General features: G+C 40.7%; 1 protein-coding gene across 4 annotated transcripts; it reads left to right on the top strand.

Annotated features, from left to right (window-relative positions):
* Positions 1-22,077: 22,077 nt before the first annotated feature.
* Positions 22,078-166,022, top strand: KIF16B (kinesin family member 16B). Of its 4 annotated transcripts, XM_042789553.1 has the most exons (27): positions 22,081-22,260; positions 39,039-39,108; positions 40,074-40,187; positions 44,294-44,410; positions 49,845-49,942; positions 50,438-50,547; positions 51,177-51,319; positions 52,682-52,850; positions 53,032-53,163; positions 56,018-56,193; positions 58,090-58,155; positions 62,210-62,269; positions 87,944-88,063; positions 88,626-88,677; positions 89,900-90,037; positions 92,698-92,780; positions 92,980-93,068; positions 100,407-100,439; positions 100,790-100,843; positions 102,375-103,730; positions 107,062-107,220; positions 108,052-108,157; positions 108,701-108,751; positions 115,963-116,085; positions 124,200-124,289; positions 148,999-149,082; positions 164,740-166,022. In XM_042789553.1, the coding sequence occupies exons 1-27, from the start codon at positions 22,214-22,216 to the stop codon at positions 164,896-164,898; spliced, it is 3,999 nt and encodes a 1,332-aa protein (XP_042645487.1). In that variant the 5' UTR covers positions 22,081-22,213; the 3' UTR covers positions 164,899-166,022. The 4 variants fall into 4 exon arrangements, with proteins under 4 accessions (XP_042645489.1, XP_042645487.1, XP_042645488.1 ...); XM_042789554.1 differs by lacking the exon at positions 100,407-100,439; XM_042789555.1 differs by lacking the exons at positions 124,200-124,289; positions 148,999-149,082; positions 164,740-166,022 and having other exon boundaries at positions 22,078-22,260; positions 115,916-116,007.
* Positions 166,023-234,823: the final 68,801 nt, after the last annotated feature.

The raw sequence follows: 234,823 nt of genomic DNA on the forward strand, positions 1-234,823 counted from the left end.
CCCCCCAAAAAAAACCCCAAAAACCCCAGACCCACAGGAAGGAAGGGACTGTGCCCCAGAGAATGTGCTGGAACCTCTGCAGCCCCCCGGCTCCGTTTGCTCCGCGGTCGCGCTCTGTAGACTGGCCTTCCCTGCTCGCGGGAGCGCGCTCCCCCTCGGGCCCGTGGCCGCTGCTGACACTTGCGGGGCCCTGCAGCTCTCACCTTACCCCGCTCCTCCAGCTCCCCGGGGGGCAAAACATCACCTGAAATTGCAGCTAGGCTGAACTCTGCCCTTCACAGAGAACTCCTCGTATTTGCTATATTGATTATCATGGTGATTCCCAGTTAGCTTGGGGGTGCTAATATACTGAAAATGATGAAATATGGGTAGTCAATTTAATTCCAGATTAGTTCGGGGTGCTGGGGTCGTCCTTTTGTGAGTATTGCTTGGTGGCAATGCCATCTGTCCACGCTGTAACTCTTCACGGAGAAGAATAACAGCACACTGGTTATTACTGATTTATTATTCCACAAAATACCTTCATTCCTTCCCTTTTGCTTTCAGTCCGGGTTTTTTTTTTTTTTTCCAGTGTTACTGGAATCAGCATATAAATGTAGTATAAGTGATGTGACTTACATTGGGCATTTGAAATGGAATACTTCTCATTCCTACTACATGTGATACATGGCAGTATAATGAAATCAGGACTTACCTGCTTACTGGTATAAGATTGCCTGGTTGTTTCCATCACTTTTTAAATCTCAGTGTGTCAGTTCCCCATTGTAAGTATCTTCACCCACATCAACACAAACCTGTTTTAGCTGCATCTCCTGCTGCATTTCCCGGGTGCAGGAGTTCTCAGCACACCAGGGATGTCCTGGCTATGAATAAAAGTGGACCAGTGCGTGCTTGCAGGGGACATGGGCTGCGAGAGGGATGGGCTCCCACAGGGCATGAATCCCTGTCCGGGGCACAGCTAGGAAACTAGGAACTTGGCTGCAGAGCATGACCTCCTAGAGGAACCAGCCTGGGTGATCTGTGAAGCCAACAGCGTTTGGTAAAACAGCTGGAGAAGGCATCACTGACTGTTAACAGGGAAATGGAGACAGGGGGGCAGCCAGACACCTGGGGGGAGTGGGCTAGGAACCCTCATGCAAGCTACGGACACCTGAAGGACTGCTGAAGGTGGAAATGGGTGCTGGGAATGTTACCTGTATCTCTGAGCTTGAAGCAGCTGGGAAATAGGAGCTTAGAGATGATGTTTGTAACAATCCAGGTAAACTGTGGCAGAGGTGAGTAGGAAGCTCAGCCTGCTTGAAGCAGCATTATTGGGCTGGAAGCCAGGGCAGTGGTGGTCTCAAATCGCTGGTGGCACCAGTGTGGAGCTGAGGATCCGCCTCCCCAGCTGGGGAGGGAATAGAGGATGTCCTGGATGGAAAGGCAAACCTTCCCGCGAAAATACAGGTGGACAGGGAAACAGAGACAGGTTTATGCAGAAAGAGGACCTCAAGAGCAGAGGGTTGGTTACACCAACCCTATCTGAGGAGGAAGGTCAGCCCAGCTGAGGGTTTCCACAGCACGTACTGGCAGCTTGCCATCAGCATCAAGTGTGGGGCTCCATGAACAATAAGATCCTATACAGAAGCTCTTAGATTTCCGAATGCTTCTTCCTCAAGCCAGCTCACCCTTGAAATTGCTAAAACCTATGCCAGCATCAATCTATGAAGCCATAAATAAGCTTGTTTATCACTAGTCTTATGGTTAATAATTACTGCAGTTGGGGCAAACAGCAGTAGTAAGCTGCTTTAACAAGTTCTGCCTGGGCTTATGTTGAAGCTCTGACAGTTCCCTGTATGGATACTAATACAGCTTGTGAGTGATTTTGATTGTCTCATTTCTTCAAACATTTATTGATTTAAATCATTTAGTTCTCAGTCACAGCAGACACTGGGGAGCTGATGGTAAATTATACCATCTCTGGTACTTGAGTTGGCTGTAAATTTACCATATCTGGTAGACTTGAGCTGGCTATAAATTCTTTTAGTGCTCCTAAAGCTTGGCTGGCTGTGGAAAAGACCGTGTGTTGTACTGCCTTATGTTTGTAGCTGTGCTGGGAGTCAGAGAGCCTTTCAGTGCTTATTTCTCATTTAGCCTCCATGTGATAGAGCCCATTCCAAGTGTTAGGGTTCTCCTGTGCTGTCCTCTTAAAAAAACCCTACACCAACAAATAGTGTAGGTCAAGAGCAACATCAAACATGGCTTCAATCTCCTCTCCATCAGAATTCCATGCGGAGCAGCTCTGCCTGCGTTGGCTTTCTAAAAGACTCTGTTTTGACTGTGATTTACACCATCTTGCCTTCAGTAATGTAAAAATAAATCTCAGCTCTGTGAGATGAGATCTTACCTGCGAATGAATAAATTTCCCACCTCCAAAGAGTGAAATGAGAACAGGTGCTTGGATATATGAACGTATGAATCTGATGGCTTAAAATTAAGTGTGCAGGTGGATTAAGACAATCCTTTCCACTGCACTTCTGGTTACAAAGTAAGGTTATACAATATCATGCTGTCAACATCCTAAATCAAATAAAAATTTCCTGTTTTCAGCCTGAGAGGCAATTATTTCGCATACAGCTGGTCATAATTTTCAAGAAGAAACTAGTAGTGACAAACCCCCTTTCATTTAAGGGTATTTTCATATATTAGATTTTTAGAAAAGGTTTTTGTTTGTCATAAAATGGATAAAACATTTGAACCTTTTCAAGCTCTGGAAAGTTTTATTAAAAATGGTGTTTTGTTCTTGCAAGACAGAGCACCTATGAAGTCTCCCTATACTCCTCCTTCTGCCTCTTTCATTCTGCGTGAAGTGATAGTTTATCCTGGAGAATCCCATTCAACTGATAGAACTTCATTACTTTGAGGTTAGTCATTTTTCAGATAAATGTGAAAATGTGATCTTGTGGCTGCTATCCGAAGGTAAGTCTGCATCGCTACTGAAGGTGCGATTTCTGGCACAGGGAGACATTTCTGCTCTAACAGTAATTTAGCTCGCTCGAGAAGCAATAACAGCAAGGTGACAGAAGCCCAGAAGGATGGCTTCTGCAAAACCACTGGTGATCTCAGGCACTTGGATGGCAGCATTTCACTGCTCTTCCCTCCCCTGCTTAATTCAGGTGGGTATTGAAACCGTCTAAAAACGCATGGAGAAATGCAGCTATAAAGCAGATGAGACAAGCAATCTCCCCACACCTCCGCCACCTGAGAGCACGGGGCAGGGCTGGTAGGGCAGAGCCAGCTCATACGAATTTGTCGGTGAACATACACCTATTGGATAGTGTTGCCTTAGAATACAGTGCCGTGTTCTAGACTTCCCTCTCCCAAGCCCGCAATAAAGTGTTAGAAATACAATACTAACTTTTCCACATTATATAAAATCTCAGCCTAACAATGTAGAGAAGGTGTAGTTTCTTTCTGTTTGCTGATTGCAAAATATTTTTTGGGGGTGTTTTTTTTTTTTTTGTCTATGTTTTAGCTAGTCCATCAGTTACTGTGCATATTTAGTCCTTCCTAACACTACATTAGGAATAAAAGAGTGTTACCCATTCATAAGTAACTAGAAATTGAAATTTAGTGGTTGAAAGTGCATTTTTGGTGAAAGAGAAGAAATTTCTATAGCCTGTCCTGTGCGATATTATAATATCAAATAAAGGCACAACTCTGCTTCTGATCCCATTTCCCATACTGGATTTGGGTGTTCCCAGTAAAGACTCCCTCTGCCTCAGTCTTCATCCAAGAACCAGCTGCTGCTCTGCAGAGAGCCCTGCAAGGGATAGCCCATAACTTCTCAGCTCTGACAGCTCCTGAAAATGAGGACTGGGGGTGGGAACTGGCATCCAAAACATTTCTGAGGGCGTTAGCTAATTAGTTGCATTTGGATTTTATTATGCTGTATCCTTGCCTGCTCTTTATAGCTAAGCAGCAAACAAGGCTTGGGACTGTCACTGCCCCTTTGGACTTCAGCAAACTCTGAACTCTCAGGTGATTCTCAAAGGAAGAAATCCATACCCTGGGCAGTAGCTTGTCCTTTAGCCTAAGTGGGTCTGTCAGTGAGGAGAGGATGAATATTGGTGCTTGGTGCTCACGTCTCTGCACCCTGTGTGACTTTCCCCAGTCCATCTTGGCCGTAATGGTGTCACCTCTTGCCCCTGTATACTGAGACCACATGTGTGTATAAATTATCACACCTGTGGATTGTGTCACAACTTGTATGTCAGGGGTTATACTTCTCTTCTTCACTGAATCCTGCGTTAATTTTTTTTTTTTTTTTTTTTTTTTTTTGTGGGACATCTGCTTATACACAGGGAACGTCCCCATGCTGATTTTGTTCAACAGCCACAGCTTTTGAGTGAGTCAGCTGGGGATGCTGTCACCCTAAGAAATACTGCTCAGCAGCCAGATTATATGCCATGAACCGTTTCTTCAGGGAATCCATCTTAAACTCATTTTAGGCTAACACAGTCAGAGCTGTATATTACAGAAGGGGGCAGCTAACCCTTTAGATCTGCTAAGTGTGATTGAAACACATTACTCACTTTCTTACTACCTGGACAGTTTTATCCAAGAAAACAATTGTTGAGGGGGAAAAACTCGCTATGCAGGCGGTCATAGAGCAATGTTAATGATCCAAAAGGTTTCTTTGCCCTGACTTCAAACCAGAGCCAGCTGCCAGAGGGAAAAGCACAGAAAATTAACTGTTCCAGGGTATGCTCAGATCTTACTGTAGCACATTAAAGTATTAACGATATTGGCAGCATCAGTACAAACCTGAGTATTGATTTTTTGCCAATACAGTGTTTTTTTCTTGATGAGAAGACCATGCAATATACCTTCTCTGTATCCCCATGCTGTGAAACTGGCAGCATTTTGGCATGAGCAAGCCCTTGAGGAGGGCAGACACAGTGCATAAGGGTCCATTCATTTGTTAAACGCTGCAACATTAACTAAAGCCTCACCAGGGCTGAGGAGGGAGGTTGTAGGGAGTGAGAGTCAAATGAGATGTTCATCAGAGAACTGCAGATACCTTGTATAATCTAATATAACCAACATAATGGAAATGAAAGAAGCCACCTGGTATCAGAATGCTGGTGGAGGTTCTCCATAACCAAGAACTTGATATTCCCATATACTTAAAACCTGTCCGAATTATTATTCAGCAGAAGTATTTTTGGTTATTTGTTGGGGTTTTTTAACCAGTCCAGGTTTCCTCTAGACTGAAAAAGATGCTTGCTACCAGGTACCATTTCAGATGACAAGTGCAGCTGAGAAAAGCTTCTGGTAGGCAGAAAAGTCCCCAGCACAGCAGAGAGGCAGGAGCATGGCATGCAGCCCCCCAGGGTAGCATCACAGTGGTGTGGGAGGATCCTGCCCCTTTCCCTTTCCCTTTCCCTTTCCCTTTCCCTTTCCCTTTCCCTTTCCCTTTCCCTTTCCCTTTCCCTTTCCCTTTCCCTTTCCCTTTCCCTTCTTTCCCTTTCCCTTTCCCTTCTTTCCCTTTCCCTTTCCCTTTCCCTTTCCCTTTCCCTTTCCCTTTCCCTTTCCCTTTCCCTTTCCCATTCCCTTTCCCTTTCCCTTTCCCTTTCCTTTTCCTTTTCCCTTTCCCTTCTTTCCCTTTCCCTCTCCCTTTCCCTCTCCCTCTCCCTCTCCCTTCCCTTCCTCCTCCCCCTCCCCCTTATTGTTTTTTTAAAGCAACAGCAATTTTTTACTGTGATCACTTTTAATTAGGCTGAAATTTCCAAGGTGGGGAAAAGCCCCATGAAACGGGGAAAAGCATGCAAGGGACTTCTTGCAAATCAGGGGGCTGATTCTCATGAAAGTCCGAGCCTGCTTTTAGTCCTTCTGCTCCTTAATCTTTGAGAAAAACAACCTTTGTGTGTATGGCTTTTCTAAAATGACTCTATATGCATTTTATAAACGCCCAGTGGAAAGTATAGCTCAGCTGAAACAACATTTGCATAGATGTCAGCAGCAGCTGCACATCTCCTTGCCGTTAAACTGTGCCCATCACCCTGGAAAGCTTGCTCGTCTTCCGACAGTCGGACTGCCATTGATGTGACTTTAGCTGCAGTCGTCCTGAAAGCAGCAAACCTATATCTTGTTCTTAATTACTCAAACAGCACTTCTTGAGAAATGTTTGGATTTATAATAATATCCAAAACTTCCCAGGAGGGAAAGTGATGTAGAACTCCTGCGCACTGCTCTGGGGTTGTGTGAGGAGAGGCTGTTTTGTGCCATTGCTCTGGAAATTAGACACTATGATATGACCTTTTCTTTTAGCAATCTTGGGAAGCTCTTCCAGTGCTGATAGCAATCATCTCCAGAGAAAAAAAAAAAGTGCACGAACCTCTGGTAAATATATCTTGAGAGAAGCAAAAACAATCTTGTGAAAGGTATTACCTGGCTTCTGAAGGAAAGAGCCTTGGTAAATGCACTCGTCGTTTTGACCTTTCCAGCCGATGGGATGTGAAAATGGGGAGATTAAAGAGGCAGAGCTCATTCATCAGAGGGCACCTTCTGAGAGAGGACAAAGCAGAACAAAAGAGAGCCCCAAAGCACTGTGTTTGCCTTTGTATTAGAGGCCTCCTCTAAACAGATTCAGGGAGAAAGTGAGAAGTTGGATGGTTCCCTGGAAGATCTACAGCCCTGTGAAACAGATGTAATAGATACAGCTGCTTTTCTCTAATGGCAAGTGCCTACTGCCCTGCCTTTAGGAAGATGCCTTTCCTAAATGCTTTTCCATCTTTCCAGCAAGATGAATGCCAACCTTGCACTGGCTTGATGCTGGGTAGACACCTGGAAGATGCCCGTGATGGAGCGACCAAGCAAGCTTCCCTTAGACAGAGGGACATCTTTTGGGACTCTGTTAGCTGACAGATGATTTAGGGCTACGTTACAAACATAATGGCTGAAAACAGTGATCCGTAATTAGCCTGAAAGAACATTCACTGTCCAGGGCTGCTTCTCCTTCACCATCAGTGTGCAGGAACATCCTGATTACCGCTGCTTTCCCACATCAGATTAGCAACGTGTCGTCTGACTAAACACAGTTATGAGGTGTTCCATTTCAGTTTTTGAATGGTAAATACACCTTAAAATTGCACTGACTTAAATTTCAGGACTTTATCGATTTACTAGACTCCATTTCATATGCGAGCAGTTTGGGTTTTGTTTAGAGGCAGGGCCCATTTCTCTGTGACATGCCAGACTGGGCAAGTATAAGACATAAAATGCATGCACAGCATTATATTGTTAGTCTTTTGCTTATTCTTAAGCAGTGGAAGGATTATAGCAGGGGGTGCAGGAGGCTGTTCCTTGGTTTTCTAACACGAGGTACGCTGAGTTCTGGCTGTGCCCTTTCCATCAAGTCTGTGTGACCCGGGTGTTGGGCTGTGAGCATATGGTTCATAAAATCTCTGTTCATAAAATGTCTGTTCTTAGGAGCTCATTGAGCTCTTGTGTGACCCCGTGCATCTCCTTTCCCTTCTTTCTTCCCATGCTCTTTTACCTATCTTCTCTTTCAGGCTGCAAATGCCTGGCACAGAAGTAGCTATGCTGCAGCATATCTGCTGGCTTGCCTGAGTGGATACTCCAGCCATTTTATACAGCAATATAAATTGTTATTGCCAATAATAATATTACCATATTTATTCCAAGGCAAGGAGGGGAAACATAAATTCTTTTGGAAATTCTTATCATCTGAAAGTATGTGTACAACAATATCCCATGTAAATTTTTGAAATATGCCATCATCATTATAGCAGCAATGATACTGCTCACAGCCAACATAAATGCTATCTGTTTTTTTATGCAGTCAAGTATCGGTGAAATACTGCATTAGTGTTTTGTGTTTATACACACAACTTTTTGCCAATAAGAAAGTGTTATTACTTTAAATAATTGTAATACTGGTTATACCTCATATCAAGTATAGGAAACTGTATCAATTGAAATACTTAGCAAAGATGCTTTTGTATCTTAGTGTTTATTCTATTATGAACTCTGGCGAAGAGCAGCGACTTTTTAATGTAATCATTATATGGCAGATTAGAAATGGGTTTTGTGCTTTTTTGCTGGATCAGTAATTCAGCAGCTGAAAGGCAGCTGGCCCCTCTCCAACAAAATAATTTCAACTGTGGGTTTAACCAGATGATTCTCCCTGTTGCTCGTGCAGGAGGATGCACAAGATCTCGGTGTGCTGCCTTTGACCGACAACGTTAGGTCTGTTAGCAAGACATCGCTAAGCAGAAAAGTAGACACTTGAAATGAAAAGCAGTTCCAGGTCTTCTTCACTCTTTGTTTTTCAGCATGGTATGAGTTATCTCCATGCCACGATTTTATTTTTTTTTTTTTTTAAGGAGAAGCAGTGGCCACTAGAGGGAGAATAGGTTATAGGTTTGTTCGGAACACGCATACTTCGTGTTAACGACATCTTCTGTATGCAGTTACTGACACATAAAACCTGTTTTTCTTGATCTGGTTTGTGTGATTCTAATCTAATTTTATTTCACTGAAGAAACACAATGAAGAAAGAATGACAAGCTGTAGTTTTATTAAAATACTTTGCTTGGCCTGATTTGAATGTAAAATGCAGTGAGCATTGCCTAATGCCCTTTGCAGGTATTATTTAAAAAGAAGCAGTGTTGCAAGTTGAAAGATTACTTAATCATAAACGAGTAATTTCTTATTAGTACAGGTTTTTTTCTGAAAGGAACTAGGACCAGGTAACACCGGTGACTTGTAAGAAAAAAAAAATATTTCTGGTGGTGTTTAGTTTCTTGTTATACTCTCCCCCAAATGTCTTTTAAAATATACACCACTCCACAAATCTGGGTTTTTTTTTTGGTGGGCTGTTCAATGACATTGTCTGAATATCCCTTCTCTGCTCACGGACAGTATATTTTGCATCACTGAATGGAGTCATCTAAAGCTGTCTGCTAATGGTCACATTTGGGAATGTGTTTCACGGGCTTGGTACCCTGGCACACCATGAAGGGATGCCCTCTTTGCGGAGGCTGCTCTGCAGCTGGAGCAACACTGAGGGCTGTTTTGGAGAGCACACCAGCTCTACCCATCCAGCTGCCTTTCAAAAGAGGCCAAGTCCTGTAGTTCTTACTCTTTATTCAGGCAAAACTGGCCTTTGAAGCCAATGATGAAGCTTATTTTATCTTTTTGGACTACAAAAGTGAAGTCAGTTCAATAGATCTCCAGGGTATGGGCAGGAGCTGCAGGGGTGGATGTAAGGAGTGGGCTTCTCGTGATGGTCCCCCAAAGGGCTGAATCCTCCCTTGTCCACCCCGTGCAAAAACACAGCTTGTATTCATCAGTCAGTTATTCTCTTTGCACCAATGCTTCCCATGGGCTCCTTCCTTCAGCAAGCACCTGCCTGCCCTCCCCAGCCCCAGGCAGCAATCTCTCATCTCACCCTTGCTTCTGTTTGCTGTTTCTTTTCTTGCTGTCTCTTTTGCCCCTTGAAATTCTCAGCAGGACTCATACAATGACACGCTGGGTGGTAGACTTGGCTTACTAGAAAGAAGGTTATGTTTATTTTCATGAGCAAGAATCAAGAAAATGGCTTTCCAGATAGCCTAAACATTTCATTCCAGTTGAGAGGCATCTGTAGATCCTTTGAAGATGTGTGTGCTGCCTTTCAAGTACCTCCTAAAATAGTTTTCTTATCGATATTACCATATTCAGCAGTTCAGACCCACACCATTTTTTTCCCTGGGGATTACAGATAAAGCCTTATCTTATAAAGAAGGGTGACCCATACTCTAGTCTATTTCTCTGCTGATCCTAATCTTAACGTTAAATACAAGATTTCACGTAAAAGCAATGTATTAGAACCTAGATGTGCTCCATGGTAACTCGGAGTAATCTCTTTATTTCTCTCCAAATTTGGCTTATCCAAATCCTCTAAGTGTTTTCTTAGGGAACATTATTCCAAGCATGTATTTGTCTGCTTTTCCCTGTAGATATTGATCAAATTGCACTGAAGTCAGTACAAGATTTCTGGATGATTTTCAGTGTTTTACCTTCGGCTTTGCATCAATTTATATCTTCCGAGGTTGTTCTTATGTTATGCTGAGCTTGGCTATAACACTAACCTCCATTTCCATTGGAAATCAAGTAACTGCTAAAGATCAGGGAACAAACTGAGTGTAAAATACATGCAGCAATACTTTTTGTGCCCACAACCTTCCAGAGTCCAGCCTCAAGTGTTCATTCATTATCAGGTACCCTAAACCCACAGTATAAATCGCTCACTAATTCCCACTCTGAACGTCTGTAGGCAAAGGAAGAGGGACTTTCTGCCACGAGAAGGAACAGAAATAACATGGGAAATACAGAAAGAAAGGTTAATTATTATTCCTTTCCCATATGCCATCAACCAAACCTTCTCTAGCCTCCAGGAAAGCCGCTCATACATTTTAATTTCTTTTGCACAATCCATGGCCTAACTCTGCAGCCTGATGTCTTCCAAGGTGGATACCTGAAGGACACTTTCCTGCCTTAAACCCAGATACCCTGAAAGCAACCACAGCTGAGCTCCTGGGTTTAACATGCCAGACAGATGTGCTTGACAGCCTTTATCTCTTGCTTGGTGAGGATGTTGGCATCAGCATCATCTGTTTTGCTTCTCTCTTTCTCTGGATGCAGAGTGAAGAAGCAGTTCTTGCTGCTAAACTCTTTAGTCCCTCCAGCACTGTGGCTTGCTGAGGTGTGCCGTGTCTGGGGATGCATGACGGCAACAAGTAGCTGCTCAATCTGGAAAGTCTGGAAGGTACCTCTCTGGAAGAGACCTCGGCACCCCAAACCTCCTCCATCTGTCGTGCCAATAAAGGCAATAAAAGGGGTCCCAGAGTGAAGGCTAAGGGGGAACATACTGTCTGTGTTTTAGAAAGCCAGGAGTAAATGGCAGTCCTGGACACAAGGAATTTCCTTGGCCTCGTGGAAAAAATTACGCTGACATACCCAAGAACTTGGCCCTGACATAGCCTCGAAATACACGGCTATTGTTTGTTGGAGAATGGCTCAGAGACAAGGGTCCTGAGCCCACCGAGCAATTGTATGATCAGAGCCTGCTCTAGCTGCTGATGCTGAGCCTCACTAGGGTTTGCCTGCAGCTGCTCGCAGCTGCTGATACAGGAGGAATATCAGGGACACTTCGGCCTTGGGTACCGTGGTGTGTCGAAAACAGGCTAAGGGGAATTAGAAATAGTGGCATGAGAAACTCAGTGTTATGAGAAGCTTGTGCTGTAAGCTAACTGCAAGTTGGTGGACCGTGCGAATACGACCTTTAGAGCTTAAGCCAATCAGCTAGTGACTAGTAGGCATAATAATTATCGTTGTCTGTATAAATATATGTACCCTGGACCAATAAAGAGACACGATATATGATGCTCTATCACCCACATTGAACCCGTCTCAGCGTGTCGTTCCTCTGTCGCCCGCAATTGTTGATCCCAAGTAGTGACATGTTGATGTCTTGCATAAATTCCAGGGTGCTGCCAAGAGGACATATCCAAACACAGCACTACAATCATTCATTAAACATGATTAGATCTTTCTATGGCTTGCTTGCTTATCAAGCACTGTCATATTACCTTTTGGACATAACAGATTGCCTCTGTGTTAATTGAATGATACACCAGAAAACAGAGCAAACGAGAGCTCAGAGGCTGCCACCATCCATGAATTGTAAATAATAAGAATGTGATAAGGAAAAATTATCAGAACATCTCCCTATTATATTTAATAAAGAAACAACAAGTTGCTATGTTCTTGGATGGTTGGGAAAAATAATGAACAATAGACAATCTCATTTCTCTTTCCAACTGTGCAGAAATTAAATGTCAACTACAACCACTTATTCTTCATTTCCATTTCTCTGTATCATACTTTTTCTTGTCAGGCTTCTTCACTGAAAGTGAAACAAGAGAGGGGACAAAAACAAACCTCATCTCTAAGAAGCCAACACCACATTTAAAATGCCTGAGCATACTCTGTGAAACTCATGAGTGCTCTTTGTAATGAGAAAACTTTCTGTGTAGTGCAAACTTCTATTCTGCAAAGCCATCTCCCATTAATATTTTAAGATAGAAATTAAGTGGCTGTGTTTTCATGGTTAGAGTTCAAAGTGACAATTGTGTGTCAAAGGAGAAAGTTATCTCTTAAAGAATAAATACATGAATATAGGTAATAGATTTGTTTCTCTGTTGTTATATACCTTATTTGCTTAATCCAGCATGAAGTATGTTTAAAATGCTTTGAAACTAATTGGAGGTTGAAAGCACGGCAAAAGGAAAATCAGCTCACAAAAGAATTAATTAAGCAATAAGCAGTAGATCAAAGCAGCAGAGAATCTGGCCGGTGACTTTTGTTTTAACTAAGCTTTGACTGAAGCTTTTCCGGTTCAGTTCTGGATCAAGTGTAACACAACCACTTGGAAATGATGATGTGTACCCAGTGATTTGAATCTTTGCTTGATTATTTCCCTCAGATGATCAAACTTGAGTGTTGTGGTTTGAGCTCAGAGGGCAACTGAGCACCACACAGCTGCTCACTCCACCCTTCCTGCCCAGCACCAAGAAGGAGAAAATAAGCCAAGGCTTGGGTTTTGAGACAGGATAGGGAGGGGTGAATCACGCATTACGGTCATGGGCAAAAGACAGACTCATTATGGGAAGAAAAAAAGAACATACATTTATTACAGACACTAACAACATATAACAGAGTAGGACAGTGAGAAGCATTGCCACATCTTGAGAACACCTTCCCCCCACCCCTCCCTTCTTCCCGGGCTCAGCTCTGCTCCCGATATCTCTACCTCCTCCCCCAGTGGCGCAGGGGCAGGGAATGGGGGGTGCTGGCAGTGCTGCTGCTTCTTCCATCTGCGGTGGGGGGAGCTTCTGGAACTTCTTCCTCCTGCTCCAGCGTGGTCCCCCTCTCACAGCAGACAGTCCTCCACAAACTTTTCTCCAACTGGATTCCCTCCCACGGGCTGCAGCGTTCCCCACACTGCTCCGGCGTGGGACACCCCCGCACTCTGCAATCCTCCCAGCACTGAACTACAACAGCAGGTGCTACTTCTTCCCACAGGGTCCCAGCTGTCTTTGGGTGCAGTCACCTGAGATGATGTGCAGGTGTCTGCTCCACCGTAGACCTCTGTGGGTGGCAGGGGGGGCCGCCCTGCCGTCTCCCCACAGGATACAGGGGGGTCTCTGCTCCTGCACACCTCCCCCCTCCTTTCTTCCTCCATTCCTCCACTGACCTTGGTGTTCATGTAGATATTGCAACTCCTCCTCCCAACTCCAACTCCTCCTCCCAGGTCCCTTCTTAAATACATTATCGCAGAGGCGCAGCTGATTGTCTCGGCCTTGGTGCAGAGGTGGGGCCAACTGGGAGCCAAGGGAGTTTCAAAAAGCTTCTCACAAGGGGCCACTGCTGTAGCCCCCTCCCCTGCTACCAAAACCCCCACCACTCACTCAAATCCAGGACATCGGGCTATTTACAAACCCTTTCTTCTTTTGTGTGGTCCAGCAGACCACCAGAAACTTTTAGTGTGGACTCTGGTGTTTCCCCATCCTGCCACAGCTGCACCGTAGCGACTTCTTGGATCCCTCTGCAGTGAGACACGGAGCTGTGTCTGCTTTTCCCTCCCCATGCGAGAGACAGGATGGCTGTAAACCCTTTGCACTCTCCCTCATGGCTCAAAGGAAGATCTGCCAGTGAGGACACCCTTCGATCCAGCTAGCCATCTCCCTATATCCTCTGGCTGGCAATTTGGAGGATTCCTGCACATGTACTGTCTGCACTGGAAACAGGCCACTGTCTCCTGTACCAACTTCTCATGATGCAGCTGCCAAACATTTGTGATGGGCACAGGGCTCTCCAGGAAGGGATGCACCTGGAAAGATGGGCAGCATTCACCAACCATGACATCCAGGTGCAGGATGAGCAGCTGATGGTCCTTCTGCCAAGCGTGGGAGGAATGGTCACGTTCTGGTTTATATTATCACCATTCTAACTGTGAAGGTCAATGAGGAGGCTGGATGCAGATGACAAAGATGCAAGGGAAACGGACTTCACTGCCATTTAGTTTAAGCTAATTTCCAAAATTGTGGCAAGCAGAGCGCTGGCACACAGGCTGGCACAGCAGTGGTTGCTGCTGATGCTGCCAAGGTTCTGCCCTGATTTCTGCAACTGTGCTGCTGCTCCCCCCAAGCCGCTGCCGAGAATGGCGATGGCAGTGCCAACTCCAGGTGACCCTCTTGGGCTGTCCAAAATTCATTACTCCCACCCTCAGCTGCCGGCAGCACCCTGGCAGGTGGACTGGCTTGATGTCCCTGGCATTTCATTAAAAAGAAAAAGGTAACTGCAAGAAAGAGCAAAGGGGAAAATACCAAAACCCGGCACTGGTGGTAGCTCATTAAAACCACACAGCTCTCAAGGAGAATTTCTAGCTTACAGCTTGATGCTTATTTACTTGAAACTGCATGCTGAGACCTGCTGGAAATTGAATAACTCTCCTTGTTTAGTGTGGATTCGTGAAGCACTTGGTTTAATTCTTAATAGAGTGCAATCCTTTATTTTTTCAGCCATCAGGTGGGTCTGGTTTTGGACCATCCGTCGGGAAGCTGTAGTGAAGCCCTGGCACTCACCAGGGCTGGCGGAGGGGCAGTCGTCCCCTTGAGAAGTTACCCACAAGCACACTCGTCTGAATACAAGTGTGAGTTCAAAGTGGAGATGAACAGCCACATTTCATGCAAAGTGGGTAGGAACATGAACCTGGAACTTGGCTTGGGAATGAGCTCAGGAAAGCAAAGGGTGTATATGGATTTAAAGGACTGTGTTTGTGTGCCGCAGAGGGCTGGGAAGGGGCAATGCTGTTTATTCCTTGTGATTTTGACAGACTGGAAAATCGGAGCAGCCCAAGGAGGAGGAGGATTCCCCTGGCAGAGGTAAAGGAGTTCACAACACGTCTCGGTGGTGACAGCAGCAATGACATCTGACTCTGAGTGGCATATCAGCAAGCATGTTCTCCAAAGGATTACCAGGAGTGGAGAGAAGGATACCGTTCCTGATGGATCGATCCATGACAAGACAATACTTTGTCCCAAATATTACCCACAGAGGACCCTCTTAATCTCTTTAGCAGCAAGCATTGAGCTTTCCGTATCAAATTAGCAAATGCTGATTTGCTAATCAGCAAACTGAACCAGGGCTGATGGTGAGCTCTGGCCCAATGGCAAGTCCCGCTGTGGTGATACAATTCTCACCCCCTGGGCCACTCGATCCCTCCCCCGAGCTGTATGTCAACCTGGAGAGATAAGGACTGCTAATGGCAGTGAATCAGAACGTTAAGGTGCGCCTGGCTCCTGCCCCTCCCTATCACTCAGAAATGGATCTAACAGTCCATCATCTCCGTTTTTGGAGGACAACGGCCACGTCGCACAAGAGCAGGACTTTGGCTACATCGCAAAGGGGACGCGAAACGAGGAAGAAGAGCTGAGAGTGCTGTACAGCTGGTGAATGATGAGAACTTCTTGACCTTCGTCAGCCAGAAGCCTTGGGACTAGCAAGCGGGAATGCAGAAAACCAAGATAAGGATGCTGAGATCTGCCTGAAGAAAACATGCCAGGCTACGGTTGATGGGAAACATCTGGTCATTTCTTAAACAGTGGAAAGTTTTCTACCTTGAGCTAAAAGCGTATAGAACATTGTGTTTGTGCTTGTCAGATTTAATGAACCAACAGGCTTTAGGATAGCAGTAACTAACTTGTAGCCAGTGAACTGTCTGGTGTATTATGGACAGAGGGCAGTGACCAATCCAATGTTAGTCCCAGGCGTGTGAACAGTGTGTAAAGAATGCACGTAACCAACCCAGCCTTCTGCTTATGTCTGACCAGTTGCTAGGAAGATTTATAAGCGCGTTTGTATCAGCAATAAACGGATTTCGATTTCTGACTCTTATAGAGTCGCCGGAGTCCGTGATTCTCCTCATCCCCGGAGCTGGGACGCTTCTCAGGTATCAAAATCCTTAAGGTGTCGGCTGCTGCCAGAGCTGACAGAAGGCCAGGGCCAAGTCAACCCACTCGAGTCTCAGCTATCGCCTGCTGAGGAATGCCAAAGCACTGACAGTATGCACTCTAAACGCCAGGAGGGGACTTTTACTTTGAGCTAGCTTCTCTTACTCGTTCTCTGCTTATTGGTGCGTGTGGGTACACACTTCATTCGACTGGATCCAAATACTTTCATCGCGCGCGTGTGTGTGTGTGTTTGCACGTTTTGTGTTTGTGGATGCATGTATTGATTTAAGATACCATATAGTAAGTTAGAGTGAATCTTGGAATCTTAGAATCTGTAGATAAGTTGCTATTTCAATTATAACATTTTCCTGAATTATTTTGTACATATTTAAACCGGTTAATGATCAAGTGCTGTTAGTTCTTAATAAATTTCAAATTTTTTTTATTAAATCATTATCGTGCTAATACTTTCATCTGTGACACCTGTGGGATGGGGACATGCCCATCTGTCTGTCCCCTCTATTGTCTGCCAACTGGAAGGGTCTCTCCGCATGCTCAGGTAGAGATCCTGGTCGATGTCTCCTTCCCAGAAATGTATTTCAGACTGTGATGAGAAAAGAGGATTATAGCAGGTAAGTTGTAACCATTGGCTGAGTTTTTAATTCCTGCCTTTCCAGGCTATTTGCATATGAATGCAAGGAAAAGCAGCTGGTCCTCATCATGGGGAAGTGTGCATCAAAAGGGCCTGAATGAAAGACTTTGCACCACTCGTTATTAGTAAGGTCCAGCCTGTCATCTCCTGGGCTCGAGACCTGTTTTGCAAGCCCAGGAAATGATGGTATGTGCCTGAAGGCATTTCTGAACAAACAGGTCCATTGCAAGAGGTCAGTCAGGAGCAAGAAGGAAGTGCAGAAGATGGTGGTCAGGAGTCAGTCGGGTGCGGCGCTGCTTGTCTCCTTGCCAGCAGGCTGGAGACTCACAGAAGCTCCAGAGATCCCACCTCTGAGGCTAAGGATCATTTCTACCGCAGATGGAATTGGCTTTCCCATCTCAGTTGAAGGGAAGCAGAGAGGCTCTTTGTGATAATGCAAGAAAAAACCTTGGAAATTCTTCGCTAACCATATCTGAACTGTGTGTTTACTAAAGACATTTATACCACAGGCATACAGGAGTATTTGGGAATGAGTGTGGTTTGGGTTTGGTTTGGATTTAGGTTTACAAACTTTTCCAGGTGTTTCTGAGTGTAAAATGTTTAGTCTTTGTAAAATTACAGCTGTATTTTCCACCAGATTTTTAAGGAAAGGAGGTTAAGGCACTTGGTGTGGTTATGTATATGTACACACCTTTATAGTTGCTTTTTTTTGGGTTGATGTCTACAAACTGTGAGCTATGTATAGAGGTCTCAAAAATATCCCTTTCTGGCAAGTTTTGTAGAAGCCAGGCTGAAAACTGAGAGACTTTCCTACAGCCTCCTTCAAACATCTGCTGAGCACCTTAACTATAGGACGCAGCCCTAAGAAAGCAGCCTTCCTTCTGGGTCCTCCTCTTGTAAAACTCGTTTCTTACTGAAATTGCAGCAGATATTGCATGCGGTGTGTAATAATTTAACGTGGCAGACTGAACTGGTGAGAGTTTCAAGCAAAGTATTAACTTATTACTGAACCAAGGGGCAGAAGAGAAAGGTACACCAAGGTACACAAGGAAACTTGTGCTGCCTATGAATGTACATTAAAGCCGGGCGAATAGTCCTGATGCTGAATGTGTCTGACTTGAGCAATATTGAACTAAGTTCTGCTTAGTCTTACTGAGCAGACTAATTTATCCCACTTTCCTGGCTATCATTTGAGTTGTATTGAATTACAACCTGAGCAGAGCCTGCTGCTGGGTCAGGCCGCAACCACCCAAGCACTCGATGCTGGTTACAGCCCTTGGACAAGGGTTCATCAACGCTGCTGGACAAAACTGGGTCTGGCTTTACTCTCCATAGACTGCCTGCAGCATTCGTGTCCCGGCCCGTTGAAGGAAATGAATTTCTGAAATAGCAAGGCACTGAGAATTGCAGGAGGACAGGAGAGCCTGGGGATATTTTGCTGCTTCATGCCAGGCGTGCTGCGGGTGCTTTAGTTGGTCGCAGCTCCCATGTGCAATGGGCACTCACTACAGAAGTGGAAAAGTGTTTTCCACTTCATGGGAGGATCTGTGCGGGTGGAGAAACTCATTGTATCCCCTAATGGCAGGATGTCTCAAAACTCAGCATGTGGAGACATACTTACTGAACCAGATGCATGTCTTCAATAGCTTTGCTGATCAGGGAGGGGAAGCACGACAGTCTGAGAGGAGTTAGTAGATGCTCTACAAATTAGGCTATATATTGGTTGGCTTTTCTAGGATCTCTAAATGGTGCTGAAAATTGTTACATTTTATTGTATTTTTTACTACTGCTTTTTATTCTTTTATCTTATTATGCACGTGTGTACATGTCTATTTTTTTCTTATACAATTTTAAGCTTATTCTTATCTTTCGAATGTGTTTGTGCTATTACCTGTCAACTTATCACACATCTCCCAGATCATCTTTAGAGCTTTCAATACACTTTAATCAATTTGCCCAATGCCTTGGCGGGTGTCCCCCTGCCTGCATGTTTGGCTGCTGCAGTGTGTCAGGTCCCATGCTCACCACGGTGTCCTGGTCCTTGGCTGATCTTTAAGCAAATATTGCTCCTTCTGTGATTTCCCAACACCCCAGTTCTTTCTCTCCCGCTGTAACACCTCTCTGGCATAGCACAGTTGATCCCTTCCCTTCATTTTTCAGTGCTCCTGTGACCTACAGTCCATGATACTCTGACACTGGTGCCTAAACTCCCGATTCTTTTCTCTTTCCCTTGAAGATTGCCTCAGCACCACAAACTGGCTCCCTCCTTGCATGTTTCCCCTGTGCTTGTCCTCTCACATCACTGAAAACCTTAGGAAAAATCCACATTATGAATCTACTACTCTCTTTTCTATCTCCAAATCTTCAAAACTGTTTTTAATCTCTGACTCTCAGGCCAGAGGTCCCATGTGGCTGTTAAAAGGCTCCTGGGTCTTCAACAATGTGCTCTTCTCTCTCTCTCTGTATATTGTTCCTTCCTCCTTCTTTCCTATTACCAGCCCTATATTTCCTCCTTCCATCTTCTCTTTTAAGCTGCTGCACCAGTGACTTTCTAACCCCTTCCCCCGGACCTCTCTTGTTCTCATCCCTCCTCATCTTTTTCTCGACCAAATTGAACGCATAATAGTTTCTGTTTTGCTATAAAATCACCCCTCGGACCTGACCTCTCTCTTCAAACATCACCTCATCTCTCATTGGATTTGATGCACTGCTGGGGACATAATTTTTCTGGCTTTTTTCTTTATCTTCTTCTTTCTCCATACCATGGCATCTCTTTTTGTCCTGGTTTTCACCTGTGTTTCCATGTCTGGTGGGCTTCCACCCCATCCACTTTGACCACCTCCAGCAGCCAGTCATCCTCCAAATCTCTTCTGTCCTGGCTGTGTTCTTCTGACTCTCCTAGTGATTTCCCTACACTTCTGGGGTGTACACATGGGGGCCTTCTGTCTCTCACTTTCCCTTCTCTGCTCTCCTCCTTTTCCCAGGTCATCTCATTCACTTTTGTGATCCCGGTTGCCACCGATGCTAATTGCTTGTCAGCTGATGTTTTTACTGTCATCTCCCCTTCCTCATTCCTACCCCTTTTTTGGAAACGATAAATTGTCAGTAGAAGTCACTGCTAAAGATGAGGTATTTGGGTCAGAGACCCTCTTCTGTGTCTTGGCAACTGCTTTTTTTTTGGCTTATCAAGCCAGTAACACCTTAATGACTTGAATACAACTATGTTCGTACACCATTTAAAATGGTGTCTCCATTCTGGGTGAAGTTTCCAGGCACTGACAACTCCAAACAAACAAGAATATTATTTATGATGATATTACTTATCTTGATTTTTTTACATTGTCTTGTTTACAGTCAGTCTTTAAGAGCCAGATGTCCTGCTGTAGCTAGCCACTCCCCAGGGGAGGACATGCCTGGCTGGTGCTGGGGCAGCACTTATCCACTCCCATGGCATCACCACCGCAGCCGTTTCTGGGACCTCTTTAGGGTTTTTCACTACTTAAGTGTGGCGTGAGTGGTCCTGCCTTGGGCTGGTCCAGGCTGTGGCTGCTCCTCTGAAGGCAGTGATGGCAGCGGTGGTGCCCGCGGGAGCCCGGCCACCAGCTTTGACGTAGGTTTGACGCGAGGTCTCCAGTTCCCCACGCAGGATGCATCCCTTGGGACGGGGGCTCACCCCTGTGGCCCACACAGCCCAGCCTCCCAACATTCCAGGCATCCCACCTGGGCACCCAGGCTGGCTTTCTGCGAACGCAGATGAGGGCATGGCTCTCCATCATACACCATACCTTAATGTATATTTGAGTTTACCCTTTTTTAATTCCGCTTTTCTCCAAGCTGACCACAATCAGCTTTTTCTTGTTATATGCAGGAGACAGAGTCAGTGCTGATACCTATTGGGAGAGCTGCTATTATAAGCAGTAAACAAACTAATAATTCAGATTTATCACATTATATACATAAATGTTATTATTTGGCTGTGATGCCCACTGCTTAACCATTTCTGTCTCCTAGAAATGTTTTCCTTCGCTGAGACAGTGCCATCTGCATCTATGCTTTGCTGAGCTGGTCCCTCCAGGCAGTGTGACGTGGTGGGGTGCTGATGGGGTGCCCGGGCCCTGTCCCCGGCCCCATGGTGCCAGCCCGCTGGCAGCCTAGCCTGCGCCACGTCTCACCAGCAGCAGCCTGGCTGGGCGCAACGGGGACTGCCTTTACCATCTTCTCTTAAACACGTGTGTATATATCTATGTACATGCTTGACGTGCGGAAAACAGACTCCACAATCTGATAGACTGTAAAGTAGGTATGTTTATTCAGCGCTGGGCACACAGGGGATCGCTCCTCCTAATGTGTGTGCTGCCATGTGCCACCGTTACCTTAGATTTATAGAGCAAATGATTACATATTCATAATATTTCACAATACGCCTATACATATGCATTACCTATCCCCGCTTCGTATTATAATTAGCATTTCCATAATCTCCTCCCAATTGAGTCTGCGCAGTGTCTTCTGGTGGTGGTCGTGGGGGTCTTTGGGGATGAAGTCAAGCTCCTCTTCCTCCTGTCCGCTCTGTGACCCCAGGTTTCGCGCAGACTCATTCTCTTACTGGCTGTTGTCCAAACCGTAGGTCTAGTTCCAACCGGCTTTGTACTGATAAAGCCTAAAGACTCCATGCCTCAGCTCATCATGTTTTACAAACTATCTACTCATTAAGCAGAACTGTTATCTCAACTATTTCCCTTGTCATCCCCTTCTTGCTATTCCCATATTAACCCTTACATCCCCTGTTCCTATCTAGGCCCTGTATCATGCTTATATATATTTTCAAGAAGGAAAAAATATATTAATAGAAATATTGATATATATATTAATATCTGTGTAGCTACACATATATAGGGACACACATAGTTACCTCTATATATCTATATCGACATCTCTCTCCTCCCATATATAGGTATGTATAGGTGTATATGTATAGATGTGTGCTTGTATGGGGCGGTGTGTGTGTATATATAGGGAGAGATATATATTTGGGGTGTATGTAGCGATATCTGTGTATATGTGTAGGCATATACACCCCCCTCCCCGAAATTTACACACCCCCCCACCCCCACCCCCCCACCCAAGGGACGGCCCTGTAGAGGAGTTCCCATTCACCCGCCGCCGGTAGTTGCCTCTGCCCCCGTACCCTTCCTCCCCGACGTCCCCCACGCCCCGGCCTTCTCCCTCCTCCTCCTCTTCCTCTTCCTCCCCGGCCCCGTCCCGCCCCGCCGCGACCGGGAGGAGTAGCGCCTTGCGACGTAGTTTGTCCCTGCGCCGCCCCCGTAGCCGCCGGCTGGGGACGGACGCTGCGGGGGGGCGGGCGGGGGTTGCCATAGCGACATGGCCTAGGCCGGGGGCCGGCCGGCGCTAGGCCGCGGCGGGCGGTGAGGGCCGGGCGGGGCGAGGCCGGCGGCTGGAGTGGCTGTAGGCCCGAGCGGCCCGGCGGGGATGAGCTATGGCTTCGGTGAAGGTGGCCGTGCGAGTGCGGCCCATGAACCGCAGGTGAGTGCGGCCCGGCGGCGGGGCCGCCCCGGCCTTTCCCGCGCCTGAGGGGCTACGGCCTCCGAGCCGCCGCCGCTCGCAGGGGGTGCGTGGGACGCCGTGTCCCACTTGCGCAGGCGGTGACAGCCGTTGCGGCGGTGGAGGCTGAGGGGCTGCTCCGCCTGGGGCTTCAGGAGTTTCTCGGCTGAGCGGCCCTGCGCGGCGGGAGCGAGCGCTCGCAGCGCCTCGCCTCCCCGGCGGGCTGGCAAGCGGTTCCCCCGTTGTGCTGGAACGTGTGGGGCCTTTCCTGGAAAGCTCAGTCTGCCAGGGTCTTCAGCACTGGTTTGTCTGATACTTTTATAATGAGGAAAAGGTTGATTTGGTGAAGATAGGAAACTATTGAGAGGCAAGGGCCTGCCAAGGGTGTACAACCAGGCTTCTAAAATGTGAAAGAAAGCTACTTCATCTAGAAACTGCAACCTCTTCTCTCTCCTTCAAGTAGGTAGACTGTTGTCTAGTTCATTTATACCACCAGCTTTTGAGGAGGAGTTATTATGGTAAAAGTTATTAGTTGGCTACTTAAGACTGAAGTATTAAAGAGGCAGTCAGCCCCATTTACTATATTGGCAAGAGTTTATCACCCAGTCCCTGAGATGTATCAAGAAAATAAACACTGTTTTCTTTGCCAAAATAAGTGAATAATATGCATGATAGAGCTAATTTTTAATGATGTAATTTAAGAACTATATGCAGAAAATGATCAGATTCTACTGGTTCTTACTCCTCTTATATCTAACCTTCTTTTGGAATAATGTAGCCAGTTAAAAAGTTTCAAAAGCATAGGCAATTAATCAGGCTTCCACCCTTCCTTTCATTTGATCTGATTCGGGTATTTAAAAAAACCCAATTTGTCAAGTTCTGAAAGTCAGTCGATATCTTGTCATTTTCAGTGGGGGAAAAACAAACCTTATGAAAATAAAGGTGATGCAGGTTGGAAGGGGAAAATACTCCAGATTGGTTTGAAGTAGCTTAGGCAGTTTGATGGAGTGGAGTGGTTAGAGGTCAGGGTTGGTGAATAATATTGTCGCACCTCCCTGCTTCCCCTTTCCCTCCCCCAGGTTTAACATATGGTTCTTATATATCTTTAAAATTATTCTGTGTATACATTTCACTTTTCCTTTGGGAACTTCTAACAACAGGTAGCAATAGGTCTCTAAAGTACTGATAAGGCTTGTTATTTGAAGTGTATTAGTAGCACAGAGGTTTTGTTTGTGGATGAGAACCATAATCTGCTAAGAGACAGAAGAGAGGGAAAGGGAAAGCATATGGCAGAAGGTAAAAGGGCTCGTAATTGTGATAAGCAGTGGAAACACCAACTGATAAAGTGAGTAGAAGTTTGCAAGTGTGGCAAAAGAAAATTACAGGCAATGATTCTGGACCCGGTGTCTAGATTGCACACAGGGGTGTAATTTGGGTGGGGCTGGATCAGAGCATACCTAGAAAATGCTCAAAATAGTGATGTGATAGAAAAGAAGGTGCTTAAGAGCAGGGCAGGCAGAGACCTGGTGTGATCAGCATCGTTTTTGACACTGTGTATTGAGTGACGATGAGTAGGCTGTGAGCAGACTTACTCTGAAAACTAGTGTCTGACTGTGGAAATAAGCAAACTGTGAAGAGCTTTTCTGTTTAAGCTGTTAGAACCTTGCTATTTATGGGATGGTGCTTGATGTTTATAAAACATTGTCAGGAGGCTGGATTCAGTGTCTTGGGATGTTTCTAAGTCTTGATTTTTCAGAGGTAGGTTTGCTGTTCCCTGTGGCACCCCCAGTACTGCGGCCTGGGAGCAGTGCTGGGCTCAGTGGTGCTCTTCTGCCTCAGTCAGTGCTCAACTCGTGTGCTGTATATTGTAAAACTGGGATCCTAAGCCTTAGAGGATCCAATAGCTTTTCCTATTGCAACAGTGAAGATATTGTCACCCATAAGCCAGGAGCAGTAATCGTGTTTTACTTATACAGGTTTACCCTGTATGTGTCTTCTCTCAGCTATGCTGCTTTCCTCTTTTGGGTTGCTGCGGTGTTTTATGGAGGAGGGGCCCTCCTGCCCGTTCAAAGGAAGTTTCCAATCGGGTGTTCATTCTGCAGCACTTATTTTCAAAATCTTTAACATGATACTGTATGGAGTTAAATTTCATTTCGTGTGTGTCTCTAAATTTGCTTTGGTTTATTTGAAGCTTAATCATATAATGCATCTTATTTCATGAGTCATTTTTTAATTAGAGAAGACAGAGTTAATGAATGGTTATTGGTAAGACTCCTGTGTTATGGAGCAGTTGCGCTGTGTGGTGTCATAGTGCTGATAATTGTGTAATAAGTCATGAACATGAACCTTGGAATGAATCATATAATAGGGAGGGGGTTGTGGTTTAAGGATTACTTGCTGTTCCATTGCTTAAATGACAAACTTTAGTTGTGGTGGGGGGTTTTGTTTGTTGGTTTTTTTTTTTTTTTTTCCCCTCTACTGTGATTTATTTTTAGTCTTCTCATTCTCTGACTTGACCTGCAAGGAATTTGTTCGCTTCAGTTCTGTTGTCAAAGCCCTTGACCATTCTTCTTAAAGTACTTAACATCCTAAATTGTGTTACACAGAGGTTACACTAGACGTTTTTGACTATATCTCTAGATAATGTAGTAAAAATGATGTCTCATGGCTTTTTACAGTTACTGCTTTGAAACTAGTTATGAGTGTGATCTTAGAAAGTTCAGTTACTTGGTAAGTGTCCATGTATCCTTTGTTTTCCCTCATTCAGTAGTGAATTGCAATGGCAGTCTTTCAATCTGTGCTTATATTTTAATGTTTCTGTAAAGTGGCTAAAAACCTGCCAGCTGGCAGAAGACTGTGCTATCTTCATCGAGTAGAAATCCGCAGGGAAGTGGGGTTGGGTGGTTGATGTATTTTGCTCTGGCAAGTTAATGGTTTTGGTCACCGTTATTATTTAAGGTTCACTTTCCAAAGCAGACACTAGAAGCATTCATTTATTGTCTTATAATTTGGAGGACTCTATTGGAGAATCCTATATTAGGTCCCACAAAATGCAGTTTCTCATCAAGATCCTGTTGTTTCTCAGGATGGCCATTTCCTGGGCAAAATTACGGGATTATAGAGGAGTGTAATTGATTGCAAGGCTCTTTTCTGTTCACTTACTGAACAGATGACTTTGGGTTACTGGTTACTAGTCACTGTCTTCTGCATAGTGTGAGATATTTCGGATCCTGTTAAACCTAACCCAATTCTGGCACTCTGTTTTTTATTATGCACTGCATCTGCACAGTTCAAATAAATATATTGCTTTATGTTCATCTGTTCAGAGTCTTTTAAGAAGAATGATGGGGTAATCTTTTCCTACTATCATTTTATGCCACGTTTTCTCTGCATGAAAGCTAGAATTAAGTTAGTGTTCAGGAAAACCACTTTTATACTTTGTCGGTTAAATAAAGCCATCTGAAGTATCCTAGGTAAGAAAAAATTTTTGATATTTAATAAAGTCAATAACAACTGGATTCTTTTGGATACTATTACTAATTCTTGTGCCCCTCAATTTCTTACACCTGACAGCTCCATTCTATTTGGCTTTTAATTCATGAAGTAATAAAGGAAAACAAGCTTTTTCTGATTTTTACCTTCTTTCACTTGTTCCTTGTATTTGCATAAATCAATTATGTAACTGGTTGAACAAACTAAATAAGGGTCATATGCTGTCCTTACCTGGAGAAGTTGCAGCTGACTTCAGAATGTGGCTTTGTACTGCAGTAAGTTCTTCCCAGTGCTTATCCAGTGCTCTCTGTGTTTTTAAATGTTTATATAAATGAGCTGTGTAGACTGACCCACAGCTTTGTTCTCAATAGAAATTCCAGTTTGATATAATTTTTAAATGATCACTTTTTAACCTTGCATGCATACACTCCTTAGATTTGCTCGCCGAACAGAAGTGACCGATGGGGATTGTGGAAATGTGTGTCAGTGACTATAGTGCTCTACGTGGTTAGACAGTCATTCACAATTACCGCATGAAGATTTAACAGCTTTTACGTTTGATAGCGGGGAGAGAGAGAAAATACATTTTATTGCTAAGAGAAGGTTTTTGCGTGACTCTGGGATTTGTTTTGATTGAAAGCAATGCCAATGTCAATACTTCAATCCACAAATACATCCTGCACAATTATTCATTACATTATTACACCTGTCAGCTATGCTTGTAAGTCTAAGTAACTCCTATGTGTGCAGAGCTGGAGTCAGAGTACCTTGGGAAATTTAGGACCAACATTATACTATCTTTAAAAATAACTGCTCGTGCAATCCAAGCCTTAGTATCAATAGCAGAGTTTTCAACAGCTCAAATTAGTATAGTGATGCAAAGGACAGAGATACAAAATAAGATGTTTCATTTTACAAAATGCATGTGACTGGAGTGTTTTTGTAGCAGCAAAAAGAGATAAACAAGTAAACAGTGAAGAGCCAGCTGAAATCTTAATTTCCATTCTGAATGTTTACTTAGGTAGGAGTTTACTGGGAGCATGAAAGTTATAGTTAACTATCCATGCTTTTTAGAATTGAGAAGAGAAAGTCATACATGGACAATATTTTATAGAATTTCCAATGCAAGGAAGAAGGGAATGAATTGGTGTCTCATGATGAATTGCTGTGCCTAAAATACACTGCGTATATTTCTCATTTTCATGGATTAATAAAGATAGAGTGTTTTGGCAAAGTGTGCATAACATCAGTGTAACACAGGTAGAGTGAGAAAAGTTGGAGTGATTACAATCAAGGACACCCATAGTTAAATATTCTATTTGTCTCTGAACTGCTTGGTGAAATTTTTGCTGCATTTGTTTCTGAGTACTGCTTGTTGGTTGTTGCTCTTAAGAGGCATCCAGAGTGATAGCACAAACATAACTCAGAGTTTAAATATGGCCAAGTGTTGCAATACTTTGTGAACTACAGTACCGATGAGGATAAGCCATTTATCAGCAAGCTGAGTTTGCTATTTTTTACGTTAACTCTTGGAACTTCTGTTTTAATAATGGTGCTTGTGATTTGTTTTATAATCACGTACAATTTATCTCTTATAAAAAGTTGAAAGATCTTTAAGGATAGGTGAGGCTCTGGTGGGCCTGGGGTGAGTGTACCTCTTTCTCTTGCCTCTGCCTTTATTTGTTGAGAGCAGCGGGCTGCTTCATTTGGCCTTGGCAGCTCAGCACAGTGAGGCTGCTAGACATGAGAGAGCACAAAAATCTAGTACTTGATTGGTTGTGAGAAGGAAGTATAGAATTTGATCGGTGTTTCCCTACAGGTGAAACGAAATGATCGTTGTATGGCCACACGTTTAAGGTGTGGGACTTGGAGAGAGAGGAAAGGAGGAGTGGGTAGGAGACACAGGTGTGCCTGTTCTGAAAGGGCTGTTGCTCCCTGGTTTTGGTGGTACCTGACCAGTGCTAGGGATGGCTTGTCACAGATGAAAGTATTAGCACGATAATGATTTAATAAAAAAAATTTGAAATTTATTAAGAACTAACAGCACTTGATCATTAACCGGTTTAAATATGTACAAAATAATTCAGGAAAATGTTATAATTGAAATAGCAACTTATCTACAGATTCTAAGATTCCAAGATTCACTCTAACTTACTATATGGTATCTTAAATCAATACATGCATCCACAAACACAAAACGTGCAAACACACACACACACGCGCGCGATGAAAGTATTTGGATCCAGTCGAATGAAGTGTGTACCCACACGCACCAATAAGCAGAGAACGAGTAAGAGAAGCTAGCTCAAAGTAAAAGTCCCCTCCTGGCGTTTAGAGTGCATACTGTCAGTGCTTTGGCATTCCTCAGCAGGCGATAGCTGAGACTCGAGTGGGTTGACTTGGCCCTGGCCTTCTGTCAGCTCTGGCAGCAGCCGACACCTTAAGGATTTTGATACCTGAGAAGCGTCCCAGCTCCGGGGATGAGGAGAATCACGGACTCCGGCGACTCTATAAGAGTCAGAAATCGAAATCCGTTTATTGCTGATACAAACGCGCTTATAAATCTTCCTAGCAACTGGTCAGACATAAGCAGAAGGCTGGGTTGGTTACGTGCATTCTTTACACACTGTTCACATGCCTGGGACTAACATTGGATTGGTCACTGCCCTCTGTCCATAATACACCAGACAGTTCACTGGCTACAAGTTAGTTACTGCTATCCTAAAGCCTGTTGGTTCATTAAATCTGACAAGCACAAACACAATGTTCTATACGCTTTTAGCTCAAGGTAGAAAACTTTCCACTGTTTAAGAAATGACCAGATGTTTCCCATCAACCGTAGCCTGGCATGTTTTCTTCAGGCAGATCTCAGCATCCTTATCTTGGTTTTCTGCATTCCCGCTTGCTAGTCCCAAGGCTTCTGGCTGACGAAGGTCAAGAAGTTCTCATCATTCACCAGCTGTACAGCACTCTCAGCTCTTCTTCCTCGTTTCGCGTCCCCTTTGCGATGTAGCCAAAGTCCTGCTCTTGTGCGACGTGGCCGTTGTCCTCCAAAAACGATCCCACACGGGGCGATGCTGGTCACAGGCCCGCTGCGATCCAGGAGAGCTCACAGGGTCTCCCTTGGAGACCCAGTTTATAGGGTCCAAGATAATTGACTTCCGTCATGTATTTTCGCTCAGGCCCAGCTCGAACAATGAAACATTCTGGGACCTTGGAGCAGTTGCACAAGGGTTTGATGAAAGTGCAACTCTGTTATTGTTCTCATTTGCTCACATCCCAGGTACAGATGTGCCAGGCTGTGAGGAGATGATGGACTGTTAGAACCATTTCTGAGTGATAGGGAGGGGCAGGAGCCGGGCGCACCTTAACGTTCTGATTCACTGCCATTAGCAGTCCTTATCTCTCCAGGTTGACATACAGCTCGGGGGAGGGATCGAGTGGCCCAGGGGGTGAGAATTGTATCACCACATGGCTCTGTTTGTTAAATGTGGTGAGAATGGGTGCTCTTGGAGCTTGGATTCCAAGAATAAACTATGACATAAACATCTGTAATTAAGTAAAAATGCCCTCAAAGATTATAGAAGCCTCAGTGACGGTAGTTTATGGCTGTCATTGCTGTCTGTAGTTCGGGAGTGAAAATGCAATTGAACTAGCAGTGTTTGCTAGGAAACGTAGGTGCTGTGTATTGTGAGACTCCTCTGAATGGTATCTATGTAGATCACATATTTGAGAAAGGGCTGTGGTAAGGTGTTTTATAAAGGCTGCAGGCAGAACACTTAATAATAGGGGAAAGGCTGGAGAACTTGTTGTTGAAGCAAATGAAATAGAAGCGACAGCTTGCTCACGGTAGAATGTTGACTCAAACTTGTAGGAGCTAGAAAAGTAAAAGATAGAGAAGAGCCTAGTGGGCTTACAGAAAAGTCTTGGTTGTCTGTGGCAAGAATAAGTAAGAGGTGGTGGACATCTTATAATCAATATAGTAGCACAAGAGATGGTTGCTTTTTGAAGTTTTCATTTTTTTTTGGAATAAGGTAGTAGTAGTCCTGGTTATATAGGAAGGGAAGAAGCAGCATCTGTGAGATGGGGGGAAAAATGCCAAAGTTATTTTACTCGGTAGTTTAAGGAGAACATTGCAAATGTAAAGCAGAACAGTTGTACTCCTGAATAATTTAAGTTGCAAATGTTCTAGCTATGTGTTTCCTAAGGGGTGGTAAAATGCAGTATTGGACAGCTGTGATATAAGGAGCAGGGTCTGAGGAGAGTATGGCCTTTGCTAAAATGAGAAGTTAAAGCCAAATAGATAAACCGACACGAAGGATGATATTTGGATGCCACAGATCAGGATATTCTAGAAAAACTTGTTGGACTCTCCTTAGGCTTTTCCACAGTAGCAGATGTCAGCAGGCTGAAGCAAACTGAAATTTAGGGGTACAAGCAATAGAGAATGCCAGCACTCTCTGGTGGTTTGTTTCTTACCTGTGCTAAAGTACATGGTCTTTGAACATCAGTGGCTTGTTTTCCTCTTCTTTCTATGCCCTTTTCCTCTGTGGTTAACCTTTGGAGTTTTTCTGCTTAGAAGCGATGAATTTGAATTTAGCAGTGTGCTACAATCACAGTGCAGTTCTTGTTTGCAAATATATTGCAGAGCCAAACACCAATGCTGTGGTTGGTGCTTCCCCCAGCAAGCCCCTGGGTCAATATCTTGTAAAGTCCTGTTTCTGGAACCTCGTTATCTGAATTATGTCAGAAAAGATTAACAGAAATGATGGGAATCATCAATTAAAAAAATACCAAGCTACATGTGTAGTCTATGTGTTATGACTACTGGAATAGATTAGGAGATGTAAATCTAGAAATATTTGCAGGTCTTAAGTGTTGAAAAGAGGAATTAAATATTTAGTTATGGCTCCTTAGTAATATCTTGTCAATAATGGAATGAAGCTAATAATGGATCAGCTTAGCATTAATTCCTTGGGTACTGTTTAATGAGATGGTGCAGGTTGTGGAAGAGTCTCCTGAGGGGAATTGAAAGCCCAGGCAGTTGGGAAGAGCTAATTCCTTTGAAGAAAGTCATTTCAGGAAAAAATCTTGCTTAAAATGGGAAGGTGCAACTAGATCTGGGTGACTTTTAAGTAGCTCTTGTGCTTGCCGTTCTACCTCTGACCTCCTCTGCAGTGTTTTTTGGACAGCTTTATACACAGGAGAGAGAATAAATGCAGTCTTTAAAATGGGATCTTGTCTTTTTCGTGTGTCCAGCAAGATACATCAGGGACGGAGAGTCCCAAGTGCACAGCTTTATCCTTGTGTTGGCGAGTGGCAAAACTGGATCAGACTTCACTGCTGCGGAAGGAGCCCTAAGGAGTTACAGCCAAATCCTGGGTTCCTCCTAACTGAAGAGTTAATGGCTGGGAGCGACAGTCAATAAACCATCACAGATTGGGAAGCCCACATATAGCCTCTGTTTACATGTGCTTATTTTTCTGTCCTTTTTAGTGCTTTACTGCAAATGCTTCAAAAGTTTTTCAAGCCTGTGGGGTTTGTCACAATCACTACCTTGTTTCATCTGTCCCCCTCCCTAGCATTGAAGAACAAAGACCTTCCAGTGCCAGTGGGGTCAGAGCACAGTGGCAGCGCGGGCATATGTGGGGCAATGTAGTTAAATTGGCTTCATTTACAATTTCTAATCCCCCAAGCTTTATGATTTTAAGCATTCTGAATTTAAAAACCTAGTTTTTAGAATAGTGTTTCCTACTTCATTTATTTCAGTATTATCAAACACATTGCCATTTTACCTACACGTTATATCACTAGCACGATGAACAATAAAATACTTTCAAACTCTGCTTTTTTTTGAGAGAGAGAGCTCCCTCAGACCAGCACAGAAAAAGGTAATGTGTGTCTCTCTATTATAGCTTTCCTGATGAAATGAAGAAAGAGAAAGGTGAGTCTGTTGTTTTTTCAGGCTTTGTTTATTTGAAATTAAGGCCAGTTTTGAAATATATGGGATTAGCACTCAGCTGTTTTAAGCAAATTGAGCTCTTGGATTTAATGACTCTTAGTAGTCTGAGTATCTGAAAGGCAGGTATTGTTGGGAAGAACAGCTGACTGAAGTGAAGAGCGAAGTCCTCTGTTTTGCAGTAGCTATGAATACAAAGCCTGGGTTATTTCTTGAGAGAGGGTTTTTCAGTTATCTAACAGGAGGAGGGTGTATATGGCACTCGACATCATAATTGCTGATGGGCTGAAGTTCCTATTGATGAAGACTCAGACACTTCAAAAATTGGTTTTATGAAGACTGTCCTCCATAGAGTTTGTATTGTAAATACAAAGCAATAATGAGGTACAGGAACCTGGAGTACACCTACCGTTTTTTCTGTATGCTTATGCAGTTGAAAGATATTTGTACTTACATAACTGAAGTAATTTGTTGTTCAGTCCAGATTGCTATTATGTGTCTTAGTAGAAGAAAAGAACAACAGAACCTTATGGTTTATTGGAAGGATCTGTGAGGTCAGGGAATTTTTTTTATTTTTTTTTTAATTCCTGAATTTCAAGTTTGAGTACCTCCTGCCCCAAAAGACAAGGGCACTGCAGGGAAAAAAAAGTTATTTTTTTGACTTGCTCTTTGTTGTACACAAGATTTTAACTCAGTACTGTCTTTGTGACTTGGGATAGCAAGAGTAAAAGAACAATTCAGAAGAAACAAGATATTAAAAGCAAAATATTATGTGGACTAAAATCCAGGAGTCCTAGAGAAATTTCATAGTGTCATAATAGTTACAGGAAAATTCCAGGATATCATTCAAATTACTTCTTTGTGTCTAAGGTTATATTATATGTTGTTTCTGCCAAAGATGGGCGTTTGTTACATTTTATTAAAGAATGACATCAGAAATGTGTAAAAGGTGGTTCACATGTGGATATCTTAAAACTTAACTATGCAGGACTAGTTACTACTGGTAAGACCATTACTGCGCCTGGCCGGACGTGTCAACTGTGCAGGCAAAGAAGAAAAGTCACTGTTGGGGCAGTCTGCTAATTGAAGATTAAATGTTTTTCAGGTTATTATGTAGTCGTTGACCATGGCATGTGTGGTGGATACAGTAACTTTTTTACTTTTTAAGTTAGCAGTTGCTGTTAATTCCAAAATTTGCTTATGTGACTACACACCGGACTTCAACTGAGTTGTTGGCTGGTGAAGTCTACCTACAATATTATTGAAAATACAAATTTAAAAAGCAGATCAGGTACATGATTTAATGTAGTGACCAGTTGGTATGTGTTACCACAAGAGTGCAGAGTCTTCTAAAAAAGCTAGGTATCATTTGACAGAAGACAGCACAAGGACACCTGTATGTTCGTTTTCCAGTAGGGCTTTAATGATTAAAATTTCAGTACTATTTACAGTAGATTAAACTACTGCCTTTCAGTATTGTTGGTAAAATTTGGTTTTATGGCTAAAGGCATTTAATCTAGGTTGTCCTTCAGACAAGAACTGGTGTGTGGATACTAGTATGTGAATTTAGGAGATATTTCTGTTTCATGAGATGAACAAGATTTCGACTGTTTCTGCATTCTGTGTCACTGGGTTTATTATTCTGGCTTCAGCTGCACTGTGGAGAAAATTCTGGGAGTAGCAGAACTCTCCCATTTAACTATTGTCAAAGTTTGCCAATGCTTTTTCTAAGACCAATATCATGAAAGGGAATGTGGTTATCATTATATATCTGCACTAGCAAATTATTAAGATTATGTTGATCACAGATAACCTTATGCCACCACAAAATGTGCTTTATAACAAAACTTTTAAAGTACCAAGTATATGCACAATTTCTTTCTCTTACTGAAACACAGTCACAATCATATCCATAGAAAGCTGTTTCTTTTAATTTCAGTCCCCAGGAATTTTTTTCTGCTGTTTTCTTGTCTGACTTCTAGAGGTGAAACTTGAGAGATGGAGCAGCCTGTCTGTCAGCCAGTCTGGTCTCATATAGCAGCTTCTGAATCTGTTGGTTGATGTCAGCCAGATTTGACAGCTTGGTAGAGGTCTCAAATATAATGAAGATGTGTTGTTTGGAGGAAACGTGTGGCTGTAAAAGTCTGCAGAGCCCTCCCAAGTGAGGGGGGGGTTGCAGCCCTCAGCAGCTCTCAGAGGACCCACCTACAAACCTCCCCCCAAACCAAGTTTGAAGAATATCTGTTTGCAGTTGTGCTGCTTGATGTGTAGTTGTTAACTTTTAGGCTATATTAGTGTAAATATGGCTTCAGTCATTTATTTATGGGCTTGTAGCTGTATCAGTCAACAGCAGGGGGTTACTTTGAGCTCAGGATATCCTGGGCTGTTGCCCTGCTGTGGAGACAACGGTGATTTGTATACCGTGTAATCATCTAGTACCAGTAACTCAAGCTGCAGTGGATTTCCTGAGTCTTGTGATTAAATCAGATTGCTTGACTCGTTCTGATTTTAGGTCTCAGTCAACATTATATTGAAACTACTTTTTGTTGACATTTATGGAAAAAATTACTTTAACCCAAAGGGTAATGAAGATGTTTTATATACAAACTACCAGATTTGTGTTTTTAACTGCACCTAGGTATTAAATCACAATTTTAAACAAGGTACTTTCTACAAAATGATTCAATAAGCACTGAAGAAGTTAAAAAAACAAAACCAAGAAACCAAAACCAAGAAACCAAACAAAAACCTCTGGATAGGAAAGAGAAATTGTGTGACATTTCAGATTGCACCAACTTTACTTTTGCTGTAGTTACAGAAAGTAACAAAAAATTTCTTGTGTAGGAGTTTTTGTTTGGCTTTTTAAAGCATATGGTTGAATTGAATATTCCCCTTCTAAGAGTTACTCAGACAAAGGAAAGTGCCCTTGGTCTGTGTAATTCAGTGGGACATCAGGGCACATGTACAGTTAGAATGTAACCAAACTGCCAGAAAAAGCCAAGTTCTTTCTGTGACACATTCTGTGTTTGTTTTTCAGTCAAGTCTACCTTAAATTCTCCTGCTCATTAAACAACTCTCATGCTTTCACTTTGTGACCCCAGAAATACATCTGGGTAGTGAACAAGCAGAGTGATAAAACAGGACATCCATAACATTGTGCCTAAAATGTGAATGTAAGTAGCAGGCACTTACTTTGCTGAAAAGAGAAGCCGTTGAGCATGGTTGAGTTGCTCTTGCAAGTGCTTAGTCTATGTTTCTGAGTAGTTGAAAAACGAAATTGCACATCTGCTCTTCAGTATAATCCTTTTCTATTAGATGTCTATAGATTAAGTGAATTTTCAAGAGTATATTTTACAGACCCTTTTTCTATTTTGACACAGAGGTGCTCCGCACTCAGTTGAGGTAGTGCCTGTGTCCTTGTCTGTGCAGCCTTGGAGGTTTGCTGAAGTCATCTTTTGAAAAACTATTTGGGAAAACTGATTGCACTTTCTGCCCTGCCCTTTTTGTGTTTTCTCTCCCACCCCCCCCCCCCCCCCCCACCGATGAAATGTGTCTCGTTCTTTCTGTTCTCTTCTTGGAGTTATGTCTGACAGGTATTATGGTAATCCCGACTGATTGCCATAGTATCAGTTTAATGGAGAACATCATATCATGATTTTATAATGGGATAATCTATAATAAATGTTCTAGTGTCTGAATGATACAGAATGGATTAATAAAAAGCCACTTTGTAAATAACTTGAACCGTCTATTGAAAGACTTAAAGGAAGGAACTTGAACTTGGAAAAAAGCCAAACACATTTTACATGTCTGTAATAGGGATTTTTCTAAAGCTTCCCATGTTGATTTATATTTGATGTAACTGTGCTTTTCCATGCTCTTCTCCCTTCTCTCTGTGGGAGGATCTTTGGAAAGTCTTGTGGAGGACTGGATAAGTGACATAATGAACAGGACTGGAAATCTGGAGATACTGCTGACATTTGGGTGCCTGTACTGTGATCTTGACTGGATGCCCATGGAGGTGCAAAACATGCTCTGGTCTTTGCCCTGAAAATAAGCAGGAAATATAAGGGAAGGGGAGAAAGAAACTTGATACAGAGATACCTATGTTGGAGCTTCTTCCATGAAGCTACTATGTTTTGATATAGCTGCTGAATCATCTTCAGTTTGGGGCTGTTCTTCCTAACCCACATGCTGCTTGTGATGAAGAGAAATTATTAAAACTTTGCCTAAGTAAGCCATTTATCACGTTATCCCGTTACAAGACAAGTGTACTAGTTCTTTTAAATGTGCCTTGATACTAATATTGATATTGTTTATATTAAAGTGCCAGTACTATTCAAAGTAGTTATTCTGATCCCCCCCCCTTTTTTTTGTATGTGTGTTTTTTCCTTTCCCCTCTCCTTGCAACCAATTGCTAGGTGACTGGCTGAATGTAGCAGTAGTAAAGGGTTAATAACGGCACTGGGCTGATGTCTGTGCCATTATTCTGGTGTCTGTGCCAAGAAACTTGCCTGCTTGATCACTTTGTAATTTGGTTAGGGATCACGGGTTAGAAGTTTTCCTCCCTTGTGATCCTGGAACTCCACGTGGTGTATGAAGCAGCAGTGGGAAGAGCCTGGAGGCTGACCCTGCTGTGTGAGCAGATTGAGCTTGGGGGGGGGGAAACAATCTTTCTTCAATCATCAAGGCGTTAATTGTGAACTAGTTTTGGCAGGGCGGCCCCTTTACATTGCTTTGGGACGAGGGCATTGGAATTTGCGGGGGCAGCGTCTTTGGTTAGCGGTTGGGGCTTGTCCCTGGGCTGAGGTAGGGCTGGTGGGTCATACGGCTGCTGGAGGAGTCGCTGCCTGTAGCAGGCTTCTCTGCAGGGCACCCAGCACTGCAGTACAGCTCTTTACAGCCTGAACCTTTAATTAAGGTGGAACTTCAACCAAAACTTTTTAAAAGGGACTCAGCCTCTAGTGAACTGCATTAAATGAGTACCTGAAAATGACTGGTATCATGGAAGCGATTGTTTTTTAGGGGGTGCTCTCAAACTCTCTGTGTACAATAAATTATACTCAGCTGTCTCATTAAAATGAAGCTCTAGAGTTGGATTCCTAGTAATTCTTTTCACTTCTCTCAGGTTGGCATATTGATTCTGATCTCCTAGTATTCTTGTTTCAGGTTGTCCGTTCCCCATCCCTTCCCCTACAAAAATACAAAATTCTGTTTGTGAAATTTTTAATTGGCTAGTGCTTTACAAGGCCTTTTTTTTTTTTTTAAACTTTTAAATCCTCATTCTTTAGTAATGTTTAGTAATATTATTATGAGCATTATCACAAAAATTAAGGATTTTAGGCTTCTCAGAATTTTATGTAGTTCATATATAGTTGTTAGACTTTAAACATTTTGTATCAGTTTTCCATTATTGAGTAGCTTTAGGTTTTGTAATATGGAGAGCTGGCTGGGTCTGGGAAGGAATTCACCAGCATATTTTATCATTTTCCCTCATATACTTTAAGCATGAAGAAATCCAGACAGAAAAGGAGTAATTCTGGCCCAAACTTTTTCCTGTCTAGAGTCCTTCCAAACTTCCTAGAGGAAGCAGGTTACAAATTATATTTGACACAACTGTTCATAGTAAGATGGACCATTTAATTGGGTCACATTACTTATGATACCTTTGCTGAGCAAATAATTGCGGATAGGTAGAGACTGTTGAGGAAGCAGGATGAATGGTAGCCATCCACAGTCTGCCTTGCTGTGATGCCAAAATCTATTTCCTACTTAAAGACACCACTGGAAATGGCTTCTCTGTTTCCCTGTTTATTACCCGTAGCTGTATTTCAGTCTCTTAAGTTTAGATTTAGCAAAAAATACTAAGGATGACATGGAAGTGACTAAGAGGGATCTCTTAAGGCAGGTCTCTAATGTTTTTTCTATGGTAGATCTAAATTCAGTTGTATAATTAATGCTGTAATTATTACAACTATATATTTTATTACCTTAGAAAATAAAGTATTGCTAGTTAAATAAGCAATTCTGTTTGTCTAATCTTTATTCATTAATGTAGATTTTAAAATGGGTTTTACTTTTATTTAGAATTTCTACTGGAGAATTGAATGTGAATAGAAGGTAGTTGTACAGTCATCTGAGGAACATAGAGCTGGGTGATCCAGTGCACCACGTGGAAGCAAACGTCACACTAAAATCCTGAACTCAGGTCTCCTGTTACTAGGAAAAAGTTTGTCATTTTTGGCTGGTGCAGGTGGATATCCAGTAATGGCTGAGATACCATGCAGTATGGTAAAGCAGCACTTTATTGCGTTAAAGCCCTCTGCTTTCCCTTGCACCAGTTGGGCCCAGCAGTTTGTCAGGTGACTTAGCAGATGGGTTTGGAACAGGCATGCCTTAGCATTTGGGGAGTGAGGTTCTGTATGGTGTGTAGATAGCAGTCTTCCTCTTCTGGCTCTTTTTTTCATGTGCATGTTTTTAATAACACAGGAGATGTTATGCTCAAGGTTGTCATTCAAGAGCAGCTGGTATTACTCTTATGACTAACTATAATGAAATCCCATCTCTAGCAAGCAGGTTGATGCATGCTGGTTTTAGACACGAAGCTAACAATTTTTTATGATAGTTTTTGAACCAGTCAGAAACAGCTGATGTGAAGTAGATGCGGGTGCATGAAAACGCTGCTGTAGAACTGGAGTTTTCTTCCTGGAATTGTATTTTGGGAAGCATCAAACCTGTGTAACAGTCCCTTGGTAGCAGAGCCTCTCCCCTGCGCTGCTATGGTGCATCACAGCTCAAAAAATATATTTGGTACCTCAGTTCTAAGGGAGTTTTAAAACACTGGGGATTTTGGTTTAAATATTTAGTCTCTGTTATCTAGGCTATATGATAAATGGGAACTGCTGCTACTAGGATGGGTGGTAAGCGACTGAGGCTTATCTTGTAACCTTCTGTTCTGCACTTCCTTAGAGCCACATAATTAACTTCACTGGGCTTTGGATCAGAGTACTTCAAATTAAGAACAAACCACTTAATTGACTTGCAGAGTCAAACTTCTGAAGCAGGTTTCCTCAAGCTGCCTCTGTTTCTAGATGAAGGGATTTGGAGGCAAGCCCAAGTACTTCAAATATATGTCATAGCAGTAAATAAACTTTGGTCACAACAATTAAAAAATGAAATAAAAATTATTTCACTTGCCACTTGACCCTGGCAAGCAACCTGTTGAGTGGAAATATGACTGTGGATGATTGTGATATGGTTTATTTAACATACTCCAGTCTCATTTTATTTATTTATTTTATTTTTTCAGGGAGAAAGACCTTAATGCAAAGTTCATTATTTCAATGGAAAAAAATAAAACAACAATCACAAACTTAAAGGTGAGTAAACACAATTTAGAAAAGGAAGTCCTAACTAAATAGCTGCCAGAATATGACTGGACAAAACAGTGGTGCTCGTTGTACTGTGAACAACCCTTAGTTTTTAAAATACAGTGTTGAATTAATCCTTTGGGGAAACAGGTTAAACTGTTAACGTGCTGCACCGTGGTTTTCTGGAAACCACTCTGTAGTCTGTATCTTGTAGGTTTTTGTAAAGTTTGTCACTGGTCATTACTTAGCTGGAAGATGAAAGACAACAGAAGCCAGGTATGTGCCTGGTAGCAATTAAACTTCTGCTTCATCTGTAGAAATCTTATGGAATCCCCATGAAAAGGAGCTAAACCCAAAGTACCCATCACTTACTATAATATTTTGATGGTATATTTTAACACTTTTCAGCAAGAGAAATCATGCACAATAAGTAGGTTTTTGCAAGATAGTTTCCAATGATAAATATATGAAAAGGAATTTCAGTGTGTAATTTGTTTAGTATGACTCAGGTAGCAGTGGCTATCGCTGAAGGATAGTGGTAGCTGTCATGTCATGACCATGATGATAGCCTTAAGCAGCAGGTATGCAACGCCATTTTAATTATGACTCCACATTGAAATGCTGTTCACAGTGCAAAGGTCTCTCTGGCTTCTATTACATGTGTAGGATAGTCCTTTATTATAATCTAAATTTCATATACAGGACTGATTGAACATAACTGTTGTGATAAAAATGCACTGTGGTGTTAGGAGCAGTAAGCTAAAATCCAGATAAGCCCACTGTGCTGGCTTGTAATGTGACTACCCTTCTTGCTAATTTTTTTACTTTCGTTTGATTAATAGGCTAACCTGTCCCTATAAATTGTTAAATAAGTGTAACTGTATGTTAAATTGCAATTTGGTTATTTACTGTAAAATGTTTTTAATTACTTTGTCAGGATGTATTGTCTCAGCTCTCTTTATTTTTTTAAATAGGTACCAGAGGGTGGTACTGGAGACACAGGACGAGAAAGAACTAAGACGTTTACCTATGATTTTTCCTATTTCTCAGCAGACAGTAAAAGTCCCAGCTTTGTTTGTCAAGAAATGGTAGGATTTCTGAATGTTAATAATATATTTTTTTTTTTTTTTTACCTTTCCCTCTTCTTTGGCTTGAAAGCCTTCTTTGAAACTTATTTCCATTGAAAGTGCTTCTTGTGTAATTTAGAAATTCCCTAGGTACCTGAGAAATTGATTTTTTTTTTTTTTTTTTAAGTGCTGTGTTTTTGAATACAGCAGCCTAGATGCCTTCTTTCTAGCTCTCATCTGATTTGTCTTGTAAGGTCAAGTTAGAAAACTTGTCTGAGCACTAAATTTGTTTTTGAAAAAGATCACTTTTGAGAAACAAGTGTATATGTTTAATTCACTTAGACAGAAACATTCTCCTTATCTGATTGAAGTGGATTTTTTTGTCCAAAAGTCTTGGTACACAGTGAAGAAGATTAGCCTTTCTCTTCCCTTGAGTATTCATCTTAGGAAAGGACAAAATTGCCTTTCCTCTTGCACACTCAGAACAGAAAATCAAACTTGGAGCTATAGGCATTATTTAGACGAACAGATAGACCCTCCCTGACCTCACATTTCATGTGAACATTGAACCTTTTTGCTATTTCACATGCCCAAATAAATTTATTGAGTAAAATTCAAGTGTTTCGTGATTGATATCTTCTTTTTTGGTTTTGTGGAAATTGGAATACTGTAAGCTTCAATTGAGAGTATTTCTTTGTCCTTAACATAATGCAAAGGTTTGCTGAACATACTGTAAGCCAGTTGGATACGTACCTTTTTGCTATGTACCTCATCTATTCTGTAACCTCCAAAATCAGGGTTACTGATACGGCTAATCCTAAAAAGCCTTAGAATTAAAACTGATAATTTTCTGTATTGTTATTTCTTGATGATGATCTTTTAAGTAACACAGTTTTTGCTATGTTCTCTGAAATATCAAGAAATATGCATTTATTTGGATGTTGATGTAGTGATGCCCTAATTACTTTAGCACTGTGGCAAATTCAAGAAGTAGTGTATTTGGACGCAGTGATTGGAACCCTGGTTTCTAGTGGATGTTTTTAAGCAGGCTGTTCAGGCCATATGGCTTTACTAGAACTCCAGCAAATGCGTTTAGTTGAGCATGCAGAGAGTTACTGATTTATTTTAATTAAAACAGCTTTGATCATGTATTTTTCTGCTCCAATTCTAAGAGATTTTGGTTGTGGTTCTGCAGACACAACAAATGATTGCCTTAAGTTTGATCATACAAATCAGCTAGGGTCTCAGTTTAATACTGCTTAGTCTCATGAAAATGCATATAATTCTCAGTGATAATTGGTTACCATGTTCCCAGTTTTTCCTGATATAGATGAGTACATTTCCATAAAACAGTATTAGTGATGTATCAGTGCATATTTGGAAAAGTCTGCAAAATGTACTGTAAATGTAGTTGTAGAAATTCCTAGAAATACAGAAAAACCAGTTGTGGCTTAGCTTTATGGATATTTAATTCTTAGATCCTTTGGGTAACTGTTTCTTTACTTGACTTCAGATACTTCTGGAAATCTATGTTAGACAAGATCTCATTAGAAGCAATGTCTGTTGTGGTGTTAGGTTGTTACGTATTAGGCTGTTGCTGTTGAAATACAGTTTTTTTCCAGAATCTGAATATGCTGTGAAATAATGAAGTTAATTCTTGTTAAAAGAGCCATTTGCAAAGGAAACTTGAATTAGTATAAATGGATATTGAAGTTGTATCCTGTGTTGATGTCCAATTTCCATATACAAGTGATAAATTAAGTTTTCCTTATTTTAACCTTTTCCTTATTGGTGGCATTTTGCCTGTTTCAGAGCAGATCAGATTGAGGCAAGATCATTATAATTTGCCCATGTCAAAAGGTTAAAGGACAAAAAAAAAAAAAAAAAAAAAGGTAAAATGCCCAGATAGGGATTGCTGCAGCAGTCTTGAGCAGTGATTTTTCTTAAAGCTGTGAGCTTTATGGATCATAGTAACCGGATGCTAACAATAAATCCTAACCATGGCTTAGATGTCCATACTCAGTATTCTGCTGTTACAGCTTGTCCCACAACCACAGACTGATTCCTTCATCCTTGCCACAAGAATGCTAATAAAAATATTGTCCTTGTGTCAAGTGTTGTTTTAATGACAATGTTTCTAGCACATTGAAAACAAAAGGAGTTTTCAAACCATGGGAGTGCAATTTCTAAACAAATGCTGCACAAGCTATTGTTTTGGTTGTGTTATTAATTTCATATTTAATTGGAAGACTTTGTAGTTAAGCTCTTATCAAGTTGCTGCAGAATTTCTAGTTTACTGCACCAGCGGCATAGAAGAAGGGCGTTTTTCATTCTCATTCGTCTTGCCATGGAATAAAATTGATCTTGATTGTTGGTAACGTGGTTGCTTAGTGTGCTTTGTCCATGATTGCTGTATTTTTCCATTTGAAATGCAGAAAAATAATAATTGAAGTCTGTCTAATACTACATGCTCCATTAATATGCCTTGTAGATGCAAAATATGCTTTAGTATTCAAAAATTAGAATGGGAGTGGCAGTTTGCCATCAAGCTACTTAGTTTGTATTCCTGGAAAAGAAACAAATGGAACTTTGATGTTTACTGCCCTTTTGTGATAAACCGATGTCCTAGCTGTTTGGTTCTGACAAAGTCCCATCCTAACAATGTCTTTTCTTCTAACCCGTGTGTTAAGCCTCTGTGTTCAGACAACAGCGACTGTAAATGTCCTCCATACTACCTCGAATCACTTCACAAGTTATACACAAAGTTTTAAAAGGGAAAATGCAGTCAAAGCAGAAGTGCATAGAGACTTGATCCAGATAGTGAGGTAAAAACTTGCACATAGAGAAAGGGAAAAGAGGGGGGGGGAAACAAAAAAGCAGCAGTTACTCACAAGGGAGAATTCAACTAAGATGCTACTTTTCAAATGACAAACAAAAAGGAAATGGTGCTTTGGATGATCTTTATAGTCTTCCTCTTTGAGAAGTTTAACTGATTACAGCATTGTAACTCCTTTGCTCAAGGGAAGGTTAAGTTAAGTATTCCAAAGGCATGCTTGCAGCTGAGCATTAATGATTAAAGAAATTACTCAGCACTCCTTCAAGGGAGGAGTAGCATGATTATACCGTGTGTGTGCCATTTGCTATTAATAATGACTTGTACACCTTGGTTAACTTAAACCACATATAGTGTGAACTAGTAGCCAAATTATGTGAAGCATCTATGAGATTTTTGAAAATCATGCCTGAACTGGGAGACCCAGATTAATATTTTCATTGAGAGGAATGCTGTGCCAAGTGTTAAACCTTGCCCAGTGGCACAGTGGGGGTTATGGATGGAAATGAGGGGTAATGATAATGAAAGATCAGGAATTTGGGAAGGATACTAGAGCCAGTATTGCAGGGGAAGGTGGGGTAGGCATCTGGTGAGAGCTGAAGTTATTAGATGAGAACAGACTCCCGTATTATGGGACATGAAGGAGGGATCATTACCAGTTTGTAAGGGTTGAGGACAAAAGAGAAGGGGCTAGCTGATGGAAGGTCACTTACCATATAGAAAACACGTTTTCATGTTTTGCCAGACTAAAAAGTATTGGTATGTAAAAGCCAGGTAGGGAGGAAAACCAGAGAAAATAATGGGCCATTTTCTTACACTTGGCTAAAGCAAAAAAACAAAACCAACCAACCAAAACCCTCCAGAAACACAAACCAAGAAACTGAGAGGATCACTGAAACATTTTCTGCTGAATAGGGGCTGGATATTTGCAGAACATGAAGAGTTGGCAAAGATACAAAAAATTAACAGTAAGGAAAAATGAATAAAGTATCTGAGATTGCTGGAGGAAACTGAAGCTATAGAAAGAAGGTAGCGTTTTTTGTTCTACATGTCAAGTTGATTTTTGACAGAAAAAGAAGTAGAAAATATGCTGTTGCAGTGCTGTAGACTAAATATGGTAGTAAAATTTAGTATTTTATTTGAAGTACTAATTTCCTACACTATAGTAAATATCATTGTTTGATGCCAGTATCTTATATTGGGGTAGTTTATTGCTTAATATTTTCCATGCTGGACTGATGACAACTTTTTTCTCTAAGCTTCTCTTACCTTAAAAATCTTTCTTTGTTTTTAGGTTTTCAAAAATCTTGGTACAGATGTGCTTAAATCTGCTTTTGAAGGTTATAATGCGTGTGTTTTTGCATATGGACAGACTGGATCTGGGAAGTCCTACACCATGATGGGAAATGCGGTATGTTGTGTTTTCATAGAATCCTAGAATACCAGGTTGGAAGGACCTCAAGGACCAGCTGGTCCAACTTCTCTTGGCAAAAGCCTGGTTTAGACAAGATGGCCCAGCACCTTGTCCAGCCAAATCTTAAAAGCGTCCAATAGTGGGGAATCCACCACTTCCCTGGGGAGATTATTCCAGTGGCTTATTGTTCTCATTGTGAAAAATTTTCCTCGTGTCTAGTCCAAATCTCCCCAGGAGTAACTTGTACCCATTACCCGTCATCTTTTCCATGTGACTCCTTGTAAAAAGGGCGTCTTCATCTTCTTTGCTGCCACCCTTGAAGTACTGGAATGTGGTGATAAGGTCTCCCCTACACCTTCTTTTCTCAAGGCTGAACAAACTTGGTTCTCTCAGCCTTTCCTCACATGGCAGGCTTCCCAGTCCCTTGATCATCTTTGTGGCCCTTCTCTGGACCCTCTCCAGTCTGTCCACGTCTTTTTTGTGTAGCAGGGACCAAAACTGAGCACAGCATTCCAGGTGTGGCCTGACAACCACTGAGTGGAGTGGGATAACGACTTCTTTATCTCTGCTGGTGATGCCCTTGTTGATGCAACTCAGTGCCCCGTTGGCTTTCTTTTGCTGCTGCAGCACACTGTGCCTTCATACTGAACTTGTTGCCCACCAGGACCCCCAGGTCCCTTTCTACAGAGCTGCTCTACAGCCGGGTGGATCCTAACCTATGCTGCACTCCTGGATTGTGTTTTCCCAGGTGCAAGACCTTACACTTGTCTTTGCTGAACTTTGTAAGGTTCCTGTTAGCCTGTTCTTCCAGCCTATCCAGCTCTTCCTGCAGGGTGGCTCTCCCTTCCAAAGTGTCCACTTCCCCATTCAATTTGGTATCATGGACAAACTTAATCAGAGTACACTTGATCCCATTATCCAGAGTACTTATGAAGATATTAAACAGTATTGGGCCCAGTATCGAGCCCTGGGGGACCCCACTTGTGACAGGTTGCCAGTTTGAAAAAGTGCTATATCCCAGCACCTTCAGGAAAAGCCAGCCTGGCAGCCAGTTCCCCACCCACCTTGTGGACCACTCATCTAGACTATAACTCATCAGTTTCCCTAGGAGGAGGCTGTAGGGAACCATATCCAAAGCCTTTGAGAAATCCAGTTAGATGATGTCCACCACTTGCTCCACATCAACCGAGCAGGTGTTTTTGTTTTGTTTATTTTTTTATTATTCTGTCGAAATGCATTGAAATTATACTGTTGCAAGAGCATGTTTTTATAGAATTATTATTACTGATCCTGCCTGTATGCTACTGACCCCCCATATATCATACCTTCTAGTAGTAATCAGAGGTTTTAGAAGCTATTTCTTTTACAGGTAGACATTTACAGTTGGAAGAAGTGTCTTTAAGTGATGCTCAGTTATGTTGGACAAAAAGCAATGAGTTTTGTTCAGTAACAAACCCAAGAATTTCAAATGTTACTGCTGATTTTCTATGCCCAGCTCAAGACAAAAGATGAAGATATGGATTTTGAGAACATGAATGATCAGCTCTTTTTGAAGAGATCTGTTTTTTAGACCTCTTTTGAAGGGTCAGAAGATTAAAATGGGTCCTTGAGCCCTGTTTAGTGAAGGCTATCAAGTGAGAAGTGGAATCTGGGGATGAGAGTAGCTAAATGTAAGTTTCAGCAAATCATGTAACTTTAATTTTAAGGATTAAATCCTGTTGAGCACTGCAGTGAAAACCCTGGAAGAGGAAGATATAATAGGAGGAGTATTTGGCAGTTTGTGAGTAAAGGATAGGAGTAGTTTCTTTCAGTTGCTTCCATGACTGTCCAAGGACAGAAAGAACCCACTAAACCGTTGGGAGTGGAGCAGCTTAAAAGGGCCCACTGTATGTCAGTCAGCTGCTATAGTTTTCATTCTTTAATCCTAGGAAAAAAAAAATACATTATGTCTTCTCCCAGCAGAATTGAAGAGGGGAGTATTTCTGCTTGTCTTTTCTTAGATAGATCACTCTTTTGAAATGCAGTAAGATTGTCCAGTTTGCACCTCCTTTAGTTTAGGAGAGTAAATTAGCTGTAAATTTTTTTCTTTCAGTTGTCACAGAAGAAGTAGCTTTATATTTAACTTCAATATGGTAAGCAGAATAGACTTTTGTAACCAGAAAAGATCTTATGACCTAGATGTGGATTTCTATTTCAGAAATTTATAAAAGTGACATTTTTATGAGACTACCTCACTATATGTAATGACCGTAATCATCAAGACATTTTGCAAATGAATAGCTGCTGAAGTTTGTTTGACACTATTCAATAATAAAGGTCTAATCTTCTTGCCATGATACATAAATACTTTAATCTGGCTTTGTACAGAGAATGTATAAAATATACTCAGCCGCCAAGTTAAATGCTTGAAAATTGATGGCCCTGTCAGAGAGACTACAGTGCTGTAAGAAAACCTGAATTGGAAATAAATTTTTTTTTCCCCTGCTTTGCTTTAAAAAGTATGAATTCTATTCTTATTTTACTTTCAATATCTGCTGTTCTTGGCTCTGGAAGGCTTCTTCTGCAATACTGTGTACAGCAATCATTTCAAGAAATAAGTCTTGAGCAGAGATACTAAAATGATCAGAGATCTATAAAATATGATCTGTCAGGAAAGTCAGACTTGCATATGCAGAGAAAATAATAATGTGGAGGAACAAAAGTCTTCCAAGATGTGAAAGGTGGCTGCAGAAAGCAAAAGAATAATTCATTCCCTATGTCCAAAATAGATGGGTAAGAAAGTGCATTTAAGTTGCAACAAGGAGTTTTCTGGTTAGATAGCACAGGAGGAAAACAGGCTTTTAATGAGAAAATTTGGTTGTGCAGTGAACTACCTAATTTGGTTCTACATATTTCCATGACTGGAAACTCTGTAACACAGAAAAAAGCTGTCAAGGATGTAGTTGGTCCTACCTTGGAGCTGTAGGAGGTGAAAAGGGAGAAAATGTTTAAATATGGTTTCTAATAAGGAGTGTACATTCTGTAAGATGTACATTTTACTGATAAAATGTGCTGGGAACTGTGTGTTCTTCCTTTCTCATCCCTATATTACTATGGTTGAAGTTACTCAATTAGATCTAGTATTTCGTATTTTAAGACTGTCTTTGCAGTTGCTAAATTATGTCAGACACTAATGACTTGCCTAAAACTTTGTGGTGGATCTTTTGTGTTTTTTCCTTAAGCTTTAATTAAAACCATTCAGGTGTTCTGAAGCATGAGGTAAAAAAAAAAAAAAAAAAAAAAGGTATTTTCCCTCCTGCTGTATTTAATAAATAAATAAAAAAAATGTGTGTGGGAATTTACAGTACTGAACCCTTTATCTGAGGTAAACTGAAACTTTACCTGGAGGTAAAGATTGATATGTATTGGGAAAGGCTTTTCCTCTGTTACCAAAGGCAACTGTCTCAAAAAACCCCCGATTAAGCTGCAAGTTTCTCCCTTTATCTATGGGTTAGGTTTTTTTCAAACCAAGGTGCAGTCAGGTGAAGGGCTAGGTCTGACAGGAGAGAATAGATTATTATTTCAAAGAATGAAGCCTTGTTTGAGAAGGACAGAGAGGCTCCGATTAAGAGGAGGAAGAAACTGGAAAAAGGCAAAATAGAGGGATAGAGTTTGATTTAAAAAAAAAAAAAATAATCAGAGACTGGATGACGAATTGGGAATTATAGCTAGGCAAAGGATAGAGGAAGAGGAGCTCAGAGATGACATCTGGAAGAAGATTGCTGAGCCAGAGAATGCAGGGATAGGCTGAAGAATGGGAACAGCGAGGCCCAACATGAGAGCAGAGTGGAGTGAGCTTGGGCAAAAATGGTCAGATTTTTTGTGGGGTTCTGAGTAGAAGAGAAATCTTTGCCTGTGAAGCACTCACTCAGCCAGGGTCTGGGCAGGGCAGTCCACTGTCTTTGTGTTTTCCTGCTGCCAGGCATCTGCAGAATCCCACCCAGACTCTTGGGTGCCTGGAGTGCCTGGGCTATGCTCATGCTGGATGTTTGGTCTGGTTTGTCCTAATTTGCTTCCTGCTTAATTACAAGGTCCCTAACTCTAAGCAAGAACATATCTTGCCTCAGTGGTGCATAGAATTAGAATTAATCCATCGCATCAAATCTCTTACGGGTTTTTGGAGTGAAGGCAAATTGTAGCTGACAGACTGTTTTGTAAGCTACTTCTGAGTCTGCAGCTCTGAGCCTCAAGCTCATTTGTATGTATATATCCTCCTTTTATTCCTGGGAGCCACATTCACTCATTTCAGCTCAGAAGGAGTGGAAGCTGCTGTCTCCCTGAAGTGGTGGGGAGGAGTTGTTCTCAGCAGGTGGTTGGTCATCTACCTGATCAGACTCAGTGGGAATGGGGCCGCTGGGAGCGAGCAGCCCCTCGTCAGCCGAGACCAGAGCTGCATGGCCCTCTTCTGCTCCCCTCTGCTGCTGGGGCAAACCCTGGCTGTGCCTTACTGCCTCGCTGTGTGGCTGGGAAGGGGTCTCCCTGCAGCAATGGGAAGAGGAGAGCTGCATGCTACGTCTCTGGCTATCTCGGAGGTGGGAGCTGCTGCCTTGCAGCCTGGCACATGTTTGACATCAGTGGTGGAGCAGCAGCCTCACTGGGATGAGGCCCGATTCTCAAGTGTCACCTTAACTGAGAAGATGCCACCTGGCTGCTGTGTTAGCTGAAGTGGCAAGGACTCTGTAATGGATAGTTACAGCCCTGCTAGTAAACCACATAGTCTATAGAGATCTGTGAGAAGGAATATGTCTTTTCAGTTTGCTTTAGTAAACCGACCGAGTACTTCTATGCATAAAAACTCTTTAACTTCAGAGTCAAGCATTCAGAAGTTAAATATCAAATTTAATCTGGCTGCATTATGTGATATAGTGAATGTAGTTTTAATTTGGTTGTTACATGCTAATTTATCCAGAGGACCTACTGTGTCTTTCAAGACAGGAAGGACTGTGAGCTGAGAATTGGGGCTTTGAATGAGAATGACTCATGAATGCAAGTATATGGCTCATGTCCCATTCTCTGCAGATGTTTCCAAATCCATAGTGAAATGAGATAGAAGTTATTAGAAAAGATAGTATTGAGATAAGGCAGTTCATACATTGCTCTGAGGAGCCAGCTTCTGTCTTAAGCAGTTAGGACTATTCAGACTAAATGAGAGGGGCAAAATATATCCCAATAGCAAAGAACTGAAGCTAGTATATACGTTCCAACACACAGGAGGATTAAAGTGGGAAGGTGACTGCAGTTAAATAAAGGGCAAGAGTATTTGCTGTAAAGTTTTGATTTTTCCCCTTTTCCTGGATGTTGGAACTATCAACTAGTGATCTTGGGTTTTATTTTTCAAAATATATTGTGCGTGCGTATATAGCCTTGTAAATAAGAATTGTTGTTATTGCAGGGTGATGCAGGTTTAATACCTCGAATTTGTGAAGGATTATTCAGCAAAATAAGTGAAAAAACAAAGCGGAATGAGGCATCCTTTCGAACAGAGGTCAGGTAGGTTTTGACATGTTAATAGTTTGATGGTTATCAAACTTGTTGTGGTTAAAACCACCCCATTTCACTTTATCTCAGAGAAAAGTGTGTGCTTTTCAAATAACTTTCCATGCTTGGCCTCAGTCCTATAATTGATTTTTGTTGGCAGTCGTTGTCAGAATGTGCAGTACTTCTAACTTGAGTCTAACAACTGTGCCTTTCATTTTATTTAAATGATAGTGAAAATACCTTTGCTACTGGACAGCATCTTCCTTATTTTTACCCTTTATTTCAGGCTGACATTAGGAGATCTTGATCATGCTGATGTCTGCTTTCTTTCTATTTGCTTATTGCTTTCTTCCTTATGATACATGTACACTGTAGTCATTACTATCTTAAGCCAACTTTGGATCCATTTGCTTCTCCAGGCATCTTGCTTTCAAACAATGTTAACATGGCTTTCCTGTTTTTTTAAAAGACTCTTGAATCAGTCAGTGGTTTTCTAATCTTTTTCAGTTACCTGGAAATTTATAATGAACGTGTGAGAGATCTTCTCAGACGGAAGTCATCAAAAACTAATAATTTACGAATACGAGAACATCCAAAAGAGGGGCCATATGTTGAGGGTAAAAACACTGTCAGTGTTTTGCACTGGGTATTTTATTACCTTTATATATTCTAAAATGTCGTGTCTAATTGCATAGGGCATTTTTATCTTTAAAAATATTAATAATGATGGATACAGTGCTTTCCTTTGATATAAAAGCATAAAGGATAATACCCTGTCATTTTGTATCCCCACTAGTTTTCCCATTTCTAAGATCATTATTTATGTACAGCTTTTATTTGTAAATTTATAACACATTTTTAAATAATGTTAAGAGATGCAGTTGGTTTTAATAATTTGTTGAGTATAATTTATAAATCTTCAATATTTAGATGGAAAGTACCTATTAGGATCTAATTGTCTTAATCTGTCCTTTACCAGGGAAGGCTCGTGTCTCTCGAGGGATTATGCTAATGTTCTTGCACTAAATACTTTAGTAAAATTGCATACTTTTTTCTTAATTCACTGTAAATGTACAAGTTCTCCATTGTTCACATGAGGCCTCATTCCTTTCCTTAAGTGATAAATAAGTATGACAGTAAACAATAATTGCAGCATTACTTTGTAGTTGTGAGGGTAACTTGAATTTTTTTGTAAAGAAAATCAAGTGCGTGTATGAGCATACTGTAACACTCTGCTTTTCTTTAGATTTGTCTAAACATTTAGTGCAAAATTATACTGATGTAGAGGAACTTATGGATGCAGGAAATATAAATAGAACTACAGCTGCAACTGGAATGAATGATGTCAGTAGCAGGTCGCATGCCATTTTCACTATCAACTTCACTCAGGTAACAAACCAAACCAAGCCCCCCCTGTCTTAACATGTGTTTGCATTCATATGATAATCAAAATAAGTTTGTCAAATAAGCAAGTATGGGTAGGTAATGAGTATGTTGTTGTTCTGTGATAGGGAAAGTTAGAAGAGTGAAAATAGTTTTGAGAATTATATTTATCAGGGATTATAATCTTCAAAATTTACAGCGTAATGTGATTGCTTAAAATTATATTTAATAGATTTTGAGCAGATAATTATTTGGAGTTCAGACTGAATAGCAGTGACCAGTGCTGGCGTGTTTCATGATGCTGCTGTGACAGGAGTGGGTGAGGAACATGTTGAGTGAGACTTCAGCCAGAGCCAAACATGAGTTACCTGTTATGCTCCGTTGTTATCCAAGGTTTATGAAAGAAACTGTCTCCATGGCCCAACTCATAGAGTGTAGAAATGTTTTCTTGCTGACTCTTCATCTGTTACTATTGGAAACCTATTTATATTCCTTGCTTTACTGATGGAATAATGGAGAGATTTAATATGTTTTCTCAGAGAATAGTAATCTTTTTGTTTATATGTAGTAAACTCCTTTTCTAATGACTCTTGCTCTTCATCGTTGCTTTTGGGGGGCTTTTTAGACAGTCCACAGATAACCTGCTAGATGAAGAGAAGGTAGCATAGAGGTGGTTCCCTCTCCTGACAGAACTTTACATGTCTCCTCCCCCCACCCCCCAAAACACACACACAGAATCCCGTGTACCAGCTGTTCACTAATGATGAATTGCTCCTTGCAAAGCTTTCAGAAGAGAATGAGAGTCAGGCAGCAAAAGGATTTGTTGTACTGTTGTACTGTAAATGTAGAAGGAAGTTTGAAACAGTGCAATCTGAGTTGATTTGTATCAATTAAAATAAAACTTGGGAGGAATCCTCAGTTAAAATCATAGAATAAAATTGCATTTGCTACTTGAACTTGAAGGCAGGGGGAGAAATTGAGTGTAAATGTGTCTGTGTATGCTATAACTTGTTGAAAGCTAAATAGAAATATAAAATAAATGTTGAAAGCTTAATAAAATGAATTCAGCACATTTTCACTGTACATCATGTAAATACCAATTCACAGTTGTCAGTGCATGTGCATAAGGGGCTAGAAAGTTGCAAATATTACAGTTTAAAGAAGCAACTGCTTGTGTGGGAATTAGGCAGCAATTCATGATCAAATGCCTTTCTGTGGCACCTCTAACACATCTGTCCTCTGAAGCTCTGCTATTGTAAACAGGTTAAATTCAGTCATGACATGAAAAAGGCTACTAAGCTGGGATTCAGTAAAATTTCAGAATTTTGTAGCTTAACATACTTTCTTTTTTATTTTTTTTTTCTGTAGGCTAAATTTGATTCTGAAATGCCTTGTGAAACTGTTAGCAAGATTCATTTGGTAGATCTTGCTGGAAGCGAGAGAGCAGATGCCACTGGTGCCACGGGGGTTAGATTAAAGGAAGGAGGGAATATTAACAAATCTCTGGTTACTCTGGGAAATGTAATTTCTGCCTTAGGTAAGTCTCTGGTTTTTGTGCTTGTCTGTTTTGGGGTTTTTTTTTAGTCATTAAATACCTTTCTGTTTACTTACACTTCTGTTCATTTTTACTTAGACAAATGCATAATGTTTTTGAAAATGAATGAAAATACATAATTACTTTTTTTTTTTTTTTTTTCCCCCCTACCTACACATCACAGCTGATTTATCTCAGGACGCAACAAACCCTCTTTCAAAGAAGAAACAAGTATTTGTGCCTTACAGGGACTCTGTCTTGACTTGGCTGTTAAAAGATAGCCTAGGAGGAAACTCTAAAACTATAATGATTGCCAGTAAGTGTTTTTAAATTACTTTTTTGCATCCGGAATAGTTCTTGCTTAATAGGAGTGGCTGTAAATATTTAGATTCCAGATGCTTTGTTAAGGCAGAATGGTGTTTACACATATTAATGATGTCTTTCTCTCTGAGTTTTCTAGTTACACACTGCCTTTACCTACACTCTGCAGAACGTTTATTCTAGCAGTTTAACTATATAGGGTATCATTGCATAGATGGGGGCAGTCCAGTTGTTTAGTAATGTCATGGACAATAGCAGCTGTGCATCCCAAATTCCAGAGCTTTGTTTTCATTTGCAGATTATCTGTTTGGGTGCACCTATCACTGGCTGAGTATTTGGTCACAAATGTAACAAGGTATCAAGATTGTGTCTGTAGAGTCATCAGACATTTGCTTGCCTAAGTAAGGATCATCCAAATGTATGTGCCTAATTGCTTGCATTTGCTCTGATGTCTACCTCACTGCTGTGTTTTTGACACACGCACAAGTGTGTAACAATTGGCTAATCTGACCAGTGAAATTTCAAGTAATGGTTTCTGTTTATTCCTGAGGTTCATTTGCATTCCAGACAGCTCTGTTACTCATGGTAAATGCAAATGCTCAAGCCTGGACTTAGATAAAGTCTTGTACTTCTCTCCCCTTACAGCTCTCCTCCCAAGGTTGCAGACTTGATCCTCAGTAAAAATCCAAAATTCTAGCTCTGTGCATCTAGTCAATACTGATGTGCGAATCAGTTTGCTTTCTGAAAACTGTGTTGTTTTTTGTTGCGCTAGTAGCAGAAACAGCTGGGTCTCTTTTGACATTCAGTGGGTGAGACTATCATTTTTATTTGACCTACTTTTTGAATGCACACAGTATTTTAACTTTTTGTCTAAATTTAATTATTTATCATTTGTCATCTTGCAAACTTTTCTTACAGTTTCCTTTTCACCTGTAGGAAGCTATGTAAGGATCACATGGTTTAAAAACCTACCTATGGCATATGTATTGCAGGTTTTTCAACAAACTGTAATGGGAATTCCATTCCCAAAAAAACCCAAGTGAAGCGGGGAGGATGTTTAAGAGGAGAGGATTTTGGAGATACAAAGTGTGAAGAGAAGAGCAGCTCTGAAATTTCTCTTGCTCTTTCCTGCTCAAATGAAATGCAGTCTGATACAGTCCTCTATTGGGAATGGTGGGAGAGCAGAATAGAGGGAATAAAATGCATTGGATCAAATTCTCATCCTTCAGTTGCTTTGTTACAGTCAAATTCTCTGGATAGCAGTTCCTTTGTTGCATGATTTTGGGGATGTTTTTGGAATCCATGACACTTTTCTTCCTCAGGCTGATCATAGTAGCACCAAAGTGCACATTGGACCAGACTCAACCATTTTTCCTAAGTAACACTGTGCTGGTATCTTTCTTCTTGATGCTTTCTTTCTGTTACATGGTTCCATAACTTGGTTGGTTGGTTGGTTTTATTTGACAGAGGGATTGGGAAGAGAAGTTTTAGAAACACAGTAAGCTTTCAGCACCAATTCTAATGATTACAGTGTCCAGCTGCTTTTTCAGCAACTTCCTTGTCTGTTGATGATGCTTCTGCTAGGCAGAGCCCTGATGTTTGGTCTTTCCTCCAGCAGTAACTCTACTGGTAATGTGGCTGAATTGCCTAACAGAGCCTGACAAGCTGTCCGGGTATGTTTGGCCTGCCTTTTCTGTAACTAAACACAAAAAACCCAGGAAGTTCATCTCAAATTGTAGGAAAGGCTCTTATAAAAATACATCCAATTCTGATTTGTCATGTTTCTATAATGTATTGTAACATTATTCCAGAAAGAGAACAATTGAATAGTGGAGAGGAGACAGTAGATAAAGTAGGGAAGTGATAGTGTGCGCTAGGGGAAGTATGGTCTGTTGCCAAGTGCATCTCCCCTAATTCGGGGAGCTTCTACCACAAAAAGAATATTTATTACTGTTGAGAGAATGAGGAAGGGCAGAATATTTTGGTTACTTGATTACATTTTTCAGGTATTCTCATTATCTGAGTCTTCGGCTCTCTTGTTCAGTTTGATTATTGAGATTTCTGGTCCCTCATAATTTCTGCATGGTGTTCTTTTCTGTGTTTCTGCTCATCTATTTGGATGCATTAGTTATCTTTTTAATTGGGAACATCTTGTATATTGTTAGGAAAATAAGTGAAGGATAGCATTAGCATTTTCATTTAAACTCCATTGTTTTTCCTGGTTGAGTTCCCTGTAAAAATAATACTGGTTTCTCTTGATGCATCAGATTAGTAACAGTTCTACATGCTGCCAGATGCCTGCAGCTCAGCAGTATAGCTAGGTTTGTAAATTACCAAAGCTCTTCTCTTTTTTTTTTTTTTTTTTTTTTCCTGCCTGCTTTTTGTTTGAATGCTGTTTAATCTCCCTTCAAAACTTGGACTGAACCTACTATGTTTTTACCCTAAATGACTTTTACATTCAATTATTACATTGATACTTACAAAATACTGTTTCTCCCATTGTTCTTTTTTTAAAAAAAATGCAAGAAAGTGTGTAAAGTATTCATATGGGACATTTATGCTTACTAGAGAAATGTAAATGTTAAGTATATTGACAGCAGGATTTCTTTACAACACCTGATTGTTGGACCTGATTATTCTAATACACTATTCTAATACAATGTTTACTTAAGAAAAGTTGTGACATGAAAGCAGTGGAAGTAGGTGAAGAATTGTATCAAAGAGTAGCCATACTGGTTAATCGTGTATTTCTGTCTACATTAAGTTTATCTGACTTTTAAAATATAAACTAACTTTGCTAAATGAAACATATGGTGCTGGATAAACTGTTTCTGATTTCATCTCCTTAGCTATTTCACCTGCTGATGTCAATTATGGAGAAACTTTAAGTACACTTCGCTATGCAAATAGAGCCAAAAACATCATCAACAAGCCTACTATTAATGAGGATCCTAACGTCAAACTGATCCGTGAGCTGAGAGCTGAAATAGCCCGATTAAAAGCCCTGCTTGCTCAAGGGAATCAGGTTAGCTTTACTTGAAATTTATGTGTAATTTTCCTTGAGTTATAACATCTATTTCTAGAATGTAATGAGATAATTATCTTTCATTATATTGATTTGAGTAAACAAGCTCTATGAGGCTATGAATGAATATTATTTTCCTGATTGAATCAGTTTCCATATGGCCAGTAGATTACCTCTTTTAACGTAAGGGGGAAAAATTGTCATCCCAAAGCTTTCAGCTTTCTCTTAGTATAATCAGAGCTTGATTGCAGTGTGCTGTGGAACAGGTAGTCACCACAGCATAAGGAGACTGAGCAGTAATGTATTTCTTGGGTCTAGCCTGATGGACTGAAGAGGTAGTTTATCTAGTGTCTCAGAAGAAGTAGAAGGTATAAAATATTGTAGATGTGTAAATACAAAATTACAGGAGTGTGAATGGGTTTGAATAATACATTTTATTTGTGTTTGGCTGCACAGTACATTAGAAAGCATGTAGCATGCTAAATATGTAGGAAGTATTTTCAGTGGGGATATAAGAAAACGTGTCATGCTATGCTTTCCTTTTGCATGATTCTCTTTCTTGTTCTTTTATCAGTATTAGCCACTATAAACATTAGCTGCACAAACTCAGTTAGGCTGAATTTCTCCTCTGTTTTCAGTATAGTGAAACCAAACTAACAATGAGGAATATGCAATTGGCTCAGGCCAGTTGACTTTTCTAAATAATGTCACTCAGGACTGCTAGATTTCATATTTGAGCAAACAGGTTTTACAGTTATCCAAAATGATACTTCAGATCTATTTCTAGAACTATCTAATTTTATTTTGGCTGGGTTGTGCAATGTGAAATGTCAATTCAACATAGAATTTTTTTATTTGAAGGCTAGTAGTTCAGCTAGATTTCATTACTATAAAACATTTGCTGAAAAGGGGATGGGACCACAGTTGGAAGCAGTAATAGGTATTGTAGATGACTGGACAACTCTGCTTTGTTACAGACAATTAGAAAACTTTATGGAGTTGTATTACTCTATTATACTTGTGTTTCTCCCATATTCTTTGAGAGGAGGAAAATTAATTTATTTTCAAAATATGGTTTCATTTAGCATTGGCAAAGTAGATATAACTTGGGCCCCTTTGAAGGTCTAATGCTTTGACCTAATTTCAAGCTATGAAGCAGTAGATATGACAAAATAAATCGGGTTCAGTTGTAGGATGTGATAGATGGCTGTGTGGGAGACAATAGAGAACTTGCTTAAGTTAATTGAATTTGTGATGGTTGGTGAAACAGCAGGTGGTGTTATGTATGCACAGTAGAATATAAATATCTATAATTTCTTCTGTGGTTTTCCTTTATAATCCCAGAATACTGTATTGCAAATGCATCTGTACATCACTTGAAGATACTGGTTACCAAAATGTAGTGCTGTATTAGGTGTAGAAGGTCACATAGTAATGAGTGTTGCTTGTGTGTATGTGTTGTTTGTAGTTTTCCTTTTCTAAGGCCAATTACCTTAATATATGTTTATTAAAGATAGGCAATATATATCTGTATTATAACAAAATGGTTAACTATTGATGCATAATAAATCTTCATGTTTAATAGAAATATATATATGTATTAGGTTATAAACTTGTGTCCAGTTTTAGTGTCTGTGTGCGACCATGTGTATACACTGAATAAAAATAGTACTCTCAAGCCAATGATTTGTATGTGAAATACCTGCTTTTTACGAGATTTTTGGATATACTATTTACAGTATTTCAAGATAAAATTATGTATATTAGAGTTTAAAATACTTCATCCTAAATAATCAAAAAGTTGAACAATTGCATTTCTTTCATTTGATTTCACCAGAAATTGTTACTTTTTTCTTCCTTTTTTAACTTGGTGATGTTTGCTTTTTACCATTTTAGATCGCACTCTTGGATTCTCCAACTGCTTTAAGCATGGAAGAAAAGCTTCAGCGGAATGAAGCAAGGGTGAGTTTCAATTTCATAATACAGTTTTTAAACAAGAAAGAGGAAAAGGGGGGTATGAATGCAAGAGTGTTGATAATTTTCAGGATTTTTTTTTGAGACACGACTAAATTTTCTCCCACCAAACAGCATTGTCTTGGTTCTTTTTTTAATAAAAAAAAAACCAAACCAAACCCAACTCTGTGTGAACTTGTAATTTTGCTATCCTACTAATGTAAGGTGACATTATAACTAAGAACAAAGTGTATCTTTGATATTTATATATCAGTTCTATTGCATGAAAATAATTGTTCCCAGGCCAACTTGGCTTACTAAAAAAGGTATGTTTATAAATAGACTAGAGAGGGAAAAGCCACTAAATCAGAGTAATCAGTAACTGGTAATCACAGTAACAAAGCATTCAGTGTGTAGAAAATATAGTAAAAGATTTATGGAGAAAACGGCCAACTCTTATGTTTTAAAGTAATCAATACCTTGCGGGATAGGTTTTCAGAAAATGTCAGTCTTTGATATGTTCAACTATGTTCAGTGCCTTATTAGCTGTCTTTTTTGGGGAGGGTCTCGGATCTAAGTGTGTTTCATAGTATGCCTCACACCAAGTTGTTTTAATAATCCAGCCTAGTGTAGAGGCTGGGAGAAATTTCCAAACAGTTTTGATATACTCATAGAGTTCAAAAGAATATGGATATAATGGTACTCTCACTTTTCTAATTTGCAATCTTTTATTCTTTATTCTATCATTCTGTGTTAATTCTTTTCCACAGACTTGCCTATTCTTGAATCTACTGCAAACTATTTAAAAAAAAAAGTGTTACTCAGACTTTGGAAGAGAAGAGCAGAAAGTATTTGAAATCATTCAGCTCCATGGCAGCAAATATTTAGTTCTGAATATTGTCAGCAAGATGCCAATCAAATGTAGATATGATGCCTTTAAAAAATAGGGACGACTTAGGTGGTTTAAATTTCAAGTTTACACTAGTGCTGCTTACACATTTGCAATTAATGAATGCATTGCTTTGAGAATCCTGTTTTGACTGAAGTAATTGATATGGTATCTGTCTGCAGTTTTCAGGATACTCATTGTTATGCCGGTTTTAAAGACATGTTGAAATGGCTTTCATTGAAATGATACTTTAAAAATAAACTTCATAACAAAAATGGTCAAAATAAGTGTATTAGTATGAACCTTAGCTACAAAGTAGACACCAGGTTTCTGCATAAGCCAAGTTTCTGCTAGGAATGCATTTTACAAGTCTGTAGTATATGTGGGAATCCTTACTGTGTTGTATTCAATAATTAAAGTAGGACATGTGCAACCATACTATGAACCTTCAGTTGCAAATTATTTTTTATATTCATACTAGATTTTTAAAAGTTTTTAGCTGAATCAGAGATGAATGATAATATTGTTAGTACATGTAGCATGCTTTTATTTTTGTGCACAAATAAAAAACTTTTATCTAGGAGTAGCTGAGTAACACAAACTCCTGACTATATGCTAATTAAGAGTATGTTATTCATGCTCTGACAGTAATCACTACTTGTCCTGCTCAGAAGTGTTGGCCTCTCTGTGTGGGAAGTATATCGAGCATATTTTATTATCCTTTGTCAGCCCCATTAGAAGGTTATGTGATTACTATTCATGATAATCACAATAGACATAATTACTGAAAACTCTTAGTAGATATTGCAGTGGTTATAGCTTTTTTAATAATTGAATGAGTGCAATAATTAATTTGTTTATATAGATCTAAAGACTTTATCACCATATTTAAATGATCTGACAAATATATGGTGGCTTTCTTTAATGAGTTGATTTGTCAGTATATAAGAACAATTTTTAAATTATTTCTGAGCAATAAAAATTGTTCTGGTATGGTAAATAGACTTACGATAGACCTTCTTCATGTTTTTCTTTAATCTTTTCCATTTTTTTTTTGTTTTTTGTTTTGTTTTAACATTCCAATTAGCAGCACTAGAAATGATAATGATGCATTGAAAAATGTGTTTACTTCTCTTTGTTGAAATCTTGAGATACAGGTAGAGATAAGGTTTTTTTAATTCTCATTGATTAATTTGCAGCTGATCTGCAAAGACAGCCATGAAAGTAGGCTGCAGGAGGCAAATGTGGAAATGTTTGGAGGAACTGCACTGAAGATTTTTTTTTTCTTTCCTACAGTGGTTTTATATGTAATAATACAGGGACAGAGCTGTTTTGTTTTGTTTTGTTTTGTTTTTTTCCCCCAGCTTTTCTGCAGATGAAGTGAATTCAAATAATAAAAGTTTGTATATGCTTTTAAAAGTCTACATATCTAAGTCCTGCATAGAAATCTGGTGATTTAAAAAATGAAAGTACATGTGTGTATATATATATATATTTATTTACTGTGATTATGATGCCAAGTCAGCCAGAGCTTTGCAGTGAATCTACCTGAAGCACCCTCTATGCACTGCTTTCTAAAAGGTCTGAAAGGCTCCGAAATGAAAAGAACATGTCCTGATGTGGAAGCTGTGAAAGTTAATTTATGAGATAGACAACTGGACGAGTAGGAAAGGCAGGACAAAACCTAAGCATTCTGTCAGTCTGACGTCAGTGCTGGTGAAGGTTATGGAGCAGGTCATCTTGAGTGCCATCACGCGGCACGTACAGGACAACCAGGCGATCAGGCCCCAGCAGCGTGGGTTTGTGAAAAGCGGGTCCTGCTTGACCAACCTGATCTCCTTCTGTGACAAGGTGACCCACTTAGTGGATGAGGGAAAGGCTGTGGATGTTGTCTACCTGGACTTCAGTAAAGCCTTTGACATCATTTCCCACAGCGTTCTCCTGGAGAAACTGGCTGCTGGTGGCTTGGATGGGTACGCTCTTTGCTGGGTAAAAACCTGGCTGGGTGGCCGGGCCCAGAGCATTATTGTGAATGGAGTTAAAACCAGCTGGTGGCCGGTCACAAGTGGTGCTCCCCAGGGCTCAGTACTGGGGCCAGGTCTGTTTAATATCTTTATCAGTTATCTAAGACCACACCTCAAAACACTGTGTTCAGTTTTGGGGCCAGTTCTGTTTAATATCTTTATCAGTTATCTAAGACCACACCTCAAAACACTGTGTTCAGTTTTGGGCCCCTCACTACAAGAAGGACATTTTGGTGCTGGAGTGTGTCCAAAGAAAGAGAGCAAAGCTGGTCTAGAGAACAAGTCCTGTCAGGAGCAGCTGAGGGAACTGGGGTTGTTCAGTCTGGAGAAGAGGAGGCTGAGGGGAGACCTTATGGCTGTCTTGTAGCGAGGTGGGTGTTGGTCACTTTTTCCAGGTAAACACGTGATAGGATGAAGGAAAATGGCCTCAAGTTGCACCAGGGGAGGTTTAAATGGGATAGAAGGAAAAATTTCTTCAATGAAAGGCTTGTCAAGCGTTGGAACCAGCTGCCCAGGGAAGTGGTTGAGTCACCATTCCGGAGGGATTTAAAAGACATGTAGATGTGGTGCTTAGGGACATGGTTTAGTGGTGGGCTTGGCAGCGTTAACAGTTGGACTTGATGATCTTAAAGGTGTTTTCCAACTTAAATGATTCTATGATTCTACACCCGATGCTCTCACTGTCTGTAATGCCTTTGCAAGCTGCCCCTCACTTTCCTGCTGACTTCAACCAAGTGTGTGATTTCTAGGTGGCAACAAACATTGCTCTGATTCTCTCCTGAAGGCTCCTGGTCTGCTTTGTCCTCCTCCTCTGCATGCCATCCGCTGGAGGGTATTTTAGCTTAAACATGCCTACCTGTGCAGTAGAAAAGGAGCTGTTGTCTTGTAACAGCTAAGGGATCTGCCTGCCATTATCTGAAAGTGGCTATCCCTGTCCTTTGTTTCATTTTAGACTATAAATACTTATATGATTTTCCTTTTTGAGAGAAAGATATGTAGATATGGCCACTTATTGCAGGAGCAACAGTATTTTCTAATCTTTAAGTATTAAACATCATAAAGAATTTCACAAGAATTTAGTACTTCTCTGAGAATGCATTATCAAGGGCTTTGGAGAAAATCACATCTCTCTTAATATTTTCTTTTATAGGTGCAAGAACTGACCAAAGAGTGGACAAACAAGTGGAATGAAACTCAAGATATTCTGAAAGTAAGGCAAATAAATAAATTTTCAACTTGGCATTTGAACTATCCTTAGTGTTTTTTCTTAAAAAAAAAAAAAAAAAAAAAATTTCTGTTCTAAGTCACCTTCTTTGGATTGTTTTTTTTTTTTTTATTTTATTCTTAATAATGCAAAATTTTCGCAGACTTGTTTTAGCTTCTTCCAAAGAATTCGGTTTTGAGGGCTTTTAAAAGTAAAATTCAGGCACAGTTGTATTTTTGAATAAGATTTTAAATAATATTTTTTCACCATTGTGACCTCACAGTGCAAAACAGCTTATCTCTTACAAATCTTTAAATTACTGAATATTTTTATTGAGTTGCAAATGAAGAAAACCGGGGGCAGGGGCAAGCGAATGCCTCAACCTCTCGGTAGTTATGTTATATCAACAATACCTGTGAGTAATCACCTTTTGTGTTACACTGGGTATCTCAGTGAATGCGCTGCATAGCGGACACAGATTTTTGCATTGGCCTTCAGATTCACATTTTGGTCAGAAATGGCTTGTAAACTTGAAAAACAACTTTCGATGGGATTTCTGCATCAGAAACTCCTCCATTAGGTCTTCTTCAAACCAGACAGATGCAGCTGACCTAAGAATGCTCTGGAGTCTCAAGCACAGGGATTTTTGCAACTGATTCACATAAGCTGGCCTGTGTTTTGCGATTTATATAGCTCCAGACTGCTTCTGAAGCAGTTAAATCCACGCAGTGCTCTCTTGTGTTTTGTAGATTTAGTACAGATCTGAGAGAGCAACTTGACTATTTCCATACTGCATGATGTAGACTAAGACATTTGTGTTCTCTGCATGTATCTTTGCTTTCTTACTGTCCAGCTGTACTGGTAAGATTTTTATACTGGCATTTGTCTCGTGATTAAGGTGATAGTCTGAGGTGATATTTTAATGGGCCACTTTAGGATTCCATACACGCATACAAGCACACATGTACACACACACACACACACACACACACACACACACGTATAATTCCCACAATTTCTTTTCCATAATGTAGACTAACATTTTTTTTGCCAAATGTTTTAACTATTCTGTTAAATACAAATTTTGAAAACAAGGCTTGAACTTTCATGACTTGCTGTATATGCTGAACATGAACTTGTTTGGAGTACAATTTAAGCAAGCATTAGAAGTAATTTTTTAATTCTCCTTGTCAATGATCTGAAACTTGATTTTTGTAGTTCATTTTTTTCTGTGTACCAGTTTTTGATTCCTTTAATTTTTTTTAATTTTAAGTTCACCACCATGTCTTTTATCTGACTTCCAAATAAGTTGAATGGCTCTATGCTTAGAAATAAAAATAGAGCACAAATAACATAGAGAACAGAGCAGTGTTGGTAGCTGCATAGCAGATGGCATGACAGAATGGACTGTTTAATGTCTGTCTAGATACTGAACTGGGAATTACCATTTGTATATTCCTCAGAGGCATTTTGGCTCCAATTTTACGTTATTTCTGTGTTACTTTGAAGGATCTATATGTACACAGAACTTCATTAATCCTGTCTTTACTCATGTTTGAATTGGGGAGTTCATTGTCACGTGGAGAATTTGTGAATTTTGGTCAATTGTGGAAGCGAACATGATGTAGCATATGGGAAGTTTTTAAAGCTTTATGTTGGAAATGCATTGATTCTTGCATAGAAATTATAGAATTTTAGTAGGTGTTAACTGAATAATTCATATAAACAAAGAAAAGCTGCATTTGTTAAATAGCTGAATATAAAGGCCTTAAACAAAGAAGCTGTAATTCTACTTTTCTGGTACTGAGCTTCTGTTTAATTCATCCAGCTTCTGTATTTTGCACTTTAATATGCTGATATTTGAGTACATGAACATAGCTTATATTTCACTTTTGGGTTAAAGGCAGTTAAAACTTTCTTGGCCCCAAAAAACTGAAAATCTGCAAAAGATTTGGTTGTAGTGCTTTATTTTACACTGTTTCACTGAAGCTATCCATATTTTTATTCACTTCTTGTTTAATGATTCCTGAAATCACTGCCAGCATATGAGTGGAAAAGGGCTTTTTGGAACTTTGCCAGGCTGAGTCACTGGAAAGCAGATTTTAAACTATATAGAGCAGTAGTGTTTCTTGTAATGGACTCCTGATAAGTTCACTGGCTTTTTTGTTTCATTATTGGTGTACCCTCTCTCGCACACAGAAACCATACACATTGTTCATTTGTAAAACTAGAATGTCCCGGCGCCCTTTGAGAAATGAGACTCTCTTGGTATGTCCGCCTCACTGCAGTCACAGCTGCAACTTTTTTCGTGCTGTAATTCATTAACTTTCAGGACATTCTTCATTAAGGTACTTAGAACTTCATGCTTGTAGTTATGGTTAAAACCTGCTTCCCGTTGCCTTCCCCTGAGCTTGCAGTCTTGAGATAGTTCCTGCCCTGCAGCAGGCTTGGAGAATTAAAAATCTTTTGCTTTTCAGTCCCTAGCACCTTTTGCTCTAAATGCGTCAGGCAGTTGATGTTGAAAATTCATGTAAACAGCTACCTATTACCTATTCATAGATGCCTGCCAGATGCAAGCGCACTTGCTAGTAGCTGAATAGGATTTCCTAATCTATTATATGTAGTTATGCTTTTTCATACTAAGTTCTAAATATCAGAGTTCACAGTTCTGAATTGTTCTCACATGCTGATATGAAAATCTGTTAATGTTTAAATCCAAAATAATTGAAAGGATTTTATGTAAGCCTTGCAATATGCAGGAAGCCAGATTCACAGGGCATGCTGGTGTCATCTTTAGATCAACAGATATTGCTGGAAAAAGTTACCTACTTTTTACTGAGTACAGTGCTTTCATCAGGCCTGACAAAGAAGTAATGCATGCTGTTTTGCAGGGAAGATGTTCCATAAACTTGTTCAGCCTTGCCAGTTATTTTGAACCTTGTTTTAAATTAGTCCAGCAACTTTTAAATGCTATCTTGAAAATAATTCATAGCAAATGGAAAATACTATCCAGCTAGAAAATACTGAGGTAGATAGGATACTGTGTGAAGGTAAGTTTTTGATTAAAAAAGTATTTGGGAGCTTAAAATTCAATTATTTCAGTCGGCACAGTGCCATGTGTTCAGCTGATGTACATCCTTGTGTTCTTCCTTGTTTCTGCTTGTAGCTTTTATCCCCTTTGACATTTGTCTCTGTGTAGTTCACCTGAAGTTTTGGTTTTCCATCTTAGTGCACATCTTTAGATTGAGTATGTTAACTATCCTATCTATAAATGTTATCAATTCTGGATTTGGTGCAGAGTCTGTGTGGCTGATAGCCATTGTCAGTTGCAAACATCTTGTATCCTTCATATATATTGTTGTCAGATTGAACATATCTTGAATTGGTGACGGTAGTATTGAGAGCATGCTCTCTCTCTCATGCATTTGGAATAAACCCTTTTGCAAGGCTACTGTCTGGGTTCCTCTAGACTCTGCATTACTGTCACCTCACACCTAAATCCCAAATCCTCCTGTTTTCCTTATGTGAAGATTAGCACGCTGCATGCATCGGGGTTTTAAATTGGTGCTGACTCCATATGAAGTATTCTTTATTGCGTAGCATGGCAGCTTCTTGGTGTTGTTAATGCTTGTCACTTCAGACAGCTTGTTTCCCATGGTGATATTTGTTTTCATCCTTGACCTCCTCACTATAATACAACATAACACTCTAACCTTACTAACCTAGTATTACAATCTGCCCCTGTCCCTCTCTGATTAAAGGGAGGATATTTTAACACTTCATAAACTTAATACATATATGGAATGATGCTTCAGCATTGGGTAAAATATTGCATTGAAACCCAAAATGATAGTGTTTGATTTGAAGCCCACAGGCTTTGAGTTATTTCCTCAAATGTCACCAGCTATCAAAAGAATTGCGCTTTACAAACAGCACTGCTTTACATTTACATTGCTTCTCTATCTTCAGGTATCTTGCAACCTCAGCACTTACTTAACTCTAGGATTTTGCTTTCATCTCTCTCTCATTGATTCTTTCTATGGATTTTTTTTTTTTCTTCTGTTAATATTCTTTCATACACATCCCCAAAAAGAAGAGGAGAAGGGAAGAAAAACTGTTCGCTCTTTTCCTTAGTTTAGTTCTTTTTGTATTGTTCTGTTAAAGATCAATCCTGGGGTCTGTAATTTCTTTGGATGCTTTCTAAGATGTTAGGGTAACCTATCCAACTTTCGATTTTTCTCTTTCTTTGAGGATTTAATTGGTACAAAACTTCTTTTGATGTGGCTGCTATATTTGACTGCATGTGTTGTCATTCTCCTAGAGATCTTCTTTCTTTTACTGGCATCTTATTTTTGTCATCTTTTGTGCATGTTCCAATTTCTCTAACCTTTAGCAGCTTTTATATTAATCTCATAAAAATACGTGATCCTTTATATAATTCTCTACTGATTTTTATTCCCAAATTTCTTTTAAATTTCTTTTCCCCTTTACTGTTCGTGTAGAAATTGGTTTGACTTTTAGCTTTTGCCTTTTTGATACATGGCATTTCTACCTAGTGTTAAGGTGTTTAGATGCTCCTTTTTTTTTAAGTTTTAAGTAGTTTTAGAGTTACCTTTTATTCCGTTGTCCTGTTTGATTCTAATCATGTCATTAGCTCTGTGTGGCAGAGCTCAGCTGATGTCAAAGGATGCAGAGATACCTGTCTTCAGAGTCTGTTAAAGGACGGGGTCTTTTTTGTGTCCGTGTGTCTAATTCTCAAGATCAATAGTTTCACCAGTGGCTGCTTCAGCTGGCTTTGTCCTGTTGGATTTAGTGAGACAGCCTCACTTTCTTCAATAATCCTAATTCTGCTGCAGTACTTTACCACGTGTTGTGTAAATATATTATTGAACACTGTGTATTTGATCTTTCCTTTTTTTGTGCTTTTTGGTTGAGTACTGGTTAATAGTACATTTTTATGCCTTAACAATGGTTGTTCCTACCTGGGGAAGAAAACTGTACGTCTGTCTTCAAGGATGAACAATTTTATTTATGTATGTATGTATGTTATTTATTTATTTATTTATTTAAGATTATGCCTCTTTGAGGGGGAGATGAAATACTCTTAACTTGCCGTCATGAATAAATACAGACTAATACCAAACCGTTCTTTTGGTAGACATACTCATCCAAACAGGGGAATTTTCTTTAGGAACCTTGGCTGTGCCCAGCAAAGACAGTAGCAGACCAAAACTCAAAGTAATTGTGTTGCTCTTTATGAAGCACTGATTAGGGTGGCAGAAGCTAACAGATTCTGATTTTAATTATTTCCTTTCTATGCTGGCTTGTCTACTGTAATGAACTCTGTCAAGAGTAGTTTGTTGTGTTCTATATAAATGCTGCATTAGCCTACATTTATTTGCATTTCCAGATAATTTTTAAACCACAGTTGTGGAATGATATTTAAACACCATTATCTCAGTTGTTCTGTCTGTAAGGCTGGGCATATATCACTATTCTCCTGCTTTATGCCTTTTTGTTACTTCCTATTAACCTTGACTAGCTTGTCTCCTTTTCTTCTCACTTGTTTTGTGTTCTACTGCAGTACCTTGGCCTTCCATGAGCATGTGTTTTCTTCATTCTTTCATGTCTTTGTTTTAACAGCCTCATGCCCCTAGGTGAAAAGTGCTCTCAATTAACACCTGCTACTTTGACATAAAATACTTGTGTCTACTAAATCCACTTTTTGATGGATTATAGTATAAAATTATATAAAATTATCTGATGGACAAAAATTACATCTTGGTATTTGTTATTATTTGCATCAACGTAATCATTTTACCATTGTGTAAACTGGGTATTGGAAAATTACATATTGTGAAGTTTTTGCAAAAGAATGCAATATGTGCTTTAATCCTGCCCTTAAAAAGCACATGTGACTTTTTAAGACTTCTGGACACATGCCTTTGGAACACAGCTCCTAAAATGGTTGTATTTACAGGTCAAATGAGAGAAAAGGGTGTTACAGGACTGGTGTGCCTTTATATACAAAATGATATATGGATGATACTGTATTTAAACTGTTCATTTTCAGCTTTGGCATATGTGTTTATTTGTATGTTTGGCAGGAATAACGCTTGTTTCTAAGATTTTTTTTTCACATTTCAGTAAGTGAATCATTTTTGTAAAATTGTTGCTAGTTCGACATGTTGGTGTTGCATTTTGGTTAGAATGTCTGTTGTTGGCTATGTTTGAAACATAACTGTGTACTTAAATCTGTACTTTCACTTGAACAAATTTTATTTGTTATTTTATAACTTCATCTATTTGTCATCTGTATTAGACAACACTCATTGTGTGCTTCCAGTTTTTGCTTCCTTTCTGCAAGTGATGTCTTCTGCTTGAATTTTTAAGAAAGAGGTTTAAAAAGCACTGCAAAATTAAAATAAGATTGCATATCAATGGAACTGGCAGAAATTTAAGTCAGATGTTACTGCTGAATTTGTTTTCTTTTGGAAAAGTTGATAGAATAAATAGAATAACAACTCTGTTCCTAGGGATGTTTGCTTTCTCAACAATTGTTTGCCCTCCAACAATTATGTAATATATGTACATTTATCAAACTGAATTTGCATGAAAAGGAAAAATGCACATTTTCATTAAATAGTCTCTTATTAACATATTAGGCTTACTAGAATTTCTTTCAGCTGGTTTGTAAGTGTTGTGAAGAAAACAAGATACTAAGAAAGTTTTAAAGGGGTCGATGTTAATTATTGCTGTTTACTTACCTCAGTCAGAAATCACTCAATAAATGGTAACAGCTTCTTGTTCTCTAGGATCCTGTTTTAAATGTGGTTTTGGTTTCTTGCACTAGATGTCACTGCAGATACAAAAATCAGGTGGTTCTGAATGCTTAATTCAGATTTAATTCAGATATTTTAAGGCAAAATGATTTGCAGTATCTTGACTTTCACTGCTGTTCAGATCTACTAAAATAAGTTTATGAGAATGCCAAAACATTGGTTTAGGAGCAAGTCCTGAAGAACCTGAGTAAATGTTTTGACAGAAATGCTTCTGAGCAACAATTCACAGGTGGGATGCACTGTGATGTGATTATGTACATCCAAAATTATTGGAATTATTTGTCAGTACATTTTTCAACTCTCTTTTTCGAATGACTGGCTATCTAGAATGTTTGACAAATTACTTTAGCTAATGCCTTTAAAACATATTTATTTTCTTAACTGTGTTGTAGCTCTGATATTTTAAGGATATAAAAGAACAGTTTCTGGGAGAGGTAGTATCTTTTACTTGGACCAGGTAATATAGTTGAGAAAGCAAACAGGCTTTTAGACATATAGATCTTTTACCAGGCCACTTCTGCTATTTACTTTTTCTTTTAATAGATCATGCAGTTGAAAAGCCAGTGGCAATGATATGCGGCTTCTATTTATGACTGCTTCTTTTAACATTTTTCCCTTCATTAATCACTTCTGTAGATTTATAATGGATTTTTAGTACATTAAAATTTAATAAGTTTATTTTTTTTTCAGTCTTTTTTTGAGAAAGTTGTCTGACAAGAAGGGAATATTTACTATTCTCAGTCTTTGTACAGTATTTACCCACAACTCCTGCCTCCTGAGGGATGACAAGTAATGTCTAGTTTAGCTCTTGGTTTTATTAGGGTTTGTTTTCTTATCCTGGCCTTGTGCCTTACTTATTTATTTCCCAAGTGTAGCAGTTACTGGCAGTGGTTGTAGTCCATAAAATCGTCTATTCTGGTCAGAAGATTTAAAGTTGGGATAAATTGTCATTACTAAATGTCACATAGCTTCCCTCTCCCCAGATCTCTACAGATGGACTTTTGTTCTTTGAGGGACAGTTCAGAATCCAGGACATGAAAACATAACATTATATCTGTCCCCTCCCTGCCAGCCTCCCCCCTTTCCCCCCCACCTTTTCTTTCTTCCTTTTTTTTTTTTTTTTTTATCATGAAAATAAAATGAATGTATTTACATCCCAGGATCTTTATGCTATTGGCCAGCACACATATTTCTGCTTTGGAATTTGAGTTTGGACAGAGACCATCCAAACATGATTTGGTTTACCTTAAATAGACATTGTTTTTTCATTACTGAACAGATGCCGTTATTAAATGATGATTATTACTTTACCTGGTCATACCCCTTGCTTCAGTCTATTAACTGTTCCTAGGTGAATGCAAACTGAGAAGAAAGAAAATACAGTGGAGAAAAATTTCTACAAAAGCAAACAAACAGAAACTTTTTAAGGGGTTATATGGTTGTCCTGAGATACACATTGCTCTTTCTTCAGGAGAGCAGCTTTCATTGCTCTTCGCTCACCAATGTTTTTTTTTTCAGTGCTTTGTCCACTCTCAGCACTGGCTTGCTGTTGTCAGAGGAAGAAAAAGTACTAAATTGAGAACTGGTGCTACTGATCTGCTGTAGCTCTTTTCCTAATAGAAACACTATTGAAAGGGTCCCAGCCACCTGGGGAACGCTGAGTGCAGCACTCAAAAGTAGATTTCAAAAGAAATAGTTGTCTGATTTCAAGTCTGTCTGCCACCTGTGTTCTTATTAAGAAACTTTCTCTCTTGCAGCCTCTTCAGCAGCTTGCAATGCCTCTGCAGTGGACTGATCACTTTTAACTATCAGTTTCTGCTACAAAGTTGTGATCAAGAGATGCCTAATGTTACTGATTGTTTTTTATTTCAATTTTAAACTGTTTTTTCCTACTTGAAACCACCTGGACCATCAGGGAAGTGTGGTCAGGGGCCGCCATTTCTGAGCTCACCAACCACAGAATAAGGCAGGGTTGAGTAGTTTGATTGATCCAGAATGTGCATTCCAAAAGAAGTCCTCTGGTTTCTAGGAATATCCATACTCACAAGTATTTCATTGCTATCCTCCCTACAACTGGAGCGCTGCATTTGTAGATGATCCAGGCTTTAATCCATCTCTAGGGCTTGTAGGTAGTTTTCAAACGAGAGGGAGTCTGACAGAGTGAGTTGCTTTTGAAATCCTTTCTAGAGCTCAGATGCCACTTGTTCAACAATTCCTCCTGGGCATTTGATCTGCTTTTCTATTAATTTTTCTTGTGACAGGAAGGGGAGCTAAATTGAAAGCAGTGGAAGCTCCTGATTTAGCCTGTAGAAAAAAAGAAGAAATACACCCTGAAAGCTGTTTTTTCTAAAGGATCAGGAGAGAAGTAGTGAGAACAGACAGAATGTAAATTTCTCGTTGGACTTGTTTATGGGAGAGTAAAGAAGCATTCCAACATCAACATTTTAGATGGAAAACATAAATTTATCTTGAGTTCCTCACAAAGGAACTGTTTCTAATGGCACTGTGTATTGGATATGAAACACTAGAACCATTTTAATCTGCTGGTGTTTTTAACAGTATATTTAAGAGTTTATTACTGCATGATTCTGCTAGCTTTGAGCACATGGTACTGTTGAGCACCTGACTTAATGTCTTAATTGGCAACTGAACATAGCCTTGATTCCTACAGCCGTACTGCGGTAGAAGTGCTGCTGGAGTGATGTGCTTGTTCTTTGTTCTTCCCAGCTACAGAGGTAACATCCACTAAGAGGTGTGTCGAACACAGATGGCAGCACAAATCTACCACTGTTGCAGTCAGGCTGTGTTCTTGAACAAATTAGAGGGCAGGTCCACTTTCTGACTGCCATGTGTCTATTCGTTTTCATTCACTCTGTACCCCAGTAGCTGGGCTGTCAGGGACAAGAACGTGCTGGCAACCAAGCCTGTGCATCTTCCTCTTCAAAAGACTTTGCTGTTGTGTCACTAGTCCTGAAGTCTGTTTTTTCTCCTTGGCAGTTGTTACTTACTGGTATGCATAGTCCTATTCCTTTCTTCAATTTCTTTCAATAGCAAGGGTTACATGTTGGCCCTGAGGAAGGAACTAATAGATTTAAAGTAGTTTATTACTTCAGATTAGTCTCTACAGAAGTAGAGGCCATCTCTAGGTAAATAATAAATCCCTGGGTAAATAATAAACTAAACACAATTCCAGGTAAGTGAAACACTTCTTAATTCTCACATCCTCTAAGAAACACGCAAAAAATTATATAGATTTTAAAGTGAATAAATGTATTAGCTATGAGACTAGTTTTTTTTCTTCTACAATTCCATGACTCATTCATCATCCAGCTTTAGCAACAAATGAGGTAGGAGTCCTGTAGATAATAGTCTAGTTCACTGCATTCTCTTGATTCGTTCCCAGAGTACAGTCTAGGGAATGAATTATTCACAGGTCCTGTAGAAAATATATGATCATGTAATTAAAGACTGTATTATAATGCATATGGGAGAAGAGGATGAATTAAGATACCCTATTTTTTTCTCTTCCAGCCAGGCCCTTTCTCCCTTTTAGATACCAGTATGAAGAATTCTGAGGTCAGAGTTGCTGTCTGTTAGCTGGAAGGTATAGTACCTCCTACTAGTACGGGCCACTAATGGCAAGAAAAGTCTTGTTCTTTGCCCCAGATGTCACCGCTGCAATACGCAGACTTATTTTTCCTTTTGAGACTCTTGTTTGCTCAGTGTAGTCACACCGGAAGCTGCGAAGAGATGAAGCCTGTTCCACTTGAGGCATAGCAAAATGCTCTGTGCACCTAATTTTTTGAAACAGAAGAATGGTTTTCCCTTAAACCCAAGCTAGTGTGGGCAGAAACCAACCTGCATCGGATGCTGCAGCATGGAAAATGGCAACTTTGACAGTTTAAGTTTTATAAGCCACTGGAAAAAGAGGAGTTTACTGGCTAGTGTCCAGGAAGCTTGAGCAGCCAAACAGGCACTTCTGCTTACAATTAGCCAACTTGGTCTACTGGAAGGTGCCCTTGCCAATGGCAGGGGGGTTGGAACTAGATGATATTTAAGGTCCCTTCCAACCCAAACCATTCTAAGATTCTATGAAATCCTACAGTTCTATTCAGGGAGTTTTTCTCAGGTGTCAGTAGTAGTTCTCTCTGTATATGGTCTAAAGTGTCAAGGAGTAGGCATTTCAACTTGTTAAGTTTGTCCTTGTAATTCCAGAATGTAGGCCAAATTTCCTGAAAAAATACTTTGAATCTGCCAAGGGTTTTGACAGAAATTCTTGCAGGATGTTATGTATAGTGATGCTTTGGGGTGACAGTACAGTAATAGGGTTTCTGTGTATTAATAGACAGCTGCATGTCAGCAGTGGACATGTGGCAATCAGTTCTGAGGGGGAAAGAGAAATGATGAAAAATGGAAAAGGTAAGCTGATGTTATGAGACTAAGAACTGCTCCTGTAATTCCCTTATTCTTTAAAGGAATAACATCATTAATTTTCCAACATTTTAGCTTCACTATCTTATCAGTTGCTCATTTAAGCAGTCCTGCATTCTGCATCTGCCTTTTTAATTGACATCCATTTCAGAGAGCTATTGGTGCCTGTGTGGGCTGCTGCTGGAGCACCTGCACTTTCACAGTAAGCCGTTTACAACAAAACTACAGTTTTCTGATCTTGGTCATCGCAGACACTTTAATAGCTTTCCCTGATTGATGAGGGTGGTGTGGTCTACTGCTTTAGGAGACAGGGGAAAATCCGATTAGGAAGTTTCTTCTCAGTTGTGATTTTCTTTGTATCTTTGCATAGTTGAAGTTTCTTCCTCTTGGAAGACTGGAGTGTCTTAATCGTACTAAACTTTTTGTTTTAATTGTACCGAAACTGACTCTGGCAGCCAGCAAGATTGTGTTATTTCTTTGTCCTGTTGACTAGAAGGAGAAGACACAGTAGGAATTACGCCTTATCTAACATACGCATGCATGAGGGAATCAGTATTCCCTTTCATAATTGATAATTATATAAATAATAATTGCTTATACAGGAAGAGCATTTAAAAAAATTTAAAAAGCATTTTATTGAAGTCCTAGGATAGTACAAAATGTAGCTTTGGCATGTCTACATATCATAAAGGATATACCTCCTCACTGATGGTGTGTTACATATCTCCTCCTCTCTTCCCCTTGTCTCCCAGATATCACCTGCTACTTCTGTAGCTGATGATTCAAAATTTATTTTGTTATTCCAGAAACCATACCTGTGTCAAGCTGAATGTAGTAAAACATAGGACATAGATTTAATATTGTATGTGCAGCTTTATAGGATACAAAAACTTGTTTAACAGACACCCATTAAGAAGAGGAGCAGATTCACAGATACAATACGGAACAAAACAGTTTTTCCTAGTTAATGTATCGGCTGTCACTTTAATGGGAATCTCAAATATTTCAAAGTTGTTTTCTTGGAATGGATTTTTTTTTTTTTCATCTTGGAATTGTCTTGTCAATCACCATTAGACACAGTTGAATTTCTTTCAGCTGCCGCTCAGTATTTTGTCTTGGCTGATCTCTTTGTGATAAGTATTTTGTAAGGGAGCTAGCCTGCAGAGCAAGAAAGGTGTCTGTAATCAGTTCCCATCTAAAACAACAAACTAAATACTCGGCTCTGCTCCTCCCTTCATCTTTTAAGAAACTATTACTAGTAAGCCCAAACCAGATTTCACAATCTTTTGAAATATTTTTTTGTCCTTTCCTACCTCTTGTTCCTCTCATCTTCTAGAAAATGTTTTCTTACGCTTTGCACTGCAAGTTCCTTGTTTCTTTTAGTTCCTATTACGCTTTGAGAAATCTTACTACATTCTAAACCACTGTATCAATAACTTAACAAATGCTGGCATTTCTGATGTTTCCTGGCGTACATTTCCAGTATTTCCTGATATTGGCTGGATGACTGTGTATATGCTAGTTGGCCTGAACACTGTTGATGAAATGTCTGCCTGTCTGTCAGGGGACAATGCAGCGCTCAAAAGTAAGGAGTGGGTCTGTTCCGTCTCTTCAGTTTGTAGTCTGGGTGGTTTAACCCATCAATGCAAATGCGAAAATTTCTGTGAACATATCTGTGTTGTTTTCAAATCATTTTTCTGACACTGTTGTAGGTTTTTCCAGTTGGTTCATAGCAAGATTGCTTTGTTATGCAGAATATTTATTTTCTGGTACTCATATATTTTCCCTTCTGAGTCTGAGGAAGTTATTGAGACATACAGTATAGAGAATACTAAGCCCTGGCAATCTAATGTAACTTAATATCCTTCTCTTTCCACTCCAGTCTTCCCAGAGGGAAACCAAAAATCTTATCAGCAGTGATTGACTCATCCAATAGAGCCTTGTTAAAGAGAGCGCAGGTTCAGTTTTATTTGTTGGAGGGTAATATGCTAGTGTTTCAGGTTATCCCCATTTTAAGTACTGAAACATCAGTTAGTGCTTGAAGGTATTGTAGGTGCCTGAATCCCATTTGTTTTCATCTGGATTTGGCTGTACGAATACCTTAAAAGCACAGGGTTTAGACAGAATGCTAGGGGGTAGTTAATTTTTAATTTTTTCCAGCACAACTTCCTTCTGTGTGAAAGAAGCCTCATTGTTTTGCAGGAACTTTTTCAGCAAAAGAGTTGTGATTTCAGGCTGCTTCTGATCTGGCAGTAGTTCATCCATGAATATCACTGTTTCTGCAGCTGGAGTTTTTACCCATAGGTAAATCCAGAAGATGTGATTAAGACCAGCTAATCCACAACAGATCAGTTAAGGACTTGCTCATCTTCAAAATGTCAACTTCTCTAGAGCTTTTTGTTAAATATTTACATCTAATTTCTTTATAGGTCTGATTTGCAGCATCTGGACTAACTGTTGTTGAAGGATTTGTTCTAAATGTGTATTGTTAAATTCTTGGATTTTCTGTATCCCACTCTTCTGTTAGAAAGTATCTTCCTGCAAGAGCACTTCTCCAAATCTTTGATAGTCAAAGGTTGGAGGTTTGTTTTTTTTTTTTTTTTTCAACTGTTTTTCATTTTCCCTTGTGTTCTCATTTTGTGGCTGTGTTCACACAGCATAAGGAAACAAATCTGGAGATGGGTTACATTTCAAAACATAAAGAATAGTGTTTCAACTTCTTATATTTTGTAGCAATACAAAGGTGCTCAGACCTTAGTTTTGTGAAGAAGCAGTCTGATGCTGTAAGGAGTGAAACTGGTTTATTGCCAGTCCTTAGAAACTTCTTACCATCCTCCTTCATTTCCATTCCTGAGCTCAGGATACACTATCAGACTTCTAATTTTGAGTGGTTAGTGATACGGTCAGCATGAGGGTTTAACAGGGTGATGGTAGGCCAAGAAGGGTGCTGACATCACTTGAGAAAAATACAGTTTGAATCTTTGGAAAAAGCAATGTCTGATCTCTCCTGTTTTTCAGTTGAACGTGGGGACGATTGTTTTGAAGTAGAATTTCTGGTCAAGGACGCCAATTCAAAATCCCTGGTCATCATGAGAAACTTGATTGCTCTAAGAAACAAGATAAGCTGCCCAGAAGCTTTTTTAAAAAATCAAGATATCTAATTGTGGATTATGTTTTGCATGAAGGAACGACATGTCCTCAATTGCCATTTTTTTTTTTTTTTTTTTTTTCTTTTCTGTCCCCAGTGGGATCCACCTGTCACTTGGGCTTCTGCAGCTTCTGTGATGATAGCTTTTCAATGGGAACTCTGAGAAAACCAGTGTTTGGAATACTGATATTACAATTACTCTGCAATATTAATTTATTTACTGATTACCTGCTGCAGAGACACTCTGAATTTTGGGGAGAACAATAAATCTTATACTCAGGCAGAGTGACTATCACATAACCAAGAATTAACTGTGTTTAGGTGAGAAAGGAAGGGGGTCATACAGTTTTGGTTTTCTGGTGTTCATTTCAGTTGTTAACTGGCTCCTATGGAAAGCACAGGTCCATTTGCCATTTTGGTTACATATACCATCTTACTTAATGTTTGCAGGGAAAGCTTTTTCCGTTGAGAAATGCAGCTGATAATGTGGCAAATACTAAGTCACACTTTTGGGCAGCTGAAATGTAGATGTTTAAAATGCCAAGCTGAATTACAGTAATCCCCCTGCCATTTACCTCTATTTACACAGTCTTTAACTACATGATCACATTGTGGTCTCTCATTATTTCTTTCTCTGCTTTCTGCAGCCAGTGGAAGGATGGCTGCAGAATTAAATGTGGAGCTGTGAGCTGTAGAGGGAAGGAGGCTGTGGTGGGATGGACCTTGACTGGTTTCAGGGGTAGGGCCATATATAGGGGGCATGACAGAAGGCAAAGGAGAGTTTTAAGGTTAAAGATCCCTTTAACCCAGGGAAATTGTATCTTATTGTATCCCCTACCCAGGGATATCTGAGAGGGTTTGCTCATGAGGAATTTTCTTTTGGCTGTTTTCCTTTAAATTTGCCAGTTTCTTCAGACCTAAACTGGTTAAGACACTTAATTGAAATATGCCTAGGAAAGAATTTGATTATATTTGGTTTTATGTTTAAATCGTTGTAGTTTTGTCCAAGTATAAGCCGATTTGGATAGGAAATCTGACATTTTTCTCCATTTTTAAAATAACATATTTAAATGTTTAATGCCGTAGATTGCTTTTGGTAAATCAATATCAAAGTTTGTCCTGGACTCAATAAATAGTATTCAGAGGTTGTAAGCTTTTGTTTACCAGTGATCTTGCTGGTCTTAATCCACCTGTCAACTGGTTTTCATTAAGAAAGGACATTGTACATGTTTAATTCAAGCTGTCTTCAATGTCACATAGTCCTGGTCAGCAACATTTTTAAAAGATATTTTTAATTTGCTGCTGACAGTTAATGAAGCATTTAAATAAATGTCTCAAACACCTATTCTGCTTTTTATTGAAATAGTAAAAATTAGACTGATTATGAGGTCTTAAGTTCTGAAAATATGAAACTCTTAGTGTCTTGGCCGCCTCAGAGGCTTTTAGTGTTGAAAGAGTAGATTTGCCCTCCATCTGTTGTGGCTGGTGATACTTACTTGCCAGTCATTTTAAGTCACATTAAAAGTGCTACAGTGTACTCCGTATTGGTGCATTAATCTTCTATTTTGAGTTCATTTACAGAGTGGCATGGATTACCTCCACTAGATCTATAATTTTGAGGTGCAGTAGTACCTGTCAGGTGTAGCTGAGAATTCAGGTGAGAGGCAAGACTGCCACGATATGCAGCATTTATGCAGTAATGTTTTCAAGTCTCAGTGGGGTTATAAAAATAACATAAAACTTTGCCATTGAAGAGGAAAAAGTTGCCTCGTTTTTTACAGTATGTAAATATAACAAATGTCATACCTCCTTTGGTGAACATGACTTTCTTTTTTCTTATTTCGTATTAGCTGACATAAAGTAGTTCCCGGGAGATTTTTTCTGAGAACGCAAAAAAGATGACAGCCATCCAAGTTAGGGTTCAGATAAATCAGCAAGGTGCAAAGATCAGTGATTGCTTCTTGAGGTTTGGGGAGATTGCTTTGCATTTTCTCCCCAAAGATACAGCAGCTTTGTGTCTTGAAAGGAAGCGTTACTTTCTGTTGGTAGTTGGCAAAGCTGTGCTAGTTTACTCTCACTGGCGAAATGGGCCCTAAATTTTAAAAATACTCAAAACTGCCATCTGCCAAGAATGTCATAATATACTGTAGTCTGGATTACATATGGTGCAAGACATTACGCCCTTCTGATTTTTTTTTCCATTCAATTTTAGTTGAACTTATCAAAAATGTGATGGGAAATTTACCCTTCTTATTTGCAATGTCTGTCTTGGCTATGAAATATGATTTAAATATTCTTTTTTTATTATTAGACATGATATTTCTTTTGGCCTTAGTGTTAAGGATTGATGCCAGATTATAGATTTCTCAATATAGGTTGTTTTTATTTAATTATTTTTTTAAAGGACACTTCCCTTTGATACAATAAGTACCTGTTTCTTGTGACTATGTTTTGGGAGTTATACTGTTGTCATCTTGCCATTTCCCCTTATTTTATGTGTGTTTTGTGTCTTTATTTCTTTGTTAAACCTGGTCTTTTTTTTATGGATGTTTTGATCTTGTTTGGCATTTGATTCATTATTGTTTCTAATTAAAATTGAGGTCCTTCTATTATGATTTCATGTCAAATATTTGGCATTCCCTTATGCTGTTCTTTAAAGCAGTTAAATTACTATATTGGGCTATTGCAAATTACAGTGACTTTTTAATTTTTATTTAATTGTTAAGATTGTGAAATAAACTGTAGTTTCGTTAAATGTAATTAAAGGGGTATGGACGTTTCCTGTGTCTCTTTTGGCTTTCAATTGCTGTTCTGTAAATGCTGCAATTTAGAGAATTCAAGTCAATTGACAGCATACTATGTAGATGTATACAGTTTTCATTTATATTTACACATCTTGTATATTGTTAATGATAGAATTTAGTTTGTGTATAGATAAGGGTTTATTTCACTTGAATTTGAATTAAGGGAAGATGTGTATAGTTGCTAAGAAAGGTTTGCTTTCCACAACTGAGTTTACCAGCTTTACGAAAGAAGAGTATCAGCAATCTTAGTCACTTCATGACATACAACCAGTTGCTAATGCCATTTGTGCCAGCTTAAAGCACCAATTATTTTATGCTTTGGGTACGCAAAATCAAACTGATAGTTTTTAAAGGGCACTCTATTCTCTTGTTTTGTAGCATCCTCAAATGTTTGTTTTGAGACCAAAGGGAATATATTTTTTGCTATTTCTGACCTTTTAATAGTCCTTTAATTTGCATTAAAAAATTCACGTAAGTGACAACTCGTATTTGCTGTCACTGACCTAGTAAAACCTAGCACGTTATTTCTGTGGAAAAAAGGTGATTATACCTTCATCAATTACTAGAAAAGACATTAAAACCCTGTTATTGAAATGAGAGAAAGTCTTCTAAAATACTACCTAGCGGAACTAAACATTTACAGCTAAATATAAATGTTAAATTCAGAACTGCTACTCTGACCTGTGTTCATTATGCTGAAGTAAACTGTGGAGGGACTCAAAACCTTGACTAATATTGCCTCCTGAATGGCTTATCTTGGCTGGATTAATGAGGAGACTTTAATTTTAAGGAATGCTTTTCTTGTGAAGACTTCTTTAAAATTGTATATATATTTCTGCCATACGTCCTTCTAAAATTGGAGTAATCATAACAATCCTGTAAATCTGTTGGTTTTGAAATAGTAATGTCCTATTTAATTAATATTTATAATGTTATCAGTAGTCTGTGATCATTTCTAGAGCTAGCTGGTCCTGGTTTGTCTGCTTAGGATGTGCTGGGTCTGATTTTGTCTATTAGTGATCCTTGCTAGAAACAGCTCTAGTACTGGTTCTCGTCTCTGTGGAAGTCCGTAAAACATTTGACTCTAGGGCATATAGGAAATTTATTTCCTTATTTAGGTAGTGTGGAGATTAGAATTTAAATAAAATTGTTGTGGTTTGAGCCCAGAGGGCAACTGAGCACCCCTCAGGTGCTTGCTTACTCCTTCCCCCTCAGGGATGGGGAGGAGGAAATAGAACAAAAGGCTCTGGGATTGAGATGAGGACAGGGAGGGATGACTCGCCCATTCTGGTCACAGGCGATGGGTCCCTCCCATGAGTCGCAATCCTCTCAGCGACGGATTGTTCCAGCGTGGGCTTCCCTCAAAGTCTTGGGCTTAGTCCCCTGCTCTGATGTGGGGTCTTCCACGGGCTGCAGGTGGCTTCTGCTCCACTGGTGACCTCCATGGCTGCAGGGGGGGCAGCCTGCCCTCTCACCATGGGCTGCAGGGGGACTCTGCGCCAGTGCACCTCTGCCCCTCCTCCTTCTCCATTCTTCCACTGACCTCAAGTGTCGGTATAGGTGTCTTCCTTACAACTCCCACTCCTCAGGTTCCTCTTCTTAAATATGTTCTCACAGAGGTGCAGCCACCATCGCTAATTGGATCAGCCTTGAGCAGAGGTGCATTCAACATGGAGCCGGGGGAGCTTTGAGAAGCTTCTCACAGGGGCCACTGCTGTACCCCCCTCCCCTGCTACCAATCCCCTGCCACACACACAAATCCAACAGAAAAATAATGTCATGGAAGTGGTGGTACTAGAAGGGGAGGGAAGTTGGTAGTAGTGTTGTTTTTGGTTGGTTGGTTGGGTTTTTTTGGGGTTGTTTTTTTTTTGGGGGGGGATGATGCTGTTGGAACTTGGTTTTGAGCTTGATCATACGTGATTTCTTTAGGTGTGTTAACTCGTGAAGTTTGCCGATATTAAATCTGGGACACATCATTTGTCTAGCAGAGCATCTCACAGAGGATGGGATGACTCTAAGGATTGGAATAACAAAAGGTTGATTGATGGTAAATAGTTGCAGTGCAAAAGCATCAGGACTAATAAGAACTTACTACACCGTGGAAGAGGATGGCATGAGACTTCATTGTCATGAGATAGTATGCCCACTTGAAAGATAAGTCAATCTTGGAAGGATTGGATAGATGTTTTTTGTGGTGAGTGGAAAGTAGGTGTGCTGTTGTACATGGTGCTGGCAAAACTGCATATATGCTGGGAACACAGCATGTAGGTCATAAAGGTCAAGGAAGATGACCTTGAGAGAGGATGCATTAAATGCCAGAGTGTGGTGAGCCTGGTCATATGACAGGAGATGCACGGAGTTTAGCCTGATATAGCCACACTAAGGAGGATGGATGTGACTCCTGTCAGTAACTATATCAGTGAATAAATGTTGGGGAGAGAAAATTATTTCAGCTGAATGTCAATAGTGATCCAAAATGCACAAGTATGACCTGACTGTTAGTAAGTTCAGGCCAATTATTTGAAAACAATTTACATTATATAATGGATGAGAGCCTGACTGTAATCTATAAAATTATTTATTGTGGTATTTGGAAACTGCACTTTGTCACACAGGAGGTCACTTTCAGTTCTTTCCCCTCAGGTAGGGGAAACATTGCTAGAGGTAAAATTCCTCAGATTTTACTTAAATTACAGAACTAATCAGGTTAGCTTTCTTGTGTTTTGTAGGGCTCACTGGCAACTTTACTAAATTTTTGATATGCTTACCTCTTAATATTGTGAGTGCAACTTCAATAGTTGGCTATGTCTTCTCTGTAAATACAGTAATTAGCATGCGATGCAGTTGAAAATTTAGAGGAGTAGTCCATCTGTTTATGTAGCCCTTTCTTTCAGAAGAATTGTAACTAGAATTACTGAGATAATTTCTGTAAATAGAAACAGAAGTCTGTCTGCAGTGCATTTCTTTTAAATCCTGCTATTTTTAATCCATTAAAACCCTCTCCAAATATTAGGACTGTACCACCCAAATAATGGGAATTAGCTTTGAGTGGATAATAAGAGAAAGATGGTGTTTAGAAGGGAAAAGAAAGAATATAGAGATGGTACTGGGCCATGGTCTACAGCTGTTTTATACAAGGGTGGTGAACTTGTTGCACAGTTGAGTTTACATGACTGGCTTTTGTCAGAGCTGTTATGTAGACTTCTGACTTAGTAACTGGTTGCTGGTTTGCAAGCGTTTGCTCAAACATCAGTGAACACGCGATAGAAATGCTTCATGGCTTTTGCATCAGACTTGAGGCTTTAGCAATTACATGAGTCATGCAGAATTGCGTGAAAGTTGAAGTCCAAGACCAAAGTTAGGTGTTTTCATGAAGGACTGTTAATGTTTACCAATGCCATATGGAATTTAATACATTTGCAAGCAAGACTTTTAAACCTAGTATAAGAACGGAACGGGAATTGCATGCTGGAGAATCAGCTGTCTTAGATAAGCAGGAAAAACATTCCCCTCTTTAAAAAGAAAAGAAGGGGAAATGATGGTAAACAGTATTTTTTCATTTGCACTGAAAACTTTCATATTTCACAAGAGCATTTGATTAGCATAGATAAATGCATAAATATACCACTGTACAGAGGTTGATAAAGGAATAATAAAAGCATCACATGTCCCAGTGACATATCAGGAAAATTTTGTGACTCTAAAGATAAATTAGACTTCAGTGGAATGCACAGATGATGCTTACAATAATAAGATAATATTTTGTTGATCTGGGTTCCTGATTACTTGATAATTTAGTTAGGGTGTCAAAGCAATTCATTGTATCAAAAAAGCAGTAAATGTGAATGAGAATGTTTCGCATGTTGATTTTTATGCATGGTATCTAGAGAACTCATTTCTGTAAGAATTTTTGCAAGTAAAAAATTAGCAGGAGTCAAAAGAGACCGGGTATTTTTATGGATAACACACATTTCTAATGTGTATTTGCTGATAATATACATGAAGACACTAGGAAATCTGGTTTTAAATCAAACTTCAAACATTGTTGTCCTTTGTGCCCTTGTTAAAGAAAAATTACACTGGCTCAGATTAAATACCCCTGTAGGTGAAGTAGAGTTCATGCAACAGTACTTGGTTTTGGAATATAAAGCAGGGCAAGCGGATAGCTGTCCTTCCCCATCAAACTTCCCATGCTTTCTGTGTTTGTGGTTCTTGGAATTATGGAACCACAGGTGATGGATACCCCGTGTGCTTGTTGATAAATACACACTTTCCTTTTGTCACCATTTCTCCAGTTATTTTCTTGCATCTGTGTAAATTATTGATGTCTACAGTGTCCTTTGGTTTAACAAGGGGTTGCTTTTCGGTTGTGAACTCCTGCTGAATAATTTTTTTTCCTATTCTCCTAATTCTATGATCTTCTGGGTTTGGAAATAAACATTTTCTCGTGTCTTTGAATTCTGAGCAACATAGAATATTTTTTTTTTTTCTGTAGGTATGAAACATTTGTTTCCAGTGATTCAAAGGGAATGCAAAGTCTACTGAGTACATAACTGGAGGAAAATCAATTAATAATTAAGAACTTCCCTTGTGTACAGTTTACATCTTTGTATTTTATAGAGAGCCTAATGTTAGTGCTGGGCCACTGAGCATCTTCAGACATTTTTGTGGACTCAGGATATAATAGCATATTTTCAATGAAATCAAATGTACCCAAAGTACCTGTTAGCATAAGAATCTGCTCTAGTATAGTTGGGTTAAATATTAATGTAAAGATTTTTGCCGTTGTGCATTTTTATCCATAATTTCTTTAATTTGGTATTACGCATTTTTGCATAATTCAAATATAAACATCTGGACAATTTACTCAGCCAGCATAATGTTACGTTTTATTGAAGTGCATAGTGTATTCTCAGGACTGTGTACCAGCAGCTAACTGTTCAATATTTAAATAAAAGAATTGAGTTTTTGCATTGGAAAGTGTAGCAGAAATTGAACTCCTCCAAGAAGTTCTGTTCATTAAAAGAACAGTGTACTAATTAAGTGTACTCTTTAATATGTGCTGGGCCAGTAGCAGCCTATGTTTCACTCTACTGGTAGATTTGTCAAAGAACATTAGAAATTTCTTTGGGGTTTATTTTCTTTCTTAATTTAATTCAATACCCTGTTGGCTAAAAAAGTAAACTTGTGTGGTTCCAATTTTGTATGTGCATTTAAAGAAATCCTATGTATCTTAGAGGTGTTCGTTATCGTGAGCAGTTGTGTATGATGAAGACTAACTCTACAGCTCAAAGAAGTACTTTACACAAAGATTTTGTTCTTAAACTACCAGAACATACCTTAGCTGCAAGCCTGAAAATGGCACCGTATCAGTTAAGCAAACTTAATATATCAGTGCAGAAGGGATGAGATTACACAATAGCTTTTGTATCTCTCACATAACTGTTAATAAACTTACTATATCAGGATATTTCTGACTGCTGAGTCAGACCTGGGTTAAAAAAGGCTATCATTTAAATATACAATATAATCTCTCTTATTTTAACTTTGACTCAAAGAAGTGTTTTCTTGTGTGCCGACTCAGAATTATTTTCTGAGTTTCTTTTCTTGAAATGAGCCCAGTTGATCTAGCAGCTTATAAAGAAGAAAACCTTTTTTTTTCTCCTCACACAGTAGCCGTTTATATCAACTGGTGTGCTCCTTTGTGGATAATATTTGGCTTGCTTTATTTTCCACAGTTTATGACCGCATCTTAAATACTGAGGGAGTGCGTGTGCACTTTTCTGTTCAAGGATAATTCAAGCTAAGATGCATGTGGTACATTCAGCTTTCTTAAACTGAACCTTGAGGTTTTCATAAATTTTCTGAATTGGTATTTTTGTAATAGGGACAGTGACCTTTCCTGCCCTTGTCATTTGATTATGGATTCACTGCTTCTTAAAATTGTGTTGCACAAATGAAAGTGAATAAAAAAATGGATTAAACCTAATCATTTCTCTGCCTTATAATAACTTACAGACCCTCAATTTATTTCAAAAGAGGTCTGTTCTCCTTTAGGTATATCCTTTCTGTTCTGTCAGGGATGAAAGAGGGGCAATTTGGGTACTTCTTTCTGGCCTTTTTCTTCTCTTTCTCTCACTGTGGGAGAACAGAGTAATAATCTATTGTTGATGAAGTTTCTGTGATTTTGGGTGAAGAGAGTAATAATCTATTGTTGATGAAGTTTCTGCGATTTTGGTTAGGGGCAGAAGAGCACAGTTTGGCATTTGTAGGCATCCTTGCAGAAGCTTTTCAACCTGGAATTAAATTTTAAGCCAAACAATTAAGTTTTAGCAGTTACTCCAGATACCTGAATAAGACCCAGGATTTATAGTAATTTGTGCCTGAAGATAAAAGCTAATTTTTATAGCACATATTAAAAAAAATAGTATTACAGTTAATCGCAGCCACTGTCCGCTGCATTGATTACAATGCTTCCATCAACAGGATGCATTCGTTTGTGAATGGTAGTCATTTACAAAATAGGGGTTTAGAAACTCAATTAATTTGTCTTCTTTAATTTTAGATCTGAATAGATAGGCATAAATCATGTATAAATCAGTTATACATGCTTTATTTCTGAATGTAGTAAAAATGTGTTAAATATTAAAAGACTGGAAAATTAAGAATAATTTTTTTTCTTTGATCTTAATTATTTGTGAGAGATTTTTTTCACTTGGTGATAATTTATTTACTTCCTGGGATGTCTGTTTTTATCTCAGTCAGAGATGCTGGCAAATGCTTTTGTATGCTGGGAAAAAAATGTTTGGCTCTTAATATTTTATCAGTTCCATTGGGCCAAAGGTGCCAGCAGTTGTGGATATGGCCACCAGTCCTCAGTGTCTTAAGCCTTCAACCTCATCACAGGGGAATGTTATAAATTATGAATAACAGTAGATGCTACTCAATGAATATTTAATATGTGATAGGTATTTTTGACTGAAATTACTTTTTCACTTGAACAGTGATTTAAGCTGTAGTTTTTGGTTTTATGAGGTGACACTTTTTATAATATCAAGGAATAGCTGGGTGCAGTTTGAATGTCAGAGAGCTGCAGGGTAACATGAATCACACATATTTAGTTTCTTTCTGAATGCTGGAGAACTTTTTAATTCGCACAAGACCAGAGCAGGATTTCCTGGTTTTGTGTTAGAGTGTCTTTTGTATATTGTGTCATCATCTTGTCTTGCCCAGGTATATCCACACTTCAAAATTTTTAAACAGTATCAATATTGTCGGTGTTTTGTACTGTGTGGGGAATTGAGATACTGCATCAGTTTTCTTCTTTCAGATTTGTCAAGTCATTGTACTTGGGAAAATACATATAACAATCTATCTGTTTTTTTCTTACAAACAGTGTAGTGTCTTGGCTCTGAAGAAGGCATACTGCTGACTTGGAAAAGAAGTAGTCATGCTGCTGTCAGAAAACCTATTTTCTGTGTTTACTAGCACCAGGAGAAAAGTGTATGCCTTATAACACACAGAAGTGATACTTGCTGATGTTGCCTCTCCTTCCTGAGTTGTCAGTCTTCTTTGGCTCATAAGGTCTTAGCAGTTTTAGGTAGAAAAATGTATTTATTTTGAAAGGTGATGTGTGTACTTGTTCACAGTACTAGTTGACATTATATTCCAGGCCTAAAAGCCAATAGGATTTGGTTTCAACTTGAAAAATAAACTTCATAAATACTATAACTTATTTAAAAGCAAAAATTAATTTCTTATTTATTGCATAGACTGTGTGATTGGTACTACGTTACATGATATTTTATCCAAGGTTGAAGTGTCCCATTTGTAGTCCTACTGAATGATGCTTCATTTTACAGGTGGCTGTACAGTGTGGCCCAAAGGAATTTTGAAGAATTGAAATGATATGCTGCAAATATTTTGTACATTTATTTACTGCTGACAGTGCTTCCCTTACGTTGGATGATGTTTTAACTGCTCAGGCTTACTGAGTTTTCAGATGTCTGGGGTTTCTATTATGCAGGGTTCAGTTTATTTAAAGAATTGCCGGAGTTTTCAGTTTTCTGTTCCTTAGACATACTGAATTCTGAGGAGTTTTAAATTCTCCTTACCTTTATGCAAGGTGGTACGTAGCTTGCTTTTAGACAGCATTGCTTTGTTCTGCTCTTGATTGGTCTCCCTTATCTGGTATAATTCAGCTGTTTGGTTTCTTCCAAATAACACCTTCACAGATTTTCTGAACAGTAAGCTTGGAATGCTCAATGGAAATACAACAGTTTCATTGAAAATGTAAAAAAAAAAAAAAATAATCCACAAACAAACAAACAAAAAAAAATTAGCCTTTTTTTTGGCTGATATCACAGAGAATATGTTATATTAAACTTGGTTGAGAAAGGGAAGGAAGGGCAATATTTCTTGCATATCCTGACAAATAGACTTGTCTCCTTTACAGGAACAAACACTGGCTCTGAGGAAAGAAGGTATAGGTGTTGTGTTAGATTCTGAACTGCCTCATCTCATTGGTATTGATGATGATCTGCTCAGTACTGGTATCATCTTGTACCACTTGAAGGTAAATACACATCAGTGTTTCTGTAGTCCTTATGTGCCTTGTAATTTTTTTTCAGTAGACAAATTGTAGTATTAATTTGCTATCTAAATATGGTGCTCATTACATTTCTTCATCCTAGTAAGAAAAGCTCGTTACATTTCTCCATTAGCATAAGAAAAAGCTCTTGAGGTTACAACTGATTCAGTTAAAATATTTGTTAATTTACTGTTTAGGCTTATCCTGAGGGTCAACTGATTAACCAGAGATAGGTGTTTAATGTTCCTATCCATGTATATTATTTTTCATTCATCTCATTGCAAAGTTTGACTTGAAATCCAAATGTAGATTAATTGCCTTAAAACTGCACAGGTGATTCTACAATCGAAACTTGAATTTTCTGATAATATTGTATAGGAATGACTGTGAAAGCATTCTAAAAATGCTACCTGATTTCCTTATTTTCATGTATGTTTAAACATATATTTCATTTAGGTTACTCTGAGAGAGTGAATGGATAATGTATCTTTGTGGGGGAGGAAGGGAGATTTCAATTGAAAATAGTGTGTATTTTTCTCTTAATTAGGAGGGCCAAACATATGTTGGCAGAGAAGATGCTGTGACAGAACAGGATATTGGTATGGAATTTGGCATTTTTTTACATTCTTTCTTTAGTTGTTTTTTTCCTTGTTCTTACATCCCAATATGTGAACTAAGCATAATTTTTTTTTCCATTTTTCAGTTACTTGTCTGTATGTTCATGCATATTTTAATTTTTAGAAAATTTGAGAGCTGAATTACATGGGATTTACTTCAAGAATAGCTTGTGGGCTTAAAATTTATTTGTATTCATATACTTGTTACTAGTTCACTTCTTTTGAAATAGTTTTGTATAAAAAAACTCCAAACCAACCAACCCACATGCTTTTTCATACAGCACCTGTCACAGTTACTGCACAGTCATTCTCTTAACCTTTGTATAATGGCCCTATTGTTATATATAAAGCAATCTTTAGGCTTTAGAATGGAGTTGAAGAAAATTCTGGAAGTTGGTAAAAAGTAGGTGGGCTTTGGGTAGTGATTCACTTCTTATCAAAGCAACTAACTGCCAGACCTGGACTGACCCATCACGTATGTTGCTTGGAGGCAGTTTCATTAAATGAACTGCATCATTTAATTCTCAGGTGAGAGATTGAGAGTCAAAAAACTGAATTTGGTATATTTTTGAGTCAAAGGGTGCCTGGATTAAAATTTCTATATAAATTTCACGAAACTAGCAAACTTTTGTTGCTTTGTAGTATTAAACAATACAAGTAGAGATAATCATACCAGAGTTGAAGAAGAGATAGAAAGTAGTATAACTGATTGATAAAAGGCCTGAATATATTAGAACAGAAGAACCTTATTTCAGCCATCCTTGTTAGGATATAATCTGCGATGGAAGACTGTCTTTTCAGACTTAAGCATGGTTGCTTTAAGGTCAAGAAGTTTTTGTTATTTCCCAGAAACCAGTCAAAAAGCCCTTGTCTCTACAAATATGTAAATTCTACTTTCCTGTCTGCTATCAGAAGGAAAGAAGCATTTATTAATCTGGTGCTAAAACAGAAGAGGAAAAAACATTACACCAAGAAACCCAAGCAACTCAACATGCTTCTCTTTCCACTACAATGAAACAATAAACAGCATTGACATTTAAGGCATGCAAAATGTGATGAAGGAAGGAAAAAAAAAAACGTTGTCTAGAATAAAAAGATATTCTCAAATACGTAGTGCAAGATGTCCTTAATAAATAGATAATAGTATGCTAATCTTACTAGTTCTTAAGAGACTAATTCTGTTATTTTGTTTCTTTGTATTTAGTTCTTCATGGCCTTGATTTGGAAAGTGAGCACTGCATCTTTGAAAATCTCAACGGTACTGTGAATCTAATACCACTGAATGGAGCACAGTGTTCTGTGAATGGTATTCAGATTACAGAGGCCACTCAACTAAATCAAGGTATTACCCAGCACAGTGTCATTTTTGATACAGCATCTTTGTTTCTTTCTGGCAACAGCACTGAAAAAAAACCCTCTGTGTGTATAAAGGGGTTATTGTTTAATTATTTTAATTCCACATCTTCTCAACTACAGCCCAAAATCATGAGGAGAGCCATGGAGTTTTTGTTCTGTCAAAGAATTGCCATTTGGTAATGAGAATTCTTTACTGATTTAAGCAAATTCATAATCTTGAGTATGATTTGATAGTTACCCTTTGATTTGATTCAATGTTTATGTATAAAGCGAACTCCATGCCAGATTGCTTAGATGGTTGTAATATTAAGAAAAAGAGTATTTGTCTCTAAAGGACTCAATGTCAGAAACACCCCTGTCCTTCAGGGAGGACTTCCCGAGCTTCAGGCCGGTCCTGCTTAACACTGTTGCCAAATCCTCTTGTACAGCAGGAGTTTCAGCTGGAGTATCTGTTCCCAGCAGATGTAGGGAAATGACAAAAAGGGGAAGGCTAACCTGTAGGGAGAAGATTTAGAGTTACAATTTTAATAGAAAAGCTTTACAATCTGGAAATGAAAAAGCAGCTGGGACAGCTGGCAGGAAAGGTATATTGTGTTGGCTTGGAAAGGACTGGCTAACAAGTAAGCTGGTGAGTGTTGCAGCAAGGTTCAGGATTGTTTTATCTTCCAGGAGTGCCCAGAGTGTCTTCCCATTTAGCAATGAGCTGAAGATCTTTTAGCAGTGGGGCTGTGACACAGCTCAACTGCTGAAAAACAACCTCACTTTACTTTCCTGGAAAGAAGTCTTCAGAGTAAGCTTATTCTAACAAAGGAAGAACGCACTGTTGAACAAGGAAAGTCTTGCATCTTTTCTGAACTCAGACATATACTTCAGAAGTTTGCTTTCAGAAAGTAAGGAGTTTTGGTGTAGAGAGGGGCTGTTGCTTTTTTAAAGTGTCTATTTCTTCATGCAAAATGAGTGGCATATGTGCTTGTTTCTGTTACAGATACTGGGAAAAAAAAGCCCAGCCCCTTTTGTCTTATATCTGGATAAAGCCCACTGATAAATTGTTAGCAATAGAAACACTGACATTAATGGCAAGTTACACCGTAAACAGTAAGAATTTAGTTGCAATGACTCATCTTTACTTTATCCTACTGCATTCTGATATTCTGATATTCCACCTAGTAATGTGGCAAAAAATGTTACCATTAATTATTTTTATCTTCATTTGAAAGTAACTGAAGGAATTTCATAGAGGTCCGCACTGTCATAAAATCCCCCTCCAGGCAGTCAGCAAGAGCAGAACAGAAAAACATTTGGGACAACGGTGGGCATGTGAAGCAGTGGTAGACCAGAAACAGCTTTAGCTCTTTCACTAGTGCAGTCATGACCATCATGGACTCCTTTTAATTTGCTTACATAAAAAGTATGCCCAGCACACTTCGCGAAGGAAAGGTCAACCTGCAGCATCACATAAATTACAGAGGTGATATCAAAATGACTTTGCAGTACAAACTTACATACAGATTTATGAAAATCTAATCTTTTTAAGATTAGACTGAGGTAAAGAGTTCCTGTGGTCCAAAACTAAGGTGTTGGGTAGATGGTGAGAAGCAATTTTGTGACTGTAGTGCTTTTTGCCATTTATTCGCCAAGACTGGATGGCCTTATTTAGATTGATATCACTAATTAAGCTCGTTTTAAGAGGAGCATTCCTTATTAAGGACAGCCTTTCATTCTCAGATGGTAAGAATTTGTCTGCAGTAAACAGTCTAAGTGCAGGGTTTTTTTGTATTGTGAGTGTTATGAAGTCCTTTCTCTTTTTAAAAATGCCTCACACCGACTAACGATAAATGCTTGTTTTTGTGGTGGTTAACTTGGAAGACTTCCACATTGTGACAGTAGTGACCCTTCAGGGACAATGTATTTCTTAGTAGGAAAGTTTTACTTTTGGTGCCTTTGTCTTTAAAATAGAAGAATTGCCCAGAATCACATTATTTGTGACCTGTACTATAACTGATTAAATACAATAATGGATGTGCATTGAACAATATGAATTATTCAAGGTTCTTCCCTCAGAAAGTAACTATTGGGTATAAAAGTCTAATAATCCTGTTTTGAGTGGTGATAAACTTCAATGTTTTTCTACATAAAGAAGAAAAATGTGAGAGTACAGATTATGGAGAACTGAAGGTTTTGGTGCAGGTGGATTCAAGCCTGACTGTAATCATTAGGGAAGGGATAACAGCAGTTTGTTCTTAGTCCCATTTATGGATGTTCCCATTGCATCTGATGCCTTCTGGCAGGCTCCAAAATAATAGTGTTCAATTGTGTATAGGTCAGATTGGGGCATCTGCTTCCACTGCTCCCTCCACCTATGTTTATTCTTCAACTGAACTGCATGAACATGGTTGACCTTTGTGTGTGAGAACATATGTAGGGCTTTTTATTTTTTTTCTAAGTAGGAAGAGAAAGGACTAAACTGTCTACATCAGTTAACATAGCTGTGACGATGCATCGCTGTATACCTGAATTGTCAAGATGCATTTTCATTTTGTTCTTGCTTAATGGAAGTCTTTGTGTACGTATTGCATGTCTCAAAAATTACATGGTATTTTCAGGTACAGAATGTTGTCAGTGAATGGTTTGTGTTTTTCTCATCAGGTGCTGTTATATTACTTGGAAGGACCAATATGTTTCGCTTTAACCACCCCAAAGAAGCTGCTAAGCTAAGGGAGAAAAGAAAGGTGAGATTAAATCAATGTTTGGGAAATTTCAACCTTTTCACAGTTTTCTTGCTAAGATAGACATACCTTGATTGCCGTACAATACTTTTTTTTATTTACTTCACATACTTTAGTTAATATTTCCTCGAGTGAAAAAAAGTAAGAGTTTGTGAGCACATCAGTGTTTGTCTAATACATTTATTTTATGGTCTGTTGTTAGAGTGGACTGCTGTCTTCCTTCAGTTTGTCTATGACAGATCTTTCAAAATCTTGTGAAAACCTGTCAGCAGTTATGCTTTATAATCCAGGGTGAGTATATTCTAAAATGCAGCTGTTAAAATTCCAACTGTTCTTCAGTTTAGCAGTTTGAATGTTCCAAATGTCAGTAATAGAAAATATTTTGTTCTCAGGTTATGCTTGTTAAATAATGGGCTTCTGAATAAAGCCAGAACTTTTCAGAAACATTACTTGAACTAGTCCATGCTAGAAAATGGGGTGAAGGGGACACGGAGGAGCTTTTATCCTGCTTGAAACTTGCTTTTCCTGGGATTTCTCTACTCAAATGCAGGAAGTGTAACTGCACCAGCAGAACAGCCACACTGATAGATCTAACGCAGAGAAAGTTGTGGTACCTGGAATCCAGGAGGCAACGTTTGCGTTATAATCAAGACAGTTCAGCATGATAATGACATGACAAATGTTATGTTTACACTTTCTTCTGAATTACAACTTAACTATTTTTCCTGAGGAAAAATACATTGTAAACTGAAAACTAAGATTTCTTGAGTTCATATAATAATTTCAATAGAAGCATAAAAAGGCTGGGAAATGAATGGCGTTTGTTCTCACTATATACCTCTTAGGTGGCCAAGTTAGGATGTGGAAAACAGTTTTATTATACAGTTACAATGACATAGACTGCTTATTGTAGAGAAGCTGTTTTTAATGTTTTTATCAGTGTTCTTAAAGTGACTTACAGAGAATGGTGGTTTGTTCAATTTTTTTTCCAATAACTAGTGCCTATGTTTTGAATTGAGTGTGAGATGATGCACTTTAACCACCTGTGTGCTTTTGAAAAATTGGCCGTGAATTGAATTATAGGCTTGGATAGTGCAGCTTTATTCTGCAGTTTTACTGTGGGGTTGCTTTTTATCCTTTAGAATTTAGGAAGATTGGACAGGTGATAATAACTACAAGTTAAACAATGTCTTAAATACAGTGAGTATGTGTAATAATGCTGCTTCACCTGTAGCTGTTGCACATTGCTACTGAGTTGCTTACAGAGATCTTAAGATAGAGAGCCAGTTGCTGATAAATTACATCTTTTCTCAGACAGAGATGAAAGAGAAAATCAAAAAAGTACATGTATATTTTTTCTATTTCTTTAGTTTTTCAAATAGTTTGATCCAAAAACTTACAGTGACAGTTGCTAGTATATTTTCTGTGGGCTGGGGAAAATTCCTCGCTGTTGTTACCTCTGGTTATTGATCAGCTACTGTGGGCTTTTCCCCAACTAATAATGTTACTCTGCTACAATACTGTTATGAATAGTTACATTATATTGCACAGTACTGACCCTGACTTTGCAGTCAACATAGAGTAGGACAGATTGTTTCAGCATTGCCTCACTTTTAGTCTTTCAGATTTGCAGCAAAATATAATAGATTGGGCAAGCCCCAGTTGAAGGTGGGATTAAGAATGATTTCCCTGCCCAAGGAGTTCATACTGTCTTCAGATAATGCCAAATTGTGTCTTATAGAGAGGATATATATATTTTTTTTCTAAAATAAGGGTTACGGGGAAAAAGAGAGAGAAGTCTGGAGAGTTACTTGGTTGTCTCCGATGGAGTAGATTGCAGCAAATTCTTCTTTTTCCTTGGTATGTTTTGTGGAATATAGCTTCTTTTTTCCTTATCAGTTCTTCAAACATCTTGCCTTGCTTTCCTGGAAATCAATCAGTATGAATAATCTAAGTGAATTATTAATGTATGCAGTAATTTTTAGAAATGATGCCATTTTTCCCATCTAATACTTCTTGTAACTTTTACTTTCCTTTCTTGGGTGTGATTATGAGAGCACTGTTACTGTTGAAATTGAGGATAAGATTAGGTGAAATAATCTTGATATTCCTGAACACTTTCATGCCTGTGTTTTATTAGACTATAAACTATGAGCAGAGGGTTAATTATTGATACTCTCCTGCTGGTCTGTGTTCAGTTAGTCTTTGTGAACTGGCTTGCAGGAATAGATACTTTGTCCTGCTTAATTTGTGAACACAAAAAAAGATGATGCTTAAGGCTCACATTACAGGAGGAATGCAGGTCTGCATGACTGTCACTTGCTTGTGAGCAATAAAACCTGAGGTTGTTCCATAGTCACTGTTATGTACATATGTTTTTCTGAGTGAGGAAACTCATGAATCAGAATAGTTTGGGCTGGAAGGGACCTTTAAAGGTCATCTAGTCAACTCCACTGCGACAAGCAGGGACATCTTTGACTACATCAGGTTGCTCAGAGCCCCATCCAACCTGGCCTTGAATGTTTCCAGGGGTGCGGCATCTACCATCGCTCTGGGCAGCCCGTGCCAGTGTTTCACCACCCTCATTGTGAAAAATTATAAAAAGAAGGTTGGCCTTCTGGGCTGTGAGCGCACAGTGTTGGCTCGTGTCCAGTTTTCCATCCCCCAGCACCCCCGAGTCCTTCTCCACAGGGCTGCTCTCAATCCCTTCGCACCCCAGCCTCTATTGGTACTGGGGGCTGCTGCAGCCCGGGTGCAGGACCCTCCACTTGGCCTTGTTGAACCACACGGGCCCACTTCTCAAGCTTGTCCGGGTCCCTCTGGATGGCATCCTGTCCCTCAGCTGTGTCAACCACACCGCTCAGCTCGGTGTCATCTGCAGGCTTGCTGAGGGTGCACTCAATCTCACTGTCTATGTCACTGATGAAGACATTAAACAGTACTGGTCCCAGTGGTTTCATATTCATAATTTAAACTCTTACCCCTATCTTTAGATGCTCTTACCCGTGTTTAAAACAATAGATGCTGTACTGGGTGATATGCATTGCCCACGCAGTGCAGAGGTGGGTGTTGTCCAAATAGATCAGTGATTTTAAAAAAAAAAAAAAGAAAAAGAAACAACCCCAACCCCAAAAACCCGCACAAACCTCAGATATGACTTCTTACTGTTTTTATGACTGCTGCAAAGAGAAGGTAGGCTCTGAAGTTTGCACTGCAGATGAACCTTCCAGTAGAAGAAAGCATTTTCCATAATTGATGCATCTTTATGGACAGCAATTTGGCAACAGCAGCTTTTCAGCTTGGGCTAGGGAATGACAATTTCTGATGTGTTTATGTTGATGCTAACACTGTTTTCTTCCCATCTCATTCTTTGTGACAACACTGTGTTTTTTCTGATCATGTGATGAGCTTGTCCCAAAGAGGTAATTCTGCAGAGGGGATTCTTTAAAGGAATTCTTTAAGGGGAACAGGTGGGTAGGGTAAATACAAGTTAAAGTAAAGAGTATGTTTTAGATAAAGCAGACCCCAAGCATTTAGGCTTTAGTAATAATTTAAAGCCAATGGCATTGTAATTGTAAAGAATTAGACGGCTTGCAGAATGCTTGAGCTGTGTGCTTCCAGCTAGGAGTGCTGCTTAGCAAATACAGTGCTGCATTGGTTATTCTGAGTGGTGACTGTGTCCCGCCTGGGTAAAACATTCAATAAATCTGATCTCTAGGTATCAAAGGGAGGGTAACTGTACCCAAGGTGTTAGGTGGGGGGTGAGCATCTTGATTCCTGGAAAAGTGCAGATGGGAAAGAATATCTTACACTAAATTTTGTTTGAACTTTGTTGTTTTCATCAGGGACAATGTAGGACGTGGCCCTTTGGTATGACCCTGTACTACAATAGAATGTAGTAGCAGTTTCTCATAATGTAATGGTATACTGCCCACCAGCAGTGTAGATCTAGATTCATTAGTTGGCCCTCTGGTTTCTTTTTGTGTGACTTCTGTAGCTGATGAACATTCTGCCTGTTGTTAACTTAGAACTTTAAAGACCACCTTTTCTTCTAGCTTCCATATGGATAACCTAAAGACAGGTGGCTAGATTTGCAATTTCTGTAGGTTGCAGTGAACAGCTTATAAGATCTAGCATCTTTAACAATCAATGGCAGAAGAGTCTGTAGGGTATTACCTTCAGCTGTTGTGAAAGCAAATAAATGATGGATCTTGCTTTTACTCTATCTGTAGCTTTCCCATATGAAAATCAGACTTATCTTTAATTGTGTTTTCAGATGTGTGGTCTTTGTGTGACTTTTGAGGTGTGTGCTTGTACATGTTTTGTTTGGCTGTTGATTTCCCATATGTGGAGATAGCAGCATAAAATTTTGCCTTAACTTGCAAAATTCTTTGTTCTGCTTGTTCCCAGTCTTTGTCTTTAATCTGGTGTCATGCAGCACTGCTTCAGATAATAAGATTTGGATAAAATAGAATTTTGCACATAGATTTACACTGAAGATTTCATTTGTGGACATTTTGTAATCTACATTATACCGTAACTCTAAAACCACTCATGAGAAACTTTGGTCTTGTCATTGATTTAGTGTGGGGTTTTTGTTTTATTTTTGAATTAATCTCATAAACTGGGCTACTGAATGGCATTGTAACATCATTGTAGTCCTGCCAGTACTCAGTCTTTGCTAACGGATGTAGTACCAGATCACACTTTTGTGCTGTGTAAATTAAGCTATTGTAGTACTGTGCTAGTAGAACTGACTTCCTTTCTTTGCTGCTTATCTATACTGCTCTTATCACTAGATATGGCACGTTTTCCAGGAAAATGGTGTCTGTTTAATTCAACACTGATCAGATTAAGTTCCTTTGTGGAAGATCTACAAAAGAAGAAAGAGTGGATTCTAGTCTTTAATATCTGTATGTTTCTTTCTTTTTAATTTCAAGCTAATATTTTTTTTTCTATTCACAGTAGTGATCACAGTAATAAAGAGAATAGAGGTTATATGAAAAAGATTTTTATTACAGATAGACTAAACTGGAAGACATCAGTCTTGTATCTGTGCTTTGTAAAACTAGTAGTGGTTTGCTATAGCCAGTGATTTTTTTGGTGATGCTGAGATTTAGTTTTTTTTTTTTTTTTTTTTTTTTTAAACTAACTTCTCAAACAAGGTTTCTGCAGTCTGCCTGCCTGCCCTGACTCCCCAGATTCTCCCCTGTCCTGAAAGAACTTTAAGTACATAACCAATATGAATCAAATATTGCAGAAGTAATGGACTCAAAAGCGGTGAATTCCTAAGTGTATTGAGAAAACAGGCAGCCAGCTAAGTAAGACAGGCATCATTATCACCCCTGCAGAAATAAAGGCTGTGTGATGAGTGCCTTTGATAGAGAATAGAGATGCTGGGAATAAACCCATGGTAGGAGAGCCTTTAGGGGAGCTCAGACCTCCTTAGATTCAGTGGTAGCAGCAAACCACCAGGCTGGGTTAGCTCTTCTTTTCATAGTATTTGCTTGTCTAGAATGCATTAAATGTGCATTTTTAAAATAGCTAGGTGTAGTGTTTGGAAGCTGCTGATTGGGGTGTTGATGATGCTCCTCCATATTTGGCTTTGGGAAACAGCCGTTTTCACTGATGAAAGAACCACTTCTGCATAGTTCTTTCCTCTTTTCTGAACAACCTTTTGAGCACCACCAGCCTCATTTCAGTGTAAGGTAAATCTGATTGTCGTGATATCACTGTTGATGGTATTAGAGACACTTCCTCAAAATGAAAATCACAGAGTTTTCACCAGTGACCTGTTTTTATAAGGCTGATTGTTCTGATGGCTCATTTTCCTTGTATCAGATCTCAATCAAAAGCTAGTTACCATTTTTATGCTTATACAAAATATGCTTGCCAGATTATGTACTTTATAGGACAGTCAAAATATTAAAAGATTTTTGGTCAGGGTTTTGCACATTATGTTAGCTGATCTGAAATGTTTTACTTCATTACGGCTTAACCAAGCATGGGAATACTTGTAAATCATCTTTGCCAACTGTCTAAGCAAAGATGGTCTACATCTGACAGTGCCCAACAGGCATCCACATTTCCACAGACCAGGGCTATATTCCGCAGGATCTGTACTTTGAACTGAAGTAATGATGAATATAGTAGCATTTTTCAGCCAAGCCTAGGAGAGAAGTGATAATTAACAGCTCTGAATTGCAGAGGTAGTCCATAGCCAAAACAAGGGCTTTTGAGGTGGAGCTTAAAAAGAGAGAGGGGGAGCCAAAGTGCATGGTAACCACTGAATTAAGCTTTTGCTTTCTGAAGGTCCCTTAAGAATGCTTTTTGTTCTCTTTCAACTCTTTGTGGATTTCGTATTACTGCTACAGAAAATGTGATCAAATTAAAAATACCATCTCTGTTTGTGCTGTAAGGTTGAGATAGTGCCCATCCTAGCCGTAGTTTTAATGCAAATATGAAGGCACTCTTGGTGAGACATTTACATGAAAGCTCTGAATGTCTGGAGTTGTATATAAAAATCTGTATTTGCTAATCTCTCAGGAATCGTGGAAGGCATTTTTTAGAATGAATTTATGAGAAATAGGGAGAAATATAATTGGTTAAACTAGTGTTTCTCCAGTATTGCAGTGGTTGCAAAGATGCTTCTTGAGCCTGTAGGAATCAAAGTTAATTTAAATTGCTTTATATATGTAGATTATTGGTGTATTTTTTGCGTGTTTCCAAGGGCAGTTCATTTTTTGTTTTAGGCATTTGTATGATTTTTAGAAAGAAATATTAAAAATACCTTATTTTTAAAAAACCTGTTTACAAAATTGCGGTAATGACATCTTAAACTGAAGTTTGTCAAATACTTGAAGTTAACTTGTGGTGCAGTCTTGCATTTTTTCAGTGTTTATGGACTCTCTCAGTAATTTGCAAACTCCTTAAGATGTAGCAGGCCTGAAATAACTGGATGTTTGTGTATTTGGTTGAATATTTCAGTCCATATATAGATTCTCTGTGCTTTTTAAGTATTAATTTAAAAAAATTTCTGTATAAAACCATAAATCTTTCAAAGGAAATTAAGAGAAAGGCTTCTGTACGACTGTAGTAAGAGCTGATATTAAAAGTGACATAAAATACTCTCCCGTAATTTTTCAGAACCTTATCAAACTAAAAACATTAAAATCTCAAAATATTTTGGATAAAAGGGTTTGTATGGTGTTCTGTGCTTGAAAATTGCACTTTGCAGGAATCTGAGGTTTTTTCAACCCCACTGATTACATGATGGTAATGTTTGAGTTTTTTTCTTTCTCTTGTGTGGAAAATGAAGAAAAACTACAAGCACGCCATAGTGTTGTTACACAGCTCTTTCCCTTCTCAGAAGTGGCCAAGTTAATAAACCATAGGAAGAGGAGCATCAATTTAACTGTCATTGGCATTTGAAAAGCATGTTTAGAAAGAATAATTATTAAAATTTTACTTTCGAGTTGTAATGTGACAAATGTTCTATGAATCTAACCAATTTAATGTCTAATAAAACAAACTGTTGTTGACTTTAAAATATTCTGTGCCACTAATATGTTTTCTCTATCAATTCCTTTCTTAATTGATCGCTCTGTTTCCCCCTGCCTCCCATGGCAGTCTTTTCCCTGTAAAAGGACCGATCTGTCTAAGGTAGAGAAATTAAATTTCTATGTATTGATTGCCATGTCCACGTGTAGTTAACTTGCAGAAGCTATGCTAATCATTTACCTGTCTTGTTTAACTTTAATTTTTAATTTTTTTTTTTTTTTTTCCCCACGGGAAATTAATTTTCTGTTTGTACCCATGTCAGACAGCATGATATCTAATTTGTAACCCTAATGAAGGAAATATTTTCTGTTACCGTAGAATGTAGTTTTAAAAAACATGATTTGTACCATTGTTATAATCTAAACACACACTGAATTACATCGTATCATCCTGTTTTTTTGATATTCAGGAAATAATAAAACCTTTTTACTTTTTTTTTTTTTTTTAATCAGGCTAGAATTTGAGAGACAACAACGAGAGGAACTTGAAAAATTAGAAAGTAAAAGGTAACATTATTCTCTGTGGTCTTTATGTGTGTGTGTATGTATATATAGATACATGTTATAGAATCATTTACGTGATTAATTTGGAGTCATGGTGTTACTCATCACGCAGAGGATCCTGATATAAATAATTTTATTTTGCTTTGCCGTTTATGAAGATTTTGGTTATTTTATTGAACTGTTTATTCTTATTGATTAGTAACAGATGAGCAGAACTGTATCTAACTGTGATCTTTAGGAAAGAAAATATCAAACACAAAGCTATGAGGAGGAAAGATTATACAAATGTAATATATTACTCTCTTAATTTTCATGGTGTTATTTTAAAAGATGGCAAACTACATTCTTTATTCAGATCTTTTTTATGGTCTAGTCACCTTTGGATTGAATCTTGATTAGAAAAACTCACACTGTAAACTCTGCTTCTCTTAAATAAAACTGTAGTGCTGGTATGGGCATACCAATCATACTTATCAGAAAGTTATTTCGAAATCAGTTTGAAGTACAAAATAAAGTATTGTTGTCAACTGGCAAACTGAGCTGACTCTTCTGGCTCATCATACCTGCTAAGATTTTAGAAGTAATAGCTCTCACTTTGTTGCAGATCACAGCATTGATTAGATTCATAAGCTGAAACGCACTTTCTGCCATTTCAGTTTTGGACTGCTTGCTCCATTTTGAAAGAACTGTTTATATGGTTTTTCTGAGCTTAATTTAGTCCAACTCTGAAACTCTGAAGCATTAGAAGACATCAGTCAGAAAATGATGCAACAGATTCACTGATATCTATCCTTTTTGCTATGTTGATAGGATTTGAATTCAGATTGCACTGAAGTTACTTTGCTTGTGCTTTAATTTATTTGACTTTAACTTCACACAAAATAACCAACGGACTTGCAGGTCGTCTCCACATGTCTTCAGGCGATTGTATTATAGAGATAATGGTGACCTTAAGGCCTTAGTCTGTCCTCATTTGGAATTCACTAGAGCCTTTAAAAGAGATTGCACAGAACATAATTTGTCTTAAAGTAATTTCTCTCTCAAATACGTCTGTTCCTAATCTTGTAATCCTGTTTAACATTAATTTAGTTGGGTTGACCTAAAGAGGAGACGTTGTTTTAATTTGGCAAGTCAAATTTCTAATCAATTTCTTTTGTACAAGTTTGTGTATATGAAAATGTACGTATATATAAAAATAGATATATATTTACTCTTCACTGCATACATGGATGTGTACTATCAATATTTTTATTGGATTTGACAGAACGAATAGTCTAATTTTCTACATAAGTGCTATATAACATGTCTTCCTGTAACTTCATATATCCACAACTTTTTATGTTGAGATAGACTATAGGAATCTCTTTACCTTTTGTGTCATGCATCGAGTCACTTCCAAGCGATGTAAGATCTTAACCTGTGGCAAAACAAAAGTGTCAACAAAAGTTATATATACTGCAAAATCCTTGTCCAAATGTTCTTAACTTCGAAGGTATTTGGATTTCAAATATTGCATGTAAATGTTTCACTGTAGGAAACAAATACAAGAGATGGAAGAAAAACAAAGATCTGACAAAGCAGAACTTCTACGAATGCAGCAAGAAGTAGAGTCACAGCGCAAAGAAACAGAAATAGTACAGCTGCAAATCCGAAAACAGGAAGAGAGTCTGAAACGGAGAAGTGTTCACATTGAAAGCAGGTTAAAGGATTTGCTGGCTGAAAAAGAAAAATTTGAAGAAGAGAGATTACGGGAACAACAGGAGATAGAGCTTCAAAAGAAAAAGCAGCAGGAAGAAATTTTTGCCCGAGTCAAAGAGGAGTTACAGCGACTACAAGAACTTAATCATAATGAAAAAGCAGAGAAGATGCAGATTTTCCGTGAACTAGAAAAACTTAAAAAGGAAAAAGATGAACAGTATGTTAAGCTGGAATCAGAAAAAAAGAGACTTGAAGAACAAGAAAGGGAACAGGTGATGCTGGTGGTTCATCTAGAAGAACAGCTTCGAGAGAAGCAGGTCATGATAGAGCTTCTGAAGAGAGGGGATGTACAAAGACTTGAAGAAGAGAAAAGAGATCTTGAAGATATTAGAGAATCTCTTTTGAAAGTCAAGGAAGCCCGATCTGAAGGTGATGAAAACTGTGAAGAGTTAGAAAAAGCACAGCATGATATTGTGGAGTTTAAGAGAAAACAACTGGAACAGTTGACTATTTTGGAAAAAGATTTAGTTCAACAGATGGATCACCTAGAAAAGGAAATAGCAGATGCAAAAAGAGTTCTAGAACACTTAAAATTTGCACATGAAGAACATTTAAATCTCAAGAGAGGTGATGGAAACTTTGTGGATGCCGCACTCAAGGCTGAAGAAGTTGACAAGATAAAGCCAGCAGAACACAGGCTTCAATCTAAAGTGCGCCAGCTTGAGTACCTGAAGAGTAATCATTTGCCAGCTCTGCTGGAGGAAAAACAAAGAGCTTCTGAAGTCCTTGATAGGGGCTTGCTAGGGTTAGATAATACTCTCTATCAAATAGAGAAAGAAATAGAAGAAAAAGAAGAGCAACTTGCCCAGTATAGAGCTAGCACAAGTCAGCTGCAGCAGCTTCAAGAAACCTTCGAATTCACAGCCAATGTAGCTCGTCAGGAAGAAAAGGTTCGGAAGAAGGAAAAGGAAATCCTTGAATCAAGGGAAAAACAGCAGAGAGAGGCGCTGGAGCAAGCTGTTGCTAAGTTAGAAAGGAGGCACTCTGCTTTGCAACGTCGTTCGACGATAGACTTTGAAATTGAAGAGCAGAAGCAGAAGCTTGCCACCTTGAACAACAGCTGCAGTGAACAGGCAGGCCTGCAGGCTAGTCTAGAAGCAGAGCAGAAAGCCTTGGAGCAAGACCGAGAACGGTAAGTGTAATGATAGCTTCAATTTATTAGAACCTATTCACAGGAAGTTCACAGGAAGTTAATCATTTTATACCTTAGATTTTGAGAGAGCGATTTGTTCCGTGTCTCAATGTTAGAGTTCCTTGATGAGTTTCAAATAGTTTACCCATAACTGAGACTCTGTATTGCTTTTTACAAGATTATTTCTCACTCACTGATTTCTGTTGTGTTTGGATACTTACCCTTAGCTGTATAGTATTTGCATTAACCATCACAGTACACTTATAAATTGTTTTACCTATTTATAAAGCTCAGTCAACCTGATGTTCTATCCTTACTGCCAACTGTGTGTCTTAACTGATGATGCACTGAACACTTCTGGTATTCAGAGTAAACAGGTGTAATCTTTTATTTTTTGTTACTGGTCTCAGGGCTAAATAAAATAGAGTAGCCATATAGCCATGTAAAATTTAATGGTGGTTTTTAAGCTTATTTGAAAATATACAGAGCCTGTAATCAGCCCTATGTGATGACAAACCCTGTTAGGTACAGAAACAATGTTATCATTGTGATATCTAGTAGCATAACATTCAGCCTAAATATGGGGGGCTCAGACAAAAATAATTCACGTAAAGAAGGGTCTTCCTATGTGGAAGAGGAAGAAATCTTTTGTTTTATTGTTCGCCTGAGCAAAAATCCACTGGGATTAGTTCATTTAATCCATGCAGAATGGAAGAAAGGCAGAATTGCCACTTTTATATGTATTGTCTGATTTGCTGATACTAGGGCTTTAAAACCTGTCATTATTGGTGAAACCATGATGCGGTTGTTCTTGAATTAGCATTTGTCATTTGTTTTTTAATATTCCACTGATGATCTGGGTCTTCTTTCATAAACCCTTCAAACAGATGCTTTATTTGAAAAAAAAACACCTAAACCAAGAAACTTGCCCATAGCCAAATTCAAGAGCTCTTCTGTGTCCTCTTCTTTTTAAGCCATTATCTTAAGAGAATAGTTCCTTTCTATACCTCATGTAAAGGTCACTTTTTCAACATTTAGAACCACACTGTGTGGATTTTAGTCAGTCAGTTTTAATACTGATCGATCATTTAGTCGTGCATATAGCCATTAGCTCTCTCATAATTGTTTTCAATGTAAAATCTTGTTTTTTATACTCAGCATCTCGCTTGACTAAAGTCAGCTATAAACAACTGGAGATTACACAAAAACAGACAGCTTAGCCCTCAAGAGATTGCTAGGTTGTATGATAAGTGAAAAAATATGTTATCAGCTAGAAGACTGAAGTTTAGAAAAGATACCAAGGAAGTGAAAGGTCTCTTATTTTCTTTTTCCCCTTGTTTGTTTTTTTCTTGTTTACTTTGAAGTCCTCTTGCACAAACTAAATAATAAAACTTTGAAGTCTTTCAGTGAATTGCCCAGGGGCCTAAATAATTCAATTCAGAATGTTTTTATGAATGTTGAGGCAGAAGAAGATCTTAAGATACATGGTGGTGTGTTAAATGTTTCAGGCTATTTATTTGAGTTTACGCTTCACAGTACACAATGTCTTAAGCACTATAATAAGCATATGAATTGTATATGTTTTTTATTGTTTATCTAGATACCTTTATGTGATGATGTGTTCTGGTTCACATCAATGTTAACTCTCTGAAAACATTTAAATGCAATATTAATTTGAAGTGTTCTATGAGTGTAAGTCCCTCGTAACTGGATACATTTTTTTTTTTCAGTTTGAATAATATATTAGTTCAAATTATTTCATCTACGGGGACGACCCCCCAAACAATAATTTGAAGTTAATTTATACTGGAATAATGCATACATGTTTTGTCTTCACTGGCAGAGGTTTATGGCTATAGAATGAACATAAAGCAACTTTGCAGTCATCACTGAGGCAACGGGATGTATCGCTCACAAGTGGCAAGGTGCAGTTCAGTGTACTTGCTGGTGGATGCATCATGTGGCTGGATAAGTTTATAGCTATAGGAAGTGATATCTTTTGATAGTAGGATGTTTACAAATCAAGAGATAAGTTTTGTTCCTTCAGCATAATTCTGATTTTTGTGGTTAAATTGATTTTCCATAGATGCAAAAGCTCTCCTATATCCATCAGCCATCTCCCATCCACTTTCCCTCAGGATGCAAGATTGTTTTGCTGCTAATCAAAAGAAACAGATGGCTTCTGGTAGTGCTGCAAAAAGTACTCTAAAATAAAGTAACAATTCAGCCTGCTTTACTCCAGCCTAAGCCTCAGCATTTGTCATCTCTAGTTTTCTCTTTTAACCTCCAGGATGGAATAAAGTAGTTGTAACATTATACTTCAATTTACATATACGTAATTGTAGCATAAGTGGTAGAATTCCAACTTTGCATAATTTCCCCTGCTTTTGCAGGAACTTCTTTTCTTATATTCTTTAATTTTCAAGTAGCCTCTAGAAAAAAACAATTACCTTTAGAGCATAAAGTTGTAATGGAAATGGGGAGGATTATTACTGTGTTATTAATCTGATCTCAGCTAAGTAAGAAGTGGCAAGTGTGTTCTGCAGATGACTTTGTTATAATACAGTTTAATTTGACTAAGTGATAAATATTGCAAGAAGTGCTTCTTATTTTATACTAGATGCCTTGGGCATTTTCAGTCAAAAATACAGTATCCAGTTTTACATATTCTGTTCTGTGCATAAATCTGGCTGGTGTATGAAATTTGTTAAAGTGAGGAGTTTCCATTTCAAAAGATTATTTATTAGATATATAGAAAATAAATACTAGATGTTTTATTTTCCAAATAAATTTTTATAAATATATGTTCAAATGAAAGGAATGACTGGAAAATAAGATTTATATATATAGTACACAATTTAAAGATTTTTCTTATGGAAATGTTTTGCTATATCATTGGTTTAGGTTGTCTTTGTTTTTTTTTGGACTAGTGCTGTATTTTGAGTTTTCAGTTCCTCCCCTTCCCCTCCGCTCCCCCCTCATTTATTCATTTATTTACAGAGTTCTGTAATGAGGGAAGTTTATTCAAATGATCTTAAGAGATAGGATAAATCTTATGAATTAGTATTTCATGTGCTGAGTTAGATACCTTTTGCATTGGAATTTATCAAAGTTCTTTTATTTATCTTAATACTGCTGTTGTAACATGGTTTTCAGCTGTCTCTTTCTATATAAATATGCTTAAAGAACAATTATGATTTTTATATCTTCATAAATATCAATACCTACGATCTTACATACATGTATCCCAGTGTAAGTACAGTATTTCCCATCAGAACTGTGGGAATTGACTCTAAAACAAAGCAAATTACATTTTAATGTCCGTTTCTAGCCTGGACCAGGAAATTCAGCAGCTGAAGCAAAAAATATACGAGGGTGATGGTGGTCAGAAGGGAAATTACGGAACATTAGAAGAGAGACTCTCCCATACCACTTCCTCTACCAGCCCAACAAAGCCACAGCCACCTGCTGTGCGGCTAGTTGATGATAGGTAGGTAACCTGCATTTCTGCAATGTTGTGGTAGGAATGCAAACAATAGCTTTAGAAAAGAAATATTTTGAAAGAATGTTCTGTCAGGGTTGGATTTTAATTAAATACTGTATTTGTACTTAAAGACTAGTCGGGAAATAAAATTAGTTTGCTGTATTTTACTTTAAATAACCAACAGCTTAATCAGTTGCTCCTGTACAATTTGTTTTAGAATAGAGGGTTGGGAAACTCTAGGCTAAAAGGTATTTAAATTGGTTTTGTGTTTACAGTTACTTGTCTGTGTGGTATTGCTTTATATACTCTTCAAGCACCAAAGTAAATGAAATTGTCTTAAGCCTTTTTCAATAGGGCAGCTGCCTCATATCACTTAAAATCTATTCTGTCTCTGTTCTTTTCACATGCAGTTGTTAGTATCAAATCTTGGAACCTTCCTTGTGTTAGAAGACCAAACCTTTGTTAGCCCAAGTTGCTGATGCAAACCATTAAGTAACTAAAGATGCAACTCCAGCCTTCTATTTCTTCTTCATTGCTCTTACCCTTACTGCCACTTGTACGTAGAGCTGGATGCATAGCGGTGGCTTAACCTCTGGCCCATTAAATTGTCTAATTGTGATAACAAATTGTTAATCTTTGCCCTTTAAATGAACACTTGCTCAAAAGTCCATGTTCCTTAAGGAGTGATACAACTGGTCTAACATTAAGCCTGCCAGTTGAGAGCTGTGCAGTACGTAAGGTTCAAAAGCATTTCAAAGAGCCCTCTAGCCTGTCTTGATTTTTATCTAAGAATATACATCTATACTTGTTTCTTTTCCACTCTTCTATATCTTGAAGGATAAATGCCTTTATTGAACAAGAAGTGCAGAGGAGGCTCCAGAATATTCATCATAAAGCTGAGGATAATGATGTTAGCCTATCCTGGTGTACAGAAAGTTTAAAGGTGAGCAGAGATAGGTAGGAAATCCTGACCTTCAATGCACTGTATGTAACCAGTGATTTCGTTTTGTTGTTCAATAATTTTACTGCTTTCCTATGTTTACCTAATTTTAATTTACCAAAAAAGTAAACTGTAAGTCAGGAATATCAGGGAATATCGGTTTTAGATTTTGATAGTCTTTTTTTTCCAGTGGCTGTTTTATATTGTATTCAATTTTTTTTTTTTTTTTTCAGGGAAGAGTCTGTAAATGGCAATAGAAAACTTGCAGATAAAATAAAAATCTTGATTTTATGTGTGTTTAATACAATGATAAATTTCCATCCAGAAGAATGGTAGTTGCAAACTAATGCTCATTTAAAAACTGGTGATCTAATTAATCCAAAGACTGTGTTGATTGACTTCTAAGCCAGTGGTTTAATAAATATCAAGAAGAATAGTTTTTTTTGGCTACTAAAAAGAATGTCTTTTCCTGTGAATACTTTGAAACGAACTTAAACAAGAAAGGCACTCTTTTTAATAATTACCTGTGCCTTTTTTTGTTCTTAGGATAATGAGAGGCTTAATAATGGCACTGTTCAACGCAAGCTGAAGTATGAGGTAGGTCATAATTTGTCAGAATGAAATGGTTGTCTTAAATTGTAGCATGCCCTGTAATTAAATTTCTTAATGTTTAGCTGCATAATTAGAATTTTGAATTCACAGCAAGATTAATGGCTAATAGAGACAGTAATGCATCTTGCCAGCTGGAATTAAAGTGATTTTTTTTCAGAATGGGCATAGCTTTTTGCTTATTTGAAAGGTGTTGTGCTATTGTATATCTTTCTTCCTTGTCTTGTCATGATTTTTAATTTGGAACAGTATCCCTTTCCTGATTTTTAGACGATAAAAGTTTTTAATGAAGAGTGATTGTTTGAATTCAGAATACCACTTCACATGTTTGACTCGCAATGGACTACTGTAAGAGTGTCTATATTGCTAGCAAGTAGCATCAGGCAAATTTACCTAGGTTATGCCAGATTCATACATGTATTTTTAAACTGAGGCTTAGACCCCTCCTGATGTATTTGGTTGCCTAACTTTTTATTGAAACATGGTTAATTGCTTGTCTTGGCGAGTACCTTTATGGTGAATACCTTTATGGATTTAAATCTTAATAGTAGGAGGGCAGCAACGCCTCTAATTTGGACTTTTTTGGACTGTTATTTATAAACTATGTTGGACTTCTTACACTAACTTGGATAGTATAGGATTACATTTTTGTGCATGTGTGGAAGAGCACTAGAGGGCTTATAAATTTCTGCACTGCCCTTTGACTTCTTGCAGTTTTCAAGTAAAGCAAATATAAACGAAGTGAAATGGATACTGTACAAAGAAGAAGCAGTGGTGGGCTGGGAAGATCAACCATTCCTGAATCAAACCTCAATCACTTCTGTTGGATTTTCTCTCTCTAATTTTGAGAGATTGTACAATGCTGGTACCAATTTTGAATGACTGTAGAAATGATCAAAATCAATCCTCAGTTTAAGAAATGTTCAAATCAGAAGGTTTTATAAAGACATTTCTATTTTCTTCTTTTGAAATTTTTAACAGAAAAGTCAACAGTGGCAGCCACATTATGACTTTCCATTTGTGTCTAAAGATGACAGTTGTGCTTCTGAGTTGTGTGGACAAAACGCAGGACTAAGAGACCATAAAAGACAGAAGGAGTATACAGAGATGTGGGAATTATTTTCCAGTTCTGGAAGAATCTCCTCCCCTTTTAAATCAGAGAATGCATTTGAGAATGAAAGGAGTAATTCAGAACAGGAGAGCTTTGCTTGTCACTGTGACATTGAAAGTAGTTTAATTCACTCTAAAAATATTAATACTTTAAGCAGTAAGAATGTTCGTTATCAGAATGTTTTACCTACTTCTTTACAAAGTCATGACTTAAACCACGTGCCTTACTCACTCTGCAAGGTTGAAAGTTTCAATCATTTTGACGATAAAATAATTACTTCTCTGGACTGTGACAGCTCAAGAACTGAATCTGATTGTTTCCACTTGAAACAGCTGTCTCCTGTAGGATCCTTAATGGGTGCTAATGAGCAGGCTGGCTTTAACAGCATATCGTGCCTTCTCTTTTCTCAGTCTAATGTTCACTCTGAAATAATAACTTCTAAAGAAAACAACTCATTTAAGGCAGTGGACGCAACAATCGAAGACCAGTCCAGCAATTCTCAGCTTCCAACACGAAAAGCCTCTGATTCAATTTCTTTTAAGTCAGTAGCTCCTCGTTCTGTTGTGAGCCCAGAACACACCTATGGTTTGGGATATCTTTTCAGTAAGCTTTCCTGCCTTAACAAAGATACCAGTAGTCAGCTGCTCAAGAGTATGGTGGCTTCTAAACAAACCAAGGAGTTGGGAAGTTTGTGTGAGAGAAGTGAGGGTTGTGCACAAGTGGTATCGTTAATAAAAAATCTGCCATTTATAAGAAACTTGCAAATAAATGTATTCAAGTCAGATATAAATCAAGACATGCCCCACTCTACTGATGATGCCAAAGCTCATACTGGAAATGTCGTTCAGCCTGAAGCCCCTGGGCAAGAGGCTACCACGATGTGTGTAAGCACAGAAATCTCCGATGCCTGTGCAAGAAGGCCCTCTGAAAGCTTTGCATGCTGTTGCAAAAATGAAGAGCTAGAAAACAGTCTTATGTTAAGACAGAAATTTGTGCATTTTCCTGATGTCTTTTTGAAGCTTCAGGTCTGTTCTCTGGAAAAAGTACTGGAATTTATGACTTGCGCCTTACCTCAAATTTGTATCAGAATGGAGGAGTTGAAAGGTATATACTGGCTTGCTGTTGGCAGTTGCAGAAAACCTGGTCCAGAACCTGCTTGCTTGCTTTTGTTCAGCTCCATCCTGTATGTTGTTGTTTTTTCAGTTGAACAAGAGGTCTGCCAGAGTTCCTTGGCAATGTTTCATGAGGTTCCCATTGTCACTATAAAGGAGATTCAAATCGGCTTTGCTGGACAGAATATTAGTCTTCTGTGTTCTGCCGAAGATGGTTTACTCACAATGTTTACCTATAACAAACACTTCACTCAAAGAATTTGCCATGACATAATGAATGTTTTAATTTCTACAATTGATGATGCTGTTTATTTAAATCACCAGCTCTTGAAAGATGATTTGATGCAGATTTCACTTGACTGGACATCAGAAGTAAACGAGTTAGTTTTTTCAAATGGAGTACGATTGTCCTGTAAATTTAGGACTGAATTAGCTGATCTGGTTTACTTACTCCATGAAAATATGGGAAGTATTAAACCTTCATTAGGTGACATTCATGTACTGCTGTATACCTCGGTGAAAGTAGACGGTGCTAAGCAGACTGCGTATAGAGCTCTTGTTCTTACAACTACTCATATAGGTCTCTTAAGGGAAAATACCATCTTTTATCCTGCATCTGACTTTCGGGATGCTTCATGCCAGGAATCACAATTTGACAGCCTTCAGTTGTACAGTTTGAATGATATCCGATGTATAGTTTTGCCAGACAAAGAGAATTTCACAAAAATTGAGCTTGTGTTTTCTAGAAGGAGCAAGGTTGGATCTGATTCAGGAACTGGTTTTTCTAAATACTGTGAAAAAGAAATAAATACTCAACTGACAGCCATCCCATCAATTCTTCAAAGCTGTTTGCATATCCCTTTGGAAAACTGGAAATTAACATTCAGTTCAAGTGAAGAAGCCATTTGGCTAATTATGCATCTGACTAGGTGTTGAAATCCAAATACATTTAGATACATTCAAAATAAGAGACTAATGAATATTGATTTTTTTTTTTTTTTTTTTTTTTTTGTTAATCAATAGGCAAAAGAGTCCTTTGAGACTTTAAGGGAATACCATAGGGTGTGTACACACATCTTAGCAAAAATCATTATTACTTGAGTGCTTAGTTTTTGTTGATCTCTGATATGCCGTACATACATTTCCTTGGGAAAGTGAGGAAATGAGATATTTCTTTCTTATATGGTAGGTGGATCAAAACTACAATTACAGCTGTGTCTTCAGATTTCCATTTTGGCTGTGTTTTCTGGCTCCCTCTATCCACTATCTATCTTCATTAATGTCTTCTCCATCACTCCTTCATTGCCTTTCCTTAGTCTTTCTGAGTATCTGTGTTTTTCATGCTTCTCATTTATTTCATGCCCTTCATCTCAGTATTTCAAAATGTCTGCAATATGATTTTTTAATCTTACCTTCACTGTATGCTCTTAATACTAAGGATGTTTGTAGTTTTTATACTTCAAATTTTGGGAAGAATAGCACTGACAATTCTTTTCTGTTCCAGACTTTTGCGTTTAAGGATTATTGCACACTTGCATTAAAGTTTGTCAAAAATGCAAAAGGAGTTGTGTTTGGCTTACTCTAAGTGTGTTGGCTAAGTTACCAGGAGTTGATGGGTTTGCCATATCTCTTTTTCTCCTGGGTTTGCCCCCTTTGCCTAGGGCTAAGAGAGTGTAGGCTATGTGGAAGCAGTGAAACAGAACAAGACAAATGGAGAGAACATCCACTACTCCTTTTAGATTTTCCCCCTCCCCTCCTCTTCCTGCAGGGAAACAATGCGTGGCTTTAAGACATTCCTATTTATTTTGTCCAAATAGTTAACTTGTACTCCTCCACAATAGAATAAGCATTTATATTCCCTTGATGCAAGTGTTTAAGGAAAATGTCATATGAAAATGTACCTGGTTAAATGGTATAAACAGACGTTGGTTGTGCTTTAAATAGCATTTTGACCTTTGGTCATGCTGCTATACCTGTGGTAAGACAGAAGTTTTGGGATTTGTTGTCTGTGTACATGTTTATTGTGCTGTTAAATGGATAGGTTGCAACTGGGGATACTGACTGATGGATGGAGCAAATTTTAACTTGATGTAATGTGCCTGGCCTGACTTTCCTCTTTTTCTGTTTGCTTACTAATAGGGTTGTTGTTGCTGTGAGATTGCATCTCTTGCAGTCTCTTTAATATTACATTCCAAGAAATAATGGAACTGTTGAACATTAGTAAAAGATTTCCATTAGTCACGGCTTTATTTAGCTTAGTACAAGGTTATTCTTTACTTGTTATGCCTGTCAGGTGTTCAAATAAGAAATAAGCTGTTGTCTCCCATCTTTTGTTTCTTCTCTTGTAAAGGGAGCTGAATACCTTTTGAGTCCTGTTGCTTGAATGTGCCATCTGCCTTGTTTGGGAAAGATGGTCCTTGGCAGAAAAAACAGTGGTATCTAATCTGAAATTCTAAATTCAGTAAGCATATTGCCAGTAGAGGTGCAATCTTCTACTAGACAGAGTTAGACTTCATTCTCTCTACTAGTATAAGAACATTTCCCATTTGTTCTTACCATATGTTAAGACATGATAATGTATCTCACATGGGATTTAAAAAGAAATAACTCGCATTGGATGAGGAAGTTATGTCTGGAAGGATGAATGCTGGTTTGGATAAAGAATTGTGGGGTTTTTAATCATAACAAAACTTTCTAATGCCTTAAGGAAGTCCAAAGATGAGCAAAAGGTGTCACATTATTTTGAGGTACGGTTTTTGTTTTTAACAAAAGAAGTGCACACAAATATCGCACAGAACGTGGAGCAGACAGAGTGGTGATGAGTTGGAGCGTAACCTTGTGTCAGTCTGGTTCGAGAGTAGCTCCCTCATTGACATCACCAAGGCATTTCTTGTGAGCCTTGCTGAAAGTTAACACTGAGCGGCACTATCTGGGAGGACTGTTTTAATCAAGGCTGTTAAAGCTCAGCAATTTCTGCAACTAATTCCTTTTCAGATTATATCCCGAAGTTAACTGTTTGTGCATGTTGTGTTCCTGATAGCATGGTTTCCTTCTTTTGTGTTTATTTTCAAATCTAACTCAGTGAATGTTCTGCACTTTTATGAAAAATGACTTAACAGCAATATCTTTTATTCTACTGTAAGTTAAACATAACATAATGGTCGATGGTTATGAATATCATAACATTATTTAATGTATTGGGGTGCATTTTTCACAACACTTTGTGTTTTAGATTATTTTCCTCTCTGACTCTTAGCTGTTTGTAATAGTTCTCTGAAAATGACTGCTAATAAATTACATGTTGACAGAGGTGGCTTTAAGAGTTACTTTATGGTTTTATTGCTGTTTTAAAACAGATGATATTGTTGCCATGACAATGAACTCTTTCCCGCAAGGAAAGAATTGCTTAGATTTCTATGCTCCAGAAATGAATTTCAGTTGAAAAGCCAGTAACATAAGGAGAAGAGAATGAAGGCCAAAATGGAATAGGAGAAAATATTTGTTGTATAAACAAAGGTCACTAAAAATATTTTTCCATTCAAACACAATTTTTTTTTGTATTTTCACTGAAAAAAAGAAAGTTTGTGGAAAACACTTTCTTGATAAAGTCAGTTAATTGGAACTAAAAGTCACATCCTTTGTGTTTTATTTTTCACTGTTCTTAATGCTAACATTAAGGGAAATTACATTAGCATTTATAACTGACTGTTAATGAAATAACAGCCTTCCCTTCCCAAGAGCCAGATGAGGATGCCAACAGGCTCTCTGTAACAGGCAGCATTCAGAGAGGCTTTATGAACAAGTTGCAGACTTTTCTTCAGCTCCTACACAGTATCACATGTACTAGAAGTTACTAGGAATTGCTAGAAAGAAGCCAAGTGTTGGTGAGAAGCATGAGCCGTATTCACGTTTGGAGATACATTGGTCAAGACTGAAGAATTCTGACCAAGCAACATGTCTCATGGTAGTTGCTAAAAGATTGAAAATGAATGTTGGGAATACAGTTACAGAGCAAGTGATGGATAGCATCACTAAATACAAACATATAACATGGTCTTAACTTCAAAGTGTTAGTTTTTCAATCTTTTTTGTTATTGTTAACTTACATTTGTCATGGCGCTGTTATTTTTTAAGTACAAGTTTATTGAAGTTTCCAGACCAAATACGCTCAACTGAGATAGTGGAGGACTTCTTAAAAGACAGTTTCTTATTCACTGTAAATGCTTATGCTACTTTTGGACACAGTCGTTGCAAAACATTAACTTTTTCAGTTGCAAAAATACTTTATTTTTGACATAACTTCAGAGTTACAGATTCCATCTGGCTCTTAGTCAGAGGAATGTGCCCTCACTACAAATGCCTTTATATATTGTTTTGTCCAGACCACGCAAATTTATCATAGTCAAATTTTCTGTTAGATATGCTTTAAAGAAAATAGTAGGAAACTTCTGACAGTGGATTGCTATGTTATCTATACCTGATTTAATTATAAAATGAGTTTGGATTTTTAAATCTAAGAGCTTTCGGAATTGCCTAAATCCTCTGCAGCTTTGCATGATATTGTGAAGAGTTTTGTTATATAAAGACATACAAAAAATTTAGCTGACTGTGAAGGCTTGATTCATATATTTTTTTAATTTTTTTTTTTAGAGGGTTAATACAAAGTCTTCTCTCTTCCTTATTTTTGATATCTAAGCTGAAAATGCCTTTTCAGAGAAAAAGCAGTATTTTTGAAGATGCTTCACCTTAAATTTTTCGTGCATAACAAAATGCTAGCGCTTGCTTATAAAAGGAGCCCCACTTTGTTTTCGAATAATTCCTTCATTTTAGAAATAATTGCTGCCTCCTCCGAGCTCTTTTTCCCTGCTTTTCCGGCCAAGAACATTTTCTCATTTTTAGTGAAGTTCTTTTCTTTTTTTCCTTATGTAGTGATTTTGGTTTTCCTTTGTTCTCCCTATTTGGTATGCACATGAAAGCGGATGGTCTGTCGTTCACTGGGAGCAAATCCAGACGACCTAAAGGACCCAGTTAAAATTAGTATTCCACGCTATGTCCTGTGTGGGCAGGGAAAGGATGAACACTATGAGTTTGAAATAAAGGTAAGTGCTTTTCAGTTGCTTCTCTGTAATGTTTGGAGTCTCTGTACACATGTTGCTTGCATTTGTACAACAGTAGCATCATAGTAACAATAATAATAGTAAAATATCTTTTGTTTAAAACCGAGTAGTTCCTAGTTTGCTCTGTCCAGCCGTCGGTGTTCACTGTGACAGTATCACAGTTAGCAAAGATGAAGGCGGCAGCTGGAAATGCAGCTGAGAATCTGCACGCTCCAGAAATCACCTTACTAACCCCAATGAAATGGTTCTGTCCCACTAAGTGCAATGTTTGGTTCTCTTTCCGTTGCCTAAGTGGTCTCAGTACTGTTGCATGAGAGAGGTGGTGAGAAGGCATGCACAATATAGGACGCTGTAAAGACAGGTGTTTCCCAGTTGGATCGATCATACAGAGGAGATTGGCGGTCAGACTCTTGGAGTGAGCAGTTCCAGATCCAGTGTCAAATAATTCAGTTGAAAGTGTTGCAGAGATGAGGATTAAATGCATGTTGGCTATAGGAAAGCCCTTTATTGAGATGCAAGTGTCAGGTATAGCAGATGATTAGATTTGAAATGTTTACCTGTAATAATGAAAGTGTAGTTAAAGTATTTTGCACGTAGCCCCAACAAAAGCTTGATTCATTTTGGGCTTTCTTTGTTGTTCTGATTCTTCCCACTGGGTATTCCCAAGGTCTTGCTTCTCCAAACTCTTATCTGCTTCCTCTCCATTCTAGTAGCTTCCTCTGTTGATAACCTGTGCAGAAATGCCAGAAAAAAATGCATATTCAGTATGTTTCCTCTGGTACTAAGCCAGTGTTTTTTCAAAGCCCAATGTGAAGTCTAATTAGAAATGTGCTCTCGGTGCATGTGAACATGTAGTATAACTGATGTACATGGCATCAGAGACAGAATTGGCAGCTGTCTTCACTGAATGCACTGCCAGATGCTTCGTTAGCTGGTGTAAGTTGCTGGAGTGACCTGCCCTCACAGTGTACAGGACCATTTTTGAACTATGCTTACGTTCTCTTTTACAAAGGCCTTTATTAAGATGGGCAATCTTAGGTCTGTTTGATCTAATTAAATTTTCATCTCAAAACATGTTGCACAATTTGTGAATGGAATACATCCTTTTGCCTTATGAACTTTGAATTTCCTGGAGCCATTGAAAGCCCAGAGCCATGGAGACACTGAGAGAAGGGTAAGCATGTACAAAACTTCCCCAAGGATTCTTTCAGCCACCAACTATTTTCAGCACACAGGATTTACTAAACTGGGTGATGGTTAGTGAAGGTAAATACAGTAAAGAAGTGTTTTATCTTTTTAGTAAGTTGGTGGATTTCTTTTCCAAATATTCTCACATCATCCCTAAAACCCATGTAAGCAGCTGCAAGATCTTAGGGTGAAGGGACGGTTAAAGAGTATGTGCAGGAAGATTTGGACTTATCTGGAGGGAAATGCAATAGGACAAAAATGTTGCAAAGGGGTGGGTTTCATAACCAGGAGAGAACAAGAGGATATACCAATGAGAGACACAAATGCATATGGAACTAGGCTTCAGCAGTTCTTTTGCTTGTATTTTGCTTCTGTGAGAAGCGAGGCTTGCAACCTAACCTCAGTAATGGCATGGAAATAGCAGATGCGCTGGCTAAGAGTGGTGTGTATGGACTGGCTGTTCTCTTTTGTCGTACTTGCAGTACCATCTTTTCTACCTCTCCTGAGCCATTTCTAGGCTGCCTCTAAAAGAAACTGCTGCTTAAATAGCTGCTTTGATGAAGTTCAAAGCAAAGAAATGGATGACATATGTGGTAGGGAACGGGCTATCACTTTAATAATTGTATTCTGTTGCTGTCAACTTCCATAGAGCACTAAATATTGAAGCTGCTATGGATCTTAGTTTGGCTGTCTTTGGGATGTTTCTTACAGTCATTCACTTACACAAATCGATCAACTGTTCATGCTCTGCCTCCAGGTCTCTGTATCTCATAGTGCACTGCTTTTGCTGTGGTCAGGATCTGCCTCCAAGCTAAAGTTCTTCCACAAACTTTTCTATTTCAAATCTTTCCCCTGCAGAACTCCCTGCTCTAATTTCATCTGTATTAATCTTCAGCTCCTGTTACTTTTATTCGATGGGAAATCAGAATACGTGGTAGAGCGATTTTTTTTTTTTTTTTTTTTTTCCTTGACAATCAGGAAAGTAGGAAAACAGAGCAGAGAGGAGAGAACACGTACCTGTTTATTTCATCCCTTCTCAGTGGGTCAGGATACAACATCAGTTGTTGAAATAATTCCCTATTTCAGCCTTACTCTACTTATTCAAGTTTATTTTCAGGTGATCTCATACCAGAGTATGTGTAAGTTTTGGGGAAGGGCTGGGTGGTTTTAATCTCATGTCCTTTGCTAGCTCCCAAATAAGCTTTCTTCACCAAGGTTCCTCTTGCTTTTGGGAAAATGGATAGCTGACTGATTTGCATGTAGCAGCACTTTGAAATCTAACAAAGGGACAAGAGATGATTGAGTTGAATTGTTAAACCATTGAATCCTAGGTATCTCAGAAGTATTTTATTCATCAGATGTTCCTAGTCATTGTATTTGTAGTTAAATCCTGGCATACTGCTGTATATAGGAACAAATATAACAAATTTCTGTGTGTAACAACCTTTACCATTGCATATTGCAAAGAAATTTGTATATTTATTTCCTTTACATGCCAAAAGAGAGGGAATGAGTTCCACTTTTCTTGGCAGCATCATGGTCAGTTTGTAAGTCTTTCAACCCTAATGTACCATCCAAAAAGATTTTTTTTTAATGCAGGTTTGGCATCTTGTCCATGTGGATGTATATAACATTTGGGAATGGGCCAGCAATATGGTCTGTCTGTTCAGGTTCTTCCACTGGATAGATATCCTACTTTAAGATGTTTGAGTGACTCCCATGAGAAACTCACGGAGAGAGTTCAAAATAGAAACAAAACCATACTTCATTAGAGTTAAAATAGCACCTGCTTCTTTTGCAGCAAGAGATGTCACAGAGCTGCTTATGCTGATGTGCTGTTGAGTATTCTGTATGAATAGATACGTTTCCAAGAAAACTTCCATTTGAGTGACAGTTTTGTTTGTTGTCTTTGAAGAGATGGTGAAACAGTAGTAACTTAATCAAGTCTGAACATATTTATGTTAGAGCTGAATTAGAGTACCGGAAAACTATTCCTGTATTCTCCTCTTCCTTTCATGTTGTTGTGATACACGAGATACTCAGACAGGGCTGTGCTAGAAACAGCATGTGGGAAGAGCTTTTGCATCGATAAGACCACTGGCAGCTGTTCCAGACGGTGCCTGTGGCTGCAGGCGGGACAGCGGCAGGAGCAGCGAGGCGGCAGGGATGGGGGAAGTCCCGCTCGCACAGAGGCACACAGGGTTTCCCGACAGCAGGTGAGGGAAGCAGAGCCTGCAGTCAAGCACAGCCCTGCAGGGCCCTCTGACAAGAGGGAAAGCTGATAAGCCTGCTCACTTTTATTCAGCTTTCCCTTGTTCTTCTGAGTTCTCTTATTTTATCTATCCTGTTTGATATTCTTTCGAAACTGGCTGCTTCTTGTGTTTCAAAGCCTTTCAGTCGTCTTTGGCGAGTTCTATAGAGGAGAAGATCCAGACAGATGCACCCCGAAGCAGTACTGTTCTCTGGGACTGGTCACAGTTCTGTTCAGCCAAGTGCTGTGGTGGGCCTGCTCAAAATGTCTATGTTTCCAGTCAAAGTTTCATTCTGAGCTCAGCAAATTATTATAGAATTGGATTAAGGCAGAAGCAGTGCTCATTGATATGTAGTTCTTCAAGAGAACAATTCATGACCCATATCTACCTAAATTAGAAAAAAAAAAAAGCCCAATCTTCTCTCAAATCTATTGGTTTATTACCCTCGATAATAAATAAAAAAAGGTTCCAGGAAGTAGATCTGCATAAATCCCTTCTGCAAGTTTTTTAGCTTTTTGGATACTGTATTCATAGACAGTGTGAGGAACAGTTTCAGCAAGGTCCATCTAGAGAAATCTGAGTTTTCACAATCAGTGTAGCCAGTTTAACCAGCTCAGATAAGTAAGGTGGCCATGTTCTATTCTTTAGTTCTTTCTAATTGCTTCAGAATTAGGTGGATTTTTTTTTTTTTTCTCTGCAGAGGTTTTACTTTAATTTCCATGGGGCAGAGGGGGAACAAATTCTATGATGTTCTTTACAGTGAAATAAATTGAAAATGTCTGTTGGGTTATTTTCTGTCAGTCATCATGCAGAACAAGTTAAGGAGACAGGACTGTAGCATCTCCTTTCAAATTTACAAGTTTTACATAGGAAATGGTGTGCTTGAATAAAAGTCACAATTCTGAGGCAGGTCTAGAATCACGTAACTGCCTAGATAAGAATATTTTGAAAATCTGTCTTACAGATTTACTCAACCATTTATTTTTTTAATTAAGAAAAATTTTTAACTACTATATTAGTAAATTACAAGTAAACAGCTTTTCAAATTTGCCTTACTTGCTCCTGTTTCGAGGATCTGCATATGTCTGGGTCCCATACATACACAGCCTATATAGTCAGTCATACAGCTTTTTTAAGTGTGGGAAAAGAATCTCAGCCCAAACTGCCTGGATCAGCTGTAGAAGTAAAAGGTCCTGTTCTGAAAATGCTATTGCTATGTCAGGTGTGCTGTAATTCTCCTATTGATCCTAATAACATTATTGTTGAGCTTTGGGGACTGATTAATATTTGGTTTAGCTTTGAAATTCATTTTCCAGTAGTATCAGCAGTAACAGTAATTAAATTTTGCAATGTATTACCTCCTAGTCTCATTACAAGAATCGGTGTTGTGGTTTGAGCCTGGCTGGCAGACAAACACCATGCAGCCACTCTTTCCCCCTTCTCTTCTTGCAATGAAACGGGAGAAATGAGCCAGACTTGGGGTTCGAGATAGGATTGGGAGGGGCAGATCACCCATTATGGTCACAAGCAAAAGGCAGACTTGTTAGGGGAAGAAAAAAAGAACATAGATTTATTACAGACACTAACAACACGTAACAGAGTAGGACAGTGAGAAGCATTGCCACATCTTGAGAACACCTTCCCCCACCCCTCCCTTCTTCCCGGGCTCAGCTCTGCTCCCGATATCTCTACCTCCTCCCCCAGCGGCGCAGGGGCAGGGAATGGGGATGCTGGCAGTGCTGCCACTTCCCTTCTCTTCGGTGAGAGGAGTGTCCGGAACTTGTTCCTCCTGCTCCATCATGGTCCCCCTCTCACAGCAGACAGTCCTCCACAAACTTTCTCTGACGTGAGTCCCTCCCACGGCTGCAGCCCTTCCCGAGCTGCTCCAGCGTGGGACTCCCCCGCATGCTGCAATCCTCCCAGCACTGAATTACAGCAGCGGGGCTGCCTTTTCCCATGAGACCCCGGCCTTCTCCGGGCACAGTCATATTGGTTGACCAAGAGAGGCCCCTCACAGGCCATAAATCAGTGTCTGCTCCACCGTAGCTCTCCATGGGTGGCAGGGGGGGCCGCCCTGCCATCTCCCCACAGGATACAGGGGGGTCTCTGCTCCGGCACACCTCCCCCCTCCTTTCTTCCTCCGTTCCTCCACTGACCTTGGTGTTCATGCAGCTGCAGCAACTCTTCCTCACAAGTCCCACTGCTCCTCACCACGTCCCTTCTTAAATACGTTATCGCAGAGACGCAGCTGATGGGCTCAGTTTTGGTGCAGAGGTGGAGCTGACTTGGAGCTGGAGAAGCTTTGAGAAGCTTCTCCCAGGGGGGCTGCTCCTATAGCCCCCTCCCCTGCTATCAAAAAACCCCACTGCTCACTCAACCCAGGACAATTAGGAAAGCAAATGCAGAGGATGACAGGGACCGAGTCAGGTAAAGCCAAGCTTTCAGGGAATGCTCTAGGGAAAACCTTCACTTCTTAGGCAGCACTGGTATATGGCTTTGCTGTTTTCCTTCCTGTCCATCTGTAACAAGTTGTTTATTAACCTTTGTAGAAGAAAGCTAATAAATAATTGGCTGCAGGCAATTTGATTTGTGTAAGTTTGGTACCACCTTATCACCTATACAGCTGTCAGATGCACAGCTAGCTATTGATTGGCAAGCTGACATACGTGCTCTTCCCCAGGCTGTGTAGCTGGAAGAGTCCTGGATGCTTTGTGTGAGGCTGCTCCACTAAAAGCATGATTCTGTGGAAACCCTATGGAAAAAAGAGGTCACTCTTGAATAAAGGTCATGTGCACATCAAATTATCACAGCAAGATTTCACAAAAATATTAACAGAATTAAAGCAAAAAGAAAGCAGGAATGAGTAGCATCTTTATTTTATGATTATCTATTGCACTCTAATACTTACTTGAACTTTAAAATCACAAAGCCATTTAAAGTAATTAATCGAGATAAGTGTAACATGCATATTCCTGAGTAGTAACTTTTAAAATTTATACCTGCCTAGACATGTTAAATCCATTCACATGATTTGTGAAGTTTGAGACACTGTTAACAATATATTGAGGGAATACAGTCCATCATGCAGATGTCCTAGTAGTTATCAAGCTTACTGATGACATGAAAGATGATTTTTATCAGAAATAATGAATTTGAATTGTGGACATGTGCTAGAATAACCTGTGTTTAATGTTTGTGAGAAGTTTTGAGAAGCCAGTTTTGTTCACTTACATCTTTTAGTTAAAAATAGAAAAATACTCAACCAAACCTGGTTCCTGATGTCATAAAACACACAAGAATTTTAGATTTGTAAAACACTTCCCCCAGTTTCCCTGTTCTGTATCCAGCAGCAAAGGCAGTGGGGATGGGGAAGGGTGGACCAGACATGAGTTTGTTGTGAGCGTGGTAGCGGTTACCAACAATCGTGCTTGGATGCTGGTTTCCTCTGGCTTTATTGCTCTGATTTCTCCTACTCGTGTTATCCTAATCCATTGCAACTCTCTTTACCTCCGTAACTTTCTGGTATGCACAGTAGTGAGGGAACTACATGTGAATTTTAGGAGTCTCCTTAAGATTAAAAAGCCCGTGTCGTGAAACGTGTTTTATGAAAATTCTTATTTTTGATCTTCCTCCATAAAATCATAGCTAGGCAGAGGTAATATCACGTTAAGCCTGTTAAATGAAAAAAAGAACAGTCTTTTTAGGTTTAGGCAATGCCATTTGGCTTTGTCCAGCTCTAGTAGTCAATGTAGAAAAATGCCTACCTCTCCCTGTAGCATTGCTTCTGGGTAGCCTTGGATCACCAGAGCTACAGAAAGACTCCACTGTAAAACCAGAGGCTCCAGTCACATCACTTTCGTGACCCATTTACAAATTGCTTTCATTTCATCTAATTTCAGACAGTGAAAAATTTTCTTTCCCTGAAATTTTTGTTGGTTTCTCAGTTCCAGTGAGGACTTTGTGAGTAACCGATGGTAAGGTTGGCTTGCCCTCCCCCGTTCAGTGCTGTTGCTCTGCACTTTATTCACAGGAGCAATTATGTTAATTTTAATGAAACTTCCTGTATAAATGGGAAGTTCATCAACATATTGATGTCACAAACCAAGAGTGTTGTAAAGGAATATCTTTTACTGAAAGCTGGCATATATAATTTATATAACCCTGCAAATTGGAATCCCAGTCTATGTGATAATGAATTCTGTATGTCCAGGAAATGTGTATTTATTAATTGTGTATATCTATATATATGTGTGTGTGTGTGTACATGAGAATATAGATTTCTGTGAATGTATAGAGAAGCTACACTGTACTTGTGCTGGCAGTTATTTATTCATTAAAGGAACACCCACTGATTTTAATGCTGGGAGCTGCATAACTGCACCAAGTTTATTTTAATGTGTTTACAGCCTTGTCAAACCACTCCGGAATAGAGAATAAATACGTTGAGGTTTTTTGCTTTGCAATCAGTGCTTCTTATTAAATATAGTTCTGTCACTGTACTGAAAGAAAAATTAAGTAAACCTTTAAAAGCTTATGGGCTTAAGGGAACTAAGAATTGCCCGTTTTACCCTAATAACCTTCTATACTGCATGGGTTTTAGTGTGGTGCATTGTGTGGTTTTACTTTTGTTTCTTCTTCTTATATTGTCTGATATAGATAACAGTCCTGGATGAGACATGGACAGTATTCAGGCGGTACAGTCGTTTTCGAGAAATGCATAAGACTTTAAAACTGAAGTATCCTGAGGTAAGTTTTGGTAAGACTTCTTTTGCAGGTGAAGGTGGAAGTAGAGACTTGAAAATAAATTTTTTGAAAGATTTTTACTCAAAAAGGGAGGTGATTTGAGAACAGCCATCATGGCTTCACCAAAGGCAAGTCCTACCTCACCAACCTATTGGCCTTCTGTGATGGAATGACTACATCAGTAGAGAAGGGAAGAGCTATGGATGTTGCCTGTGTGGAATTCTATAAGGGCTTTGATGTGGTCCTCCACAACAGCCTTCTCTCTGAATTGGAAATACATGGATTTGATAGGTGGACGGTTCAGTTTATGCAGAATTGGTTGGATGGTCACATCCAGAGGGTAGTAGTCAATGGTTCAGTGTCCAAATGGAGGTCGGAGACAAGTGGTGTCCCTAGGGGGTCTGTACTGGGACCAGTACTGTTTAATGTCTTCATCAGTGACATAGACAGTGAGATTGAGTGCACCCTCAGCAAGCCTGCAGATGACACCGAGCTGAGCGGTGTGGTTGACACAGCTGAGGGACAGGATGCCATCCAGAGGGACCCGGCCAAGCTTGAGAAGTGGGCCCGTGTGGTTCAACAAGGCCAAGTGGAGGGTCCTGCACCCGGGCTGCAGCAGCCCCCAGTACCAATAGAGGCTGGGGTGCGAAGGGATTGAGAGCAGCCCTGTGGAGAAGGACTCGGGGGTGCTGGGGGATGGAAAACTGGACACGAGCCAACACTGTGCGCTCACAGCCCAGAAGGCCAACTGTAATCTTAAACTACATCAAGAGAAGTGTGGCCAGCAGGTTGAGGGAGGTGTCTCTGCCCCTCTACTGTGCTCTGGTGAGGCCCCCCTGCAGTGCTGTGTCCAGCTCTGGGGCCCTCAGCGCAGGAGAGACACGGACCTGTTGGAGTGTGTCCAGGGAAGGCCACAAAGATGATCAGGGGGGATTTCTAGCAGGGCCTGTTGTGACAGGAGAAGGGGTAATAATTTTAATCTAAAAGATGGTAGATTTAGACTAGATATAAGGAAGACATTTTTTACAATGAGGGTGGTGAAACACTGGCACAGGTTGCCCAGAGAGATGATAGGTGCCACATCCCTGGAAATATTCAAGGCCAGGTTGGATGGGGCTCTGAGTAACCTGGTCTAGTTGTCCCTGCTTCTTGCAGTGAGGTTGGACTAGATGACCCTTTAAGGTCCCCTCCAACCCAAACTTTTCTGTGATTGTGATTCCTTTCAACTATATGCTTCTAGTAAGATTGGCAAGCCCTTCAGCACTTTAAAACTCCAGGGCTGCTAGATATAGGATAGATGTTGCAGTGAAACTGTGACTCCATGTGTTGCCTCTAGCCATTAATTCCCTTTACTGCTGACTGGTGTCGTTCCCTGGAGGTTGCTGTTTTGTTCATTGCAAGATACTTGCAGTCAAATCATGTCATCCTGACAACACCTCATTTAAAAGAGCGTTGTTCCACAGCTACCTTTTCGTAATAGTGGCTTCCAGGTTTCTGCAAAATGGAAAATTGATCTTTCTGAACCACCTCAGAGACTCTGGGCATTCAGGATATGAAGAGCTGTGCCTGACAAAGCTTCAGTTCATTGGAGTGAGCATTTTTAGAATTACAGTTCTTGGTTTCCACATCTAACTCTTATTTATTAACATTTTGCTTCTCTTCTACTTGTTCCCTTGGATATTAGACGAAATAAATCATTCAAGCAGTGGAAGTGATCCTGGTTTGAGTTAGCACAACTAAAGAAGCCTGGGCCGTATATTCATGGGCAATATATTAAAAACCATTAATGTGTCCGAGAGAGAGAGATGCAATAGTGTGCAAATGCTTTCTTGGTCTTCACTGTTGTATTCTTTAAGCTGAAGTTTATTGAGCATGGAACAACCTTGAGTTTTAAAGAGTAAAATATGTAGATCTGTGTTTTGTGGAGATTCTGGGCCTTAAGATAATTCCAGTTCCAAAACTAGAAATGGAAATTACCATGCACCAAATAACTAAGGAAAAGGTTCTTTTTTAAAAAGAAGAAAAAGAAAATTAGATAATCTTTTCTGATTGTCAGAAAACTTTTAAAGGTAAAAATGAGTTCTGTATGGAAAATTGAAACGTTCGCTTTCCACAGATGCTTTTAAAAATACTATTTTTGAATGAACATCAGTATCATACTTTTCATTTGAATGAATGGCCATTTTATTTTGGATGTTATAGTCTGTCAACAGTAATATGCTAATTGCATCTAACTCTTGAAAGAACATCTAGGCAGTCATCCAGTTGAAATAGAAAAGGGCCACCTGAATCTCTCTGCAGACTGATCTTCCCCATTTAGGAAAATGTGTTTGAGTAGCCTTTTTCAGAGTCTGTTATCGGTCCTGACAGTAAATTGAGGAACAACTGAATTTGGCTTTTACAGTTATGTCAGAGGGAGATCAGAGTTTTTCTTGTATGTAGTAATCAGATTCAGGAGGAATCTGATGTTCTTAAAACCACTATTAAATGTCCTGTATGCTGCAGCATATTAATGTCACCCTTTCTGAATCAAGCATTTGAGGCATTTGTGATTCACAGTACAAATTCAGGCTTTTTTGGTGTTAATAGGAGGGAGTGTGTGTTTGTTTTTGTTTTTTTTTTTTTTTCTGTTTTTGGGGTTTTGGTTTGTGTTTTTTTTTGTTTTGTTTTGGGTTTTTTTTTTTTTTTGGAAGAACCATGAGAACACAGGAGTGGTTTTAATAGGTGTCGTGGTTTGAGCTCAGAGGGCAACTGAGGACCACATAGCCGCTCACTCCTCCCTTCCCCCCCAGCGATGAGAAGGGAAAAATAAGCCAGGCTTGGGGTTCAAGATAGGAGTGGGAGGGGCAAATCACACTTTATGGTCATGGACAAAAGGCAGACTCATTAGGAGAAGAGAAAAAGAACATAGATTTATTACAGACACTAACAACACTTAACAGAGTAGGACAGTGAGAAGCATTGCCACATCTTGAGAACACCTTCCCCCCACCCCTCCCTTCTTCCCGGGCTCAGCTCTGCTCCCGATATCTCTACCTCCTCCCCCAGTGGCGCAGGGGCAGGGAATGGGGGGCGCAGTCAGTGCTGCCGCTTCTTCCTTCTTTGATGAGGGGAGCTTCTGGAACTTGTTCCCCCTGCTCCATCGTGGTCCCCCTCTCACAGCAGACAGTCCTCCACAAACTTTCTCCAGCATGAGTCCCTCCCACGGGCCGCAGCGTTCCCCACACTGCTCCATCGTGGGTCCACAAACTTTCTCCGACTGGATTCCCTCCCACGGCTGCAGCCCTTCCCGAGCTGCTCCGGCGTGGGACTCCCCCGCATGCTGCAATCCTCCCAGCGCTGAATTACAGCAGCGGGGCTGCCTTTTCCCATGAGACCCCGGCCTTCTCCGGGCACAGTCATCTTGGTTGGCCAAGAGAGGCCCCTCACAGGCCATAAATCAATGTCTGCTCCACCGTAGATCTCCATGGTGGCAGGGGGGGGCTGCCCTGCCGTCTCCCCACAGGATACAGGGGGGTCTCTGCTCCGGCACACCTCCCCCCTCCTTTCTTCCTCCGTTCCTCCACTGACCTTGGTGCTCACGCAGCTGCCCCAACTCCTCCTCACCAGTCCCACTGCTCCTCACCACGTCCCTTCTTAAATACGTTATCGCAGAGGTGCAGCTGATGGGCTCAGTTTTGGTGCAGAGGTGGAGCTGACTTGGAGCTGGGGGAGCTTCGAGAAGCTTCTCCCAGGGGAGCTGCTCCTATAGCCCCCTCCCCTGCTGCCAAAAACCCCACCACTCACTCAAATCCAGGACACTAGGTCAAAATAAAGTCCAGCATCCAAGACCATACTAGTGAGAAAAAAAATCCTAGTCTAGAGCAAAGGTGCGTAGTTTTCTTCATCTTGGAGTTTTACCAGCTGAAATTGTTATCATTGTAATTATTAGTTCATGATTAATATTTTTCCTGTGGATTTTTGTTATATTTTTCATTCTCTACACCACTCATTTTATAATATCTTGTATAGACAATTTCTTTTACCTTTTTTTTTTTTTTTTTTTTAGCTTTTTTCATCTGATTGTGGTCATGCTTGCAAGGTCAATACATTCTCTAGTTTAATGTGCCGGTTTATTTCTTATTGATACTTCTGTGTTGCCGTATGTCTGTGACTTAGGTAAACTTACTGAGATTCACATCTAGAGTACATTGATGGAATTGTTGGTTTAACGGTTCACATGGAAAAATTTATAATTTCCACAAAAGAAACACATTATAGTATCTTTTCTTAAATTATCTGTTCCCTTCTCAACAATTTGTGTAACGGCAAATACACAAATTAAAAGTCTTAAAAGTTTGCCAATATAACTTTCCCTAAAATATGATACTCTTTGGAGAAGCATACTAACATGTTTTGGCTTCTAATAAACTTGAAAGAAATGTTTAGTCATGTTACTTTCTGAAACAAAAGATCTTAGTAGTATCTTCTTCCAGCCTTTACTGAGCCTCTACTTCACAACAGCCTTCAATAAATTATCAGTGAGGTCCAAGTGTGCAAATCTTTGCCAAGTACAAAGCACGCTAAAGTTCAGGAGAAGTGAGAGAAGCATTTGATCACGTCATCTACTGTTTTTAGATAGGTACTGTCACTTAAGCACATGTTTTGGAAATCTTTGCAGTATTGATGTTGTCTTCTCTATTTTACGTAGTACAGGCTGTTGTGTTGTGTCTACTCCTGATTTGAGACTTGGGGCACCACAAGGAAATGGCAGGTTTGTTGGGCAGAAGAAACCTAGCTAATATGCAGTTGGTTTCTTCTACCTGTCAGTATTTCTACAAACTACTGTGTCGTTGTTCACCAGAGGGGAAGAATGCATTGTGATGGATGAAACACATAACATCATGCGCTGTAGTAAAGATTTGGTGTTTGTTTTCTTTGAAGGAATTTCATTATCAGTGTTACATACGTGAATGATCAATAGCTTCCCATATTTCTACCTTTATTTAAAATAGCCTTAATTTATGGCAATTTTGGATTAGTTTTGCAACATGAATAGAAGTTCAGTTTGTTTGGTAAATTGAAAATCATCTGTCTGCTTCTGCTCGTGTGTCATTGACCTGATTTAGGATTAACCAAAATGTTAAAATACATTTTAATACTAAACTTGGCAAAGTTGCTTCCTTAATTAGTGCATATTATTCCAAAGAACCTTGATCCTTAAAAGGAATGTTACAAGAATCCATCAGAGTTGAATTTTATTTTGCGTCGTTTACCTTCCAACTCTACATTAATATTTATAATGAACAGCAAAAATACTGTGGATGTGTTTGATGTATGTGTCCTGCTTTTAGAAGTGAACTTTACAGCTCATTAGTACTCAGCTCTGAGTTACTACATCAGTATTTTAATAATTTGCTGATCTTGCATTTCTTGTTGCCGCCACTGAATTCCCAAAGGAATGTATTGGCAAACTGATTTATTAGGAAGGTTTAAAAAAAAGAAGTATCTCTTTCAGAAGCAGAAACTATCTAATGTCTTCCAGTCTTACAATATGCCATGGTTTTTATATACCTGCACATTTCTTCTGATGTAATTAAGTGGCTGCTGACAACTGATTATCTAATTGAAATGTGTCACATGCAAATTTTGAAAGACTGAAGAAGCTGCAGCAGGGTGAGATTATGCCAATGGCAGATGAGTACCAAGCATTTAACAATGCCTGTTTTTTTTTTAGGTCTGCATGATTGTCATTTGCCCAGCTTCAGCTTTCTTACGCTACTAGATTGTTAATGACTCTATTATTTTTTGAATTCTAATTAAGACCATACTTGATTTGCAGATGCAGTAGTCTCTGTAATGGATATATTTTTTTGTTTGTTACTAGTCAGAAACAGGAACAACTGGGGTCTTTAATAGGGATGTGACAAGTTTCAGAGTAAGATTCTTCTTTTTTTTCCTCCTTCAGCTTTTCTTATCAGTTCATAGTTTCGAAATACTACAGGAGTGCTGGTTTCTGCAGAAAACTTTCCCTTCCTGATCCCCGTCTTGCTATGAAGGAAAACTCACTCTCCCATCTCTGTTAGTTCAGCAGGTTTGAGTGATGCACTGTTGGGGTGGTCAGTGGGTCCCTTCTTAAGACTTTGGCTCTTCCCTCTTTCAAAGAAGAGCAGAGGAACAGTTGTCTATTTATCTCGCTCTACCCAAACCCAAGGTTTATGAAATCCCTCCTTCGTGTGGGGGTCCTTAATTCTCACTTGCATCCAGGCATTTAAGCCATGTTTTGTGGGGCTTTCACTGTAGGCTCTGCTTATGGAGTTCCCTGCCAGTCTTGAAACCTCTTCCCGTGTGCTTAAAAATCTCTACATGGTGTTAAAGGAAGCATTTATTATTGAGGCATTTTTATTACTAGTAGTGATTCTCAACTTAAAATATTGGTAAATTCATGGAGAGCTGGCAAGGAGAAGCTAAAAAGTATGCTTGCATTTATAGATTCATTAATGGAGATAAGGACATGTGTAGGCAAGATTTCTGCAGGAGTGCCAGGGCTATTGACTTCTAGCTTATTCAACAGAATGTAATAATTTGTGTATTTGTATTTGATGTATGGAGGTTTGGATATAAATATATATTTGTTTCTTTCACAGTGTAAAGCACAAAAGGACTGTTTATAATTGTAAAAGAATTTCAGGTTGTCATTGACCCAGCTTCCCCTTCTGCTGGTCTGGTTTTTGTCATCTTACATGACTGAAACAGCAGGAATGTCTACATAAACTTAAACTTTGAAGCCAAAGTTACCATGTGATCTGCCTCTACCCCCATCCTCTATTCCCACAAGAGAAATGAATGTGCACGATATATTGCAGTAACACATAAATATCATGGATCTTGGAGGTTAGGGTTAAAGAGTATTGCTCAGATGGCAGGGTTTTTCAGATACATTAAGTATTGGACAGCAAAGCTTGTATTTTATAACTGTTAAGAAAAAATGCTGTCTGGTTTCCATTTTTTTTTTTTTTTTTTTTTTTAGCATACCGTTCTGGAGGAAAGGCTTTCCTCAATAGTGTCAATCAATTATATATTCTTTTTTTTTTTTTAATTTATTTTTGAAGAGCGTATCCTTTCCTTTTCAAAAATCTCTTTGTGTAACAGATTATCAGTCTGTTGGAGTGAACTCAAGGCTCTCGTCAACTGGAGGAGTTAACAGGCTGCTCTTTTGTTTGCATATCTGTAAGAATTGCATGAAACTCAGAGCAGAAAATATTTCTCAAGTTTTTTAGAAATAGTATATGAATAGTTTGGAAAATATACTGAACTCAAAACATTTGTTGCAAGCTTATTTAAAAATACCCTTAAATATTTCAGATTTTTTCAAAACTTTAAAATAGTCTGTCCATTTTTTAGTGGAAGTATTTTGCATCTCAGAGAAGAGAGACAAGAAATGTTTTGTATCTCAGTGAAGCCAGATCCTGTTTCATCCATCCGTACTGCTCACAGCCACTCAACATATTACGTATATGTTTGCTGTTAAAATAGAACAGACACCAGTTTGTAATCCTTTAAGGTTTTTTAAGATTCTTTTCTGGTACTACTTATTGTGTAGGAGTAATTCAGCTCGGTAATGATGAATGAAGAGGTATGAACTGTTCACGTAACCACCACTGACTGATCTCGCTGTCCTTCCTTTTGCCTCCATACTTCTTTCTTGGGTGACTGCCAGGGAGGAATCTCCATTTTCTTTTTAAGTGGTCCATACAGCTGGTGCTCTTGTTAAGGAAGAAGAGGAAGAACTTCAACAGGAAGTGCTGGCACAGATAATGGTGAGGGGATGGGTTTGAGGTGAAGCCATCAATTTTAGGAGACCATCCCTAGATTCCAGAAGAGATTCCAGGATCACTGAAAGAGAAATGCAATTTTGGACTAACTTTCAAGACATGGTTGGTGGAGGTTTGGACATTTTTATTCTTTCCTGCTAGTCTCAAGGATAATTAGGTAATTTCTGTGTATTTATATAATTATTAAATTATTTTAAAAAGTCTTACCTGAGATGTGCAGTTTTCCCTCCTAAGGAAGAATACAAATAGAGGAATTAAACCAAGACCAGAGTGCTAAAGCAGCAGACTTTGTAGAGCACTTAGGGCAGCATTTCAGTTGGAATCTTGACTCTCTGGCTGCTCTGATTCTGGTTTGTAACTGTGCAGCTGTAGCGTTCCATTAAATGTAAAATTTATGTTAATCTCCTGAGATTACTTTGAAAGGGAAAAGGATGAGGAAGCAATAACTTTGAGGTACTTGGCTTGCAGGGCTGGTGAGCGAGTTGCCATGTAACTAGTGAGCTCCTGGAGCTTAGGAGTTTGTTTGGCAGTGGAAATTCAAAGCTTGTTGCATCAGTGCTGGCCAACCTGAAGCTCTGCTGGTTTTACCATTGGATTTTCTCATTTACTGGCATCAGTAACCGTATATTTAATTAGTATGTAAGATTTGGGTAGTATGCTCACATTGAATGCAAAATTCTGGATGTTTGGATGCTTCTGGTGTTCAACTGTAAGTAGTATAAAGCACTAGAGCTGTAAGTAACTGTAATTAAAAACTTCTAATATGATATTTAAAGTTAGTTTGTTCAGCCAGAGCTTTGATTCTGTGATGACCAAAGTCCCAGCCTGCTCACAAGTTCAATTTTTGTTGAGGCTGCCGTTTAGAAACTCTTGTGACCAAGAAGCAATCTAAAACCACAGGTTACATGTACTAGAGAGAGCAGGGTGTAGCATATAGTAATCAGCATGTTGGTACAAATCTTGCTACAAATTCTGTCTCATTATTTTAGAAAGTTTAGGTTTGTCTGTATATGGATTCTTAGTTCAAGTTCTTTCAGCCTCTAGGAACTCCATGATCCTTAGTGAGCGTATTCTATGACAATATTTTAAGATTTATTTTTGTGTTTGAAAATTTGATCCAGTGAAGAAATAAACTTGTTGATGTGTTCTGCCTGGACCTGAAGGATGTTTCGAGATATTAACTAGCAAATTTGGACTTTTTTCTTTTTTTTCTTTTAAATAATCAAGAATATGTATGGTAGTTTTGTTTTTATGCAATGGAAAAACATAATAGGAGTAACAAATTTAATGTGACAACATTTGGACAAACACCAAGAATGCATAGACAGTCTAAAAGTTTTTTTTTTTTGCTGGCATGGAGTAAAATGAAAATTGTTTGCCACATTGATGTGCCTGTAAATAGGAAATGCCATGATGTGTATTAAAATAATACCTCTGGAAGAATTATAACTATATAGAAAAACATTTAGAAAATGGTTTTTGAAATATAAATCCTAAACTAATGGCAGACCTTAATTTTTACTTTCTAGCCTGGAACTTTTCTAGCCTTGGTAATGTATCTTTCCATAAATATTGAAAGAAAAATAAAGTAGTAATTTTTAGAATACGTATCTGTGTGTAAACCTTATAACACTATTATACAAGCGTGTGATTATAGCCTTCACCTTTATATAGTACAAATTACAGTAATTATGGTATAGATAATTTTAGCATTTGGATTCTTGTCACCTGTAACAGCCAGGAAGTACATACACAGGAAACATATTTTGTCATATACACGTTTCCAGCTCCCATTCCTAATTATATTATGTTCAGAGCATTCTGAAAGCCTGCAGGTTTATATATGTATTACTTCCATATCAGCTTTAGTTTGCCACTAGCTACAGAAGTGATTTAAGAGGTAGATCCTCAAATACTTCATCTGCCCTTTCTGCAGCACAAGACTTTTGACTGCTGGTGTTTTTAAAATAAATTTTAGGACTTTGCTCAGTACATCAGTCTACAAATGAGCAGGAGAATTTGTTCCCGTAAGTAAAGTGTGAAAAACATAGCTGCTAACCAAATCAAGTAGTTCAGTGCAAGTTTGATTACAGATAAGTGTATTTATTCCATGTGGTCCCTCTGAATTCATAGTTGCTAACCAGGACTGGAGCATTTGAGACACAGGAAGCCCCCTGGCATATTTGCTTCCAGCATAATACATATTTCCCAATCTGTTTCTAGTGGGAAAATGACTTCAGTGTGTGAATTTGTTGTCGTAAAACTGAATTTGAACGTGTTAGAGCCTTGTGAAAGCCCAGCTTTGGGATTAATTTGGGATTAATTTGTGAACATTGTTTTTCGGGTGCTAGATTTGTGCAGCAAGGTTTTCTTGGCTCGATACAGGTGATTCTGCAGAAATACCGCTTCTCTCTATCACTCCTCCTTCCCCTTCCCCCCTCCTGTGTTTTGGTTGATGATGAGACCTGTTTTTTTTGGTGGTTTTTTTTTTGGTCTGTCTTGAGCAGCTAATGAAACGTGTGAGTTTCCAAATGGTTCTGTGGGAAAATACCATTAGCTTTATAGGTCTTCTGATAAATTCAGCACAAGACAAGATGAACCTGCAGGCAGACATCAAATGCCAGGTTTCATTGATTGTGCTGTGCAAAAGTCTTACCCATTAGTAATGTAGAAATTGAAAAAAGAAGCATTTTGAGAGGGCCAAGTCCTTCATCTCATAATTCACAAACCATTTGACAGAATAATTGCTCTGATTACTTAATAATTGGATTTTTGAGGCTCTGCTCAATTATCTAGTGAATTTGCATGTTATCAAACTATTCAGGTTGTTTTATCAGTAAAATAGTTTTATATGGATAACAGCTATCTGCGAGAGAGGAATGCCTCTGAGAAGAATGGTTCCTGGACAGTGTAACTTGAGGTTTAGGTGCTCAATGAGACTTAGCCATTTCTTAGCTGCTCCAGAGTGAATGTAGTCTCGGGGAACACCTCAGGCTGCAACTCTATGTTTCTACTTTCTTCCCACTTAGTGAAAGGCATTGAGGAGGACTGGAGTTTCTCCTGTTTCTTTCTTTTAATTATTACCTTGTGTTGGAGGGCTTTAAGACTTGTTTTCCATTAATCATTAGATGTTATTGATGGTCTTGCCGTCTTCTAAAGGTTTTGTGGAAAACAACTTGTTCTGTGTTGGTCAGGGTTATGCTGCTAGATTAAATAGACTTTTCAAGTAGAGTCCTTTGTTTTCAGCTGATGTAGGGTATGAGAACCCAGCTCTAACTCTAGTTTTTGTGAAGGCACCCAGGTTAGTTTTGAACAAATAGGCTAGATAGTAGCAAAAACTGTCTGGTTCCAACTATACTGCTTCCTTACATATTTAGACGGGATTACTGACACAGCTGCAGATATGAAGGTGTTACAATAAACTTTTTTTACTGCCTAATCTAGAGGATTACACCAAGCTTCATGTGGAAGCGTTTGAGCAGGATATTACAGGGTTGTCCTCTCTCTGGAACCACTGGGAGAATGAACAGGGAAATATAGGTTGCAGAATTTGCAGTACAGTAAGAATATTTAGCTGTTTATTTTGGCATTGTTGTATTAAGCTAATGAGAGACTTAACTAAATGGGATTGAGATACAGCTGACTGTTAACCGATGGAGGCCCCATTCAGATAAGACTGATGTAGTCTGCAGGAGAGGAAAGCTCTTGAAAAAATAACTTTCCTCCTCTGAATTTGTCAACAGTGAGTAGAGAACCCATTTGCCTTCACTATAGAGAGAGGTCAGTGCCTTCACGTGGTATTTCAGAGCATTGGAGGTGAGTCTCCTGCCCTGAACTCCCCACTGGAGGATCCTACACAGCTGCCAGGGAGAAGCAAAACTGGGGCTGTTGCACAAGGGCAGACAAGCCAGGAGGTGGGGGTGGCTGCAGCACAGGTCGCAGCAGGGACCTCGGTGGCCAGGGCACGGTCCAACTGTCCCTGAGCCGGGCCAGGACGGTGGTAATAACCACACCGGGTGGCACTCGTTGGCACTCGGGGATCAGCCACCGGGGTGAGGTGCAAGCTGGGTCCAGGGTCCATCTGAGAGAGGCCGATTACTAGTGCAACACCGAGAGCCATTAATTATAACTGCGGTGTTCTGTTGTAAATAGCCCCCTTTTTAATCTAATTTAGGCCAGTTGAATGGTGAATTTGCGTTAAAAAAAACCACCAAAACCAATCTCGTGGTTAGCATTGTTGCAGTCTACAAGAGACACTTTTTATCTAGGGGTCTTTTATAAATATTATTTCATCATGTTCCTGCTAGTGAGCTTTCAGACTTGATATGGTGAAAATAATATTGTGTTTCTTAATTAAAAATGAGTTGACTTTAGAAGAAATGAAGAAAACAGACCTGTGCAGCTGATAGTATAGTTTCTAAATGAGTTTCTGAAAGCCTTCAGTTTTGTATTCACAATGACATCTTCCTGTGAGGCTCTCAGGATATTTTCTTGACTGCTGTAATGTAAATACATGAAAAAGAATAAATCTAGAAGGGCCTTTTACCATCTGTCTCTGCAACAGAGAACATACAGAAAGCTTCATCTTACAAGAGAGAATTGTCTATCTCGCTACAGAGCCCAAAGCAAGAAGGCCCAAGCAGTAAAATTTATTAGACATCTCTGTATGACAAAAATCAATAAAATACTATCTCTTGTGGTTTAATATGAAAATAAACATAAAGAAGCAGTAGCTCTCAGGAATAATATTGAGCAGCAGGTATAAAATTGAAAATGTCAAGAGAAGACTGAAAGTGGAAGATGTTGTCCAGTTTACTGTAGGGTATATTTCAGAACCAAAGCCGGGAATAATAGTGCGGAGGGCAAGCTGTCTGGCCACATCTGAAAAACAAAATTTGTTATGGGGATGTTGGTGATATGAGTGCAAGTGAGATGAAAAAGCTTGCTTTTCATGGGTGCCAACTTCTGGAGCCAGTGTTAAGACATTCAATTAATTCATGGTTATCTATAAACGGTTATGGTGCTGTAAATGATAAAAAGACTCAAAGCTACAGTTTTGTGTGGCTAGTTTCTTCTATATTGAATCTATTATTTTCTATCATATTTACTTGTAGGTACTCCTGGGTATTGACAGTACTTTAATGATGTGTTGTGCAGCACTGTCAGTGATGCAGGCACTCTGCGGCTGTTTGAGTGTACGCTCTGTATTTTCTATGAAATATTTTGAACTTCTTTGAGTCTGCATCTACACACTGCATGTCCTAGTCTTGTTATGTGTTTTTTGGCAAAAATTACAGCAAAGCTTTAGCAGTATTTGAAATCCTTAAATTACTCACTGTACATTCAATTCTAACTCCAATTTTATTTTTACTTCAAAATAAGGGAATAAATAAGAATACTTTTAATTTTAGATTCGGTTAAATTTTTGAATAGTAACAGTATTGTTAAAGTAATTGCAAACTACTGTATTGCAGGGGTTTATTTACATATGTAGTGTGATTTCCATTCTGATTGCACCTGAAGGCTCTTATGTGCTGTAACTCATTGTAAGGATGTTGTAAAAAAAATAATAATTCATGTGGTCTTTTAGCTTTCCCCTGTTTTTCTGGTTTACTAAAACTTGCGTAGGTGGCGCACCATCACTTTTACACGGACTCAGTGATGTAGTGTTTGTTGGGAGCAGAAATATTTATAGCCTTCTAGAAAGCATCTGACAGACAGTAATTGTGAAATTACTGACATGCAATCCAAACCCAAATCCTTGCAGTAGTTAAACACATCCCTGTTTTTTCTGCTGCCCTGAAAAATTATGTTGACTTCGATACCATGGCATTTTAATTGAGTGTGTCTTTGAGTTTTGCATGTATATGTGGTATATACATGGGTCTTGCTTTCTAAGCATTTATCTTCAAGTGCTTGATTGAGAAATTTTATTATACTTGGAAACAGATATCTATTCTCACCCACCACTGTGCCTATAAGATCTCAAGAGCAGTACTAAATACGGTATTGCTCGTGAAACTGATAGTAACAGTGATCTTTCTTGCCCCCATAGTTGCTTTTTCTGTCCTGGAGATTTAAAATCCTTTGCCAAGCAAGCTCCTGAAAACGTGTCTTTTAAGTTTATTACATTTAATTAGCTATCTGTCATTTTAAGCTTTGCCTAGTGACAGCAGTGATACTGGGAGGGAAATCCCAAATTTGTATGAGGATTACAGCTAATTTTTAATTGTGTGATAAAGCAACTAGTTCTGTAACGTCCGTAAGACTAGACATCAGTGAAGGTTTGTGTATAACCTATGTGACTATCAATCATTCTTACTGTTGGAGGGGGGACTAAGTTCCTTTTAAGCTTCTCACTTGCATACTTGCACTGTGTTTTCTCTGGTTTTATCGTTTTAAATGATGCAGAAGGCTAGTTAACTTCTTGTAATCGGTCCAGTTTGTTGTGAGAGTTGCTGCTTTAGATCTATAGCAAATCAGACTTCGAGGCATATTGCGTATTTGTTTGCAGGTGTATTTCTCTGTGACAGCTGTTCTTTAAGACCCTGAGATCTGTCATTAATTTTGAGTAGTCAGAAAGGCATCCATCTAGTCAGCAGTAGAAATTATTGCTGCTCTTTGATGAGTTTTCATTATTAGCATTTCTCAAAGGCAAGGGTGACTGAAATTTATGGCATCAGTTGGCCACACGAGACGGGGCTGTTTCATAAACGCTGCCAGATGTCACTGAGATGAGCTCATATGCAACAAGCAAATCTTTTTGGGAAGAGCTGTTAAAATTGCTATGGTGAATTCTCCTCTCTGAATCTATTTCTGTTGCTTAAGTCAAATGGTGGTGTGACTTCTTGGTGTGTGGTTGAAGTGGCCCAGTAGCCGACATGGTGTTGGCAGGAACGCAGCGTGGAGTGGGGCAAGGCTCTACACAGCCACAGCGAAGATGGTGTCTGCTGTGTGGCCCACCTTGTATTATTGCAGAGCCACTTCCATAACCTTGATAGAAGTCCCAGTGGGAAGATAATGAATCAAATCCCAAATAGGTTTTGAAAGGAAAATAAACCCTGCAGAGAGCACCAAAAAATTCCCTTTTTACCTTCTTTTTGAGAAGTGGGATTTGAGCCACGCATTGATGAAGATTGATTAATGTGTTGAGCTTTGAAGACATGACCTTGCCAACCCAGCAGTTGTTGCCATTTCTTTAAAGAAATAACCAAGCACCGTGACCTGAGACTACATGAAAAAAAATAATGTTTAGTTTGCAAATTCATGAGCTAAAAGTTAAACTTGTCCATAGACTCTCTAGGTCAGCCCATACCCTTGTCTTAGTCCATGGTCTGCCACATGATAATGATATTTTTCCCCATGAGACTTCCATCTTGGGACAAGGGATAGATGAACAAGGGAGCAAAATCAAGGTTGCAAGGACATGGTATGTCACAATTTTTTCATGCTTATTTTTCAAATACATCTACAAATCATATCATTATTTTTTGTTTGTTTTTTACTGGTTTACATGTGAGCTAATGATATCATTTAGGTTGGTCTATGCTGTTTCTGCACCATCTTATTCTGCCTTTCTACAGCCTGCATAGAGAACTTAATATGCTTTCTTTGCCATTTGGGCCAGTTTCTGTCCCTCTTTCCTGAGTTGATAGTCTTGAGCTGTGCAGGTGTAGTGGTTTATATTTAGAAAGATGCCCTCACTATATTAGTTTCCAATTTTCATAAGAGAGATTAAAATCCTAAAGCTGCATAACTTTATAGAACTCTGAAAGGCTTGCATGAGCTCTGATACATCCTGTCACTCATTTTTATAGTTATTCTGTATTTAAATGCTATCATAGTGCTTATAATGAACAAAAAATTTAAGTAATTTTTCAAATACTATATTGACCATCATTTATGGCTCTATTTTAGTATGTTATTATTCCCACCAGTCTAGAATTGCTTTAAGGAAAAGAAAAACATCCCTGTAATGCAAGATAACTTCTTTGGCTGCAGTTAATTTGATTTTTCTCAATAGCAGGAGGCAGACTAAATGGAGAACAAATAGTGTTATAAACAGTGGCCTCCACATCCCACCATAGCTCCAAAAATGCATATTGAGTCTAGGTCAGCCTTCTTGTTTAAAGGAGAAACTTGGATATGACAACTCTCAAACATTTTTGATAATTATGAATGTTTATTTGATAGGCAGGTGAGCATGATTCAAGGCCAGTGAGGCACAGTTAGTGAAATGCAAGAGAGAAATATTTGGTGGTGTCATGGTTTGGTCTGGAATAGAGTTAATGTTTCTTTTTAGTAACTAGAATAGTGCTGTGGTTTAGGTTCAGCATGGGGTTTGGTATGAGAAGAATGCTGATAGCACACTGCTGTTTTCAGCTACTGCTGAGATTTCAAGGACTCTCTGACTCCCCGTGTCCTGCCCGTGCGCAAGTGCACAGGGAGCAGGGAGGGAGCACGGCCACAGCACCAGACCCACATTGGCCAGTGAAATATTCCAGATCATGGAGTGTCGTGCTCACTGTATAGAGGAGGGGTGGTCGGGAAGGGGGGGGCTCTCTCTTGCTTCTGGGATTGCAATTGCAGGATCTTGGTATTTCGGGATCGCTGGCTGGGAATGGGCTGGGTATTGGTCAGCGGGTGGTGAGCATTTGCATTGCACATTGCCTGTTTATACTTTCTATTACTGTCATTGTTTTTATTTTATTACCATTTCTAAACTGTTTCTATCTCAACCTGCGAGTCTCCCTTTACCCCTCCAATTCCCTCTCCCATTCCCAGGCTGGGGGGGGAGGGTGGGTGAGTGGCTGTGGGGTGGTTGGTTGCTGACCAGGGTCAAACCAGGACGGGTGCCCAATCCTACTTGGTAATTTTGTATCATCAGTGAGAGGTTCACAGGAGGTGAACTTCTTCCTTGTGATCTTAGCCCTCTTCAGTGACAGATGAAGTTGAAATGGTGTTTGGAGAAACAGTTGTGCCTGTCTGAGAAAGGTAACTGGCAAGCATGCCAAGAAGATCTTAAAAGTTTAAAGAGTTACCCAGAATTAGAGACAGCAGACCTGTGAGAACTTGTGCGTCCGGAGAAGATGCTCATGTATTGGTGAATCCAGAGAAGATGATCTGTGGGGGTTAGTCACAGCATCTAGCCTTTGAGGGAACTTGCAACAGAATTGTATATATTTATGAGAGGAGACACGAGTGTTTGTGCTTCTTGGTATGTCTTAGTGCCAGTATTGTAGGGGAATGATGTAGAGGAGGTACCTATTTATATGTGGGTGATGGTCCAGAGAAATAAGTAGGAAAAGGACAAGGAATTGTAGCCGGTCTGAGCACAGTGGGGAAGTTTCAGAATTGCTTGCCTGGCTGGTTAACCTTAGTAGGGTCTCCAATGTGCTCTGGCCCAAATGGGATGTGTTCTGGAGGGGTAAACTAGACCTGGCTTACCGGGCTGCCTGCACTGGAGGCCAGGCAAAAGGCAACATGCCAACCAGGAGTTGCTCCTGCCAGCCAGTTCTGTGGGCAAGTAAACATTTGGCACAGAGCGAAAAGGATGGAGAGCAGGAAGGAAGGAGTATTCCCATGTATATGGGGCAAAAGAGCTTCCTCTCCGAGAAAAGGCTGTGCTGTAAAGGGATGGGAAGCCAAGTTGTGACATAAATTGTATTCAGGAGATACCAGAAAAAAAGCAGTCCCCAAAACCCCAACAAAACAAAGCTCCAGTACATCACTCTGCAATATGGTCTCTCTTGTATTTGTCAGAAGGGAGATATTTGCCAATCAATTTATTTGGGTTTTTTGAGGAAGTTTCCCTCAAGAAAGAAGGGAGATGCTTGTTCCTATGTGCATGTTCAAGTGCGATCCAGGCACTGCAGCCTGTAGCAGCAAGGAGAGACAACAACAGAAAGCTGGAAGCCTGCGGCTGTAGTGGAGGAGCTGAGAGACAGCCGGGATGAGCCCAGAGCAGCTCCTTGGGTCTCAGAAACGGTGCAAAGGCTGCTCTGCAGGGACCCTGGGAGCAGGGGAAAGGTTGCGTACAACCTTTTTCCAATTCTGCTTCCTGGTCACTTAAGGTTTTTTGGTTTAGGAGGCTAATTATCCTTCTTTGTTTGTTATAATGAATTGTGGGTTTTGTTGCTTTTAAAAGCTGTTAGTTCTCCAAGGAATTCACTACATCAGAAGGCTGATACGGGTCTACCTCAGAGCTTTGGCTGACCCTTAGTTGCTCAGATATCCTGCCTTTGAGAATATCAAATCCCTCTCCCTTTCTGGCAGATAGTAGGGAGGATGGTGTGAGAACAGGAAATTTGACATGGCAAATGGACAGTGGAGTGAGAAAAATAATTAGGTAGGACATGGTCAGGGCACAGTAGTAAAGAAAGAATATCAGAAATGGAAAAGTAGGTGACAAACTGAATATCCAGAAAATAGCCTCCTGGATATTCCCTCTCCTTGATTAGCTGATAATGGAAAATACTGTCCTTAATCTTCCTGTCCTCTGAGGGCATCGGTTACCTATAGCATACGTATCAGGGAAGCACTGTAGGGTTTGCATGTTGGAGGACTACATTACTATTTTTTTTTTTAAAGGAGACTAAGTTTAGAGTTTCGTTTACTCCTATTTGGGAAAACATCATTTGAACTTTAAATAGTTTGAGCTATATCACCTGAAAATGTGACTTAGGTGGTTTTTATGTTATTTTGTTGATTTCTTTTTTTAGTCGATAGTATATGTTCAAATGATTGATCGTATTTGATTTTTTTTTTTTTTTTTTTCAGAATCTGTAAAGGAGCCTTTAATCTGTTCATTGTGTTAACTTTTTCCCTTTGCCGAAGGCTCTCCTGAAATTGTGTAGAATAGGTGGTTTATTTCAGACAAAATACTAGTAAAAATATAGAAGTTAAGCTTTTTTTTTTTATCCTGTTGTCAAATCCTTAAATATTTAGTGCAGGTTCCTAGTTAAGAATACAGCTTTTTTCCAATTTCTTCAGCATCTGGGAGTCTTAGTACATCTTGAGAAGCTGAGGCTTAAGTTGCTTTGTTTAAACTTCAAAAACTAAAAGTAGGACAGTTTTTTTCTTTCATTACTCACTGCAAAATCAAGTCAGGTGCAGCCACAATGGCTGCAAAACCGTGCCACATTCTTCTCTTTGATTTTTCTCGCCTGTGACAGAGACTTCTGGTACAAAGGATCAAAAGTCAGACATGCCCTTTGAAAAATGAGAAAATTCAGAGTTGTAAAAGTAACATGAGATTTAAAGAAGAATGACTTTTTAATTTAATAGTTAGCATTTCCTTAATTTTCTTTCTTTCCCCCCTTTTCTCCTCCATTTAACTATATCAAAACATTGAAGTACAAAGAGAATTTGGGATGAAAGATTAAAGATGACTCAGCCTCCATCAATGTCTGCCCTGTTTTTCTTCTTTAAAAAAAAATGTAGGCACTAAAGCATAGTTCTTACCCACCAGAAATAATGAGATGTTTCAACCCTGTAGCTTTTTGCTTGATGTCAGAAAATGGCACTGTTTTAAATGTTTAGGGAGCATAACACATTGAAGAATTTCACAGTTCAGAAGTGACAAGCCTACATGACTGTATTATGTGGTATTTTACTTTGGTCCACTCTATTTTGCAATATCATCTGCAAAATACTGTATGATTTTTTATTAGCATGTTATGTTCCACTCTACCACAAAACCCCTGAACTAAGTCCAGCAGGTCCCCTGCAAACTTCAGTTAATGTCAGTGAAGAGTCTCCAACTGAATATAATAGAAATTAAAGGACACCCTTCAAATGCTGGCAGCTTTGTTTTCTAAAGGTCCTGAAATGAGAGTGCACCCAGACCCAGGCAGAGCCTTTGGTGGTATTGGAGCCTTCATTTACACTCTTCGCTTCTGAAAGACTACTATCCAAATTTGCATCTCTTCCTGGGGCTTAGTAGTTGAAGGCTATGAAGATGTATGATTTCACTTTAAAATAGTATGCTTCCTTATAAATGTTGTTAGGTATATACTGTTTCCCAGAAGTAGGTGAATCTTAAGGTCAAAGAGTTGTATATGAGATAAAAGAGGTGACTAAAAAAAGGATCACTTACTGCTCTGATGTCTACTCTTACCAGCATAAAACGCTTGCCAATAACCTTGTTAAAACCAGTCTCCTGGCTGAAATGTGAGGGAAGTGTAGGAATCCATTAAGCTGTTTAAAATTTACTAGACTACTCCTTGCTAGATACGAAGCACCTTCCCCTTGAGGACTGGACATAGTACTGTCTAAACTTGATCATACTAATCTAACAAATACTATATCATAGTAGGTGAGTATTGTTTCTTACAGATAAGGGTGCTGAGACACAGGCAAATAACACGTCCCTGAGTAATACAAGACCCAGAAATAAAACACAGCCTTTCTTTATTATGAAGAAATTAGGGAGTAAATTGCAAATGACTGTTTGCCTTTCCCTAGGACTGCTACCGCCTAGCAACGATTGCCAGATAGGATAAACATCATTAACTGTAAAAAGTTTAATATCTAAAATACATTAGGAGTTCTGATATGTAGTCTTGAGGTGTCTCCTTATTATTTTAAAATACTATCTGGCTTTACATTTTGGATCTAAGAGTAGTCCCAGCCTTGCCCATGGTATGTATATGCACGCGTGTGCATATTTGCATTGCAGCAGTGCTGTAATTATGTATAGTAGGAAAACACTTCTGCAGTCAAAATAAAAATTAGAAGTCTTGCACACTACATGCAGAAGCATCTCACGAAATCATTTGAGCTCATTCTTCCTGTCAGGTTGGGGAATATGTCTTTTAATTTCCCCTGACAGAAAACATACCATCCCATCGGCAGCCCTAAAAACCGACAAAACATCCCTGCCAAAATAGACTGACAAAGGCTTTCACTGCCACTGCAGCAAGGGGGACAGGGAGAGGAGGGGTGTGCTTCAGAAATTCCAGGAAAGTAGCATAATTTACCTTGCTACCTGTCGAGTCTCACTTGTTATTGCCGCAAAACATTAATCTCATAGTCAAGATGTGACTCTTGAATTAATTTGAGGCAGAGGGTATGCGGACATTTAATTCTAAAAGAATATTCTATATTCCTGAATCTAGATAGTGTAAAATTCTCTTACAGTGTTTGATCCAAGGCAAACATCTCGATGCAAAATCTACACCTGCAGATCTCTTACATATTTAAGTGACAGAACAAATGTGGCTCAGTCACATACTGTGCTGCGTGCATTAACCTCTAGCAGTGGTAATCTCATCTGAAGCTACAGTGCAGTTTATTAAAGGTGTTGTAGCACTACTAATAACAAAATTTGAATTTATTGAAATACTTGCTACTGCCATTTGGCTTAAAATGAGTTAGGTATTCTAAATAAACCTTAAAATTCTCGTGAATTGTTGCATTTCTTAATTGCACACAATTACATTCAGAGTCTGTATGTCAAGTGATACATCAGGACAGAGGATCTTTATAAATGATTTTCATAACATTTATCATTTCTTCAGTATATTTGTATTGCTGAGCTTTTTTCTTTGTTTATAAACCAAAATTATGATGAGATGAGAACATTTTATTGTCACTGCCTGCCTATTTGTGAAACTCTTGCACCAACGTATTTTTCCCCATACTACAGGAGTAACTTTGTGAGAGTGACAGGGATCAATGGTGTGTACATATAAACACATTACATCTGGTAAGTGTGCTAATACTGTATTTTTGTATAAACATACTACAGTGGACTATCTTCTACCACAGTGAAATTATGCAGTCACATAGAGGACTAAATAATTCACACTGCTGCATGAATGGTTCTAGTTCTCATGTTGCAAAGATAACTTGCAAACTGTGAAGTGCGTGAAGACTGGTGCTGTTATGTCTGCATTAAGTGTTTGGACAGCATGAAACTTGAGCCTGGAGAGTTTGGAATGTCTTTTTTTTTTTTTTCTTTTCATTTTGGTGGGGTTTACACTCTTTGCATGTAGTAGAGTATAACTCACTGGAATAATGCAGGGTTTCCAAGAGTTGCTGAACTGATGATGAAATCTGTGGCTGGAGGTTTTTTCATCGTATAGCTGGGTGGTCATCTGTTGTGCAAAAGAAATGGTCTCCATTTTTTATTTGTGACATGGACATCTGCCAATCGTTTGGCTAACAGAGGAGCCAGGGGACCCTTGGGAAAGAGTGGGACACATAAATGTTCCAGCAGGGCCGAGGTTGTGTGCCTTCTGCATCCAGTCCCATAGAGATGGTGACTGCAGTAGATGATCAGTGCTTTGTGATGTAACCTCTGCAGGATGCAAAATCCTTCCAAGTTACATATATGTATATATGGGTATATTCTGTACACACATTTGTGTATTACAAGCATAAGTAATGTTATATGTATGCCAAGTGTAGTTCAACACATTGGTGTTCAGACCTGGATGGAGGTTTTTATTATATGTACTTCTCTAAGTCCAAAGTATTCAGATCCAGGTCTTGATGAGCAGTGGATTTATGATTTTTATTTAGGTACTTGTTGTGACTTTGAAGGTTTTAGAGCCAAGTGTACTGGTTGAGGCCTTTCCCTTGCGTATGAAATTCATGACTGTAATAATGAACTTTCATCGGCTTGGTTTCAAAGATTGGTGCATTGTAGAGATTTAGGAGTTAAGAAATGTTAAAACTATGTGGACTGTCTACTTTGGTTTGAATGAGTTTAGCAAAACTTACTGGCTTTAGAAAATGTGACTGTTTTTCTTCTAAGATGTACCCGGAAAGCTAACTGATTAGGAAGACAACTTGACTATCCCAAAGTTTTGTAGAATCAGTCCCCAAATGCTTGTTAAAATTAAACTTTACGTAGATAAATAAATCAATCCTGATTTTAGCTGTAATAACTTGCTTTGACTCTACATAGTACATCTGAGGACGTCGTAGCAATAGGTTTTTTATTTGTGCAAGTTGATTTTTAACAGACACTATTTTAAAATTCTATAATGAATGCTTATTAGCAAATAAGTATAAAACCAAACTCCCTACAGCCAGGAAGGGATTATGGTGGTAGTAGTTTTACCTTGCTCATTTCTGGGAGTGACATGATGCCGTACTATTTAATAAAATATAATTTCTGTAGAGGTGGGATTTTTAAATCCTTGAATGTATTAGCACTTATAATCCTGTGTAGGTTAAGGAGAGAGTAGTGCAGTAAAAATAAGTCCCAAGGACATAATTAAAGGATACTGTTTGATTGTCTACTGCTTGACCTGCCAATATGAAGAAGCAGGCACACCGAGAAGAATATGGTTGGAGAAATTTGAGGGGTATAATTGGGGTGTGCTTGTGAGACTGATGCAGAGAAGCATTCTCTTCTGTCTCCTCTGGTGCCGCACATCACTTTATATCACTCATTTGAAGGTGTCTAGGCATTTCTTTTAAAATTATCCAAGTTAGAGTTGAACCAGAGAATGGGTATAAATTATTTGTGTTGCAGAATTCCTCTGTATTTTAAAGATGCTTACATTTGGTGTTAATAATGAAGCTCCTCATTTAATTCAGTATATTTCTGCTCCTCGTAACCAGCCATAAATTCTCTACAGTCCTGTACGTGCTGATATACTAGAAAATGATGCATCTTGTTTATTATTTCAATATCATCAAATGGCCAAGGGAATTAATGCAGGAGGCATTTTTATACAGGGCTTTTGCCTGCATAACAACTTCAGCAATACTAATGTGAGTGAGGTTGCATATTTCCATCTCGTACGGTGGAAGCTAGGAAGAAATTCTTTTTGATGTGCCTTCAAGTGCAGACACAAACTGTGTGGAGAGGAGTTGCTTTCTTGTACATCATTCCCAGCAGCAGTGGCTTAGCAGACCAAGTTCATTGGTACTTGTTACCAACTCTTGAGTCTTTTGTGGGTTTTCCAGATATAGCTGGCTGGAATTTGTTCAAGCATTTTATTTGTTGCTGTACAAGAAAGGAAGACAGTTCTCTTGCGCTCTACCTTACTGATGTAGCTTGCTACAGTTCCTACAGGATGAAAAAAAAAATGAGAAGATAGCTTTGAACACCTCTGTGGAAGAACTCCTAAAGGGACAGATCTGAATTGCTGTTTTTGGGAGTTGTGCTGCTGCCTTGTTTTCATTTTCAGTGTGATAAATGATATTTTGCCTGCTCATGTGGATTCTCTTCAGAAATTAAAGCGATCAGCTTCCAGCGTGGACACACATTTGAATATAATTGAGCTACAGTTGAGTTACAGCTCAAGAAGTCCCACTTCCCATCACCTCGGCTGTCATCAGGGCGTGTGTGCATGCTCTTAGCCTGTCCCGCTGTGAAGGAGCAAGTCACAGGTCAGGGCACAGCAGAAGGTCCCTCAGGTCCCACGCAGGTGTCAGCTGGAGTGTAGCTGTGCCATCTTCCACAGCATAACTTCAGTGATAGTTCGTGGATCGAATGGCCTTATGTTTGTGGTACAACAGAAGAAAAGACGAACAAATTACTTGACGGTACAGTTGGAGACCACAGTTTTTAAGAGAGTGGATGCAGTCTTTTAATATACATGGAATTCCTGAAGAGGACTTTCTTCTTAATTTGATGTGGTAGCCCCAACTCAGTTTGCAATTTTGTAATCTTTATGTGGGCAAATGGTGGCAGTCTAATTCCTAAATTTGCTTTCTGTTGCTAATCTATGACAAAATGCATTGTTATCTTAGCAGTACTACAGACCAGATTGTAATAATGTCAGCAGAAATGTGCAATGTGCTATTTGCTAATAGCATATAGTGTAGATCATGAATATTTGGTATTTTCTTCTTCCCGGTTGCTTTGTAGTTTAAAGAGAATTTTCTCATTTGAGCTTGTCACTTCTGATGCAGATTCATCCTTTAATGTCTTCCAGCTTGCCACTTTAGAATTCCCTCCAAAGAAGCTGTTTGGAAACAAGGATGAACGAGTGATTGCAGAACGACGGAGTCATTTAGAGGTAATGTCAATTTTTTAACAGGCTTCTGTGGTATATTTAGGTGGAGTACTCTCTGCTTGACCAACAAAAACCATTTCCATATGGTCAAAGTTAAATAGCCTCCTTGTAAGTATGAAGTTACTTGCTGCCTCATTTAACACAGGAGATGGCAGCAGTAGATTGCAAAGTAATGAAACATGCCTTAAAAAAATTAATCCTAGGATTAAACCTAGGAAAAATAGCATCTCTTTAGAGATAGTCACAGGAGGTACATTTATTTAAGGGGGAAAGGTTGTGGGTGAGGTAAGTGTTCACTGTAGACAGATGGTCTCTGTACAAGACAAGATTAAAAAAAAATATTGCTACTTCTAAATGAAATTTGTTAGCTGAAGATTTACTATCTTATCATAGTTACTATATCCAAATATCTCGTGACAGGATGAAAGTGATATTTAGACATCTTTGAACTTTATTTTGTAAACCAGCTTTCTGAACGGATTTTTTCTTTCAATTGATTTTAAAAATTGACTTTGTTGTGGACAAGGTTACTGAGTTTATGAGGGTTTGGGTTTTTCTGCTTGTTCTGCAGTGCTGTGTAGATGGCATAATTTTGGCTTCTGTAACACATTAGGTCTTTATATTTCTATGTTAATGCATGCATTATTGCAAGCCAGAGGCAAGAGCTGGGGTTTTGGGAAAGAAGAGGTGTGAACAAAGACTAAACCATACACCCCACAACTATATTGTAGCCATATGGGGATTACCTGATCATGCAAGTCATTAAGAATTATATTCTTTGTAGAGCTAAAGTAGCATTAAGTAGAGCTTTAGAGAAATTAATATAAAAGTAGATTGCTTCCAACTGGAATCTCTTCTTACATGTTGTTAATTTTTTCTACGTACTTCACCTTTTCTTTGATCTAGCAACAAAACATCCTCCCACTGGCTTTTGATGGGAGGCTGTCTTATGTGTAGCACAAATGGTAATTTTTTTTTTTTTTTTTTCATGTCCTCTATAGAGGGCATAAAAGCATGGCCCCATTCCAGTCTAGTATTCAATTTGCATATTTTTAGTACCAGTAAGAAAATTAATCCCTTAATCTTTCTGCCCTTTCATTGATTTACTAACAGATTTTATTGTAATATTTCCAAATGTTAAAACTGCTGTATATGCTTTGATCATGGTCATATAGTTCTTATAGCTCTGTAGATAGCCAGTTTTTAGCTTAAAATTAAATTGTATCTATTTTAACTAAATTAAGTCATTAAAACTTTATTACCTATATATTTTACAAACATTATAATATAGGACCACTGTTCAGATTAATATGTTTTGCCATATGCTAGATAGCACACTTGGCCATGCCAATAATCCTGACAAATCACTCAGTGTTGGAGAAACTGAAGATCCCCAGTGGCTGAGGGCAAGTTAGCCAAAGAGGACAAAGAGCCAAGCAAATGTTACTATCCTTGCCATGAGGAATTTGATGCAACAAGCTGATCAAAACTCCCTTATTTCTGGATCTCTAATCACGGTATTTTCTCTTCATTACATGTTTTGCAGTGGTTTGCTCTGGCTTTGCCAACGGCTGGAGAATTTCAGCTAACATAGCTGCAGCCTCTTTGGTGAAGAGAGAGAAACCACCTAAGTCATGATGACACAGTCACGTAATGCTTTGAAGGTTCCAAGCACATCTCGAGTTATACTGGGAAAGGATTTGGCAAGCAGAGAAAGTACGATAGTGGAAGATGGCACAGGCACCAGTTCTGTTTAAAATACTGGCTGTTACTGCCTCGTGGCTTTCAGTCTGCTTTGAGCCTTGAGCATGCTTCAGCAGGCTAAGTGGGAAGTAGTAAATGGATGGATTGCTTCTGCAGGGCACATGGTTTCTTGGCTGTAGTGTGTTTCTCAGGTGGAAATTCCATCAGGTAAAAGCTGAGGGCGTTAGACCTTGGTAACAAACAGAAATGTGGCTTGTATGCAGTTGGCTTTCACACCCGATCCTGTACCTTGATTTGCTGAAAACCCTTTGCAGTCTCTCTCAAGCCTCGCAGGTGATGTGTTGTTACAGCTGTAGTATGGTATAAAAGCTTATTTGATTGTTCCACATGGTTAGGCAAGAGCTAATGAGCTAATACAGCATTTTTAGAAAAAGTAAAGTACAGCTTCCAGGCCAACAGAAATGCGTATTATCCAACATCTGAGCTTACTTTATTGACTGAAAGTAGATGACAGCCTGACAAATACCAGTCTGATAAGTGTTCTGAACAAATATGCTGTGTTACAAGATCATTAGTAGAGCTGTCACCCCATTGGTGGATGACAAATTTTTCTGCTCATTCAGTTTTTACACTAGGTAAAATCTTGAATATTTTGTGAATTCATGTTGTTTTTCCTGAACTTTTTGGACTGAAGTGGGATAGTACAGCTTTGGCTAGTCCAGTGCTTTCCACAGGTCACCTCTGAGCAACAGCAGTTTCTATTTTTAATTTACCTTTTTTTTTCTTTTCGAAGTGTGCACATAATAACTTAACATTCAAACTCCGAGGTACACCCGTCTGAGGGATAAGACAACTTTAGCTGTTGTTTCAGTCCATCTGCCTGACTAGAGTATTTGCTGGAAATTAGCAATTGGTTGCTGAAATGGCCTTGCAGGCTCTCTTCTTTGCATCAGAACTAAATTGCAGCTCTCCATCCGATCTGGGAAAATGAAGCAGATAGACTGGGAGTCATTGTAGGAGCAAAACTACTCATCCGGTTAACTAAATGTAGAACAGTCAGAGAGCTGTTCTAGTGCAGGTAGCTAAACCGTTATTTTTTTTTACTTACTTTGGCTTTAGTCATGAAAGTTCTTCATGCACCTAATTATAAAAAGAGTTGGCCAAAACATTCTTTGAAGGACAGTTTAGGAAGAGTTTGTTTTTTCCTACAAATCACCTCTCAGATTCTTGCCGCAGTAGAAGTGCTGAGGACAGCGGAGGGGTCTGTGGTACCTCTGAAGGCAACTAGAATCAGGGGGTGAGGCTGTAGGGTTTGCTTTGTTTTAAAATTGTCAAGTAGAGTTGCCTTGTTTCAGTTTGAGATTAGAACTGGGCGTACTTCATCATAAGGGAGATGAAATTACTCTGAGTAAAAGATTCCAGAGAGCCCCAAATTATGAGGACTGTGATTTAAAATCACCATAAATGCAAAGTTCATGTACAACATTAAGTTCTTTTATATATCCTGGCTCGTACGAATGCTTAATAACCAAAAGCTTCACACTGCCTTATTGGTATGAAGGCACACTATGTGTACTATTTTTGTGTGAGATGAAACAGAGAAGTCTTTGATCTGTAGTGTGGTATGTAGTTGCAATGTAAACACTTTTGCTTTGGTGTTTGTTGGTATAATATAAAGTCTTTTGAGGAATATCTTAAATTTCCATAGAGATTTGGAAAAATAATGTGCAAGTTTGCACAAAGGTTTTGCCTAGACATCTTAAGAGAAACACCTAAATTGTATTTAAAATTACCTATCCAAAATGCCCTATTGCATTCTATTAATTTAGTATTTCATCAGGGACCTGTTGCAGGGCAAAACTCGAAAGTAATTGTTCTGCAGACTAAAGACTGTAATTTCAGAGCCAACTTTGCTTGATTAAATCTGCCTTAAATGAAACAGCCAAGAATTCTTGTGATTAAAGTTAATGAATAGAAGTTAGTGTGTATCTATCCTTCCATGCAATTAGAAATCAGTAGATAAGAGCATAGGATCATTTTTAAAAATGAGATCAGATGATGTATATTCCTTTTTTTAAGCAAAAACTTTGTAAAGGAAACACATGTCACAAGAGGTACATGAGTCAGTGAATGTATCTATTTCCGTTTTAACTGCAAAATATCTTTTATTCCTTGGTGAGTGGCTAGATCTATGGATGACAGTAAAAAGAAGTTTTCCTGAACTCCCAGCTTCTTTGGATACTGCATTTCTGTATTGTATCATTCCCATGATTATTTTTCTTCTTCTGTTTAACTCATGCTTTGCTGTAGTAATGAAGATTGCCCCATTTTCCCATTGTGCAGCCAAAAAAACTGGACGGGAGTAACTGTCTAAGCTGATACAGCAGATTGAGTTGTGTTCCTTGACTCTGGTCAGAAGCCTTGCAGTCATGGACCCACTAGGCTTTCTTTTTTGCTCTTGCTGTCACCAGCGTGCTTAGGAAAAAGCAGTTGTTATGCTGACTAAATCCCAACAGGTGGTTGCTTAAAGGAAAACAAAAAGTCCCGCAGGCCCCAGCCTGTCTCCTTGTCTCTGTTCCCTGTTCCCATTGCTGCATTTCCTCAGGTTTGTGGACAGCGAAGGGGAACAGGCAAAATTCCCAATCGGGGATGCACCAACAGACAGCTCAACGGTCAGTAGGAGTCGTGTGTTTCCTTTTGCTGCCACTTGCAGAGTGCAGGGAATGAAAGTCAACCTGTAACTGTGGTAAGGCGAGCCTCTGTGAAGTTTTGCAGGAGCACAGACATCTTCCTGGCATTGTCTCTGCTCTTCTTTTATTCTTGGTACTTTGAACCTCTTAAAAAGATAGACAAGCTCAATTTATTTAAAATTAATAATAGAATTGTCCTTAACCTCCTCACTTCCTGATGTCTGCTGATAAGGTTTTCAATGATAGGTGTTAATTCAAGAGGCAGAAATAAATCTTGTATGAACTGCATAATTCAATTTTGCCCTCAAATCATTAGGACTTGCTGGGGAAAACATCATAGACAGTGAATTGACTGAAATACTGCTGGTCCCTACAGTCAAAATTAAGCTTCCAAAATAAGATTCTTTAACTTACAAGCCAAATGCTTTGTTTTGTTTTCAGTTTGTATTCTCAGTTGAGTTCCCTTGGGGGTGATTTCTAGTTTTTTTTTTTGTATAGGGCCCTAAAGCTAGCCACTCCGACTTTCTCCTTTAAAAAGTGAGATACTGTTGGTTTTGCATGGCTCCAAGAATCTGGTTCTTAAGGAAAACCTGAAATAATGAAAATAGCACATTTCCTTGAACTTGAATGAATTCTTATTATTTAAATGGTATTATTAGTTTCAGAATTAACACTTCAGTGGCAACCAGCAAAGGAAACTTCTGAGAAAAAAAAAAATCTTGAAATATTTATTGAGAGATTTTGGCAGTCAGAATGTTTGAGTCTGTCTGAGACCTAATTTCTTGAGGTTTTTCCTTAAAGTCATGAGGGCAGAAACATTTTAATGAGATTTTAGATGATTCATCATCTGAATATTCAGTACAAACTTTTCATGAGTACATCCACAGCCTCATCCCTTACTATGTTTAACTGAGACAACCTGCTTTATGCTAGTTACAGGTGAATTGATGCTTCTATTGCAAAAAACCCTGTCAAGTGGGGTCAGAGTTACCATTTCTGCTTGATTTTTCCCGACTCTGACACCAGTTACAAAGACCTTTCAAAGCTACTGATTATGTGTTGGTTGAAAGTGATTATTAAAAGGAAATTGTTAGACTCCAGTATCAGCTTACAACAGCATCCCTAATACCAAAGCTTTTTAAGAAGAGCTTTAAAGCCAGCTGCTCACCAGCCTGGCTCTTGCAGATTGAATGTTTGCCTCTGACAGTGTGCTTGTAAATACTGTTCTTAGAAGCATCTCAGTGAGATGGACTTCAGAAAGCATTCAGAATTCATTTGATAATCATTGAAAGATAAAAGGAAGCTTTTCCTTTTGTTACAGACATGAATGCACATCAGGTATGACTGCTAGTGCAAAAGCAAACCACTGCAAATGTCAGTGTTTGATAATCCTAGAGAAGATTGTTTTGCACTCAAGAGTCTAAACTACAGAATGCAGCATCCTTGGAGTGATGGCTTTAATTTCCCACTAGAGGAATAGGGATGCAGTGGAAGCACAGAAGGAGAGAGCATAGACGCATCCACAAAAACAAGAGGAGAGCGTGTGTGGTTGGGCCATATTGTGAACATCAATTAGATGAAATCTATGTCACGGATCATTTTCTAGATTAGGTACAGTTAGTCTGCACCAAGTGCCTTGGTTAAACACTTTAAAAAAATGAAGAACAAAAATAACTGCTTTTTAGCAATAGCACTAAGGTCTTGCCTTGCCTGCAGACAGTAAGACTTTGCAGTTACCCATCTGAGAGCCATTTCACATGTCAGGTTGCCATCCTTCCATGCATCATCAGGGCTGCCCAAGGCACCTGGCTTTTTTTCTTTGAAGTGACAGCCCTCAAAGAGGAGTTTTAGCCTCTTTCAGCATTGAGGCATTTCATCTTCTTTTTGGGTGGTGCTGCTTCTCGTGTGAGGCCCTGTTGCCTTCAAAAAGTTAATAACTAAAATTAATTTTACGTATGGATTACAGTCACTAGATACAAATAAGTAGAAATTAGGACTTTGCGTACATCAGCAGTTGATCCCATACCAATGAAATGTTACTTTGATTAAATACCGTAGACTCTCAGCCAGGCCCACAGCAAATGCAAGATATTATTCTTATAATAGCAATAGATGATAAAGATGGTTGTTCAGAAGGAGTGAGAGCCTGGGGTTATTTTCTGGATGAGTTAATTTTAAGCTCTGGTCCAACAGGCTACTGGATGAAAAAGGAAGAGTGAGCATAAGTAGCCCCTTGGTCTCATTTACTCAAGCCCAGCACTTGATTCAAGATGAGGTCTGAAACCCTGTTTTGCAGAGTTTACTAGAGGTAATTTTACATAATATACATACCTCTTTACAGTAACTTTGATGTTTCTTTCTTTAGGTGTATAACTTCAGATCCCTATGTGAAAAACTGGATCTTTTGTGATAAAATGTTGATCTCCATTACAACCATTTAAATAGGATGTGCAGTTCAGATGCCTTTTTTTTTTTTTTTCTTTCTTTCATTTTTAGAGATTTCAGAGTATCAGAAAATAAGGAGGTATGTTTAGCATGATTTAGTAAGTTCAGAATATGTGACAGCATATAGTTTGGACTCCAGTTTAGCTCCAGATCCTAATGTGCTTTGCTGTCAGTTCAGAATAAATTTCCCAACATCCTCCTACAAATCAAGTTTGAAGTTGTGTACCTTTATCAGGCTCCAGTAATGGCTCTCCACATTCAGATGTGAGCAGATGAATAAAGAGAGCGCTTGACCAAGGACACTGGGTTGAGCTCAGTGCTATCCATTTTCAGAGCAAGTGCATCAGTCCTCTCTCAGCATCTGATTTCACCAGAGGAAGTCGAGGGTGATGCATGTCAAGTGCTTTGGTAGCTGTTTGCCAAGGCTGCTCCAGCAGATGACGCGCTGTCGCTGCTGGCTCAGGGTTGCATGGTAAGTTCAGTGCTGCTGCTGTTCCTTCTGAATAGATTTTGACAGGACTTGTTTTGACTTGTGCTCTAGAGAAAGATTGGTTTCCTTCACTAGTCGGGTCTGTTTTGATCTTTTTTAATATGGCCATTCACTTCCAAAAGAAGACTCACACTGATAGAGTACCTGTAAATCATAGCCCTTGCTGCCTTTTTTTTCTTCCTGCCAGCCTACAATTCAATCTTCATTGAAGCTACTTAAAACCAATGAATATAAAGCCTGAATATATTCAGGCATTGTAAGAAATATTAAGTCCTGTGGATTTCAAATGAATTTCAGGCAGAATAAGATTGTAATTTGGGTTGTAGACTGACTTCAGAAGTTAATTCAATTGATGCGGCATAATAGTAATTCAACATAATGTGCTCATGCCATTAGTCTTGCACAGAAAAATGCTCTAAATAGCTATAATGAATAGTTTGGATTTTGAAAACCTAGGAGAGCAATTTCACCTTGAATCATAACTGGCATCTCTCAGAATGCTTGTACATTACAGAAATTCAAAAAGGTATATGAATTCAAGTAGATTTTAGTACCACCCTGGGCAAAATTAAATTTTAGTGGCGCTCAAACACTTCTGAAGATGTAGTGGTAAAATCTGCTTTCACCTGTATAGCTGTGAAGGAAACTAACCCTGATTCAAGGAATCTGTGTTATGCTGTGCATTAAAAAAAAAAAAAAAAACATAAGAAGAGTTTCCCAGGGGGCTAAAAATGTAAGCCCTGGGCTTTTTTAATGGAATTTAGCTGCTTAAAGAGCTTGATTCTTACCTGCCTAGTTCCAGAGTGATTTCGGTACCTCTAAACGTTCCTAAAGGAGTGGTGTGTATGGTATTGCTGCTTCTCTCTCTGCTTTGGGTTAAATCCACCACCAACACAGACTGCTGCAGTGTTAGTGCGACTATAGTGACAAGAGCACAAGTCTCCATAGTTCAGTTTTGTAGCTCCGACAAAAGCAAAGGCTAGTTCTCTGCTATTAAAGTAAAACTCTGTTCATACAGATCCAGCATTTACAGCCATGTTAACATTTGAGGAGATATATGGCTAAACCTGTTCACTAACAAAAGAGCTACATTACATTTTTGGTAGGAGCGTTCAATCTTACCTCCTCCCATCTAGCTCCTTAGCAAACAAGTTCAGTCTAACAAATTAAGAGTTTACATATGTATATCGCAGTCAAATTGGCAAGATATTTGCCAGTAAATTTAAACAAAACCCAACCTGGCATAATTTGCCATATTGTATGATTTCTGTTAAGGGAAACCTGTAAATCCTGGGTTCTTAGGATATGCCTATGGCGCAGGCAGCCGGACCCTGCAGCAAGTGCTCTGCTCTGCTCTGCTCCCCCCAAAGCTGCGCCTGGCTGCTGCAACCCCAGCAGCACCAGTTCCTGCAGTGCCAGGCTTGCTTTCTTCCACTGGTAAGAGGACATTCGTGCAGCCAACGTGTGCCAGAGACAGCTGGATATTTAATGGAGGTGTGCTTCGGGAGAACTGTCGATGTGCGTTGTGCACGTCTGTGTGTAGAATCTATTTGAATGGAAATTGTTGGTGTGTGGGGTAGAGTTGTATGTATAGGTATAAGACATGCGAACACAGGGTAAAGTGGTAGCAATTGGGAAGTTATTTATTTATTTATTTATTAATTCGGTGACTACTAGGCATTATCTGTAAACAGCCTCTCTTCTGATTAGGCCTAATCAAAGTGAACAGGAAGAGTTTGATTAAAACAAGTCAATCCTTTATTCTTGGCTTGTGTAATGAGAAGCCAGTTAATCCAGCCTTGAGCCTAATCAATGTCTGCCAATCTGAAGCAAATACCTCCCCCCCCTCCCTCCCCTGGCCTTTATATGATAACTAATGTGGTGATGACTTCCCGTTTTCAAACATGTGAATCTGTCTTTATTCTCCTGAAAAAATCTCTTTGTACTTGCACAAGGCGTGCAACTGGAGGAATGTCTCTAGTGCCTATGGGATAGATACGTTCTGGAGGCATTTGTTACCTCTGACTCCTCAGTGAATTTTTGCACAACTTTGACAGTGTCTAATATTGTAGGTTTTTGTAAGGAGAACCCAGCCATCCTGGGTTTTTTACAAAAGATATTGGCCCAGGTGATCATGTCATAATTTTAGAAGCTTTTTCTCCAAATTTTTCACAGAAATAAGATCCTTCAGGCACCAGGTAGTCTCCCAAGCAGTAAGTCTTTTTTTCATTGCTACAAAATCACAGCTGCATATAATGACCTAAGGGTTTCTGCAGGAGATAAATGTGTATGGATCCAGAGGTGACATTAGGTACTTCCTGAAGGGCCTGAAATATCGTTTGAGATACTGAATATCACATGCTGTCCTGCTCACATATTTTACGCAGAACTGCTTTATATTATCTTGCAATATATGTCAAAATGTTGGGGAAAAGAAGCCTCGTGTTTTCTTTATTAAATTAAAAACAAAAAAAAAAAACAAAAAAAAAAACCAAAACCCTACAGAAGACCAACAGGTTTCTGACCCAGTTATGTCTGGTGAGCAGAGAGTTGATCCTAATCTTGAATGGCTGAAGGTGAAGATATTCATAGTCTGCGTATGGTCCCCCATTCTTTCGAGCTGCCGTACTCCAAAGCACTGACACCTTGTATTTTATATTCTTGCTATCTGCCAATTCTTCCCCTACTTGCTCAAATTTAATAAATCCATAAATTGATCTGAAGCTGCTTTTAGAGAGATAGCAAAGCACTATGCTGTCAATTGGTCATTCCTAATTAGCCAGTTTAGTCTTAGGTGGTCCCCAAGCGAAGGGGAGATGGTTTTAGTGGCAGGCATAGGGCAGAAACTTAACTGTGGTGAACCAAATTGTGGCATGGAGGGCTGAGCTCTCCTTGCAGACCACAAGAAGAGCCTGTTGAGACCACTGCCTGGACAAAACACCTTGGTTTGGACAGCATGAATACCCCTTGCTGCGTAATGTTAGGTTATTTGGCATAAGAGAACCTGATCCCTTGGAACTCAGTTCATAAAGAAATGTCCTATGTTGTGGCTAATGGCTTTTCTTGTCCTCCACACTTGACCCAGATAATCCAGTCCAGTGTGGTGTTTGAGGTGTGGTGTGTGTCCTGGGTGAGGCAGAGCTGGTTTAGCTTTCAGCCCTTATCCTAAGGGTTCCTCTCTTCTGTGCTCTCCCAGTGGTATAACAGGCTGCAACCCCAGCTTACTGCCCCCATACAGCATGGTAATTCCCTCTGACTTTTGCCAGTAAGAAAAAAACCACAAGGAAGCAGATCCAATGAGAAGCCTGAATCCTGTTTTTCTTGGGAAGATGTACGATCTCTTCTCATCAGATTCTGTATATAGCAAAGCCCTTCACCAGCCTGAAGTCTCTGTGGGACAGCATCACCGGACAGTGCCATTTAAACTGAGCTTTTTTTTTGCAAGTAGGGACTGTAGTTAGTAATGGCAGCTGGCATTTCTGCAGTGCTGCGTATTTGAAAATGTGCTCTGGAAGTACATTTTTTTCTCTTCAAGACACCAATTGAAAGATCCAAAATAGAGGTAGTTGGTTACTTTGGGAAAGTATAACCAAATGTTCCCTTTCCTTTGCATATGCCCAACATTGTCTTTCTAGGAGACAAAGGCAGGAGATACACTCCAATTTCTGCATTACAGCAGTCTCCCTTTGCATGCGTTGTCTTCTAAGCAGATCCTTATTTTTGTGATCACAGATTGGAAGCGAAGCATGCTCCTGTCTGCTTGTGTTGGGCTAGAATCTTCCTCAGGAAGATCTTACCTTGTAAATATCCAATTGCAGCATAATGTGGTTTTTCAGAGTCAGGGAATATGCTTCAATTTGTCTCTTTTTTTTGGTAATCAAATTCCTATCCTATAGAAAACGGCTGTTGATACCTGCATATGCTTTGCTCTATGAATAATTCAAATCAAGATTTGATTTAAAGCTTGCAGCACTTAACACTAGTCAACGGAATAATGTTGTGATTGGTGCTGAGGGAAGTGAGCATCTATATTAAAGGGAGAACCAATGCTAGAAGTTAGGTGAGCAAGTTAATTAGTCCCCCCTCTGCCACTGATGACCTTCTGTGACCTTGTGGTAAAGGCTTTGACTGTCACATTGACGTATAGGTATTTAAAGGAGGTATTGTTTCAAAGAAAAGAGACTATTGTTTCAAAAAAATTCCCAAAGCCTTGTGAGGTTTATCTTATTAAAGTTTGTGGTGCTTTCAGATCTGTCAAATACTAGCAGATGATATTTACAATGCTAATTGTAAAGTGTTATATTTAAAGAATTTAAAAGGCTGTTTGTTTGTTTGTTTGTTTGTTTGTTTGTTTTTTTTTTTCCTTTTGGAAATTGCTAGAAACAGCAGTAGGAAAGAGGAAGCTCAAAGTTTCTTCACTTTTGGGAAATTCTAGAGTTGATGTGTTTTTAAACACACTGAAGTTTAATGAAAAAATCCAATTCTTGCTAAGATCTGCTATTGGTCTCTGAGGCTGTCGCTGTTTGTAATGGATTATGAGAACAGTGTCACTGAGCTGAATTCCTCTTTAATAAGCCACAATTGAAAGGATGATAAGAACACTTTTACATTCCAGAAAGCTTTTTGATTTTAATAACTTTAAATTAAGTTACGGATTTATACTAAAATGTATAAAATTATGAGGTCCTCACATCACGAAGTAGTGCAAGAATCATTAAAATGACTTTGCTATGCTGATGGATTAAGCAGGAGATGAATGCTGGCCTACTGCTAAAAAGGTGAACCCTATTAAAATGGTTTTTAATAAGCTTTTAAAATGGTTGCCATTTTGCTATTCATGTAATTAAATGGGAGGGAAAGCAACTCAAACTAGTAAGTAAAGAAAAACCAAGAAAAACCTTTGAGTCTTACAACACCTTCTCCCATCTTGTTTCATTTGAAAAGACTTGGTATGCCAAGTTAAAACTTTCAGGTATGGCTGTCATAACTTTTAATTTTAGGGCCTTGAAGGTTGTGATGTGTGCCAAGAGGGCAAACCCACTGCTTTTCCTATTTTGGATTTTTTTTTTTTTTTAACCTGGCTTTCTATCTTTAAGTGTTTTGTACATGAGAAATGTGTTTCTATTCTCTGAACTGGTGTTCCTGAATGTGTGTTTAGACTGAGCAACCAACATGATTGATGTGTAAATTACCCATTTTACATCCCTTATAGTGCCAGGGTCCTGTGCCCTCACACTGAGATGTTTACAAATTTATAATTAGGATATTTTCCAGCAAATCAGCAACGTAGCAGGTTGAATGCTATTAGTGAAATGAAACTCCTAAGTGCATTTGGAAGAACACTGATTACCAGACTAAATAATCCAGAACAAATGGCTAGAGTTTTAAAAGACTAACAAACAAATTAGAATAAAATGAAGTCTTTTGGAATATTTGTAGTAGTTACCTAGTTTTTTTTCTTTCCAAGGTAATCATGCAAGCCTAACAAAAGTAGGGTTGCTATAACATAGTGCTTTGCATACAAGGGACAATGATTTAGATGCTATTGGTGAAGTGCTGGTAGGAAGTCACAGCACTAATTTGTATAAAATTTGGACGTGTTTCTGTGAAGGCACCCTGAGCTTGCCGCTCTCTGCTAAGAAATTTTTTTTAAAGGAACACATCAAAAGATACCAGAGTGCTTCCTGCCTAGTTTTAACTCAGCACAAATAACACTATTCTGTAAATAGAGAAAAATCATACCCACTGCTGGCAATGGATTTGATATAAAGGCTTTGAAAACAATTCTCCCCCCTGCCCACTGAGTTCTGGCAGAGGAGATCCTCTCATCTAGCCTTGCTCCCACTCCAGCAGCTTGCAGTGGCCTCCTGGGCTGCAACAAAGCTCACACTGAGTCCCTTATGGATCTCTAAGACAATTTCCTTTCTGTCATCTCTGGAATTTGGTGTCAATGTGCTCCTGCTCCTCTCCCAGATTGCTGTGACCCTCATCCTCTCCCTATCCCATCTGAATTTGGGAAGCATCTCTCCACAAACTGGTAAGGAGCGCTCCTCCTTTTCTCCTACCACTTTCTTACACTTCATCATCCACATTGCAGCCAACAGGAGAGGACAACCTTTCCCCTTACTGCCTAACTGCAGCTTTTTAATTGAGGCATATGCTTGTGGTGTGAGCAAAGACTTCTGCCACTGATCACTGTTCCCCTCACTATAGGACTTAACTCCTAGCCAGCAGATCTGGGCAGAGCAGCCTTTATTTCACTGAAGCAACAGCTTCTTTGTGTCAAGGGCACATCAGCTCGGTGCTATGCTAACACATCAGCATTGCAAACAAGGACAAATGCAGATATGGGATTTAAAAGAGGGCTAATTTGCTCAGAGATGGTTGTTAAAGAGCACATAATGCCAAGCCATATGGCTGGAAACCTTCATACAAAATGAATTCTATCATAATCTGGTAGGGTCTGCTTTTTGCCATTTTCCCAAGGAACTTTTTCACGTTCAAAGAATCTGTGATATTCACTGAGCAGTTCCTGTGTGCAGATTTGGGAAAAATAAGCATACCTGCTGTGCCTAGTGTTTCCCTGTTGGATAAGTATGTACTTATAGCAGAGGAGTTTTTTCTCTGCCATTAAACTATCATGCCAAAACAATGAGTAATGGCTCTACAGGAAAGGCAGGACAGTCAATTATCTGGCCATACATACCAAGGTGAACGCAATAGGTCTTGTAATGTCTCCGGTGAGAAATTTTGGTACCTTTGAGCCTTTGGTAGCCATAAACTGGAATTACTGCAGTAAGTTTTCAGTACAGTGCTAAAACTCTAACAGGATGCCATGTTTTACATTTGTTTTTCTACCATATTCATCCTTCAGGCATTACTGGATTGGGACTTTTTTTAGAGGACCCTACTTTGTGAACTAATTATGACAAATGTTGATATGACATCTGTTGCTCACTTTAAATTACCTCTTAGTCTGCTGGAATTCATCTTGAAGGCATTTTTGTAATGATTTTTTTTTTTTCCATGAACATTAGTACAACCTGTGGGAGATCTGAATAAAAAAGAAAATTCACCAGTCCTGCGAAGAGAATAGCTTATGTGTCAGCTGCTTTTTTGTTGCTGTTTTTTGTTATTCTGCTTTCTGTGATATTAATAAACTAGTTTCCAAGACACTTAAATAGATGACAGGTTGTTATACTATGCAGGAATTTTCCTTGAGAAGAGAGTGAATAATTAGGACTGCTTCCCAAACATGGAACCGGTTCCATGACCCAAAAGCTGCTGTGTTCAAATAACTAAACCTTGTGGTCTTTGGAGGAGTTTGTGCTGTTCTGTCTTGCAGATGTATTTCCCACTGCATCCAAGATTTGTGGATAATTTCTCAAGTTATCTTTTTCTGTGGTTGGTCTGTAGCAGAGCAAAGGATTTTATCCCTGTGCTCCAGATGAGATTTCCCTTACAGCTATTTGGGTGACACTGGGTACTTCGTTAGCACTGGTCTGATCAATGGTTGACCTGTTGTGTTTCGTTCAGAAGTTATAAATATGACTTATTAAATCATGCTAAATGTTTGTAATAATTCAACCCATATGTGAAGGAAACTCCATCAGGTTTGTGAAAACTAGCTTTGTGTTAGTGTAAGTCTGTCAGCATTTCTCTAGATGCAAGTGGATGCAAGCTGCACAGTGGTTGGTGAATGTTAACTTTTGGGAAGGGGAAGGCTTCTTGTGTGTAAGACTTAAAAAAAAAAAAAAATAGAGATTTAGAGGGCAGCTCGGTGAAAATGCTGGTAGGTTCTGAGATAATATGGAAGTTGTACAATCTTTGTGCAGATGGCCTTGATCAAAACAAATCTTTTTTGATGCAAGGATTGTGGAGGCTTGATGAAGGAAAGATTTCTGAAGTCCTTTTGTGTCCATATGTAGTGAAATTCCCACAGAATAGATTGGAGGTTTGCACCTGCTATAGTGTTTGGTAATGCTAGACGGCAGTATTAGCAGGTCACGATTAGCAGAAAGCATTACATGACTACAGAATAAACCAGCAAGCATCACACAAGCACAGAATAAAACAGTTACTAAGCTTGGCAGGGGAAGAAAGTGGAAAATATTTATTTTCTGCTTTTCCTGAGTTTAATACAGCCATTTCAGTAGACCTGCTCTGTGGATGGATTTAAATGCTGGTGGTTATTAAAAGGACTTTTCACAGTCCATGGAGATCTTGTTTAGTTTTTTTTTTTTTTTATACTGCTGTTCACTTAATTCTTCAAAGTCGTCGTAATCAATTTGATCAAGTAAACCTTATGACATTTTGTATTTTGTTCCATAGAAATACCTCAGGAGCTTTTTCTCTGCAATGCTGAAATCTCCATCGTCTCCACTGCACGTTGATAAAGTGGGGCTAACTCTGTCAAAACACACCATCTGCGAATTCTCACCCTTCTTCAGGAAAGGTGTTTTTGACTATAGCAGCCACGGGACCAGCTAATTTTTGGGCCAGGACCCTTCTGCTGGAGGAGCATAGTTGGAGTGGTGCCTTCACTTTTGCGGCGCAAGAGAAATGAGGGGAAGCAAAAAGGTATCTCCCTCCATACCTGGCAAGCTGCAGCAAAACAACTCTGGTTGAAAACAGCCATGCTCCGATGCCAGCCTGTGTCCTTTACCAGCTCTCGTATTAGTGCCTGCATTTTCCTGGCATGGGGTATACAGATATTTTTGTGTAAGTTGCTGTGTTAATACTGTACAGAGATTCTGACTCTCGTGCTGAGTTTGGATCCCCTCCTTAGCAGGAGTGCTTCCTTCCCATTTGCTCAGACAATTTGTTCTGGTGGTGCGAGCGCACCTCGCGTTTACCCTGGTGGTGTGCCATGCTGACAGAGAGTTTCTGAGCAGCCTTTTGGGTTCTGTCCAAGCTGCTCCTTAAAGAACACTTCCTCTTGTTTCCTTATAGCATACTGTGGTGTTTAAGGTAATGCTCATACTCCACTATTGTTTATTTTTTCCCTCCGAGACACACATTTTAACTATTTGACTGTATAATTGTATAGTTTTCCTCAGAAGAATTAAAGGGCCTGGATAACTTGAATGTTTACAAAAATATATGCAGCAGAAAGAATACAATTTAAACCCCGTAAAAGTCTTCCACGCTTGGTTGTTTTGAAGCAGAACGAATTACTCGCCATTAATTAAGAAGCAGAGGAAGCAATAGTTACCGAAGAATGCGGTCAGCATCTTTTCAGATTTTCTAATTACCCAGACTGTAAGTGGGTACTGTGCACTGTACAAAGCTCATAGCTATGCATAAAGCTAATGCAATGTGCTATATTTCTTTTTTTGAAAAATAGCTTCTTGACAATAGCTTAACACTGTAAAACCTGAGTTTTATTTGCATCGGTTAAAATTTACAGGATTTGACTAATAGTACTTTTAAATTGCTCAGGACTCATTCAGACTTGCACATGTACATACAGGTAGAACTTATTTTATATTGCTGCGGATCCAAAAAAATGTATATGTGGTGACTGAAGTTGAGTAAGTGTACATGTTAATATATAATTGGTTGTATAAAAATCAGAATCGACCAACCTCCAGTTATTAAAATGTATAATGAAAGTTAGGCTTTGTGTGCCATTTGTTACGAGTGTGAAGCATTATTTCTAAGTTGCCATTATTAACCACTTGGTAATCAAACTATTTCATGTTATAGAAAATGATTATTAAAACATAAAGTAACAACGCTAGTGACATTTTTATTTCATGTCCTACATTATAGGAACAGTAATGTTTTACATTTAATATGATGTATAAAGATAATTGGGTTCCATTACTAAGCTTAGCCTGCTACAAGAAGCATTTCTAATTATTTAAAAAAAAAAAAGAAGAAAGGTTTATTAGAATGGATCATTTAAATTTTGAGAGTATTTTTATTATTTTGGTTTATTTCAGTGAAATCAAAAGTTAGGGTAAAATTTCGAAACCACCGGAACCCTACTATCAGCTGGGTAGACTTTAATGTCTTTGGATACGTCTGACTGTATCTGACTCAGGCACCTTAACACCTTCAGTTGGGAGCCAGGTTTTTAAGCTAAGCATTCCAATCAAAGCTGTTGCTTCCCAAACTGTTTTGCACTGTGTCCCGGCCATTCCCAGTCTCATTCGGGCACTTCTGCGCTGGAGCACGAACTTCACCTGCGCTTCCTCACTGACAGGGACCTGACCTGATGCTCCTTACCATGCTTTGTGCCTGGATTGCACCCCTCTCATCTCTCCCGGGGCCTCTCCGTGCACACATCACCACCCTGACCAGGAGGCTGTGTCCTCCCTTCCTTCTCCACCTTACCATTTGGCTTTGCTCGAGCTTCCCAAATCAGAAAGCGGAGGTTGGGTTCCTTCGGTGAGCTGAGAAACTGGAGTTTGATGTTGCAGCACACGTTAATGGAAGATTGGTAACATCACTTGGCTGTATTTCTCTGATGCACATCTGAGTGCTTCAGAGGCAGAAACTGGGCGTGGTATTGCTGGTTTTCATATTTGACCCTAAATCTCACTTTAAAACCAGAGTCTCTTCTGTCTCTGTTGGCCTGCTTCCCCTCGTACCTCATGGCAGTGCAGTGCGGTAAAGAGTTAATGCTTCAGAGTTCTAAAAAATGAATTTTACATAACTGTAGAGTATTATTTCCTGTGTGCCACTTCTGTGAAAGGACCTAGCAGTCCGAGAAATGGCAAGCTGCTTTATCTGCTGCGCAAATCCAGTCTCTGCAGATGTTGGGCCTGAAAAACCACCAGTGGTGCCAAGCGCTTTCCGGTGGCAAGCAGCACAGAGCCTGATGGCAAATGCTAGTCTGTGAGAAGGGTTGAGCACGCAGGACTCCCAGAGGTAAGTCCTATGCTTTGTGTCACTTTGGATTTGGAGAACCTGTTTAAGAAAAACACAACTAGACAGAGAGTTAAGCCGAGTGAAAAATATGAATATTCATATTTTTCACATGAATTTTAAAGAAGGCTTGTACTCTGTTCCTGTCTACAGTACAAATTAATTCAGGGAGGACCAGATGCTCTGGTGGTATAAACCTGCCAATAAGGTGGCTAATTTATGTTGGCTAGTTTATCTGGCCTGCAGCATTAAATGTGTACATTGCAAATAACAAAGTAAAGGCCGATTAATCACTCCATTTAAAATGTCATCAAGTTAAAAGCTACAGAAATGCCAGTGCAAGCATGCAATTAGGACCACAACCCCAGGCTACCAGCTTTTCCAACCTTCCTAGCTATCCTTCAATGGTATCCATAGTTTAATCAATGACTGCAAGCTCAGGCTAGACTAAGAGGCATCTTTTAATAATTTCATTAGTAAAAAATATGATGGCTCTTTATAACATGCAATCTTTAAACCCAGACTTCATAAGTTTTCAGTGGAAACTGAGATGCATGTTGAAATTATTAGCCATTTCCAAGATGTTCCAGCTGCGTTTCTCTGAAGATATCCTCAGGCTCTAAAGTTCTCCATTAATTTTATTTTCAAAATATTGTCACTTTCAAAAACACTGTGAAAGTTATCTCCAGGGCTACTACAGTTGTTTGTTTGTTTGTTTTGCTTTGTGTTGTTTTGTTTTGTTTTGTGATGTCTGGTTTTTGTTTTTTGTTTTGGTTTGTTTTTTTTCCAAAGTGCCTCTGTAATTGGGCTCCTGGGCTTTGCATCAGTGAAGTCCTTAAGCAAAACCTTAACTTCTGTATCAGGACAACTTATATTTCAAGTGAAGCGTGTATTTAAGTGCTTTACTATCATTTCAGCATTCTTCCCTATGCAACTGAAGTTGTGCCTCCGCTTAAGTCACCAAACCACTTGGCTTGACCCCGCAGCAGTTTTTCACCGATAGGGATGCACAAAAAAGGCCAAAAGTCACACTGAGGATGGTGCTAGGCTATTTTTTCTGCATGACAACTTGATCAAGATGCATTTGGGCACAGCCTTCTCGTTGGCCTTGACCCTTCGCTCCTTTAACTGGAAGTGCTTTTCCTCTGAATATGCTGCTTCTCAGAGGAAGGAGGTGGAGCAGCCCCCAAAGCCCTGCTGCTAAAGGGCTCCTAGTAGTCCCCTCGCTCCACAAGCTGCTCTCTCCTGAGAGCCTGCAGGGACAGTCCTAACGCCGAAGTTCAGCTGCTCCTGTGGAGATGAAGTTAGAGATGAGGGACTTCGGGTAAGACCTAAAAATGTGAGCGGAGAAAAAAAACCACCTGTGTAGAGCTTGGCTGGTTACTTCAAGTTTTTGCAGTTGTTGCAAATAAAATGAGGAGCTGAAATACGTACATTTTTTAAAAAAACCACAAACTAAATGTGTTGCTCCAGACAATCACACCCAGTCTTTCCAGTTTAATCAGTGAGCCTTTAAAAGCTATTGCAGATTTTTCTATTTACTGTCCATGAGACCTATGCCGTGCATAAGAGTAAGAAATATGTTTGTACTAGACGGTGATGAAGCTTGAAATTTTATATGCTGCCAGCTCACTGAAGCCCCAAAATTGGAAGAAATGAGTAATTTTTAACTTAGCAAGTTTGTTACGGCCACCCTGGGTTTTTTTTCTCTGTGTTTCATTAGATCTTGGGGAAAAAAAAAAATAAACAAACCAGAAAAAACAAAACAAAACCAACCAAAAAAAAAAAAACAACAACAAACCAAACCAAAATGTTTGATAAGCTGAAGAGCAAAACTTTATTGTCCTCCAACCTCATCATAGGAAATGGATTTTGCTTGAGAGTATTCATAAGCAGTTAAGAGCTACAGAGTTGCATAGGCCCTGAGATCCAGTTTAAAGGGTTGAAGTCCAGATATATTTTCTTGTCAGACTTCTGAAGCGAATTTTTGATATATTGGATCCTGCTGTTTTCTTGTTGTTGTTTTATTCTTTTAAGAGAGTGTTTTGATATAATTGTTTGCAGACCAGAATGCTGTTGTGAATGTGTTTTTTTTTTCTTTCAGTACAATGACAACAAAGTTGGTCAGAAAAAAAAAGAAAAAGAACCAAGTAGGGAAAGTGAGCTGTGACCTGAAAATGCTTTTTGTGGGGAATAGATAAACTTCCATGATGCCATCGTGTCTACTGCAGTTCAATCAGTAAAAGAGTTTGTCCAACTAGACTAAAATACCAGATCACAAGATATTGGTCTTTTGTCTCCTTGAGATTGAGTTTTAAAACAGTTTTAAAAGGAGTATGTGTCGGGGGGGAAGCCTTAATAAGGAATTACATTAATGTCTGATAAAATGGAAGCAAGATTTTGGACTAGAGGCTTTAGTCTCATGTCTCCAGCGCGTAACAAGCCTTAGCAGCAGAGAATACTAGCGGTAGCATGGGAAGCTGTGTTTCTATTTTCTTCTTTATACCTTTATTTTCTTTATAAACACTGACATTTTTCTCCCATGTCATGCTGACAGCTGAAGTGTCAGCTCCCTGTAGCACGGCCTGTGTGCTCAGACAGAGTTCCAGCAGCAATTTTGTTGTTGTTTTTAAGAAATCGGTCTTAGAAAAAGAAATAGGTCTAAGAAAAAAGGCTACAGACTTTTTCAAAGTCCTTCTTGGTTTCATTTGATAGCTTCTTCTATCTTCTTATAACGGTTTTGTCTGAATGGCTTGTTCTCATTCTTCGTAAATTTTCGATTATTTCCTCTCTGTTTTCTTGTTTTACAGACAGTTTAGAAGAATGCGCTGGGAACAGTTGAAGAAAAAGAAAACCCTTTATTATCTGAAAAGAGGTAGTTATTTCATCATCTTCTGATCTAGCAAAATGGAACATGAGTTTTTGATCTCTTTACATATTTTGAACTTCTGAGCCTTCAAAGGTCTCGCATGCTATAGCTTTTTGGGGCATTATACTTTCATGATCATTCCTGTATTCTTTTCCGTTGTAATTAACATTTGACATGAGCCTTTCTTCAAACAATGTGTTTGAGGAGAGAGAGCCTTCTACTTAATGGTACCTCCTTGTTTAGGTCACGAGGTCTTTGCAGGACTCTGCCTTTTGTCTCCATCCTTGCCCAACAGTGTATTTTCTCCACATTAACCTGTTTTAATATTACCTTGAGATGGGGATTGCCTCTGTTGTAATCTGTTTTTTCTGTTTCCTTTGAGGTAGGGATTTGACATCACTGATTGAAACAGGTTTTAGTCATGTTCTGCAAAAATCAATGCTCTTGCTTTTTGGTTTTGTGAATTACATCAGAATCTCAAAAATGAGACGAGAGCAGAAGATGATGATGATGGAGATTGTCATTGTGAAGATGAAGATTATTTATTGATTATTATTGTTGTTGTTATTGTTGTTATTGTTGTTTTGTTGTTGTTATTATTGTTGTTGTTATTGTTATTATTATTATTATTATTACCATTATTATTATTGTTGTTATTGTTATTGTTTTGTGACCTGGGAAATCTCAGTGTGTTTTCAGGACTTCTGCATCACTGTTGGCTTTTATTCCCAAATGTGGATAGGTAGGAGATGTATGGGTTGGAAATTACTCCTTTTCACGGTGCAAATGAGCATACTAATAATGAGAGCTTCAGGAATTGTTCTATGGAAACTGAAACCATCTGTATCAAATCACCTGTTGTTCCCATTGAGTTTAACGGGAGACAGTGTAATGCACTACTACTGGAAAACCAAGCCACGGCACATTTCTGTCCATAACCACCTCTTCCTCTCATCATTTTAGTTGCTGAGCAACAGGGGACGAGTGCTGGGCAATGTAGGGGCAATCCAGCCCCCTGAAAGGTTAGCACAGGGCTGTGTGAGTAATTAGATACATATCTCAGTTTGTCCTGTATTCAAATATGCCCAGTTTTAATCTTGGGAGTGCTCATTACTGCAGTGTGGTTAAAAGAAATTGCCAGTTCTGGGAAGCAAGTGCTTCCAGGAGGTACGGCGGATGCCCTGTGTGCTCTGACATGAAAAGGTTGTTCAACAGTGTGTGAAATCAGTCATGGACAAGCTTCCAAGCTGCCTGAGCATATTGATTCTGGCACCTGCTTTCGTAAACAGGTGCTCAGGTTTATGTGTCCAGATGAAGTTACCTTTTAACATCTTAATTATATGCCAGACTTTGGCTTTATCTGTTGTGTAAAGTAGCACTGGGTGTTGTTAGGAAAAGCAATGGAGAATGGAAGTATGCCCAAAAAATTGCAGGAAAATTTAAAAAAACCCCAAACCGAAACAACCCCAAACAAAACTAAGTGCTTGTTCTAAAAACATATTATCACAAATTTCTTAATCTGTGGTAACAATAACATTTGCATAGCATTATCTACTGAATGGAACCGGAATTGCTCAAATGTGGCAAGTCTACCAGCAAATAAGAGCATCCTTCAGCATAGCTCATCTCATAGGCAAGAGGATTTCACTTCCCCTGTTGTCTTGTAGTGGTGGAGCAAGGTTTTAGTGTGTCAGCAAGAAATGCTGAGAGCTTCCCAGTCTTAACTGGGACTCCATTAGGGTGTATTGGCAATATGTATTTCACCCATGAATGAAATTAAGGGTGGCATTTGTAAGTTTTACTGAGAAGTCTGGTCTTTAAATTTGGGATGAGATTTTACAGGGCAACTTTTGGCTGCGTTATTAACAACCATCTGGCATGCTGCACATCGAAGGACAAAAGGCATGTAATAATTTTCTCTATACCATCATGAAGGCTGCTGTAGTACCTTTCCAGCAAGGACTTAACAAGGCTGGTAAATGAGACTGCCTTGATGATATTCTGGAAAATCAGTGAGAATGGGACATTCTTGGGTTGAGTGATTTATTATTCAGGTGGGAGGGGTTGGGCTGTGGTTGTTGAGGCTGCACAGAGCGCTCTGCTGGAAATTTCGTGGTCAGCATGGAGATACACTGAACTCTACAATAATGAATTTGTATTGTGAGCCTGTGATTTCTCTGCACTCTGGCCAATATGCAGTGTTCAGGTAGAAACTTTTCTTCCTGTGGTAAGTGCCCATTCAAAACACAGAAAACTGGTGCTGGCAGGAAGGTAGAGGCAGGAGGGGGAACCAAGGAAGATGCTGGTGCTAATTGAGCACCTCAAGAGCCAAGACTAACACCCCTTCCGCAGGTTAACCTGCCTGACAGAGCTCAGCATTCACTGATTTTTCCTACAACTTCCCATGAGTTGAGACGAAGGAGCTGGTCTGTGGTTTCTCTGTGGGTTTCCAATGATGTTCAGTTCCTCTGGTTCCTTTTTCCAAGCACTTTTTAAAGTAAATTATGTTTCAGTTAAAGTTGTTTTGGAGATTAAATGCTCATGTTATGTTGATCTCTTTTCACTCCTGTCGTGGTTTGGGCCTGGTTGGCAGCCAACCACAATGCAGCAGCTCTCTCCCCCTTCCCCTCTGGCAATGAGAAGGGACAGAGAGCCAGGCTTGGGGTTCGAGATAGGACTGGGATGGGGAAAAATTCCCCTTTTATGATCACGAGCAAAAGGCAGACTCGTTAGGGGAAGGAAAAAAGAACATACATTTATTACAGACACTAACAACACATAACAGAGTAGGACAGTGAGAAGCATTGCCACATCTTGAGAACACCTTCCCCCCACCCCTCCCTTCTTCCCGGGCTCAGCTCTGCTCCCGATATCTCTACCTCCTCCCCCAGTGGCGCAGGGGCAGGGAATGGGGGGTGCAGGCAGTGCTGCCACTTCTGCCAACTTCAGTGGGGGGAGTGTCTGGAACTTGTTCCTCCTGCTCCATCGTGGTCCCCCTCTCACAGCAGTCAGTCCACAAACTTTCTCCAGCATGAGTGCCTCCCATGGGCCGCAGCGTTCCCCACACTGCTCCATCATGGGTCACCAACTTCCTCCGACTGGATTCCCTCCCACGGCTGCAGCCCTTCCCGAGCTGCTCCGGCGTGGGACTCCCCCGCATGCTGCAATCCTCCCAGCGCTGAATTACAGCAGCGGGGCTGCCTTTTCCCACAAGACCCCGGCCTTCTCCAGGCACAGTCATCTTGGTTGTCCAAGAGAGGCCCCTCACAGCCCATAAATCAGCGTCTGCCCCAGTGTAGATCTCCATGGGTGGTGGGGGGGGCTGCCCTGCCGTCTCCCCACAGGATACAGGGGGGTCTCTGCTCCTGCACACCTCCCCCCTCCTTTCTTCCTCCGTTCCTCCACTGACCTTGGTGTTCATGCAGCTGCAGCAACTCCTCCTCACCAGTCCCACTGCTCCTCACCACATCCCTTCTTAAATACATTATCACAGAGGCGCAGCTGATGGGCTCAGTTTTGGTGCAGAGGTGGAGCTGACTTGGAGCTGGGGGAGCTTCGAGAAGCTTCTCCCAGGGGGCCGCCCCGATAGCCCCCTCCCCTGCCACCAAAAAACCCCACCACTCACTCAAACCCAGGACAGCTCCCTTGGTGTAATTTGCTTACTGTCCCCTTACATATTGCCAGAGATGTGGGGAAAAAAAAAAAGCTGAAGTACCCATTTGTTTTTGTATTTCCTCTCTGTTCCTTCCGCTTTATGATGTTCTAAGCCCTCTGTTTTCACCTTTACATAGAAATACACCTTCAAGGACAGTTTTACACTCTGGTTGGTCTCCAGGTAACCTAAATTTTTCATTCCCTCATTACACCTAAGCTTTTAACTGAAACCGAACTCTTATCCCTTTTCAAATTAACCCCTTGGTGCAAAATGTCAAGGATTTTCCAAGTCTATCAAATAGAAGTCACTGAAGCTGGGAACCTATTGACACCAAGGGGTTAACCCATTAGCCACTATTTAATGTCCCCGATTTTAATCTACAGAATCACAGCTAGCGCTGTGACTTACTAACCCCACCGCAAAAATGTCCAAGAACTTGTGTTATTCGGTCTTTTATTTGGGGACAGACTTGGGAGAAAACCAAACAACTTCACAGCCTTAAAGGAAAATGAATAAAGGACCTGGGAGCGGAAACAAGCAAGAATTGGAGAGATACGCATCCCATGTTAACAGGCCCTGGGGCAAACCCAACTGTTAATTGTAACAAATTTCTCTGGGTTTCTGTCTCAGTGCAGCTGCGGTGGGATGGGGCGAGTGGCACCCAGGGCACCGCGGAGCAGACTGGGCAGACTGGTCTGGAGTGGCTGCCTGCAGGGTGGCTGTTGGGGTAAATCTCCCAGCTCCGGGCACGTTCCCCGCCACGAGCCAGTCTGGCTGCGTGACGGCGCGTACGTGGGACCGCCGGGACAAGGACAGGTTCTGCTCTGGGTTAAGGCACCGAGGTGCCGCTCTGCCAGGACACGAGAGCGGCGGGGGGGGCTCCAAGGCACCCCCCTGCTCCTGCTCCCAGCCCTGGACCTGTTGACGGGTGGTTTGCATGTTTGAGAAATCAAAGCCAGGATTCCCGCAGACGCACAGGGCCGTGCCGGAGATCCCCTCCTCACCAGCTGTTAGCTCAGGTGATGCAAATAAGCCAGGGAGCGGAAAAAAAACCCAAGCTTTCCACCTGACTCCATCCCCAAATGCAGGGAAGGACCCTGCAGCGCGCAAGGTGGGCGTGAGAGCCGCGGCCAGACAGCGAGGAGGATCCCAAAAGGGAGCGGGAGCCCTGGGCTGGGCGCTGCCTCCCCTGCTCCCAGCCCTGCCCGGCGATTTGGCTCCTTCCCTGCGCTGCTCGGGTCCGGACGGGGAACACGGCGGCAGCCGCTGGCCACACAAATCACACGTTGGTTCAAAAAGAGGAACGGGAACGTGTTGTAATGCGGGGAGATGGGCAAGGGAGGGGAGGGACGGGGCAGTGAGGTTGGGTTTGCAGAGGATGGTAAATCTGCCAGCATTCAGGTTTTTGGAGGAGTGGGCTCAAGAAAGACCCACGTGTACTGTTTCTTCCTTGGTGAAACACTGGCTACAAGTAATTCTAAGGTCCGTGAGGCTGGAGACTGGCAGTCTTGCCTTATGTTACTCAAAACATGCTGTTTTCCTCTAACTTGCCTGGTTTTTCTTCTGCAGAAATGCCTTGACAAGCTATTACAGCAATTTGCCCAACAGATCTGATAGTCCATTTCTACTGTGAAGGCTTTAGAAGGTATTTGCTCAAGAAGCACGTGTTCTGAGTACCACCAATTCTGTGAAAGTACTAAATTAGGATATTAGTTATTAAATTCTACTACACAAATTACCATTTATATCATTATAAATCTGTCTCTACTGAGCAACTTTTTATGGTGATGATCCTAGTATTTACATAAAAATAGCAGTACACAAGGTAAATTATGTATTCCAACCTGCAAATTTTACAGAGGATTTACACATGCAGAATAAATTATTTTCTCCTTCTTAAGCAACAGTAATCGTAAGTAACGTGGAGAAACATTCATAACCATGGTCTCACATGAAAGATACATTTTTTCCCTCCGTAACCTGCTGTAATTACAGTGTACATCAATTCCACCATAGGTAGATACACCAGGGTTTTTTTTCCCCTTTTTCTCATACAATTTTAATAACTATTCCTGCTTAGAATACAACATTTTAAATTAAAAAATTAAAAATTTAGAAGTAGATTGTTTCCCTGACAACAGCGACAGCAACATTTAATTCCCCCCTGTGTCATTTGTAAATAAATACATACAGTTGCCGATACTAGTGAGATAATGTGCCTGAGGCTAATTGTGCCATTACAAATATTTTGAGCCTGAGCTTGATAATGCAGGTCACGGTACTTAAATATGTATGAACTGAACTAATTTAACCTTCTTGCTGCTTACCAGCGTATTGACAAAACCTTTTCTAACAGGGCTACATGGACATCACGAAGCAGCCAAGTTCTGCTGGGTTGGGCGTTGTGGGCTTTGGGGTTTTTGGACTTCTGGTGGCAGCCCACAGGAAAGGGCTCACGTGGGATCACGGGGGGGTGCAGAGCGGATCATTCCAGCTTCCTTCCGCCCCACGGATGTCTTCTCCTGGGGGCTTGGGGTGGGTTGTACTTGTGAGACACCCCAGACCTTTCTGCACATAGGGTAGGGAAGAGAGCTTTGCCTTAGTAAGCTAAAAAAAAAAAAAGAGGTTTGGCTCTTTGATTTATTAACCAGTCTCCAGGACTGGCCTGAGGAAGAGCTGTGTGTGAATGGGTTTTGCTGAGAACCGTGAGTGGGAGCGCTCCATGGTTGTGTTTGGAGTCAGGGGCTCTGCAGAGCAGCCGCTTGATTGTCCTGCTCAGCTCCCCGTGGTGAAGCTGGCTGGGATGCAGCCAGAGCCAGGATCCCCGTGGGGTGTCTGACAAAAGCCAGCCTTACTTTTGGCACTGCAGGCTAATGAGTCATTAAGATAGAAAAAGATGAGGAGAGAAAATACCAAGCTGTTTGGTCTAATCCCTATGTCTTGCCCTGTGGCTATATGAAAAATCATTTAAGTTTACAAGCTCCCTGTTTGCAAGAGATTCTGCTTGCCGTGGACTCAGCTCCCGACGTTGTCCTACCTAGCATTGAGATCAGCGCTAGTGGGAAAAGTCTTTTTAAACCCCTCTGTGAGCATTACTCTTAGGTTTAGGACTGCTGGTTTAGCCTGTAAAGAGCTTTGCCTGGGCTCAGTGGTGCTGCCTCTCGAAGCAGAGTGCAGCTGGAGGTGAGGAAAGCAGATCCCTCGTCCCTGCTTCTCTGCTCTCTGGGCCGAGCCTTGCTGGGAGGGGAATGTCTCCTGCAAGGCTTTGGCTTGGCACACTCCCTCGGACGGGCGGCAGATGAACTCTTGCAACATTTCTGCAGCGTTGACGTTGGCTATGGATAGAGTGAAATGTTTAAGGTATGGGATCTCTTAGATCTTACCTCCACTTGTCATGGCCTTTCATCGCTACTAAGGCAGGTGCTGAACCAACTAAAAATTTACTGATGCTGCAGCAAGCACTAACCCCAACTCCCGCGTGAGGAAACCTCGGAGACCAAATTGTGGACACCTCCCTCTTGGTGTGGCACCGGCTCGTCCACCCTAAGGCTTCTGAGCGTCAGCTGAAGGCGCAACTGGCAGGCTTGTTGCCCTCACTGCATTGGCAAAATCTTCAGCGGGACTGCTGTGGCTGGCTCAGATCCTTAACCCACGCCTGCTGCTGGGGCTCGGTCGAAGTCAGCGACGCTGCAATGTTTTATAGAGTCTGAGGCACTCGCTGCGTGCTGCGGGGAAATATAACCCTGAAAGCAGGGTATTTTAGGGGATGCGATTTCAGCAGAGCTGAGTGTCGCTCCTGCAGGGCTGGGAAATGGGCTGCCACAAGTCACCTAATAAAGCTCGGGGCAACATGCCATGATGTACCATGATGGAGGGGAGGAAAAGCAGTCATAAAGGGAGAAGTAATGAGAGAGAAAAGGCTCGAAACTCTGATCATCATGGTTCGAGTCACACTGAAAGGATTATTTGGTTGTGAAAAACGGGGTCAGCAGTTCTGTATCTAACTGGAAGAACCATGTGCTGTCCTATTACAGCAAGCTCCACTTTAAAGCTTATTGGATTTAATGTGTTGAAATAATGTTACACATAGTCAGCCTTGGTCCATGCCAGTAATTAATGTGAGTGCAATTAATCTGAGTGGAGGTGACACCTTTTGTCAGCAACAGGTAATCCTTTCTAACAAAGGTAAAGCTGAACAAGCAGTTGAAAAGGGAAATCATTAGCAACGTTCCTCTGTGATCACAAAGTTTGTCTTCACACCTTGTTACTTCCTTAGATGGATGAGCTAAACACAGAAAATAATGAAACAAGAAAAAGCCCTTCATGTGCTTCTGAAGTCATTCTTGCTGGTTGAAAGGAAAGCTTTCCTTTGTACATGTTGATATTTCTTAAATGGGATGCTGTGATGGTCCCTGAGGGATTTAGCTCATCTCACAATAAATGTGGAAATTAAAGGAAGTATGCAATTTGCAAGACAATCATATTATTTGAACAAAGGTTGGCTACAAGTGCCTTTGCTCAGATTCAGCACATTCAGGCATGTTTATATCCATTACTTCTTTGCTGGAGACTCCGTCAGAAATATGGTCCCCATTTGTGTAGCGCACAGGATGCGGCGTTAGGCTGCTTTCCATGGCCCAGCCAACCAGCGCTGCCTGCGACTGTCTGGGGACCTCTGCAGAAATGTCAATTAGCAATAAAAGTTCTGCAAACAAGCATTATGCCAGCTCCTTATACCTCCCCTGCCGCTGCTCACAGTCGCACAGTAATGTCCGGAGCTAAAAATGGATGTTGTGGGCTTCTGCAGCTCCTCCGTTGCTCTAAGCTCAGTGTGGTGGTTTTCTGGACACGGTCTCACGTGGAATTTGGATTGTCATATTGAAAACAGAGGATTTAGCCCTTGATATCCTTTATCAGGGAATGCTTTTCAGATTGGAGTGCCTGTAGCTTGCACCTAATTCCTCTTGGGCTAAACATTTTTGCTTTCAGTTCCTGTCTGTGCCTTTCTCTTGGGTGGCATTTCTGCAGGTGACTTGAGAATCTTTTATCTTCTGGGTGTCATCCACGCAGCTCAGAGGGACTCAGCAGACATTATTTACCGTTCTTTTTTTTTTTTTTTTTTTTTTTTTTACTGCAGTTCCCTTGATTTTGAAGAGCCCCTGTGTCTGAGCAGTGTCTGTCTTTAGTGTAATTAATTATCTATTCAGGGTCCTGCATAGATTGCCCCATCAGGGGCTATGTAACTCAATGTTTTTCCAGGTGGAAATCCCTTCCCTGGTTGCCCCAAAGGGAATGAGCTATGAATTTTCCCTACCTGTGTAGGGCAGAAGGAGAAGCTCGGAAGCCTTCCTACCGCTGCCATCATGCAGGCACAGAGCTGGGTGCGTGAAGCACCACCACCTGGAAGATGGACTCAACAGCAATTTCTACAACCTTGTGACAGCCTTGCAAGGGAGACGAGAACTGAGGACGTGAATACCCTGGGGACAGGAGAGTGTGCCTGTTTGCTGTTCTACAGCACCACCTGGAAAAGCATATCTTGGTGTTGAGGGACAGGAGAAGGAAGGGCTTGGGCTAATTTTTTCTTCCATTAGGCAAGTGCGTGGGTACCAGATGTCAAGATACTTCCCATGTAGCATGCATGAGGCTGAGATGGGTCTTTAGGTGCCTTTTTCCTACCCAAACATGATGCATCTCCTAACCTAGGGCTACATACCTGTTGCATGTCATCTATCTGGCGTTGAGTTTATCGGGCAGCACAGTGTTTTGGTTGCAAGCTGACATGGGCATTTTTGGTTGCTGTCAGCAGTCAGGTGCTGTGCAGATCTGGTACATAGTGCTCCTTTGCATGGCGATGCTTCCTCCCTTTTGAAATAGTCTTACGAAGCCAGTGTGCTCCAGAGATGAAGGGTGCTGTGGGCACACCCATGCATTTTACTTGGCTTAACTCATTTGTTCTTTTAATCATTCATTATCCATTTGGGAGCAACTTCAAAGTGCTGTTTCTCAGCAAGGCACGTTCACCCCAATCACTCGAATATGCCCAAAGCCAGTTTCCTGCAGGACTTAAGTTTGGTTTTTGTTTTTGTTTTGTTTTGGTTTTGTTTTTTTTTGTTTTGTTTTTTTTTTGTTTGTTTGTTTTTTTGTTTTTGTTTTTGGTTTTGGTTTTTGGTTTTTTTTAAATGTGTAGTATTTCAAAGTTGCTTTATGATTAGACCAGGATCACTGGCAGTTAAATCTGTCATGATCTGAAGGTGTTTGAGGGCATATTTTTCCTAAGCCTGAGTGCAGGCATAAAGGGCTCAGCTGCAGAAGGCCTCCAGGTGCTTCCCATAAAAGAATAATAATGGATGTTTTTATTAATAAAAGTTCAGACCATAGCTTACGCACTCCTAATCCTGGAGTAATTAAATGGCTGGAAAGAAGCATGATTCATACCAACACTTACTATGCTCAAAGAGTTCCTTTTCTGTAAGTTTGAGTGTGTCTCTAAGAATGAATTTGTTTTGTTATATTCTGTAAATAATTTATTATGCTCTTGTTAAAAAGCTGCTTTCTGGGGAGAAAAAAAAAATGCTGCATTTGGTTGTCACGGTATACCACACAAACCTAAGGTTGGCTAGGGAGTATTCAAAGGGAGCAGCATGAGATCTTGCAGAAGAGCTTTTCTGGAAGCAGCAGTCCAAGGCCAGAGGGCTCAGCCTGTGAGTGGAGGCACAGCCTCGTAGCAGTTTTGGTGTTGTGAGCTCCTACTGCATGTCTCATGGTGTGGGGATTACTAAACGCCCCAGTGTTGGAAATTCTTCAGTTCTCTGCGAATATCAGCTTTCATCCAAAAAACGTTTTATTTTTTTCTTTAGTCCTCATGACTTAAGAAAAATGGTCACAAATGTGACCCTGCAGGCTCAAAAACCCAATAAAAAGAACTCAGGTTGACTTAACATTTATCTCATGATTAATATTGGGGCTGACTCGCCAATTTATACTGCTTGAAAGACCAACTTAAATAACCTGTAGCATTTATATACTACCCTTCAGATGTGGATTGAAAAGCCCTTTCAGATGTGAAACTCTGTCCCTTGTGATATACTCGTGATAGATTGTTACTGTGAATTTCGGCTAATTCGGTCTCATTTTTCTATGGTGATTTTTCTTAATTCTGTCTCACTTTTCCATGAGTGATGGGCTGTGCGTACACGTTGGTCTCACCGTGATCTATAGAACCCTGTGACATCCAGTGATTTCACCACAAAATTATCTGGCTGGGGACTTAGCCTGCCCGAAAGTTAATCTGGAGAAGGACGTATGTAGAGAAAAGAACTGACAACTGCGAGGTGATATTAAGAAAACCTAGCAAGGAAGTCTCCCAGGAAGCAGAGCAGCTCCATGTATTCCCCAGCTGAATTAGCTCACAGGTCTTTGAGAATATACCCAGCTTGGAAGCAAAATAGAGTTCCTTTCTTCTGCTAACTTTTACAGATGATCTTCGCTTGAGTAATGCCAAGCTGCTTCAAGGTAATCATATAGGAATGAAATGTTATTTGCAAGAGAAATTGGGGGAAATACTGGCAGTAGGTGGCAGAGGGTGATGCAGGACTGCCCTTGTCTTTGCCATGAGCTTTCTCTGTGCCGAGGTGAGGAGGGGGCTCGGTAGTCAAAGGACACTGGAAGGACCAGCGACTGTACAACCTGTGGGGTTGGTGAAAGCCTCTGCCTCTCTTCTGCCGCCGTGTTGGTCGGGATTGGCAGCACCTTCCCGTGCCTCAGAGCCTTTCAGCTGGAAACACCCACAACTCACCTCTTGTCCTCATGGGGCTGGAATAAATCAAACCGCACCCTCCTCTCCACCTCCCCCCCCCCATCTTTTTCTATGTAAACTCTAAAGAGAGCTTCCATGTTTACAGTTGTGTATGAATAAGCACCTATTAGGGGATGTTGGAGTGCTCAGTGTGAGTTAGCTGGCCCAGGAGGGCTTGGAAGTGAGTAAGCTCAACTGCCCAGCTCATCCCCTGGCCAGACTCTCTTAGTGTCTCACCACGTAGCTCTCCTTTCCCCACTTTCTCAGAAAGAACAGACATAATTTTCCTCTGAGAGATAATTTATAGGGCAGATAAGCTTACAGCAGCAGTAAGAGCTAAGCGATGCACCCCAGAAATCTCACTGCTTTATGGTAAATGTAGCACCAATTGCTTGTACACGGATATTGGCATCTCTGACTCCACTGTAAATATTTTTTCTACTACCATTTATGAGGAAATTTCCCTCCCGCGTAGCTGTGAGCTGACGGTGGTTCAGCAGAGCTTCCTTGCCAAAACCTTGTCTTCTTTTGCTTTACGTTACCACCCTCCAACACACACTCATCTTGTGCACCACTGGCAATAAATGTTTCTGTAATCCCCAAATGTGTGACCCTGCCTCTGCAATACTGAGCTTCATTCCACTTCAATTTCTCCCAGCTCCTCAATGTTTTCTAGTTCTTCCTGTTTAATGCTATGATCCACCTCTATACTGATAAAGTCTCTGATTTGCAGTTCCTATCTTACTTCTGCATGGATATTATGTCTGTTGAGCAAACCCTGTTGCCTCCACCTGTCCCTCAAGTGTCCATATATAGGCACTGGGGATGAGATAAGGAAATCTGTACTGGGAAGCTGCCAGGGGATTTATGCAGTGATGCTCTGAGCATGTGTTTGAGAAGCATGAAATATGTTTGTCAGGTTTTAGAATTATGCTTAGAATCAACTCACCTCAGAGCGTATGAAAAAAACAACTGAATTATGAGAACATGCAAATGAAAACCAAAGCACAACATGTGTGTATGCGTGAATGCATTACTTATGCTCCCAGGGCTCGGTTCATGTGTGTGCCTGTACGTGTGCTCTGCTGTGCAAGTGCAAGCCCGTGAATACCTGTGCATGCAAAAGGCAACAGTTGCGTGCAAAGGTTTTGCAGGAGCGCGATGCATTTCCCTTTGCAACCGAATGTGGGCCATGGCTGTAACCGGCCGTGCTCGCTCCCCACACCCACGCGCCAAACTGAGCCCAGGATGTGCTTGGGGGGAAGGGGTGGTACTTACTGGATGTGTGAGCATAATTAAAGCAGATTCAGTCTGCAAAATCAAATCAGGAGAGCGCTCTGATTGCCGCCTCTGTGCTTCTCTCTGAACCTCCTCCTGGATAAAAGCACGAGGCAGAGATGGTGGGAGCTGGACAAACCTCCCCTCATCTGCTGAGATTAAGCTGTGATTTGCCCACACATCTGAGGTGAACAATATCGCTAACCAAATCAGATTAGAGAAAACAGCAGAGAGAGTGGCACAGCCACGAGAAAGATAGGAGCCGGACAGTTTTGAAGGCTGGAGTTCTCCTCCCAGCGAATGAATGGGACGAGATGAAAAGATGAGATCAGTGAGCAGATGAAGCACAGAAGTTGATAAAATCCTCAGACTTTGGAAGATTTACCTGAGCCTATTACAATGCAGTAGGTTTCCCTCACTGGGACCACATGAATGAAAGCATGATTGACAGCATAGCCGAGCCTTTCACCTAAAAGCAAAATTAGGAGGGCATGAAAAATAAGTGATGCTGGTGCTTGAAAAGCCCATACAAATGACTCTGAGGCAAGAAAAGGAGAAGGGATGTGTCTGTGCAGGCAGTGTGAATGCTGAATCAGTGCTATTAACTGCAAGGGCAGTAAAAGGCTTTGCTATCCTGCTAGAAGCAAAGCGCCGCGGCCGGCGTCCACCTCGCCATGCTAGCCTTGGTGCTGGGAGGTGTGGGGAGGAAGGTGAGTGTGTTCCGCTGAGTATTTCCTAATGATCTGGTCGGAAACACCTGACTTAGGCTTATTGAGATGCTCTGAATCCTTTCTTCGCCCTGCAGACAGGAGCCAAGATTTTTCACGGCTGTGCTATTGGCGTTGCTCACCTCTGGGGATGTTACCACGTCCTTGCTCTGTGCAGCAGGCCTGTAAATCATTACAGCAGCATTCACACTGCCAGGGTTGGAAACCATTACAGACATTTATATTTTCTCCTGTCCTGTTTTATCAGCTCAACTTCTTTAGGTTGCTTCTTTTTTCTTTTTTTTTTTTTTTTTTTTTTTTTTTCTCCTTTTAATTTCTTAGATAATCTCATTATTGCAATATGTATGTTTAACTCAAAAATAATGCTTTGGAATTAGTGTCAGGAGAATTAACCACACTTTTGTGAGAAGACCATTAACACGCACAGCAAGGAATCCAGCATGGGGACTGATAAAAATCAGAAGTCAGAGAGCTCAAGAGGGGAGACTTAATTAGCCTGTGAGGTTTTTCTTTAAAAATCTTAAAAAATTAGAGATCTTCTCCAGGAGTTGAACATGGGCTTCTAAATGACTTTCATTTAGGAGCTTAAGGGTTTGACCCAAATCTTGTCCTTGTTACACCTTAGAGAGGTTGCAGCTTTAAGTACAGGTAAGCCTAGAAGCTGAAGCTGAATCTTCCAAGTAGTTGACCCAACTCCAAAGCTGACATGGTCAGAGTCTCCTCCCTTGCAGAAATAGGAAAGCCTTGAAGCCAGGTTCTTGGTTTAGGACAGGTACTTCTGAAAGAGGTCTTTGCTCTGCTGAGTAGCTGAGCCTGCTGTTGAAAACCAAGGAAGATGAGACTAGAGGCTGCTTTCCCAAGTTCATGTGCTGAAGGTGATTTAACTGGAGGCTACAGATGAAAGTCGGAATTTGTTTAGTCACTGTCTCCTGGGAAATTACCAGTCTTTGAGGAATGCTGCAAACCTCTAGGCATCGTTGTCCCTCTGGACACTCGGGAAATTGGCTTTTTAGAATTTTAGGTTGTTTCTAAGCACATAAACAGGAGAAAATTGTGTTTGTGAGAATGTAATGCTTCTCCAGAGCATGAGGGTAGCTGAGATCATGGTTGAAGCATTGAACACCAACTAGTGGTGTGGAGAACAGGCAAACACCGTGAGTCTCCTGAAACCCAGGCTGTCAGTAGTGTTTTCTTTCTTATTTTGTAGGCATATGAAGAAATTCTGCACTGCAATTTGATTTAGTCAGATAATAGCCCTGAAATTCAAACAGGAGACATGAATTTTTACTTGCTGTGAGTCTTCAAGTCCTCTTTATTATGTTTGGGTTTTCCAGTGTGGCAGAGACCAGCCAGAAGAACTGCTTGACCTTTGGCCCTTGCCAGGGGCTGGCAGAGGAAAGACTCTCTTAAATATACAACTGGAAGACCTGGAAGTTGCTGGAGGCCGAGTGCAATGAGGAGAAAAGCCCATTTGTGCCAGCAGAGGCTTGGGAAGGTGCTTGCAGATCTTTGGCTACGACCTATCCCATCCCAAAGTGACGTCAGTCTGCGATCCCTAGCCATACCTCACTCTAGTTCGGGCTCTGATCGCACACAGTGTTGGAAAGCCTTTTATCACTCGCTCACTTTCAAAACCAGGCACAAACTTTTCTGCTTCAGGGCTCTGGCAGCACAGCATCCTGGACAGAAACCACCTGAGCACCTTCCCCCTTTCACCTGCCAGTCCTGCTGCCTTCCAGTCCACAGAGAACAGCCCGAAGTGCCAGCCCAGCAATGACCCCATGGTGCTCGGCGAGCCCCTCTCTCGTAGCGAGATGCTTTGTCACTTACTGCCGTGTTTAGGCTGCTCCGATCTGTTTTCCAGCCTAAGTGCCTTGTTCAGAGTTTGGTTAATTAAGTGTCGGGGTGCAGCAAGCTCCTCAGTTAATTCACTGCATGCTGAGGGATGTTTATCACCGGGTAGCATACGCTCCAATTTCCCAAGTATGCTTTGGCAGCAGAGGCTTTACATACCCTTTCTGGTTTTCTGATTCTCCAAGCATCTTTCTCAAGATGTCATTTTTAGCTAAGGGAGGCTTCTTTCCTAGGCACTCCTGGTACCTTGGTGATGTTACCACTTTTCCCCAACTTTAACAAGTGCTTTCTCATTTTGTCTTCTCCTCCCGTTTCTCTTTTTCCTAAACCTCTTTGGATAACATCCCTCTTGTTTTCCACCCAAACTTTCTTCTTTTTCTCCTTCACACATAAGCTAACAGAAGCTAACCTTGCTGCTTCCTTGTTTCTTCCTAAGTTCGTCTGCACTGAGCAAGTTGGGTTTCTTTTGACTCCAGCTGTAAGAACACAAGTGGGGAGCAGAGTGACATCAGCCTTGCATTTATACAAAGAGGGAAACCCCCAGTTAACATGGCAATTAGAGATCAAGGAGCTGATTGATTAATGCCCAATTCAAGAGCTGCATGGAAACATTTGTACTAAGCACTTGCCATTAATTATTCCCCCTCCTCAAGCAGACCTTATCTTCAGCTCAATATCCCAAGATACAGGGAAGCTGCAGAGTCCCCTGTGGGCAGAAGAGACGGGGAGAGGTGAAGAACAAGGTAGCACCTCATGTTTTACCATTTCCTACTGCCATGGAGGATCTCAGCAGGGTCAAATTGCTGTTTTGCTTCTGCACTCTCAAGACATTTTGTTGCAGGAAAGATTTATTAGCTGGGAAAATATTTTACATGTGCCTCCTCTGACAGCAGTAATCACAAATGGGCTTTGCTGGGATGTGTTTTTTCTCCCCCCTATCAAGACACTGGTCGCTGTAAGGGTACAGATATATACTGAGCTTCACGCAGAGGAAAGGCAGCATTCATGTTGGAGAGACCAGCAGGAGGAAGCAGGAATGGTGGATGGGGACCTAAATGCAAACAAAATGTATTTTATTTGTTTTATACTGCTCTAACCTGAAAAAAAAAAAAAGATGTTAATTGTGTCCATGGTTGTTTTGCCCAATGCATTTTGTGTCCTTTCTCCTATTCACAGAGTTGGCCACAGTCCATGTGCTGACCAGAAGTGCATTACTATATAAAGCTGCAGCTGACAGCAGTGTCTTTGCATCATATATGAATGTGAGATATATAGTCATTACTTCACCTTGGCTTTAGGTACCTTCTCATGCAACTCTGGCCTGTTCCCCACATGCACGCTGTGCACATTAGCTTCCAGATCCTGCTGTTACATGACACAGTGCTGCACCAAGCTGATGAAGGCTATGAAAGCATGAAATGGCATCCAGTACAGTCAGCAAAAGGGGAGCAGATCCAGGGGGTGGTGAAGGAGCCCCCCTTCAGCTCCCTGGCAACAATGGCACCTCTCAGCTCTTCGGAAATCTCAGTTGGTCTCTGGTACAGATTCCTCTGGATGTGTGCCAGGCTGATGGTACCTCACAATTTTTTTGGTGTTATGTTGTTTTAACCATCTTTATTAATATCTTTGACCTTATCTCCTGGATTGCTCTGTAAGAGTTTTTTTTTCTAAAAAAAGTTTAAAATAGTCTCACCCATCTAATGGATGAGATGGAAACTTCATCGACTGACTTACCCAGGAGAGATGTGTGAAGCTCATCACACCTAAATTAAATTATATCTTGAGCACCTTTCCTTTGAGTGCTGTTATTTTCCTCCAAGAGGCTGTATAAATTGCTTTTTCATTTTATTTGATGTGGCAGAAAGCCAGGACTGGAATCTATCGTTCTCCAAATCCTGAGCAGTGGTGATGGGTCAAAGCAATCTAACATGAAGGTTATTATCACCAAGCGTGTGGGTTAGCACAGTTGAAGAAAATAATGTATTTGCCTGAATCAACACCCAAGTGCATCCTGACACAGAAACTTTGTCCTCTCAAGACTTTTTTTTTTTTGATTCAGGAACTCCTGTGAACCTCACTGATTACCTCAGTCCTTGATTTCCCACGAGTGACCCAGAAAGCAAATTAAGCTTATGGCAAAAAGTCTTCTGAAGATTGTGTGAATCTTTATACTAATTCTGTTAATAAAGTAGGTGGGATAAGCTGAAGGGATGTGGACTGGGTCAAAGTGGACCACATAGTCAAACTACACAGAAGATTAATTTTGACTCACTTATGAAAAAATGGACACTAACGTCAGAATTTGCTATTTTTCCAGCCTGAGTATGTGGTCCATCATTTCCGTGGTGACCAGAGCTCTTGCACCACAGGCTGCAAGTCAAGCCGAGTGAGTCAGTAGTGCTGTGCTCCAGATCCACTGCCCCTCCAGCCTGAAGATCTCCCACTGCCAGAGGTTTGCAGTCATCTTACCGGGGGTGACGGGAGCGTTAATGTTTACCTTAGTGACCCTTTAGTTTTACCTGTCTGAGGTGGACATCAGCCAATGTATATAGTGTATATCCCCCTTGCAGAGCCTTTTTGTGTGTGGCAACATGCTGCATAAACTCAAGTGTCCCAGCAATGGGTGGTTACCCTACTTGTGTTCCCCCCTGCACCCCAAACTGCTCTTCTCCATCTTCCCAAGCCTGAAACGGGACAGAGCACAGAGCTGTGAGGCTGTGTGGTGGTGCCAACGCTGTGCAAGAGGGAAAAGAGGAAGGAGATGAAACCACTGTTTAGTTCTGCTCCCATCTGGTTGCCATCCTGCCCCCAGGTGCACACACATCCACCTAAATTTGTGTGACATGGGTATCCCAGGTCAGGCCATAACATATGCTCAATCAGGGCACTCATCAATCGATGAGTGGATGATTAGTAACTGTATTCAAACTGGTGCAAACTGAGGAGGAAATAAAGCCATTGTCTTATGCAAAAGAGCTTTGACTAACTGGTTAGGATTTTAGTTTCTTTTGTAATATGTATATTTTTGTACGTGTGTATTCACACACATATGACTCCTGTATGAATCTGACATACTAAGGAGGTTAGGATGTTAGTGTTTGAGCTGAAAGAGGTTAGAGTTATACAGATGCAAATTACTTCTGATGTCCAAGTATTTTTACTAATAGTACTTTGTGGTTAAAGCAGGATTTATGTCCTTTAATGCACTGAAAATGCTACTAGTCTCTACAACAGCTGTGAAGTCCAAGAGCATTATTGCCTTATTGTTGTTTAAAACTAATGGATTTCTCTTGGCTTTTTTATAGCTTTCTGTGTTGGCAAGAAATGAACAAGATATGTTATAGAGCGATCAGATCCAAAGGCCGTTAGAAAGAGTGAAAAGATGACCACTGACTGCTGAGCCTTGGATCAGACCCGAATATTTTCTGGGAGACAATTTCTGTGACAGTTCAATCCCCTTTATGTGATGTTCCATTCTGGTTTATGGTTCTTTTTGGGTTTGATTCAGTAAAGGACCTAATAAGGATCAGAGTTGAGTTAAGGCTGCTCATCACCCTCTATACCCCAGCTCCTGGCCAAGGGCTTTCTTCTCGCAGGACAAGGGTTTTGCAGAAGCCAGGAAGATAGGCTGGCGGTGTGCCACTTCTCCCTGATGGATCCTTCCTACCCTGCTCCAGCTCTTGGCTCATCAAAGGTATTATCTATCCTCGCTGCTTTGCAACACCTTAAGAACGTTAGCAGAACATAAATCTGTACAGGTTGTCTTCTATGATGTTAACAGTGTGGATGTGCTATTCATTTTCAGGCCATCACTGGCCACTTGCCACTGGGTTTTATGATTTGCATGAAGTTGATGGACAACCTGTAAGTTCTCTGGCCAGTTTTGAAGCATCACTTCGAATTTTGGGGCTTTTTTTCCTTTCAGATTTCTTCTGCCTCTCCCCTGGCAAGCTTTTCCAAGGCTCATTGCAGAGTGGAGGGAGTGTGGGGAGATTTTCTTCCGGGTCTCTCTTAATTTTTAATTAATCAGTGAGGTTCCTTTCTGGCTTGAGTTCTTTCTAGTTTCAGTGTTGCCATCTCCTTAATTGCAGGCAGCACAGTGGAGATGCAGCCAAGTGTCAGCTGGTATGTGCTTTTTGTCTCTTTTGTCCGCATAATTAGAGATTATCCACTGACTGTCATGTTGCTCAAACATATGCCTTCATGGTGTTTTCTCTGTTGTGTAGCTGTGTCTTATGGCCTTTTGGCCGAACTTTGGCTTCAGCAGTGGGGAAAGGGATCTGGGAGGGGTGGGGTTCATTCTCGGTGCAAAATAAAAACCTGTCTTTGGATATAAAAGTATTGCTGGGAAGGATTTGCAGGATGATGACGGTGTGTTTCCTTGGCAATCCAGGACCCACTCCCCATGCACAGCACTCAGATTCATGTGATGGCAAGAAAGTGCATTGACCTGGTGCAGTGGGTGGGGCTGGGGCACTCGGGCTATATCATTAGTGCCCGAGGTGGCCTTCTCTGGCCACTGCAGGGGACATTAGGGACCACTTGAGGGTTAGGAGGTGCAGAAAGAGACTCTGTGGGGCTCAGCACTTGCCTCGCCACAGAAACCCCAAACCCTGGTTGAGGCTGGGCAGCGGCTTCTCCCTCTGCCTTTGTTGAGTATTGGCCTGGGAAAGGCTCACTGGGATGGATCAGACAGGAGCCTTTGCACAATAGTATCAGGCTCACGGTTCTGGTGAATATTTTGCATTATGTTTCCCAAAGTCTCAAAACCAAGTGGCTTGTTTCTGGTTGTATGAAGCATCTCACTCAAATCAATTATGCAGCAAAATTAAATGAGGGTGGGCTTTCTTAGATAGCCTGTGACCTACAAAAATGCCAGTACTTTATCCCTGGATTCAGTCTCATTTATTCTCTCAATCCTGTATAGAAGGCAGCAGCAACTCCTGCCTGCTATTAACCAAAACTGAGGCAAGGGAAAACACAAACCACTCAGGCTCTTCCCTCCTCCAGCACCAAACCACCGAGCACCTGGGCTGGCCTGCTCCTCTGCCCCTCCACAGCATCTGCTCGCCACTCCAAACTGTACTTCTGGTGTGCAGTCCTAGTTTTTTTTTTTTTTTCTCCTTTTTATCCCTAATTTGGAAGTGGACCCTCATGCAAGAATGTAAGTTAGAGTTCATCTCTACTACTCATTTCTCTCTCTGTCTTCTCTCTGCGATCAAAGGGAACAGATGGAAAACTTTGCAAAGAGAACAGACATCTCTGCTCCCCGCTGCATGTCAGGAGGGGGCTCAGGTGGTGTCTCTCATACTTTGCGCTGCAGTTAACTGGATTTGTCCAGGGGATTTAGGAAGAAAAGATGCCATTGCCAGGCATCTGCATACAGGTAATTTGTCTTGATATGTTTTTGGTGTTACTGATGAGAGAGGGAGACAAATGCTTAATTAGGGAATTAACCATCTTTTAAAAGATTAAGTATTCTTTGAACTAATTTATCAAAAAGAGAAAAAAAAAAAAAGTGCTTCAAACTGTTTGACAAAAATCTCTTTTCTCAATATGAATGAAAGACTGAACAGTTAGAATAAAAGACAAGTGTAATTGCTAGATAAACCTAGGACTAGGCTTGCCCTATAGAAGTACTGCTTTCCCTCGCTGTGTCAGTTTTGTGTGCTGGCCTTGTTTTCTCCTTTTCCCAGAGCTACTCACCAACCAACCCCCCCGGGAAAGGGGGGGCACATGCAGGTGACCCTGATTCTGCCCCCATCACATCACACAGCTCTTGGCTTTGCTCCCAGAGTCCTTCTCTGTTATCCAATATCTGTTAGCTGGAGTGATGCAGATTATAATTTTATGACACCCAAGCACTTTCAGGGAGAAATGGGAGCTTGAGCATATGCAACAGTGAAAGACAGTTGCAAGTATCTCAGGGTGACATGGAAACTGTTTGACTGATGCAGTGCTACTTCTCACAGCCACATCCTAAGTTATGCCTCAAATCTTTAAATCGGTCAAAAGTTAATTTGTCCCTCTTCCGTTAATGAGGATTAATCCAGTTTGTTATGTGAGAGGGGAAAAACCTTTTTTCCCCTGGAATGGGCACCAGGACCAGATGTGTGTGCACACACCTGATAGCCCTACTTGCATTCCTCTGGTTGAGACTTAATATTTAGGGTGATTAAAAATGTTTACCTTTTATGAGCAGAGAGTAGCATCATACAAACTGTCACAATATTTTTTCCCCTTCATGAGCTAAACCCAGATATTGGTGGTTTTTCTCCTAAATTCCTGCCTGGCACTTCATGGAGATTCTCTAATTCACATTGACGAGTGCTTGTACAGTGGGCTGAAATGCCATATAACAAGCTACATTTTACATTTTTATGCATGTGTGAGTGGAGCATGAATTATTTCAAATTTATTGTGGGAATGGCAGGGCATTAGACCTTTTTTTTTGTTTCTGATGCACTTCATCTCCCCCTCCTGAACCTCAAAGAACACACAGCTATTAGTGGTTTCCATTTGCAGCACAGCAACATCTCTGATGTGTCTCTAATATTTGTCATCATTTTGGCTGGAGATGGGGGGGATGATTTTTGACTCTGAAACGCCACACTCAAACTCTGCCCCAGGCCTTGCTTCGAGGGTGTATGTAGGAGAGGGATGGCATGCAGCTGCGCATCTGTGAACCTTCACTGGCCCTGGGGCCTTCCAGCAGTCTCATCTCCTGTGCATCTCGGGCGATGATTTCGGTTTGCTCTTTGCTGTAAAGGTAGTTATTGGTTTCTTGCAGGAGTAGCATCTTCTGAAAACCCACCCCACGTGGGCGCTCCCCTGGTGCTCGTGTGCAAGTGGGTCTGTCACGGGTGGCTTACGGCTGTGCTCAGCGTGACACAGGGTCCCTCAGGGGCTGCGGGCGAGGCCCTGGGTGCTCTGCAGCTTTTGGGTGCATGGGGAGGACAGGCAGCCCCTTGGGCACGGGGGTTTCCAAAGCAGACATGTTTGGATGGGTGAGAGAAAGCAGATGCCCATCAGCAGCCCAGGAGTAACCCCCACTGTTGGGTGCTCCTCTGAGAAGGGCCCATTCAAATCCCCGCCTCCAGGGACTCCTGATGTCCCCATCATGGGACATCCAGGTGGAGCCCAGAAGAGAGGACCCATGTGCATGTCTGCGCCTGAGCTCCCTTCTCTCCTGCAAGCCTTTTTTTCAGGCAAAGAACAGTTTCCCTGCACTGGACATGGCAACTAGGGCACCTTTGCAAACGTTTGCAAGCGTGCTGGGAGTTCTCTTTGGAGCTGTTGTCACTTGCATGCTGAAAAGAACAACATGAAAAAAATAACACCAGCATAGCTTCACTGAAACCCAACAAAGTGGCTATGTTCGTGGAAAATTGGAGCAATAATTGGCACCTCATTTGCTGTATATAGCTACAAGAATAGCTTTTCAGCCTGATTCTGTGCTCGTTAACACCTTTGTAAAATGAGGGTTATGGCTGTGAATTTACCTAGACACCGCACTGGAATTAATCCCTCTGTGCCTACTCCTTAGGCTAATAGAGCATCCTTGGAATTCCTTGTTTATGCTAAGAGAGCTGAAAGCAGACCTGTCCCCTGAAAACAGGGGGGTGATGCTTGTGTACAGCAGCTGGGCTTCATCCCTCAAGCAGCATCCTTGAAGGCCGTATCCTTCAGGGCACATGATTATTTTAGGATCATTGCAGCCGTATGTGTTATTTAACATGAGTAAATAAAACTGTTTCCAGTCCTTATCCATCAGCACAGTATCACTGAAGGGAGCCAAATCTGGGTTTTATTCTTTAATGAACACTGCTGACAAGATGCCCCTGTTGCATGAGGGCTCCTCCGCCACTGGAAATCCCTCACCTTGGTGGGAATGACGCTTTCATCTCTCTCTCCCCTCTAAGGTATGGCCGTGACTGCATTTCCCATGAAATAACTACGTGAAATTGTTTAAATGAGCCATAAAATGAAAGGGCTGAGGGGGAGATGCAATAGGCAGGCTCCTGTGTTGGCAGGGTTGCCTTACCACTGGAACATTGCTAGTTCTGGTTGTAAAGCTGGGCCTAATCAAGTCAGACCCTCTGTCCCCACCCATAGACCAGAGTAGGCTGAAACTAAAAGTGTTTGAATGATATCTGAGCAGTTCTTTTGAGTGAGCTCTCCACACCAGCTGCGAGCTTGCCCTCACACCAGGCCCTGCAGAAGACTAATCCCAAGACTTTTGCCTGCTAAAGAAAATCAAAATCAATGGGGCAGGTTTATCAGACAGCTAATCTATAGCGATAGTCCCCCTCCCAACTTGGTTTCCTCTGTGGGCAATACAGTGATGATTAATTAAAACACCCCAACCTTTTCAATTAAACTTCCTTCCAAAGTGCTTGCTAAGCATTAAGTGCAGTAATGCTATACAAGTCAGACAACATATCAGCTCCAGTTTTCAGACAAGAAACTCACAGTTTGGTAAAAGAGCCTGATTTTAAAAACAGAGCTAAAATCCTTGTCCTCTACAAATCAATGTTCAAAGTCCCCTGAAGTTCAGTAGGAGGGAGTTTCCACTTAAGGGACCTTCTGTCCCCAATAACCCTCACAAACAAATGTCTAGTTTGAAATGTGAAGTAGAAGAAAATTTCTTATGTTGTCCTCAGACTTGCTTCAACATTTTGAATAATTTTCCAATAACTTGTGATGAGGCACCTGTAATTACTGTGTGGGTTTAATTTAGAGTAGGTATTTACCAATCAAATTATATCTGACACAGTTCTTGAAGGGATGGAAGTTATCTTAAAAAAAATCACTAGGTACATCAGTAATATTCCAAAAATAAATGTTGTTTAGCAAACCATATTGACCTTCTTAGAAGCTGAGGTTTTTTTAATTACATATCTGAAATAAGATTAAAACCTTTCATTATACCTTTAGAATTGCCTTAAAATAAAAAAATAAAAAGCACCAAAGCATTTCTTATTGATTTAAAAGATTCTTGAATCTCATAATAACAGTCTTTAAATCCAAACAAATCAAAATGAAAAAAACCCAACACCACAACCCTCCTCTATTATTTTCTGCATCAGGGGGAAGTTAAGCTTTGACATATATTTTGTAAATGTTTTATTAATGATACATTCACTGGCTTTTTTTTTTTTTTTTTTCCTTTTGGTGTGCCAGCAGTAAAATCTACCTTTAAGCTCCTGAGACCTCAGTAGAGATGGTTAATAAATATTGTTATTTTGGCACCTGAAACTATGCAGCGAGTAGTGCCGCTCTGTTAGCACTAGTGCTGACATCTGTTGCTCATGAATCATCACTCGTCGTTAGAATGTATAACTGAGGATTTGTTTAAATAAAAAAAAACTACTAGCAGTGGGAGTATAGAAATATAGAAAGAAGGTTTCAGCTCCAAGAGGAAGGAGCATCCATGTGCTGAAACATGCCTGACTGTGAAAGCCTACCTTGGGGCCTGAGTCTTGTGCAAATATGTTGGGGGGAGGCAGACAAAAATAAAACAAATGCATCCAGGGAGATATAGCTGGTTTGCAGTTTTTCTTGTGGGGTTTTAGCTGCTCTGGACCAATGTGGCCTTTTAAGTTCTGCCTGGACACTGCTGGAATGTCCCGAAGTGTCCCTGGGACAGACAGCTGTAGTGTAACGCTGCTCCTGTGTGCCGGGCACTGTGGTCAGTAATGATGCAAACATAAAAGAGGTGATGTTAAAACAAGCTATACAAGCAGGCAGATTTGTGGGTTTTTTCCCCAGGGAGATTTCTGGGGGAGAAGCAGGAATATTTTCAGGAACACTGAAAATATTCATGTTCAGTATACCATTGGCAAGTAGTTGGGGATGAAGAACAGTAGAATTTTTTCACTTAAAAAAGTTTCTGTTTGTTTCAAGATTACTTTTTCTACTTAAATATTAATTTAAAATCTGTTCTCTGATACTAGCTTTAAAGCAGTGTGAACAGGTTAAATGGAGGGAAGAGTGTGGGAGTAGAGCAAAACAGGAGAAAAGTCAAGTAAGTCAGAAATGGACAAGATGAAGTTGCCATTCCAGGGGTGCGGGTTAATTGGGGAGTGAGGAGGCACCATCAAATGGGCTTCACCAAGATATAGGTTTTGACATTTCTCCTTTTCTCTTGCAGCACCAAATGTTTCCCTCTTCTTCAGTGCCAGCACTGGTCCAGGGTACGGCAAAGAGCAAGCGATAGACAAAAAGGCATCCCGCCACTCCTCACAAGCCAAGATAAGATTAATACACCTCTGGACAATAATCTTGAGCTGTTGGCTCAGTTTTATTTAGATGCCTCTGTGTCTGGAGGACTTAATGTCCAAACATGTCCTTTGGTGGCTCCATTGCATCCTCGCACATGCAGCCAGCCTGAGCAGGACCAGCACAGAGAGAGCCGCTCCCAGCCCTATGGCCAGGCTGTCACTGTCCTGGGCTACATTTGGGCTTGTTGCTTTTTCCTCAGTACAGTTGAGCTCCAGGATGGAGTGGAGACATCCAATCTTCTCAACCCCCGGTTGCTGCTGCCCGCTGGTGGCTAGGAGCCCCAGGGCTGCTGGAGGGGCTCGGCTGTGCTGCTCTGCTGGTGGTGCCTGCTCGCAGAGCACAGAGCAGGCTTAGGAGGCAGCAAGAATATCCTCTGTCATCAGGTACCTTCTCCGTGACCCAGCAGAGCTGCAAGCACCTTTCCAACTGTTTGTAAGCAAGAAAATCGCGGGGCTGTGCAGCCCTCTTGGCTTCCAGGAGAGGCCTTCTGCAATTCCAGGGACACTTTCTGATGTTGCCTCCAATGTCAAGACCTGACACGTCCAATGTGGCATCTTAATTGAGTTCATAAGGTCAACTTCTTAAAAATTTGGCATGAGCCACTGGCCTTGTTTGTCCTGGCAACCCCCTGTATTTTTGTTTTAGAGATTGTGATTTACACAGCTACAAGGCCAGGTCCCCTACCTAAGTTAAAAAGCAAAAATACTATGTGCCAGGCCTTACTCCTCCATGGAACATGGTTACTGTCTGCACTAAACCAGCTCATGGTGTACCAGCCTTAGGGATAGGGATGATGTGCTCAGGGACGCAGCAGGAGGAGAAATCCTTTGCTAGTTACAAATTTTCAGAAGGGATGAGGTTGGGAGGGACTTCTGTTGTATTATGAATTATGTTTACACATGCTGTCATATGACTACTTTATAGCGAGACCAACATGTTTTAGAGAGGGTTGTTTGCACAGTCATGAGTATCTCTGGTTGCTCTCTGCATCTGCAGTCAGGCGAGTCAGAGCTGCTCCAGCTTTGCTCTGGTGTTGTGTCAGCATCTTTGCCTTCCTTTCACTTGAAATGGTGTCACCAAAAAAGTAGTGTGTGTGCCAGTGGATTGTCCACTGCTAGTGTTAAAGATGATGAAAATACCCTCCTCATCTGAGCTGGCAGGGTGAGCACTTGTCTTTCCTTTTAGATGAAATCCTGTCCTCTCGTGAACCACAGGAGGGAAGGAGGAGGCGTTTTGCTCCCTACTGCAATCATGCAAATGCAAAAACAAATTAAAGAAGCTGAAGACTGACTTTGAGGATCCTTTGTCCTTGATTCATAACTGTTTTCAAGAGTGGTATCAGTTCATTTCTTCACTCTCTAAGCTTTTCCTACTACTTCTGTGTCTTGATGTAGTGGAAAACATCTTTAAAATGCCTTTTCACATGCATACGCTTGCGTGCTATTGAGGTAAATAGCATGGTTGTAAAAATGAGCTTAGAGTCTTGAACCAGGATTAGTCACACAAGCACTGATTGCACCAAGGTCACTGCACTGGGACTGGTCTCAGCCAGGGACCCCTCTACCCAGAGGGCATCAGAAGAGTAACAGCATTGTGCAGTGCCAATTTAGAAGCACGAGGAGTAGGAATGAAAATCTTCAGTTAATAAAAATGCTTATCTTGTGAGTAGGAGATTTTGAGACCCTTAACCAGAAAGCTGTGTAGAAATTACTTTCTTATGTTGTGAACTTACTTGGATCTGCAGGGCCATGTCCTCTGGCTGATGTCTCCAGGAGAAAGTGAGAAAGTATGATGTTTTCTTCTTTGTATTGTTCAGCACAGCACGTCAGGTGGGAAGACCCGGTGCCCGCACTGTGCAGAGCTTTCCCTCTGCATCTCTTGGAGGATTATGAGCTTTACACTCCCTTTGTGTTTCAGTTGGGCATTTGCTGATTAAGGCATTGGTTCGTACTTCAGGAGAAGTGCGCCTGATAGCAAAACTCATCCTTGCTTCAAGGTGTTAAAGTATTTGGGCAGCATCTCACCCCACAGACTCTAAGCTCTTTATGATTGGGCTATTACTTTATTTTGTATTCAGGGGAGTGTCACATAACAGAGTCCTGCTCCTCAGGGCTTAGAAATACCGAGCTAACAGAAATACAACTAATAATGAGTAATTAGTGATCCCTGTGAGAAACACCACTGCTGTTTTATGGTCCCATCATCAGGAAAGGCAGTATGAAATGGATTATTGCAAAAGTGGGTTGCCACGGTTGGTAGCCTCTGCCCAGCAGTCCTGACACCCTCCACGGCCCCGCCTCATCCTGCACTGCACCCCCCAGCACCGAGACTTGTCTCTGACCACAGGGTGCAGGTCTCAGATCTCCTGCTCCTCTCCATGTTTGGTGTTTTACCTGCAGTTTCTGGACACGCTCTGGCAGCCCCATCACGTAGCTCCTTGCTGGTTTGCTCCCTCGCCTTGTAGTACAGCCCGGTGCCAGGTGACATCCCTGCAAGGACCAGCAGGTAAAGTCAGGCAGCCATGTGTCCCCTCCTTGGAAGAATGCGCACAGTTGCTGCTTGTATTTAAGCACTCTTTGGTGAACCCAATATGCTGTTCATACCCGGCCAGCACGCGCATGAGGATGAGCAGACGTTGTCCCTGTAGGGAGGGCGGTCAGCACCCTGGGGACACACCAGGGCCTGGCACGGTGGCTGAGATGCACAGCTTCGGTGCCAACACCACACGGGCAAAGTTCACTTGCAGAGGAGTCAACTCCAGCGCTGACCTGGGGCTGCGGGGTGAGCTTACACTAGCGCATCAACCCCCCCAGACATTCCCCTCTCTGCTCCCTGGACACAGGGCAGGTCTTTGGCTCACCTCTGTCATAAGCACAGAGCCACATGTGTGCAGAAATAAGCACAAATCTGCCAAAATGAATCCCAGGAGGAACCAGACAAGTGCCAAATGTTACTGACAAATGTTGATGTTATCATGACCTTAGTGGAGCTATATTATGTAAGCTAACAACTGATTCTCATCACATGTTTTTGTTTTGACAATATTCATATTTGTGTAGCAGCTTTTCATCACATAGACAATTTAATAATTTTGGCTTTTCAGGCAGATTGAAAAGTTTAGCAGGTGCAGAAGGGGTGTACTTGTAGCCCTTTCTCACTATGAGAGATGCCTTTGTCTTTAAACGTTCAGCAAGTGGTCTCAGCAGTCATCTCTCTCTGTTGCCATCGTTGCAAATATATGTCTCCTCATCATTTCTCTCCTTTGCCCAACTTCTCCCAGATAACTCTTCCCCCAGCCCTGTATCTCTCTGGTTTCTCTGCAATTGCTCTGTAGAAGCTTGTTTTGATCCTCCTTTCACTCTCACCAGTGCAACTCTGTTAATTGCTGGAGACACCGTTGTTATCTTCTGCTATATAGCAGCATATAATAAGATCAAGGACCTGGAAGTGTACTGAACACAGCTTTTCAAAACTGATACGTTGTCTGGCTTCATGCCCTACCTGCACTCCTCAAGTCTACCTTGATGGTTAATGGTTCCAGATGGGTCAAACTGGCACCAGAACACCCTTTTGTTTTACTGGAGAACCCCAATGGTTCAGAAAAGTCAGTGTTTTTTCTGAGTAAATATACTGTGTCTTAAAGAAATTACATATTCGATGGAGACATAAAAAAACACGTAAAATTTACAAACAGCTGTAGCAATTTTAGGAACCTCACAATACATTGTTTTTCTTCCAAAGAGGAGCCCTCACTGGTGTGAAAGGGGAGCTCGTAATTTGATTATCTCCTAGTAATTTTCCTGTGTTCCGTTTCATACCTTTAAAGATGTAGGGAGATGTGAGCAAATATGTTTGTTTGCAATTATGTATTGTTTTGGTGGTTTAATTTAAGCAGTACTGAAATTCAAATTGAAATTAGTGTGAAAATGCAGTAGCGTTGTAGAGACAGTCCTAAAGGGGGAAAAAAATCTTTTCCATGTTGCTAACTTCACTAGGGAATTTCCTTTTGTGTTCTGAGCTAATCTTCTTTATATTATGCCTCCATTGTTAAACATTTAAGGATCCAGGCTGCAAAGAATTGATTAAAAATCTTGGCAATTGCTGTGTGCCATTAAACTTAATTTTTGCTGTAACATACTTTGCTAATTTGCTATGATGTGTTTGATTTAGTAGTTCATTTAGCCATTGCCAGAAGTGTTAGAGGAAAAGGTAAATTTTCAGCTTGTTGACTTGTTTAATAATTTGATTTAGTCCTTCCTCTTTGACAAGTTTACACCAATGGCAGCAAGAGCTATAACCATTACTCAGTCAATACTTGAGTTTCCCATGCACTAAGAAACACTTCAGGCTATAATGGGGTCAGGCTTGTTTGTGACCAAAGCTTTCTGAACAAACAAATGTTGCAGCAGTATAACCAGTTCCTCTATTTTTTTTTTTTTTTTAATGAATTCAGTACTTGTAAGCTACTTTGCAGAAATGATTGCACACATTAGGTCCATATTAATTACTTCATTTTCCTTATTGTACAGCCTTAGAGTGACTTGCAGAGGAGAAGGTTTAAAAGATGGTGTTCCTTGAGAGGGACCCCTGGGAGTTTGTGTGTACTGTGAACAAGGTTTCTGGAAGAACAACTTTTTTTTAGAGAGGTTAAGTTAGGGAGATACAGCTGGAAATTGTCTCTTTGCCTAAAAGTAAAAATAAATTTGTTTCCAGTCTTTTGGAGTTCACTTACCATGAATATTAGAGCAATTGAGTTTGGGAAAGAAAAAGTTTCAACTTTCAAATATTTATGGATTTTAAATATGCAGCTAGAAGTGCTCCTAGTAGACATGGTGGGTTTTTCTCCAATGAAGTGGTCACACATTACTGGATGAGTGCTTTACAGAATTCTAGTGGTTTGTATGCATTTTATGCCACAGTCAATCAGCTGTTACAAGCAAACTAGCCAAATGATAACCCAGTGGGGGGCAAAAAGCACCAAAGCACTTTGGACTGACGGGCAGTTCAGTGAATCACTGTAGGATTCAGTATGTCTTACATAACCACAAAGAAACCACTATGTCATTTTGTTTTGTGCCAGGATGTTGTTAGTGCCTACATAATACTGTTATTCTGTAATATAATACTTCTATTATATTTTATGTAACACATATATTTTTAATATTTATATGTTTAGTCTATCACATATGTATGTATTTCATTACTTAGTAGTACTTGTATAATGAGCAGTAGAAAAGTGGAGATTGATAAATGTACTGGAGTTGGTGAGGGGGAGTACGGTGAATTGGATCTAATTCCGGCATTGAACTTGCAATTTGAAGTACCCATCGGAGAGACGCCTTGGTGTTTTGAAGGTGTGTAGAGGGAGAGCCTAATTCAGGCATTTAACCTGAAGATGGCAGGCTGACCCTTTGAGGTCCATATTTCACTCTGTTGACTACCCTGCTTCTCCATGCCAAAGGAGATTTTTCTCCTCTGACATGGCTCTTCTAATCACTGGCCCTTCCACTTGCTGCTATAGCTGGGTGGATGATATGTAAACCATTTTAAAAAATGAAGAAATCGAATTCTACTGAAAATCCCTGTTGCCCAGGTGCTCCAGGGATATCCCAGTCCAGGTTGGGGGCTGATACTCTCAGAGGTGCCAGGGTTTCTGCAAGCAATCCCTCTGCAAGCAGCCCTTTTAATTAGAGAAGGCTCATTAAGTTTTTTTTTTTTTAAGTAAATCACTGGACATCCTATTATAGAATTGGAAAACCTGTATAGAAGAAAACTAGGAAAACAACCCAAGCTTGCACCGATACTTGAGATTTCCCCTGTGTCCCTGAGGTGTCCCACAATACTGATTTCAGTCCATGGCCCCACAGTGTGCTGCAGAGGGAAACACTGTCTGCAGGCTCCTCACTTCCATTTATATTCTGGAATTCCATTGCTTCTTCAGAGTTATTGCCATGTTTCAAACACACCTTTATTTATCTCCTGATTCAAGTGCTCTTTTCCTGGTGATTCTCTTCTGCCTGTCAGCATCCACAAGATGTTGAAGCTGCTTCTGAGCTTACACCAGTACTCCCTTCATTAGCAAAGGAAGATCCTGCGGGCCACAAAGCTGTAGGTGTAAACTGGAGAGATTTAGACTGGACATTAGGAAGCATTTCTTTACTGAGAGGGTGGTCAAACACTGGAGCAGGCTTCCTAGAGAGGTGGTCAACGTCCCAAGCCTGTCAGTATTTAAGAGGCGTTTGGACAATATCCTTAATAACACGCTTTAACTTGTAGTCAGCCTTGAAATGGTCAGCCAGTTGGACTAGATGATCATTGTAGGTCACTTCCAATTGGAAATATTCTCTCTTCTCTCCCTCTCCTCATTATGGCACGTCGCAAAGCCCTGAGAGCATTACATAACGATTTCACCCTCCCTGGACAACATGACTTTCAACAGGCTTGTTATTGCAAGCGCGGCCTGTTGTGGATGGAATTATGGAAAAGCATTATTTATGCAACCTTTTCCTGGTCTCTCAGTTCAAGCTGTGTTGTGGTGTTTCCAAATAGTGCGCATATAATATTGATATCAGTTACTGACTTGGCGCACAAGTGCCTCAGGTTTCCCATTTGTAGGATTTAGGGCATTCTGCCACTGCCCGTTGAAAAGCTTTGGGACAGAGAGTCCTTTCCAGAGCCATTCTCTCAGGCTCTCCAAAAGAATTACAAAATTATTATTGCACTGATGACTCCTGGGCCACATTTTCAATTTTTATTTTGCTTTAGCACAGTAAAGCCTGGAAAGCCATTTTCATTAACACTTCATTGAGTCTCCCTGACATTTTCTTTAGTGAGATGTAATTATTACAGCTGCATGTGTTCGTCTGATATTCATCCTTTCCCAAAGCTGTTCTACACCTTGATGTTCATCTGCATGCAGTCACTGTCATCTTACGATGACTGGGCACGTTGCTGGAAAAAACCAGCTTCATGCATCCAGTTGTTCAGAGGCTTTTTTTCAGAAGATGAAGCCTGAAAGTACTTTCAGATACACTTGAAAAGCCAAATGGGGTCCTCTATTTCCAGTCTCTGAAGGGAGGCAGGGCAGTCTTTAAATCTTTATGAATAAGCTGGGAGCAAACAAACAATTAGCAGGATGCTGACGTGCGTGAGAGTGCGGCGCTGAGCAGGCTGTGCAGGGGCAGAGTGCAGCACCAGGGATGATGGTGAGGAAGGCTCTGGAGGAATGAAAGGCCCTCAGAGGTGCAGGTTGCTGCCAACAGCCTTTGTTAAACCTGGCGCTGATGCAAAGCCACTCAGAGCAGTTGTACTGCAAGAGCCAGTGGAAACTTTTACAGAGTGCATCTTCTACCTGCCACCAAATAGAAACCTGATGCAGCCCAACCAGGTGAAATGAGAGCTGAGGGTATTCTGCCTCCACTGAACCTGGCCCATAAGTGAATACCGAGTGATGGAGACCAGGGATACAGATCGCCAGCATAAGTGTGCTGGATAGGATGCTTCCCACAGACTGCTTTCTGCACGAGTGCAGATAGTCCCTTGGCTTATCTGAAACTGAGAAAAACTTTGGAAAAATAAATGGCTCCTCCTCACAGTACCTGAGCTGTCAGGTCTCCAGTGAGCATTTAAAGAGCAGCCTCGGTGCTGCTGGTGGCCTTGCTGCAAGAATAGGGCATGGATTTGATGTTGCTATCAGTGAACTTCTCGCTTATGTGAAAAAACAGTCTGGAAAACATCCCAGATTTTGCATCTCTTCTTCTAACAGAGGTGATTGGCTGAAAGAGGAGGGAGGGTGGCAAAGAAATGTCTTTCAACCCTTAGAAACCAGTGTCTAGCTCACCCTACAAAAGTCTGACTGTTGTCAATGTCTGGCCACCAAAAAATAGGTGCTCAAGTCTACTGCACCTTCAAGGTTTGTATCCTTCATGTTTTCAGAGAAAAGCTTGGAAACATCACTGAAAGAAATCCTAAAATTCAGAAACCAGGTGGCAAGCCTGGTCCGTGTTGTCTTTAAAAATTTTATTTCATTGTTTTAAACTTTATTTTATCTAGACTTATGGTGGTTTAAATGCCTGAGTCATGGTTTGTCCTGGGTTGAGTGAGTGGTGGAGTTTTTTGGTGGCAGGGGAGGGGGCTATCGGGGCAGCCCCCTGTGAGAAGCTTCTCGAAGCTCCCCCAGCTCCAAGTCAGCTCCACCTCTGCACCAAAACTGAGCCCATCGGCTGCGCCTCTGCGAGAACGTATTTAAGAAGGGACGTGTTGACGTGCAATCGGACTGGTGAGGAGGAGTTGCTGCAGCTGCGTGAACACAAAGGTCAGTGGAGGAACGGAGGAAGAAAGGAGGGGGGAGGTGTGCCGGAGCAGAGACCCCCCTGTATCCTGTGGGGAGACAGCAGGGCGGCCCCCCCCCCGCCACCCATGAAGATCTACGGTGGAGCAGACATTGATTTATGGCCTGTGGCTTCTGCCTGGAATAATCAAGGTGCTGTGCCTGAAGAAGGCTGGGGTCTCATGGGAAAAGGCAGCCCCGCTGCTGTAATTCAGCACTGGGAGGATTGCAGCATGCGGGGGAGTCCCACGCCGGAGCAGCTCAGGAAGGGCTGCAGCCGTGGGAGGGAATCCAGTTGGAGGAAGTTGATGACCCACGATGGAGCAGTGTGGGGAACGCTGCGGCCCGTGGGAGGGACTCATGTTGGAGAAAGTTTGTGGAGGACTGTCTGCCGTGAGAGGGGGACCACGATGGAGCAGGAGGAACAAGTTTCGGACACTCCCCTCACCGAAGATAAGGGAAGTGGCAGCGCTGCCTGCACCCCCCATTCCCTGCCCCTGCGCCACTGGGGGAGGAGGTAGAGATATCGGGAGCAGAGCTGAGCCCGGGAAGAAGGGAGGGGTGGGGGGAAGGTGTTCTCAAGATGTGGCAACGCTTCTCACTGTCCTACTCTGTTAGGTGTTGTTGTTAGTGTCTGTAATAAATGTATGTTCTTTTTTTCCCCCCCTTAACGAGTCTGCCTTTTGCTCGTGATCATAAAGGGGAATTTTTCCCCATCCCAGTCCTATCTCGAACCCCAAGCCTGGCTCTCTGTCCCTTCTCATTGCCGGAGGGGAAGGGAGAGAGAGCTGCTGCGTTGTGGTTGGCTGCCAACCAGGCCCAAACCACAACAGGTTTTTTGTGTGTATTTGGGATTGACATTACTCCGTTGGACACAAGGTAAAAGCAATCCCCACAGAACTGGTCAGACTTTTCTTCTGCAGAAAGTATGTGTGAAAATACATACTGTAAGAACACTCAGTAATTTGTTATCAAACAGAATTTCAGTGTGGAATAGTGAACTCAAGGGAGAAGTTTTTCTCACCTACAAAGTTTTTTCATAAACTGAGAACATCCTTCTGAAAACTAGATAAACCCATAAAATGTTCCATCATGTTTTGGTTTAAAAAAAACCCCAAAGACCTTATCTCATGCTGACCTTGGAGAAATATGGCAAATTCTCTGGGGAATATGGAAACATCCTTTCCAATGATTTTTAAAAATATGGTATGTGTTATTGAAGGCTCTCACTGATATTCACTGTTGTCTTCACCTTTTGTGCAGCTCAGTGATGGAGAGGCAGTGACAGATCTCAGAAGGGGAGCAAGGTAAGAAGCCCGAGGAGAACCAGAAGCAGCATCCACTGCCCCAAACACTGGTGTAATGAGCTTGCTGACACCTTTTTTCTTGGGCTGACAGTGTGCCCAGCCTTTCATGGAGCACCCTTGGAGCCTGGCTGGACCATCTCTCCTGTCTCACCTGCACAGGGCACTACTGCAGCCACCTCTGCACAGTCATGGTTATATATCACTTGTGGTTTCCTCAATGAGCTGCTACTGTTGCCATGACAATTCTTCTGTAGCTTATTAATGAGGGAGAGTAACAGTTAATTCAGAGAAAATGAAAACATGAAATATTTACGGCTGACTTCAGTTTTGTTGCTGCTAGTTTCCCTTTGCTTTTTTTTTTTTTTTTTTTTTTTTTTTTTCCCTTATAAGCAGCAAAAAAAATGTCTGGTTTGTGAAAGGATAGATTGGATTTCTGTTTCAGGACTGCTCTATGTAAATAATTCATAGTCATTAAAAAAAAATGTAAATGCAACCCCCCCCCAAAAAACAACACAGAAGATCAGTGAAGCCAAACTTATATGACGTTTTTCATTACATAACCATAAAATGCTCCTACTGAAAGGGTTAGTGATTGCCCAATAATGAAGGAACAAGACTGAGCTTCCAAAAACGCAGCACCCAATCTATATGGAGTGATAGACATAATTGATTCCTTTCAGCGTGGAGGTGTTAACGCAGGAAAAGATTAGGTTATCTGAGAGGAGCAGCCTGAATGTTTAGATTGCTGTTCAATAAAGGCTTTGTATGGTACCATCAGTTTCAGGGGGCTGTTTCATATTTTCAGTCTTATCTGTCAACAGCTGTGCATAATCCGCCACGGGTGGATCAATGCGAGCCAAAGGTATTGTGTTACGGGGTGGTAATTCCTCAGAAAAGAGATCGTGCATTAGGCTTCTTTGATAGTATTGATGTCGGTGGGCAAGCTAAAAGCTGGTGATTATCCCTCCCTCAAACACTGATTATTTAGGAGTTCTCACAGGTTGTCAACATGCGGAGCACAGACCGCGCGGAGGCGAGGGGTGGAGGAGCGGGCGCCTGGCACGGTCCCCGTGCATCCGACGTGCCCTGTCATGGCCAAAGAGACCTTTGATGTGCATCATGTCACAGGTCCACGTGCCAGTGGAAGAAACCTCACCCCGCACATTGTGATGCCCAACACCACAGGGTTTCTGCAGCATGACCTGTGTCCTCTAGGCAATCTGCCCTCAGACTTGGTGTGGCAGTGCCTAATAAAGGATATGGTTTTGATTCTTGGCCCCTCTTGCACGAGTGCTTTCATGGGCCAGGAAGCACCGCTGCCAGAGCTTTGCCATCTGCCCGCTGGCACAATGGAGCGATTGAACCCTGAAAAGGGCGACACACCAACCCAGCTGCCTGCTGCGAGGCAGAGGAGGGGAAAGTGGCACTATTTGCAAGCTGACTCTGAACCAGCTGTGTCTGAACTTATGGCTCTGTGATCATCAAGACCAGTGAAAACAACCCAGAAATTAATTTTGAACTGTTGTGGTTTGAGCCTACTCAGCAGCTAAACGCCACACAGTCGCTCACCCACCCTCCCCCCACTTGGGAATGGAGAGGGAATCGGAGGGGCAAAGGGAGACTCACGGGTGGAGATAAAAACAGTTTAATAACAGTAACAGAATAATACACTGACAGCAATATCAACAGGTAATGTACCATACAGCTGCTCACCACCTGCCAACAGACACCCACCTGCTCCCAGCCAGCAATCCCAAACACAAAGGCCCCACAGCCACACCCCCAGAAGTGGCAGCCTCTCCCAGCCCTCTCCTGCCTTTATATGGTGAGCATAATGTCACATGACATGGACTATCGGCCAATCCTGGCCCATCCCTCCAGCTGTGCTCCCCCCGCCCCCGTGCACAGGTGAGGACACTGGGGCCTGGGGAGCCCCTGGGGTCTCAGTGTGCTGCAGCACTCCTCCAGATACTAAAACAAACAGGAACTCTATTCCAGCCCAAACCAGGACAGTATCCACCCCTTATTCCATATGCTCACATTCCATATTTCTAATACATTATTGTTATTTACAATCCTCTTCCTTGGTCAAAGACATACGCATACAGATGCCATTCCCTCAGTCCATGGTCCATCACTGCAGGATGTATCATGAGTTGACTTGGTCCATAGCTTCAGGTTCCATCTGTCATAACAGTCCCTTCAGGCAGGAGGAGCAGTGCTCAGTCAGTAGGGCAGAGGTGTCCTTGGACCTCGCAGGAGGATGGCATGCAGTCTGTGTTGCAGCTGGAGCTGGTGGCTGATGCATCTGAAGCTGTCTGTATTCACAGTCTGTGGCAGTTGCTGGGCATCAGTTGCTGGAACCAGTCCTATTTTCATCCAAGTTCATGTTTGCCATAACAAAGCATTGGTAGGATGGTGTGGTGACTAATCTAGTACAGCTTATTGGCTATTTTCACCTAACATTAAGTCCCCTTGAGGTACACATCGGACTTCCCTGTCCTTCTGCATTACCCACCAAGTGCACCCCGGTCCTTGGGCAAAGGTAATCTCACGTATGGGCTTACCTTTACCTGAAGGAGGTATAACCCAGACAGTCTTCCCCAGCATGTTTTTAGGGTGCACTACTGGGACTCTGTCTCCATCTACAATATGCAGAATGTTTGACTGTGCAGGGCCAGCCTGGTTGGCAGATCCTCTAGTATTGACTAACCAGGTGGCCTTTGATAAATGTGTGTCCCAATGCTTAAAAGTTCCACCTCCCATTGCTCTCAGCATGGTCTTTAGTAGTCCATTATACTGCTCAATTTTCCCGGAGGCCGGGGCATGATAGAGGATATGATATATCCACTCAGTGCCATGTTCTTTTGCCCAGGTGTTTATAAGGTTATTTCAAAAATGAGCACCATTATCTGACTCAATTCTATCTGGGGTGCCATGCCACCACAGGACTTGTTTTTCAAGGCCCAGAATAGTGTTCCGAGCAGTGGCATGGGGCACAGCATATGTTTCCAGCCATCTGGTAGTTGCTTCTACCATTGTGAGCACATAACACTTACCATGCCGAGTTTGTGGGAGCGTGATGTAATCAATCTGCCAGGCCTCCCCATATCTATACTTTAACCATCTCCCTCCATACCAAAGAGGTTTTAACCGCTTGGCCTGCCTGATTGCAGCACATGTCTCACATTCATGGATAACCTGTGATATAATGTCCATAGTTAGGTCCACCCCTCGGTCACGAGCCCATCTATATGTTGCGTCTCTTCCTTGATGGCCCGAGGAGTCATGGGCCCAACGAGCTATAAATTTTTCGCCCTTATGCTGCCAGTCCAGACCTACTTGGGCCACCTTAATCTTTGCAGCCCGGTCCACCTGGTGGTTGTTTTGATGTTCTTCCGTTGCTCGATTTTTGGGTATATGAGCATCTACGTGGCGTACTTTCACAACCAAGTTCTCTATTCGAGCAGCAGTATCTTGCCACAAATCAGCAGCCCAGATGGGTTTGCCTTTACGCTGCCAGCCACTCTGTTTCCACTGCCGCAACCACCCCCACAGGGCATTTGCCACCATCCATGAATCAGTGTAGAGGTAAAGGACTGGCCATTTTTCTTGCTCAGCGATACTTAAGGCCAGCTGGATGGCTTTCACTTCGTCAAATTGACTGGATTCACCCTCTCCTTCAGCAGTTTCTGCGACCCGTCGTGTGGGGCTCCACACAGCAGCCTTCCACTTCCGATGTTTCCCTACAATGCGACAGGACCCATTGGTAAATAAGGCATAGCGCTTCTCATTATCCGGTAGCTCATTATATGGTGGTGCCTCCTCAGCTCGGGTCACCTCTTCCTCTGGTGACATTCCAAAGTCTCTGTTCTCTGGCCAATTTGTGATTACTTCTAGTATTCCTGGGCGGTTGGTGTTTCCTATTTGAGCCTGCTGTGTGATGAGCGCGACCCACTCACTCCACGTAGCGTCAGTTGCATGATGTGTTGAGGGGACCTTCCCTTTGAACATCCAGCCCAGTACCGGCAGTCGGGGTGCCAAGAGGAGCTGTGCTTCTGTACCAATCACTTCTGAAGCAGCTCGGACCCCTTCATATGCTGCCAGTATCTCTTTTTCAGTTGGAGTATAACGGGCTTCAGATCCTCTATATCCTCGACTCCAGATTCCCAGGGGTCGACCCTGGCTGTCCCCTGGTGCCCTCTGCCAAAGACTCCAGGTAGGGCCATTCTCCCCGGCTGCAGTGTAGAGCACATTTTTAACATCATGTCCTGCCCGAACTGGCCCAAGGGCTACAGCATGAATGATTTCTTGTTTAATTTGTTCAAAAGCTTGATTTTGTTCAGGGCCCCATAAAAAGTCATTTTTCTTTCGGGTCACCTGATAAAGAGGGCTTACGATCTGACTGTAATTTGGAATATGCATTCTCCAGAAGCCTATCACACCTAAGAAAGCTTGTACTTCCTTTCTGCTGGTTGGTAGAGACATAGCCCTTATTTTATTAATCACATCCATTGGAATCTGACGACGTCCATCTTGCCATTTGATTCCTAAAAACTGAATCTCTTGTGCAGGGCCCTTGACTTTACCCCGTTTTATGGCGAAGCCAGCTCTCAAAAGAATTTTAACTATTTTCTCTCCCTTCTCAAAAACCTCTTCTGCTGTATTCCCCAATATAATGATGTCATCAATGTATTGTAAATGTTCTGGAGCTTCACCCTGTTCCAGTGCAGTGTGGATCAGTCCATGGCAAATAGTGGGACTGTGTTTCCATCCCTGGGGCAGTCTGTTCCAGGTGTATTGGACACTCCTCCAGGTGAGAGCAAACTGTGGCCTGCATTCTGCTGCCAGAGGGATGGAGAAAAAGGCATTGGCGATATCAATGGTGGCGTACCACTTGGCTGCCTTTGACTCCAATTCATACTGAAGCTGCAGCATGTCTGGCACAGCAGCACTTAGCGGTGGTGTGACTTCATTCAGGCCCCGATAGTCCACTGTCAGTCTCTACTCTCCATTAGACTTCTGCACTGGCCATATGGGGCTGTTGAAGGGTGAGCGAGTCTTGCTGATCACCCCTTGGCTCTCGAGTTGAGGAATCAGTTGGTGGATGGGAACTACAGAGTCTCTGTTGGTGCGATATTGCCGTCGGTGCACAGTCGTGGTAGCGATCGGCACCTGTTGCTCTTCAACCTTCAGTAGTCCCACAGCAGAAGGATCCTCTGAGAGCCCTGGCAGAGTGGACAGCTGTTTGATTGCTTCTGTCTCCAAGGCAGCTATACCAAAAACCCACCGGTACCCTTTTGGGTCCTTAAAATACCCTCTCCGGAGATAATCTATTCCAAGAATACAGGGAGCTTCCGGGCCAGTTACAATAGGGTGCTTTTGCCACTCATTTCCAGTTAGGCTCACCTCAGCCTCCAACACAGTCAGCTGTTGAGAACCTCCTGTCACTCCTAAGATACAGATAGCCTCTGTCCCTTGGAAATTCGACGGCATCAGGGTGCACTGAGAACCAGTGTCCACCAAAGCCTTATACTCCTGGGGATCCGATGTGCCAGGCCATCGAATCCACAGTCCAGTGAACACGATTGTCCCTCTCCTCCACCTGGCTAGAGGCAGGGCCTCTCTAATGCTGCTCATAGTATCCATTGTTGATGAAGGGGTTAGTGCTGTCTGTGCAAACCTCGGTCTCATCCTGGTTACTCACTTCTTGTAAGTACGACTCAGAAGTTCTCCTCATAGGATCAGGAGCAAAGTCAATTCTTCTACGCTGTTTGGGTAATTGATTAGCTGAGACTGGAGCAGCACTTATCCTGGAAGAACCTTGATTTGTAGCCATTCTTCCTTCCAACTCTTGAACCCGCTCTCTTAGAACGTAGGTGGGTTTCCCGTCCCATTTCCTCATATCTTCTCCATGGTCGCGCAGGTAATACCATAGGTTCCCCCGTGGTGTATAACATCTCACCTGAGTAGGGAGTCGTTTGCTCCTGATAGCCGAGACCTTAGTCTGTGGAGGTGGAGAGTAGGACATGTCCTCTTTGAGTTGTCGGACTTCTTGTGACAGTTTCTCCACAGCCACGACAATGGAAGAAGAGAGACTTTCTTCGTAGTGCCGGAGTCGGCGAGCCAAGTCATCCATAGTTGGTCCCTCTTCGTCTCTCCAGTCAAATACTGCTAGTGCATTCGAATGTGAAGATGGAGCACTCCGTATAAACTTCCGCCACATGGGTCGGCTGCATTGGACTTCATCTGGGTCTGTGGGTAGCCGCGCATCGTCTGGATCATAATAAACCATCTCCCGCACAGCCAGTTCCCTCAGGTATTGGATACCTCTCTCCATGGCAGTCCACTTACTTAGATGACATGTAAGATCTTCCTTGAAGGGATATCTGTCCCTCACGCCTGACAGTAGTCGTCTCCAAAGGCTGAGCGTTTGTGTCTTTCTTCCAATAATCTTGTCAATCCCACTTGGGAATGGGGAGGGAATCGGAGGGGGAAAGGGAGACTCGCGGGTTGAGATAAAAACAGTTTAATAACAGTAACAGAATAATACACTGACAGCAATACCAGCAGGTAATGTACCATACAGCTGCTCACCACCTGCCAACAGACACCCACCTGCTCCCAGCCAGCAATCCCAAACACCAAGGCCCCACAGCCACACTCCCAGAAGTGGCAGCTTCTTCTGGCCCTCTCCTGCCTTTATATGGTGAGCACAATGTCACATGACATGGACTATCGGCCAGTCCTGGCCCAGCCCTCCAGCTGTGCTCCCCCCGCCCCCGCACACAGGTGAGGGCACTGGGACCTGGGGAGCCCCTGGGGTCTCAGGGTGCTGCAGCACTCCTCCAGATACTAAAACAAACAGGAACTCTAGTCCAGCCCCAACCAGGACATGAACCCTCTCCTCTGCAAATCCTCACTCTGGGTATCTCTGCCAGTATCCTGGATTACCCTCCCCAGCACTCAGGGCACCATGAGCCGGTCTGGATGATGCTTTGTGTCTGTGGCTGAGATAAAATATTCACTTGCATTGATCCACCCATCGATTTTTTAGGCTTGTCTCAAACATTCATGTGTCTGGTCCCACCCGTGAGGAATCATGTAGTCCACAGGCTCACCCAGGAGCAGCAGTGTGTTGTAGTGTAAAGCACTGAGTTCACTGCTAAATTATAGGTATCGTGAATGCAGGTGTGTATTTTACACGATAGGTTTCCATATTGGGTTTGAGTGGTGGGTTTTTTTGGTATCAGGGGAGGGGGCTACAGCAGTGCCCTCTGTGAGAATTGTCTTGAAGCTCCCTCCCCAGGTCCAAGTCAGACCCACCTCTGACCAGGGCTGAGCCAATTAGTGACGGTGGCTGTACCTCTGTGATAACGTATTTAAGAAGGGGAACCTGGGAGGGGGTTGGTACTTCCGAGGAGGACAACTATGTGAACACCTACAGTACATTGGTGACATCATAGTATGGGGAAACACATCAGAAGAAGTTTTTGAGAAGAGGCTGGTTTTGCCATAAAATGAAGTCAATGGACCTGCACAAGAGATCCACTTTTTAGGAATAAAATGGCAAGATGGGCATCATCAGATCCCAATGGATGTGATCAACAAGGTAGCAGCTATGTCTCCATCAACTAGTAAAAAGGAAACACAAGCTTTCCTAGGTGTTGTGGGGTTTTGGAAATTGTATATCCCAAATTACAGTCTGATTGTAAGCCCTCTCTATCAGGTGACTTGGAAGAAAAAATATTTCAAATGGGGCCCTGAGCAACAGCAAGCCTTTGAGGTTGTTCAAATCTCAAAGCTTCTCATAGGGGCCACTGCTGTAGCCCTTTCTCTTGCTACCAAAAACCCCCCCACGCAAAACCAGCACAGTTTTATTTGTAAGAATTGTGGGGGGTTCTCCCCTTCTTTGTATAAGCAAAGGAGGCAGCTTCCAAATGAAAATCCCTTTTTCAGCGCTGACCAAAAAATGGATTGAAAAGACAGCACAGCTAGTGCCTCGATTTTTCAGGCTGGGGTTCCAGGCTGATCAGAGCAAGAGCACCCATCTTCAGAGAGCTGGCAAAGAAAGGGCAGCAAAAATGGTGGTGCCATGCAAATGCCACAACTTTGCCCAGAAAAACCTGAGCACAGAATTATACAATCTGGAGAGAGCTGAGCTGCACTGTCTGAAAGGAGATGGTCCAAAACCAATCTGTTTCTGCAGGCTCTAAAATCTGAGATGGAGTGATTCTGGCTCCTTGCTCCCAGCCAGGGGCAAGACAGCGCCGAAAGCCCTGGCTGTCAGCCAGCGCCGGAGTGATGAGAGGAAAGCCGGCTGCCTGGCTGTGCCGCGCTCCCGCTCCCAGCCCCGAGCAGGGATCCCTTCTGGCAACATGCTTCCCCATCCATCAGCTGGCATGGGGCCTTTTGCATCGTAAATCAGCTGTTTGGTGGGATTAGGAGCTGGCCCTTCTGCAACGGTGGGGAAAGGAGGGCAGCCCCGGTGAGATGTCAGGTGAGGGTTTATGGTAATAACTCGTCAGCACCGCGCGTTGTTTATCCAGTTTTTCACAATGTTATTCTGCAAGCTGCTTAGTTTAATTAAAGCTCCCCAGCATGGGCTTCTCCCTGCATGTACTAGGTTCTGCCTTTAGGTCTTTCAGTAAGATAACTATTAATTTCTCTACATTAGTCTGCATGCCTGCCTGCTCTTTTGCCTCAGGGGATGGTAGGTTTCTGTGCTCCCCGCTGTCCCATCAGCCATTCCATATCCCTCTGCAGATGGATGTGGCATCGTCAAACCTTCATCTGTTACTTGGTGCCTGAGGGCTGCACCCAGCTTTGCCCAGAGGTACCAGTGGAGAAGCTATAACCAAGTTTTCCTGCAGAGATGAGAGATTTTAATGTGCAAATCTCTTTGTAAGGAGTCATGAGGTGGCCAAACACCCAAATGATAATTTGTTTTGTCTACCAGTTGTTTTAAAATGCAAACACATGAAGGAAAAGCTTTGCCCTGGTTATGTACATCTATTTACAGATTTAATACACCTAGCAAAGTGAGCAAGTGCCCACCCCGAGGTCAGAGCCAGCCTGCTCGCTTCTCCCTGCCTCTTTTTTTCTGAAGTTTTCCTCATATACATATTTATAAGTCCCACTGAAGAAGAACAGAGCTGTCTCCTTCTGTCATCGAAATGCCAGAAAGAACCTTTAGCTCCTGAAGAACTAATAACCAATATGCTGGGATTGTTTCGCTTTCCGTCCTTCCTCGACAGCACATTAAACAGATGTCACAGTGTGTACCAGTGAGACGCACGCGGATAAGCAGCAACCGTCTGGAGTTTAACAAAACTGATGGAGAGGGAAAAAGAAATGGATGGAGGAGCTAGTCAAAATCTGATTAGCAGGATCTGGTGGGGATGCCTGCTCTCTCAACAGCAAGATGAACTGAAGCCTCAGAGGCACTGGATTTATTTCTGCTCACTGAGAGTTACATGCCCACAGGAGCAGCTGCACCTCCAGTGCACATTAATGTCTGCATGCCTCTTGGGGAAACGCTGGGTACGGACACATCTCCAGGCTCTCCACTACAGCACTTCCATTGTAGAGACATTTTCTTTAGACTTCTGCCTGAAGCCTGCTGTGGCTTTGTTTTGTGCTGTCTGTGGGAAGCCAAAGGAGCAGATATGCTCTGAAAATACATCAGGTGAAGGCCCTGTGCTCGGTGCTTCCCCTGCTGCAGTGCAGGATCTTGAATTTAATCTTTGAAGCAAGCTGGACTGTGGCTTCCCTGATGCCTGAGGGACTCACCCTCTCTATACCCAAATCCAGGGTGGCAGGGATGGTACCAGCTTGTTGAATTGCTGAAAGATGTCTCCAGTAGCAGTGCTGCTGGGTGAGTGCCTCTGCTGGGAAATCAGTATGCATGGATCCTGTTCAAAACTTGACACAGACCTCATCTCTCCCTGGCCTTCGCCCAGAGGGTCTCAAAGCAACAAGTCTAACAAAAGGAGATGATTGATGAGTGAATGAATGTATAATCAGTTTGGACCCCTGACTAGAAAGTACATAGAAGTGTTGATTAGGGGTTCATAGTTTGATTCAAGATGGCGTGATTGTAATCTGGTTGAGAGTTTGGGGATAAGAAGTACTTTTGGTCAAGAGAAGAAGTCTTTTTCTTAAATAGCAATCATTCTGCTCATGCCCTTGTGAGGCTATGGATGTGATGTAGTGAAGCTATAATATAGTAGGTCTAATCTACTTTATAGGTGCACTGCATTTAGCACTTACCATTTCTGGGACACCTGTTCATGAACTCAAGCTCATCTCAAGAAAGCCAGAGGTGGGATCAGCTGCAGCGCTGAACTAACAGAGGCAAGGCTATTATCTTGATGAGATATCAGATCAAACTCATTCAAGCTACTTCAGGTGACCAGGCCATAGTGGTATCCCAGAAGCAAGAAATAATTTACTTCTGGGGTCACATAGCTGGCAAGGGAAGGCTGTTCAGCTGATGGTGAGCTCCTGGCACCCAGCTGAAACCAAGCATCATGATGTTTGGTGGACTCTTTTTTCTGTTTAAGGACTTCAGCATTCATGTAGGGTTTCACCAGGGAAGCAATAGTTTGGTAGAAGTTAACTCCTCCTCCAGCTATAGAATTTTTCTTTTGTGTCCACATAATACACATTTCCGAGTGGTCCCATATACGCCTTTTCCTGAAGCCATGGTAACATCATTGTTGATAGGCCATTACTCTTTCCTAGAAGTCCTTTACTGGTTCTTCTGCCATATAAAGAAAGGCATATGGTTATGCCTACGATCCTCAAGGATGCTTTGCTAAGCCTACAGGCACCCACTAGCTGGAGCAGTCCATCTACACGCTTTGCTTACTCTTAAATTTCTTTTTTGGCTTAATTTAGACTGATGGCCCAAGTAATGAGCTTTCTCAGAAAGCCTTGAAAAGCTCTGGAAACAATGTCAGTGCCAGGGAGAGAGACCAAAAGAAAGGTACATACTACAGGCAATCTGAGAGCAAGAAGTGACATAGCTCTGCCTCTTTATAATGAAGAAAGCGTTAATTAAAATCCCTGTAAGCCTAGAAAGAACAGTTTCAAAAATTAAGTACCTATTTTGTCATATAATGAGGGACACGAAGCATTGTTTTGCAAAGGCTGAAGAGCCGTTTCAGCATCTGCTTGCTAGGTTTGTAGCAGTCTCTTTTTGAGAACAGAAAACCAATTCCTCTAATTCCCCCTTAAATGAGAGAGTTTTCTGCCCTTTTTTATTTGCCACTGATGCTGGACTGCCATTACTTTAATGTATCCTGAGGTGAGGGAGAGAATGGCTCAGGTTTGTCAAGGAGACGATGGCAAAGCCTAATGTGGCCATGCTGCAGCCTATTTGCGCTCTTTAATGCTTTGGAGGCTTGCACACAGAGTGAATCATGCCAGAATAATAATGCCACATCTTGCAATTCATTCTCATCAGTTTTAATGAAGATAAAGGGTCTCACTTTATGAATCCACTTGGGCTTAACAAATTAAACATGCTGCTGAAAGGGTACATGTGAACAGAATATTTGTCCTTATAATGTTCATTTAGGCGGATGAAGTTAACTAACCTTATTCCATATATTTTTGTTTTCTTCTTTCTGCCTAAAGAAGGCCTCACAGCTACATAGTCGGCTCTGATCTTGTTCCCTGCTTGTTAAACACATTGTTTAATATCATTTTACCACCATTCCTGATGATGTAGCATTGTTTTGTTTTGAAAAAGGATTTTGGGTGTCTGGAAGTCAGAGGGAAAGACTGGTGGGGGGCAGCAGGATGAGGAAATCTCCCTTGTTTTCTGCATCAGCAAAATCAACCACCAACCAACCGGTCCCACCTGCAGGCAGTTCTCCAGCTCCTCTGTGAAGCCTCGTTTCATGGCCCCGTGTCTATTGATTGCTGCCAGACTGCAGCAGCCACCTGGAAGGGAGAGAGTAACCCTCCCACCTTGCTGGGGATGTTGGCTTCAATCTACAAACTGCTCAGATTTGTTAAGAGCAGATGCTACAGGGAAAGCTTAAGGATAATACCAGCTTTGCCTCCAGAAACTTGAAAGAAAAGCAAGCAGTATCTGTTACATTGAACACCTCTTTTCTGTAAAAGGCAGAGAAGAATAAGATACTAAACACTAGAAAGGAGGCCAATTAACACCCTGACAAGATTTGTTTCCAGCAATAAACAATCTCCAGCAAATAGCCAAGGAAGATTTGCAAATACTCGCTCGCCTGGAGCTGTGGCCTTGGATAAAACACAGAGCGGAGGTGGACAGGCTGGTGGGAAGCAGTGCTGGGCCGTGTGGGGATTTTAGCGTTTATGACCGCGATCCGGGCGGCAAGGCTGGCTGCGCACAGGCAGTGCTGGGAGCAGTGTCAGGATGGGTCCCCAGTGAAGCTGTGCCGTGGAGCAGGTACAGCCCCTCCCTGCCTGCAGTGTGCTTAAAACCACTGCGATGCCATTCACCACTTGCATTTTCTGCCCTGTTATTGGTAGGGGATAAATAGCTACAGGGAGTCGCAGGTGGTAAGTCGGCTTTGACACTATGCAATACTACATGGCTAAACAAGATCCATGATTGGCCTTGACGTCTCTTAGACACTCACTGGCATTAAAAATGTTATTTTACCTTTCTTTTTCTTTTAAGTAAAAGGAGATGCCCCCAGTTCAGCAGTCTGTTAAGACAAAGAGAGGTATGGAACATCTCCTGGAGGACAGGAGGGCCAAGAAGGAAAGTTACTTGAGCCTTTGCAGTTACTTTTGTTACAAAGAGCAGAACTTATTTTCTTGAAGACAAAAGAGCATGTGCAAATGCCAAAAAGGAGAGATGAGAACACCGACTCCAGAAAATGCAGCTTTCCTCTCTGCTGTTGTCTTTTCCTTGCAGCTTCATTGCTGAAGAAAGATAAGCACAGTATGTGGTATTATCAGTCACTTCAAACCTCGGTCAACGTGCACCAGCATCTGTCTGTTCAAAATATTTCAAGCTTTGTTTTTGGTCACGGACTCACAGCAGTTGTTAGAAAAAAACCCTGGCTTGGCTGGTGGCGTTGGGCTGTTGCTGGCAGGAGGCAGAGAGGGAGGAAGAAGAGGAGAAAGAAAAAGATTCACAGGGCAGCAGCAGGATTGCAAGTGTCCCACAGATTGACTCCAAATATCAAAATGGATTCAGTGGCACTGATTTACACCATCTTACACTTTTTTATAGGGGCTACCTTGAAATACTGTCTGTCACCAGCACAGGCAGCATCCACAGTCAGGATGCAGAGGTGGGCACCCCTGCCCCACAGGGTGAATGACACCTGAATTACCTTAAGATTTTCCAAAATAAAAACATCCCCCTATGGGGCATGGACAGATTTGTGTGGCCACAGCACTCAAGGCAACAGTATTAAAGCTGATAGCTCATAAAGGAGCAATTAGGCCAAAAGTTAAAGTATTTATTAGTGTAGCAGTTATTTAGCTCAGAAGTTTTCTTCTAGAAAGGAGCAAAGATTTTGAGGCCATTATTTAAGAAAATCTGTCTACGGCTTTTAAGAAGCAACATTTGAGAAGAAATGATGGTGATTATTTCTGAAGTATCTGTAATAATGATTTCCCACCAGTCATCCACTCATAAGGAAGAACAGAATTTTTATTGTTGCTAGTCTTGTCTTTTCAATGATAAAATACCTAAATACCGTTGTTTTTTTTTTTTTTTTTTGTCTGGTGAAAATCCTTCATGGCAAGAATTCTTCATTAACCTGATAAGACAGCTGTCCCTTTCCTGAACCATTTCAAATGTCCCCCTCCCAGCTTCTGAGGCAGCTTCAATCTCTAGGTCACGCCACAGCATTTCATCTTGTAGTCAAGACTATCCAATTCAGGAATAATAAAATAAAAAATAATGAATAATAATGATAATAATAAAAAAAAGAGATCTGACTGAAGCAAGAAAAAAGCCCCAGGCATCTGTGCCTGGCCGGGTTAATCACACTGCAGATCAACCTGACCAGCATTGCACCTTCCTTTTCATTTCCCTTTCCCCCATCATCTCTGAAAGTACATTAGAAAAATACAGCCCAGGTGTTTGCTTGCCATGTGCTCCAGCTACCTTTGATTTGCTTAACCATCTTTGACCTTTTGATTCCTCATGGCTGTGTCCAAATAGATTTTGCCCAGCGAACCATTGCGAAAAGGAATCGGCTCATGCAGCCCCCTCTGACATTTCTGAACCAGGATGGAGGTGCTCTTATTTCCCTCCGTGGGGTGATAACGCATTAAAAACCCTCTTTCACCATCTCATTTATTACCTGAAATTGCATTTCACCGAAACATTAGAAGATCCAGCATCCACCGAGGTAGGCTAATTTTAATGATTAACTGAGGAACTGTTAAATTTTACTTCAGTGCTCGACTGTCATTATGGAATTAGTATTAACGGCCATGTACTGCAAGAGCTGTAATGAGACTGGCTGAAAATGACAGTGCCAGGGAGCTGGAGCTCTATAATTATAAACTTAGCACATATCATTAAAAAAGAAAAAAAAAATTTGAAAAAAACTCTCAAGAGCCTCACTTTGTTGCCAAATTGTGCTTGGGTCCCTGGAATGTGAAGTCTAATAACTTTATTTTTCCCACCTCTCCTTCTCCCTCTGTCTCTCTTGCTCTCTCTAGTTGCTTTTAATTAAGCCTGGATAAAATTAGCAGACAGAAAATCAACACTTGTAAAAATGCCTCATTACAGGATGATGGTGGGACAGCTTCCTGCAGCAGTTTTTCACCACACCGGCCATAAACCCCGTAGCGATCCCAGGCCTCCCAGTACAGCTGCTGTGGCTGCTTGGGAAGGCAAGTGAACAGATGAACCAAGCAGATACTAAATTCAAGGCTTCTGGTGTCATGCTTTCCCCCATCCTGGCTCTACGTTGTTCCATTAAAATTTGCCACCATTCAGATAGTCTATTTTATTGCTGCTCCGAAGCCCACGTTCCCTCCGGTCTCTGCTCTGCTTTAGTTAACACTCAGCCTGAATTTGCTGCCAGCAGAAATGCCCATTGCCCCGTGGATGTTGACAAGCCAAGGCTTTGCCTTTTTCTTTGGTGGCGCTTCCCGCTCCCGCACACGAAATGCCAGCCCACTTTGGTCTCTGCCAGCGCTGTGCTTTGTCACTTGCCTTTGGCAGCTCTGTCTCCTTACTGCTCACTCCCCACCCCCTTTTGAATACCTTCCTGACTGTATCCTTTGCTTCAAAGCATATCGGTACTCCAGTGAATAGCCTGGCACTATCTGAAGATCCAAGCTCCCCCTTCATCACTTGTTTTGGCTGTTTTCACTTTTCTGTCATGAGCATCTGATCCACCCAATGGAGCTTCCTATTGTCTGACAGCCATTTATGCCTCATTATCTCCTTGACGGTTGCATTTTTCACTCTGTCTTCTCTAGTTGATCTTCCCAATCCTTTTCAAACATTTGTTTTCAAAGTTATTTCAACTTTCTCTGTTTGTTTTCATGTGCTGTCTCAAGTCCTTACACCACTTTCAGGGCGATGTTGACCTTGACAGTCTTCAATTCATTTGTGGATAATCTATCTCATCTGAAAGTTCAGAAGAACCTCCTGTCTCTCATACACCTGATAGCCATCAAGTGACCCTCTGGACAGATTAATCAAGTAGGAATGATGTTACCATAGTGTGTCCTGGTCCTCTTCTGCCAAGAGAAAGAACATTATCTTGATGACAGAGGATATAAAATGGAGGATCTTCCAGTACAAAGAGACAACTTGTTGGTTTTTGCTTTTGTCTCCAATTCCTTTCCCCAGGAAGATGCACAAATGCAGTCCTTGTTGTTAACATCGGTTCTTAATAGCGATACGGGTTTGATGTGCAAGGCTGTCTACTTCCTGGGCAGAATTTAATTTTATCTCTAGTCCTGCATGTTTTTGGTTATCTTAAACACAGGAGCTATTTATCACTAACCTTGAAATGCAGCTCTTGCACCATATCTGCTGTTCTTTGCTGCAACCTTACTTAAATTTCAGTTTTTTCTTTGGCACTATTACAGTGCAAACACCTGCTCTGTATACCACAAAACCATTTTTTTTTTTTAAACACTCTTATGCAAAGTGCAGCTTGTGCACTGCTCCATTACTTGCAGGGGATGCCTTTGCGATGTTCTCCCTTTCCTAACTGCCCTCTAACATTTACTAAAACCACATCTGATGCTATTTTAAGGTATTGTTTTTCAGCTGAAAACATGGGAGAGTACTTAGATCCAAATGTTGTATCAAGTTCTCTTCTGTGTTTCCTCCTTATGGAGAGAAGAGATAGATCTCTTCTGGATGGATAGTGTTTATAGCGCATCCTGGAAAAGATGTCCTGAGACATCCCACAGCTTGCAGGAGATACCACTGTGCATGTTTTAAAGCTGATTCTAGAGATGTCCTTGAGTGCCCAGATTTGCAAATTTGTTGAAGGGAGGGCTGGGGAGTTGTCAGCAAACCACTGCTCCAAATTATGTACCCAAAACCTGTTAAATGTTAGAGGCCACTTCTGCATGAGCCACAAGAAGGGAGTTATCTGAAGGGGTTTCCATTGCCGGGAGGTACCAAACTAGCAAAACAGAGGAGAAAAAGTGGTTTGTGTTGAAACCCCATCTCTAAAAAAGATAACAATACAAACCTAGTGTTGGAAGTGTGGGAAAAGCAAAACAGTGAAAAAACTGCAAAATATACATTTCTTTAACAAATGGTGCCCAGAACAAACACAAGACAGGGTGAAGATCCAGATATTTGTCTTGTCATGGCATCAAGGAGGAATGTGAAATGAGGTGGAAGGCCGTGCAGTCCTGTTCTTCCACTTTTCTCAAGGAATATTTGACACAACGATACAGATTTATCTCCTGCTCTTCCCCTTTCTCAAGGAATGTTTTGCACAACTCTGCAGACACTACCTCCCATGCTTCCACGTTTCCCACACCTGCCCGCTTTCGCCACAACAACTGTGTGCACATTGTACCAAGGAACGTGTTGTATCATTACTCAAGAAACAATGGATTGACCACAGTCCCACCCACTCACGCATACATATCTAGATAAATATTACCCTGAGTTTGTACCCAACTCAGAGGGATGATAATCCAACACCAAATCAGAGGGACAGATCAACTGGTTTGTTCTCCCTGCCCTCCCCTCTCCCAGAAGGGACACCTTTTGGTAAGATTTATGCTCTTGGCTACACCAAGTGATTACCCAGGAATTAAGTGTGTGCAATGGTTTTTGTGTGTAGTTTTATATAGCCAACCTGTAGTTTGTGCATTTATCGTAGGCAACCTCAAAGAATCTGTAGATGTTGCATAAGAATAAACTTTATTATTCGTGAACCCGACTGCTTGTCTTGAATGCAGCCGGACCTACAGCACATGGACTGTTCGTGCATCTGGTGTCAGGCCTATAGTCATGGCAAAAATTGGCATACCTATTAAGATATAAGTCCTGCCACCCCTAGTCCCTCTAATCTCTGAGGACTGGCTAGACTGCAAGGGTATTGATCTCTTATAAAATTAATTCTTCACCTTAAGTACAACACCTAGTTAACTCGATGGCTTCCAGTCTGACCTTAAACCGTCAGGCTACATCCCATGTAATAAAGAAGTAAGGTATTTTTGTTGTACAGCTGGAAGCTGTGATACCCTCTTTCTTTAATGGTATGTCAAAACACAGTGGTTTACCATGTTGGGGATTTGTTTAGACCCAGCAAAGTTGCAGGTAGTGTTTGATATCTGCTCAGCACAAGATTTTGTACTTCCTTTCCGTTGGTACTTGTGTGAGCATGGAGAGGCCACTCAGAAGCAAGGTGCCACTTTGTTAAGTATGTTACGGACAAATATCTGGAGATAGTGCTGCCCTCCTGAAGAACCTGCAGTGTACACAGAGAGGAGGGCTTACCAGGAGAAGAAAGGCAGATTTGTGATCCTCGCTCTGTTGATAGACAAAATCAACCTCATGGTGTTCACAAGGTGACAGCTTGTGTCATTGCCCCTCCAGGATGGGCAGTGACAAATCTCCCACTGCCTTCAGTGGCAGCAGGACTTTTTCCAGAGTGGGCTGCCCAGCTGCATTTACTCTGTTTGTGATAAGCTGAAACATCTTTCTTTTTTCCTTCTTTTTTTTTTTTTTTTTTTTTAAATTGTTATCAGTGTTTCTGTAACTCTTACAGAACCTCTGCATCAAAACAGAGGCAGAACTGCACATGGCAATGTGGTTAAATAGTTGTGTATTTTATCGCTGGAGTAAGAAGGAGTTAACAGACTTTTCTTAGATAAATCTGACCTGTGCCTCATCAGAGACAAAATTATGACAATTTTTTCAAGTCAAAGAGCTTTGGGAGTTAAAATAGTTAATTGCCAATAGTATTGTAATGACAGCACAATTTCCACAAGGACGGAAAAGGCTATCGGGTTTCATGAATTTGTGCCGCCACCCCCACCTTTTTATGTAAAAACTACTTCCTTACATAGAAAAATTTTAAAAAATAATAAGTCTTTACCCTTTTCATAGAGACTCATTTCCTATCAAATACATCTTAGATTTTCCCTGTTCCTATGGTTCCTTGTAGAACCAGGATATCACTATGTTAATGCTTTAAACGCTGCAATTCAACAGAAGCTGAGGATTCAAATGCCTTAAAAAACCTCCTTAAAACTAGTTTGAAACCCCAGCTTCAGGTCACAGGCATTTATTGATTTTTTTTCTATATATCCTCCCTCTCATGTTCCTTCCATTAGAATTTTTCTGAAACAGTAATATCTTGCCACCATAATTTAAGCAGGCCTTTAAATTTTTGCAGGTATTGCAAACTTTCAAACCAATCTCGTGATAATCATTTATCCTAATAACCTGCTAACTTTCTGGGTTATTGATCTAGCGTCGCATCCTCATGGGGCCTCTTGCATCTGTACATTTCTGTGGCACTTCTGTTGTCTGTTTGACTTGCATTGGCATGCTTGCCTAAATGTGACACTCTTAAAATTGACTTTATAAAACCGATACAAATGTTGAAACCAAGAAAAAGAGAAGAAAAATATGATCCCGCACCCTGAAACCTTGTTCTTCCTTTTGGGAGTGTGAAGCAACTCAGTATGTCCAATTTTTACATTTGGAAATTTCTCTTCGATTGTGACCCTTACTTCCCAACCTGAAAAAATCACAACTGTCAATAAAACTTGGAGATTTGCTTTTCATGTCATCTTTAGTTCTTTACAACTGCAGGAAAGTGGGTTTATTGCAGTCTTCAGGAACTTCCTCCCCCTGCCTTTCTGGATGATTTTGTTTCCCAGTGATGCCTGCCAGAAGCAGTGCATTGTGTTCCACTGAAATTTCTCCTCTGCAATTTTTCATGCTAAAGGTAGATAAGTACTTTCCAAGACAAAATAATCTGCCTGTGTTACTTCCTGGAAAGTCCTGTGTTTTCTGAAAGACAGAATTCGTTTTTGTCACATCCTGCTCAGACAAGGGAGACAAATGACAGATTTGTAAATCCCCAATGGAGTGGTCAGTGGAGAGACAAGCCTCAAAGTCCATGCACAGACATTTATTAATTTCCCACAATGTACTAACTGGAGACACAATAATTGGCTAAGTATATGATGAATTATGCTAAGTAATATATTGTTCCTTGCATTACCTAATGATAATAAGGTAAAAAGGGGAAAAAGAAAAGAAGAGAGATAGAGAGAGAATAGACCACACCAGTCCAGGGTTCCGCAATGGTTCTGTCCAAATTTGTTAGGGATGCATCTGTCTTCTTCATTTCTTCGTGTCTTCTTTTTTCTTTCTTTCTATTGCTTGCTTGCTTACTTGCTTGCTTGCTTTTTTTCACTTCTCACCCCCCCCTCAATTTTACACACTTTTCTTGGGTCTGTCCCCTAGGTCAACCTACATACCTACATATCACATGTATGGGGAGGAGTAAGGTGCTTGATGGGATGATGTAATTAGCGTGACCTCGTTAATCTTCATTAGCATATTCAGGGGTGTCAACTTTAACAATCATTTTGTGGATAATGAAACAAAGGTCATTCACCAGACAGATGGCCCTTGAAACTTTACAATATGCACCAGGGCAGAACTGTCCTGTCTTCACAGGGCTTCCTCCTCCAGTGCATCCTGTGCTATTCAGGCCATCGTATCAGCTCCAGGAGCCTCCACATTATTTACTTCTTGATTATTGTTATGTTAACTGCAAGTGTTTGAGACATTTCTCAGCTAGGAGGGCCTCTACTCCCCACCCCATCCCTTATCTCTTTTTCAGGCTTTTCCTCCCCATTGCCCTCCCCCTCCCCCTGCCCCACCCCCCCCCCCCCCCCCCCCCCCCCAAGTCCCCCTTTCAGGGAGTTACAAGTCGTTTCTCACATCTTTATAAACCCATTGGAAATAGGTATTTTTTAGTAAAATATGTTCATTAAAATGTCTTCCCTTCAGAAAACTGTGACACTAGTGGATGCCCTGCACCATTTTCCTTCTGAAGTTAGTGGCTATTATGTACAACCAAGTGTTGCTCTAGCACTGCAGAATAAATTATCTAGTTGAAAGGATGTGGGAAGGTTGTGGAAAAAAAATAGCTAGGACCCGATCTGAGATTTTTACCAAGTCACTGGAAAACTTTTATTCATGTACAACCACAACATAGTTTATGACAACATGCTCCAAAGATTTATTTATTTTACTGACAAGGTGACACCTCACCCAGAGGTAGCTCTGTGAGAATTGGCTTCGTGTTGATGAGCAGCAACAGTCTGAGCAAGAGACAGTGTTTGGGCCACAATTACCATTTTATGGATTATCTTATTTGCTCATTGAATTCTCCAAAATCAATCCAAATGGCGTCCAACCCTCCTGTGTGATTTACCAGGTCAGTTATGCAGCAATCAATAATATCCGCTAGAGTGAAGAAAAGTCCAGACCATTATGATCTAGAGCTCAATATCCACAGGAGAGAAAAAAGAGACAGGCAGATGTCTAGCTGAGATACTCTGAGTGGCAAAAGAAAATGTGGAGGAAAGGAAGGATATTTTGGGAGAGATGTCTGCATCCTTTAGTGTTGCACTGTAGACAGATTGTGTGGGTCAGAAAGGAGCACAGTGGGAATAAAAAGATATATCTGTGTAAGTAAAAGAAGACATTGACTACTTTTGTGTAGCAATTAAGAAAAAAAGAAAGAAGTTGGCCAGGGATATAAAACATCATGGCAGAGTGGAAATGATGAAATGGTCTGCAGTGGGGAATGAAGAAGCATAAACATTTGATAAGGATTACCGAAGTAGGGGATTGAACAAAAACAGAGGGATAAATAAAGGTAAAATCAGATCTGAATTCTTAAAGCATGCAAGAAACGGGAACCCAGGCTATATGTCACTGGGGCTATGGGAGAGCTTAGCAGAAAAAGTTAGTGACAAATGATCCCCAGGCAAATTAGCAGCTGCCAAATACAAGAAGGACCTGGGAAATGGCTGACAGAGTGGTTGTACATCCCATAAGACTCAAAAAATCCAGGGATCTCCGACAGGACATCTGGCCTTACTGATGTCGAGGGTTGCTTTGCCTTGAGCATCAACAGTCAGGATTTCTCCTTTGGACTTGGGGTGGCATGCGCCTGAAGCAGGTACTTTCTTGACCAGATTGTCTATCCTCAGACATCTTGACTCAAAACCTACACCTGGAGGAAAGTATCACAACTCTATCATTGGCTGGTGTACATTGGCTTGTATGCTTGCTGTCTCCAAAGGACCTGTATCAATTCAGGCCAGCCAAAGGGTCTATGTTGTTGGATCTGATGTACTTTGCACAGAAGACAGCATTAGAGACAAGATTTAATTACTATAATTGATGCAGACTGGATTACCAGATAATTATTGTAATGCTTTGACAATTTTCTGTAGAACCAGAGGAGACGGCTTCTAGTCTGAGGATTGACATCTTTGTAATAAGGTATGAGGTGATGTCTTTGGGGTTCAGAGGTACCTGCCCACTCAAAACTCCTGTTTGGGAAGGCTCTGCAAGGCTTTTGCCACCATTAACAATTAAGTGTGTATTCTTGTGTGGCAAATTATTATAGCTTGTCCAGAATCAAGTGGTTAACAGAAGGGTCAGAAGTGAAATGGGAATCTCATTGTAAAGGCCATGAAAAACAGAGCCTATTTCACAGTATTTTAAATATGAACCTTACTTTTTCTTACTGTTTCATATTTTTATTTGAATATTGAGTTTTCCAACGGGAAGTTCACTAAATCATTTCAGGGTGTCTCATTTCAGCACAACAATAGATTCTCCATTTTCCAAATGAAAGCTCTAGAAGGGCTTTCTAAGAAGTTTTCTGGAACTAAGCGCCATTTTCAACAAGTTTTCTCAGGGACTTTATCCAGAATGGGTGAAATCCAGATGAGTCTGTCAGTTGCTTTTAAGATGCTCTGAATCGGGTCTGTCGTGAAGGATACCTTCCAGTGCATCTCAAGCTTAGTGAGAATTTCTGGTTGGTGTAGGCAATGCATGCAAGAGCTTTCTTCCAAACTAAGCAAATGTATCAAATTTCTGTTTCCTGTAGGTTTCTTGAATGCACTTCGCTTGAATCTTGTGTTTGGTTAGCATCATGGGCCTGTGGTCTCTTCACTCCCCATTTCTCCAGCCATTGTCTTTGCCCCCTGCAGATGCTCATTAATGCAAGGAGAAGGGGTCTTTAGAGAGGAGATTCTCTGGGGAGTTGCCGTTTCACCATTTGGCCTTCTCCCATCCTTGTTCTGCTACAGGCTCGCATGCCAAGTATTTGAAGACCAACTTTGGCTGAAAACACAAGGCTTAAATGTTAAAGAAACCCGAGAACGCATCCGATTTGCACCAGAGGGAGCCTCTGTAATTCATTTTGTTGGAAGATGGCATCTAATCATCAGTACACATATGGCGTAAATGTTTGAAAAGTTTGTAGCCTGGCAAGTGGAGCTGCACTGCTCTTGTCCAAGCTAGCAGCAAAGAGACCAGCCCATCTGTGAGCAAAGTCCTTGAGTTGAGGGCTGTTCTCCCTTTCCCTTTCTTTTTCCTTTGTGGTTTTTTTTTTTTTTTGGTTGGTTGGTTGTTTTTTTTTTGCCTCCTTCGTTGTCATTTTTTAAAGGAAGTAACAGCATATTTCAGGAAGATGGCGCAGACAGCACGATTGGATTTATAGCATTTCCACTATCTGTTTCTCATTAATATTGATTTTTTTATATTTCAACTCTGACAGCAAACATGACTCTTACAAAAAACCCCCTAAAACACCTTTCTTCCATTCCCAGCTTTTCATGAATGGGAGATAACGTGCTTTACTCATTCTGAGCAAAACTTTACTGCTTCTGTACATGCTTAATTACAGTTTTCCACTTTATTGTCTGGCACTCCTAAACAATTGTTTCAAGTTTCTCACCAATGTCTGCAGCTGAGAAAATAATTTCTTGAGAGACAACTGTATTCACTAAGTTAAATTATAACATGCTGCTCATTTTTCTAGACTTCAAGTCTTGTGTAATGCTGGGGCATTATAACTTGCTCTTGTAATTAATAAGATTGTAAATTTCTGGGAAATGAGCTAGAGAAAAGTTCCAAATGATAAATGATTTCTTGATGCCAGAAGGTGATTTTTTTTTTTTTTTTTTTTTTTGTTATTACCACTCTCATATGTTCAGACTAAGGAGTGAATTCCTCTCCCCACCAAATGAATCCAACAGGACTAAAATGGTAAAGACAGATATGAGTGTTTGGCTTTTTATTTTTTTTTTTCCCCATCTGATGTCTGCAGAGATGAAACAGTTTGAAGCACAAAGGAAACACATTTTTCTCCACCAGCATGGGTGACAAAAGCTCTCCTGAAAGCTGCTGTTCCTGCCTAGCAGACTACAGACTTGGGTGGCTGTTTGGACCCCACGCCAAGAAAACTGGCTTTGCTCATCATGTGCAGCATGACCTCCTCTAACCTATGTCCAAGAAATGCTGTGATCTGCCTTCTTACTTAAACTTGAGCTGGAAGGGAAAGGGTACATGTGTGCCTTTGCTTAACACCTAGTGTGTGTTTTTTAAAGAATGGAGACTTGGGGAGGAAGGGGGAAAACTGTTAGATGGGAAATACTGGGCTTATCATCCTGTTTTATCCCCACACCAGGGCAGATGCACGTGTGTCTGGAGAATTAAGATGAGTCTGAGATCATAAGTCTCCAGGAAATAAGGCCCAGTGGATTGAAACGGAAATTTACTTTTATTGACTATTTAAAAACCTCCTTTGTTTTCCTGAAGGCAACTTGCTTGTTACAAGGAAAACAAAATAAGGACAAGGCCACAGTCAGCAAGTGAGCTGGTCCTCTTCTTGCTCCAGAAAAATCCCTGACCTTCCCAAAGTAGCCAGACTGAGAAAGGTCAACCCTTCTTCACAGGCCATCCTATGCCCAAAAGCTGGGGTGTCCTCCAGGGATGCTCTATGCCCTGACTCTGCTTGAGGGCTGGGGGTGAGGAAGTGTGCACTGCAAAACGCAGGTTACAAATTAAATTAATAAATCCCTTTTTGAGAACTGATCTGCTGCTCATAGATGTAGCTTTTCCTCCATTATTGAAAACTGCATTTAAGCGCCATTCAAGCATCCACATACAGCCCAGCAGTCATACTACTTGGGTTTTCTCACCACATTTCAGGCTGATTATACATTGGGTGCACTGCAAATCCCGCAAAACAAGGGGAGCAAGGAGGACAGAAAGAGAAGTGGGGAAATTGGAATGAGCATGTGGTGATAGAGGACTGGAATGATAGGATCGACAGCTTTTTGATCCTGGGTATTTGAAAGGAATTCAAAACAGGGTGTGAAGTTATCAATAGCTGTCAGGAAACATTCCCTGTGTTTGCTGCTTCACTCATAGCTTGGTACTTAAAATGGAAAGATTGATTGGTTTCAGAGCACACTGTAATCGATACGGCATGCTTGGATGAATATTGCAGCTTTCCACTTAATTAGAGGTGACTCAGTTGTTTAGGATTTCAAATCAGTAAAATGATCGTGTCAATGCTACCATTTCCTAATAAGGGAAATATCACCTTATTTTCTAGTCTTTGCTTTGTTTTATACATATACATCCTTATTTCTGCATTTGCTTATGCTGTTTGTTTTAGTGAATATGTTCTAGTGTTTTTGCAGACTAAGACTGAGCAGACTTTGTCTCTGAGCAGAGCTTGACATAAAAGCTTAATCTGCAGCTGAAACACTTACTTTTCTTTTTTCTCACAGGGACATAAAAGGAGAACAGAGTAATTGCACAGAGCATGGTCATCGTGCTCCAGTCTTCGAGCACCAGCAGTCAGTGAGAGGAGCTGCAAGCTGGCTTTCAGCAGCATTTTTGCAAGGGTCTGTGGAGCCCCTGGCACTCATGCTGACTGTTGTCACCCACGGCGTTACAGAGACAACATCTCAATAACCAGGCTAACCCTCACTAAGGGCTTCATTTGTACCATGATGTTTTAATGCCACTATAAAATGCCAAGTGGCGCCCTACAGCAATGTGATTGATGAGCACGTGCCTTGTACACTGAGTGGCCCTGTCACTCCTGGGTTGTGAGGTGAGCAAAGGGGATCTCGTGGCCTCTCCAATTAGCCAGATCTCCAGCATACAGCACGGGTTCCCAAAGGGGATTTGTGCCTGCTAAGGCCATCGGCTATACCTGCAAGGAGACACGCTAACGAATGAATCATGCAGGACTAAAATAAATGGGTGTGAAGGAGGAGCAGAGGACCCTGCTTTCATGCGTACTTTCAGGGTTAGGGGCAGACTTAGGTGCCACAAACCAGAACTTTAACAAATTTCAGTTGTCTAAACCCCATAAAATCCAGATCAGGACAATGTGATTCAGAATCAGGACAGTGCAGTGTCTCTGACCTTCCCAACTGCACACCGACGATATTGGGTCCTTCCTAAGTGTCATCTGCTAACTGGCTTGTAGCATCCTAAGTGTCATTCTGACAGATGAGTCTCTCAGAAAAAGGGGCATACCTCCCTCTCTCGTAGGTATAGAAACCGAGAGGCCAGTGTTCACATGGGGGAAGGTGAGATCTGGCTCATAGGCTTCACCGAGGCCATGCACGGCCATGTTTGCACTCTCAGATTGCCACCCCACCTAATCAGGTTATCCTTTACCCTGTGGGAGTGAGGGGACAGGGAGAATGATCCCTGTCTTGCAGAGCTGGGACCGGAGGGCCAGGTAGTGCAGAGAGGGCGTACGTGGCTGAGCAGAGCTTTGCTGCAACACTGAGATGAAGATGCCTAAAAATTCACCCTGGAGGCACCCATATCACCATGTGGATGAGCCCGTAGGTCCTATCCTTTCACAGTTACTGGCAACCAGTTGGTCCTGGCATGGTTGATGGCTGTCTCGCCCAGGTGCCAGGATGGATGTGGCTTCGCCTTGCTCGAGCGCAGGGACCATTTGCAGAGACATTGTCTGCAAGACAGCAACTGATGAATGGACCCAGGGAGGCATGCAAAGATAAATGAGCTCCATAACCCTTGGCTTTGTCCACTCTTTTAGTCTTTAATAACACCCCAGACGAGATTAATCTGCATCAAATGCCTCCAGCAGCAACCCGAGCATGCTGAGACAACCTATCGCATAGGCTTTTAGCACACTTCGTCACAATTTTTTTCCTGTCAGAAGGCTATTTAAGCCTGGTGCCTTGCCATTAGCTGCCAGTCTTTTGCCTGGAGAAGCAGTTCAAAACAGGACATTTGTTTGGTGGTCAAAGAAGCTTTTTTTATATATAGGTAGGTCTATATAAATATACTAAATACAGCCTTATACCCCCACAGCATCTGGGTCTGTCCAGCTGTACCCTGGCTGTGAGCACTCACAGGGTCTCCTCCAGTGTCACTAACCCCCCAGCAAGGCATATTTCCTCCAAAGAGAATAGAAAGGGCAATAATCCATGACTAAGCTGTAACAAGAGCCTGTCTGGGGGCACTCAGCACCAGTCAGCACAAAATGTCTAAGCAAGCAGCCCAAGCTGCCTTCTGACTTCTGCCTTTGGTTTCACAGCTGAAGCTTCCAGTCCTCCCCAGAATGTACTCGTGGCTGTGATAAGACAGAGAAAGGTCAAAGGGAAAGTAGGAAAGAAATGGACAAAAATATTTTGTCCATTTTGGTCTGTTTTTCATTGCTGATGTCAAAACTTGAAACGCTCCAATTACCTCTCAACATCATGTTGGAGATTTCAGGTGACTCCTGTTGATATTTAAATATGCATCAGGGTGGTGCGGGATCTAATTAGGGGCTGTCTAATTGTGATGTTGTTGTCCTGAAAAGCAGCAGTCTCTCTGAGACCAAGAACAATCTTTGAGGAAAGCAGAGAGAGGCTTGCCATCAGAAAAGGGCAGACATCATTCCTGGAGAAGAAAGAGATGAAATTAGATCGTCTCTCATTTCAAAATGGGATTCTTTTACCCACAGGTTACCAGGATGAAGTCTGAAAGTGGTGAGCAGTGAAGATGGGCAATGATGAGATGATGGTGACTTGCAAATATTTCTTTAATTGTAATGGCTTGAAAAACCTGTGAGGATGTGAAAGCTTTTTTTCCTGACCAACTTCGACTTCAAACCAGCCTTTTCTAAGGGTATTTTTTATAGAATTGTCCTCTTTTTCATCCCTTCTTCTCCTCTCTCTCTCTTCCCCTCTATAACCTCTCTCCTCTGCCTGGATTATCCACCAGTGTGTTATACTTCCCCCACCACACGCTGCCTGCAAAGCAATGGGGAGGAGAGCACGGTTCTTTATGGGAGCAAAGCTTGCCAGGCATTGCCCACCAGCAGGACCAGACCTCTCTGGCTGACCATCCTGAGCAGGTTCCACAGCTCCCAGGGCAAAGCTCCTGCCGAGGCTGGAGGAAATCATACAAAATCAAATGAAATTCAGTTTTGCATCCCCTCTACCCTTGTAGGTTTTCTTGCCTTCCCCAAACCCAAAGACCTAAGCTGCCATTGACAAAAGCAGGGTGTAAAAGCATCATGAAACACCCCTCTGAAGTATGGCAGGTGGGTCTGTGCCTGGCTTTCCCCTCGAGATCTTTCTGATCCCAGTGGTTTTGGCAAGAATTAAATCATCGAAATTCCCTAGCGGTTCTATTTGCATGTATTGATCCCCGGAGAAGTAGGAAGTTTAAATTGGAGTGATTGATCAGCACAGCGTTAGCTCCGATCAATATAGCACATTTAAATGAATACAGTCATTGTGCACTTAATTAGAGATGACTTGGTTATTTCACAGAGCATTTCATGTCAGGATGGGTACCTGGTGCAGCTGCTCAGCTCGCTGCAAGAAAAACATAGATGGAGGGTGGTTCTGGTTTGCCCATAGATGTATAAAAGCACGTGGCGAGAGAGCAACAGAAATTTGGAAGGGAGGCATTAGCCTAGCACTTGTTACTTTCACTGAGAGATGATGAAAATGAAAAGCCAATTACTTTCTGCATGAGTAACTTGTGCTTGCAGTAGTGAGGTGGAGCACTGCATCCCTGCTTTGTGCTGTAGTGAATATTCAAGTGTCCACAGCAGAACGGGCTCCACGGCAGTGGGGGATGCAGCTCGGCCTCCAAAACCATCTAGGACATAGCTGAGGCTCTTAGGTAGGGGAAGAAAGTGGGATTGAGAAGAGTACCAGACCACAGCCTCTGTGCTATGGTGCTATGGTGAGTTAGCAGGGTAATCACCGAGTGGACCTCCACCTAATTTGTCATGGTGAGTGGCTGCAAAAAACGATGGTGTGTTTTTCAATGAAACAAATAATTATTATTTGACCCATTGTGAAATCACTTTTTTAAATGAAAAATCCCTAAAAAAAAAAAGATAAAAGAAAGGTAAAATGTTCATTTATTTATTTATTTCCACACGGTCTATTTAACAGTATTTATGAATGTTCCATTTCAACATTCTCATGTTCTGATGATTATTTATGTTGGGGGAATAAGTCCATGAGCTGCATCCCAACAGATAGCTGGACACCGTGAGAGTTACCTCCAGTGCCCTGAAAGGTGGTGGTCCCAGGGGCAGAGGGATGCAGGGGACCTCAGGGCTGCCGTCCCCTCTCAGAGTGAGGGACAGGGTTTCCTGTCCATCCCCACCCCAGCACAGGTGTCTGCTGGTCCCCACCTCCAGAAGAGCTTACTGGGTGCTGGCATCCCCCATTTTGGGGGTTTGCCCAAGGTGGTGGGAGGAGAGGCCAGGTCTGAGCCCAGCTCCCAGGTCTTCTGATTCTCGGTCCTGCTCAAGTCAGTTTAACTCCTGTGCTGATTAGCATTGCATGTTTAGTCACAGATTCCCCAGTTGCGTGTGGGCAAAGCACAGCTGAGCCCTCATCAGGCATCATTATTAAAATTTTATTAT

Source organism: Tyto alba, unplaced genomic scaffold, assembly GCF_018691265.1.
Source record: "Tyto alba isolate M040663 unplaced genomic scaffold, T.alba_DEE_v4.0 Super-Scaffold_16, whole genome shotgun sequence".
NCBI classification, from domain to species: domain Eukaryota; kingdom Metazoa; phylum Chordata; class Aves; order Strigiformes; family Tytonidae; genus Tyto; species Tyto alba.

Excerpts from the sequence above, each read along its gene's own strand:
- KIF16B (XM_042789553.1), top strand. The coding sequence starts at position 22,214 with ATGGCTTCGGTGAAGGTGGCCGTGCGAGTGCGGCCCATGAACCGCAG. Across the intron at positions 50,548-51,176 it reads AGAGGGGCCATATGTTGAGG|ATTTGTCTAAACATTTAGTG; the intron begins GTAAAAACACTG and ends GCTTTTCTTTAG. Across the intron at positions 51,320-52,681 it reads TCACTATCAACTTCACTCAG|GCTAAATTTGATTCTGAAAT; the intron begins GTAACAAACCAA and ends TTTTTTCTGTAG.